General features: G+C 43.2%; 1 protein-coding gene and 1 non-coding gene across 2 annotated transcripts; both read left to right on the top strand.

Annotated features, from left to right (window-relative positions):
* The first annotated feature begins 94639 nt into the window (after nucleotides 1–94639).
* LOC118891383 lies at nucleotides 94640–94746 on the top strand. The gene has a single exon (XR_005018967.1). It is a non-coding gene; the product is annotated as a U6 spliceosomal RNA (small nuclear RNA).
* A 1777-nt stretch (nucleotides 94747–96523) lies between these two features.
* LIPC (lipase C, hepatic type) lies at nucleotides 96524–268104 on the top strand. The gene is made up of 11 exons (XM_036842759.1): nucleotides 96524–96734; nucleotides 113843–113940; nucleotides 116048–116180; nucleotides 239292–239479; nucleotides 243134–243316; nucleotides 243892–244009; nucleotides 246294–246527; nucleotides 248849–249094; nucleotides 260160–260277; nucleotides 261837–262055; nucleotides 266749–268104. Exons 3-11 carry the CDS (start codon nucleotides 116096–116098, stop codon nucleotides 266858–266860), a joined length of 1503 nt encoding a protein of 500 aa, XP_036698654.1. The 5' UTR covers nucleotides 96524–96734; nucleotides 113843–113940; nucleotides 116048–116095; the 3' UTR covers nucleotides 266861–268104.
* The last annotated feature ends 20254 nt before the right edge of the window (nucleotides 268105–288358 follow it).

Here is a 288358-nt window from a genome sequence, read left to right as displayed (position 1 = left end):
GTATATAAACTCAGAGTTTTGTCTTATGTTATTCTTGTTACATATGTATATAAAAGTTATGCTACCCTTTAGTGAGAGTCAAAAAACAAGAAAGTTTGAAATTATATAAAGTTTAAAAATTTAGTAGTAGGGCTAAAGTATAAGTAAATCTTTTATATTAGAAAGCCAAAACCCAAATAGATAAGAAATATGACAGAAAACTATCCAATTAATAGGTGTTACTAGAAAATAAAGAAAATGGAGAGGGACTTCCCTGGTGGTCCAGTGGGTAAGACTCTGTGCTCCCAGTGCAGGAGACCCAGGTTCGATCCCTGGTTGGGGAACTAGATCCCACATGCATGTCACAACTAAGAGTCCACATGCCGCAACTAACAGCCCGCATGCCACAACTAAGAGTTCGCGTACCGCAACTAAGAAGTCTGCATGGTGTAACTGACTCCACATGACGCAACTAAGAAGTCCACATGCCATGACTAAGAAGTCCGCGTGCCGCAACTGAAGATCCCGCATGCCGCAACTAAGACCCTGCGCAAAAGGGAGGGAGGGCGGGAGGGAGGGAGGAAGGAAGGAAGGGAGGAAGGAAGGAAAAAATAAAGACCAGGATGGGGGCTCTAAAAAAAAAAAATAGAAAAGAAAAGAAAACAGAGAGAAGGGATTTATTAAAAGTAATAGAAAAAATTTCCTCCAAATGAAAGTTTTATGTCATCACACAATGACTTTTCCCAGCACAATAAAACTTCTGAAAGATCTACAACTAGACACAAAAGATCAAGAATAAAGAAATATAAAAAATCTCCATGGTGTTGGGTCGGGGGGCAGAGTAACTACCTACAAAAAACAAGTAACATTCTGACATTGGACTTCTCATAGGCAATACTGGATGTCAGAAAAAAACTAGAGGGAAAATAAATTTTGAAGATAGAATGGCATATTCAGCCAAGCTATCGATCATATGTGATTTATCTAAATAAGGACATTTTGGGACAAACGAGGCCTCAAAAAACTACTTCTGACTTTCTTAAGAAGTTACTAAGGGATGTACTCCAGAAAGAGAAAGACATGGGATCCAGGAAACCAGTGGCTCCAACCTGGGAAGGTTGTATAGAAAAATCTTAGGACAGCTGTCCAGAAGAGAGTGACAGGTCCTAACTCAGGTCGGGGAGGCTAAGACCTGGATAAAGACAGGGGCTTTGCAAGAGTTGCTATGTCTGAAAGGCTTAGTAAACTTGAGGCTCTGGGAGGGAGGAAGAAAAAAGAAAGATGAAAGATGAGAAATGTCAGGAAAGACCAAAGGCTATACAAGAAGGTAGTGACCCAACTTCAAAGCAAAGGAAAAAGTGGCATGATTTTAAGTAACCAGTAGAGTGAAAGAAAAGAAAAACCATTTGACTTTGATGTTACTGTGTCTCCTCCCTTTCAAGTAGCCTGACAAAGGGCCCTTAGATTGGTGTATACAAACTACGGATACTGCCCCTCCCTGTAGTGGGCAATAACTAAGTAATTGTAATAATGCAAATGCCTTCTTTGTGAGTTAAAACTTTTAAAATCAACCATAGATAAAGCATGGAAGCCATTACTACAATTGCAGAACTGAATGCAAATATTATGAATGTTGATAACATGAAAGCAATGTGCAGCTGACAAAAGGGGCTCTAGATTAATTTAATAAGTAGGTTTGCATCTCTTAAGAACGAAATTGCTGCGGAGGAATCCAAAGCAATCAAATCACTATGAAATGCCAAACTCCTAAATTTGGTAAATTCAGCAAATTTGTTATTCATCAAGTTGCAATTTAGAGAATCGGGCTACCTCTTACAGGAGATAAAAGATAAAAGAGAAAGGGTGCTAACCTTAAGGGAACTAAAATATTGACTGAAGGTGATAGAACAAGAAATAGACGTTTAAGCATAGTATTTAAAGTTTAAAATATCAGCAGTAGAGGAATTTTTAGAAAATAATATAACTATCAAATGTCAAGAAGGGAAGAGGTAGAGGAAGTACAGGGTCATGTGATCTACTAAATCCTCTATCATAACGAGGAGTCAATAGATTGTTCTAAAGCTGATAAAATTAGGCAAAAGTAATACAAGCTTATTATTTTGAATTTCAGAATGAATCACAGAAGCATGAAAAAGAAACAGCGAATAAAGTTTGTCTCAGAAGAAGGAGACTAGGGCTTAGGCAAGGTAGGCCAGGAGACGTTGCTTTTCATTGTAAGCTTGCTTTTGCTATTTTACTTTTATACCAAGTGCATCAACTGTGTAATATTTTTGATGTGTGTATGTGTATTTTCCTTACAGGCACGGACGATGCCGTAGCCATCTTTGTTTTTGCAGGTCTAGCCTAGTAGTTGCACAATAGCAGTAAAATAACAATAGTAACAGTAATATCATCTATTTGTTAAGCACCCACCATGCCCCAAACATGTACAAGTACTTTACATATATATTGTTATTCCTTACACAACCCTGCAAGGTAAATATTCTATCTTTCCAACAAGGAAATTGATGAAAAGGAATTAAAAAAAAAAGAAATTGTCCAGGGACACACAACTAGTTAGTGGCAGAATTTGAACCCAGGTTCTGAAAACAGGATTTGAATCTAAGTCTGACTGTCTCTAAGCCCTTTTAAACTAAATCAACATTTGAAGGAATTATTGTGAATGAATGTGAATAAATGAATGCATACAAAACTCAAAATGAATGTCAGTTACATTGTTCCTTGCCTCAAAAACTACCATTCTATCTTGCTACCAGTATCACCATCTAGAACCAAAAGGCTTGAGATTCATAAACCTCCTGTGCCTGAAATAACTTGAAGAGGCTATTATGGGAAGCAACAAATAAGGTCTAATAGAAACCAGAGGGAAAATTTAGATTCTCACAAGTGGAGAGATTTTGTCCAGTAATGGAACAAATTGAAATAATTCAGGCTGAAGAAACACTGGGTCGTAAATACATATCGAATCAACCTCAACATTTTCAGCCTTCTGAGCTAAAAGATTATTTTCATGCAGATTTAAATGGCTTAGGGATTAGGGTTTAATGCAAAATTAGTTTGCCTAAGTGGCTGTGTCTTTGAGCACAAAGAAGGGCACATGGATCTAAGAGTGTACCCTGCCTTAAGAGCACAGTACTGGTCCCCATGCCTTTTTGACTATTTACTCTATCAATAAAAAAGGCATATGTTACACTGGATTAAAACATGCATTATGGCACATACACAGATATAGAAAACTTAAAAGAATGAAATAAATACAGCAAGTAAACAGAAGTTCTAGTTTTTCTTCTTACCCTCCAATGGGTAGTCTTACAACAAGCGTACACTCAATTTAGGAAAACACTCGTCTATGGGATTACCACACAGTGAGCAAGTAGTCATGGAGAACAAGTTGTGTATAAAATAAAACAAAAATATTATAATTAGAGCTAACCCTTATTAAGCACTTACCTTGTGCCAGGCACTGTCCTAAGCAGTCTGTGTGTTTTTAACTCATTTAATCCTTATAACAACCCTATGGGCAGGTTGTATACTTAACCCCCATTTTACAAAAACAAGACTGATGCCCTGAAAGATTAAATAAGTTTCCCAAGGTCGCACAACTGTTAAGTGTTGGATCCAGGTTGCCTTTTTAAAAGTAAACGTTTTATTTTGGAATAATGCTTAATTTACAGAAGAGTTGCAAAAATAGTACAGAGTTCCCATATACCATCACACAGCTTCCTCCTCCAGGGTACATTTGGGAAACCAACAGTGGTACATTAACTAAATTCCAGGCTTTATTTGGGTTTCACCAGTTTTCCCACTAATATTCTCTTTCTGTTCCAGGATCAAACCCAGGGATACCACCCAAAAGTGGTACCCCTTCTGATGTGGTGCATCAGTTAGTGTTTTAACAGAGAAACAGAGTCACAGGAGGATGTGGAGATGGATACATATATCGTTCCTTCACATGTAGGTGACTGTGTTCTCCCTGATTCTGCAGGTCATCTTTCCTCTATGCATGTCTTTCCCTGTGTCCAAATTTCCCCCTTTATAAAGACACAGTCATATTGGATTAGGGCCCACCCTAATGACCTCATCTTAACTTGATCATCTACAAAGATCCTATTTCCGAAAAAAGGTCACATTAACAGGTACTGAGGGTGAGGACTCCTGCATTTTTGGGGCGGTCACAATTCAACCATAACTAGGCACATCTGAAATCAACAGGGAAGACCATCAGGAAGGGCAGGCTGGAGACAGGGCCTGAGGTGCTGTATACAGGCAGAATTTCTTCTACTTCAGAGAATCCTCAGCTCTGCTCTTAAGACTTTTCAACTGATTCAATCAAGCTCACCCAGATTATCTAGGATAATCTTCCTTATTTAAAGTAAACTGATTGTGGACTTCAATCACAGCTACAGAATACCTTCACAACCACATCTACATTAGTGTTCGACTGAATAACTAGGAACTGTAGCCTAGCCTAACTGACACATAATACTGACCATCATACATTGTAATACGTTTAGATTCATAAACATAGAACTTACTGCCTTAACCGTGTTTAAGGGTACACTTCTTCCTTTGTCTTTTGAGGTTAAATAAGTCTTCTCTAAAGCCCAGACACTCCTCTAAAGTTGGCTGGTTTATTATTAAGGCTGTGATGACACTTTCCCTCGCTAATTGCAGAAAAGAAAAACCTGGAATAAGAAATGTTCATAGGCCAAGGGCAATGGGTTTTGCAAGGCGAGTGCAGCGGGAGGACCAGGGTCCCCAGGTTTGTGCCTGCACTGATGGCATGTCCAGATGGCAGCTCTCAGCTGGGTGGCAGAGGTCAAGAATCCAACAGGGCCCAAGCAAACCTCTACAAGGTTTTGTCGAGGAACAATGTAGGTACCATACAACTTTCTCTTCCTACCTTCCCAATCTTTAAATTACTGTCAGGTTCTCAAATGAGCATCTTGATAAGCAACCAAAAGAGAGCAGAAGCCATCTTTGGTTGGGTGTGGCTCACCAGAATGGCAGTTAAGGAAAAGCTGTCCACACAACCCTACCCCCTGCAGGCAACAAAGAACTAACAGTCCTGAAGCTTCATCATTAACCAGCTTGATGCCCCCCAGCAACGACCAACGCCTACTGAGGTCACATTTTATACCTTCCACTATTTTACACATGTTTTAACAGAAAGGGACTACTTTTCAGGAAGGGTTACAAGAAGGTTTTCTTAAGATAACTGCAGAGACAGGAGGACAGAGTCTTGGGGTACTGGAAGGAGGCTCCTTGGATTAGGGGCCCACCCTACTCCGGTGAAAGGAGCCTCCATTCACCTGCAGCTCTCACCTGCTCAACTGGAGCTCCCCTACAGCTATCATCTGCTCCCCTCCAACTCTCACCTGCTCACCTGCTACTCGCTTGCTCACCTGCAGCTCTGCTCTGGAGGTCAGAGGCTGATATCAAAAAACAGGTCAGGGCTTCCCTGGTGGCGCAGTGGTTGAGAATCTGCCTGTCAATGCAGGGGACACGGGTTCGAGCCCTGGTCTGGGAAGATCCCACATGCCACGGAGCAACTGGGCCCGTGAGCCACAATTACTGAGCCTGCGCGTCTGGAGCCTGTGCTCCGCAACAAGAGAGGCCGCGACAGTGAGAGGCCCGCGCACCGCGATGAAGAGTGGCCCCCGCTTGCCGAAACTAGAGAAAGCCCTCGCACAGAAATGAAGACCCAACACAGCCATAAATAAATAAATTAATTTAAAAAAAAACAAAAAAAAAAAACAGGTCAAACTTTCAGGATGGAATGAGTAAAAATTCCACAGCCCTGGAAATCTGTCCAGTCTACTCCAGGTTGCCCACACAACCTACCCCAGCGAACAGATGAGATCTAATGCTTTGCCTCCTGGCAGTCCACAGTTACTACTCAAGCACCATTGGGAACAACAGTGACCCAAAGCGACCCCAGACACCAGTGGGCATGTTCAGGAAATTCTCTCCTACTTTCCAGCCAGAATCTCAGACCCATCCAAGAAGAGCAGAACTAAACCTCTTCCTCCTCTGCTACGGGAGCTTGCCCGGAGTCAAGGGTGTTACAATGTGAGGCTAATTATTGTAGCCTTTTAATATTCTCTTCTTTGAGGCCCTCCCGGGAAGGATGAAATAAAACACTGTATAATAACATGTGAAATGAACGGTGGACGGGAAACCTTCAGTAACTGTGCAACCTTGGACAAAGCAGTGGACGCAGACTCGCAATCTCATTAATACAAAAGGAGACAGAGGGGAAAGGCCCCTTCCTTTCCCTTGCCAGGGTGGGAGGATCAGGCCAGAGCCAGGGTGTGTCAAAGTGGACCCGGGGAGGTGGCGCTGCCCTGTGGGAGGGAGACACGACGCCTGGCTATTCTCCCTTTTATACTCCCCACAATTTTTGTTCTGCTGACGGTCTCAATTTTATGTGCCGAATAGCTTTTTTTGCCTTGCTTTAATGGTGAGCTATATTATACAAACAGAAGGGTATAAAAAGCTTACATACAGTTTAGAAAGTATTAACAACACGAACATCTGTGTATTTGTCACCAGCAAAGCCCACTAACAATTCTCAGGAAATAAAAATAAAATTCGGGTAGTATAATAAAGTCTAACCTTTTTTTTCCCTTGGTGCATAGCCTGGTTTCCCTTGCTCACAGGGGGCCGCATGCAGAGACCTCGCACCCGGCCCTTCAGACCAGAGCTTCTCCTGGGAAATAACTGCGCCAACACCTCAGCTCTGGGACCGTGCGCAGAAGCGCCGCGCACAGCACCTTAATTCAAGATGGCGGCGTGCGTGCGTAGAGACGCTGCCGAGGCTGCGACCCGAGCCCTGAGCAGTACAGCTGCGGCCGCCCTCGAGAACTCCACCCCCGCCCACGCCCCCCAGAGATCTCTATAAAGCAGCCCCGCCCATGGCCTTTCAGGGGAGATTGTGTTCTGTAGAGCACGAGGTTGCCCTCCTCCATTCTTAGATCAAAGAATAAAGCTTTCCTTTGCTTCTGAACTAACCTGGGTGTCATTCTATTGGCTCGAAAGACACCGAGCAGGAGAACCCTACTTGGGGCCCAACTCCAAAGGGTCGGTAACATATTCACCACTCAGGAATAGAAATAGAATCTTACTGTACCTTAAAATCCCCACGTGCCTCCTCCAGATCATTTCCTTCTTCTTCCCCTGCAAAGCCAACCTTACTAGCCTGATTTTTGTCGTAATGGTTCTCTCTTGCCTTTTCTTATCACCTGCGAATGTGCCTTTAAAAAAATAGATTCATTTTGTTTTTGACATTGATATCAATGAGGTCATGCTGTTAGGAGGTGATCTGTGACTTGCTTCTTGTGCTCAGTTTTCTGTTTTTAAGATTCCTTCATATTTTTGAGGGCAGCTGTGTGTAGGGCATTCATTATCACTGCCATATCCTATTTCTTCACACACTGAGTCAGATATACCAGAATTTATGTATTCATTCTACTGTTGATGGGCATTTGGGTGGTTTCCAATTTGGAACCATTAAGATCAATGCAGCTATGAACGCTCTTGCATGTCTCCTGGCACACGTGTAAAGTTTCTTCAGATAGGAGTGGAATTGCTGGGCCGTAGAGTGTGTGGATGTTCACCATTACTAGGTAATACTAGGTGATGCGATCCTGTTTTTCAAAGTACCAATTCATATTCCCAGTAGCAGTTAATGAGTTCCTTGCACAACCTCAACACGATAAATAACCAGCTTTGTTGCTGTTGCTAATTTGTTAGTGTAAAATGGTTTATCACTGTAGTTTTAATTTGTAATTCTCTGGTAAATAATGAGATTCAGCATCTTTTCATAGGATTGAGTCGTATGTGTGTTCTTCTGTAAAATGCCTGTTCATGCCTTTGCCCACTATTTTATAGTCATTTGTTCTTATTGCGTCATAAGAATGGTTATATATTCTGTAGTTATATAGAAGGGCATATATATATATATATATATATATATATATATATATATACCCTTGTAGTTATATACTGCAAATCTCTATATATTTGTATCAACTGTTCACTATCTTAAAGGTATCTTCTGATAACAAAGTTCTTAAGTTGAGCATAGTTGAATTTGCAACTAGTTATAGAAGTTTTGATCTGTAATAGGGACAGGCCTACCACCTTCTGCTGCTTCTTCAGGATTGTTTTGACTATCCTTGGCCTTTACATTTTCCGTATAAAGTTAAGAATCTTCTGGCCATGTTCAACCAAAAAACAAACAAACAAGAAACCAAAACTCCTACTGGAATTTCACTAAATCTATAGATCAAAAAAGGACACGTTTACATCTATATAATATTGTTTGTCTATTGAAAAATATGGTACACATAGTGTATGTCTGCATAGTTTTAGGACCAAAGTCTTTCAGTAAAGTTTTTGAGCTTTATAAAGAATTAGGTCTCTTTTAGAAATTTATTTACTAAGCACTTCATTTTTTATTGCTAATATAAATGGTATCTTTTAAAATTACATTTTCTAATTGCTTCTGGTATATAGAGATGCAATTAATTTTTATATTAACTTTATATGCAGACATCTTGCTAAACTCTTATTAACCCTAATTCATATACAGATTATTTTAGAATTTCTACATCTGCAAACAGTGACAGTTTTGTTTCTTCCTCTCCAATTTTTAGACTTTTCATTTCTTTCTCTTGTTTTACTACACTAGCTATGACCTCCTACACATTGTTGAATAGGAATATTGGAAGTGGGCATCTCTATCTTATCCCTTGAACTTAAACTTTTGACTATCAATAATGATGTTTGCTGCAGGTTTTTAAGAGGTCCTTCTCCAGATTAACAAATATCTCCTTCCATTCCTAGTTTGCTTTAACTGCATTCCAGAAGTTGTAAAACATCATTCTGTTCTATGTATGTAAATTTCCATTAGACATCTTCTTTGATCTGTGAGTTATTTAAAGTGTGCTTTTCATTTCTAAATGTAAGGTTTTTTCTCATTATATTTTGTTATTGATTTCTAACTTAATTACATTTAAATTTTTTCATAGGAAATTCCATGAGTGCTTAAAAAGAAGCAATAATCTCCAAATGCATGGTGCAGTGTTCTCCATATGTCCGTTTTATTGTTTATTGATGTGTTCTTTAAATCTTCTATATCCTTACTGATTTTTATCTGTTTGGTCTATGAATTACTGAGAGAAATGTATTAAGGTCTCCTACTAGCACAATGGATTTCTCTGGCTTCCATTGTAGTGCTGTCATTTGTTTGCTTTATGTATTTAAAGCTGTATGTATATACATAATATATATTACATATAATATTATATATAGGGCTTCCCTGGTGGCGCAGTGATTGAGAATCTGCCTGCCAATGCAGGGGACACGGGTTCGAGCCCTGGTCTAGGAAGATCCCACATGCCGCGCAGCAACTAGGCCCGTAAGCCACAACTACTGAGCCTGCGCGTCTGGAGCCTGTGCTCCGCAACAAGAGAGGCCGCGATAGTGAGAGCCCCGCACGCCGCAATGAAGAGTGGCCCCCGCTTGCCGCAACTAGAGAAAGCCCTAGCACAGAAACAAAGACCCAACACAGCCAAAAATAAATAAATTAATTAATTAATTTAAAAAAAAAAGAAGTTATCATGTCCATATCTTTTTTGTGGTTTGCCCTAAAAATTATAAAGTTTATTTTTAGTAATTCTAAAATTAATATTTTTAAGCCCCTCCTGAAAAAGTCAAGGTTCTTAATTTTTTCTTCAATTCCAATTATCTGTCCACCTAATCCAATGCTTATGTTGTGTGGTATTTTCTTCTAATATTTTTTTTTCCTGAAAATAGGACATTTTTATCATGTTATATAGTTAAGATTTAGATTTAAGTTAAGGTTTATTTAGGTTTATCTACATATAATATTTATGTTTGTTCATCATTCCTTCTCATATCTCAGATCTTGTCTCTTAGACCATTTTTCTCCTAGCCAAAGTATACTACATAGAATTTCATTTAGTGGAGACCTTCTGGAGATAATTACCTGTTTTATGTATTTCTTTTATTTCAAATATCTTTGCCCTCATTCTTGAAAAATCATTTGTCTGGATATAAAATTCTTGTTAACAATTGTTTTCTCTCAGCACATTATGCCCTCTGGCTTCCATTATAGAAGCCAGCATTAACACTAGTTGCCATTCTTTTGTAGAAGATCCATCTTTCCCCTCTGGCTGCTTTTATGATCACCTCTTTTTCTTTATTCTGATGTATCTAGGAGGATGTTTCCTTTTATCTATCCTCCTTCAGACTTGTTAAACCTTAGTGTCTTTTTTAAGAATTCTGGAAGATTCTCAGCCATTTGTTGTTAAAATTAAATCCCCACCTTATATCTGACTGAAATTTTTCACTTTGTCCACTTTTTCCTTTTTATTCATATTTTTAAACTTCTCAAATTTATAACCATGATAATGCCATTGCATCCACCTCCATTATTTCTCTCTAACTGTATCCAATTTTCTCGTTACTCCATCCATCAAGGTCTTAATTTCAATTACTATATTTTTCATTTTTAGAAGTTATGTTTTGTTGGTTCGTTTTCAAGTCTACTTGCTTCCTGCTCAAATTTTCAAGACTTCTTCATATTTTACATAGCTATTTTACTTGTGGTGTTCAATAAATCTGCTATCTAATGCTCTTGCTGATCTATTTCTAGTATGTGTTTGTTTTTTATTTTTATTTTTTGCTGGTTCTCTCAATCATAATACTTTGTTTCCTTGCATGTTTTGAGATTTTTTTACTGTAAACTGCTCATTCTCCTTGGACATTATTTGTGGAAATTCTGAGAGAACTGAGTTGCAGCAGGATTCCTCTGGAATATATTTGTGTTTATTCAGCTGGTCATGTCAGGTATTACCAAACTGAGAACAGGTTAAATTTTCAGACTTAGATATTTAGGGCCACACATGTGAAATGAATTTGAGCTGCAAGTGCAAGAGGCAGTCAGTTTGTGCCAAGCCAAAGTGGTTATCTGGATTGAGACAGGCAAGTTTTCTTGCTTCTCTTTCTGTGTTCACCATAAAACATGTGTAATCTTTTGGGATTCCAGCTTTATTTAAGGATCTCCTATGATGAACCCCACCTTGATCAAGCACTGGACTTAAACTCCTATATTCCATCCCCATACAACCTCCAAGGCAGTAGCCCAAGGTGTTGGCATCTGGCAGAAACTTCAAGGCTGAAGGCAAGCTTTGGTATTCATTTACCTCTCAGAGTTCTTGGTTTCAGTTTGTTTGGGAGCTGAGAGGATTTCTTACCTTCATGTCAGCTCAAAGATGCATTTTTAAAGATTTTTAAAAGATACTTTATTCAATATTTCCGTTATTTTGGATGGGAAAATTATTCTGGCTATCTAATTCATTCTATTGCTGGAAACAGAAATGATCAAGCTGGTTTATTTTTAGCCAAGGCTAATTTCTGGATCACTCTGCGCCTGTGAACCTGAACCAATTTGCATGAATGTGCCTTCCTTTTCTAGCTAAAAAGAATTTTCAAAGATGATAACCCATGGACTTCTGTTGGAGAAAAACAAATAGCATGCCAGTCTACCTGTTTCAGAGGCTCCCAGAAATAACAATTCTATCCTACATTTGAAACTATCATGTCAAATGCATTAATAATAATAGCTAATGTCCATCCAGGGTGAGGCTTATTATCATTTGCAAAACACTAGGTAATGATATGTATTATTAGGTTGGCAAAAAGTTTGTTCCCGAACGAACATTTTGGCCAACACAAATACCTCAGTTTTCACAACTGTCTGCGGTAGGCATTATTATTAGTTCAATTTTACAGATGAGGAAACTGAAGAGCAAAATGGTTAAGTAATTTGCCCGAAGAATGTGGTGGAAGTGGGAAGCACTTGGGCTCCAGAACAGATACCCCTAGCCTCACTGTCATGCTATCTCTGTTAGAAGATAAGCAATCAGTGAAAAACTAGCTTCCTGAGAAATATGGCCCATATTAGATTATTCAGGGGAAATTATTCCTCTAGCACCATGGTTCTTCATCTGAGCAGCCCATCAGAAATACCCAGGGAGTGTTTTCAAAATATACCTGACACCTCCCAAGAAGAGATTCTAACTTAGTTGGTCTGGGGTGGGGTCCCAACATCTTTATTTTGTCAAGGCGCCCCCCGCAGTTCTGGTGAATACCTTTGATTAGAACCACCCACTGTGGCTTACCCAGGGCTGCCACCCTGGATATCTTCTTCTCTCCCTTTGTTCACATGTGAGAACAGTTTACCAGGTCTCAACTTCCCAGAAAAATGGACGTTTGGCAGGAAAGAGAGTTGTCGTCTCACTAGTCACCATCTGTACATCCTTAGGCAATTCAGACTCTCTGGTTTCTGAGTGGGCATTGAATAAACCCAATCTCTTTTGGATTAGCACTGTGTAGCAATGGGTCAGGGCTGGGGGAAGGGCAGCTGTGGTTTAAATTAGACACGGGGATTATTTATGCATTTCACGTATCCATCACTCCTTATGTGTGGACATTTGGGAGTGAGAATCACTGTGGGATGCTGCCACCTAAGTGATCCTGAATGATCTCCAACACATTTTCCCTCGCTGACAGCCCATCTTCTCTCCTTCCTAGTTAAGTGCTTGACAAAAGCACGAAGTACAATTTAACTTGGGAAGAGTCACTAAGGGACAAAGTCCTAAAAAAGAAGGAGAGGCCCAGATTGAGAATGCCACCCACCTCCACACACACACCCTTCTGTCAAGGCTGCTGAAGCCATCTGGGCAGGAAGAAGCTGCTTTTAAGGAATTTGGCTTTGTTGGCCCTGCATATAAAATTCCAACACAGATGTTCCTTGGCAACCAAGCACCTGGCTTCTCTGGACAACACGGCAAAAACTCTCCCTCCCTGGCTGGTTCTGGACCCAAGTTTATGTCATCAACTTAGTCCTTCCATTCAGCACTTCTGGCCTGAGTCCTTCCAACTGCACTGGATCCCTCCCAGGAGGTAACCAAATACTTCACCGCAGGGCCGAGCCTGGATGCCCTCCTCAGTGCTCCCTGCCATGTGCTTTGTAGGGCTCCATAGCTCTGCTCTGTTCACTCACAGTATCCCCAACTCTCAGAGCTTATGGGCAGAAGCCACTCCATGTGCAATAAAGGTGCCAGGGGAGTGGGCTGAGCTTTCTGAGGATCCTTGACCAGCCGTAGGCCCTGGTCCATAACCCAACTTCATCCACTTCAGGTGGGACTCCCCTGAGAGGTGACCAGGCTTTCCCTGAGCTTGTCTCTGGATCACCAAGTAAGCCTGGCTGTATCCCCTAGACACCCAGGCTTCTTGTGGCTGCCTCTCTAAAGCCCAGGTGAGGCCTCAGACAGGTCATCAGGTCTTAAGAAGGGTTAGGCCTATATTCTGCTTCCCTCACAGCTGTGCTTCCTTAGAAAGGCCTCTGGACAGGGGGCTCAGGGGAGAGTGGCAGAGGGAATAGAGGCCAACAGGACCTGGTTCTGTGTCAAATGAGCTAATGTCCTTAGCGTATGACCTGCAGCATTGTAAGGGCTCATTACCCCTTGGCTATTACGGCAGAGTGCTAGGCAGTGCGACAGGTCTCCCAGACACCATGTGAAGCACGTTACATATACTCTCCACGAGTCCTAATAATGTTCCTGCAGGGTAGGTATTATTATTACCACAATTTTATGGATGAATAAACAGAGAGGTTTAGTAACTTGACCAATGTCACACAGCTGATGAGAGTCTGAATTCAAATACAAATGAGACCAACTCTGAAATTGGACTCTTTCCTACTACTCCAGACTGTGATAATTCTCTTCCAAAACAGCAAGTTTATCAATGCATTTATTTCTTAAAATGACTAATAAAGCATTTTTAAAAGGATTAATAAGAGCTATGAGGAAAAATGCCAAATGACAATCATTACAACCAATGTGGTTATTGTAATTGAGCATAAAACTATGCTCTGGCCTCTTTAAGGCCAAAGGAGGAAATGAAATAGGTGAAATTTGTCTTCCTGGGCCCTCCTTTTCTGTCAGCTCTTGTTTCCACCACCCCAATATCTACCTCTTATCGCTCTTGTAGAAGGATTCTAGTGCCTAGTGCTTGATCCCCACCCAGAGTAGCATCCCATGCCATACCCCATTTCTCCTCCCCCGGCCTGCCAGACATCAGTGATCATTTTTTCCTTCATTCTGCGCATGCATAAAAATAAGAGAATAAGCCACGTTCAGCAAAGGACTGATCTGTGAGCACAGGTAATTACAGGGCAGAGTACAGTGAAGGGACGAGTTTGAGGTTCAGACAGAAAGGGCAGTAGGCGTGTCTCCAATGGAGGAAGTATCTCCCATGGTTGGCAGGGGTATAAGGGAGAATTCAGAATGGGAGTATCTTTGGAGACCTGCATACTGTATCCTAGAGTCCCTGCCTGCTCTACCATCGGTTGAGCTGTTCATTCTCTTAACAAGGAAGTACAAAGTTAAGCAAGTTTCACTAAGTAATCCTGGAAGAATAGGACTGCTTCCCTGAACAATGTCTCTATTTCCTACTGTTCTGCTGTGCAGGGCAAAGGCAGCTAACGAAATCCTATACCTAAGGCTGAGCGGGTCAACCTGTTCTTCCCAGTTCCTGGAGACTGAAGGTATTCTGAGAGTCTGAGAATCCATGCGTGCACCAAGCATTTACTGTAGACTGAATCACTATGTCTCCCACTACTAAGAGCCACCATTTCACAAACGTAGTGAACACTACTGAGTTTTTTGTGTAGGTTCTTTTGATTTTAAGGAACAAAGAGAGAAGGGCTCTTTGGTGGCAGTGCCATGGAGTGATGAAGAAGGCAGACTCTCACGGGGTGTCAGTCAGGATTCTCTAGAGAAAGAGAACCAAGAGAAGCAGGAGTTGATGCTGCAGTCTTGAAGCAGAATTTCTTCTCTGGGAAATCTCAACTTTTGCTTTGAAGGTCTTCAAACGACTGAATGAGACCTAACCACATTATTGAGGGGTAATCCCCTTAACTTAAATTCAGCTGATTGTAAATGTTAACTACATCTACAAAATACCTCCACAGCAAAACCTAGTTTAGAATTTGATTAAATAACTGGGTAGTATAGCCTAGCCAAGTTGGTATAATACCAACCATCCCACATGCATATCCAGGAACAGGAGTCATCATGGCTTCACGGAGCCAGGAAAGAAGGCATCTCTAGATCTACTAGTACCCAGACATTAATGGGACTCAGCCACCTCCTCACATCTCTTCTACTCCCAAGTAGCAAATTCGTTTTGAACATTCAGTTCAGATTTCCAAGAGAGAAAATCTACTTATTGAGGCCACTTTTTCATAGCAGGCTCTGTTAAGGCCGGTGTGGGGCCTTGTTGTTCTGGAGTCGGGCAATCTCCCCGTGACCCAGGCAGTGGTTTCTCCTGTGCAAAGACCAGCCAAGGGCTCCATCTCAGAGAAGGTGGCTGTGGGCCAAGGAGTTTCAGCTCGAGGAGAATGTGGACCACAGCAGGCCCCTGACTGCACACCTGCAACACACCCTCTGTCTTCACTGTTCCAACCCAGTGTATCCGAATCATCACACACAGCTGCACACAACCCACCTGCTCCCAGCAAGCAGACAACCAAAGGTATGCATCCTGCAGGGACTGGGTGCGACGACCATGTCGTGCGTTCACTTATAAAGTTGTTTTTCAATGTTAAACCCACGATCTCCTGATGAGACTCACTCCTCTTGTGTTCCCTCTGCTACCCTTTCTAGGGGTTATTCTTCATCATTGTGCAAACTCAGGGCAAATGGTGAATGTAACCACCACCAACACACCTGATAAATAGGCTGGGAGGAAAACAGAACATTCTTAAGCCAGTAATAACTAAAATAATAACATCCACCATGATTTTTAAAAATGGTTAGGGGAGAATGGGGTATAATTCCTCAATTTTCAGATACGTTAGCAAGGAGCGAAAAATATACCTGAAAAAGAGGTAGGGACCATGCCCTTAATTCTACAATTGATCCCGAGGCTGTAGCTAACATCTATAGCTACCTTCTCCCCTCTTCTAAGTTTCTTTTGGTTTTTGCCCAATGGGGTGACTCTAACTTTTGCTATCAGGAGATCTTTTGGCTGCAAATAATAGAAAAACCCAGCTAACAGTGGCTTAAATAAATAGGGATTCGTTTTTCTCACATACCAAGAAATTGAAAGCAATTTCTGGGATTGGTTTAGCTACAGTGTCAGGTCTCTGGGTCACATCTCTGTTCCATTCTTGCCCTTTGCCTCATGATGAGAAGATGCCACCATGGGCATCCTGGCCATGTTCATGGAAGGATGACTAGAGAGGGATTGACACCGGCTACACCTGGACTTTTCATCAGCAGAGCCAAAGCTTTCCTCAGAGCTTCCAGCAGCCTTCTCCTTCCATCTTCTTGGCCAGAACGACATCAGATGACCACTCCTGCTACACTGGAGGCTGCAAAATCAAATACCTAGCAAGGGGAGAGAGGAACATCATAACTGACTGAAAGCAGATGTGATTCTTTCGTTGGGTCATGGCAGATTACCTTCCTTCAATCAAGATGAGCAAGAAAGAAGTGGGGAATGGGTCACTGGTGCACCTGCCTGTACGATATAGTCTGTTTTCTGCTAATCTTTATAGTCCCCTGCCTCTTGTTTGATAGTTGCACCTCCCCTGGTAATCAACATCAAGCTCTTTGCCAACACTCTGTAGCCTCAGCAGTTATCATATCACCAGTGGCAGTCCTAGTTCTGTAGGATTTTATCATGTCCCTCAGTGGAAGCATCCCTCCACTGGGTAGGGAAACTTCCAGACCAGCAGTGTCCAGCTGCAGGGTGAGACTGCATCGTCAGGTGTAAGCATGAGCAACATCCCCATCTCCACCTGGAGATTCCTGGCTCTTTTCTCCTGGTTGCAGGAGAAGACAACATCATATAAAAGAATTTTAGGGCTTCCCTGGTGGCGCAGTGGTTGAGAGTCTGCCTGCCGATGCAGGGGACATGGGTTCGAGCCCTGGTCTGGGAGGATCCCACATGCTGCGGAGCAGCTGGGCCCGTGAACCACAATTGCTGAGCCTGCGCGTCTGGAGCCTGTGCTCCGCAGCAGGAGAGGCCGTGATGATGAGAGGCCCGCGCACCGCGATGAAGAGTGGCCCCCGCTTGCCGCAGCTAGGGAGGGCCCTCGCACAGAAACGAAGACCCAACACAGCCATAAATAAATAAATAAATAAATAAATAAATAAATATTTTTAAAAAAAGAATTTTAAATTATTAATGAATTCACTGTTGCTTTTTGTCATTATCTATTTTCTCAACCAGTCATTACCAAGCAAGACTTTTATGAGTATCTCTGAAATGGTTTTGACTTCCAAAAGGGTTCCTCACAACTGAAGGAAGATGGAGTCTCGCTGATCCAGTGGGAAGACGCCCAGGAGTTAGGAGACTTTTGTGCTAAGCCTGGCTCTGCAGCTAGCTAACCAGCTGTGCAATTTTAGAGAAAATACCCCCCCCCTCAGGACCACAGTTGTACACTCAGTAAGATCAGCAGATTAGACTAGAAAAATAGCTAAGGTCCCTTCCAGCTTGCAACATTTTCTACTAATTCATTAGGATCTTGGGATTCTAAACTCCTAGGATCTGATTACTTTCAGGGTTAAACTTTCTTGCTCTTCTTAGTTGGCCTTTATTTTACACACTGAAGATAGACATCTTCTCATTTCCCCTAAAGGGAATGGGCTTTCTCTCTGGATTAACTACCTAGAATGTTGCAGTAGCATGTAAAAAGCCTCCCAGTGATCATTGGTCATACTGTATTATTTGCAACTTCTATTGTCAAAAATAAGAAAAAAGAAAGGAAGGAAGAAGTTCAGTTCAGAAAATCTTAAATCTCCCCAAAAGGAAAAGAAAGCCAATTGAAACTGTCTGGATATTACTGGGGCCTTTTACCTAGGCTAACTGGCAATGCATCAAAAGTATCACAAGGTCTAACAGAATTCATTAATGTCAAAGTTCATTTATTCACACATGGTGCAAAAATGATGATGTACCATGGCAAAATAAATCTTCATTTAAAAAATAAATGTCAAGGCTGTTTGAAGAATTTTTTTAAAAATTAATTGTCTGGGTTTTTATGCCTCTCTTTCTTACCCATGAATGATTACTTGGTATGCTACAAAGAGCACAGAGCTGGGAATCAGTTATCAAAAGCCTTTGGCTGCACTAACTGTGTGATCCTAACCAAGTCCTTTTACACTCTTTAGCTTTAAAATAGAAATTATAATAATTAACACTAAGGGCTTTGGTGAGAATAAAATCACACCAGAAGAAATGCAGTAACATATGCCAAAGTTTTTATAAACCATACAGTAATATAATTAAAAAAAACTCCTTATGAGCTAACATAGAAATGATGAAAAAAAAGAATAGTTTGTAAAATACATGATTTGTGAACAATAATTTTGTTTGAAGTTCAAAAGATCCTCTACATCTGAGTTTTTTAAAGATATATTTGCCAAAATTCAAAGCAGCTGAACTCACATAAATACACACAAAAATAAATTTATTTATTTATTTTTGGCTGCTTTGGGTCTTCGTTGCTGCTCACGGGTTTTCTCTAGTTGCGGCGAGCAGGGGCTACTCTTTGTTGTGGTGCGCAGGCTTCTCACTGCGGTGGCTTCTCTCGCTGTGGAGCACGGGCTCTAGGCGCGTGGGCTCAGTAGTTGTGGCACACGGGCTTAGTTGCTCCGCGGCATGTGGGATCCTCCCGGACCAGGGCTGGAACCCCTGCATTGGCAGGCAGATTCTTAACCACTGCGCCACCAGGGAAGCCCATCACACACACACTTTTTTTGTAGGATTTTAGAAATTTGTTTTCATTTATTCAGAAAATAAGGAAAAACAAATTCTTTTCATTACCTTAATTGCAGTTATTGTTTTACAGTTGTATATATATGTCAAAACATCAAATTGTACACTTAAAATATGTGCAGTTTATTATGTATCAATTATACCTTAATAAAACTGTAAAAATATGTTAATTCTAAAAGGTCATTTAACATGGAGGATTATATCCTGGTTGACTCACTCTTTTGGCTTCCTTCTCCTGCATGTTCCTTCATTCCTAGAAATTTTCTGAGGGAACATCCCTCGCCTTGAGCTACTTCCAGTTGGAGTTGACCTAGGGCCAAGACTTCACCACCATCTCTGGCAGTCATGAGGGAGAAAATGAGGACTGGGACTCTGGAAGAACTTCTGTTCCTGGCAGGAGCCCAGCTGTGACCTAGCAGGTGGGGGTAGAACCAGCCACTGCCCACTTCTGAAATTCCTCACCCAAATGCTCAGCTTGTCTTTCTCTGGGAATTCAACACCAAAGGGCAGGCTGTCAGCACATTCCCCAGGGAAATAAACAGATGGGGGCAGGGTGGAGGGGACTGTTAGCAGGGCCTGAGTTGAGTCTGATGTAAAAGCAAGAAAAATCTTTGCAGCACTGTTTACAATAGTCAGGACATGGAAGCAACCTAAATGTCCATCAACAGAGGATAAAGAAGATGTGGTACATATATACAATGGAATATTACTCAGCCATAAAAAAGAACGAAATAATGCCCTTTGCAGCAACATGGATGGATGGACCTAGAGATTGCCATACTGAGTGAAGTAAGTCAGACAGAGAAAGACAAATATCATATGATATCGCTTATATGTGGAATCTAAAAAAAAGGGTACAAATGAACTTATCTACAAAACGGAAATAGAGTTACAGATGTAGAAAACAAACTTACTGTTACCAGGGGGCAAGGGGTGGGGGAGGGATAAATTGGGAGATTGGGATTGACATATACACACTACTATGTGTAAAACAGATAACTAATAAGGACCTACTGCATAGCACAGGGAACTCCACTCAATTCTCCGTAATGGCCTATATGGGAAAAGAATCTAAAAAGAGTGGATATGTGTATTTGTATAACTGATTCACTTTGCTGTACACCTGAAACTAACACAATATTGTAAATCACCTACACTCCAATAAAAATTTAAAAAAAAAGAAAAGTCTGGTCATCTTGAAACACGCAACCCCTGCCTCCCAGCATCCTTCCCCTTGTCCTGATGTTTAGCTGCAGGGCACATGCTGGGAGGCCAAACCCAGGAACAGATTTTACTGAAAGCCATTTTCATCCAGCACAGGGATCTCTAAACGGATAGACTATTTTAGGCCTAATAGAGGAAGAGATGAGGTAGGACATTTGCAAGAGGACAGGAAGTTTAGGCAGGGGCAGTAAAGAGAAGGCTACTCTGCCCATGTTGAGTTCTTTCCCACCAGCAGCAGTTAATGATTAATTCCTGCGCTTCAAGGTTTTGACTTTTATACAAAGTAAATTCTTCTAGGAGCGTAATGCTCAGATAATATTATTCTTCTCAGATAGGTTTGATAAGGATCAGAAAGACCTAGCAGTGGTTCTCAGGATTATCTACCCATTGAAATCACCTGATTACCTGAAACCTGGGTCACTGATACCTGGGTCTCACCTCCACAGATTCTTATTTAGTTGGTCTGGGCTGCAGTCTTGGGTATAGGGATTATTTTTAAGTCCCCCAGGTGATCCCAATGCCTAGCCAAGGCTGAAAACCACCTCCCTGGGCAGTGTACACACACTGGCTGATAATCCCCTAAATCTCCCCAGGAGCATGGTGAACATAAAGATGTGAGGACCCTTCTCAGACCCCCTGTTCAGGATCTCTGGTAGTTTATCATGCAGCCATTTGTTTGCCTGGTGCTAAGGCCTCCAAGAAAGTACTTACATCCACTGCTGGCCACTCTCACCTCATCGGCAGGTTAAGGCCAAAAGCAGTGCCTCTCGATGTGCATTCACATCACCCAAGGATCTTGTTAAATGCAGATTCTGATCAATAGGGAAGAGGTCTGAAATTCCACATTTCTAACTAGCTCCCACCTGATGCCCAAGCTGCCCGTCTGTGGACCACATTTTAAGGAGCAAGAGCCTAGAGTCATGGTTTTCAACTAAAAATACTCATGTCTGGGAAATTCTGATTCAATTGGTCTGGGGTACAGCCTGGGCACTGGGATTGTTTTGAAAGTTCCCCAGGTGATTCTCAGGTGCAGCCAAGGTTGAGAACTACAAATAAGCAAAAACAGAAAGCTATTTTAAAGGGATATCAGCTTTAGGATTTTGGCAAAGTAATGCTTTACATTTACAACAGGAACAAAAAAGGTTAAAATAAAAGTATATATAATTTCTCTGTAGAGAATGATCTTGAGGAAGAGCCTTTCGTTTGTTGAAGGGATGGTAAAAATGCAGAAGCTACAGGTCAAAAGGGAACCCTTTCTACATAAAAAGGAGCATGGAGTTGTGAGGAAAAATGATCCCGGCACTGGACAACACCTGGAGAGAGCGAAAAGGTAGCTGCTGTGAGGATGGAACTTGGGTAAGAGAGAGAAATGTCTACAGAGAATTTTAAGGAAGTTTTACTGTGTGTATGCCATGTATCCTCCTTCCTCAGTGTCCTCAAGAAACCTTGAGCAAACACCTAGTCCAAATATTATTTGGACTCCAATCTGTGGTGGGTTTTGTTTGGTTTTTGCCTGAATCACTATACCTAATGGGGTCTCATACCACACCTATATGGAAAGTACTCTTACTACCTGTGTATCACAGATGAGGAAACTGAGGCTTGGAGAAGGTAAATAATCTGCCCCAAGTCTTTTAGCTGTCAGCAGAGCCAGAGCTGAGACCTGTCATTGAGTGAATCAACCACAGAGCCCAGACCTCAGGATTGATCTGCATGAGAAGAGAAAAGGCCCCAAGGCAGAGAAAATATGGAGATGGATGCAGGAATAATGATTCTGCTGAAGGTGGAAAGTCTGCCAGCTCAGCACTGGCCTGTCACTCAGACCACACTCCAGGCCTGAACCCTAGGGAAAGAGAAGGGGTGGGGGGAGAAGAGGATGCGAGAGAAAAGTGAGAGAGCTTTTTCTTCAGGGATCTCTGGGCAAAGGTGGGTTCACAAGATAGCCTGCCTCGAGATCCAAATAACAATAAAACACAAAGGTAGGCCAGGGAGTCTCCCCACTCTGGCAGGAAGCACAGCTTCAAGAGCTCTGTGGAACACTGTATTCATTCAGCAAAACATTTATTGAGCACCTACTGTGTGCCCAGCATTGAGGATTCAGTAAGGAGCAATCCTAGTGCTTGAACGAGGGCACTCCTCTCAAGATGGGACACTCACTCATTCCTGTGTCCAGTTTACCGAGGGCAGAGGTGCCCTGTAGGTTGTTCTGGCTACCCTCACATCTTGAACTTCACTCATTTCACCAGAAAAAATTATTTCTAACCTTCCTTATGCTCCAAGCTTTCTGGAAGCCAAAGACAAGAAGAAAGTGTCCATAAGATTTAAACAACTGCCCAGGGGCTTGGAAGAAGTGTCTCTCTTGCTCCTTTAGGAATGCACAAAGTGTAATATAATCCACAAATCAACAACAGCCTTATTACAAGAGTTTCGAGGGTTATTTCTTCAATTGCTCCTCAATATAAATTTGCGTATCATGCCAAAGAGCAATTCAGCAGAACAATTCCACAGAGGCCCATTCAGCAAGGGCGTGCCCAGGGGGGCGGCTTCTTCCAGGAAGTTGTTAAAGTAATAATTCTTAAATTTGTTGGTGGGTGGGGTGTGGAAATTCCCTTCGAGAGTCTGAAGAAAGCTGTGTTATATCTCCCTGGGAGGAAATGGACAGTTCACACAAACACACAGAATGCTGCCTAGGATTCCCGTTCCCAGAGCCCTGACCCCAGTCACAGACCTGTTAGAATTTGTGGCGGCCAAAGGAGAATGCCTAAACCAGAGGAATGGGCCATCCTTCACAAATGTTACTTTCAGCTGGGCTTTGGAGAAGAACGAGGCAGCCATGAGTTTGAGGTTCGGTTCTCGACAAGAAGCTGAAGCAGCTACTACTCTGCAGCGTCAAGAACACAGGGGACGCCTCTTGACTCCTCAGGCTCATCTAATTCCTGAAACTAGAAACCCCACCTCCTAGTTTACCTCAGGTCAGCTGGCTTCGAAGAGACATCCTCTTAAATAACCCACACTAAGATATAAATGACTAAATAGCCCCAAGCCCTTCCAGGGACATTTCCATTTCAAAAAGTGGTTAATTGTTTATCCAAATGACGACACTCAAAACAAGTGACAAAGGAAAATGAATAATTTGAGAGGGAAAAGAGAAAGGAAATCATTAGTGAGCACCCACTACCTGTCAGGCACTGCATGTATTCATGTGATTTTCTCAGATGAGAGATGAGCTGGGTATTGTCCACTTTTTACTGAGAAGGAACACCAATGCCCAAAAGACAAAATAACTAACTTAATGTCATAGAGCAGGATTCTCAACTTGCATGCACATTGGAATCACCTGGGGAGCTTCAAAGATACTGGGTTTCACCCCAGAAATTATGGCCTGGGCTTTGGCAGTTTTTAAAAGATCCTCTGGGTCTACTATGCGGACAGTTTGGGGACCACTGTCAGAGGGTGGGTAGTGGAGATGTTAATTGGCCCAGTTCTTTCTTACTCTCAGGCAGTTATTCCACTGGGACACATCCGTGTGGTCACCCCAGTTGTATAAATTTTGAACTAGTTTTATATCAGTTGGTATCCAGCGGCTGACTCAAGCCCCTGTCCTCCCCCATGACTCCCCTCCTTGCCCTGGCTCACTTGTTCCTCTCCCCCAGAGTTGGAAGGAAGGCTCTGACTGGCCCTGCCTGTGCTAGAAATGTTGCTAAATATCTTGACAATCACTCACGGCAGTTTCAATGCTCATTTCCCTTTCATAATACCTTAGTACACGTGGGTAAAGTCAGAAAGACAATTTTGAGCAAACAGCTTTCCCGACATAAGTTACACAAAGCTGAAAGCCCCAACCCTACCTGTTCACATACTGACACTAACTGGAAATGCCTACAGCTAATTGGGACCTTTGCTCAGGTTTTGCAAGAGACAGCTCAGGACTTTGAGGTTTTGTTCCCAAATGTACCAGGTCTATAGTCAGGTCGACTCCTTGAGTTGTCCAGAGAATGAGAGATACTAAGTAGGAAAAAGAAAGAAAAAAGACTCAGGAAATGATCTCCTACTTCCCAGCCAACTACATTTTCCTATAAGATGATCAGCAGGCCAAAAAAGTCTGGGATTTGAGCAAGAAATTCCTGTCCTCTTTGGGGCAAAGAGCAGGGGAGTGTAGTTTTCCATCATTAACCAGAGTAAACCACATTAAATGGGACAATCAGGCAACATACAAGAACAAACTGGAAGCATCTGGCCTCTACATATCTGGTCAGAGATAATAAATACAGAAAATGAAAACAATATATTTTACAATTAGTTCATTCTCTTTCATAATTAACTGCAGAAGAATATAAGTAGTGATAAAGGTCTTTACCTTACCCAGGGCACCTCGTCTCTCTATGCATCCCCAGCTTTATTGCTTGTAGAAAGTGGGGTCCTTCTTTATTCATTTCACAAACAGGTTGAGCAGATACTATTTGCCAGGAACTCTGCTAGGAGCGAGGGTGGAATGCAAGCCTGCGTAAGACACCATGTTGACTCTCAGAAGCCCACAACCCGGGAGACAGACATGCAAACAAATAATTATAATGCACTCTGGGAAAAGTTGTAACCAACACCTGTGCAAGGGGCATGGGAGCTCAGCGCAAGGAGTAATTAGCTTGCTGCCAGGTTAGGAAAGACCTCATGGGGAGGCAGTATCTGAAATGATATTACCGATGGGTATTAGAGTACAGATGATTCCTACTGTTTATTCCAACTCTGTCTTTAGATTCTGTAAAAGAAGAGAAAGCACAGTGAAGACACACTGGGAGCAGCCCTGGATCGAGCATGAATATTTCTTAAAGGCTCAGACCAAGTGTTGGAGACTCCTTATGCATCACTGAGACCCGAAAGAGTGAACTGTTAATATCTGCTGGGTCTTAAAAAGTATCAGACTAAGTAAGATATGGCTTGGAAGTTATGTCATGACATTAAAGAATTGGTCTTCAGGGAGAAAATGGTGAACCCCTTTTCTATGAATCATGCATTTCCCAGAAGCCTCTGATTCCCTGAAACTTCCCTTGGGGATTCCCAGATGCACTAATGAGCTCTTTCAAATGGCATCATTTTTGATCATGTTTATCATGTTTGCCTTGGAGTTCCAGTAAGAAAAACTGGGTTTACACTGAAGATTCACATTGAAGGTTTGGCTGGATTTCATTTCTTCACCTCCCACTGCTTCTTTCACGGGCTTCCTTGGAATGGAGATTGAAAATAAAATTGAAAAGGAAACCCCTGATATTCCTAAACAGAGGCTTTGGGGGAAAACACCTGACAACCCTTTGGTTTGGAGTCATTGAACTTTCTTCCCTAAAGAAAAACCCTCTTTCAAGGTCCACTGTCTGGAAGCTGAAGGGAGGGCAGGGCAGAGGAGAAATTTATTCTAAAAGTAACCCTAAGAGTAGACTTTGGTAGAGGGAAAAGAAATGGATTCATCAATTCTGACTCCCCTCACTCCCATCCAACCACTACTGCAGAGAGGGGCTTCTCTCATAAATTTAGTTGGTGTGTTTATTTTTTTATTCACTGAGCATCTGTACAACTGGGAACTAGAGATAAAGATAAAGGGTAAGGTTCTCAAAGGAGCTTACACTCTATATAGACATGTACATTGATTTTTTAAAATTAATTAATTTATTAATTTTTGGCTGCATTGGGTCTTCGTTGCTGCGCACGAGTTTCTCATTGCGGTGGCTTCTCTTGTTGTGGAGCACGGGCTCTAGAGCACAGGCTCAGTAGTTGTAGCGCATGGGCTTAGTTGCTCCGTAGCATGTGGGATCTTCCCGGACCAGGGCTTGAACCCATGTCCCCTGCATTGGCAGGCGGATTCTTAACCACTGCACCACCAGGGAAGCCCATGTACATTGATTTTACTTTTAAAAAATCTTCAACAAAGCATAGGGCAATGCAGAATATGGAAGTATCCCATTTCAGCCTCTAGACTGGAATCTGGCATTAGGTGTGAAGGGCCACAAGTAAATTCGGTGCCTGAATTTGAACTCAGGGAGTCCTCACAGGTCCAGGGTAGGAGAGTCTGATGAAGACCCAGGTGTCTGGGGCATTCTCTTCGACCAGCTGCTTGAGACCACCCTGTGGGCATGGCTTCGAGGCAGCACCCTCTGTGACGCGGTACAAAGGTGTTTGCTACATTATACTGAGGACAGTGAGTCCAAGAGAAGACAAATGGCTGAGTGAAAGTTTCGTGGGGGAAAAAAGCACTTCGCAGGAAGTCAAGACACCTGGGTTCTGTCTCAGCTTTGTCACCCTATCACCAAGACAGACAACCTGCTCAGCCTCTTGGCCTCAGTTTCCTCACCTGTAACATCGGAGAATGGGTGATGTCATCTCTGAGTTCCTCCTCAGACTTCCCCAGGACTTGTGTGAACTGTCACTCCAGGGGCCTCCCTGGCCCTCACTGAGCCTCTCAGAATCCTGGGGTGATTAATGTAGCTTCCCAGAGAAGGCAATGAATGCCATGGCTGGGAGAAAAGCCTTTCCTGTCCCTGTTGGAAAGTAGTAAGTTGTTAGTCTGGTTTACAACCTTCATCCATCTTCTTGACCCTGGCCAGTTTGGGGTCACTGACAAGGCTGAGGGAATATCACTGGGGTAATACCACCCCGGGTCCTCCTGCAGGCGCCTCCTGATGACTCCTTATTTAGTTCACTTTCTTCCACAAACTTGCCAAGTACTTATTGAGACCCTTCTGGCCAGGACCTTAGAGTCTAGTTGGGGACAAAGACATTGTTATGGGTTGAATTGTGCCCCACCCCAAATTCATAAGTTGAAGTCTCACTCCCAATATTCAGAATGTGACCTTTTTTGGAAACAGGGTTGTAGCAGATGTAATTAGCTAAGATGAGGTCATTAAGGTGGGCCCTAATCAATATGACAGGTGGCATTATATAAAAAGGATTTATTTGGATGCAGACAGGTACACAGAGAGAACACCATGTAGAGATGCAGGGAGAAGGCAGCCAACTACAAGCCAAGGAGAGGGGTCTGGAACAAATTCTACCTCAGAGCCCTCAGAGGGAACCAATCCTGCTGACGTTGTGATTTTGGGCTTCTAGCCTTCAAGACTGTGAGACAATAAATTTCTGTGGTACTCTGTTATGGCAGCCCTAGGAAACAAATAAAAGATGTGTACTTGAGACTGTCAAGCACAAGGCAAGGCCAAGGCCTAGCTGAGGATGTGGCTGGTAAGAAAACAACTAACCCTTTTAAAATTCAGACAGGTTATTACACAGACAGTGTAAGGAAGAGCAGCCAAAGGTGTCAGCTCCCTGTGGCCCAAGCGCAGGGTGACACCAAAACGAAGGGGGGAACAGAAGCCTGAAACCTGAATGCTGGGGCACATGCTACTGAAGAGCCTCATGCCTCCTAGAACCTGGGAGGAGATGAGAAGTGTCTCGTGACAGCCTCCTTGGAAAGAGGGGAGCAAGTGAGAAGTGCCCTTGTGGCAGCTCCTCAAAGAGTCCTGCCCTCTCCTGTACTGGAAGGATCACAAGGCGTTCCGCCAAGACTCACATCCACTGTGGGTCTAGCGCTGCCTGCGTGGCCTCTGTGGCTACATGCAGGGTCACCAGGTGCCCCCAGAGCTGTTCTCCCACAGCAACACTTAATAGGAGCAGACAGTGAGGTGTCAGGGAGAGGAGCACAGGCCCTGAGCTGCACAGAAGCTCAGTAGAGGGAGGTCAGTGGGACTGGGGGGTGAAGGGCTTGACAGATGGAGCTTCACATGAGTGAACGCAGACCAAACGTGGGCGGACAAAGAATGAGAGCCCTGCTTTTATAAGATGATTTTTTTTTTCTAAATTCTTGGAATAGGGCAACACGTAAAATTTAGAAAATTAAAATAAGTATAAAACTCACAGACATAATGCTGAGCAAAAGAAGCCAGACACAGAAGAGCGTACTTTATGAGTCCATTTATATGAGGTTCTAGAACAGGCAAAATGTACCTAAGGAGAAAAAGAAAAATAGAGGTTGCCTCTTGCAGAAAGGATGTGACTAGAAAGGGTCGCAAGGGAACTTTCTAGAAAGATGGAGATGTTCTATGGTGTAATAGGAGGGTGATATGTGTGGGTATAGTCATTGTCAAATTTGTATGGTTAAGTTGTGTGCCTTTTAGTGTATGTACCTTAAAAACGTATAAAGAAAGACAATAACCATCACCCAAAATCACACCAGCCAAAGATAATCTATTAAAACTTTTAAAATTATCTATGGCCTTTTTTTTTTTTTTGCAAAGTTTATATATAGCTGGGATCATACTGAATATGCAATTTTGAGTTTTTTCAAGTTTATGTTTAAAAAATATCTTCCCATAACATTAAAAAATGTTAGTCAATATCATTTTTAAGTAACTGCCTGGGACTGTATTGTTTGGATGTATTGTAATCTGAACACTATTCCACAGCACTGGAAATTGAGGTTGGTTTGTTAATAATAAATAACACTGTGATTAACATCTGTGCGCATACATCTTTGTCTGCATTTCTGATTATTTCTCTAGAAGATTTCCAGTAGAGGAATTACCGGGTAAAGAATATGAATATTTTAAAGCTTTTCAAAGTCTATTGCCTGAACAGTGTGGGAGCAGTGCTTTTCTCCCCACACCCTCACCAGCCTTGAGTAGTGTCACAGCATTAATCTTGCATGATGCAGCAGGGGGCAAAAAGTATTTTATTGTTGTGTTTGCATTTCTGTGATTACTGTTAAAGCCGAACATTTCCCCATACATTTATAAGCCATTTTTATTTCCTTATCTGTGAACTGTTCATGTCCCCTACCCACTTTCCTATATTGATGTTTTAGTAGTTGTTTTTTTTAAATCAAAGTAGAAACTTTTTAAAGATTGAGGCTATTAACCTCTCTACCACATTTGTGACAAATACTTATTCCTAGTTGGCGTTTAATTTTAGGGTTTTTTTTTTTTTTAACTTGCATCTTGTCAGAATCCTTTCTTTTGCCTTCTTTGTCAGTGCTCCTGGTAACACTAGGTGGGGACCCCATGTGAGCTACGGCCTGGAATCTGGAGAGGAATGATGAGGCTGAAAAAAAGGACTGGAGATATATAGATATAGATACATCAATTAGAAGAAAATTGACATCTTAATATATATCGTGCTATATAGTTATCTATCTATCTATATATGTATATAATGTCAATTTTCTTCAAATTGATCTATAGATTCAAAGCTATTGCAATTAAAATCCCAGATGGCTATTTTAAAGAAATTAACATTTCTTTAACATATTCTAGGTTCTAAAGGACCTAGAATAACCAAAACAAATCTGAAGAAGAACAAAATTGAATGGCTAAAGCTACCTGATTTCAAAAATTATTACAAAGCTCTAGCAGTCAAGACAGTGTGGTATTATCATAAAGACAGACAAAATAGATCACTGGAACAGAATAGAGTTCAGAGATAAATTCACTCGTATATGGACAAGTAGTTTCTGATAAAGGCTCAAAGGCAATACAGTGGAGAAATGATAGCCTTTTCAACAAACTATTGTGGGAAAATTAATTAACTAGATATAAATAAGTTTGAGTCCATAGTTCATACCATATACAAAAATTAAATAAAGATGGGACTTCCTTGGTGGCTCAGTGGTTAAGAATCCACCTGCCAATGCAGGGGACATGGGTTTGATCCCTGGTCTGGGAAGATCTCACATGCCATGGAGCAAGTAAGCCCGTGCCCCACAATTACTGAGCCTGTGCTCTAGAGCCCGCGAGACACAACTAATGAGCCCCCGTGCCACAACTACAGAAGCCTGTGCTCCTACAGCCTGTGCTCCACAGCAAGAGAAGCCACTGAAATGAGAAGCACGTGCACCACAATGAAGAGTAGCCCCCGCTTGCCACAACTAGGGAAAGCCCGCATGCAGCAACAAAGACCCAACGCAGGCAAAAATAAATAAATTAAATTAAATTAAAAATAAAATTTTAAAAATTAAATAAAAATGGATCATAGACCTAAATGTAAAACCTAAAACAATAAAACTTGAAAAGAAAATATAGGATAAAATCTTTCTCACCTGGGGTTAGGGGAAAGGATTTCATAGGTATAATGCCAAAAGCACTGTACATAAGAAAAACAAGCTGAACAACATTAAAAACTTCTACTCTTGGGGCTTCCCTGGTGGCGCAGTGGTTGAGAATCTGCCTGCTAATGCAGGGGACACGGGTTCGAGCCCTGGTCTGGGAAGATCCCACGTGCCGCGGAGCAACTAGGCCCGTGAGCCACAACTACTGAGCCTGCGCATCTGGAGCCTGTGCTCCGCAACAAGAGAGGCCGTGATAGTGAGAGGCCCGCGCACCGCGATGAAGAGTGGCCCCTGCTTGCCACAACTAGAGAAAGCCCTAGCACAGAAACGAAGACCCAACACAGCCGAAAAATAAATTAATTAATTAATAAATTAATTAATTAAAAAAAAAAAGAGGTAACATCCATAAAACAACAAGGTCCTACCATATAGCACAAGGACTATATTCAATATCCTGAGATAAACCACAATGTAAAAGAATATTAAATATATATATATATCTGAATCACTTTGCTGTATAGCAGAAATTAACACAACATTGTAAATCAACTAGACTTCAATAAAAAAGTTAAAAAAAAAAACAAAAAAACTTCTACTCTCTAAAAGACAGTGGTAAGAGAATGAAAAGAGAAGCAAAAAGTGGGAGGAAATTTTTGCAAAGCATATATCTGATAAAGGACTTGTATCCTGAATATGTAAAGAACTCTCAAAATTCAACACTAACAACCCAATTTTTTAAACAGGCAAAAGAGTTAAACAGACACTTCATCAAAGAAGATATACAGATGGCAAATAAGCACATGAAAAGATGCCCAATAACATTAGTCATCAGGGAAATAAAAATTAAAACCACCATCAGATACTACTACACACCAATTGGAATGGTTCAAGTTAAAAAGGCTGGCCATACCAAGTTTGGCAAGAATGTGGAGGAACTAGAGCTCTCACACACTCCTGGTGGGAATGCAAAACGGTGCAACCATTTTGACAGTTTGGCAGCTTCTTAAAAAGTTCAAGATACACCCACCATAAAATCCAGCTATTATACTCCTAGATATTTACCTAAAAGAAAAGGAAATACATGTCCATACAATGGCTTATACACGAATGTTCATAGGCATTTATTTGTAGTAGCCAAAAAATAGAAACTCAAATGTTCATCATAAACAAATGTGTTCATCAATACAATAAAATACTGCTCAGCAATAAAAATGAACAAACTGTTGATGCAACATGGATAAATCTCAAAATAAATATGCTGAGTGAAATAAGCCAGACAAAAAGAGTATACACTGCATATTCCATTTATATAAAACTTAAGAAATGTAAACTAATGTGTAGTGATAGAAACTAGATCAGTAGTTGCTTGTGGATAGAGATCTGAGATGGGCAGATAGGAGGGATCACTATCCCTCCTATACACCTCCTTCAGGGGTGTATACATATGTCAAAAATTTACACTTTAAATATATGCAGTTTATTGTATGACAATTATACCTCAATAAAGCTTTTTTTTTAAAAAAAATTAATGTACTGAAAGATTTAAAAAAACAAAGAAAGAAAAATACTACCTTAGTCCCAGGCCTTCCTTGTGTGTGCAGGCTCAGTTTTTAAGAACTGTGGACAACTCAGGTTGAATTAAGTTTCGTTAAGCCTGGATCTTGACTTCTATAGACTTCTTTCCAAAATCTTCCAAAACAGATGGCTTTATTACCCAGCCACTAGAACAAAGTACCCTTGGGCTCAGACAGGAAGAAACTTGGTGTCTTCTACCTCTTATAACTAAGAGCTGAAGGTTTATTTCAAGGAATCTGTGTCAGGGAATTTCTGTGCATTTGCTGAAGATACCTCCTTCTTGTTATTCTCATTCCTCTATTCATTCAATGCATGTTAACTGAGCATCTAGTATGTGTCGGGCTTCTAATTGGCCAAATGAGGACACAGCTGTGAACAAGACAGGCATAATCAGGGTCACATTATGCATTTTGTGGGCCCTAGGCACTTTTGCCTTTCTGAGTTCTTTCTTCCATTAAAAAAAATTAATTTATATTTTATGACTCTCTTGGTGTAAAGACAAATATAGTCTAGACTGAATTAATTATCATATATCCATTATTCTTATATTCATTTTTTTCAAATAATTTGAAAAGAAATTTAAATTAAAATATTTTTGTGGACCCCTAAAGTATCACAGACAGTGGGCCTCATGTGCCACTGGGTAATAGTCCCAGCCCTCATCGAGTCTGCTGCTAGAAGAGGTAATCTTTGAACAGATGCTCACACTAATAGTTAAGTAGGTGTTCTAGGCAAAGGGCAAAGCAAACAGAAGAGGGAAGGAGCACAGTGTCTAAGAGGAACTAAAAGAAGGCCAGTGGTTGCAGCCTAATAATCCACAGGGAGCTCCATGAGACTGGAGGTGTAAGCTGAAGTTGAGTTATGTAGGATTTTGGCCTCGTGTTTTAGGAATAGTAAGAAGCCATTGAAGTGCATCAAAGCATACAGTTAACAGAGTGAATAGGCAACCCATGGAATGGGAGAAAACATTTGCAAATTTTACATCTGATAAGAGAGTAATATCCAGGATATACAAAGAACTCCTACAACTCAACAACAAAGAAAACCCCAACTTAAAAATGGGCAAAGGACTTGAACAGACATTTCTCCACAGAAGATATACAAATGGCCAATAAGTATATGAAAAGATACTGAATATCTCTAATTAGTAGAGAAATGCAAATCAAAACCACAATGAGATACCACTTCTCACCCATTAGGATGACTACTATAAAAAAAAAAATAATAAGTGTTGGCAAGGATGTGGAGAAATTGGGACCTTTGTGCACCGTTGGTGGGAATGTAAAATGGCGTAGGTGCTATGTTAAAACAGTATGACAGTTCCTCAACAATTAAAAATAGAACTACCATATGATACAGCAATTCCAATTCTGGGTAAATGCCCAAAAGAATTGAAAGCAGCATCTCAAGGAGATATTTGTACACTCATGTTTATAGCAGCATTATTCACAATAGCCAAAAGATGGAGGCAACCCAAGTGCCCATCAGATGAATGGTTTAAAAAAATGTGGTGTATACACACAATGGAATATTTTTGAGCCTCAAAAAGGAAGGAAATTCTGACACATGCTATGACATGGATGAATCTTGAGGGCATTATGCTAAGTGAAATAAGCTATTCACAAAGATAAATAAAGATAAAAAAGATAAACATTGTTTAATTCCACTTATATGAGGTACATAGAGTAGTCAAACTTATAAAGACAGTAGAATGGTGGTTTCTAGGGGCTAAGGAGAAGGGAATTGTTTAATGATACAGAGTTTCAGCTTTGCAAGCTGAACAAGTTCTGGAGATTGCACAACAATGTGAATAGACTTAACACTACTAAACTGTATACTTAGAAATCGTTAAGATGGTAAATTTTGTGTAATATGTTACAAATGATATAATTAAGATTTTTTTGAAAGATAGCGCTGACGTTTGTGGAAAGGATAAACAGGAAGTATGCAAGAGTGAGTCTAGGGAAATCTCCTGGAGGATGTTGCAGAAGTGCAGGTGAAAGATGAGGGTGACTTGACTAGACTTGACTAGAGATGAGGTGGGTAGAGAAGGAGAGGAGACAGAGAGAAATGGGTGGATTGGAGCAATATTTAGGAGTCCAAATCCATAGAACTTGGTAAGTGATGAAATGTGGAAGTCAAGGAAGAGAAAAATATAAATGGTAAGTGACCAATTTTGACATGAATAACTGAGTGGCTGGTGGTGCCATTTACTGAGCTGGTCAGGACGTCAGAGAAGGAGCATCTGGGGAGAGAGGAGGCTGGGTTGGGGAAAAGGATGAAATTCCATTTTGAGATGTCTGAGAGATCCAAGTGTGAAAGTTGGATTGGCAGTTGACAGTATAGACCTAGAGCTAATAAGAGTCTTTCAAGTGGAAAATGCATGAAAGCGTAGACTTTCAGTCTATGCTTGAGTAATAGGGGTGGTAGGTGTGAATGAGAAGCTGGAGAAGCTGATTGTTTTGAGAAGAGAAAGCCTAGGAACCAAGCTCTGAGTCATTCCTGGCAAACTGACGTCAAGAATAGAAAAGTCAGCGTTACTGTCCCATTTTATAAATGAGGAAAAGGAGAGATTAAGCATCTTGCCCACGATCACACAAGTCAGTAAGGGGAAGGGCTAGAATTTGGACCTGAAATCCACTCTCAGCCACTATCTTCCTCCCACCAAAAAACACAAAAAAACAAAAAAACAAGGCAGGCGAGGGCTCAGGGAACTGCAGCCTGAGCTGGCCCTGGATGCCTCTTCTGGCTCCTCACCACCAGCTGCCTCCTAGGGAAAGTCCCCTTCACCAACTGAGACTCAGTTTCCTCATTGGCAAAATGGAGAAGATGCGACCTCCCCTTCTTGGCACACAGGGTTGTGGCGAGGACCAGGTGAATCACAGATACAGACAACTGTCAACTGTGAAATATTGTTTGATGGGGCTACAGTCTCTGTGCACTGGTCTTCAAATGAGGGAAGATCCTCTGCATGATTAGCCTGCGATAATCTTAAAGGCAGAGGTCATTATCTTCCCATGAATCTAGACCCCATTAATCAATTCCACCTCAGACCTGCCTCCTCATGTTTACCTTTCTCTGGAAACCGTCAGCCTGGTTTGCAGTCCCTGCCAGACCTGTTCTTCCCTGAGCTGGGGCCATCTGACCCCCTCCTGCAGGCCCACCGCCATCGACCCCCCCCACCTTGGGGCTGGCCCTGATCAAGTGCCCAGGGCAGGAAATTGAACCTTTTCCTCTTCCAGTTGCCTCGTTTGGGGCAGGTCCCGGCCTCAGTGCCAGGACTGACCTCTGGGCAGAGGCAGGAGCCTCCAATGTGATGGTGCTGCCCAGTCTGGACTCCTGAGAATCACCTGGGCCTGAGAATTGCTGGCCACTGGCCTTGTCCACTGCCTCACTCATGGCCTGAGGCCGACTGCATGCTTGGACCACCCCCCTTTCTTAGAATCACAAATCTATTGGCTTCTTTGTGTGGTTCTCCAGGCCTACCCATCCTCCCAGTAGCCTCAGCTGGGTCCCCACCCTCTACCCAACACCCCCATCCACCAGTACCTGCCCCTCTGTGGCATTTTCTCCCTGAACTCTTCATTCTCAAATGTACATATTTCCCAAGATTCCACCCTGAAGTAGATTCCCTTTTCTGGATATACTGTCCTTTGACAATCTGATCTACTCCCAGGGTTTCAACTAGTACCCTCAAGAGGAAGAGGCCCACAGATATATAGGTCATTTCCAAATTAGAATGACCAGGGCCCAAGCCTAATTGATGGGGGAGAGAGAAGAAGGGTGGGAGTCAAGAGGGAAGCTGAATCCCAAGAAGGCTGGCCCCTCCCCAAGGCTTTGGAAGGAAAGGCCTAGGCACGGATAGTCTCTGAATCCTCCCAGGTCTGGAGCACTGCCAGGCACAGATGGGTGCAGAGTTTTGCTGGCTGGCTGGCTGGATGAACAAATTGGTTCTCCCCTCTCTGGGTCCTAGTGTGTCTTCTCAGGCTGTCAGTACTCTCTCCTGATTCGGGGCAAACACAGGGTCAGGGGAGGAAGTGACTAGTCAAACAAGTCCAGAGAGGAAACATCAGTTCCTGTGAGATCTGCCCAGGAGCAGAACTCACTTGTCCCTTCAGGAGGCCAGGAAAGGACAGAATGGGCATCCAGACTCTGAAAGAGCACCCCAGCTCCTACTGTCTCCCTAAGAGAGCTTGGGCCCCGCCAGCTTTTGTTTTCTACTCAGCCACACTCTTGCCTGAGTTTATGGGCAGGCACTGTGTTAAACAAGCCCTGAACTGTTTTATCTTGCTTAATCCTCCCAAAGGCCTTCTGAGGCAGGTACAATTATCAATGTTTTCTCCACTTTACCGATGAGGAAATAGAGGCAGGAGGTTAAGTAACTTGAGCAGGATCCCACAGTTCATAAAAGTAACAGAACTGGGATTTTTTTTCCTTTTACTGAAATGGTGCTGTTTCATCTTTAAAATATCAGCAATTTGCCCACATGCTCAGTTTGGCTGAAATGTGTTATTTTCAAACCTAGCAATGAGCTACCCAAGGGTAGAGGTGGAAGAGCCTCTGAGATGAGTTAGTCCAGGTCAGAGCTGGGAGACAGGGGGAGAAAAGCTGAGCGTACAGGCTGCAAATCTTCCCCTCACTCTTCCCTCTGCTTCTAAAATAAAACAGAACAAAAGATTAGAAAGTCTCTGGATTTGGAGAATTCAGCATCTCCCTCCTCACTCCCTGCGATTTTATTATTCAGAATAGAAAGAAGGGCCTACTTCCTGCAGCAGGGAGAAGCTAAGATCCCTCTGCTGGTGGATATGATCTTGAAAGTGGGTAAAGGCGGGGAGTGTCCTGGTCCCTCCCTCCAGCTGCTGGCCTTTCCCTCCAGTCTTCCAGGCGCTGTGAGGCTGAGGACTGCAGATCCAGGGCCCTGAAGACTTCCCAGGACTGGCTCCCTGGGAAGACAGCCCTGTCCTTCAACAAACCCTCGCCTCCCATATGCATCTTCTGGTGACTTCATTTTTCACTCTTGGCTAAAAATGGGCCTCTGATGATTTATTCTATCCTGGGTGTTGACAAGCTCAAGAAGTTGTGCGGGGCCACTGCCAGGCACTCACAGTGATAAAGCGTGACTCACCACTCCAAGGTCAGTGGGGCTGGGAGGCAGGGGAACCAGCTGACAGTACTTGCACTCCATCACCAGGCCTTCTGCCCTCTTCTGTGAGGGCTCTACGCTCCTGGAGATGAAAGGGCCACCCCAGAGTCCTGGGACGGAGACAGAACCGGCAGCCCCTAGGTCTGTCACATCGCAAGGTTGCTTCGCTGTTTTGTTTCCTACTCCCAGTGCCAAATGCTAAACTGCCTTTCAGAGAGAGCTCTAAAAGGGAGATATAACCCAGCCCTGCTTGAATCCACCCAATCATGTGTTCACAAAACATGAGCACTGGAAGAAGAAAAGAAAAAAGTTAGAAAAAACTCTTACAAATCATTTAATTCAGTCTTCTTATTTTATGGGAAATAATTTGAGGCCCGTAGAGGTCAAGCAACTTGACCAAGGTCACAAAGTGAGTTAGAGGTGAAGTTGGGACTAGAACCTGGGTCTTTTGTCTCCCAGCCCTGTGCTCTGTCTACTGACCGCAATATTAGGAGAATTAAACCTGAGCTCATGGGAGTTCCCTGGTAGTCCAGTGGTAAAGAATCCGCCTTCCAATGCAGGCGACACTGGTTCGATCCCTGGTCGGGGAACTAAGATCCCGCATACCACGGGGCAACTAAGCCCGCGCGCCGCATCTACTGAGCTGGTGCACCTCAACTAGAGAAGAGAAAACCCGCGCACCACAACAAGCACCGCAGTGAAGATCCTGCGTGCCTGACGCAGCCAAATAAATAAATTAAAAAAGAAAAACAAAAACAAACATCTGAGCTCATCAATGAGTGGAGACTGACTCCTTTCTCCATGAACAGGAGCAAGAAGCACTAACCTTTAAAGGAGAGACTGCTGGAATTTCAGCTTTGCCCTTCATTACTCTCTTAGATGGGGCTCTCTGTTTGGCAGACAGCCTTTTCCTAGTTTGTGGGGATCCCTGGAGTCCTGGGGGCTCTCCCAGGGATGATGTATTACTCATAGGAAGGTGAAAACTGAGGGTGATCTGCACACTATTTCTTGGCTTAGTCAAGAGCAAGTTGCCCTTCTAAGCATTTATTGCATTCTGTCTGGCTGCTAAATGACCCCACTTCTCTTTTTCTCTCTGTTGACCTTCTGGGTAAACAGTTTGTTACCTCAGGGGAGACTAGAACTCATGGGTAAATCAAAAGGGGCCACGAAGTTCCTCCAGTCTGAACCTGCTGCACTCAGTCCAGGAAGCCCCTTCACCACCACCCAGAGGGACACCACCTGGGCTGGAACACTTCTCAGGGTGAGCAGTTCTTCCTCCCTCACTCATGGCCCCTCGGCTGCTGGACAGACCCAAGCAATAGAGATAACTGTCTAGATCTTCCTGGTGTCAGTCACTCTGTGATGCCAGGTTTGCCTTTCAGGCTGATGCAGAACAATTGTTTTCCCTTCTCTACACTACAGCTATGTCTTTGCTCATGACTTACAGGTACAGCCACACCAGTCAGAACCATTCTTGATCCTCCAAACACTGAGCATCCTTTTGGTGGGCTAGGCAGGACTCTTTTTTTTTCCCAATATTTAGTGATTTATTTGTTATTATTTTTTAACATCTTTATTGGAGTATAATTGCTTTACAATGGTGTGTTAGTTTCTGCTGTACAACAAAGCGAATCAGCTATATGTATACATATATCCCCATATCTCCTCCCTCTTGCGTCTCCCTCCCACCCTCCCTATCCCACCCCTCTAGGTGGTCACAAAGCACCCAGCTGATCTCCCTGTGCTATGCGGCTGCTTCCCACTAGCTAGCTATTTTACATTTGGTAGTGTATATATGTCCATGCCAGTCTCTCACTTCGTCCCAGCTTACCCTTCCCCCTCCCCATGTCCTCAAGTCCATTCTCTATGTCTGCGTCTTTATTCCTGTCCTGTCCCTAGGTTCTTCAGAACCTTTTTTTTTTTTTTTAGATTCCATATATATGTGTTAGCATATGGTATTTGTTTCTCTCTTTCTGACTTACTTCACTCTGTATGACAGACTCTAGGTCCATCCACCTCACTACAAATAACTCAATTTCGTTTCTTTTTGTGGCTGAGTAATACTCCATTGTATATATGTGCCACATCTTCTTTATCCATTCATCCGATGATGGACACTTAGGTTGCTTCCATGTCCTGGCTATTGTAAGTAGAGCTTCAATGAACATTGTGGTACATGACTCTTTTTGAATTACGGTTTTCTCAGGGTATATGCCCAGTAGTGGGATTGCTGAGTCATATGGTAGTTCTATTTTTAGTTTTTTAAGGAACCTCCATACTGTTCTCCATAGTGGCTGTATTAATTTACATTCCCACCAACAGTGCAAGAGGGTTCCCTTTTCTCCACACCCTCTCCAGCATTTATTGTTTGTAGATTTTTTGATGATGGCCATTCTGACTGGTGTGAGGTGATACCTCATTGTAGTTTTGATTTGCATTTCTCTAATGATTAGTGATGTTGAGCATCCTTTCATGTGTTTGTTGGCAATCTGTATATCTTCTTTGGAGAAATGTCGATTTAGGTCTTCTGCCCATTTTTGGATTGGGTTGTTTTTTTGATATTGAGCCGCCTGTAAATTTTGGAGATTAATCCTTTGTCAGTTGCTTCATTTGCAAATATTTTCTCCCATTCTGAGGGTTGTCTTTTCGTCTTGTTTATGGTTTCCTTTGCTGTGCAAAAGCTTTTAAGTTTCAGTAGGTCCCATTTGTTTGTTTTTGTTTTTATTTGCATCACTCTAGGAGGTAGGTCAAAAAGGATCTTGCTGTGATTTATAACATAGAGTGTTCTTAGGCAGGACTCTTGTTCAATTTTCTTTTCCCATCTGATTTCCATGAGTTTAAGAAAAAAAAAAAAAAAGCTTGCCCACCTTCCCTAGAGAAATTAAGAAAGAAAGATAATTGCTAGACCTGCCCATTTGCTTCTTGCTAGCAATTCTAGTGAAAGGTCTGACTGGGGAGGAGGTTGAACCTGTCCAAGGTGAGACGCATGGACACCTGTGCTCTGCAATTAGCCTCTTCCTCTTCCTCTCACCATTAAAGTAGCCCCAGACAGTCATGAAAAATATTATTGTTCTTCTAAGTTCCTCATTTGCCTTCTCATCCCTTTGGAAACCACACGTGAACTTCAACCAGTCAAGAAAAAATCAATTACTTACTATAGCCAGGCAGCATTCCAGGGGTATAACAGTCAATGAAACAAAGTTCCTGATCCCATGAAGCTTATGTTCTAGAAGAGAAGACAATAATAAACTAATAAACAATATAGTATAATGTCAGGGACTAGCATGTACTGTGAAGGAAAACAGAGCAATGTAAAGGACAAATGGTGATGGAGCTGCCATTTTGGGTAAGGGGTTAAGGGAAGGCCTGGGAGGCGACATTCGATCAGAGACTGGAGTGGAGGAATAATCCCTCCTTGGGAATATCTGGGGAAAGTGTTCTAAGATGAAAGAATTACAAGAAATTCCTGATGGGTGTGCTACTTGGATCAGTTAGAATGTTTCAACTGGCTTTTCATAGATGACGGTCATCTTCAAGGCAAATATTGCCAATAGCTGAAAAACTTCAACATGACATTACTTGCTTTTAGAAGTCTTTAGCCTTCATAACCTGATTTCCAGTAGGTGGGACCAACGTTATATGAATGAAGTGATCAAACAATCTTACCTTTGTGAAAAGCTCCCTCACGTGGTATCCTTTTTAATAAACACAACAACCCCACAAGTTAGATATTATAATTCACAACAATATTACAGATGGGTAAACTGAGGCTGCAAGAAATGAAGTATCTTGAATGTGCAGAGCCAAGACCAATAGAATCTGGTGTCCTGACTCTGGTCCTGACCCAGGACATCAGTATGCAGAAGCGCACTGTTTCTAAAGGAAGTTGTCAGGACTTTACTGAAACATGTGGTATAAAGTTATAAGAACACCTGAGTTGTAATTTTAACTTCAAATCATCACAGTATGCGATGTCGAAGATCAGTGTACCACTCAGCTCTCCTTCAGGTGGACCTGCCAAGGGGAGAAGAGTTGCCTGAGAGCCCCAGTTAGTGCCCTATGGACCCACCTCCCCATTGGTGTCCCCTAGGCTGCTCCCAGCCAATGGCTGAGCACTGCAGTAAGGGTACAGTACTGGCCCATCCTGCTTGACACAAGCTGCCACCAACAGGCAACCTCGGAGCTCTGGGGCTCCTGTTGGCCTGGCCGAAATGCACTGCTGTCTGAGGCTTTTTCTACCTAATTCCCTCTCTCCTTTCACAGGTGTCAGACTTGCATTAACGGTCTGAAGGCTCTCCCTGCCATTTCCTGCCACCTCCCCTTTCTCCTTCACAGACATTTCTCTCAGTAAATCTCCTGCACGTTCTAGCTCATCTTGGCCTCTGCTTCCTAGATGATCCACACCGACATGATTTCTAATCTAAATCGTTTCATTTTATTTCTTTATAGAAGAACTACCCTTTTAGTTTACTATATCTTTGTGTTTCTGGACTTGAAAAACCAAAAAAACTTTTTTTTTTCTCAGCTATCAGTGTCAGACTTCTGGGCTCATGAATGGTCCATTTTAATAAAAATGGACAGGGAAATTCTGGAATTTTACTGGTGTTAACTGAGGTGAGGTTTTGGTCTGAGTTTCTGGCCTTTTATCTTAGCAGTTTCCAGTCTGCTTCACAGATTCTTGTCTAGGGCAAACGCTTGCTGCTTCATTCCCAGGCTGTGAATTCCAAGCTTAGAGCTAATCAGAGCTGTCCATGCATGTTTGAAAGTATTTAAGTGGTTCTAGAAGGTTGCTGGGAGTGCTATAGGAAGATGTAGGGGTCTGAACCTACACTGTTCAACAGAAACATACATAAGCCACATATGTACTTGTCAATTTTCTAGTAGCCACATTGGAAAAGGAAAAAGAAACAGGTTAACTTAATCTTAATGATATGCTTTAATTAACCCAAGACATCCAAAATATTATATCAATGTAATCATATTCAAACACCATTGATGAGATATTTTACATTTTTTCACACTAATTATTTAGACAAGTCGCACATCAAGTGCTCAACAGGCACATGAAGCCAGTGGCTACTCTATTGGGCAGGGGAGGTCCAGGCGCTCCTGAGTCTGAGAAATAATACCTGGATATGGGGCAGCTGACAAGCTGTTTCTCTTAGTGTTCCTCTAAACCCATTATAGATCCCCACTCACCTCTACACCATTTCAGCATCTGTCAAATCATCACCCAATGTGATTTTTTTTAAAATAAATTTATTTACTTATTTATTTATTTTTGGCGTGTTGGGTCTTCCCTTCTGTGCGAGGGCCTTCTCTAGTTGCGGCGAGCGGGGGCCACTCTTCATCGCGGTGCGCGGGCCTCTCACTATCGCGGCCTCTCTTGTTGCGGAGCACAGGCTCCAGACGCGCAGGCTGCACGCGGGCTTTCTCTCCTTGCGGCGAGCAGGGGCTACTCTTCGTTGCAGTGTACGGGCTTCTCATTGAGGTGGCTTCTCTTGTTGCGGAGCTCGGGCTCTAGGTGAGCAGGCTTCAGTAGTTGTCGCTCCTGGGCTCTAGAGCACAGGCTCAGTAGTTGTGGCGTACGGGCTCCGTGGCATGTGGGATCTTCCCGGACCAGGGCTCGAACCTGTGTCCCCTGCATTGGCAGGCGTATTCTCAACCACTGCGCCACCAGGGAAGCCCTCACCATGATTTAAAATAAAGCAGCTAGAGAATCAAGTGTACAAAAGTATGAGTTTATTTCCTTCTCGCAAACAACAGAATCTAGCAGCTCCAGCAGTTACCTATCATGTGACTGATATCTTCTGCCTGGTCCCTGAAGGAGCCATCTCCCACCTCATCTGGCAGTTTACACCCCCAGCAGAAATCCATTACTACTGTAAGAAAGCACTATGATACTCCTATTTTTTATACTGGAATCATACATTTAATGCCAACTTCACATGAGGCAAATATTGTCTAAGTATTTGCCCAGGCATTTGCTCACTCAGTTTTCAATCTTATATTATTATCTCCATTTTACAGTTTAAAGAAATTGAGCTTCAGAGAGCTAAGTAACTTGCCCAATGCCACATTGCTAATCATTCTACATCCCTTTAAAAGTTGACACTGGGAGACCGATATCCCAAACCAAATTACTACGTTGATGGCATTGTAAATTGGTTCAATCTTTTCTGAGATTAACTTGGCAATGTTTAACAAGTTATAAAATGGTCCACGCCCTTTTACACAATGATCTTGGAATTTATTCTAAGGGAATAAATAAAATACATATGCACACACTCACACATCAACTTATGCAAATGTTTATGACAAAAATACCTATGACAGCAAAAAAAAATTATATACCCAAAATCTTTCACTCATTTAGCAAACATTTACCGAGTAGCTTCTGTGCGGTAAGCACAGGTCTAATACCAAGGATTCAGCAGTGGAGAAAAAAACAGGACAAAGATGATCCCTGCTTTCATGGAGAAGTTTTACACACAAATATCCTAGGAATAAAAAAGAAAAATGGATAAGGAGAGCCACACACATAATTTTAAGCTGTCCAGTGCCCACATTTAAAAGGTAAAAAGAAGTGAGAGAAATTACTCTTGATAATATATTTTATTTAACCCAATGTATCCAAAATATTACTTCAACATGTAATAAACATAAGAAACTAATTAATAAGATACTTTGCATTCTTCTTTCATACTGTCTTCAAAATCCAGTGTGCATTTTACATTTATAGCACATCTCAATTTGAACACTAAATTTTCATCAGAAATACTAGGTCTGTATTTAGATTTCATAAAATTTACCATTAAAAGTAGAGTCACATAGCAAACGTGTTCCAAACAAACTTAATGGTTTCCCAATAAGTTAGTTGAATGTTAAAAATAATTTTCTTCTAATATTTACAATCACATTGACCAAATTAGTTCATCTATTTTTAGGAAAAGTGGTTTGACTTTGGAGCAAAAGCATATCAGTTTCAAAACAATTTTTGTTCCAGTTAGCTAAATTCACTAACTCTTGGGTCATCTCAGTCTCACTGACACAAATTCAAAAGGATATTACATAAACTGAAAAGAATCTCTGAAATTATCAATGTCAACAAGTGTCCAAGTTTTTCCAGCCAATTTACATAACACTGTCGATTACAATTAAAATCTTCTGCAATGGATTCATATTTGAAAAATATATATAAAATCAATATAGTTGATTTGGATTATGAAAAATTTTGATTTCAACATAAATTCTTGTGCCTATCTGGTTAGGTCACAAATAAACTTCTCCTTTACTTGAAACTTCAAATTTAGCATGTCCATGTGCAATGTAATATCAGTGAGAAAACATAAATCAAACTGACATTTTGTTTTTGATTATTGACCATTTGGCAAATATTCCTTTTGTTTCAAGAAAAAAATCAGACCTACCAGTACAGTAAATCTTTGTAAAACTCTTCCACCACTCAAACAATGAGTATTAGCAAAGAACATTTAATTCATTAAATCCATTGTCTTCTATTTCTTTTAACAGTTCTAGATACTGGGGATGATTCATAGCATTTGCACATCTATAATGAACAATCTTAACAATTCCATCCATTACACTTTTCATTGCATCTCTTTCAAAAAACCCAGCCCAAATATTTTCAGTATGTGTCACACAGTGAAATGAAGCAATAAGGGAAACATCAATCTCATTTCAAAATTCCATTAAATCTGAATTTTTAAACTGATAGAGCTAGATCACAGTACATCATGATAAAAACTAATCTTTTCTTGTCTAGCTGATATTCTTTGTTAGATAGAAAAGATTCAAAACTATCCATGCCTTGAGTTCAACTTTTTAGGGCATAAATTAACATTTCTTTGTAAATGTGGAAGTCCTTTGAGAAAAATAAAAGTCTAAATGTTTCTGATCCAGTCATAGTACTAGCTTCTGCATCTCCAATCAATTCTAAAGCAGTAGTATGCCTTTGCTTTAAATTTAAATGTTGGACTTCCCTGGTGGTGCAGTGGTTAAGAATCCACCTGCCAATGTAGGGGACACGGGTTCAAGCCCTGGTCCGGGAAGATCCCACATGCCGTGGAGCAACTAAGCCTGCATGCCACAGCTACTGAGCCTGCGCTCTAGAGTCCGCAAGCCACAACTACTGAAGCCCGCGTGCCACAACTACTGAAGCCCGTGCGCCTAGAGCCCATGCTCCACACCAAGAGAAGCCACTGCAGTGAGAAGCCTGTGTACCACAGCAAAGAGTAGCCCCCGCTCGCTGCAACAAAGACCATGCTCAGCAACAAAGACCCGACACAGACAAAAATAAATTAATTAATTAAAAAAAAAGACAATGTATTTAAAAAAAAATTTAAATGTTTGTCCACACTTAATTTTTAACTAGAAAAATAATTATATTACAATGAAAACAAATGCAATGTAAACATTTTAGTATATGTAATCACTATATCACTATAATTCATGTTGTCTGCAGAAAACATTCAAATAAACACAAGTTATATCAGATATAAAGAAAAAAAAAAATCACTCAAGCTTGACACACACTAGATAGGTGAAGTGTTTAGGTGTAGACCACAGTAAGATCTTATATGATTTCATGAAATGTCCTACCAAAACAACAAAGTTATACTTAACAGAAAAATATTTTATACTGCTAAAGCTTTTAAGTTAAATTAGGTTAATTTATAGTAAATTAATAATTCCATTCCTCAGTTACCCTGGACACATTTCAAGTACTTGGTAGCCACATGTGACTAGTATTACAGTGAAGCCCTGTTAGACAAGGACAGGGTCCAGATCACTGGGCTTCTTCAGAGCTGCCTCGTGTTTCTTTGAGGTTCCAGGAGTTTGGAGGGGAGAAAAAGCATTCGGGGCTGGGCTCTTGGCTGCCCCTTCACTGTAACCAAGATGGCTCCACTTTATTTGTTTTGCTTATTGAAACTTCACATAAGATTTCGTTGGAAGAAAGTGTCCCAGTGTGTTCTTCTTTAAGGTTTGAAAGCATTGGTCCTGTTTCCTTGCTTCTGAAGGTGGTAGCTCTAGTGTAGACATCCCACCCCAACCCGGAACTGGATGGAAATGCAGGTTCTCAGGCCCTGCCCCAGGTGATTCATGCACATTAAAGTTTAAGAAACGGTGGGATACATGCTTTTTTCAGCCTTGTGATGTCCTCTCCCTCCAAACACACACACACACACACACACACACACACACACCCGACAGTGTTTTAATGAGGAATTAACCCATCATGAACCCATAGCTAAATTCTGGCATTTTAGAAACAATCACAGGTCAGGGGATGCAGCCGTCAACACTTCCTTTCGGCAGCTGTGACCTGTGTGCAGCTCCTGGATTCTGAGTTACATTCCCAGCACTTCCCTCCTACTCCTGCCATTGATCTGCCTGATGGAGCCCCCAAGAGAACTATCATTGTAGTAGAAGCTTCACTGATGTGGTGGAGGAGGTATGCTTAGTAGTTAAACAAATGTACCCTGGAACAGAATTGAGTGGATTTAAATCCCATATCCATCACTCTCTAGCTCTGTGACCTTGGGAAATTTTCTTAATCTCTTAGTGCCTCAGTTGCCTCTTCTATAAAATGGGGATAATAATAGAAAGTACATAACGAGCCATTATAATGATTAAATGAGTTAATATGGGAAAAGAATTTAGAAGAGCACTTGGCTTACAGTAAACACTAATAAGCAATGTAAAAATCAATCAACCTCTGCATATTTTTTCCAATTTTTTATAATATGGATAGTAAAATACAGCATTTTTCCTTAAACACTTTCCTACCTCTGGGCAAGTGGAAGTTTTATCTGCTATAAGCGGCCCATAGGAGGTGTTCAAAGTATGTTTGTTGAATAAATAGATAATCGATTAGAATAGGATGATGTGATTGTCCACAGAAGCTCAGAATTCCAGCATTCTCCTCCAAGTATCGGAACCCCCCGTCCTTCCTGTGAACCATGGCTGTATTTTGTCATCTGTTTTCCCCTCCTGGATGTTCACCCCACAGTGTTCCAAGAATCATTTGAGTGTAAATGCTTTTTCATAATTGAAGAGATTCCAAACCTACAGTCAGCAAAGCTCCTAACAGGAGCAAAAGCAAAACTAGGGTTTTGTACTTATACAAGGTCAGGAGATTGGAATACAGAGTGGGGCAAAAATACCAAAAAAAAAAGTAAAAATTAAGGCTGTTGACATTTTGCCAGAAACCTAAGGTCACTTTATTAACAGAACATTCATCATTCTTTCTCTTTATTGTTTCGTAAGTGGCTCTGGTCAATTCTCCTTTCAGTTTCCTCTGATGGAGCCCTGATGGCCAAGATGAGAGGAACCCCCTTCTGCCTAACGTCCCCAGGTCTGAGAGCACGCACCTTGCCTGGTTCCGGGAATCTGATGTCAGATGTGATTTGGGGCAGGGATGGGGATATTCTCTTTCTGATGTGTACATCCCATTCTGAACTGTATCCTGGGAAAAGTTCTCCATGGAGAGAAGATGAAGGACCCTGACCCTTCTTTATATATTTCCTAAGGACATTGCAAAGCACATTATTTTTCACAGATGCGGTGAGGGATCACTGCTGAGAACAAAATAGAGACTGAACAGGGGACTGGGCAGGGCTAGAATTGTGTCATTCTGTTGGATGGAAGTGTGACACCCTAGCAGAAAAAAAGATGGCCACGTCTGGGGCCCATCTAGGGAGAGAGGAGGGGTTTTCTGGAGTTAACATCTGAGAACAGGTTCCAGCTAGACTCGGGGCGGAGCTGGGGGAATAGTGGCAGAGAGCTCAGCTCATGTCAGAAGGAGTTTTGGAGCTTCCACAAAGAGGTGAGGAGATACACTAGCCCTGGTACAGGAAAGATCTCCCCAATCTTTGACGGTGACCTACTAGGTGGTAAGCAACCGTAAGACATGAGGTCAGGGAGATACGTCTTTGACGTCTGTATATACTCAGCCTTTGGTACTAGTCACAGAGTAGGTGCCCTGAATGTTTCTGAGTCAATAAACTAACTAATGTGGGGAAATACTCAAAGTAGGACTTCAGGTGCTTGAAGGGTTTGTACTCCCAAGTAGGTCTGGTCTCATGAGCCAAAGCCAAGCATGGGTAAGTGTGGGTTGGGATACAAAGGAAGGGGACCTAAAAGCAGTGTCCTCTGTTTTTACTTATTTATTTATTTAGGCTGTACCGCGCAGCATGTGGGATCTTAGTTCCGCGACCAGGGATCGAACCCATGCCCCCTGCATTGGAAGCGCAGAGTCTTAACCACTGGACCGCCAGGGAAGTCCCAGAAGCGGTGTCCTCTGCAAAGGGTTAGCAACAGGAGCAAAGAGGGGAACGGGAGGATCAGGGGCCCAGAGCCACAGATACCCAAAGGACATTGTGTGAAGGGGGAGCCTTCCTCCATGTATAGCAAGCTAGAGGGCAGGGAAGCAGCTGCTTGGGCTGAGGGGCCCGGCCACAAGTGTTTGTAAAGCTGCTGTTGCTGTTTCCTGTTAACTAAAATGCTGCAGTGCAGGAGTGGGCCAGGCTGCATCCTTGGAGGTATCACGCTAAGTTGACTCCAAGACAACAGAGGGTTGTCTGACCTGCCCCCACTGAGTAATCAGGATCCTTCACGCTCTTGGGGTTCCTCTCACTACCGAGTTGTATCCTTAAGATTTCTGCATTGTAGCTTCTTGTAATCCAGGCCTCCCACACTCTCTAAATTCACATTTCCTGCTGCTACCTACTGAATACGTACAGCTTGCTGCCACCTCCCCCGACTCCCTGAGCTATGTCCTCAGTGGAGAGGTGAAAGAAGAGGAGAGTGGTGGGCATATCTCCTGCCTGTCTCTGCTTTGTAATGCGAGGGAGTATATGGGAAATCTCTGTACCTTCCTCTCAGTTTTGCTGTGAACCTAAAACTGCTTTAAAAAATTAGTCTTTTTAGGGACTTTCCTGGTGGTCCAGTGGTTAGGACCTCACCCTCCAGTGCAGGAGGTGTGGGTTCAATCCCTGGTCTGGGAACTGGGATCCCACATGTCTCGCAGACAAAAAACCAAAACATAAAACAGAAGCAATACTGTAACAAATGCAATAAAGACTTTAAAAAATGGTCCACATCAAAAAAAATCTTAAAAAAAAAATTAGTCTTTTTTTTTTAAAAAAAGCAAACAAGTAACATTTTATGGTGGACACAGTGATACAGTGCCCCAGATTCTCAGGAATGAAAAGCCTCTTCCTTTAGCTGCCAGAAGTGGCACAGAGGACAGCCCTCAGGGGTCAGCCACTCTGGAATTGCCTCAGCTGAATGAAGAGTCACTTCCCCAAGGTCATGTCACATTCCTGATTGATAGAGGGATATAAATACCCGGCTTCCCTGTCTCAACTCTGAAGAGTCATCTATCTTTAGAACTGCCCTCAGGGTCACTGTCATAGCTTCCCCTGAGACTCCATCACAGCTGGGCTTCTCCCTCTGTCAAATCCTGCTCCCTTCCCAAGGACATCCCTAGTAAACTCCCCACATGCTCATCTCCGTCTGAGTCTGCTTCCCAGAGAACCCAGAAATGAGCTCTCATTTTAGGGGAAAGGAAGTCACACAAGTATTCATTCAGAGTTTCTAACTTACAGAATTTATGACATAAAGTTCTTTTGATTTGGGTGGGATGATTTCCCTATGCGATGCCTCCCACAGATGAAGCAGCCACGCTTTTATACCTCTGTATTTACGGAGAGGTGTATGTACTTCCTAGACGATAATTACACCTTCCCAAGGATTGTGTCGCTCATCATTACTGTAAAAGAAACTTGAGAGCCAGAGATCATCCACCAGAACTCTTCTTAGATCTTGCCAATCATTAGGTGAAAAATGGGTTGTCACTTGTTCTTTTGATTGGCATCTCCCCAACTAGTGAGGTTGAGAATGTTCACAGGTGCTTATTACGCAGGTAGATGCCTCTTCTGTGAACTGTCTATTCCTATACTTCCCCTTTTCCTTTTTGTTTCTCCTTTTCCATAATAAATGGTAATAAATTTTTGAATATATGTTGTTTGGGCTTTTTTGTGGTAACTTTCATCACTTTTAAAGATGACATTTTATGGGTTGGTTTTTTGAGGATTATTTTAGTTTTGGTTTTAAAAATACATGTATACAGAAGGATATAAGGAAGAAAGTAACTGTCTTAGTCTTTTTGGAATGCTGTAACAAAAATACCATAGATTGGGTGACTTATAAACAACAGAAATTTATTTCTCACAGTTCTGGAGACTGGGAAGTCCAAGATCTAGGCACCAGCAGATTCAGTGTCTGGTGAGGGCATGCTTCCTGGTTCCTAGATGGCTGTATTTTTGCTTTGTCCTCACACAGCAAAAGAGGCAAGGGATGGTTCAGAGGTCCCTTTGATAAGAACATTAATTCCATTCATCAGGGCTTCACCCTCACCACTTAAACACCTCTTAAAGGCCCCATCTCCAAATACCAGCACATTGAGAATCAGGTTCCAACATATAAATGTAGGCAGGGGGGATATAAACATTCAGTCTATAGCGGTAACTATCACTCAACTATTTCTCCACTTAGAGAAATCACTTTGACATTTTTCACTTTTCCTTGCAATTTTTCCATGCCCAGTTTTCATAACTGGAATAATCTTATATCAGACTTCATATATAGTTTTGAATTCTAGCTTTTTCATATAATATTATATCTTAAGCATTTTCCCAAGTCATTAAAAGCCTTAATAAATATCATTTTAGTGGCTGCCTAATAGTTTATCAAATGGATAAACCATCATTTGATGTAATCCCTTCAGAAGTATCGGACATGTGGATCATTTCCAATTTCTCACTATTACAACGATGATGAGCTTCCTAGGCAGAGATATCTGTTTGTATTTCAGATTTCCTTAAATACATTCTCAAGAGTGGAACTGAGTTAAAAGTAAAAACACTTAAAGACTCTTGTTATAGATCTCAGTTTGTTTTTTGAGGAGTCATTTGTAAACCAATGCTTTACATCTGAAAAGAAATACTGCAGTGAAAACATCACACTCAAACTTGGTCCAAGCATTGGTGGTTCCAGCCAATATCTTGGGGTCTCGCATCAATTAAGCAAACATTCATTACACCTACTGCTTATTTTAGACACTAGAGGGATGTGGATAACATTGACCAGGATCCTGCTGTCAAAGAGCAAAGGGTCTGAGAGAAAGAGGAACAATAATTGATTAACCATCATACGAGAAAGAGTGAAACAAATCTTTAACAAAATTGTAAGTCAGCACTTGTGGGGGAAGCAGTGAAAGGATGCAGCCAGGAAGATTAGTTGTTACAGTATAGTCTCATAAACACCCTAGAGGACACTGGGACCCTTCATACAATCAATACTGGAAGTTTAGGAATGCCCAGTCTGGGATTTGGGACGTGGTTTTAGGATTTTACATAATGACATAGGTTTATGGCTTTTACAGCTTTGCTTTTATGATCTACTGTTGGTCGTGCTACAGTTTCCTTGATACCAGGTCCCTGGCATGCAGCCTCCACCTTTTTCCTGTAGAGTTTTATCTGATAGTAGCCCACCCTGGACTGTGGCCCTGAAGACTGCACTGTGTCTTCAAGGCAAAGATTGTATTACTCCATAGTTTGGGCTATGCTACTCACCTCAGAGGGGCTCTGGTAAGTGGAGGGAGACCTGCCAGGCTGGATTCCAGCAGAGCACGCTTTGTCTACTGCTCAGAGCTGAAGAGACCCCAGACCCCATGACCCAACCCAAATCACCTAAGGGCAGAATGGTGGGATTGCCCTTGAGTCAGAAATTTTGAATGTGACCCATGCTTTCCCTACTGAGCAGTCATCAGACCTGGACAACCTATTTAAACTTCTCACCTTTCTTTCCTCAACTGTAAAACAGAGCCAAGAGTGATCATGAGAAGACGAAAAGAGAATGGATATGAATGCACTTAAAAGGAAGAAATCCGGTGTCCCTGGTGGCTCAGTGGTTAAGAATCCTCCTGCCAATGCAGGGGACACAGGTTCGAGCCCTGGTCCGGGAAGATCCCACATGTCGTGGAGCAACTAAGCCCGTGCACCACAACTACTGAGCCTGCGCTCTAGAGCCCGCGAGCCACAACTACTGAAGCCCGTGTGCCTAGAGCCCGTGCTCCGCAACAAAGAGAAGCCACCGCAATGAGAAGCCCGAGCACTGAAAAGAAGAGTAGCCCCCGCTTGCGGCAACTAGAGAAAGCCCATGCACAGCAACGAAGACCCAACGCAGCCAAAAATAATTAATTAAGAAAAGGAGGAAATCATCTTTGAAATATCAGCATTTATTATGTTTGAAAAAAATCTAAATGAAAGATTTTCTAGTCCCTCTTCTCTGAACAAATTTTTATGTCCATGGGGGATGGGGAGAGAGGGGTAATAGTGCATTCATTTATTCTTTGTTTGTTTTTTAAAAGGTGTGCCTTAAAGCAACGTGACAGAAGAGCTATTTTCTGGCTTTGTTAAGTCTAGAGAGGCAGACTTTGGCTAGCTAAGAACACATTTTTGTGTGTGCCTAGGGTTTTGAAAGTTAAGAGGGGAGTTTTGTACAGACATACCTCGTTTTATTGTGCTTCACCTTATTGCGTGTTTTACAAATTGAAGTTTTGTGACAACCCTGCATTGTCAGATGTTAGCATTCTTTAGCAATAAAATTTTTAATTAAATTATGTACATTTTTTTAGACATAATGTGATTGCACACTTAAGAGACTACAGCATAGTGTAAACGTAACACTTATATGCACCGGAAACCAAAAAATTTGTGTGACTCGCTTTATTGTGATATTTGCTTAATCCAGTTGTCTGGAACCAAACCCAAAATATCTCCAAGGTATGCCTGTGGAAGGCTAGGTAGGAAAGTTCCTTTAGGGTTTACAAGTTGTTACCAGGCTCTACCCCATAACCCTGCAGACCTTTGAGCCCTTAAGAATTACCATCCACTCCATCATCTACAAAGGGTAGATGATTTGCTTGGGCAGGTTTGCTTGGGCAGCAAATACTAACATGATGGGGGGAAATTCAGCCAAGCTCCTGGACAAATGAAACTCGAAAGGTATTCTAGCAGATTTTCAGAGAAGCACCTCTACTTTAGTGAGCCTATGAAGAAACCTGCAGAATTGTTGTTTCTCCCACTTTTGTTGCATGGAGAAAATATACTACTCCTTTAAGAGCCTACCGGAAAAGAGAAGGAAGCATTGCCCTGGGTAGTTTAGTTAGGCACACGTGGAGGCCAACTCAAAGAGGCTACACCTTCATTCAGAGATGCTCAGGGAAGAGAGAGAAGTGACTAGACCCACTCCTCAGTATATCCACCCACCCCCTCGCCAACCAGCCGGGTAACAGCCATTGGAGAGCAAGATTGAGGCATCCCTCCCCACTCACCACCATATTTCCATCCTCACTGGCGCCCCCATATGGACAGACAGGCCCTGTGCCCAGCTGACAAGGTGCCGCCCTGGAGCTTCGTCCCCCGCTGTCCAACCACCCGCTTTCCCTGCCTGCTGCCTTCAAGGACCCTCCCCTGCTCTCTGCCACATCCCAAGCCACCGGCCTCTTCAGGAGCTCCTCACGCCTAATGTCCCCACTGACTCTCAGTAGCTATTGGGCAATGTTACCCCAGCTTTGCTCTCCCCTTCAGTTTTCATCTCATCGCTGTTCCCTAAGGATCCTCTTCCTACCCTCTACTCTGAGATCCTCATGCCTGTCTGTGCTTGAAAGAGCATCGGAGAAATTCTCAGGACACCCTAACTATAATTCAGTTCCTGTTCTGTGAATCCTCAGTTCTGGTCAGAAACATGTGGAGCCTTGCCTCCGCTCCCCACCCAGGAGAGGTGGTATTTTTAGAGGGACTGCAGAATGGGGAGGGTCAGAGGGAGCCGAAAGGACGGGTCCACTGAAGAGAAACCCTTACTTAGACGGAAGATAATAATCGTAAGAGTAAGAGCTGTAATTTTCTGAGACACTTTCCTATTTACCCGCATCATGGCCTGGACTCCTCAGCATCACTCACTGAGGAAGATAAGCAGGTATATTGGCTCTGCTTTACAGACAAGGAAGATGAAGCTGAGAGAAGTTGAGTAAGCACCTGCAGCAGAACCCAAAACTAGGGGTCAGTGATATTTGAGGCCCCTTCAGTTTCTTGCAGTAGAAAGCCATCACTTCCCTCTCTGGTCTCTGGCCACGCCCCCGGACCATCTGCCCAGCAGAGCCCCCTCCACTGGCCAACCCGGACAGGGCAAGGCGCGTGGGAGAACGTGATGCCCCGAGAACAAGGTCAGGGAGGAGGGGTAGTCCCGATGAGGGCTTCATATCAAGTAAACCATGGCTGTGATTGACAACACACCATAAAGGCAACGCTTCAAGAGCTATAAACCTCCAACCTCATGTGAAGCAGGAAAACCACACTCCAAACCCTCTAGACTGGGCGTAACATACTGCCAAGACAAACTTAACCACAGATCCCCCACTGGATTTCCCACCGCTTCTCTCTGGCAGCCTAAGAAGGCGAGTTTTGTCATGTGTGGTTTGTTCTTTCTTCCAACAAGTGGGAAGAACCTGGTCTGGATGGCACCTCCTGCCAAGAGCAGATGCAAAACACGAACCATGTCCATGCAAGGGCCTTGCACCAGATCCCAACGCCGGGCCACCCTCTTCTGCAGGATCCCTCAGGCCCGGCAACCCTCCCCCACCTCACCCACCCCAGGCCGATGGAGGTGGGGATCAGGGGCTCTGAGTCTGCCCCAACCTCCTGTGGGCTAGAAGGGGAATTGCCCTCCCCCCACAGGAGACAGGGATTCCATTTCCAGGGTCATCTTGCTGTTTTCTCCTGCCCTTCCTAGATCCAAAGTGGTTCCCTCTCTTGAGAACTGACTCATCTCACTAGGAAGAGAAAGGTGGGCACTTCAGGATTTACACAGTGTGCCCATCAAAGAAGAAGACTCTGAGATATTAAGGAGACCCAAATATTACAGTGCTTTTGCAAAGGATGGCTCATCTAAGCCTTAGATAGCCCTGAGGAATAAATGGAAAAGCTAGTATTAGTATTCATATCCGTGTTCCTATTGGTATTTGTACTGGAACTACTACTACTATTTGTAGCAGTATGTGTATTTGTATTCACGTTCGCATTAACGTTGGTGTTTATATTTGTACTCACATTGGTATCCACACTCATAGTCCATGTCGCTATTGCTATCAGTATTAGGCCTTAACAGGAACAAATGGTGAGGTACAAACAGCTAGAAAGGCCAGTGCTGTTGCATCTGCCTTCCGTTCTCCGTAAACACTGGAGATCATCTTGGGCAGTAATGACAAGTATAGAGGCTCTTGAGTTCTCTTTAACCTGGGACAAAAACGAGATGGCAATGCACCATCCTGGAGCTCTGAGGTAGGAGAAATTACACAAGTAAAGTTGTAAGCACGGCCCCCAAATCCTACATGTGAGGGCAGGGCTACAGCAAGGTGATGGGAAATTCTGCTGGAAATGAGGACAGGAGGGCAAATTCTGAATGACATTATGGGTTAGGATAAGGGATTTGTTCTAAAAAATGAGTCACCACTGAGGTTCTGGGAGCTCTCTGAAGTCCCAGGACCCAGGGCTAGGACTCTTTCCCTTGCCCAGCACACCACGACACACACATGCACACACACACGCACATACCACACACACCACACATACCACACACACACACACCACACTACACACACACACTCACCACCACATACCACACATACACCAAACATGCACACACACACACACCACACACACCATACACCGCACACACCCCACACACCACACACACACCACACCGCATACACACCACACATATCACACACACACCACACATGCACACACACACACCACATATACACCATACACGCACACCACCATACCATTCATCACATACCACACGCTCTGCACAAAGCCTCTGACAGTCACCCGTACGTGGCTCTGTTGTTGTGAGAACCCTGGCAGAGCAGAGCGAAGCTTGTTAACTTAACCAGAGTAAGTTGGAGGCTTGTGTCACAGGTGCCAGCCCCAGGGTGACTGGTGATAGTTATGTTATTCATGGAGATTCTGCACCACCCCAGCGCTTCTTTGTGACAGGATACCAAAGCCTCAGGCTTCCCAAAGCATGAAGAGGCCTGCTCTTCATGGTACCATTTAGCCTGTGGGCACAACTAAGGTGTAGAGGCCTTTTGTGGGTCACAGGGCCCAAGGTGCCTGCATCACCTTCATTGTCACATGTCCCTCCAGGAAGGGCCAGCACTGCACATCCCATCCTTCTTTCATCTCACGTCACACTGTGGGAAGACACAATACAAGATTTCACATCTCTGGGACTTTCCACTGCAGGAGGCCAATACAAAGCCATGGGTTTCCTCTTTTCATGTTATTTCATAACATAAAAGAAAGCACCCACTCAGGGAGCTAGAGTCTGAAAAATATTCACGCTCCCCTGCATTAGCATCCCTTTGATCTATAAGGGCAGCAGAGGGAGACACGCTGAGCTAGTTGCGGGCTTCGTCCTTTCCAGTTCATCAGCTTCCCTCCTGCTTTGGGGGCAGTGATTCTCACACATGCCTGGAACCAGGTCAACATCTGGGCCAGTGAAATATACAACTTCCTGAAGCACATTAACAGTCAAGGTTAGGCATAGAGTTGAACCTTTAACATCAGAAATGCAAGATTCTTGTGCTTATATTTCACACCATTGGAAAGAATTCTAGAATTTTCCAACTGAAGGATACCCCAGAGCTCATCTAACTTCATCATTCCACAGACAAGGAAATTCAGGAATCTGTTTTTCCAAGTGTGACCATCTGACCAGTTGCACCAGAATCTCCTGTGGGTAGATTTCTGAGGTCCTTCCCCAGATTGCTGAACTAAGATTTGCAGTGGAAAGCCTAGGAACCTGCATTTTAAACAGACTCTCAAGGAGATCATGTACCTGAGAATGTTCTAGAAGTATAGTTGGTTTGTATTGAGACCATAACAATAATAATAATAACTACAATATTGAAGGGAGGTAAATCTGGGTAGCCCCAGAGACTCATCTCCCCACTTAGGAACTCAGCAAGAGCTAGCTCAGCAGTTCTGAGTAAACCAAGAGAGAACTCTCTGTCCCCAGCCACAGAGTCCCCAAGGTTCCCCCTTTCTAACAAGGCTACTCCCTCAACTAGGAAGCTCACTCACCCATACATGTCCCCTGCCTTTCTGTCCCTATAAAGAGGCAAGGTCATTCTACCGATGCCCTTTCCATGGTATGAATGGTCCTGCTGGGTCCATCCCAAACAGGCCTCTCATTATACTGATTCCACAAACAATTATTGCAGCTCTGTACCAGGCATTGTGCTAGGTACCGGTGATATCATCATGACAAAAATTGGGCATAGCAAGACTTCCCTGGCAGTCCAGTGGTTAAGCCTCCGTGCTTCCACTGCAGGGGGCATGGGTTCGATCCTTGGACGGGGAACTAAGAGTTTGCATGCCACGCGCATGGCACAGCCCAAAAAAATGGGCATGGCATCCAAACGTAGGTTCCCAAGTGACTCTGCTCCAGCTGCCTGCCTGGTCCCCACTGATGCCCTGGCTAGTGATGAGAACAAGGGCTTAGGAGTCAGGCAGGCCTGAGCTACAATCCCAAGTCCACCATCTCCTAGGTGTTACCATGGACAATTGCCTTAAGCTCTCTCAGTCTCCATTTCCACATCTGTAACATGAGAAAAATAAGACCTACCTCTACCTACCTCTCAGGTTGTATTGTGGATTTGAGACAACCTTCATAAACACCAAGAACCACATCTGTACAGCAGGTGCTTGGCAAACGGAGTCTATCACCATTGCTATCACTCTGTGTGCCCTCGGACAAATGACCTAAGTCTCCCAAAGGACTGTTCAACCAGCCAAATATTTGTTGAGCACCTACTCTGTGCCAGGCACTGGAAACGCACCATGAACAGGACAAAGTCCCTATCCTCATAGAACTTAGATCCAGAATAAAAGAGATTAAGTGACTACATTAGTTTACGAGAACTGTTGTGATGAAGTACCACAAACTGGGTGGCTTAAGAGAAATTTATTGTCTCACAGTCCCAGAGGCCTGAAATCCAGTATCAAGGTGTCAGCAGGGCTGGTTCTTTCTGAGGGCTGTTCCACGCCTCTCCCCCAGCTTCTGATGGTGTGCTGGCAGTGTTTGGGGTTCCTTGCCTTGTAGATGCACCACCCTGATCTCTGCCTCCGTCTTCACATAATGCGTTCCGTGTGTGTGTCTGTGTCTGTCTGCCTGTCTCTGTGTCCATATTTCCCCTTTTTTAAGGACGCTAGATATTTTGGATTAGGGTCCACCCTAAGGACCTCATTTTAACTTGATTATCTCTGTAAAGATGCTCTTTCCAAATAAGGTCGCATTCTGAGGTACTGGGGTAAGGATTTCAATATATCTTTTTCTGAGGGGACACAATTCAACCCATAAGAGTACCCCTTTCCATCCACTCACTCAGCTTCATTTGATTTCTGAGTCTAGTTGATCCCGCACAGGCCTCCTTCTAATCCAGCTTAATCTCCTAGAATTGGGTGTACACAGCATGTTCAGTGTTCTTAAAGCTTATCTCCAAGAACCATCTCTTTCTCTCTCCTCTCTGCTCTCAGGAAGGTAAGACTTTGACCTTTCCCTGTTTCACAAGAGGGACTGGCTGATGTCCCAGTAGGGGCTCAGGTCATTGCCCAGCTCCTTTTCCCAGGTCTCCAACTCCAGTCACCTGTCCAACATACACAGTGCCTGATGCAAGCAGCCTTACACAAGCCTTGGATAGAGGCTTCCATACCCCGCACCCGGTATTTCCTCCTTTGAACATAGTCACCTCATATAAATGGAGAATGCACCTCTTTATGAAATTGCCTATCTCTTGCAGCTTAAGTTGGAAGAATGTTTACTTATCTGGCCCCAGGGAATCATAACCGTCTTGCAGCGTATGTCAACAGTCACTCCATAACACCATTCATTCTTACTATCTGAAATTACAGAGTGTCCCCCCCCAGGATACACCTCCAGTGGTTAACAGACTGATGGGCTCTGTCTTCCGTGTCTCAGGCCTCAGAGGGACAACGTTATTGGTTCTGGTTTGTCCCCTTCAAAAAAACAGCATCTCTTGATGTGAAAAAGTAGAGGGACCAGCCACCAGGAACAAGCCTCATCGCAAAACTTCTATAAATGCCCAAACAGAAGGAAAGTCAATGACTATAAAAGAATGGCAATCTTTAGATTTAGTTTACACAAGCAGTTTCTAAAGGCCAGTAAGTGAGCCTGAGTGAACCTGAGATGCATTTAAAATACAGACACCTGGAGCCCACCCCACATCCCCCCCACCTACTGAAAATCAGAATTTTGGTAGTAAAAGGAGACAATCTGCACACTCCCATATCCCACAGGTATCTCTGGGGCCCCTGCCTCCCAGCTCCCAGCCCCGCTGCTCCCAGGCCTCTTTCCAGCTCCCAGGGACCCTCATGGTATCCGTCCCCCAGGCCCGCCTACCCCCGTGCACCATCTCTCCACTGCCACTTCCATCTTCTTCCCACTCCCCACAGTGAGTCGCTCTCTCTCTGAGCCCCCATAGCACCTGGGTTCCCCTCTGCAGTAGGACTTACCACACTCACTGGTATTGTTGTTCACTGGTCTGTCTCCCCAGCTAGGCCATGAACATAGGTAGGATATGCATTTCTTTCGTGCACCCAGTCCAGGTCCTGCTCATCACATCCGTGCTGCCTGCCTGAACGGCAAACTGAACCTTCCCTCTGTGACCACCTGGTAGGCAGGTTTCCTCTCTCCCTTTCTCTTTCTCTGTGTCTGTCTCTTGTCTCTTTCTGTGTGTTTCTCTCTCTCTCTCTCTCTCTCTCCCTTCCCACCCTCTTTCTCCCCCCCCACCCCCCATCTCTGTCTCTTGTCTCTTTCTGTCTCTCCCTTTCTCTCTCTCCCCCCTCTCCCCCCCTCATTCTCTCTCTCTCCTTCTCTCCCCGCCTTTCTCTCCCTCACCCTCTTCCCTCTCCCCCCACCCCCACCCCCCCGCCCCACTGTCCACCCTGAACTCTCACTGGGAACTTCCTCACACTGCTGTGCACTGGTCCTTTTCTCTTCTGTCTCTCCCTTTGTAACCCCCAAGTGTCTAGCACTGTGCTTGGCATCCAGCAGATCCCTGTAGCTGTTTGTGGATGGCTGGTTGGTAAAGACACGGGGTGGTACAAAGGAAAGAACTCAGGAATGTAGAAGACATAATTCCAGTTCTGGCCTCACATCTGGACAGTGAATTTGCTGCATAATCCTGAGCTCATTCCTTGACAGCGATGGCTCTCGGCCTCCTTATTTGTAACTTGGGGTTTAGTGCTCCTTCTGTGATGCAGGTAGGTTAGACAGGGTGAGGGAATGGTCTTGGATCCCTGATGAGCCCTAGTTCCTAAGTCTGCTGGTGCAGAGGTGCCCTGAGTAAGGAGTAGCCCAGCCACAGTGGCACGTCCTATGGGGCAGTGTAAACACCCCCAGACCCCCGAGCAAAGGGGAAGGAAGGCGAGGGAAGGGAAGAGGCAAGACTCCCCACTCGGCCAGCAGACCAGCCCCAGGGGCTGAAATCAAAGCCGGTCACCCTCAGGCAGGGAGTCTTGGTCATGCCAAGGGATTGCTATCCCCAAATCCGTGACCCACTGGCTCTTCTGTCGAGCTGAATGTTGGCTGAGGGAGCCAAGTCATCGTCCTGAGGCCAGAGCTGAGTCCATTACACCTCTGGCCCAGTCAACAAACTGCCAGGTAAGAGGTAGCATACAGTGCAGGCCTGCCTGCACCCTCACAGCCCTGGGGTGTTGAGGTTTTCACCACATCATATACAATAGGAGGGCGTCAATGCTTCCAGGCGATGGAGCTGCTCGCTGAACTGCCCATGGAAACCGATGCCTGGCAGACACTAGGAACAGACACTTTGAGATGAACCAACCCTGCCCAGCCTGCAGAACAGAGGATGACACTCCTCTCCCGGAAGCAAGACTGTCTGAAGGAAGCCCCCTAAGTGCTCCTACCAGGACCTGGGAGGATGTCGCTGCTCTTCCTCCCCAGGAGCAAACAGGTGAGCACACTGGGGGCTTTGCTAAGCATCCAGACCCCGCAGCCCATCTCAAGACATGTACAGTGTTCACTGCTGCTGCTCCTGCAAACCCTCCTTATTCTTTTTCTACCTTATGTGTGGACCATGGGAGAAAAGCTGACACCAGAGTTGGCAAAGGAGACAGCTGCCTATTTGCTGTGATTTCATTCACTTGTCCAGCAAACACATGTCATAGGTTGTGCCAGCCTCCCACACCTGGAATGCGCACTGACCCTCCTCTGCCGAAGACTGATGAACTTCCCAATAAGAAGACACCTGGGGTTCCTTAAAAATCTAAAAATAGAGTTACCATATGATCCGGTAATCCCACTCCTGGGCATATAACTGGAGAAAACTTTAATTCAAAAAGATACATGCACCCCAATGTTCACAGCAGCACTATTGACAAGACATAGAAGCAACCTAAATGTCCACTGACACATCGACAGACAAATGGATAAAGAAGATGTGGTATAGAGAGAGAGAGAGAGTGGAATATTATTCAGCCATAAAAATAGAAATAATTCCATTTGCAACAATATGGATGGACCTAGAGATTATCATACTAAGTGAAGTAAGTCAAAGACAAATATCATATTGTATCACTTATATGTGAAATCTAAAAAATGATACAAATGAACTTATTTACAAAACAGAAGTAAACTCACAGACATAGAAAACAAACTCAAGGTTACCAAAGGGGAAAGTGGGGGGAGGGAAATTGGGAATTTGGGATTAACAAATATACACTACTATATATAAAATAGATAAACAACAAGGTCCTACTTATAGCACAGGGAACTTCATTCAATATCTTATAACAAGCTATAATGGAAAAGAATCTGAAAAAGAATATATATATATATCTACATATCCATCTATCTCTGAATCACTTCACTGTACACCTAAAACATTGTGTTTTAGGTGTACAGTATTGTAAACCAACTATTTAAAGTATAGTTGGTATTGTAAACCAACTATACTCTAAAAAAAAGAGAGAGGGACTTCCCAAGTGGTGCAGTGGTTAAAACTCCATGCTCCCAATGCAGGGGGCCTGGGTTTGATCCCTGGTCGGGGAACTAGATCCCACATGCATGCCACAACTAAGAGTTCGCATGCTGCAACTAAGACCCAGCATAACCAAATAAATAAATAAATAAATATTTTTAAAAAGAGAGAGATTTGGTTATGGTGTCAGTATCACGCCTCTGGAAGAGAAGGCACAGGAGGTCTCTACTGGTCATTTGCAACTCACCTAAATTACTTGCTCTTTTTCAAAGTCAGTTTTCAGGTGTGGAAGGAAAAGAAAACAAGAAAACTCATCCTCACCTTTCAAGACACAGCTCAAATGTGTCCTTGACAGAGGTTAGCTTTCTCCTGGAATGAAAACTGCATCTTAACTTTTCACAACTTGTTTGTATCATCCAAGTGCTATGTCTTGTGCTGTCTTCACAACATCCTTGCAAGTTAAGCATGGAAACCAAGTATAATTTCCCCACTAAAAACAACCCTCAAAGTGTTTGTCATCTTTAAGAGAATCTGACACTTTTTATTTTAATTTTTAGCAGAAAAGTATAAGAATTTTAAGTCTATAAATAGTTGTGGCATGTTTAGGAGAACTTGATTTACTATAATTATTCATTTATTGGATACAAGAGTAATTTAAATGCCCAAGAGGGTTTTGCTTATTAATATTGTAAGTATACCCTGCCAGGCATTTGAAGTGTTTAAAAAGTAAACATATTAAATTTATAAATGAGGTTGAAGATGTTTAATGGAATGTAATTAACTAAGTTTGTAAATGGGACTAATTTTAATCTGTGTCCATGAGTTAATTGAAAAATCAATGAACAAGTGAAATTATTTTTTCTCATTTTTAGTGCTTTTCTAGACATGAGGAGATGCAAGAATTGGGCTCATAAAATCAGCTCCTGAAAATATCTAACTATCTGAAGACCTGTTCTGCCAGTTTTTCCCAGAGCACAGAGTGTCTCATTACTGATCTCCACCCTGAACTCCTTTCAGGGGCTGTTGAAGGTCAACAGCTGCAGCAGCACATGATTTTAATCCTTGTAGAGGTAGATGGCAAGTGCCAATGGCAAGTGCCAATTTGTAGTTGACAATACTCTCCTATAGAACCTCCAGAAGGAATGGAGACCAGCCAACGCCTTAATTTTAGCCCAGTAAGACCAGTTTCACACTTCTGGCTTCAAAAGTTTAAGATAACAAATCTGTGTTGTTTTAAGCTATTAAGCTTGTAGTAATTTGTCAGAGCAGCAACAGGAAGCTAATACACCCTCCTCCATCACCTCTAGGCCTCTAATGTACTTCTTAATACAGCCCCCGACTTGCCTGTTTAAAAGTGAACGCCCCCCACTCACCCTGCCCCTCTTTCCCACTTTATTTTTCTCCTTAGCATTTATTACCATCTAATATATAACATATTTTGCCTTTTTTATCATGTTTATTTCTATCTCCCCTCTTTAACACATAAACACACAAGGGCATGAATTTTTGCTTCTTTTGAATAGTTCGATCACATAGTAGGTGCTCAATAAATAGTCAGTAAATTGGCTAAATAATTTAACTTGAATAGAGTAAGTATTAATTTAAGACTATGGAATTATAAACAACCCTTTAAGACTATGGAATTATAACAACCCATATAACAGCCCTCTCCACCCAAAAAATGTTCCACAGTTTTGTGGTGGTTGTCCCTTCATATTTTCTTAATACAATTTTAGAATCAAACAGAACCTGTTCTACTCACAGTGTCACTCAGACTGGAAGGGGCATCAGAAGTGAGGAGTCATAAAAAGAAACAACTGCATAAATAGCATTGGACAGAGAGGTTTGGAGGGGGAGGTGTAACAAGTGAAATACAGAGCAGATGTGTCCCCATCCAAGCCTGAGCCTCAGTTCCACTTCAGCTGTTTCCTGTGCTCAGAGTACAGGAAATCTTTGGAAATAAGAGTCAGTTCCCTCATATAGTATAGGTGCATGTATATCTCTAGGGAAAGAATCCATCAGTTTCACCAGCTTCTCAAAGGGGTGAGTTTAGGGATCCTTGTCCTAGAATCAGCCATTTGTCTGTAAATATTCTCACTTGGATTCCAGACCATACCCACACAATATTTGAACGAATTTAATAGATTGTTGACAAAATAAGTGTCTGATGACTGTGATCAGTTGTTTCACTTTTAAAATAATTTTTCTGGACTTATGCAACCTTAGTCCAAACTTTGTTGGAACATCAGCTTTTCACCTGTAGCAAAACTATTCAAATTTTTTCACCGAATAAGTTCTTCCCTTAAAGCTCTAGTAACATAGGCCTGGTCTCACCCCTAGGGAATTCCAACTTTTTACAGAAGAATTTCTATGTCCTTATTCATATAATCACAGCAACATATCCTCCCTTCCCTCCTTCCTTCCTCGTGCATTTATTAAGCATCTACTATGTGCTAGTCTCAGTGATGAATGAGACAGTATTCCTGCCCAAGCTGCTCAGTGTGATGGAAGGGATCGACGTAAGTAATCAATGATAGAATGTGGTAAGTGCTCTCACAGAGATACACAGGCACGGAATGGTGTGGTGATTAAGAACATGGGCTCAGGACTGGGCTACTCAGTTTCAAATCCTGTCTCCACCTCTGTCTAACCACAAAACCTTGCACGTGTTTAAGTGACTGCGCCTCATTTCCTCAAAAAGATGGAGATAAGGAGAGCACAGACTTTCTAAGGCTCCTGCGAAGATCAAATGAGACAATGCACGGAAGGTGCTCAGACAGCACTTAGCACCTGAAAAGAGTTCAGTAGGTATTCAGAGCTCTCTGTTATTGGGCAATGGAAGCTCAAAGAAGGAAGTGACTAAAAGGGACTGACTCCACCCAAAGGGGTCTGGGATGGCTTCTCAGAGGAGGTGATAAATGATGAATCCTTTTCCAGGAAGGAAAAAGGATGGGCATTCCAAGGAGAGGGAGTGAATATCCAAAGTATCCTGAGGGTGATAGGGAACCAGTGAATGTTTTTAAGCAAGAGAATGTCATGAACAGATGTGTGCTTTAGAATAATTTCTTGGGTAGCTGAGCAGAGAATGGACTGGGACACTAAGAGTCTGAAGGCAGGGAGATGAGTTACAAAGCTGTCAGTCACTCAGGTAAGAAATGAGAGAGGCATGGAAGGAGGCAGAGGGAAGGAGAGGAAGCAATGGCTTTGGAGGTAGAGTTACTGACATATCTGGTGAAGGTAAGGGGAGGACCAGGACAGAAAGAAAATGTTTATCTTTACCATCTTCAGGCCTCCTTCCCCAAGGCTGACCAGGATCTCACTGAGCAGCCATCAGCCACTTGGCTGGTTAAAGATGAAAAATCAGACCCTCCCCTAAGTGAAGGGGCTTTCAGAGCACATGGTCAGATTCACCAGGTCTCTGAAAGTGATTCCTGGAGCCAAGGGAGCAAACAAAGCCAAACACAGGGAGAAGGTAAAGGGAGGTTCTGGGAAAGCAGAGACAGCACCTCTAGGTGCCATGACATAAGATCCAGGGTCTTTCTCTGGATACTTATTTAGGGTTGGTGAGCACTTGTCAGACATGAGTGAAACTCAGAGGCTGGCCCAGAGGAAGAGAGTAACTAACAAACTGTAAGAAAAAAAGACAGGTCTCCCCTAGCCCTATCCCTTGGCATTTGCTCTTAGTTCCTCAATGAACAGGACTGCAGGACACAAATACCCAGGGTATGTGGAGCCAGGGGCTTTATTTACCAGCCTATCTCATTCTGCTGCCTGAAACTCAAGGGGAATTTCCTGGGGTGCTCTCAAAGATCCATCACTCAATCACATTATGCATGCCAGGGTTGTTGTTGTTATTTGTTTTTTGTTTTTGTAAATCTGTGTCACAACGAAGCCCAAATGTTAAATATTAAACCTCTAGATCTATATTTCCCTGTTGTGGTCACTGCTGCGGCCGTTTGTAAGTGCCAAATACCCAAATCTCCAAACATCTGAACACTGTTCCTCCAAGTATAACCACCCTTCAGAATTTAAATAGGGCTTCCATCTAGAACTTTCTTTTGTTATTGAGATGCCAAGTCTGAGAGTTCTGAGACCAAGAGTAATAAAGATATTGAGTTTTCTGCAAAGACTACGGCTGCCCAGCCACCATAAAGAACCAGAGTGTGGCTGGAAGTGTCTACTCCTCTCGGCCCCAGCCTATCTTCTCCAGAGAAGACACCCCTCAAGAGAGAGGGGTCCCTGGCGGCCCTGGGGAACTGACTGCTCCACCATTTCCTGCTGCAAATCTCAGCAATGATTTTTTACTCAAATTTACCCTGCTCTGGCCCTGCCTTCTGGGTCTCCTCCTTCCTATGAATAGTTTAGAAGATAACAAACAAACAAAATGTAGAAACACTAGAGATTTACACAGTCCAAAGAGAGAACTGGGACATCGAATCCCCCAGTCCCCATGATGAGCTCTGGTGTCTAGTCAGTGCACCTTGTCACTGCTGCTTACTGCCATGTGGTGATACTACTGAACGTGGTTCTCAGAACTTGGAGGAAGAGCCCACACTCCTGCAGAGCTAAGTTTAGCCAGTGAGGCTGCAGCTCAGGTTTCCAGGTTGCAGCTCCAAATGCTCAGTGATTTCTGGCCCTGCACACCCGTGTTCCAAGGAGCCAGATGCCCAGCCCGCTATGGCCGCAAGCTCACCGCTCCCCCACCTTCACTTTGCTCTCTATCCCCAAGGAATCACACTTCTTTTCAATCTGTGAAACTCAAAGGATCTTATCACAACCTCTCTCCCAGATAGGTTTTCCCCAAATAGAACCACCAGCCCAACTCTTAAAAATGGGTTATAACAACACCCTTAAGGGGTCTGTCTTAGTCAGCTTGGGATGTCATAACAAAACACCATAAACTGGGTGGCTTAAATAATGGAAATTTATTTCTCACAGTTCTAGAGGCTGGGGAGTCCAAGGTCAAGATGCCAGCAGATTTAATTCTTGGTGAGGGCCCAATTCCTGGCTTGCAGATGGCCACCTTCTTGCTGTGTGCTCACAGAGAGAGAGAGAAAGGGCTCTATTCTCTCCTCCTCTTCTTGTATCAGCACTAATCCCATTGTGGGGGCCCCACCCCCATGACCTCATCTAAACCTAATTTACCTCCCAAAGGCCCCACCTCCAAATACCATTACATTGTGGGTTAGGGCTTCAACATGTGAATTTGCAAGGAGACAAAAACATTCAGTCCAAAACAGGATCTAAAATCAAAAAAAGGTTTGGTTGTCTCTTTTTCCTTGAGAAAGGAGCTTCTTCAAAGCTAAAAGGAGATTTGTTTTCCCCCAAAGCCGGCATGATTGATTTGTAGAGACGTCCCTCTGTGGAACAAATAAATGGGAAACATACACATAACACAAGTTAAACTTTCAGCAGGATGAACTTCTGCACATCTTGATAAGCTATGTAGTGATATGGACCATGGGCCTTGTTTTTCCCATAATCTACTCCAATGACTCTCTCTGTTCATGGTAGAGCACATGTAGCAGAGGATCCCACAAAAAGGGAAATATGTGCAAACCCTACTCATGCTTTCATAGAAGTTGAATCCCAGAGTTGACAGGGATTTTGGTATCACTCTATCCACCCCCCAATCAATGCTTTAATCCCATCTATATCTCTGCCAACAGTTATTCAGCTTATTGTAAATACCTCTAGTGCCAGAAAACTCACTGCTTTCTAGATACTTTCTTGCTTGTTTGTTTATTTGCTAGCTCGCTTCTGAAAACACACATTTTTGCAACGCTGCGAGTATATTGCAACGCTGCGAGTATACTGTAGCAGACAAAGCTTGGGCTTTGGTATTAAACAGACCTAAAAATTCCAGGTCTGCCACTTGCTGTCTGGGTTTAGGGAAATGTCTGAACATTTCTGAGCTTTAATGTTGTCATCTGCTAGAAAGAGGGAAAGAGCAATAATACCTACTTCCTGGATTCTTATGGGAATTTATTAATTATAAAGTGCCCACTATAGAATAGGTGTCAAGGTTAGTTCCTCTCCCACCTCCTCATCACCCTCCCTTTTAACCTTTCATTCGTTTCCTGCAATACAGATATCTTGACTGATTATTTGGGTTAATTAACATACCATTGATAATAGCACCAGAAAAAGCCATAAAGGAGTCATTATGTTGAAAAGGGAGACCCTTGCCTGGCAAGTAGACTCATAAATCCATGATGATAATTAATGTCCTCACTTGATTGCAAATTCTTCAAGGGCATGGATCTTGTCTTATGTCCCTCATAGAATCTACTATAGGTCCTTGTGTGTGGTAGAAAGTCAATAAATGTTTATAAATTTAATTATGTTGTCTTCTATAAATTTCATTTCAAAAATATATACAGATCATGGCAAAATTACAGACAACATTTGGTTGTCTAGTATTTTTGGATTATCAGCTCCTACGTGGGGATGTAGAGGCTCATCCCTGCATTTAAACAGTCAAGAAGAAAACTTATATTCTCCAGGTCTGGCTGTAACCCTGAGGGCTATTGCCTTAATAACTAGGCATTAAGTACCAATCAAACTTCTGTAAAATTTATTTTCATTATATGCATGATTGAACCCCATTTGTCCATTTAGGAGACTGGTGTATATGAAAAATTTATTCTTAGCTACACTTTTATTCCTAGTGCCTAGCCCAGTGACTGACAATATTTCATGGGTGGATAGACAGAAGGATTCCTCAATTTTTACTCTACTTTGAGTATATTTACTGAAAAACATAATGAAAGTAGAATTTAGGATTATATTAAAAGATCTGATATACATATTATTTACCTAAAATAACTTCAATATTCACATTATAATTTAAGTTTTAATACTGTACTCTGTGTGGTTGATTGAGCTATTATATAAGCTATGGTCAGAATATAAGTTACTCCAAAACTATAGAGATAAATCACCCTCTGTGAATGAATTTGGTACAAATCAATATATAGTGATGAGCTTAACCACTGCAGAAATAACCCTTCCCAAGAGATAGTTTGTAAAGGTGTTACTTACAAACTTAAGAATAACCTAAATCCAACTAAGGTGATTTAAATGTGACTTCATTGCACAACAAAGGAAACCATAAACAAAGTGAAAAGGCAACCCTCAGAATGGGAGAAAATATTTGCAAATGAAGCAACTGACAAAGGATTAACCTTCAAAATATACAAACAGCTCATGCAGCTCAATATCAAAAAAAACAAACAACCCAATCAAAAATGGGCAGAAGACCTAAATAGACATTTCTCCAAAGAAGACATACAGATAGCCAACAAACACATGAAAAGATGTTCAACATCACTAATTATTAGAGAAATGAAAATCAAAACTACAATGAGGTATCACCACACACCAGTCAGAATGGCCATCATCAAAAAATCTACAAACAATAAATGCTGGAGAGGGTGTGGAGAAAAGGGAACTCTCCTACACTCTTGGTGGGAATGTAAATTGATACAGCCACTGTGGAGAACAGTATGGAGGTTCCTTAAAAAACTAAAAATAGAACTACCATGTGACCCAGGAATCCCATTCCTGGGCATATACCCGGAAAAAACCATAATTCGAAAAGATACATGCACCCCAATGTTCACTGCAGCACTATTTACAATAGCCAGGACATGGAAGCAACCTAAAGGTCCATTGACAGAGGAATGGATAAAGAAGATGTGGTATATATATGCAATGGAATGTTACTCAGCCATAAAAAGGAATGAAATTGTGTCATTTGCAGAGACGTGGATGGACCTAGAGACTGTCATACAGAGTGAAGTAAGTCAGAAAGAGAAGAACAAATACCACATATTAACGCATATATGCGAGATCTAGAAAAATGGTATAGATGACCTTATTTGCAAAGCAGAAATAGAGACACAGACGTAGAGAACAAACATATGGACACCAAGGGGGGGTGAATTGGGAGGTTGGGATTGGCATATATACACTATTGATACCATGTATAAAATAGATAACTAATGAAAACCTACTGTATAGCACAGGGAACTCTACTCAATGCTCTGTAGTGACCTAAATGGGAAGGAAATCCAAAAACGAGGGGATATATGTATACGTACAGCTGATTCACTTTGCTGTATGGTAGAAACTAACACAACATTGTAAACTATACTCCAATAAAAATTAGTTTTAAAAATTTTTTTAAAATAAATGTGACTTCAGAGAGTCAAACTAGAAAGAAGGAAAATGTTACAAGAAGATATGCGGTCCACAAGCAGTCTTGTGTAGCTCTCAACACTCTGCATTATCTTCTTATATTGTATCTGTGCAGGCTCCCTTCCCCCATTAACACTATAAGCTCCAAGAGAGTAGGGAACCTTTCTTTTTCACTATGGCATCCCCAGCTCCTAGCATAGAGCCTGGCACTCAGTACAAGTTGGGGTTTCTAGAAGAGCCTAGATGTTCCCCTTTTGCCCCCTCCACATTCTAGACCACTTGGGAAGAGACCACTCAGGAAGCAATACAGCAGCTTTCTTAATGATAAAGCTGGAAAGCCAAGAGAGTTCTTACTCTCCTTTTGCGGGGAGATCCTGGAGAAGGGAGAGTTTGGTCTCGAGGACAGACCGTCATTGCATGGAGGAGTCTAGGAATGTGAAACAAATACTTGTTGCCTGCAGGGAGTCAAGGCCTCTTATTGTCAAAAGTTGTAGAGGGCCTGAGGCTTTACCCTACTTACAAGCTAACAAGCTAGACCGCAGCTGTTTCATGGATGCTGGCAAGAAGATATGAGACCCCTGGATCAGAGACAAAGGACTTTATTACTCACAGCAAATGCAGTAGCCAGTGTCAGCATGATGTTCACCCTAGTTGCCCCCAAAGGTCCCAAGGGAACAATGCATGTGTTTCTAGATGGGCCCTGAATATGCAGAGGATTATTACAGGGGAGGAGGTCAGAGCTTGGATGTTTCATCTCTTTTTTAGCAAGTTGAGGCAAGTCTGCTCTTTGTCCAGGGGAAGTCGTTACCTCCTTTCTCAAGGTTGCTCACCGCCAATGCAACCCTGAGTGATGGCCTGAGTGAAGAGCAGTCAGGCGCTTGCATTCATGGCTTACACAGGAAGAACATTTAGAGATGCTCAGGGCCCATCACAGAATGCCTCTTCCGACACCAATCAAATCAGGTCCCCCTTCCCTTGAAAGGGGAAGAGGAAGGTGAGGAGAATAGAGAAGTGTTATTCCAACACTTCTCCCTCCTGGGGATAGAGCAGCAGTGTCCTTGTGGGAACACTTTTCAGCTTTCGCCAACTTAACCCACTGGGATTAATAAGCAGGTCAACAGGCTTCTGGCTGCCCCTCTTTGGGGAGGGGAACAGCAGTTTATCAGAAAATCCTGCTCCCACATTTGCTAGAATATGCCCAAACTCACAATTGTTCCCTTGTACTATCCTTTTGGAACAAGTGGTGGGCGATTCATATTTCACCTGCTATGATGGTTTTTTTGTTAACCTGGCTAGGCTATAGTACCCAGTTATTTAATCCAACACTAATCTAGGTGTTGCTGTGAAGGTATTTTGTAGATGCAGTTAACATCCACAATTAGTTGACCTTAAGTAAAGGAGATGGCCCCTGATAATGTGGGCGGGCCTCATCCAATCAGTTGAAAGGCCTTAAGAGGAAAACTGAGATTTCTCTGAGGAAGAAGAAATTCTCTCTCAAGATCACAACATTAGCTCTCACGTAGGAGTTTCAGCCTGCCAGCCTTCCCTACAGGTTTGAGACTTACCAGCCCCCCACAGTTGTGAGCAAATGCCTTGAAATATATCCTACTGGTTCTGTTTCTCTGGAGAAACCTGACTGATAGGCCCACATACCAGAAATAGGTCAGAAAAGATAATAATTAAATAAACCCATAGCTCTGCTGCATCCGTGCTCACCACACACCCTCTTATTGCTTATGCAGGGTCTCAAGTCTCTGACACCTAGGGGAACACAGACCTCAATAGTTCAGCCACAGTGAGATAACAAGTTGGCATCTTGGCTGCACTGTGCGTATTTTCCAAACCAAAATATCAGAGTACCAGGCCTGACAGATAAAAACATACTTACAGGAAAAATTGGAGAGCATATTTGAAACTGGGTCTGTTCCAAAAAATCAGGATGTACAATTGTTGTATGTAGATATCATTCAGGTTTGCTTCACCCCCATCAGTTCCCCTGGTCCACACAAACTCTAAATATACCTCACGAAGCTTCTAGATACTTCAAGATTAAGGATCTCCCAATTATTCAACAAATATCCAATGAGCATGAAGCAGGCCAGACACCATCTTGGCATTTTTAAAAAAATTTTTATTGGAGTATAGTTGCTTTACATGTTGTGTTAGTTTCTGTTGTACAACAATGTGAAACTGCTATACGTGTACATATATCCCCTCTTTTTTGGATTTCCTTCCCATTTAGGTCACCACAGAGCACTGAGTAGAGTTCCCTGTGCTATACATTAGGTTCTCATTAGTTATCTCTTTTATACCATCTTCACATTTTAAATAAAAGGAACAGGATACCATTCCTAGTCACTGATAATTCAGAGCCTGCTGAGACAGATGGGCAAGTAAGGAGGTGATTACAAAACAGGAACACTGGTGCCCTGACAAAGCTAAACCCCAGGTACGTCCCAAGACTGCACCATCCAGCCCCCAAGCCCTCACAGGAGAGCTTCCCTTCTGTGCCATTTCATCCCTTTTTAAATTCAACAAAGGCTAACTGTAGTGTCCAATGTAACTAAATTCATTTCTCTGCAGGCTAGGGTAATTTCATCTGCCCACATCCATAGCTCTTGATCATCTGAGGAAAAATCAGAGTACAAGGTCCACCCCACTGATAGCAATCCAACATCAGCCTGGCCCTTTGACCTGCTCAGGCAGGCCTCATGGTCACCAGTGGGTATCCCAGGCCTCTGGGTCCAAGGACCCTTTCCTCACACGTTGCTTTTGAGAAAGACTAGACTAAGAAACATTAGCTCCTACATTCATCTCTCCTAGACTGGCCTCCCCCACCGGCTAATATCTCTGGACTGTGGAAGCTGCTTTCCCAGAATCTGGGGCAGTGCCTGGTCCAGTCTAAGTGCTCAGTGCCCGATGCTGAAGGGAGAGAGGGAAGAAGGGAGTGAAGGAATGAAAGAGCCTTTACAGATGAGAAAATTCAGCAGCAAAGTGAAAAACACGCCAGCCTGCCAGAGGGGGAGTCCTAGATCTGAGTACTGTCAGCTCTTAACTTTCAGTGTGACTTAGGGCAAACAGTTAAACCTTTCTGACTCCCAGTTTCCTCATCCGTAACGATGGGATCATAACAGTGTCTGCCTCATAGAGATAAGATGAGATGTCTATAGCGCACTCAGTCAAGTGCCTGGCAGACAATTAACACTCTATATAAGTTAATTTCACTGTAATAATCCTCATATCACCACTCTGGACCTGCAATTCCTCACCTACAAAATGAGGGGTTAAACCACATGACCCCCAACACCCTTCAAGTCCAACAGCTCTGCCACTTGGTAAGGCAGAAATGAACTCTTTTTACATCAGCCCCACTTCACAAATGACGATGACTGAGGAGAGCAGAGGTGCTGGAGCCCAAGTTTGAATTCTGCCCCAAGCACTCAGCCCAGCTCCAGCATCCAGTTTAGTACGATGCTGTTCCTAAATCCAGCTGAAAGGCTTCCATCCCTGGCTCTGCCCTCCCCAACTTGACTTGTGTCCTGCCTCTTGTTGCCAGACTAAGCTAAGATTAAATCTTACTGTTCAGCACATACTGTGTTGCTATTGATTGTCACACTGTGTCTCAGATTAGTTTTAATGCTTTATATATTCAGCCCTGCAGAGCTTGCTAAAACTAGTCCAGAGTCACCTCTCAACTCCCTGCAGGCTTCAGAATGTTTTCAGGACTGTGAATTTCTTAGAAGATTGAACCAAGTGTTCACTGAACAACTGGCAACTTTCATTGGACAACTGACATTGAAAAACTAAGGAAAGGAACTTCAAAATCTCTGTCTGCGAAGAATATAAATTATGAATGATCAATTTCAGTGACTCCCAGTGCATGAATCATTTCAGTAATAAAACTGTTTGGGGAAAGACTGAAGGATTGTGTCTCTTAATCTTACTCTCCCAGAGTTCTGTTATTAAATGTGTCCAGGGCCAACAATGGGTCATGGATTCATTTGAAGAATCACATAATCCTTCAAAACTATCAGGACGCAAGCGGAATTTGAAAGTGGAATTGCATAGAAGATTTTTTGCTCACTAGAGTTGGTCAGTAGGGCTGAGGCATATGGGTAATTTTTCTCTCATTAACGAATCTTTCAATACTTGCAAAGTAACTGCACTTATCTGGGACAAACCAGGTAGAATGCTACAGCTTTTCTTATGTCATATTCTCCTTCCCCAATGAAAGAAAGCTTCCACTTTTTCTATAAAGGTTGCTGTCATTTCTCTCTATTCCTTCCTCCAAAAAAGAAAATCACAAGTTTAGCTAAAATTTAGGTTGCAAAATGTTTCACAAGTTAATAGTTCATTATTCCATATTGATTCCTGTTAGTGCTGACTCCTAAGTAGACTGTGAGATTCTTAGCAGCAGAAACACCAGCAGAAGCTTCCCCTGAGTTCTCCCACATGCCTAGAACAGCAGTTCTCAACCAGGGCAATCTTGCACCCCAGGGGACATCTGGCAGCTACGGGACACATTTTGATTGTCACAACTGGGCTATGGTGGCTGCTACTTGGCATCGGGGGGGTAGAGGTCAGGATGCTGCTAGACATCCAGTGCATAGGATGGCTCCCTCAACAAACGATTCGCCTGCCTGAATGAGCGTTCTCCAGAGAAACAGAATGAATAAATATATAATTTATATTTATTTCTATTTAATATTTTATTATTCTTTCATAATATTTATAATATAATTATAACCCTTTATTATATTACAATATAATATAATTATAATATAAATATAAATATTATATTTATATTATATTACTATAATATAACAATGTTATAGTACATTAAATATATTATGATATATCAATTATATATAATTATATAATATATTACTATATTTAATATATTAATATAATAACATATTATATTAATATATTACAATATTATAATTATAATATATTAAAATATTACAATATTATAATTATAATATTATAACACTATAATATTATAATATTACAATATTATAATATTGTGTGGAATTGGCTTACACTCTTACGGAGGCTGGCAAGTCCAAAATCTGCAGAGCCAATGTCTTAGTTCAAGTCTAAAGGCCAGCAGGCTGCTATAGAACCTGAAAGAGCTGATTGATGTCCCAATTCAAAGTCCATTATTCAGGATGATTCTCTCTTACTTAGGGAAGAGTAAGCCTTTTGTGCTATTCAGGCCTTCAACTGGTTGGATGAGGCCCACCCAACATTGGGGAGGGCAATCTGCTTTACTCAAAGTCACCAATTTAAATATTAATCTCATCCCAAAACACCCTCACAGAAACACCCAGAGTAATGTTTGACCAAATATCTGGGTACCCTCGGACCCAGTCAAATAGACACATAAAATTAACCATCACACCACCAAAAATGTCCATAGGGCTGTGGTTGAGAAATTCTGATCCAGAATCATTCTAGGCACATAATAAATGCTCAGAAATGTTTGTTGATGGAATACAACCAGCTTGTGTTCATCTTAAGATAAAGGAGGGCTCAAAAGTGGGGTAGGGTGGTCAGGGGATTCATGGAGGAGATGGGCCAGGTAGAGAATTGTACATATAGGTGGAACTTGGGTGGACAGGAAGGATACATCCCAGAATGGGAGAAGCCACATTCCGTGATGCATGCAAGGGAACCCCGTCAGCTAAAACCCTAAAGACACACTCGAGACTACAGGGCTCTTAGTAGAATAGAACCCACTGTGAAATTTGAATGAATGACGCGGTCTTGTTTTTAAAATCATTGAAATTATGTGTTTTGGGGAAGGAGAGTAGGAGAAAATGGACCTTTAGCACGATTTATATGTATATAAATAGAGCCACTAGTTTATATTAGCACATTTTACAGATGAAGGAACTGAGACAGGAAGACATTAACCACAGAGTTTGGGAATTTTGCTTTACAGTTTGGTAAATGTGCTTACGTCTGCTGACATGAGTTGGAGGTTATTAGAGACGATACCATTAATGTACAGGATTATGTGGTGTTTACAGTGCTGGCTCTGGAGCCAGGGCATGTGGGCTCAAACTGGCTCCACCACTTAGTAGATCACAACCTTGGGCAAGAGGCCAAACTTGTGAATAGTAAATAAGTTCATACATATAAAGCAGGCAGAATAGGGCCAGCCAGGCACATAGAAAATGCTCAGTCATGTTGGCTGTTCTTATTATCACCATTCTTTTTAACCCCAGTTCCTTAACACCAGCTATAAGGTTCTGCTGGATTCCCACCCCAATAAACAGCATCAAATCGTCTGGTGACAAAACGAAGGAGGCATTAGCAAGCCCCTTTCAGGACTTTCCCAACTATTTTCAATATGATACTTGCACAGATCTCTCAAAATTAAGTGATTTCAATGGCACTGAGTTTAAACCATTTTCTCCTGCAGCCTCCTTATTAAGCTTGTAGTTTAGACAAGCAAACAGCAAAACAAGCATGTACAAGCTTTGAGTAGCCAGCTGAGAAATGATGCCACCCAGAGGGGTGGGTGTGTGTATGGGTGGGTGAGAGAGAGAGAGAGAAAGAGAGAGAGAGAGAGAGATGTGGGGAGAGGGAGAAAAGGAGGATGTGTACCAGGACAAGCTGGAGTTTCTAAGCACACAGCATCAGGTTGCAGGGGGCAGGGACCCTTACACATCCCCCGCAATCAGCACCTTCACATGCAACTTCTGTGTCCAATTTTCAAAAAAAGAAACAAAAAACAAACAAACAAAAAACCCACAGTAGAGGGAGGGAGGGGCGATTCCCCATTACAGTTACCTCCCTGGCTTTTCATTAAAAGGGAAGGCTCATTAAATAGGGAAGAATCCAGAGGGGAGTCCCAAGCTATTGAGAAGGCTGGAGGCCGTGCCAATGAAAAGAACCAGGCAGATTGAACATAGAAAAGAGACACTAATGGGAGCTGAAGGGCAATGGTATGGATGGGAATTAAATATGTTATGTGTAGAATCCAGTTGCAATGAGCAGGTACAAAATACTGAATGTCTTTCTACTACTTAGAATAGTCTAAAAATGCAATTCACTATCAATGGGTAGTGAGCTCCCCGTCATTAGAGTGATACAAGAAGAGGGTGAATGATCATTGTGTGGGGTGATGATTTCATACTTTAAAGTGATTTCTAATTATACAGTTCCCAAATTTAAAACTTGCATTGCCTATTTGGATGTGAGGTTTAGATTTTGCTTATTTTCTTTACCTTCCTCATGCATAACTCTATACTAGTGATAGAAAAGAGTTTCTATCTCCAAATGCAGCCCTTGTTGATTGTTCCTGGCTGGCTGGAACACTGTGTTAAGAAGGTTTCTAAGACTGTGTGATGTGATAGATTGGTAATGTCTGCTAAGGACAAAAGAGAAAGCAAAGGAGTTTCATTTTTCATTCCTATTGTATATGCAGTAGCTATAATATATAATAAGGATAATATCTTTAAACTATTTTTAATCTAATTTTTCTTATCAGTGAGCAAAAATGTTCCCTTCCCACTTTTCCTTTCCATTGTGCTGGTTAGGGCATGAGGTTTATTGCCTCAGAGAAGGAGCAGTAGGATGGATCCACCTACATCAAAGAGTCATTAAGTAAGAAAGAAGAAAGATACGATGTAGAACAATTTCTAAGGGACAAAAGAGAAAGTAGAGACCTTCCTGGGAGGAAGTGGAGAGTTCTAGAAAGGATGAACCTAGGAAGAAGTAGCTGCCTGAAACCCCCCTACCTCTAAGCCTTAGCTCAGGGCAGGGAGTGGGGACAGATAGAAACTGTGAGGGAAAGAATGAAAAGCTGAATCCAGAGCAGATCCAGTGCATTTCCTGTTTGGAATTCCCGGGGAGAGCAACTTGCCCTGCATCTGTGCCACCATGGAGCAGCCACAGCAGGTAGAAATGACAGTGTGGGATGTGCAGGAAGACTCAGTGCCCCTGAACATCTCTGCTCACACGAAGTGTGGAGGTGTCTGGAAGTTCCACCTGGCAAGGGACACAGAAGGACACAGAGCTGAGAGCAAGGGGCCCACCTTGGGTGGCCATTGTAAGAGGCCAAGTGACCAGGTGGAGGATGTGGCTGGTGCTCAGGGGACCTATAAGGCCAGTAAAGACTGACAGGGGGGACCACCAAGCCCTGAAGGTGCCAAGACATCAGAGCCCAAGCTACACCACCGTGGATGTGTCTGCAGCAAATGCACAAGGACAGAGGCTGGAGGGAGTCCGGACGGAGGTCAGAGGAAGCTGAGAGAGAAGCACAGCACTCGGATGAGGAGTCTTTTCATACAAGTTGTGAGGGTAGGAAGCTTCCTTTGCTCAGAGGCACTGGGGAATGGGGAAGGGAGGGGACACCCTCTGAAAGCTCTGACAGTGAGCCTAACCTTTAAGTTGACTGACTAGGGACTTCCCTGGTGGCGCAGTGGTTAAGAATCCACCTGCCAATGCAGGGGACACGGGTTTGATCCCTGGCGTAGGAAGATCCCACATGCCGCGGAGCAACTAAGCCCATGCACCACAACTACTGAGCCTGTGCTCTAGAGCCCGCGAGCCACAATTACTGAGCACGTGTGCCACAACTAATGAAGCCCGTGCACCTAGAGCCGGTGCTCCACAACAAGAGAAGCCACCACAATGAGAAGCCCGCAACAAAGAGTAGCCCCCGTTCACAACAACTAGAGAAAGCCCGTGTGCAGCAACGAAGACCCAACGCAGCCAAAAATAAATGAACGAATGAATGAATAAATAAATAAATAAGTTGAATTAATTTATTTCAAAAAATAAAAATAAATTGACTGACTAATTGCTCCTAAGGCCCTTTTAACCCTGGAAAGACTCAGTTTCCTTTAACTGGCAAGTGTAATAGTCATTGTGTAAGATATGGTTGAGATGGAACTGCTTTTTCCAAACGTGAGCATGACCATTTCAGCATCTCTGCCACCTCCCTCTCACAGACACACATGCACACACACACACACACCATAAGTGTATGTGCAGTCAATCACAAGAACCCGACAAGCATAGCTAGAACAAAGGTCTGGAAGACTTCTCAAGAACAGAGGGAAAGAAATGAAAGGACTGGGTATGCAGGAGCAACGGGCATCAGTGGAGCTTGTTAGAATTCCAGATAGTAGACCACACCCTAGACCTACTGCATCTTTTTTTTTTCTTTTTTTCTTTCCAGCTTTATTGAGATATAATGGACGTATGACATTGTGTAAGTTTAAGGCATACAATGTGATGATCTGATGCATGTATATATTGTTTACTATATACATATATGTATATATGTTCACCACAATAAGGTTAGTTAACACATCCTTCACCTCCCAAAATTACCATTTTGTTGTTGTTATTATGATGAGAACATTTAAGATTCATTCTCTGAGCAATTTTCAAGTACACAATATAGAATTGTTAACTATATTCACCATGCTTTAATTAGCTCCCCAAACTTACTCCTCTTACAACTGGAAGTTTGTACCATTTGTCCAACATCTCCCCCATCTCCCCTGCCCTCCAGCACCTGGCAACCACTGTCTCCTCTCTGCTTGTGTGAGTTCAGTTTTTTCAGACTCCACATATAAATGAGATCATACAGTATTTGTGTTTCTCTGTCCCTACTACATCTTAACATGATCCCAGGTGATTTGTGTTCACATGTGAGTTTGAGAGGTGCTATGTAACATGATTTAACACAATCAAATCAACAGAACAATTCTATGAATCAAAGAGTATTCTCCCCATTTTGCAGATGAGCAAACTGAGACCCAGTCAAGATCACATATGCAGTAAGTAGTAAAGTAGTAAAAAAAAAGTAGTAAGTAGTAAAACCAAGATACCAACCCAAACTCTGACTTCTCTATACCAAAAATTTAGGCTCCTTCACTATTTTTTTCTGGTCAAATGTGTGTTTACAATTGCAATGTTGCATGCCTAGAATGTTTTGGAATGATCTGTGCAGACAGAGCAATGACAAGATTTCCTGTTCCAATACGTTTTCCAGAGTAAAACACCAGATATTCATGATTCAATCCATGCCCAGGATTCTGTGTGATCAAAAGCCCCCAGTATTTTAAGCTTTGGGGCAATTCATAGCTATCATGTCTAAATTGTTCTGCTTGTTCTAAATTTGCCCTGCATGTGTACCTTTCAAGAATAGTTCTTTTAGCTGATAAACCCCTGTTTTCAAATGCAAATGTGTTTTGAAATGTATCTGTTCAATCACTTCTCCCTCAAAATCATACTATAGCTGAATTACTCCAAAGGAATCTGTAGTGAAGCACGGAACATTTTCAAGCATAATCCTGTGGTGTTTTCATCTAAAAAGGTGACTAACAGCTTGCATAAGCTTATACCCAGACTTAAAGCTTAAAAATCCCTGTGGAGTTTGCAAAGGGCGTTGAGAAAGCAAGCCAAACCTGGGAAACAGAAATGTCTTTGCACGCTGACTTATCTACCAGTCACGAAACCAGTCCAATTTAAAATTGCTGTTACTCATTTCAGCTCCACAACCTCTATTCCTGAGAGTGAGTTGAAAAAGCACTCTTTCCTCTGTTAAGAAAAATAAGAAATGGCTCATAGCCAGCACATGTTAATTAGATCATGCAAGGTGGTGAAAAGGGATCTGAAGTAAGATGAAACCTACTGCCACCTGACATCAAGTAGGTAATTATAAACATACGTTTGGAAAAAATGAATGAAACCTAGCCTTGGGCCTGGAATTAAGCAGCTCTGTGACCTTGGGGAACTCACTCTCCTCTCCAGGTTCATCCTTTTGGGCCTCGATGATTTCCTAAGATTCCTTCCAGATTCACAGTCTCAAATTTTAATTATGTGCTAAGTGTAACATACTTAATTTGAAGGATGGCACATCGACAAAGATAGTTAAGAAGATGACAAGGCAGCACGGGAGCTAGTCATTACATAATATGGAATACAAAATGTTGTTTATCCTCTCTAAAGCTATATAAGATTCTGTGTGCATGTGAACGAAAGCTGGAAGGAAAGAGGGAACAAAGAGAACAGGGTGAGATCATGGGTGAGTGAAGTTTCCTTATATTTTGATTTTCATTAATTTGCTGTTTGATGTTTAAAAACCATAATTTTAGGGAAGCATTTCATATATTAACGCATATATGTGGAATCTAGAAAAATGGCAGGTGAACCTATTTTCAGGGCAGGAATAGAGATGCAGACGTAGAAAACGGACATGTGGACACAGGGGGGAAGGGGAGGGTGGGACGAACTGGGAGATCCGGATTGACATAAATACACTACCATGTATAAAATAGCTGGTGGGAACCTGCTGTATAGCACAGGGAGCTCAGCTCGGTGCTCTGTGATGACCTAGATGGGTGGGATGCAGGGGGTGGGAGGGAGGTCCAAGAGGGCAGGGATATAGGGATACATATAGCTGATTTACTTTGTTGTACAGCAGAAACTCACACAACATTGTGAGGCAGTTATACTCCAATTAAAAAAACAAAAGAAAAACTATTTTGGTAGTTTGCTGTCATTTATTTTCTCAGCTTCCAAAGTGATGGTAGCCAGGTTGCTCTCATTGCTATTTAAGGATTGTGTCACTTTCCAGAGCTCAGTAGTGTTTCCAAAGCTGTCCTACACCAGTGCTCCAGGAGGTAGATCCCTATCTTCTCAGCCCAAACCTACAAACATAGGTCCTGTGCTTGCCTTTCCCTCTACTGCTGGCTGGGAGAGAACAGGTACTGCACGTAAGGGTCCAATCAGAGCACCTCAGGTGGGAACGGGCTATGGAGTTTGCTCTGCCCTTCCTCTGAGGTAGTCCTTTTGGAGTGTCCACCTGGTTCATGAATAAGCCTTTCACTGCCCACCCTTGATCCACAACCAAGGGCCCAGACAGCCATTTTGGACAATACGTCTCATCTTACCACCATGGCAGCCTTTGACTGGACCAGTGCTGAGAACCTGACCCATGATGGCCAATCAGAGCCTCTTTGCCAGATATTTGAAATTGGGACTAAGAAACAGTCAGTATCTCTTGAGATGGCTAAATCCAAAACCTGCCATTGTATCAGCTTGGGTGCTTTGGAATAAACATTTTTGATCACCCATGTGGATTGTAAAAGCAGAGAAAGTTCATATGGGGGACGAAATGTCAGTGAGGAGAGAATGAGTCAGTATGCCTTTTTGCTTCCGCCCATTCCTCAGGGATGCTGCAACCTGCCCTTGGGTTCTGTGAAACAGCCTGAATCCTTAACTAAAGGCTCCTTTCAGCTTAAGTGAAGGCAAGTTCGTTTCTATTACTTGTTATCAAAATTGTCCTAATACACCCGCCCTCCCTCTATTTATCTGTGGGAACAAGCCATACAAGTCCCTGTGTAACCTGGCCCTGCGAAGGTCCCCACCTTGTAGCCCACTCACACCCTGGCCATGGGGGGGCCTCAGCCGGTACTGCCCAACGCCTTACTGCCTCTTGTCTCTGAGCCCTGCTGGCTGCTCTGCCTGAAATGTCCTCCAGCCACTGAGCTCTGTTCCCAGCCTGAAGCCATAAGCAGGTAAAAAGCCTGTCTGCAGGGGTCTGCTTGCTTCCTGCCTCTCTTCAGCCTTGCATATGATTAAAGCACTCACACTGAGTGCTGCCTGGGATGCTGGGAGCTGCTTTTTCTGTTCTGCTAGCCAGAACAGACTGAGGTTTCAGAGAGCGCGCCCTCCCGGGAAGCTGAGGGAGACAGGTCTTGTTGCTGCAGCCTAAGATGATGCTGTTCTCATTAGGTTTTTCTGCATTCTTTATTTATAAGGACTTACTGGGCATCCAGGTTAAAGGCTGGCAGTGCCCAGCATCCCCACGCTTAATGAGGAATCAACGGCATGGTGAAAAAAGTATATCTGGGAAGGTTTCTGCGTTCCAGGGCACAACAAACGAAAGAAGAGAGCTTCTCTGAACACGCCTGAGGTGAGGAATAACTCACTTCCCAAAAGATTTTCTGAAGAGCAGCAAATGTGCACATTTCAATCCTACCCAGTTGAAAGGAAGAGTGAGTAATGATTGTAGACGTTATATAATGCATGCGCAGTGCCCCACAGAAGTCAACTAAGGTAGGAGGTGTTATCATCCTTGATTTACAGATAAGGAAACTGAGGTTCAGAGGTAAAGTCACTTGCTGAGCTTACGCAGGGACCAAGTGGGCCTCTGGGTGCAAAGCTTGTCACCTGGCCCCAGTGACTATTCTCTAAGTCAGTAGTCATCAGAATGCTCCCTGGCCCAGCAGCATACGCATCACTTAGGAACTGGTTAGAAATGCAAATTCTTGGGCCTCAGCCCAGACCTACTATATCAGACAGTCTGGTGTCAGGGCCTGGAAAGCTGGGTGTTAACAGGCCCTCCAGAGGATTCTGCTGTGCTCTACATCCCCACTATTCAATGTGGGTCTCGGTCCAGATGCATCAGCATCAGCTGGGAGCTGATTAGAAATGCAGACTCCCAGGCCCCACCCCAGATCTAGTGAATAGGAATCTGCATTTTTAACATCCCCAGGTGCTATGTATGCACATTAGAGTTGAAGACCTAAGGAGCAAGCAGTTGGCGTTTGATACCTTGTCATTTCAATCCTGTTTGAAGTCCGGAAAATGAGTGGGGGTTAGGGGAGACTATGCTGGGAGGAAAGATGATGAGGTTCTTAAAGGCTCCTTTGTGCGTGGGAGATAACTTCTTTCCTCTCTTTTACTTCATCACGTAAGGAGGTAATTTTGTGTGAGAGCTTTTTTGTTGTCTGTTGTTTATATTTACATGATAAACCCTTTCTTGAGGTTCAAAGTGATCTTACTTTGAAGCACTCTTTTTACGAAGCTGGGGTAACGTCTACATGGATGCAAACACAAGGGCCCCTCTAAACCCTAGTGAAGTCAAGGGAAATCAGAAAGTGACATTCAGTCATCCCTGCTTCCTCCTTCCTAACAGAACCTGCAATCCTCCCTACTCCGTGCAGCCATGCTTCAGAGGGGCTCAGCGCTCCCAGCCCCAGGGTATGTGCTGCTTGGTCTACAAAAATGAATCACAGTTGCATTTTTCTTACCAGTGATTGGTTTAAAAATAGGCGTGTGAACATAATTCCAACCAATGGGACAAGAGAAGTGAGAGTAAATGTTTCCTCAGTCTTAAAAAGAAACACAAGGACCACCTCACATCCATTAGGATGGCTACTATCCCAAAAAGTGGAGGGTGAAGGGATGTGGAGAAAAACTGGAATACTTTTTCACTGTTGGTGGGAATGTAAAATGGTACGATCACTATGGAAAAGTTTGGCAGTTCCTCAAAAAATAAAAGTAGAATTAACATATGATCCAGTAATTCCACTTCTGAGTATATATATACCCAAAAGAACTGAAAGCAGACTCTTGAAGAGATATTTGTACACCCATGTTCACAGCAGCATTATTCACAATAGCTAAAAGGTAGAAGAAGCCCAAGTGTCCCCTGGGCTGATGAATAGATAAACAGATGAATGGATAAACAAAATATGGTATATACAGACAAGGGAATATTACTCAGCCTTAAAAAGGAAGGAAATTCTGACTCATGGTACAACATGGATGAACCTTGAGGTCATTACAGGAAGTCACAAAAAGACACAGACAGTATAACTCCACTTATATGAGGCACATAGAATAGTCAAATTCACAGAGTAAGATACTAACTAGAAGGGTGGTTATGAGGGAATGTAAATGTACTAACACTACTGAACTGTACACCTAAAAATGGTCAAGATGTTAAATTGTATGTGATGTGTATTTTACCACAATTAAAAATAAATTTGTTTAAAAAGACACACAAGGAAGAGACCATCCCCTGTTCTGCCTCTGCATATTATCATGTCTTCATGTGGTACCTGGAATAGCTGCCAAAATTTGGGGACCCCCTCAGGAGAGAAAAAAGATGGGAAAAACACAAATCTTTGATGATGCCTTTGAGTCACTGCATTAACAAGCCCCGGATCGGCCTTCTCTCCAGGACTTTTATAATGTGAAATAATATTTCTTATTACTTAGCTGCTTTGAGTTGAGTTTTCTGTTACCTCCAAAAGCATCCTAACGGATAGAGCGTTCTAAGTATCCAACAGGAGGCAGGCAGCCAGCATGGCTCATGAAGACAAAAAGGCCCAGCTTTGAAGCTTTCAATTCTGCTGCCACCGTAGTGAAATTGGCTGGTGGTGGTTAGAAAGGCTCATGCTGATCGCACTTTGTTTTATCTTCCAGATATTGCTGTGCAATACGCTTTTATAAATAATCACTGAATTACCGTAAACCCTTGGATGGCTATCATAGCATGGAATACAATGCCATTGAAATGATGCTGAAGAGGTTTACTCATTAACATGAAAAGTTTCTTACCTGTGCATTAAGTGGGGGTAAATACAAGTTACAAAGTGGTGTGACTCAATTTCTTATGTATTAACTTACATATTCTTTTTTTTTTTTTTAACTTACATATTCTTGTGTATAACTTCAACTAGTTGTAGATAGGCAGGCAAGGTCAGAGAGGTAAATGGATATACATATACAAATATATGTGAAGAGAGAACAAGAGAGCAAACAGAATACTAACACTGGTTATATCTTGGAAGTGGGGGTTATAGCTATATTTCATTTCCTTCTTTTTGGTTATATATTTTTCTAAATTTTCTTCAATGAAACTACCTTATTTTATGATAATAAAAATATTGGTCTCTTTAAAAAACTGATGTAATATATTAATTCACTTTGCTCAGAGACACATGATTTTTCTCAAAAAGCAGAGCATGTAATTCCCTGTGTGTCCAAACTTTTTATGTTAACCGTTTAGAGAGGACATCTCCATAATGTATGACATGGGTCCCTGCCCCTAAGATGCTATCTACCAATCACAATCAACAGTGCTGTTAACACAGGTTTATTATTCCAGACTCCATTATTTTAATGTGGTGTTCTTGTGGGTAATAGTCCAGGGCTGTAGCACACTTTGACCCTTACCAAACAACCCCGGTTTGCTGTGTTTTTAGTTCTTGCGTCTGCTTTCAATCCTTTCACTGTTTTCAGGTATTCCTCATTATTTATCAAAGTATATGTCTGTGTTACACCCTCTTCTGCCCTCTCCTCTGCAGCCTCCAATATACTGAATCCTTGGAAGTGAGATGAACTCCGTGGTATCACTGGGTGTAAATAAGAGTAAAGGCTCAAGGAAGCTTTCTCATGAGGGAGGCCCATGAGCTTTATTACATGAGCTTCCCGGTATTCTCGGTTGCACAAAGCCTTTTCTGGCTTGGCTCCTGGTTCCTATGTGTATTCTAAACTAGTGAAGATGCTGGAGAGCAGAATTCTGGGTAAATGAAGTGAGAGTGTTTCTGATAACAAATGGCTACTCCATTAAGAAATAGCATGACTGATTCTCTGGACATCTCGATCCAAAAGAAGGAGGCTGCAGATGGCAAGAACAGAACCAACTGGGGTCCCTTCTACCCCCAAAGTGAGGTTATTTAGGTTCACCACCTGGTTATTAGACTCGCCAGATGGCAAGCTTGAGTAACTGCTCAGAAAGAGAGCAACTAGCCAATCCATTACCCCAGCACAGTCAATACCGTTACTTTAACATGAGATGCACATACTAGTACATAATATGGGTAATGAGGCATCACAGAGCCATCATAAAGGCAGCCATCTGGGCTTGTGTGTGGGACAGCCTTGTGCACCGTGGCCATGGGAGAAACCCAGCTGAGTCTTGCACAGCAGGGATGAGGAGGGGGTGCGGGGGCAGAGATGGAGGTTGGATGGGGCAAGCGGGAAGCGGGGTGTGTGCCCACATGTGCCACTGTCCACAGCATTCAAACATCTTGCTGCTGTCTCTGGGCCATTGCCACCTTTCGCCCCTTTTTCACCTAGTTCTCAGCTGCTCTTTGTTGTTATTCTCAATTTTGATGAAAAAGTCATGATATTTTTACAGCAATGCTGGAAAAATAGAACTGTGACTCGAGGTGCTTTTGAATACTTTGACAGTTCAAGTCCAACTCTGACAGTTACAAAAATGGCTTTCCTTTAGGAAATGGCACGTGTGTCTGGGTGTGGAAGGGGATGGGGTGAGAGTTCGCACACTCCTACTCACCTCTGGAATAGGCTTGGGATGGAAAAGCTCCAACTAGTCCCACTGGCGCTGGCACACGTAGGACCTGGGCACCCCAGAGGGTAAGGCCAGAAAGAAAAGCAGGTGAACCAGGCCACACCCGAGTCAGGCACTGTAGGCCACATGAGGGCAGGGGCATTTCCTGCCACAATTCCTCCTCATAACCCCACAGGACCCAGCACAGTGCTGCCCAAATAGGGCAGTCAGTGTCATGTTTGTGGAAGTCAGTTCACTTATTCAGCAAATGTTTACTAGATGCAGGGCACTAGGTGAAACCAGGTAAAGGGCACATGAGATCTCTCTGAATTATTTCTTAAAATGGCACATGAATCTACAGCTATCTCAAAATAAAAAGTTTACTTAAAAGTTAAATTTGAAAAACTTGAATACATCTAAAGAGAGAGTGGCTAAAGAGAAACAAATGAGGAGATCCAGAAATATTGTTTGTAAAGGGAGAGGGAGACAAGAGACAGAGCGAGAGGGAGACAAACATTTGACAGACATCACGTGACAAAGGGCATAAATGTGTGTAAACATCAGAAGCAGGGAGACCTTGTACCAGCAGGCTCCTTCAGACCCCAAGTGGCCGTTCATTAGGCACCTTCTAGGTTTCCTCCCAACTTTAAGAACGTAGGAGATACTGACCTAATTTCAAACCAATTTTCCTCACTGCTCATTTTTGCCCAAAATGACCTGTGACTGTAAATCAAGATCATCTGTCTTTAATCCAGCTCCTCAGAACCTGAGTACTTTTCACAACTAAACTTCTGAGCCATCCAGAAGTGGGGGATGCCTTGTGACGCCCTAACAGGAGCTGACATCATCCCTGCTGTTGTCTAAGGAATGTCCCCCTCAAGGCCATGCCCATAACTCTCATCATGGCCTCGGGGGAAGAGAGGTAGCAGCTTTAGAAGTGACAATGGAGAGCCTAGGAAACACCTTGCTCCTGCTTTACATCAAGCACATGGAAATAAACAAAGATGCCAAGGGGAAGGCAACGTACATTATGTTTTCATAGTATTGTCTATACTATTGTCATGTTCATTTTAGATCATCAAAAACATATAGTAACCCTGTGAGGCCAGAAGTGCTGGGGTCTCCCTTGACAGATGAGGAGACTGAGGCCCAAGGGGTTCCTGGATCCCAGGAAGAGTAAGAGATAGAGTGGTCCTCTTCTGACTCTGGTGCCCATTCTTCATTCTCAAGCCCACTGCTTCCAAACCATGGTTTTGCTCCTCAAGATCAACATCTACTTCTTTGCCTCTCTTCATCTTGGCCGCACAATCTTGTCATTGACCCCCCCCCCCCCCGCACACACCCCTATCCTATTTCATCAGTGCTACACCATCTATGTCTTGGTACTTAAATATTATGTTCAACTTCACTGTTATTTGTTAAGCCATCCAGACTTCAGTGTCTCTAGTCTCTGTAATCTGATGCATTTTAGCTTCCAAGCACCTAATCTTCTCTCTTGCCTTATTCCAATATAATTCCTTTTGGGGAGCAACTGAAATAAGTCTTTCTCAGATGTCGGCCTGTCTGCCCTCAGTCATGTTTCTGCGTGTTTCATACCCAGTGTAGCATGGAGCACAGCAACACCAAAACCAGGTGTTGTCACAGAATCAGTGGCAAGCCACAGTCCCAGGAGTCCAGCAGGGAGAGGCCAAGAGTCAATGAAATATGAACCATGGATGAGGACTTGGGAAAGTGGCTGATGTTACAGGGGGCAAGCCTAAAGGAAACAAATAAGTTCCTGGTTTGTCTGGCATAGGGAAGTTTTTAAAGTGCCAGGTGTTACTGTCTCCTTTTGCTCCACAATGTCTTAAAGGCACCACCTGTCACCTGGCAGATGACTGATTCAGCAGCCTGGGTGTTCACAGGGGGCCAGCTTGCCTTGGACACAGCCCTGCTGATTGGAGCCAAAGTATCTCACACAACAGTGATAGGTTAAAGCCAACAGATGTCTTCACACCCTAAATCACGAGAAAGTCAAGAAGGGAGAGGAATAATTGACAGTGTCCCTGATCAAAACAGACACCTCGTCACAGCATATTTAGTGGAAAATACATAGAAGACAAAAGCTGAATTCCCTATCCAGGCTGCAGTACCTAGTACATCACTGCCAAGAAGAAAGCATTTAGTGAAATCCTCCTTTAAGTTTTGTCTGGAGCAGGTGCTATATGGAGCAATTAGTCAGACAGCAGTGCAACCCCCAAGCTCACAGTGCAATGCAAACAACCCTGATGTAGACAAACAGGCACAGCACATCCACCCAACAAATATTTATTGAGCACACATATTAGGTACCAGGCACCAAGTGTGGCTCTGATATTACAACAGAGCTTCCTTTTAAAGTTTCCAGTACAAGTTCACATACACAATTAAATCTGATCCTCATAAAACCAAGTGAACCAAGTGACATAGGTGTTGTTATCCTCACTTGGAAAAGTAAACTTAGGTTCACCAAGATTAGATGAATGGTCCGAGTCCATATGACTAGTGCCACATACAGTTTCTTGCATTGGGGAAGAATCTCAGGGAATATTTTTCCTTCATGCCCCTGGATACCTATGGACCCTTTCCTACCTGTGCCAAAAGCCTGTTCCTCAACCTCTACACTCACTCTACCTCAGATGTCTCTGCACTCTGCCTACCACACTTTTTAGAGTAGAAAGCACATGTAAGGGTATGCTCAGCTTCAAGCCACAGAAAACCCAACTGAGAGTGACTTAATCAAGAGAATTATCTTACAAGAGATCTGAAAGTACAAAATTCCAGAGTTGGCACCTTAGCTCAAAATTGTCACAAAAGAAAAACAAAATTGCATTGAAAGAACCAAGATCTTTCCTTCTTTCCACTCCACCATCCTTAGGCTACTCACCTCACGGCTACAAAACGGCTGCTACAGCTCTATCCTCATGTTCTCACATGACTGTATCCAAAGGCAGATCCAGGTCACATGACCACCCAGCAGCAAGGGCGGGAGAAAGGCAAGAATCTGGTATTTGTGACTTTCATGGGGGAAGCAGGGAGGTGTGGGCACAAAGGCAAAAGCTGGGAGTGGCTATTGGATAACTAATCACCAGCCTCTGCCACAGGAACTTGCTGATTCCTGATTAGGGTCAGAGCTGAAAACTAATTCCTCCCCAGCAGAAATATAAATTTCTTGACACTATAGGTTGCTTTATTAGTTTTCTATTGCTGCATTGTAAATAGCCACGGGCTTAGCAGCTTAAGACAATACCCGTTTATTTTCTAACAGCTCTATAGGCCAGAAGTCCAGGAAGTCTTGAGTGAGTTCTCTGATTAGGGACTTACAAAGCTAAAATCAAGGTGTTACCTGGGCTGAGCTCTCATCTGGAGTTCTGGGGAAGAATTCACTTCCAACGCTTTCAGATTGCTGGCAGAATTCAGTTCCTTGTAGCTGTAGGATTGTCTCCATGGCCTTGCTGGCTGTCCACCAGGGATCACTCTCAACTCCAAAGATGACTCTCCATCCTTATACGTGGCCCCCTCCATCTTCAACACCAATAACGGTGCACTGAATCCTTCGCATATCAATACTTCCAATCTCTCCAACTTTTCCTTCTACCAGCAGCTGAAGAAAATTCTGTGCTTTTAAAGGGCTCCTGCATTAGATTAGGCCCACCTAGGTAATCTGCCTTTGGCCATGATCACAGGAGTAACACCAGAGGGTGAAGATCATGGGAGCCATCTCAAAACTCTGCCTACCTTAGCCACCATTAAAAAAACAAAATCAGGATTTATTCTTGGAGTTTGGGATAGGGTCACCCTTCCCTGAATCACAATAAGGGCAGGAGGACTCCCAATCAAAACTGGGGCTCTGCAGGCAAAAAATTAAAGAAGAGAATGGCTGCTGGGTGGGCAACCAAGAGTGTCTGATGTGATTAACTTTTTTTCTGTGTAACTGAGATACTAACCCTAAGATAGTTACACAGTGGAATACCATCTACCTGGTGCAATTTTTCTTTTTTAATGAGAACATAGTGTGTAAGAACCTGCCACTGACCAGGACAGGGATTCCTGCTTCATTTAACTCCCCCACCGCTCCAACCCTCACAACCCCCACCCCCGACCTGCTCCTCAGCCAGTACTGTGCCCCCAACACAGACTCATGAAGAATGCTGACCAACAGGGAGTTTGATAGAGTTTCTTATAATAGAAGTATTTACTGTGGCTAGATTTCTTATGGCTGTTTTTAACTGGTTTGTTTCTGTCTGTTAGGCAAAAGGGAAAGACAAGGGTTTATGGAAAGAGGAGGCCCATCTCTCAGAGTTCACACAGAGCAGGTCCTAACACTGCCAGTGGTGTTTGTAAGGAGTCTTTGAAGGCCTTTCCATGTCTTTCTAAAGAGAAATCACCTGCCCTCTTCTCTGCAGAGGTGCCTCATTACAAGCTCTTTCAATGCATTGTTTTCTGTTTCACTGCCTTAAATCCAACTCGGGCTGCCTATGTTTTTTATTTCAATTCGTTTTCTCTGTTTTACGACATCTATTTGGATTTAATTTTTTTTCCTCCACCAAAAAGTCTAAAATCCCAAGTCAGATGTCTCCAAGGAGCTTATGTACATTTGCACAAACACTTGGAGATCCTTAAGAACTGCTTTACTTTCACAAAGGCTTGTGTTTACCTTTTATTTTAAGTCCTTTCAAGTCCATTCTCTTGAAGTACCTTGCCTTACCAGGAGCCCTGCTTTTTGTTCCTGTTGCCTTCTTCATTCAGAAGAACCATCAATCAGTTTCTGAAACAAGGAAGCTTCTGTGCAGAATTCAAAAGACACCACATCACAGCTGGTGGCAAGAGAGTGCAATGGGCATTGTTGTTTGTACACAGGCCTTCATCTCTGTGAGAAGTACCCCTGTTTGAAATGAATGAGGCAGACAAGAATGGTGGCTTCAAAAGCAACTATCCTCCTCTGGGCTTTTCTCGTTGAAAGTTCTGCGCAGCACTGTCACTAGAAAGTAAAGAGAATAAAAGGCAAATCTGCAGCAGGCTACAGGTTTCCTATACAAGAGACTCACACCTGGCCTCAGCCAGGCCGTGCGTCTGGATATTTGCCTTTACTATGTAGATTTGGGTTTGCAAGGTTAATGTGAAAGAGGCTGTTTATTTTTTCCCAGTGATTCTGCAAAAAAATTACATAAACTTCCCTTACCAAGAGCCCAGAAATATGACAGGCTCCTCTCTTTCCTGGTGCCTCTTAAGGGTGTCATTTCTGGTAGGAGTAGAGCATCCATCACTAGTGTTGCCATGGTTATGGCTTCTGGACGAGGGGATTGGCTGATCCTTGGCCCAGCTCTTCCACTTAGCTATCATCAACTCCACAGCAGGAGGTTTCCTTATTCCCTGATTCATTTTGTATTTGGCTGGAATATTGGAGAGCACATAGTTTCTGTGGTACTTCATGACTCTTCTGTAGGTTCTTAGTGACCTTAAGGTTGATTAGGACATAAAGTCTTGGGCTAGTGGAAAAGTTAAAACAGTGTGCAGGGCTTACAGCAATCAGAGATGAAAAAGAAATAAAAGGAATCCAAATCGGAAAAGAAGAAATAAAACTGTCACTGTTTGCAGATGACATGATACTATATATAGAGAATCCTAAAGATACTACCAGAAAACTACCAGAGCTAATCAGTGAATTTGGTAAAGTAGCAGGATACAAAATTAATCACAGAAATTTCTTGCATTCCTATACACTAAAGAAAAATCTGAAAGAGAAGTTAAGGAAAAACTCCCATTTACCATTGCAACAAAAACAATAAAATACCTAGGAATAAACCTACTTAAGGAGACAAAAGACCTGTATGCAGAAAACTATAAGACACTGATGAAAGAAATTAAAGATGATACAAACAGATGGAGAGATATACCATGTTCTCGGATTCAAAGAATCAACATTGTGAAAATGACTACACTACCCAAAGCAATCTACAGATTCAGTGCAATCCCTATCAAACTACCAATGGCATTTTTCACAAAACTAGAACAAAAAATTTCACAATTTGTATGGAAACACAAAAGACCTCGAATAGCCAAAGCAATTTGAGAAAGAAAAAGGGAGCTGGAGGAATCAGGCTCCTGGACTTCAGACTATACTATAAAGCTACAGTAATCAAGACAGTATGGTACTGGCACAAAAACAGAAATAAAGATCAATGGAACAGGATAGAAAGCCAAGAGATAAGCCCATGCACATATGGTCACCTTATTTTTGATAAAGGAGGCAAGAATATACAATGGAGAAAAGACAGTCTCTTCAATAAGTGGTGCTGGGAAAACTGGACAGCTACAGGTAAAAGAATGAAATTAGAACACTCCCTAACACCATACACAAAAATAAACTCAAAATGGATTAAAGACCTAAATGTAAGGCCAGACACTATAAAATTCTTAGAGGAAAACATAGGCAGAACACTCCATGTCATAAATCACAGCAAGATCCTTTTTGACCCACCTCCTAGAAAAAGGGAAATAAAAACAAAAGTAAACAAATGGGACCTAATGAAACTTAAAAGCTTTTGCACAGCAAAGGAAACCATAAACAAGACGAAAAGACAACCCTCAAAATGGGAGAAAATATTTGCAAACAAAGCAACTGACAAAGGATTAATCTCCAAAATATACAAGCAGCTCATGCAGCTCAATATCAAAAAAAAACAAAAAACCCAATCCAAAAATGGGCAGAAGACCTAAATCGACATTTCTCCAAAGAAGATATACAGATTGCCAACAAACACATGAAAGGATGCTCAACATCACTAATCATTAGAGAAATGCAAATCAAAACTACAGTGAGGTTATCACTTCACACCAGTCAGAATGGCCATCATGAAAAAATCTACAAACAATAAATGCTGGAGAGGGTGTGGAGAAAAGGGATCCCTCTTGCACTGTTGGTGGGAATGTAAATTGATACAGTCACTATGGAGAAATCTTGCATTGTTTGTATCTTTTAAAAGTGTCTTAAATTCTTTGGAAGCAAGGCTAAATATAAACGAAGTATAAATACATTCTCTAGAAATCCATTGGATTTTTTGCTTTTAGGATGGGAGAAAAAAAGTACAAAGGTTTTTCTGGCCAGGAAGGGAAAACTGAATAATGCAAAGCACCTAGAACATATTCTGTGTAAAAAACAAATGGAATAATTTAAATGTATATTTTCTGTTGAAGAAAAAATATATGTACATGGTGTTCGATTCAACAGCATACATATTAAAATTGTAACGATACAGAGAAGATTAGCATGGCCTCTGATCAAGGATGACATGCAAATTTGTGAAGCATCCCATATTTGTAGATGTTGGTCAAAGGGTACAAAACTCCCCGCTAAAGGATAAATAAGGTCTAGGGATCTAATGCACAGCATGGTGACTATAATCAACAATACTGTATAATATATTGAAAGTTTTTAAGAAAGTAGATCTTAAATACTATCACCACACAAGTAAAAAATATATAACATAACTATGTCAAGGGATGGAGATGTTAACTAACCTTATTGTGGTCATCGTTTTGCAATGTATACATGTCTCTAATCATCACGTTGTATACCTTAAACATACATATACCAATAATAATTCAATGAAGCTGGAGGGGGGGAATTGCCTCAACTACAGAGGGAAAATATATATATATACATATATTTGATTGGATTCAAGAAAACTGGAATTTCTAGTACAATGGGAGGATAAAACAATTACACTCCTAAACTCAGGGAGCCCCCCTGAATAATTAGGAGCCTGCCACAGAGAATCACACACACACAAGAAATTTGGGCAGTCCCTTCAAAAGCCTGGGGTGGGCCATGTGGACACACCATACCATCAGGGAGGTGCTTAGTGGGTTCTGGGAACCCCAGTTTCTTGCACACAATTAAAGCTTTACAGGCAGTACCCTGGTGGTTTAGTGGTTAGGATTCCAGGCTTTCACTGCCATGGCCCAGGTTCAATCCCTCGTCAGGGAATCGAGATCCCGCAAGACATGTGGTGCGGCCAAAAAATAAATAAATAAATAAAAGCTTTACAAGCATCTGCTGAACAAATGGAAAAGATAAGTAAAAAAAAAAAAAAAAAAAAAAAAAATCAAACCATTATGCCTGTGTGCTAAATAAGTTCACAGATAATCTTCAAATTAACCCAAGTGGAAATGATTTAGCAGCCTCAGAAAAGTAGATGCTATAAAAGGCTTTAGTTCCTTTAATCCTCTCAACAACTCTTTGAGGTAGATGTTTTTATCTCCATTTTTTTTCAAATGAGGTTACGGAAGGTTAAGTAATTTGCGCAAGACCACATAACTAGTAAGTGAAAGACCCAGGATTTCAGCCCAGAGCTGTCTGATTCTAAAAACAGACTATTCCCTCTACTCCGATTTTTCCCAAGCTTTTCTCACGTTAAGAACACAAATCTGATGCCTCATCCCAGATGCACTGAATCAGAATCTCCAGGGAGAGACTTGGAAACATAATGTTTAACAAGAGATGAAATGATTATTATTATCAGAGAAGTTTAAGAAAACTGCTCTATTGCATCAGGTGGGAAGTGAACCCATATCTCCCTCTGACTGATCAAAGAGAAGCCATCAGAGACCTGAAGCTCCTGCAACTAAAAATAAATCAAGTTATTCTGGAGTTTATCAGATTATAATATTATAGGGTATTTATTCCTCAGTATGGTAATACAGCATTGTCTGATTTAGGTTATCTGGATCTGAAAATACCAAGACCATTTTGGAAAGTTAAAAATGGGCTGTAGTTTAAACCTCAGACTTTCTTAGCTTTCCTCTCTGTCCCTCTTTGGTCCTTAGGAGCAGAAGTGAGAAAGAATTCAGTTTCAATTCCTAGCAGCTGTAACTGATGCAGAGGTTCCAGCTGTGCAGGGACTGGAGGACGGCTAGAAGGAGAACCACAGGCTGAGAATCAGTCCTCATGTCTGGGTGCCCACCAGATGGCTTTCATTGGATGTAGTACAAGTTACACGATCCAGGAAGTAGAAAACCCACCATTGTTTCGTTTGTTTTCCTTAGTTTCAGTTTTTCCCCGCCTGATGAGAAGAGCCAGGCCAGCTAAGCCTGCATCTTCAATACCCATTATGGAAGCAAATAACTTATTTGTACAACCTAAACGCTTGCTTAATTAAATGGAAAGCAAGGCAGTGATTTCTGACAGGGCTGAACTTAAGTCAAGTTGTAAAACTCCACAGTGCAGCCAGAAGCAGCGACGGACAGTTGAACTGAAACCTGGGAACACGTCAGGGGCCCTGGACCACTGCTTCTCAGCCATTTTATTGTAAGTTATTCCCATTATCTCAGAGAGAAGTTTGAGACACGGTTAGAGAAAAGGATGGAGCTGATTACCCCCATTTTGAACATAGATCTTTGTTTTAAGAACTTGCTTTATATGCTATTGCTAAGATACTTGCTTTGAATGATATTTCCAGGCATGATGTCTACAATAGCAGATAATAACTACCTTCTACATATAATAATTTAATATGCTTTAATATACTTCTATTCCTGAGTGTTCTTGATCTTATTTACTCTTCACAACAACTCTGTGAAGTTGGTACTCTTATTAACACAATTTTACAGAAAAGGAAACTGGTAGCCTCCTAACAGAATCATTAAGTAACTAGCAGAAAGTCCACAGCTCGTAGTTGCAAGCCCATCTCATATCACTATATCACTATGTTATCTGCATGCTAGAGGACTCCATATAACTAGGCCATTCATTTCTCAAAAAACAAATTCCCATATTGGAATAAAACATAAGACCCAACAATATGTTTGTTGCTTAAAGATAGGTACCTATAACAAAAAGATGCAGAATGCTAAAAATAAAAAAGTCTTATCAAGGAAACTCATACAGCAAAAAGAAAACAATTGGTAAAGTTGATATCATATAAAAGAGATTTTGAAGCCCAAAAGGTGGAGGGAGGATGCTAGGAGGCTCCTGATTATAAAGAAAAATATAAAACCCACAGTGAAGACATGGATTACCAAAGTTAGAAATGCAAAGAGAAAGAATACTATACAATTAATATGTTAGAATGAGTAGATATATATTGAACTCAGTAACAACATAGACTATACATTTTTTTTCAATGTATCGGGCATTGGTACATATATACTAACTCTCAAATAAGGTCCCAAAAGTAAATCCAGAGGAAAATTATATAGAAAATTATATATATATATTTTCTCACCACAGTGCAATAAAACTAAACGTTAATGATATAAGTAAAAAACAATGAAAGGGAGCCTTGGGCAAAATAATGATCTACTCTATAGCTTTGGAGGCAGACAGTCCAGGATTTGGATTACAACTCCATCCCTTACTGCTGCGTGACCTAGGCAATTTATTGAACCCCTCTGAACCTTGGACTCTTCATCTAAAAATGTGGCTCTACTTTGCAAAGTTGTTATGAATATTAGCTATAAAGTATGTAAAATAATATAATACTAAGACTTAAATGAAGACTAAAACTATACATAGTGTGATACCATATTTTTAATGTACTCATATTTTATTTAACTAGAAAAAAATCCAGAATGTTTTTTTAAATTTTTATTTATTTATATTTTGTCTGTGTTGGGTGTTCGTCACTGCACACGAGCTTTCTCTAGTTGTGGTGAGCAGGGGCTACTCTGCATTGTAGTGCACAGGCTGCTCATAATGGTGGCTTCTCTTGTTGTGGAGCACGGGCTCTAGGCGCGCGGGCTTCAGTAGTTGTGACTCACGGGCTCTAGAGTGCAGGCTCAGTAGCTGTGGCGCACGGGCTTAGTTGCTCCGCGGCATGTGGGATCTTCCTAGACCAGAGATCAAACCCATGTCTCCTGCATTGACAGGCGGATTCCTAACCACTGCACCACCAGGGAAGTCCCAAAACCCAGAAATTTTGTTGATTGAAAGCACAAATCTAGAAAATATACATCTAAGTACTAACAATGGTTATCTCTAGGCTCTGAAATTTGGGGTGATTATTGTTATTTTGTGTTATTTTTCTACTCTGAATATATAGTAAGTTCATAATAAAACAACAGTAAATATGAAAATAAATATGAACTTCTTTAGATCAAAGAAAAAAATAAATACTAATATACTGAGTGCCCTATCTGTAGTAGTTTCTGTAAACATTCAGCTATTTCAGCTGTTGCCACTGTCATCTTCAGTATGGTAAATTCTAGAATACTCTCAATTTCTCTCTCGCTCTCTCTTATATATATATAAAATATATATTATATACAATAAATAAAATATAAATTTAAATATAAATCAATTATAAATTTAAATATAGATTATATAAATTTATTTCTATTTGTTATACATAATTTATATTATATATAGTATATATACTCTAACTATAGTGTATATATAAAACAATATTGTGATAACTGACAATTTGAATATGGACTATGGAATTAGAAAATTGTATAGTATCAATATGAAATTTTCCAATGTTCTTAACTGTTAAATTTCCTAAGTTTTATAAGAGAAAATGTCTCTCCCAGGAAATATACATTGAAGTATTTAGGTATGTATGTACCTCTGCATCTTATTCTCAAGTGGTTCAAAAAAAAATTCATATATGGAGAATGAATTATAAAGCAATCAGAGAAAAATAGAAACAAAAAATATAAACAAATGGTGAATCTGGCTAAAGGTGAATCTAGTTTTTAACACTTCTGCAAGTTTAAAATTATATACAAACAAAAATTTACAATAACAACAAACAAATAAATGGCTGACAACTTCTAACAACAGCAACAAAAACTCTCCTAAGCAACAGGGTCAAGTAGAAAATTAAGGACATGATAATAATTCTGAAATATTATAAAATTGAAAACACCACCTATTAAAAATGAGGGGGGTATGAACAAATCAAGACTCAGAGGCAAAGATATAGATCTATGTGCTCTTATTTTAGAAATAAGAAATAAGTGAACTAAGCACTTGATTTAAAATCTTATGAAGAGCGTCAACATAAGAGAAAACAGAAAGAAAAGAATAAAGATGAAGGACAGAAATAAACTAGAAAATAGAAAATTGGTAGCAATAAATAAATTTAAATGCTCATTCTCTGAAAAGAGTATAAGATAGATTAAAACCCTTGTAAATATAATAAATAAAAGGTATTAATCAACAAACTTAGAAAGAAGACTGGTGATTTAACAACTGATATAAAGGATTTTAAAATATAAATTATTGCAATGCACAATTTATTAGGATCAATTTGAAATGTTTAGTCAAATGGACAATACAAAATATAAAACTGGCAAAACAAGATACAAAAACATGAAAATAATGATGGAGAAGGAAATTGAGAAAGTTATTAAAGAAATACCTCATCCACCAAAAGAAGTATGACCTAAACAAATATACTGAATAATATTTCTATGAATTCAACAAACAGATTTTCCCATACTACGTAGTCAGTTCCAAATCACAGAGAAACAAGACCTGATACTCAATTCATTCTAAGAGATAATTATCATCCTCATCCACAGATCTGTGAAAAATACCACACACGTACACACATGCATAAACACACAGGCTTAGGACGGTAAACATGCACAAGTACCAATTCCAATACAACTGGTTAGAAAAAGTTAGAAGCAGACTCAGGCACATAGCAGATTTTTCCAAAAATAGTTGTTGGATAAGTGAATAAATGAATACATGGGAATACATATAAATGAAGAAACTAATGCAGTCAATTAGCAGCATCTACTAAGGGCATGCAAGGTGGGAATGGCTTGTGCATATCATCTATCTGCTAACTTTTACCAATCACTTCACCACGTCAGACCCAATGAGCATAGGCAGAAAAATCATTTTTAACTGAACTTAGAGAATGCAGCTGTAACAAGAGCGCATGGTGACCAGTAAAGGTAAATTCTAGGAATGTGAAAGATTATGACAAATTGCAGAATCCCTTTTATAAAAGAATTGCTTCTTTTTTTGGTGAGATTTAAAAGAAAAGTTGAAGAAATGAAGACACAAAGGACTGGAGGGTGACAGAATACACTATCCCAAAATATGCCACTTTGGCATAAGGATTATTTTGAGTTACAGGCACTTGAAAAACATCAGATGTGAGAAGGGCATTCTATCTCTCCTTTTCCTCCTAAAACAGGAGATAAAAATTCCCATATGGAAGATGCCTTCCCAGTAACAGAAGAAACAAAACATTTTCCAATGGGGAATCAAAGCCAAGAGAATTCTGTACCAACAGACCCTGTTAAAATAATTTTTATCTTCCTTTAACCTCTCTTCATAATTTAGTTACTTTTCCACAGTTGCCTCTCTTTGTTCAACCCAGTATAAAAGATTGTAAGTTTCACCGTTTCTTTGGGTCTTTTGAGGGCTCCCATGTCATGTAACACTTAGATAAATTTGTATGCTTTTCTCTTGTTAGTCTGTCTTATATCAGCTTAATTCTCAGGCCCTGCTAAAAAACCCTAAGAGTATAAAGGTAAAATTTTACCTCCCCTACAGGATGTTCCTGAAGGAAAAGACTGATGAATCCGACTACATGAAAATTTTAAATTCTGTTCAACAAAAGACATCATAAGCAATGTGAAAAGACAATGCAAACTGGGAGAAGATATTTTTCTTACTGAAAAACACTTATGAACTAATAGAAAGGTGGGCAAAAGATATGAACAAGCAGTGGATAGCAGAGGAAATCTGAATGACCAACGGCACATATAAAAATATGTTCAACCTTACCAGTAATCAGAAAGATAAAAATTAAATCAATGAGATACCATTTTACATCCATCAAACTGGTGAGAATGAAATAATTCAGCACTATCAAATACTGGTGATGATGTAGAAAAATTGGAGAAACATTCACATTTTGTTGATGATGTATTCACTGGTATAACCATTTTGAAGAATAAACTGTCAACATCTAGCAACACTGAAGAGATACATATCTCACAAGCCAGCAATTTCACTTCTAGGAGTAAACTCTAGAAGTTCACTTGTGAAAGATGGAAGTGCGTTGCAACATTGCTTGTAATAGCAAAAAACAAACACACAAAAAATAAACCACACAAATATCCATCAACAGAATGAACAAATTGTGATATACTCACACAATGGGGCCATTTATAGCAGTTTTATCAACAGAATCTTAAAAATCTTAAAAACATAATGCTGAATGAAAAAACAAATTGCAGATAGATGAGTATAATAATTTATACAAAATATGCTATATATTTATAGCTACATACCTATGTTGCAAACATAAACAAGGATGAGACTCATAGGCACCAACTCAGGATGGAGTTGCCTCTAAGGAGGAGAAAATGAAATTAGGTTAGGGTAGAGGAACAGAGGTATACAGGTATATTTCTTAACAAAAATAGGAAGCATATACAGCAAAATATTAGGATTTGGTGGATCTGTGTAGCAAGGTGGTATTCACAAATATTCATTCTGCTGTGTACTTGAAATTACTAAAGTGTTTAATGAGCACCTCAATTTTAAAATACATAAAAATATATAAACTACTGTATAAAATACATAAACATCATTAACAGGTAATTCAGAAAGAAAGAAAATATCCAATAAAAATGGAGTTGATGGTAAATTCAACTTTAACTCACTAGTAAAAAAAATTAAAACATACATATACCATTTTGTCTTATCAATTGAGCATGAAATTTCAAAAATGTTAATAGCTAATATTAACAAGGGGGAAGGGTGGGCACACCCATTCACTGTTGATGAGGACTTAAGATGATATACACTTACTTAACATAGCAGTATATACGAAAAGGTAAAAAAACATATGTACATATATTTATAACTTTACCTCAGCAATTCTACTTTAAGAAATTTAAGCAAAGGAAGTGATCAGAAATGGGGACCAAGATTTATGCTTAAGTATGTTTATACCAGCACTGTTAATAATAGTGATATCTTAGATACATGAGAGTTAATAAAAAACAATAGGGAATGAAGCCAATTATGGCACATCTATAGAATGCAATGCACCATAGCTGTTTCAAACAATATTTTAAAAGAATATTTAATGCCACTGAAATATGTCATTAATACGTTGTTAAGACAGGTTATTAAAGAGTTTGTAAAGTAGGTTTGCAGATATTTTTTGAAAGACAAATATATAAACAGGAAAAATAATTTAGAGGTATCTATACAAAAATGTCAACAGTGGTTATCTCTGGATGGTGAAATTATGGATCTTTTTGGCCGTGTTTTTGATTTTATAATAGAAAAAGTTATTAAAAATAAAACATTCACCAAAATAAGCTTTGGTTGATTAAAGGTTTAAATATAAAATCTAATTATGGAAGAACTTGCAGAAAATTGAAAAAAAAAGTGGTTATCACCTCTCTGCGGGAATTTTAACGTTATCAGCTTTGAGGCTATTTAAATGATTGCACTATAAAAATCAGCATTACTAAAGATTTTTTTTTAAGAGGGAAAATATTTTTATCAAACATTACAAAGAATTAAGATCTATCAAAAATAGCTAATTCAAATTTGTAAGATAAATGTCAAGATTTCCAAAGATAAATAGGTAAAAGATGGGACCATTCCCATAAGGGAAATACTATTAGACAAACAGTAGGAAAATGCTAATGCTCACCAGAAATCAAAGCTACGTAAGTGAAAGCAGTCTGAAAATGACGATTTACATATTCTAAAAGAAACAAAACAAAAAGGTTGAATGCTAATATTCAATGATGGTGAAGTTGCCCAGAAGTTGACTCATACATTCACTTATAGCAGTATTTTTCCCACCCTTCAGCCAGAAATGTTACTGATACCGACCACGGTTCTTGGCCTTCCCCAATCCATAGAAATTGATTAGAGGCCAGACAAGAAATTCAGGCAAGTCTTTACTGGGGCTCCTGCTGTAGCAGGAGGGAGCAAAATCAAGTAACAGGTGCCCTTGCTTGCTCCCTGAGGGGGTGGGGGGCAAGCTGGTTCCTTATATGGGGTGAGGGTAGGGGTGAATCCAGGGGTTGGACTGGAGGGATGGCTTAGGTGTTTTGCCCAGCCTCTGGTGGTGTTGAGTGCAGGGGGCATGTGTAGTACCCTGCTTTTGCTCCTGGCTCTTCAGAAGCGGCAGTTGGGTTTGGTCTTTTTGTATCTTTTGTCCAGAATTTGCCCCAACTGAGCATGCACAGAGTTATTTTTAGTCTGTTATAGTTTCTTTGCATTCTGTTGCTGGAGGAGAGGTGTGTCCAGGTGCAAGCACTGCAGCACTTGCAGCAAAGGGTCCCAGGTCCCAGCCTGTCTCATTATCATTAAGAATTTGTTCTTAAGAAATAATTTGGCAAAAGCAGAAAAGTGCCTCCTCACTTTCCAAACTTTCAAGTGTTGAAACTCCCAGGGCTCAGCCCTTTGACACTTTCTCTTTAATATCCACATGCATTGTTTGGAGGATCTCACTTGTGTACCGGGGCCTCTCTCCTCCTGGGTCTCCAGGGAGAAAGCAAAACCAAGCAGCAATTTTCCTGGGGGGAGGGGGGAGGCTGAAGGCAGTTCAAGGGCTCTGAACTCAGTTTGGGGGCAATGGGCAGCAAAGACAGGAAGGGCCAGCAAAGAGAGTCAGAGAGACGCCTAAAGCAAGCTTCATCGTAATATTAATTCCTTACCATGTTAATAACTAAACTTCCCAGGCTTTATCCACTAGGGAGTAAGGGTGAGGTCCCCAGGAATTCCCTCATTGCAATAGCCCTCAGCTCTCCTGCTTCCCACTAGATCTCAGCTGCCCTTGACCCCTACTTCCTAAGTCTGCAGGTATTATTTTTGTGAGGTAGCCCATTCATATTTTGGCTTCCTTGCTGAAGCCCATGTAGGGGAGCCAAAATTTGCCACCCCAAAAGGTCTCTTTGACAGGCAGGTTATTTTGAGCTGAAAATAATTAAAGCCCAAAAGACTCAGGAAGAAACTGTGAACTTCTCCCTAAATACCTAAAAGAATTTAGACAGAGGGCCTGTTTCCAGAACAGAGCTATCACCAGAGATCTCTGCAAAGAATATGGGGTAAGTGTGGTGGGAAAAACACAGCAGGGCCTAGAGATCAGAGTCCACTCTGTGTCCCATTTTTTCTGTGTGGTCCAGCAAATGATTGTTTAACAAACATTTGCTTTTCCATCTTCATGTGAATTGCGTTCCTCTCCTCTGAAGTTCCAAACCACTACCCCCAACATCCTCTTGTGTCTTTAGCTGAAGATGGTATTTAAGGTGAAGGCTTTGGCCATTTTGGCCAGTTATTCAGTTTTCCTGGGTCTCTCCCATGTTATTAAACTTTTGTTTACTTTTTCTCCTGTTAATCTGTCTCCTGTCGATTTAATTCTTAGACCAGTCAGAAGAACACAGAATGGTAGAGGAAAATTTCTTCCTCCCCGACACCTATAAACCACTTAAGGTGGGCACTTCAGCACTCCCTCTATGCCTTCTAGGAGAGTCCTGACCAGCTAGGAGCCAGACCTTTCCCTCTGCTGGTGGCTGGCAGCTGCCTTGGGCCCCTGTGGCGACGAGGGGTGTCCTGCTCTTAGGTCAGGAAGCAGAACTGCTTGGGTCCCCAAGTCTCCTGAAATCTCTATGTTCCACAAACACACTCACCCACTTGACATCCCAGCCTGGGGTCTCTACTTCATGTGGGTTCTTTTATTGCTTAAGAATGTTTGGTTATTTACCATTCTTCATTCTCATGACCTTGTGAGGTTGGAATCACAGGTTTCATTATTCCCATTGTAGAAGCATCACAACAGTGTAGAACTGGACTCAAACTCAGATCTTCTACTGTCAAATCCACGTCTCTCTCCATGGCACCAAGCATGGCCAAAAGTAGGTATTGCTACACATATTGACAGCCTATCACTTTCTTCATTGTTTATACATTGCCTGTGAAAAACGGACAAGGGAAGTTACTTTTCTATCAAGAGCTAAAGCAAGCAGTTTTGCTCCAGAGATGATATGATAGCAAAAAGAAAGAATGCCCAGAGGCAAGGAGCCCCGTGTAAATCTGACTGTGTTCTCCCGGCCCCAAAATCCCAATTACACACCGGTTGACCGCTGAGATCTAATCGTCGCTGTTTCCTAAAGCATCGAAAGGATGGTTCTTCCTCCCAGGATTCCACCGCCCGCCCCCGCCCCCGCTCAGCCTGACAATCAGGTTGAGCGATAGGAGTGGAATTGTGGAGTGAAAAATGGCTCTCTCCAGGGTATCACTCCAGTTACCATACATTTAAAGGAAGCCTAGACACAGCAATGTTTTCGTTCTCCTTTCCCTGAACTTTGCCTAGAGATTAAAGCTCCTTCCCCATCCTGGTTCACTCAGAGCAAGCACTTACTCAAGTGCCTTCTTCCCTGCAAAACTCAGGCTGCTAAGGAAAGGGGTGGGTGCCTGTGAGCCTCACCTGAATAATCTGGCACTTTCTCAAGGCGTGAGAACTGAAATTGGGGCTGATGGCACTGGGCCTTTCCAGCTGGGCCCCAAACAAGTGTTCTCCTGCCGGGTGTCATTTGAGCCAGGAGAACGAGACCGACTTTGGTTCAGAAGCAAAGGAAAGCTTTATTTTTCCGTCACAAAACGGAGAGGTGAGCGCTCGCACTGTAGAGTCGGCACTCCCCCCGACAGGCCGTGTGGTGGGCTGCTCTCTAGGGATCTCCTCAGCGGCGAGGGGGTGAAGCTACCCAGGGGCCGGCACTGGGCGCACTGCGCACGCTCCCGGCGCAGCGTCTCTGCACACGGCCCGCCCCCACCGCCATCTTGAATTGCAGCGGCGCGTGCAGCGGTTCAGCTGAGGTGCCGGGCACAGCCATTTCACACCAAGAATTCTGGTCTGAAGGGCCGGGTGCAAGGCTTCTGCGCGCGACCCCCTCTGAGCAAGTGCAACTAGACCAAGCATAAAGGAAAAGGAAAAAAAAGAAAAGGTTAGACTTTATTACCCAGATTCTATTTCTATTTCCCGGGAATTGTTAATGGGCTTCGCTGGTGACAATGCGGTCAAATCCACACAGGTATCCTGAGCCAGAGACCTCCAGGAATTCCTCCTCCGGTTTGAAAATATTCGCCGCCTCCACCCTACCCAAAGGAAAAAAACAAACTTCCCAAAGGCAGGTTTGCGCTACCTGCCGTGGGCAGAGCTTTGTGGTCAGTTCCGTCCTGTGCCTGCTGCAGACTCTCTGGCCCTTGCATGTGACCCCTGGGGTCGAAGGAGTCAGACGGTGATAGACTCACCAGTGACTTCCCAGTCCTGACTCCCGAGAGTCACCTCTCCAGGCGGCGGGTCCTGTCCCCAGCACCCCTGGAAGGACCCCTCTGTGGGCCTTTCCATTCTAGAGCCTGCTTTCTCTGGCCATTAACCTGAGAAAAGGAGCCACATTTTTCAATTTAAATTCAGGGTTAGCTGTTCTAAAACTGATGATGGGAAGTATTCAGAAAACAAATCTTTTTTGGAGAGTGCTTTTTTTTTTTTTTTTTTTTAAATACAAAGGAATGCATAACAACTTAGGCAGTCGATTTCAAAATCAAGACCAGGAAGCATAGACCCTATCTATACTTTTTTTCAAAAACACTATAAATAGTTCTGTTCTTTATTATAGTCAGTTAAATGGGTAGAAAAAGAGAAGGGAAGGAACATGTATGTGTAGGAGAAATAAAAAGCTTGATGAAAGACTGTAATCAGTAAAAATAAGGATAGCAGGCACTGTGCTAAGCACCCTTCACGGATTATTCTCATTTATTCTTCCCCCAAATCCTATGAAGTTAATAATAGTACTGTCCCTATTTTAGAGTAGGGAAGCTGAGGCACAAAGATTTTAAATAATTTGCTTGCTAATGGGGCTAAAAACAGAGACGCCAGCAAGGAAATACAAATTCTCTGCTATCACAAAGTCTCCACTCAAGAGACAAATATCAAGAGACAGTCTTTTCCTCCAAAAGGAACAGTTATATATAACCTGTTGTCTTAAAATTCTGCAGCTAAGTAATTCCTTTATCATTTCTTAACAGTAGGAATTACAAGGGAAATTTTGTACTTCAATAGAAAACTATGCACTGCCCACGTCCAGCACAACCTTCCTAGGTTATCTGATTCTAGAGGCATTTTACAACTGTGTACATTGTAGATAACTAACACAAGTGCAAAATGCAGGTTCTGTGCTGTCCTGTAGAAGTTTGACTGACTTCCCCAGAAGCTAAATGTGCTTCCATTTGCTCATTCATTTCAACATCCCTTTATCCATATAAATTTGTGGAGGTTTTATCTTCTCCTTTGAACTAGTTATAACACCCTTAACAGCTTCCTCATTAATAATTTAAATAAAATACTTACCATATGACCATATGTTCAGTTTTATATCTGAATGAGAGTCATGATTTTACCTTTTTTAAAAAAAAATTATGTCTTAACAATTATCAAAGCATGTCAAAGTATCTCGTTGTTGCATTCTGGAGGACCCTTAGGCATGACCTAACCCAAATGGTTTCAAGAGTAACTGGATGACTATTGATCGTGTATAAATTAGGTCTTTTGTAGCAGAGTCTCACCCTGACAGTTTCCTATCAAGCACACTGTTCTGTCCATGCCAAAGCTTCCTGGGCAAAGGTTCCAGTCCCCTCATCTTGGCTAGTCTTTTTTACTGTTGATTGGGGAAAATTAATGTTTGTATAAATTATATAATTCTACCATAATGTCTCCATTACGTCTGTCTTCTGCTATGTTTCGTGGGCTGTTTCAAGCTATCTCCATTAAATAGCTGAGAAAGGGCTTGAGAACATTTGTTTTTCAAATAATAATAATAGGGGCTTCCCTATGGGCACAGTGGTTAAGAATCTACCTGCCAATGCAGGGGACACGGGTTCGATCCCTGGTCTGGGAAAATCCCACATGCCACGGAGCAACTAATCCTGTGCACCACAACTACTAAAGCCTGTGCTCTAGAGCCCGTGCTCCGCAACAAGAGAAGCCACCGCAATGAGAAGCCCACATACTGCAACAAAGAGTAGCTCCCGCTCGCCGCAACTAGAGAAAGCCCATGCGCAGCAACGAAGACCCAACACAGCCAAAAATAAATAAGTAAATAAATAAATTTATTAAATAAATAAAAATTTTAAAAATAACAATAAACACACGCTCTATGTCTTTATCTGCAGTGCAAGAGCACAATTCCATTTTTTTAAATCTTAGATACATGAAGAGCTCATAGCCAATTCCTACAACCTTGGCAAAACTACCTTTTGTTGTGTGTGCTTTGGAGTTAGACAAACATAATTTCAGATTTCATTCCACCACTTACTAGAGTGTGGATTTGGGGAACTCAGTAACCTCCCTAAGCCTCAGTTTTCCTCTATGTATAAAGGCAATAATCATACATGCATCATTATAGGGTTGTTCCTGAGGTTTCAGTGAGATCTCATAGAGTCTGGTATCTTTGGGAGTTGGCCCCTGAACTGTTAACCCCTGACTTCTAGGCCTGCCTAGGAATTGATGACTAATCATGACAGTAAGATACCCTGTGGAAAAATGATGAGTCACTGGCAGCACTTGAAGCAGATCTCTGGGAACTGTTCCTGATTTCTTGTAGCCAAGGACTTCATTTGCTGAGCTCAGAAAGCTTTTGTGAAATGACTGTGTGACATGGAGCAAACACCAGCTGCTGTAGAGAGGCTTGGGCCATTTCGATCTAAGTGATGCCCCAGTTCTGCCTGATACTCGGAATAAGGACAGTGCCTCTGGCTGTCCCATTGTCAGAAGCACTGGGACCCAGAGAAAGAGAGCTGCCATGCTGATGGCTTACCTTCCCAAACTGTGCCCTTAGTTTTCTGCAATCAGCCAATTCAGTTCATAGCTTGGTTGGTCTCCCTTAGGAGCCCAGCGTGAGCACCCCTCATCAAGCCCAACCAACACCTGAAGCAGCTGTAGGATGCTGGCACAGAGTCTAATCTATGCCCACCCTCTTTCCCACAGAGGAGAAAACCCTTGTCAAACTTGAAGGAGCCAGCAATGGTCTGTGTCTATCTAGCTGTTCAAAACCAACTTAAATCTTTACTTTCTTCTGCTTCCAAGCATAATGCAAACAGAGGAAAAAGGTTTTCCATTCTACTGGAACTACTAAACTCATAAAATGCATTATTGGTTCCAGAGTATCCAGTCACAAAAAAGATAGATCTGGTTTTGTTTGTTTGTTCTTTCATTGTTCCACAAACCGGCAGCTGTAATTCTGATGGGGAGAATAAAAGGGCCAGCACAGAACAGGAAACATAAAAATAAGTGTAAAAGGAGACCTCATCTCTTTGCTCCCTAGCTCTTCACTTTAGACTCTGGGAATGAGAGAGTATCAGAGTTTACAGGGACCCAGAAGTCCTTAGATCCAATCTCCATAGATTAGACATGTAGCCTCAGACAAGGAATCTCAGAGTCTCAGTTTTCTCACTTGTAAAATGGAGGAAGTAATTTTTGTCTCATTTGTTACAAAAATCAAATGAGCCCTGATTGTGCCAAGCACATTCCATGTAATAACATTTCATCCTCACACTTCCATTTTACAGATGAGAAAACTGAGGCAAAGAGAGTTTACATTATTTACACAAGGTCACACAACTAGTCAGAGGCAGACCCCATGCAGAGGTTAATCTGAAAAGGTTAATCAATTCAGGCATGATGATCTTGGATGAATAAATACCTGCTTGAAATGCTTGAAACAGTTCATTCTTTCAAATAATCTAAAACATCATCTGCAATCTTGTGTTCACCTTTCATTTGTTTACTTGTCTTAAAAAACAGATAAGGAAACAGATAAGGAAAAGGTTAGACTCCAGGCCAACCCCTTTTCAAATAAGGACATGTTCCAAGCCAGCTCAAAGAAGCGTCCCTACTTGTTTTTGTCGTATTCCTGATGCCAAAAACGCGGCCTCTGTGCACCAGTGCTGAATCGAATCTCGGAGACAGAGTTTTGGGTAAAGTAGAAAAGAATAGCTTTATTGCTTTGCCAAGCAAAGGTGGACACAGCAGGCTTCTGCCCTTGAAAACTGTGTGTCCCCCACCCGGGAGGTATTGGTGAGGAGTTTTATAGCAATAGTTCAAGTGCGAGGTTGCTGATAAATTAGGGTGTGTGAGGGGCCTGCACTCCTTTAATCTGGTCTCAAATAATCTCTTGATGAGCTTCTCTAGTTCCTTTAGTCTGGCCTCTCAGGTGGTCTTCTCTGGAATGAAGAATGCTACATCTTCCATTGGGGGTTTTAGTACTATAAAGAGCTTAAAGATATTGTTATGTGTATCCCTTGAGGTGGAACCAGGACCCTGCCCCAAGGCTGCAGTGTTGTTTCTTGACTGCTCCTCCCTTGTCTCGGCATCCCCTCCCTTCCCTGATGAGCAACTGTTTGAATCTGCCCTTTGCAACTCAGGGAAGGTCATGGAGGCTGGAGTCTGTTCCCTACAAACAAGGTATGGGGGACACAGAAAGGCTTCCGTGCCCAGGAGCCCCACAGGGTCCTGCTCAGTTTCATTCCCGCATAGTACAAGAAAGTCCACACAGATCGATCTGTGCCCCATAAAAGCTTGGTCATTTTCCTGGTGGCAGCCTGGCCCCAAGCAGGTGTAGGAGAGGGTAGTCATTTTCCAATGACGTGATCCTACAAACTTTATAAATTTCATCTTGGAAGTGGAATAAGAATGAGGAAAGAAAGCTCAATGCAGGCCTGAGGAAAGCCAGGGATTGAGGGCATATGGTTTAGAAAACTGACCCTGGATTCAGGTGGCCTTGATTTCCTCTCCCTCAGCCTTTTACTGATAAAATATGGTTTTGTCCTAGTTCTTATCTCTTAAATCTCAACTGTAAAATGAGGGAAATAATAGTACCAATCCAAAACTTACTGTTTCAATTATTCTTTCCTTGGAATTCTGCCAAGAGGCTACAATTCTCAGGAATCCCCAGCGTCTGATGATGATGAAAGCAAGAAAATCTGATTTGGAACATAAAGCCCTGTGTCTTCCATCAGAGATTTTCACCTTGATCCCATGCCTTCTCCCTCCTCTTGCTCTCTTTGTCTATGTAAAATATTTTTTCTTCTGATTAACTTTCTTATCGCCATTACACTAAAAGGAAAGGTTACATTCAGGTCATTAAAGTCCAGCCTCTTGAAATCTCTCTTTCTTCAAGAAGCTCTTCAAATTAAAAGGAAGCAAGTACAGGGCAATTTTTAAGGATCTAACTATGAGACCATTATGATTTTCGATTGAGGACTGCGGACAAGAGAAAGCACTGGGCCCTACCACTATGCACAATGCTGATAACTCACTGGAGGCTTCAGGCTCCGTGGGATCAGGCCATGGGAAATGAAGTGTCCTCCATCAACTGCTGGGCTTTCTGGGGTGTGGAAATGACTAAAGATCCCACTAATGGATCTACTGATTCCAGTGTATTGATGGGATCAACTACATTATAATCAGGTCCCAAAGGCCTGGGGGCCATTGCATCCCTCTACGGCAGAGTCTTCACACATTTTTGATGAAGCACTTTTGTCAGTTTGAAAAAAATTTTGAGTGCCCCTCCAAGATACATGGATATTTATCTGTTTATAAAGTATATAGCACTAATACACTACATAGTACTGTATACAAGTGATACACAAAATTTCCAAAGGTGATATCTTGGTTTGGGAGGCTATAATAGAATACCATAGACTGGGTGGCTTATAAACAACAGAAATATATTTCTCACAGTTCTGGAGGCTGGGAAGTCCAAGATCAAGGCACCAGCAGATTTGGTGTCTGATGAAGTCCTCACAGATGGCCATATTCTCATTGTTACGTCACATGGAGGAAGGGGCAAGGGAACTGTCGGGGGTTCCTTTCATATGGACACTGATCCCATTCATGAGGGCTCTGCCATCATGATCTCATCACCTGCCAAATGCCCTATCCATTTACCATCACCCTGGGGGCTAGGTTTCATATACTAATTTGTGGGGGACACAAACATTCAGCCTATAGCAGGTGATACAAGAAAAATCAGAAAGATCTATTATTTTCTTCTTGTGCCCCAACAGATGTCTCAAGCACCACTCTGAGGAAATGGTTCTCAAACTTTGGGTGACCAAGAATAATCTGAAGAGTTTGTTTAAAATAAAGGTTGTCCAGGCTCCAGCCCTGGAAGTTCTCATTCACTTGTTTATGGGAAGAGCCTATAATTCTTTTCCTGAGCTCTCAGGCTGACTCTGATTCCAACCCTCAATCAGATTTTGGAACCACTGATCCAGACCCTTCTGTTTTCCTCCCCTTTTAATTTTCCGCTAAATTTTAATCCTGTGATCATGCTGTTATCTACCTCCTGGACCCCCTATATGAATTAAAAACAATAAAAATGGTAAGAATAGCTGCCATTTATTATTTCCTGCTTGGCAGGATTGCTAAGGGCTTACCTCTTTACATTATCTCCTTTAATCTGATCAGGTAGATATACTTAGTCCCACTGCACAGATGGAAAAATCTAAAGCTCAGAACACTAATGTCTTGCCCTAGGTCACCCAGTTAGTAAGTGATAGGCCAGGGACCTTAACTTAGATCTGTCTGATTCCAAAGCCTGGACTCTTGACCACTAAGCATACTGCCTCAAAATAAGTCACTGTAATTTACTGAACCTCTACTATGAACCAGGCACTTGGCTGGGCACTTCACATATAAATCCGTAATACTGATGACATACCTGTGTTTGTAGAAGTGTGAATCTCAGTCCACAAATTCTGATGTGGAAGAAATACCTTTATTTTCTGTAACCCACCTGAGTTATGACTCCAAACTCCTATTTTTTAGGCCCTCCTAGATTCTTTCTTCCCCCACCCCACCCCCAGTTCTGGATCTGACACAATACCCAGAAACGGGGTTAGGGGTAAACACCTGATCACCTGACATCAGTCCACATAGGTGACCACTAAGGGGCCACTCCTCCCCATCTTCATGTCCTGTTGGCACCAAAGGCTCACTGCTACTCGCACCCCATGACAGGCACAGGGGCATCTTTTGTCCCCCTGCTGACACTCACAGCCATTTTTTCTTCGGGTTCTTACCACTTTCTGGAAGCAAGGGACTGTCCCCTCTGCCCTCATAGACAAATCTCCCTCTCCCCCCACCCACTTACAAAGCCCAAGAGACTCTTTTTCTAGTGATGGGATGGTAGGGGTACTCTTTCTCCCTTCACATCCCTTTGAAACATTTTTAGCCTTTTGCTTGCCATTGTTGGTTAGAATTCACTTACCCTAGGTCCTAAGTTTCAGAAAGACAAAAGGTTTATAGTCTTCTTTCTACTCTTCTTAAGTGGAAGGGAGAGGGTGAGGGAGAGGTTGGGTGAAATATATTGTTGATAACTCAAAGTATTATCTCCAGTCCATGTTCTCTTATTTTACAGGTGAGGAGATGGAACTCATTAAGGTTAAGTAACATTTTGCGCAGCTAGTTGATAATAGACCCAGGATCCCAGAGGCACTTGGATTCACTGGTTTCTTGGTGAGTTAATCTGTAGAGTGAGGCTGGGGGTGGAGTTGGTACCTGGCAGTACCCAGAGGATAAGAGATGAGGTGGGCCCAGGGGAGAGGAGCCAGGTAGATAGTCAGCTGGTTTTAGGTTCCAACTTTCTGGGAAATAAGAAGTAAAGTGGAACCTTCAGATCCTGCTTAACTATGCAGGTAGGATGGAACCAGTCAAGAAGCCAGCACAGAAACCTCTGCTCAGAAATCATGCATTTGACTAGATGGTCTCCAAGCTGTAGTCCTCTGGAAGCTGGTGCAGCCACAAGACAACACAGAGTTAAGCTTTGGCCTAGGATCAATCTGTCCAAACTGCCAGTGGTTTCAGAAGGTCCTATCAGTTCGTTTCATCCGGGCAATGATCACCAAGTTATCTAACTGCCTACCCAACATTTCCACTTGGATGTCTAAGAGGCATCTCAGACTCCACCTGGGCAAAACTGAATTTTTGATTTTCCATCACCAAACCTGCTCCACTCACATCCTTTCCCATCTCAGCTGATATCAACACCATTGTCCCACTTGCTCAAGCCAAAATCCTTGAAGTCATCTTCAACTCCTCTCTTTCTCTACATCCCAGTAGTCAGGAAATCCTGTTGTATCTACCTTCAAAATATATCCACCACCCATCCATCAGTCCCCAATTCCACTGTTACTATGCTGAACTGAGGCACCATCACCTCTTGCTGGATCACTGTAATAGCCTCTTAGCAGATCTACCCACTTGCACCCTTGTTTGCTAATAATCTGCTGCTAGTCTTGCAAACTAAAATGATCTTTTACAAATATTATACAAATCATATCACTCTTCTGCTCAGAATGGTTCCCCATGTCTCGTAGTATAAAAGCCGAAGTCCTTATAATAATGTCTCCCTAATCACTGGCCTCCTTGCTGTTGTTCCTGGAACATTCCAGGCATGCTCCTACCTCAGGGCCTTTGCACTGGCTGCACTGGCTGTTCTGGCTACCTGATGCTCTCCTCAGCATGTCCACAGGGGCAACTCCCTCAAACCCTTTGCTCAAAGTTCAGCTTCCCAACAAGGCTCAACTTGACCATTCTATTTAAAATCACTACCTTCCCCAACCCCCTTAACTCAGCCATACTTTTTCTTTTTCCATAGCTCTGATTACATTCTACCAGTCTACATAAATCTCTTATTTATTATGTCTATTACCTATTATCTGACTCCTCCCATCTCCTTGTGGTACATAAGCTCCACAAGGACTGGAATCTTCGTCTGTTCTCTTCACTTGCATATCTCAAGTACCTAGAACAGTGCCTGGAATATAATAGATATTTTTTAAAAGTTTGAAAAATGAATAAAGTTTAAATAAAACTAGAAACCCAAGGAATATTACAAGAGCCACACCTGAATTTCCCCTGTCTGGTTTTGCCAAGTGGCCTTACTTCTCAGTCCTCTACCCAGTTAGAGCATCCATTAACACAGAGTAGGAAAGAGTGTGTTTACTCTAGGGCCATCTTTCAATGGGGCCCCCAGCAAAGGCATCCAGTTCTGCATCTTTGCTCCTCCATCAGCTCCTTCTTAGACTGAGGATAGAGGTTTTCTGCCCCTTTCAGCTATAGAAATGTTGCCCATCACTCTTTGACCACAGACACCAGCAATTTTGCTAAACTCAACAGAAAACAGACCACCTGGGGGCTCTCCACATAGCAGAGTCCTTTCCTTTCTCTTTGGGTTTAGCCTGCAATTTGAAATACCACAGCCAGGAGCCTGCCTCCCCTTTGCATGCTGCCAGAGAGAGACTTAGGCAACCATGTGGAAGTCACCTACTCCTGACCTTTGACAGAACTTCCAAACACAACACATTAACTTTAAATTGATTAATTTAGAACTGTGATCTTGGCCCAAGAAGGTAAAAGTACACGACAAGATATTTTATTTTCAAAATGTAGCAGAATAAAAAATATTTTTGTAAATCAACCTTTTTTTTGTATGAGATAGAGTTAGATTTGGGTTCAGTGTAGGAAGGAAAGTGTCTGAACACTAGAAAACATGCTTAAAAGGTTAATTATTAATGGGCAGTCTTCTCTAACAAAGTATCAATAGGCAATCTGCTCTCTTTAGCTTCAGAAATTAGCAAGAAGACCTCGGTCCCCGGGTGAGACAGGAGAAATGGAAAATTCCCTGTGTGTCTCTATTTTCTTGGTTTTCTGCATCTTTATCCAATCAAGTACCCATGGACAAAGCCTGGGACTAGGTAAGAGCCTGCCTTTTCTCCGGAAATGGGCATGGATTTTCTTTTTTAAATGTACGTCACAATGAATCCAAGTGTTCTTGGCTATGTAGACCAGAGCTTGCTTCACAGCATACCAGGTGTTCTGTTAGTGGCATCGAAGGTCACAGGGACGTGTAGCTGTTTGTAGGCAGGACTGAAAGTTTAGGAAGCCACTCTGGGAGTAGAAGTCTTCTCAAAGCGCTTGCAACTAGCAATGAAGTCTCTCGCGTATCCTATTCAGAAATAGTCAGGCTAAGACTTCTTTGGTGGCAAATAATCTGAAAGAGTTTCAGATCTTCCTGAGAGTTAATTTGGCATCTAATCTGCAGTTGAGGAGAACAGCTTGCAATGAAATGCTTTATCTTGCTGAGGGTTGTCTAATTGCTGGCTCTCTCAGAAGAGAGGAATTTGTAGAATCCTCTTTCCAGTCAGGTTGAAAACAGAGCTATCATTGCACATTTTCTAGACTTCACTTTTTCTGCCAAAGTTTTACTCTGAGACTGAGGAATTCAACAGCAGTCACACCTGTTTGGTCTGTAAATTCACACACTAGGTTGATGCCCAAAGAGATCCAAATGCTTGATCAGGTAGGTGGATTCCAGGTTCCTGGCTAAACAGTGCATTGGATCAATAAATGATGGATATGAAGTGAACTGAACACTTTGGGCAAATGAGACTGGCCTTTGGGACTTTGTTTTTGTGCTGGTTACTGGTCAGGACCTAGAAACTCTAAGGTAGAGGCTTAGATTTTTCTTTCCTCAAAGACTCTGCTTGGAGGGAGCTCCAAAAAGAATTAGGAACTTACTACCCAAAGATTGCGTGAAAATTCCAGAACATTTTTTTTCTCCTTTAAGAAAAAAGGCTGTTCTTTATATTTAATTATGATTTTGTATACTAGGTCAGTTAATAACTTATTAGCAGTATTAATTATTACCATTCACTGAGCAATTTGTGTGTCAACCACAAGGTTAATTATTTTGCATACATCATCTCACTTATCAAGCCGAGTCCAAAAGTGATGATAATAATTTAGAGCCATACAGGCAGAATTGCTGATGATTTTTATTCCGTGCTCACAGGGATATTGGTGAAGGGCCTTTCCTGCCCTTTGGCCCAGAATGTTGTTTTTGTTAATTTTTTACTGAAGTATAACATATATCTAAAAAAGTGCCTATATCGTAAGTGCTCAATGAATTTTCACAATCTGAGCCAGCATCCCAGAAGCCTCCCTTGCACACCTCTTGAGCCTTAACATAGATTATTTTGCTTTTGGGGGGAGCTTTTCGATAATGGACACATAAAGTATATGCTCTTTTGCTTCCGGCTTCTTTCGCTAAACATTATGTTGGTGAGATTCAACCATGCAGTTGCATGAGGTGTGACTCATCATTCTGGTCACTGTAGCATTCCGTCGTATGAATATACCACCCTTGGTTTATCCATTCTGCTACTGATTGGCGCAGTCGATGTTTCAGTGGAGACTTGGGGGTTGGAAGCCATTAGAGCCGAGGTGAAGGATAAAAGGCAGGATGCCCTCCCCGGGGGTTGCTGAGTATCGTCCACATTTCCCTCAACAAATCCTGTGCTACTGCTTTCCCAGGGTCCTGGTTTGTCCAAAAGCTGAGGGAAGTGGCCACTATTAGCAGGAAGGTTCTTCAAGGGAAATGATCGGAGTCAGGAGGGCTCTTGTTCCTTTGAGAGCAGAATGTCTTGGCAGAATTTCTTCTGCAGGGAGTGAGCCAGATCTGTGTGCGTGAGGCTGGTGGGACATCTGCCTGGGGCATTGCAGGGAGGCAAGCATCCCACAGTAGAGCCCTAAAAGGTTGAGTATCTATACCTTGTAGGATAGTTTTCCAAACTGCCCCCCAGGGGAGATTTTGGTTGCCACAACTGGGGAGAGAGTGCTATTGGCATATAGGGGGTAGAAGCCAGGGATGCTGCTAAACATCCTACAATGGACAGAACAGCCCCACAGCAGTGAATTATTCAGGACAAAGTGTCAATAGTGCCAAGGTGGAGAACACTTGGTCTGTACCAAGCTTCAACTGTCACTAGTCAGGGGCCAGGAGGAACTCCCATAGGACCCTTCCTCCTTAACCCCAACCCTCCCAGCTTACTTCTTTTTATTATTATTAATGACATTGCTAATGGACCAACTAATGTATTGTGTACCCTGTATATGCCAGACACTGTGCAAACATTTTATCCCACTCTCACCTTGTGGTTGAGTCAGCCAGCGGAAACGTGACTTGCTGGAGGTCCCACGGTTGCTCAGGGCAGAGCCGCGAGAGGCACCTAGAGGTTGATCTGTCTGCCTAAGGCTACAGGTTTCTGGCCGTTGTGCTCACACCCAGTGGTTTAACAGCCAGAGATCCCTAGAAATCCATTCTGCTCGGTTCCTCTCACAGGAGAGGACTGTTTGAATAATTCCTGCCTACCAGCACCAAGGGAAACCAGATATGGTGAGCCTCCTGAAGACCCCAGGACACAGAGCTACCATCATTCTCATCCCCAGACCTCCCTGCCTGAGGCCCAGCCTGCCCCACTGGTCTGGCCAGGAGGATCAATACTGCTTAAATGGTAGCTGCTACTCCTAGACCCTGGCAGCCCCACCTTCCAGTGGTATCCATGACTGCTGCCGAAGGTGCCTGCCCCCTCCCTGCAATTCCAGCCACAGAGTCCACATCCTAGAAGCAACTGAAGCCCAGCCGTCAGTCACTCATTCATTTAACAAGGAAGTGTGCAGAGGCATCTGCCATATATAAGGCAGTGCTTTTAATACAACAGTTCTCAAACTTCCTGGTCCCAGGACACCATTACATTCTGCAAAATTATTCAGAATTCCAAAGAGCTCTTTTCTTTTTAATATTATTTATTTTACTTATTTATTTTGGCTGCGCCAGGTCTTAGTTGAGGCACGCGGGATCTTTGTTGCAGCACGCAGGCTTCTTAGTTGGGCATGAGAGCTCTTAGTTGCAGCAAACATGCGGGATCTAGTTCCCTGACCAGGGATCGGACCCAGGCCCCCCGCATTGGGAACGTGGAGTGTTACCCACTGGACCACCAGGGAGATCCCCCAAAGAGCTCTTTTTTTATGTGGAACACAGGTATCAATATCTACCATATTAGAGGCTAAAACTGAGAAATTTTTTTTTAATTTTAATGCTTTTAAAAATAACAACAAAGTCATCACATGCTAACATATGTAACATGATATTATGAGGAATAACTTGTATTTTCCAAACAACAACAAAAAAAGTGAGTCAGAAGAGTGACATTGGTTCACAAAGAAATTTTGCTAATTTTGTAATGTCTGGTTTAATAGAAGCAGCTGGATTTTTTCATCTGTTTCTGTATTGAATCTGTTGTGATATGTTGCTTTGTCCAGAGTACATGAAGAAAACTGGACTCACATATAGGAAAAGGGAGGACATCCTCAGAGGTCCTGCCAAGGCCCACACTCAGAACTGCTGTGTTTGTGCAGCAGACACTGTACAACTGTAGACTGCACAGTAGCCCCTGCTCTCCACGAGCTTACTGTTGAATCGGGTGGACCAAGGGTAGGGAGATGGGAGCTGCCTGCATTGCCAGCAGCAATAAGGGGGCCATCATCCATAGAGAATGCAAAATAGTAATAGAACTTACTAAAAGTTGGTCTTCCTTTCATCATCACAATTCTATATAATGCCAGTGATAAAACTAAAGCCCCTCCCCCTCAAAATAGTTTTTTGGTCAAATTTGTAAACAACTGCTGTGGTTACTGTTGAGTTTTATTCATATATATGTAAACTTCAGATAATCACAGTTTTATATTACTTCTCCTTGAATAAATGTTCTCTGTCGATGTCAATTTAGAGACCTCCCAGTTTTGCAGTTGGCCCCTGATTCTCGTGGACTGTGACATGTGCTCATTGCAAGTGTCTAATGGTTCAGAATCCTCCCAGCTCACTTAGGTCATCTCACGTCTCCAAATCCCGTGGTACTTACTGCCTGTTCTTGCATTTGAAGCGCAGATTTGAAATTAAAAATGATACCGTAGTGATTATAAAGACAAAGATACAGAACCCGAGAACTTCAATTCTCCTATCCCGTGTGACCACTTAGAGTTTTGTGTTTAAAATGTAAAACAGTAAAACAGATTTTACAGTGAATTGTGAAGTGTAATATTTTGTTTGGTAAGTAAAAATTTTGGTTCTTCCAGGAAGTATCTTTAATGCACTTGCGTATCTTTAAAGTGGAAATGTATTCTTCTTTTTTAAATTGTTCATTGCTTTAAAACTAAGTAACAAATCAAGAAAATAGTGATTATTACTGATTTTTGCATGCATGTAACTGAAAATAGCTTTGTCTTATAGAGCAAAGTGGTATTAAAATGATCTGCTCTGGGTTTCAAATATATGAGGTATACCACTGAGTCTAATAAAGGAGATAAGATGTATATATAAAATTTTTTCAACTAAACCATAAAATATGCTGAGTACCACTGGAGAGGGGTGCAATGGAGTGAGTGCTTGTGTCCCCCCAAAATTCATATGTTGAAATCCTAACCCTCAATAGCATGGCATCTTAGGAGGTGGGGAGTTTGGGTGGTGATTCAGTCATGAAGGTGGAGCCCTCATGAATGGGATTAGTGTCTTTATAAAAGGGACCCCAAAGAGCTTACTCACTCTCTGTTCACCATGTGAGGAAACCTGGAAGAGGGTTTTCACCAGAACCCCAACATGCTAGCACCCTGATCTCAGACTTCCAGCCTCCAGAACTGTGAGAAAAATTTCTCTTGGTTACAAGCCACCCAGTCTATTGTAATTTGTTGCAACAGCCTGAGTTGACTAAGACAAGGTGCAGGTAGAGATGGAGAAGAGTTTACTTCCAAGTACGTAGAGGGAAGGCTTCTGGGAGGAAGCAGCATTTGAGCCGAGTCTCGCAGGATGAAATCTGGACAAAAGTGAAGGAGGCTTTCCTTGTGCATAAGCAAAGGCACAGAGCCAATAAAGTACACATGTTTTCCAAGTCCAAACACCTTCCAAAAACAGGCCTTCCAGGAAGGAGAAGAAAAAAAAAAAATAGGAAGGAGTTGATAGCAATACTGCATCACAACTGCAATAAACTGAAAACAACTTGAATACCCAACAATAAACATCAAGGATGGAGGGTCCAGGTATTACTAAGTCCTCCTTTAAACAAGCATTGTTTTGAATACCTACTACTAGAAGTTCTAGGAACTTCTGGGAACAATAATGATGAGATTCAGAAATAAAAGGCTTAATGCTGACCCTTAGGCACTCATAGTACAATACAAGTGTTCTTAACCTAGCCCAGTGATGGGTTTCAGAGAGACTGGATGCCTCTTAGGATGGTACCCAAGGCTGTATGAATGTGCATTTGAGGGTAGGAGAGGAGTCATAACTTCTGGCAAATTACCAAAGGGAACTGTGACCTCCAAAAGGTTACATAAAAACTGGTCTTGTAGCTTTTAAAAAATAAGTATGAGGAAATTTTATAGGCAATAAAGTGGGGGAGGAAAAGAGGACTAAATAACCTACATATTGAATCACAACTATGATAAAACTACATACATGTATATTGCTAGGGATTTGAAATATATGTAAAGATCTATAAAGAGTATTAAGGCCATGGAGAGAGAGAGACGAGAGAGAGAGAGAGAGAGAGAGGGAGAATGTGTGTGTATGTGTTTTACGTGTTTAAATGTAAAAGAAAAAAAAAGTTTTTTTTAAAAACCTGGTAAGCTGCAATTAGATTGGTCCTGGATTTGTTGTCCCTAGAGGTGCCACCTCCCACCATCCTCATGGGCTCAGCCAAGCCCAGAATTACAGCCCCAGCGGGACCTGAAAATTCCTAACAGGCCTCCACAACTGCAGGGAAGGTGGTTCATAAGTAATACCTGAGGTAATATCCAGAGATGGAACTCATTCACCTGGGCAAGTACATGAAAGCAGAATCAGCAGAAAGCCAGCCCCAGAATTCTTGTAAAATTCTACATGCTCTCTGCTAGAGACCCTCCCACCCACTGCCATACTTCCTGGCCCTATGGCTGAGCCATTCTGGAGCCCCTCTGAGGGCATCGTACCCAGAGAGGACAAGCCTGAGGTGAGAGGACAGCAGCCTATCTCCCACGCTGCTTGCCTTTCACAAGGGACCCAGGACCTGAACCCATATTTAATTGTGGGCCAGGTGAGCAAGATCCCCGCCACCACATTCTCACCGCCCTGTTTTCCACACCAGCTGCCACAATGCTACAAGGCATGCTGCGTCCTCACAGGCGAGTCAGCAGGGAGAAGGGAAGGAGAGGCAGGGCTGGGCCAGAAGCTTGCCCGATTTTAGATCTGGTCCACAAGACACGGCTGAGCAGTCTCAGTTACATTCTCCAAGGGGATGTGACCACCTTGACCTCAACCTGGGGTGTGCGCCTGACATCCATGGGGCCCAGCAATTCTCATAGCCAGAAGGGTGGCCATACACTGGTTCCCAGGAGGGTGTTCATTTTAGAGTGGGGCCCTGTCAGCCAGGGATCAGAGTCCAGCCCACTAGGGAAGGGGGCTGGCCAGGAGCAGGCAAAACATCTGGACCCCTGCCAAACAAGCTGAGGATCATGGCCAGACTGCAGCCGCAAGGTGAAAACTAGAAAAATGGGTCAGAGCCCAGCCAGTCCTGCAGGGAGTGGGGTTGCTATGTTAAGGTAGACAGCAGGTGCACCCAGCTGCTGACAATCAGGCACCCAGCTTAGGGCAAGGAGACAAACTCGAGTCATTCCCACACTGGAAGATTCAGGGTGCAGCTATGCTTCTCAAGAGAAGGTGTAATTCATAGACATTGCCACAAGGTAGCGCAGTGACGCCTTAGCTGCTTCAGGGTTTCAGGAGAGGATTCAGGTATGGGAAAAACCAAGTTTCTGGATGACTCTGGAAAACTCATGACTTGGTTAACGTCACTCTCCTCTCTACTTATGACTCTTATTTCCAGAAACACTCATAGTTTCAATATTTCCACCGTGGGATTTGAGGGGAGGGGTAGGAAGAAGTAAAGAGAAGATCAGGTGCATTGAAGGGGAGGCCTCTTTGTCTGTCCCCAGCATTTTCTCCTCCATATATACAGGTTCACCTTCAGGGGCCTGGTGAAGTAGATTTTAACAGCTTTTAGATGGCATGTTGTGGCATTAAAATAGTTCTTATGACGATATAAAGGTGACAACACTGAATAGTATTTTCATTCCAAGGCTAAGTGGGACAAATGTAGTATACCTAACTGTGTGTGTCTTGTGATTACAACTCCATGAAAACGTATATGTGAGGAAAAAAAACTACTAGAAGAAAATGTACAAATGTGTTCAGACTTCAGTTGAGTTTATATCTAAATTTTTGTCTCTTCCAAATTTTATGTAATGTTGTACTATGTATGTAGTGTTTTGCTTTATGATTTGAATAATTTAAAAATTCACATCAAAATGATAAAGGGATTTGACGAGTCAGAGGTTCTCGAACTTTAGTGTGTATGAGAAACTTATTAAAATAAGATTGTATTAAATCTCATTTATTTATAAAATAAATAAATTCTATTAAATTTGTTAAATAAATAAATCCTATTAAAATCAGATTTCTGGGTCCCATCTGCAAGTTTCTAACTCAGTGGGCCTGGGGTGGATCCAGGAATTTGCATTTCTAAAGTTACCAAGTGCTGCTTCAAGTGCGGGGAGTACACCTTGAGAACCACTAGAAAAACAAAAATAGACAGTTAATGGCAAAACATTAACTTGACTTGAACCCAGGTCTCCTGATTTTCAGGCTTAAGGCTCTTCCCTCAGAAACAATATAAGCTTCCAGGGCAAACCTGGCTTTCATTTCTCAGTCTCCTGGAGCCGGGAAGGGGAGAGATATCAGTGTCTATTGATCCTGAATATTGACCTCCCTCAGGGGTAGCCATCTCCCAAATAATATAAAACCCCTAGATATTTGTGACAATTTACTCCTCCAAAATAAAACATCGTCATGCTGAAAAGAAAGTGGTTCTTGAATTGGAAAAAAAAAAAAAATTCCCAAGCTGAGATTTACTTGTAATTGGTAGAAAAATACTAGTTGCAAAAATGAATTAACCATACATAGTAAAGCATGCCTTGGCAGGCCTGAAAATAGGATCCAGCAAATTCTTTTCATATGAGCTGGGCATTACCAAGAGCTGGGCAGAGCCTGTGATTCTCAGTTGACTAGGACTGGCCTTTCTGTGACTGAGAAAAACTTTCCAGTGATAAATGTTCCAGCTTCCTTATCCCAAGAGAAACCAAAATAGTGAAAACAACATACTTCTTTATACTGAAATATAACAAGATCAACACCAGCAAATTATAGCATTTATTAACCACCTACTGTGTACCAGGCTCCATGGTTTGTACGAAAACATGTTCCTAAGGACACAAAAATGAAAAAGCAGACTACCATTCATCAAGGAGCTTCCCAATTGACCGAGTCTGGGGCCCCCTACAGCCGTGTGTGTGTGTGTGTGTGTGTGTGTGTGTGTGTGTGTGTGTAGATTAGAGATTGGAAGAGGCATAATTTCAACACAGTATGGTAAGTGCACAATTAGGTACAAAACATCTCAAGGCCCTGAGGCAGGAGAGGTTAGCAGAGAAGGCTTTATAGAGGAAGTGATATTTGAGTTGAGCCTTGAAGGAGAAGTGGAAGGATGTAGCAAGCAGAGGAAAAGCATGAGCCAGTCTTGGAGGCTTGAAAACAGAAAATGAAACTGGGAATCCCTGAGACGTTTGCTGTAGCTCAGGGGAGGGCACAAAAAAAGAAGTGGCCAGAGGTGAGGGCATCAAAGGCCATGCTAATGAGTTTGGCCCTCACCCTGGAGGCAGTGGGGCCACCGCTGAGGTTGGTGTTTGAAAAAGGGAGGGACTTGGCTGTTGGCTGCCTTTCCTGCTTGGTGGATGGCTTCCCCTCACAGCCTGGATGAAACCCCAGCCACTCCCTGATGGAAAGCGATGCTATCAGCAGGAAAAGGCAGGGCTGGCACTCGGAAGTTACAGGCTCTGCAACCGCACCTGGCTGGTGCCCACAAACACTCAGATCTTCCTCCCAGGAGGGCTCCAGCCCATGGGCAAGTCTATTTGAAATTTACTTATTAACTGCTATTCCTAACACTAAATGGTAGGAGGGGTTTACACCAATGAAACTGAGGCAGGAACACATACTAGAAGCTTGAATAGGAACCTTCCATTTAAAAAGTACCTTCTTCTAAGTCTGAAAAGAGAACCATTTGCAAACTCCACGTCACACTAGTTTATAAACCTATAGCAATTTCAACTTTAAAAACTTATTCCTACCTACATGATATCACTTGATTCTCATAATATCCCCGTAAAGAATACTGGGCAGGTATCATTATGCCCATTTTACAGATGTAAAGGTTCACCAGCCAAAGGCCACTAGGAACACACTTGGAGTCAAATGAAAGTCAGGATTATTTGGCTTACTGCAGCAAGGGAGGACGCACTCCAGAGAAACCCGGGGGCATCCCTGCACGAGGAGTTGAGAGGGGCTTCTTAGAAAATTTGGGCTTGTGCCAGATGAAACTAAGGAAAGGTTGGGGAAGCAGGGGCAATTCTGGATAGGATTCTGTCAAAGGGGGAGGGGGCCATTCAGTGATCTAGTATCTAAATAATTTAATAATTAATTATTGTGAACTCATTATTGCTTAATTTAATCAATAACGTTCCAGCAGGCAGAGCTAGAGCTGGCATTGGTACAGGAGCAACAGTCTCTCCTTGTTAGTTGGAAGCAGGGAATGTTTAGTTACGTTTTTTGGATTCAGAGTGGCCTCCTTTCTGTCCTGTTGCAAATGTAGCCACAAAGGGTCCTCGTAGCACATTGTTTCTGTTTTGTGGGCGTTGTCTATGTTCAGTTGGGAACATCGTGGTCTGGCTGCCAGCAAGCCTCCTTTTTGTTTCTGTTGTGTTTGTTTTCATTTTCTCACATACCAAGAAACCTGGGTAATGTCTTTGACATCTCTCAATACCTCCACCCTAGCCGAACAGCCTTAGGTGGCTGCCTTTACCTCCTGCGCTTCCGATTTCTCACCAGTAGTATCCCTTCCAGCACTGATATCCTGAGTGTCAAGAGAGCTCATTGAGAGGCATCGTGGTACCCTGAGACCTTCCACAGCTACCTCATCTGGTGTCAGCTATTTAACCGTTAATGGTAGAGAGAAATACGAACGCAAAGTTCTATCCACTTTAAACATGAAACATTGCCCCCTGCCTCAACCCTAGTGCAACTCAGTTGCCTTGAGCCATTCAAAGATTCCCAAACACCAGCAGGACAAAGGCACGATTCTGTAAGAGCAAGCCAAGCAGTAAATGACCATTAGACCTTTGGTCCCAAGGCTGTTTTATACTGGGCCGGACACACATCCATTTTTGGATAGAGTACTAACAATAAAAAACATACATTTGATGATTACGTTGCTTTGAGTAGAACCAAGAAGTATGAAATAATAGTAACTATTATTTTTAAGAACTTTCAAATGTGTCAAATGCTTTGCCTATTTATTTCACTTAATCCATGCAACCCTCCTGTGCAATAAGCGTCATTATCACCACTTTACAGGGCAAATTGTGGCTCAGAGAAAGGAAGCGGCAGGGAAGGCTCCCAGGGTCCCTGGGATTCTCACTGGTGCTTATTTCTGGTGATGATGGTGCCCCTTCAGAGCCCACATGGGTACATTGGCTTTCAGAGGTTTCCCACCTTGGATGTTACTCAGTGCCAGGGGATCCTCGGACATACTCTGAGCCTCTCTGGGCCTGGCCACTTCTAACTAGAAGTTTGCACTCACGTTACCCACTGTGAGTGATGTCTACCTCTCAATGGCCCAGGAGAAAACCCATCCCTGGACACAGTCCTGGTTCCCTTGTGTCTCAGCCTCCATCACTGCCCCTCAGAAACAAGATGTAAGCACAAATCCAGGCAGACCAAAAAAAGGAGAGCCCTCATGATATCAAGCCTGAAAATTCTGGGCCAATTTAAGGCAACCAAGGATGCTTTGAAAAGGTTAGAGCATTTTTCTTCATCCAAGAATCCTCTAGGAACAGGGTGGTTTTCACAAGCTGAGCTGGACCCTCCACAGGGGGCTTGATGACATCAGCAAAACAGCACCTGAGAAATCTCCTTCCATGAGGTCTTGCCACTGTTTCACGACTAGGTCCTCTTGGTGTGTTACTGTCATGCCCTGGCCACCACCTTCACGCCACACAGAGAGACTCCCGTCCCTGAGATTTGTGATCAGGACGAGTGATGTCAAAGCAGGAAGAGCTGGAGAGGAGACTCAGGAGGGAGGGTGGGGCTCCACCGTCGACTCACACCAGGAGACATCCAGATGACCAATTCAAGCAGGGGAGTCCACACTCGGAGGATGGTGCCTGGGCCTGGGACCACTCACAGATCTAGCCCCACCCCAGGTCTGTGCAGGTCTTGTGTTAGGACTCTACCACATCCAACTTTCATCAGTATATTCATTTCCTGGGGCTGCCATAACACAGGACCACAGACTGGTGGCTCAAACAACAGAAATGAATTTTCTTGCAATTCTGGAGGTTAGAAGTCAGAGATCAAGGTGTCGGCAGGGCTGGTTTCTTCTGAGACCTCTCTGCTTGGCTTGCACATGGCTATCTTTCCTTATCTTCACATGATCTTCCCTCTGCACATGTCTTTGTCCTCATCTTCTTATAAGGACAACAGTCACATTGGAGTAGGGCCCACTCTAAGGACCTCATTTTAACTTAATTACCTCTTTGAAGACCCTCTCTCTAAAGACAGTCACATTCTGAGATACTGAGGGTTAGGACCTCACGTATGAATTTGGGGGTGGAGGCAGGGAATACAATTCAGCCCATGACATCCAGCAAACCTTTGAAGATCCTGCTCGGACCTGGGTCCTGGGCCAGGCACTGGGGACCCTGGGGACACCACAGGTATATCATTGTTCTGTCTGAGCTTCAACAACTCCCTGGGGTGGTGGTGCTTCAGAGTTAGAAAAAAGAGGCTTATACATATACCTGAGATTGGAAAGTGAGTATAAATCTGCGCCCTCCGAACCAGGCCTAAACAGGGGGCTTTAGCTGTGAGGGTGCAGGAAGCTCTGGCCCACTGAGGTGCACAGGAGCCAGCTGGCAGCTAGTGGGGGAGGGGGCTTGGACCTTTGAGCAGCATGATGAAGACTTTCTGGCAGCAGGAGCAATAACTGGCAGGAGGCCAAGAACGAGCGTTTATCAGGCTCCTGGTGAGGGTAAGTGATAAAACTCACCCTCTGGCTCAGCGCCTGAGGCAGGATCACGCTCAAGGGAGATGCTCACTGTGAGCCCACACAGTGCTCTCTCTGGCTTGGGGAGACGACTGTCCCACACAGGCAAGCTGTCCCCAGCCAGGCCATTGCCTAGACTCACCCTGGCCTCAGCCAAGGTTGGCTGCCATCCTCTCCTGGGTGCCTGCCATCCACCCTCCCTCCACCCCCTGCAGACCCAGAAGGAGGAGAGGACGATCGCCAGCCCGAGGACAGCGTGGGACTGGGAAGATAAACACCAGGGCTCCTCTTTGGGAAAATAAACCATAGACACGTGAGGGAGACTGGGTAAAAGAGAACTGGATTTGGAGTCTAAAAACCTAGTCTCAGTCCTAGCTATGTCACTTACCCACAGGTAGCCTTGAGCAAATCACCGTGATCTCTAGGCCTCTGCTTTTCAGTAGTGAATGGGGTTATTATTAGAGACCCCACAGGGTTGTTCTGAGGATGAAATGGGATCATATATGTATATGGAATTATGTAATGCAGCTATGCATTGCTGGCCATAAAATAACATCTGTAAGAACCTACTATTTACTAAGTCATCCTCCATTATAATACTCACCTGAGTCAGTGAATACTCCCATTGTTTCCCCCACTTTTTATTACCAAAATGTCCCAGTATAGAAAAGGTTGAAAGGATAGCACAAAGAATTACAGTGAGAAGCAGCCACATAGCACAGGGAGATCAGCTGGGTGCTTTGTGACCACCTAGAGGGGTGGGATAGGGAGGGTGGGAGGGAGGCGCAAGAGGGAAGGGATATGGGGATATATGTATACATATAGCTGATTCACTTTGTTATACAGCAGAAACTAACACACCATTGTAAAGCGATTATACTCCAATAAATATGTTAAAAAAGAAGAATTACCATATTCCCTCCAGACAGATTGAATAACTATTAACATTTTAGCATATATACTTTATCTCTCTCTTTCTATGCATATTTATATGTGTGTGTGTGTTGCAGAACTGTTTGATTTCTGTCTCTGTCTCTCCATATATATGTGTATATATGAATAACAAATATATGTATCTCTCTCTTCTCTTTCTTTCTCTCATATATATATGAGCCCATGCTCCCAGGCCTCCTGTGGACCTCTCTTTGCTCTCTAATTACCTGCCGCACATCTCTCTCCCCACTGGACTAGGAACACCTCAAGAGCAGGGGCAAGGTAGTCACCATTGTATCCCCAGGACCTGCAGGGCCTGGCATGGAGCAGGCACGTGGCAAGTGACCATTGATTATACACCTCTTCAACAAAGTACTAAGCAACATACGCTTTTTTAAAGTAAATGAGTTTTAAGTCATTTCATCTGGCAAATTCCAGATCCCTGCTGGAGATAATGGAAAAAACATCCCAGAGGTGCAGCATGTTTAGGTCTTACTCTACTTCCTTCCCCCTCTAAAAGCATGGGGACTCTGAAGCCACTTGGGGCTCTTGGTAAGAGGCTGCACTCCACGGCTGTGATACAGCTATCCATTTACAAGGGGGAAGTGCTCTCCAGACCACAGTCTACTCTGGAAAACACACATGCACAGAAAAGCTGGCTCTGTCCCTATTATGGATCTTACAGAAGTGATTCTGAGTCCTTTAGGTTTCCATGGAACCAGGAACCCACTTCCAGACCAGCGAGAGTGGGAAAAGGGGGTGTATATCATGTTTGTGTTGCTGTCTTGCCTATAAATTCCCTACAAAGCTCACGACCTTCATAGGAGTTTTAAGCTTCCCCCAGGTTCAGATGATGCTTGTTAAAGCAGAGTTTCTCGAACTTTAATGTGCATATGAATCACCTGAGAAGCTTGATAAAATGAATGTTATGTTTCAGTACATCTGGGATGGGCTCCAAGATCTTGTTTCTAACAAGCGTTCGGGTCGTGCCAATGCAGCTGGTCACCAAAACACACTTTGAGAAGCAAAGTTCTGAAGAACACAAAATAGCTCCTCATTTACTTGGTGAACTAGTAATTGGGCACCTACTACTAGACAAAGGGCAGCGTACTAGCACGGGAGGTACCAGGAGACGGGAAGAAATGTAAAGATGAAGAAGACGCAGTTCTTTGCCTCAAATCCAGCTGGATATGCCTCATTATTATGTCTAGGCACTTGGCTTAAATTGGCACTTGGCCTTAATTCTTACAATTTCTAATCTCTACAGTGTATATTGTTGTTCTTATTTTACTTGTGAAGAAACTGGAGCTCATTCAGCTTAACTGTCTTATCCAAACCAGTGAAAGGATGCTGTGAGATTTGAGCTGAGGGCTCCCTGACTCCGAGGCCTGTGTTTTCCCCATGCACCTCTCTCACACCTGGCCTTGATGCACTTTTCACCGAGCGCCCAGATGGAAGGGCAAGGAGAGCCCTTAAAACAGACCTCAGTAGCCCGAGGGGAAGGACGTGGGGTGGCAGCCGGTAGAAGGCACTAAGTAACCACCAGAGAGGGGAATTAGGACCTAGCAGGTGCCTCAAGGCTGCCTTCCTTGGGTCTCTGGCTGTTTCAGGTAATATATTTCCTAATGTGGCGGATCAAATGTAGCCTACACTAGTAAATTTCAGCCACAAATTATGGCCTGAACTTTGTCACCAAATGGCTGTGTGACTTTGGATAAATCAGTGTCCTCACCTGGATTCAGAATTGGGAGCTCTTTAATTCCTTTTCTCTCTGACAAAATGTTTCTGAGCTCTCTTCCATTCTTCCCCTCAAGTCAGGGTGAACGCCTCTTTGTTACGTCCCCACTTGGGTTTCCCCCAGCCCCAACTTCTTAACTCAGGACTGGGAGTTTCTGTGGATCACTCTGCAGTCTTCCTACTTTCTTCTTTTTTTTTTAAATATTTATTATTTATTTATTTATGGCTGCGTTGCATCTTAGTTGCAGCACGCGGGCTCTTTGTTGCAGCATGCAGGCTTCTCTCTAGTTGTGGCATGCAGGCTCAGTAGTTGCGGCACGTGGGCTCTCTAGTTGTGGCACACGGGCTCTAGAGCACGCAGGCTTAGTTGCCCTGAGGCATGTGGGATCTTAGTTCCCCAACCAGGGTTCGAACCTGCGTCCCCTGCATTGGAAGGTGGATTAATAACCACTGGACCACCAGGGAAGTGCTAGTCTTCCTACTTTCCCTCCTAACTTCACACATGTTTATTGAGCACAGCTCTGCCCCAGATGCTGTGCTGAGGGCTGGGGATGCAAAGGCAATGAGATGCATTCCATCTCTCAGCAAAGTGGCCCCAGGGCACCTAACCCAGCACAGGCAGGGGCAGGCAGGGCTGAGTGGGCAGATTCCTCACATGCCAGGGCTTCATCCCCCAGCAACCCTTTGAGGTGAATGCTCTTATCATCCCCATTTTAAAGATGAAGAAACTGAGGCTTACGGAGGTCAAGTGACTGTCCCAAATAATTAAGGATCAAATGAAATAATGTACGCAAAAAACTTAGCAGAGTGTCCAACAAGTAGGAAATAAATGGTAACTAAATTGCCTTCTTTAAATGACAGAACAGGGAGTAAGAGCCAGTTAATCAATTAGTGCTTAACTCCATGTCTGTTGGGCTGTATTTCCAAGGATGCTCCACTCAGATCCACGGCAGAGGTAAATCTTCCTCCTTTTCATTCGATGGCTTGGAATTAAAATGCTGCCTAACAGGTTCTCACAGAGAAATTGAGATTTATGGGTCACTGTCAATATCAACACATGTTGGCCATTATTTGAAAGCCTCCTAGCTCCTCAGGACTGATTGCTATTTACTTTGAAAGATGAATGTGGCTTTATAATCCACTCAGGTTGCTGTATGTGTTTCTTCCCTTGGAGACTTTTTTATTCCATTTCATGCTGTTTTGCCTGGTGGTGTAAGCCCCACCCTGCCCCCAACCCTTGAATACTCTGATGTATTTGAGGCACTGGAACAGAGACAAGAGGAGCCAGTGCATCCTCAGTCCAGATGCCAGTGTCACAATAGGGAAGGAACACCTTAGTAGCAAAATTATCCCTATTTCATGGACTGAAGCCACTAAACATGATCTGAGGCCAGAGTTGAGACCACCAAGGAGCTTGCTTGAGGAGCAATAGGTGGTCCCCTCATGAACACTTCTGGCCTTTTGTGTGGCTGGGCAGGGTGTAGAAACTGATACAGGAGCTGAATCACTTAGGTCAGTGGTTTTGACATTGGTTCTCAAACTTGAGCCGGCATCAGAATTGCGAGGAAGATTTGTTAAAACATAGATTGCTGGGCCCCACTCCAGACTTCCTGGTTCAGTAGGCCTAGGGTAGGGCCCAGGACTTAGCATTTCTAACAAGATGCCAGGTGATGCTAATACTGATGTTCGTCCTGGGTCCCACTTGAAGAACCACCTTAGAAGTATTACAGGCCATGAGTTGGGGAGATGAGTCTGCTGGCAATGTTTGTCATTCTAGGAAAAGAATAACAACATCTAGAGAGGAATTTTTTTTAAGTTTTGCTGGACAATGTATAATTTAAATCCCTTTCTATGAAATCTTCAGTTGAAGATCAATTTCCATTAATAAGCTGTAAAGTTGGATCTATTTTGATAATGCATTGAAGTGCTGATGGCTCTGGGACCACTCAGGCCACCCATCAGTGGTGTGCTATAGCTAGGTTACTAGGAGGTCATGGTCCGGCTGCTGGCATGTTTTGACAACTTTATTGGGTGACAACTGTAAGGAGATTCCTTGTGTTGATAACAGAACCTGTGGTGCTGGTTCACACACAATGGTCCCTATGAGATTTTTCCCTGCAATAGTCAGGATTTGCAGGTGAAACTGGACCCAGGGCAATAAAGGGACACAGTCTAAAGACTCCAGGAGCTCCATGTTGAATACCAGAGGGTCACTGGAGACAGATAATAGCTTTTTTTTTTTTTTTTTTTTTTGCATCAGACCTTACATTGTAAGTCACAAGGCTCCAAATGCCCCAGGAAATGTGCTAGAAAGAGCCATTGTGTACTGAAGTCAGGCTGCCCCAAGCCTTCTCCATCAAAATCCATTAGACTGGGCAGGTCATCACTTGGGATTCATTACTTGCAGGAGGATATCCCCAGAGCAATCAAAAGGCCTGATTCTTACAGGGTTGGGAGGCTGTTACTAAGACAGGTATTACAGTGGGGATGAAGGGAAGTCAACATATTTGGAGATGTGAAAAAGGTAGATAAGAATACCCAATGATTGATTGTATTAGTTTGGACTTCTGGTCATAAGAACAGAAATCCAATTCAAATTAACTTAAGCAAAAAGGGGAATTTATTTACTCACATAACAGGGATGTCCAAAATACAGGCTACAGGTACAGTTGAATCTATGCCTATAATAAAGACACAATGTCTGTCAATTCTCTTGCTTTCTCCCTCTCTTTTTCTCGCTTTCCCCCACTCCATGATGGCACTTGAGAGTTCCATCACTCCTTAGAGCTTAAAATTCCAGAGAGATTATAATATTTTATCACATACCTCTGGCAAACATTCCAGAAAGGACTCTGCTTGGCTGGGGGCTCATCTCTAAGTAGACAACTATGGCCAGGAGGATGGACTCTCCAATTGGCATGGTTTGGGAAGCATGCCCACCCCTTGGGTAGGATCAGCTCTACCCAAACCCAACTGATCAAGATCCACATAGGAGAGGCACTTCCTCTGAGGGGGAGATGTCAGCCTGACCACAGAGGACTGGCTGTGCAGCTTGAGGATGGCGGGGGATGCAAGGATGACTCCTGCTTCCTCAGGGGCAATCAGAATGATTTCTCTGTTCCTCTTACACACACTTGACCATGCACACTGGGCCCCTGCTCAAAGGCGTGCTGTAGCAGCTAGTCTACCTGGGCAGACCTGGCCTCAGAAGCATGGGGAAAATCCTGGATGACCTTACACACTCAGCTATTTGTAGAGCAATGGATTTGCAATTAGTTCTTTAACACATAGGAGCACCAGTGCCACTTTCAAGCCTTTCTTCCTCCCCAAGGAAAGTAGATGGGTGAAGTAAATAAAATCAGCATTTTCATTGGCTTCTTAGGAAGTTCAGGAGCCTATTTTCAAGGCTGTGTTAAATACACACTTCCAGAGACCTTCAAGATGGCAGAGGAGTAAGACATGGAGATCACCTTCCTCCCCACAAATACATCAGAAATACATCTACATGTGGAACAACTCCTACAGACACCTACTGAACGTTGGCAGAAGACCTCAGACTTCCCAAAAGGCAAGAAATTCCCCACGTACCTGACTGTGTGGCTGACAGGGTCTTGGTGCTCTGGCCAAGTGTCAGGCCTGTGCCTCTGAGATAGGAGACTGAGTTCAGGACACTGGACCACCAGAGACCTCCTGGCCCCACGTAATATCAATCGGCAAAAGCTCTACCAGAGATCTCCATTTCAATGCCAAGACCCAGGTCCTCTCAATGACCAGCAAGCTACAGTACTGGACACCCTATGCCACACAACTAGCAAGACAGGAACACAACCCCACCCATTAGCAGAGAGGCTGCCTAAGATCATAATAAGTTTACAGACACCCCAAAACACACCACCGGATGCGGTCCTGCCCACCAGAAAGACAAGATCCAGCCTCATCCACCAGAACACAAGCACCAGTCCCCTCCACCAGGAAGCCTACACAACGCACTAAACCAACCTTAGCCACTGGGGGCAGACACAAAAAACAATGGGAACTACGAACCTGCAGCCTGCTAAAAGGAGACCCCAAACACAGTAAGTTAAGCAAAACGAGAAGAGAGAGAAACACACAGCAGATGAAGGAGCAAAGTAAAAACCCACCAGACCAAACAAATGAAGAGGAAATAGGCAGTCTACCTGAAAAAGAATTCAGAGTAATGATAGTAAGATGATCCAAAATCTTGGAAATAGAATGGAGAAAATACAAGAAACTTTTAACAAGGACCTAGAAGAACTAAAGAGCAAACAAACAGTGATGAACAACACAATAAATGAAATTAAAAATTCTCTAGAAGGAATCAGTAGCAGAATAACTGAGACAGAAGAACGGATAAGTGACCTGGAAGATAAAATAGTGGAAATAACTACCGCAGAGCAGAATAAAGAAAAAAGAATGAAAAGAATAGAGGACAGTCTCAGAGACCTCTGGGACAACACTAAACACACCAACATTCGAATTATAGGGGTCCCAAAAGAAGAAGAGAAAAAGAGAGGGACTGAGAAAATATTTGAAGAAATTATAGTTGAAAAATTCCCTAATATGGGAAAGGAAATAGTCAATCAAGTCCAGGAAGTGCAGAGTCCTATACAGGATAAATCCAAGGAGAAAAACGTCAAGACACATATTAATCAAACTATCAAAAATTAAATACAAAGAAAAAATATTAAAAGCAGCAAAGGAAAAAAACAAATAACATAGAAGGGAATCCCCATAAGATTAACAGGTGATCTTTCAGCAGAAACTCTGCAAGCCAGAAGGGAGTGGCAGTACATATTTAAAGTGATGAAAGGCAAAAACCTACAACCAAGATTACTCTACCCAGCAAGGATCTGATTCAGATTCGACAGAGAAATTAAACCCTTTACAGACCAGCAAAAGTTAACAGAATTCAGCATCACCAAACCAGCTCTACAATAAATGCTAAAGGAACTTCTATAGGCAGGAAACACAGAGAAGGAAAAGGCCTACAATAACAAACCCAAAACAATTAAGAAAATGGTAAAAGGAACATACATATCGATAACTACCTTAAATGTAAATGGATTAAATGCTCTAACCAAAAGACATAGACTGGCTGAATGGATACAAAAACAAGACCCGTATAAAGGCGGTCTATAAGAGACCCACTACAGACCTAGGGACTTATACAGACTGAAAGTGAGGGGATGGAAAAAGATATTCCAAGCAAATGGAAATCAAAAGAAAACTGGAGTAGCAATTCTCATATCAGACAAAATAGACTTTAAAATAAAGACTATTACAAGAGACAAAGAAGGACACTACATAATGATCAAGGGATCAATCCAAGAAGAAGATAGAACAATTGTAAATATTTATGCACCCAGTCACTCCCATCAGGAAACTTGCACAAGCCTCTTAGATAGCCTCATCCACCAGAGGACAGACAGCAGAAGCAAGAAGAACTACAGTTTTACAGCCTGTGGAACAAAAACCACATTCACAGAAAGATAGACAAGATGAAAAGGCAGAGGACTATGTACCAGATGAAGGAACAAAATAAAACCCCAGAAAAACAACTAAATGAAGTGGAGATAGGCAACCTTCCAGAAAAAGAATTCAGAATAATATTAGTGAAGGTGATCCAGGACCTCAGAGAAAGAATGGAGGCAAAGATCGAGAAGATGCAAGAAATGTTTAACAAAGACCAAGAAGAATTAAAGAACAAACAAACAGAGAGGAATAATACAATAACTGAAACGAAAAGTAGCCTAGAAGGAATCAATAGCAGAATAACTGAGGCAGAAGAACAGATAAGTGACCTGGAAGACAGAATGGTGGCATTCACTGCCACGGAACAAAATAAAGAAAAGAATGAAAAGAAATGAAGACAGCCTAAGAGACCTCTGGGACAACATTAAACGCAACAACCTTCACATTATAGGGGTCTCAGAAGGAGAAGAGAGAGAGAAAGGACCCGAGAAAATATTTGAGGAGATTGTAGTCAAAAACTTCCCTAGGGCTTCCCTGGTGGCGCAGTGGTTAGGAATCTGCCTGCCAATGCAGGGGACACGGGTTCGAGCCCTGGTCTGGGAAGATCCCACATGCCGCGGAGCAACTAAGCCCGTGAGCCACAACTACTGAGCCTGCACGTCTGGAGCTTGTGCTCCGCAACAAGAGAGGCCGTGACAGTGAGAGGCCCATGCACCGCAATGAAGAGTGGCCCCCGCTCGCCGCAACTGGAGAAAGCCCTCGCACAGAAACAAAGACCCAACACAGCCAAAAATAAATAAATTAATTAATTAATTAAAAATAAAAATAAAAATAAATTATAAAAAAAAAAAAAAACAACTTCCCTAACATGGGAAAGGAAATAGCCACCCAAATCCAGAAAGCGCAGAGAGTCCCAGGCAGGATAAACCCAAGGAGACACACGCTGAGACACATAGTAATCAAATTGTCAAAAATTAAAGACAAAGAAAAATTATTGAAAGCAACAAGGGAAAAACGAAAAATAACATACAAGGGAAATCCCATAAGGTTAACAGCTAATTTCTCAGCAGAAACTCTACAAGTCAGAAGAGAGTGGCATGATATATTTAAAGTGATGAAAGAGAAGAACGTATAACCAAGATTACTCTACCTGGCAAGGATCTCATTCAGTATGACGGAGAAATCAAAAGCTTTACACACAAGCACAAGCTAAGAGAATTCAGCACCACCAAACCAGCTCTACAACAAATGCTAAAGGAACCTCTCTAAGTAGGAAACACAAGAGAAGAAAAGGACCTACAAAAACAAACCCATAACAATTAAGAAAATGGTAGTAGGAACATACATATCGATAATTACCTTAAACGTGAATGGATTAAATGCTCCAACCAAAAGACACAGGCTTGCTGAATGGATACAAAACCAAGACCCATATATATGCTGTCTACAAGAGACCCACTTCAAACCTAGGGACACATACAGACTGAAAGCGAGGGGATGGAAAAAGATATTCCATGCAAATGGAAATCAAAAGAAAGCTGGAGTAGCAATACTCATATCAGATAAAATAGACTTTAAAATAAAGACTGTTACAAGAGACAAGGAAGGACACTACATAATGATCAAGGGATCAATCCAAGAAGAAGATATAACAATTATAAATATATATGCACCCAACATAGGAGCACCTCAATACATAAGGCAACTGCTAACAGCTATAAAAGAGGAAATCAACAGTAACACAATAATAGTGGGAGACGTTAACACCTCACTTACATCAATGGACAGATCATCCAAACAGAAAATTAGTAAGGAAACACAAGCTTTAAATGACACAACAGACCAGAGAGATTTAAATGATATTTATAGGACATTCTATCCCAAAACAGCAAATTACACTTTCTTCTCAAGTACACACGGAACATTCTCCAGGATAGTTCACATCTTTGATCAAAAATCAAACCTCAGTAAATTTAAGAAAATTGAAATCATATCAAGCATCTTTTCTGACCACAACGCTATGAGATTAGAAATCAATTACAAGGAAAAAAAGGTAAAAAACACAAACACATGGAGGTTAAACAATACGTTACTAAATAACCAAGAGATCACTGAAGAAATCAAAGAGGAAATTAAAAAATACCTACAGACAAATTACAATGAAAACATGATGATCCAAAACCTATGGATGCAGCAAAAGCAGTGCTAAGAGGGAAGTTTATAGCAATACAGGCCTACCTCAAGAAACAAGAAAAATCTCAAATAAACAGTATAACCTTACACCTAAAGGAACTAGAGAAAGAAGAACAAACAAAACCCAAAGTTAGTAGAAGGAAAGACATCATAAAGATCAGGGCAGAAATAAATGAAATAGAAACAAAGAAAACAATACCAAGATCAATAAAACTAAAAGCTGATACTTTGAGAAGATAAACAAAATTGATAAACCATTAGTCAGACTCATCAAGAAAAAGAGGGAGATGACTCAGATCAATAAAATTAGAAATGAAAAAGGAGAAGTTACAACAGACACTACAGAAATACAAAGCATCCTAAGAGACTACCACAAGCAACTTTATGCCAATAAAATGGACAACCTGGAAGAAATGGACAAATTCTTAGAAACATATAACCTTCCAAGACTGAACCAGGAAGAAATAGAAAATATGAACAGACCAATCACAAATAATGAAATTGAAACTGTGATTTAAAATCTTCCAACAAACAAAAGTCCAGGACCAGATGGCTTCACAGGTGAATTCTATCAAACATTTAGAGAAGAGCTAACACTGATCCTTCTCAAACTCTTCCAAAAAATTGCGGAGGAAGGAACACTCCCAAACTCATTCTATGAGGCCACCATCACCCTGATACAAAAACCAAACGAAGATACTACAAAAAAAAGAAAATTACAGACCAATATCACTGATGAATATAGATGCAAAAATCCTCAACAAAATACTAGCAGAGAATCGAACAGCACATTAAAAGGATCATACACCATGATCAAGTGGGATTTATCCCAGGGATGCAAGGATACTTCAATATACACAAATCAATCAATGTGATACACCATATAAACAAATTGAAGAATAAAAACCATATCATCTCGATAGATGCAGAAAAAGCTTTTCACAAAATTCAACACCCATTTATGACAAAAACTCTCCAGAAAGTGGGCATAGAAGGAACCTACCACAACAAAATAAAGGCCATATATGACAAACCCACAGCAAACATTGTTCTCAATGGTGAAAAACTGCAAGCATTTCCTCTAAGATCAGGAACAAGACAAGGTTGTCCACTCTCACCACTATTATTCAACATAGTTTTGGAAGTCCTAGCCACGGCAATCAGAGAAGAAAAAGAAATAAAAGGAATACAAATTGGAAAAGAAGAAGTAAAACTGTCACTGTTTGCAGATGACATGATACTATACATAGAGAATCCTAAAGATGCCACCAGAAAACTACTAGAGCTAATCAATGAATTTGGTAAACTTGCAGGATACAAAATTAATGCACAGAAATCTCTTACATTCCTATACACTAATGATGAAAAATCTGAAAGAGATATTAAGAAAACACTCCCATTTACCACTGCAACAAAAACAATAAAATACCTAGGAATAAACCTACCTAAGGAGACAAAAGACCTGTAGGCAGAAAACTATGAGACACTGATGAAAGAAATTAAAGATGAAACAAACAGATGGAGAGATATACCATGTTCTTGGATTGGAAGAATCAATATTGTGAAAATGACAATACTACCCAAAGCAATCTACAGATTCAATGCAATCCCCATCAAGTTACCAATGGCATTTTTTACAGAATTAGAACAAAATATCTTAAAATTAGTATGGAGACACAAAGGACCCCGAATAGCCAAAGCAGTCTTGAGGGAAAAAAACGGAGTTGGAGGAATCAGACTCCCTGACTTCAGACTATACTACAAAGCTACGGTAATCAAGACAATATGGTACTGGCACAAAAACAGAAATATAGATCAATGGAACAGGATAGAAAGCCCAGAGATAAACCCACGCACCTATGGATGACAAAGGAGGCAAGGATATACAACAGAGAAAAGACAGCCTCTTAAATAAGTGGTGCTGGGAAAACTGGACGGCTACAGGTAAAAGAATGAAATTAGAACACTCCCTAACACCATACACAAAAATAAACTCAAAATGGATTAAGGACCTAAATGTAAGGCCAGACACTATGAAACTCTTACAGGAAAACATAGGCAGAACACTCTGACATAAATCACAGCAAGATCATTTTTTACCCACCCCCTAGAGAAATGGAAATAAAAACAAAAACAAACAAATGGGACCTAATGAAACTTAAAAGCTTTTGCACAGCAAAGGAAACCATAAACAAGATGAAAGACAGCCCTCAGAATGGGAGAAAATATTTGCAAACGAAGCAACTTACAAAGGATTAATCTCCAAAATATACAAGCAGCTCATGCAGCTCAACATCAAAAAAACAAACAACCCAATCCAAAAAATGGGCAGAAGACCTATATAGACATTTTTCCAAAGAAGATATACAGATTGCCAACAAACACATGAAAGGATGCTCAACATCACTAATCATTAGAGAAATGCATATCAAAACTACAATGAGGTATCACCTCACACCAGTCAGAATGGCCATCATCAAAAAATCTACAAACAATAAATGCTGGAGAGGGTGTGGAGAAAAGGAAACCGTCTTGCACTGTTAGTGGGAATGTAAATTGATACAGCCACTATGGAGAACAGTATGGAGGTTCCTCAGAAAACTAAAAATAGAGCTACCATATGACCCAGCAATCCTACTACTGGGCATATACCCTGAGAAAACCATAACTGAAAGAGTCATGTACCACAATGTTCATTGCAGCTCTATTTACAATAGCCAGGACATGGAAGTAACCTAAATGTCCATTGACAGATGAATGGATAAAGAAGATGTGGCACATATATACAATGGAATATTACTCAGCCATAAAGAGAAACGAAATTGAGTTATTTGTAGTGAGGTGGATGGACCTAGAGACTGTCATACAGAGTGAAGTAAGTCAGAAAGAGAAAAACAAATACTGTATGCTAACACATATATATGGAATCTAAAAAAAGAAAAACATTGGTTCTGATAAACCTAGGGGCAGGACAGGAATAAAGATGCAGACATAGAGAATGGACTTGAGGACACAGGGAGGGGGAAGGGTAAGCTGGGACGAAGTGAGATAGTGGCATGGACATATATACACTACCAAATGTAAAATAGATAGCTAGTGGGAAGCAGCTGCATAGCACAGGGAGATTAGCTCAGTGGTTTGTGACCACCTAGAGGGGTGGGATAGGGAGGATGGGAGGGAGACGCAAGAGGGAAGATATATGGGGACATACGTATATGTATAGCTGATTCATTTTTTTATAAAGCAGAAACTAACACACCATTGTAAAGCAATTATACTCCAATGAACATGTTAAAAATAAGTAAATTAATAAATAAATACACACTTCAGTGATGCTCTAATCCATACCACAGTGATTCTCAAATTGTAGTCCCCAGACCAGCACCATTGACATTACCTGGGACCTTGCTAGAAATGCAAATTCTCAATCCCACCCCAGACCTACTGAATCAGAAACTGAGTGTGGAGCCAACTGTCTATTTTAATGAGCCCTCTGCTGATTCTGATGTGTGCTGAAGTTTGAGAACCAATGCTCTATATATGTATTTGATTCAATTCTCCCAGTTCAGCTATAGGGACCACTTACTATAAAAACTAAGACTTATGTTACAGTTTTATTGTTCAGTCTGAATTTAGAGGAATATAAATGTGAAACGGTTTTATATTTCTCCCATCCCTTCCTTCCACCATGTACTGTCAAGTCATACTTTTCATCCCTTACTAGCATCTTGAGTAGATTTCTTAACATTTGGTCAGTTCTGTTATTAAGTCTTTTTTTTCACCTTATTTTATTCTAAAGCCTCAATCTCACATCTAATTTGACATTCTTCCTCTTCTCCGTCATGAGCTAGATTCAGGGAGGAATTAAGATTTGAAGTGGGGAGGGTATAGTTCTATTCTTTCACTCCTCTTCTCACTGGGGCACCATGGGGTGGGGTGGGAGAGCAGGCCTGGTGCTGGAATTGCTCCCCCTCCCTTTGCAGGGCCTGTCCTCTCTGGGGAAGCTTAGTGGGGTACAGGTGGGGGACACAGGGATCCTAACTGCTCATTGGCTCTCTGGTTTCACCCTGGTTCACTCTGGGCCCATCTGCTGCTGGTGGCCTTGGCTGCAGGATAGTCCTTTGAGGACGTGTGTATGGCTCTGAGGGCCCTGTCAGTGTGACCCCAGCTCATCTGTCAATGAGAAGGACAACTGTGGCCCCCTTTGGCTTCTCCAGTGGTCCATGCCCCTCCCAGTCTTTCCTCCTATACAGAGGCTCAGAAACTGCTGGTGTCTTCTTCACCACCCTCTGAGGGCTGAAGGGAACTGAGATGAGGATCCCACCTCCTCAGACACACCTCCCCTCCTTGGCTGACCTGCCTGTCTTCAGACAGCTGAAGCAGGCACAGCCTCCCTGTTCACAAAGAGCCCCCAAAACTCCTATGGACACAGGTCAAACTCTCTCCAAAACTCCATCACTGTATCCCCACCACCAGATGGGGCCAAGGGTCTCAATAGGTCAGCAGGCATCCAGCCTGGAGCAGTATGACAATTGCTGCCTCATGGAGACCCCTCACCCTGCCACCTCCATACGTGATTCTGATAGATGTCCCCAACTTGATCTCAAGATGAGAGTCACGATGGAAAGGGCAGAAATAAATTATTCTCCTACAAACTCCTACCTCCCTTGTCCCACTTGTCTCCCTACCTGAGGCTGGGAGAGGGCAGTAATGGTAGTTGGGCCACTTCTTGGGAGCCCTGGAGTTAGGGAAAATCTGGCCTCAATTGCTGACAGCTGTCTTTAGAGAATATGGGTTACTTAGCACCTGGTGTTTCCAGCAGAGGTTCTGGTGCCAGTCCTGTTCACTGTCCTCTAACACTTGCTATTTGCTACATGTTTTCACATATATTATCTCAGTTGATCTCACAGTGATCCTGTGAGGCATTTAACCTAAAACAAACAGGCTCAGGGGTTAAGTCACAAGCCCAACATCACATGCCTGGTGGTAATGGTGGAAGAGGAACCCAGCCCTGAAGCTCCTGGGCACCTGTCCTTTCCCTGCTATTTCATGCAGATGCCTCAGCCACACTAGTTTTGCAGCTCTAAACAAACTCAAAACAACTAACCCGAAAAATGCTTGTTTCCAAAGCCACTGAGCAGCTGACAGTGGAGGGTTTAGGGCATGGGATTTCCGAAGAGAAAACACCAACTGGTTCACATCATGGGTCCTAACCATTGTCTTCCCAGGCCAAGGCCACATGACCCCAAAGAACCTCAAGCTGGCTTTAGTCAGCCAGCCCCTTCTGCTTTTCTGGGGTTAGGGAGGGGGCAGGGAAGGGGATACTTCCCTGGATAAGTTGGTACTTCCAAAGCAAAAAGCTAGGCATGAGCTGTCAGGACTGACTGGCCAGACCCCATGCTCTGGCCTCATAGAATACCCAGCCCAGGTCATACAGGGTCAGGGCACCATCTGTCCTTCTGGATGGCCCTGTCCAGAATGACTCATTTCTGCACATGGTGGGTAGAAGTTCATGGTTAAACTCCCTGCAACAGCCAGAGTGCATGGCAATTTTCTAATCAACAGATGGGGTTGGAGCCCCTACTACACACACAAGAGGCTTCTTTCATTCAGGTTTAAGTAAAGATTTATGATGAACATGAGACCCTCACATGCCCTTGTCCTGGGCAGAACTTCCCCCGGGGCTGGGGTTCAGTGAGGAGCCATCCAGATGGGCTGAGATCATATTTCTCACCAAAGATCAAAGCCCTCGCTCTCAATAGAGCCAATTAAATTTTCAAGAATTTTGTGAGCTGATTGTTAAGCACAGCAATTATTTTAAAATTAAATCATGCTAAGAACAACAGTAGTACTGAATCACTTTGCTGTACGGTAAAAATTAACACAACATTGTGTATCAACTATGTTTCAATAAAATAAATTTTAAAAAAAGAACAACAGTAGTAAATACTCCAACTCCTCTGTTCCTAATTATTTTACTACATTTCAATATTATCTCTATTCTTAAGGTTATTGACATTTATGATGTAAATACTACATAATGCTGTGCTAAAGGGCATCTCTTCTCAACTCCCCATTAGTAACATCAGACTGGTAGCTAAATAGTAGCCGTGATGACTGTATTTACACACGAAAATTGGCAAATACTACAAATGTATTTTACATAAATATATTAAAATATAGATGAATACAATTAATCATGATTTATTGTTTTGCTGACTATGTAGAGCGAATGTCAACAAACCTTTTCTGTAAGGGCAAGGTAGTAAATATTTACCCCTTTGTAGGTCATACGGTCTCTGTTGCAACTACACTATTCTGCTATTGAAGCTCAAACATAGCTACAGACAATAAACAAATGAACATGGCTGTGTTCCAGTAAAACTTTATTTACTAAAATAGGCGGTGGGCCAGATTTGACAGGCCATAAATTGCAGGCCCCTGGTCTAGACTTAAGAAAAGCATGGAGAAAATGTTAACTATGTAGATTAAACTTAAAAGTGTACTGTGTCTGTAGTTGTTCCAATTGTAAATAGCACAAAAAATTGAGGAAATGTTCTTCCAGGATTCTAAAACAATGATTTGATACAGCAAAGAAGTAGCTTATGTCATTGTTGAATGACTGAAGTTCTGAAACAGGTCTTCATTGTTTCAGTTTTGTCTTACTCCATGTAAGTGAAAACATCAACTAACACTCCTAACAGAATAATCCCTGTTCATCATTTGCAACCATGAGTTGGCTAGCGATACAAAATTTCAGCAAAAATCAACAAGAAAGTTCTGTAAGAATCAATTGGCTATATGGAGTTTACAATAAAGAGCATTGGATGTTTTATAATATATTATTTTTAAATTGTGTAATATGTATCCTTGATGTCAATAAAATATATAATAAATTATGTATGTATATATATGCATACATTTTTTTCCAGGGAGCCAGTAGTTAAATATTTCCCATCACACTACTGCCTGAGGAGCATTTACATAAAGAGAGACATAACTGTCCAGAGTAGCACATGTTAAGGACCAGAGGCACAGTCCAGAGCCCAGGGAAGGGGAAGGGTGTCAGGGACGGAGGGACAATCAGGAGGGCCTTCCAAGGTGTCCTGGAAGGCTTCATGGAGGTCATAGCACCCTAAAGAACCATAGGACTAAAAATGAATGGAGGGTGGCTGCACTTCAGGCAGGTGAATAGCAAGGGCGAAAGAGTGGAGGTTGGAATCCCTGACTTGGTCAGAACAACCAAGAGAAGAGGGTCAGCTCTGGGAAGCAGTGGGAGATGAAGTGGGCCCAGATATATCTAATGACATGGAAACATGCAATGAGGTTGAGCAGAAAAAAAGCAGGTTACAAAATCTGTGCGCTTGTGTTAAGAAAAAAAAAAAAAAAAAATTAGAAGAAAATGCACTTAAATGCAAATAGCTCTGGGTGACAGGATTATAGCTGATTTTGTTTTCATGCTTCTTAACACTTTTCTGTACCTTCCTACCATTCTGAAGTGGTGTGTATTACTTTGATAATCATGGAAAAAATAAAGTTTTCTGGGTACGAAGGGCAAAAAGCAGGCAGCCCTATAGCACTGAGATAAATCTGAAGCCATAGCAAGGGAGAGGGCACATCTGGCCTGATGCAGCCCTGAGGCCCCTGGAGGGAGGTGCTAAGGAGGGGTGTAGTGGAGCCTAGGGGGTGATCCTGCTCTCCTGGGAGGACTGCAGGAGCCACATGGGTGACAACCGCAGATGCCCACCTAAATACCTAGCAGCCTCAGTGACTCACACAATTCCTTTTTCCTCTGCCTCCTGGACCAAAGCCCGTGTCTTCATCCTTCCACTGATGCTGGCTCTTTGGGTATTTTCTGCACATCTCTCTGTGTACATGCCATGTTGTTAGTCTTAAATAATATACTACTGGAGCACAGGGAACACATAAGCTTATGCTTTTTCTGACCAGGAGCATCTGTAGCTGGAAGATTAAGAAATACATTTTCATGAGCTAGATAATAACAAAAATTAAATGGCAAAAGTCCTTGCTATCCCCAGTAACTGGAGAGCTTTTTAAAAAAATAAATAAGCACCTATTTCAGATTTTTACTACTACAGAGATAGGGAAAATTCTAGAGAAAAACTTGTACCTGTATATCTCGTGCCATACCTCTTAAAAGAAGAATAAAAATTTAAATGGGATCATCAGGAAGAACTAACTAAATGTGAAGCTCACAAACTGATCTTTGAAGTTTGGAAATGGACTTCCCTGGGCAAGGTGGGCATGTGCTATGGTTAGACCAACAGCCAAGGCTCCCCACCATGTCCTCCACCTTGGGCAGTTAAAGCATAACCCAGGCTGATGAAGGCAAACAAGAACCACTGGGATTGTCCTTTGTATTAGTGTATACACTACTTAGTGTATATATTGTTATCATATAGCAGAGAGATCGTCCTCATCCCTGGCTCTTTCCTCCAAGTCATAACATCTAGGATGACATCTTCCAAAGAATAAGTCTCGTTTGAGGTTTTTCCACCTTGTCTGAATTCTCTGTCTTGGATGCTTTCAGCTTTTAGACCAGCTTTCCACCAGAGCCAAAAACTGCTCTTGGTTCATTTCCCCTTGAGAAAAGCTCAGAAACCAAAGAATTCCCTGTTTCCAAGCTCTTCCCAGTAGAATCTGAGTCACCCTTATATCCCAGGGATTACACACAGAGGACCATCCATCTGTGTCCCAGGACCATCCTGTCCCTTGTCTTTGACTCCATTGTCCCAATAGAATGTGGACAAAGAAGGTTACGGCACCTTCTGAAAAGGGCCCCATGTCAACCATCTCCCCGGTCTTTAGGAGATGGGTTAAGTTGTGCATTAGCTCAGCCCCAAAGCCTGCCATCAGTAACACCATTCAGGCCCTTACGTCCATGGCTTTATTACCTTTGTAATGAATATTTAAGTGGAAAAGGTAATAGATCATAGAATTTTGAGAAGGCTATAAATCTCCCTTTGGCTATGGATGCAAAATGTTCTAGGAAGGAGGGGTGAGGGGCTTGCTTCATACTTTTTAGGTGAGATATGTATTTTCTAGTTTTGCTGGCACAAAAATAGCTTTTAGTCACTGAAAGCTAATGGCCTAGTGGACATGAGATAGGACAGGCCTCTCTTAGCATAAGAAGACTGCTGGCAAGTCTTGTCAAAATCTAGTGGCCAACTTTTGACCTTTCCTAGTGAGCAGGAAGTGACACAGAAAGTGTCTTCCTAGAGACCCTGCTTTGGATAATGCCCATTGAGCGGGCAAATATTTGCTGGTGAGGTTGTATTTTAGTCCTTTGCTAAGTTTGAGTGAAGCCATCTTCTCAAAGCTTTTAGAGATCTGGCTTCATGTTTTTTCCCCTTTGGGGGCCTCTTTATGAGATTTAACAATAAATACATACATACATAAACCAAATAAAAGCTAAAGAGACATAACAAGTCCCAGGCTTGGTCCAGGTTTTCGGGAAATAAGCAGTTTCTGCAGGAAGTCCCACCCACTTCTAAAAATGGAAAAAATAAGATGAGAGTCCACCAGCAAACAGGTGTTTTGTATCCCCTCAAGTCAGATAAGTAGATTTTTATATTTATGAGAAAGCAAATAAACATTCCTCCAAATTGGGCTTGGTCCATTCTGAAATAGAAAACCAGCCTGGGTTATGCGCACCGAGTTCCGGCTGTATCTGCAGACGCCACAGGAAAGAACTGGATAACCCACCCCCCTTCCCAAGGATTCCTGAACTGGACCGGATTCCGGCTCCATTTACCTGCTGGGGAGGGACAGAGTTATCTTGGGGCCTCGCAGGCCCTGTGCAAGCAGCATGCTTCCTCCTTGCCACGAAGGCCCTGGGCAGCCCCGGGTGGGACCCCCAGGTTCCTCTAAGATCAGAACAACAGTCAGATGTGGCTGCAGCTAGCTCACACCTGACAAGAACTGACCCCTCTCCCTCTTTCCTAAGAAGGGGTTCATCCTGAGGGCTCCCCTGCAAGGCTGCATAGGTCTTGCCTCTCTGCTTCCAAGACCACCATTGGGTATCTGAGCACGGCCCCTTGGGGTCTGCTCGGAAGTCTTTCCAACTCCTAATGAGCACTCTAATGCTCATTAGAACCAACTCTAAAATACCTGAAACCGCTCAGCTCCCAGGGCCTTGGCCCATGAACAGCCTGCCTTCTGTTTCTAAGGATATATTGAAAACGTAGTGCTGAAACAAGGTTTTGGCCTCTCCCTAGAGTTCTAACTCTGTATGTGAAACAGTGAGGTAGGGGCTTTGGGGCATGCAGAAAGGAGAGGACAGCTCACAGGGAAGGGTTTGGTGAGCTACCAGGGACACTGGGGTGTAAAATGGAAAAGGAAGGAAGGGTCACGTGGGAGGCAGCATGTGCAGTCATGGTGGGCTCTTAGGGCCAGGGTGACCTACCTGACCAGAGAGAAGGGGCTTCAACATCCCAGAGCCCCTGCTCTGTGCCAGACACGCTACCAAGCCCTTCACTTAGGTTATAATCCCATCTATCACCCTCACTCCCGCCCCGCAGGGAACTCTTATAACATCTCTCTCAATGATTGGGAAACGCAGGCTCAGGACGTTACCTTACTTAAGGTCACTCAGCTAGTAAGGAGCAGGGCTGGACCGCAAACCCAAAGTGACTGACAGGATGGCTCATGCAGGTCCATCTTCTACCCTGCTTTTGTGTCTCCCAGGGAGGGTTTGGAGAAGCTCTGAGAAATAATAGGGCACCAGACTAGGGGCTTAGGAAAAACAGGACCACCTGTTACAGGGAAGGCATCAGAAGCAAGAGTAGGAAGACTGAGTGCCAAATGGCTTGGAGAGCGGCCAGCTCATTTATCCTCTTTGGCCTTGGTTTTCTCATCTGCAAAAGGACAATGGACCAGATTGGTGCTTCTCTGAAACAGGGAGCATCAAGGCTCTTGAACAAAGAAGTGGCTGCAACATAACACTGAAGGGGTTTCTGTTTGAGGCTGGTGCACAGGCTGGTGTGCAGGGGTAGAAAGCACGCCAACAAAGCCTGCTTCATTGATGTGCAGAAACCCAAATGTGAGGTGAAGTGGGCAGTGCTCAGGTGCAGAAGATGAGGTACTCACTGCTGCAAAAGAGAGGTCAAAGCAAGACACAAGAAGCACTTCAAAGGCAATGCTAAGAGCATTTGGGGATTGACTGGAAGAATAACAATAATAAAAGCTAACATTTACAGAGGGCTCTACTTGTTATCCCACCAAGTGCTCAGCTACCGATCTTCACAACAGCCCTGTCGCTGTATCACGGGTGATGAGGAAACTGAAGCTTACAGAGGCAGAGTAACTTGCCCCAGGTCATAGAGCTGTCAGATGGCAGAGGCAGGATTTGAACTCAGGCGGTCTCAGTGCAGAGCCTGTGTTCTTAATCCCCATGCAACACCTACTGCTCCCTGTGTGCTGAAGCAAAGACCACCGCTCTCAGTTGGGCCTCTGCATCTCACTCACATTGACTGACCTTCTTAGGATGCCTCCTCTTCTCCCTGGTCCAAATTCCCTTTAAATTCCAGATTCCACTTCTCCTTAAAACTTTCACACTCTGCTCTGTCCACCCATCCACACCTATCTCCCACTGTCTTCCCCTCAGTCTGGGCCTGCTCCTGGAAGTCCCAGAATGTGTTATGCCCACTCTGGTCCCCTCTGCTACCCATCTGACATCCACACCTCATCCAAGCTGCAGGCCAAGTATCATCCCTCTGCCCCCAGAGTTAGGCTCATCCTCCTCTTTGCTTCTATCATCTCTTTACCTATTTCTTGCATGTATCGCACTGTATTTATTATATATGTTTTGCCTACTTGTCAATGTTTCCACCTTCCCAATAACAGTGTGAGCACTTTGAAAGCAAGAAGAGGCTGGGTCTTAGTCCAATCTATGCACAGTGCATGGTATATAGTGGATGCTAGATAAATGCTGATGAGTGATTTAACGTAATTGATTGAATAAATGAATAAACATCTGAGTCCAGGAGAGGAGTCCTGGCTCCAACCCATCCCACTAAACAAGATCACATTTAGTGTTTATCATAAAGGCTTTTCATGTCCTTCTTAAAGAGTTGTTACCACTGGTCCACTTTCTGCCTTATCTATAATCCATCCCATTAATTTACACACACACACACACACACACACAAATTCATATATACATACGCACATGCACATACTTCTTCCCTGAGTAGACCCCAGACCAAAACCAGAGAAATAAATATCCCTCCCCCTGTTCTGTTCTCACTCAGACAAATTAATTCTAAGCACAAGAGGAGAGAACCCAGGCCCGACAGGGATGGGCCAGCTGAACCCAAGCCAGTATCTTAGAAGTAAGGCTTCGTAGAGCAGGGTAATTGCCTGTTTGGTTTTCTCACCTACATGGCAGCTCTTGGCTTCCCCCTCCTATGTGGGGGGGGGGGGGGCACAGTCCTGGCTCAGAGGTCTTCCAGATTATCCTCCCATCCCAGGCAGTCTGAATGGAACCCACTGGCTGAGCTCTGGCCTCTGCAGGCCCAAGCAGACGGAGCACGACTGCGGAACCACTTCAAGGACCGACCTCTGCTCCTCTGCTGGGCCCTGCCTGCCAAGACAGGTCAGCGGAGTTATTCGCGGTACTCATTAGCACTTGCATAGCTCTTGAATTATTCCTATGTTGCTAAGTAGCCCCCAGAACACTGCAGACTCATCCCTACTTTTGAAGTCCTTGTTTTGTAGGAGAGTCCAAGAAGTTGATTCCAAGTCTTCCCTCCCAGCAGGGATCCCAGTGGAGCAGCACAGGGGGCAGCTGGCTGTTATAGAGAGTTGAAGCCAGGGACCATTTCTCCCCCAGGGATAGATGAGATCCACTGTGCCAAAGGGCCTCCCTGTCTGACTGCTTTGTTCTCATCTTCTGTGGATGACTGAGGTGGGAGGGAAATCATATGTCATTTACTCCGCTCCCTCAGTGCAAAGAATGCTGGCGGGGCCTGAGTCTAGATTCCAGCATCAGTGTGCTCTGTGACTCAGGAAAGGGGCTCAGCCCCTTTGAACACTGGTCTCTAGTACCTGTCCTGCCTCCTTCGTAGAGAAAACCATGATCACATATGTGAGTGGACTCTGAAGTATTAAGAAACATGTCAGTGTGTCTCAGTGGGTCACTGAAAGCTGTCTGTGCTCCCCCTACACTCAGACAGTTTGGGGAGAGGGACAGAAGCCAGACCCTCACTCCCACAGCTGATTGTCTGAAGGCTTCAAAGAGCTGGTTCCTCGCTACTGCCTGCCGACACTGTAACCATGGAAGACAAAGAGCAAAGGACAGACTCCCCGATTGTGGTCCCCCATGGGCCCTGAGCAGGTGCCACCCCTGGGTCATCTCAGAAGGGGGCTTGGGGACCAAGAGAAGGAGAGAAGGGAAGTGCCGAGTGTATTGGGTCAGCACCTCCTCACAACCCACATAAGCAAAGCTAGATGTTGGATGGAGGCTGTAGTAGTGACGGAAGGCACGCAACCACCGAGATTCCTGGGTTTTTTTAAATATTTCCAATGAGGCCCTGTGCTAGTCTGTTCTATACGTGTGAGAGAAGAGAGAAAAACGAGGAAAGCTGGCAATTACAGTTTCTAACCCACTGAAAGCATGGCAGGAACTGGCCCAGAAGCATCACCCCCTCACCCACACCACACTCCTTTACTTTATTACACACGTACACAGACACACACATGTCCCAGCGTCCTTTACGATTTCTCTCAGGATGAGCAGAGACCATTTTGCCCCAGGGACAGCAATGGCATCCTGGTCTCCCCAGGGGGGCAATCAGATCGCCCCACCCAGTCTCATTACACTATTTTACTTGAGGATTAGTTTAAAACAACCAACCAGCCAACCAGCAAACACCAGCGTTTTTCTGCCTTACTATTTCCTCTCTCCATCCCTCCTCCTCTCAATCCTTCATGACATACTTGCTTCAAATGGTAGACTCACCCCACTTTCCTCCTCTGAGCTTATTTCTGTCAGCCTTCACCCATTTGCTAAAGTCTGATTCAGGCCTCACCTCCCCCATGGAGGCTTCTGATGCTCCCTCTTCTCTGAATACTGTGCTACGTGCAGCTAATGTGTTTTGAGCACTTATGATGCCAGGCGTTGTGCTAAGCTCCAGGCATGAACCGTTTTCTTTCACCTTCCCAATAACCCTAAGATCTTCATTCATCAAATGAGGAAGCTAAAGCCCAGAAGATTACATAACTCACTCAGGTTCACACAGCTAGGAACTGGCAGAGCCTGGATTCAAACCCAAGTGTCCTGACTCTAAGCCAGTGTAGCGATGTGCAAAGAGAGTGGCTTTCCAGTCCACAGACCAGAGTTTTAAGTGGGGGCTCCAACACTGACAAACTTGGGGAAGTCCTAACACTCTCTGAGATTCTATCTCTTCATATAACCACATCAGCTGTGGTTAGGATGACAGGAGCTATCCCAGTAAAGCACATGCCCCTTTCCTGGTCTGTCCCATTACTTTAACACCCTTTCTAATGCCTTGTTCTCTCTGACCAATCATTTCACAGGCAAACTAGGAGATCAGACCCTTCAGGGGGAGACTAAGGTTTATGCTCTGGGTTCCTACAACCTGGATAGCTACTCCAAAGGAAAGTTCCATAAATATTTAAATTGGTTAATTGAAGTCTTTAAAAGGATGCTTTTTCAAAAATGCTTTTGCCACTGTAGGAGTCTATGACCCAGACCAAATCAGGCTTTCAGAATCTGCTCTGCTCTTTCCCTGTCACCTCTCCCACTCCTCTTCACCCGCTTCTTGCTGTGGTGTATCCACAACGTGAAAGCCCAGCTTAACTCCAGCTTCCCGTCCACTGCTCACCTTCAAGCTACAGCACCTGCCCTCTTGTCCCAACTCGTCTACCCCATCTGAGACCCTGCAACCAGCCTGAGTCAGCCACGCTCCTCCTCTCCCCAGGAAAGAAAGAGAAAAACCCATCAGGTCTCTGCTCTGCCTTGAGAATGAACACATATCTGTCTTCTTCAGTCCCATCTCTCCAGCCCCTCTCCTGCCCTCTCCCTCAGGGGCCCAGCATTGGGTACTTACCACCTTTTCCAGTTTTCCATCGATCCCTTAGGATTCTCAACTGTTGTGCTCATCTGGGGGGAAAAAAAAAGTCAAATAAAGGTACTCATTATCTTTGAACATTTGATTTCACAGTACAACTTGCATGACTCTCAAATATGAGGTCAATACACAAAAAAATCATTTAAATTGCCTGATATTAAACAATTCTGACCCAGAGAATAAAAAGCTTTTTGAGTGATAGTTACATTGATAAAAGAGTCACAATGACAGGTTTCCAAGATGAAAGTAATGGATCAGAAAATAGAACAGTAGAGAAAACACAAATGAAAGGCAAATAACCCCATTTGAAATCCAAAGCTTTCATTTTGGGGGAAAATATTGCCAAAAGCACTATTTTGTGTTAAATAGATCATGATAAAAGGAGCACACACTTGCTGCCTCCTCGAGTTTTTATCCCCTAGTATTTGTGTCCCTTTCCGTCTTTAAGTACAGTGGCCTTTGTTGTGACTGTTTCCTAGGCTGGTGATGCTGGTAAAGTAAGTGCTATGGACACTTGTGGGTGGGTGGTGCCACCTGAGTGACAGAGCCAGGCTCCCCAGACCCCAACTCCCCGTCCACACGGTTAGCTGAGCCCAATGCCAGCCTGCCCTCCCCCACAGCTAGAGCTCCTTTTCAGTAAAAGAGCGCATAATGACAAATACTGAACTAGTACAAATAAAGCATTTTATTTAGAGTAAAATTTAAAGACATATGAACATAAAGCCTCTGAACCGCTGTTCTTTCATTGCTATTTTCCACAGCCTAAGCCAGTCTTTGAGCCTGTCAGATTTGAGTCGAATACACTTTTCTAACCCACCTTCAACCTTCTTGGAGTCGGTCCTGGAACTTTCAGTGGCTTCACCAGGCATCAAAACAGGTGGTGCCTTTCTTCCACTTTACCTTTAAAGTCTAAATAAAAGAATATTACTGTTACTGGTTTGCTCTAGAGTAAAGAAAAGCCCTATTATGGCAGCCCTGTCACTTCTCTGGGCATTTGGAGTTTCTATATCTCATTCCTTTAAGGACCAGAAGATTCTTTGTCACATATGCCCCACATGTGCCCATGTCACTCCTGTCCATCCAATCAGAAGAGGTCAATTTCCCCCACTTTACTGCCTCCCTAACCTCAGCTCTTTGCCCTTTGGAGCATGATATGCTTATTGATTGATTTATATTTACTTACAATTGGTACTTATGTATTCCAATGGTTTTTACACTGGCTTCTGACACAGACTGCTCTTACATAGACCTAATGAAGATTTAAGATTATAAAAATCACATTTAGAAAGAATTCCGTGAAATTCCACATGAAAATGGAAAAGGTTTTAAATGGGAGATTAAAGTGATCAGTTAAATAAAGATTATAGGAAATTACTGAATGCAGGGCTGGGCTGGACAGAAGAGACAAAGACCAAATGTCCAACTGAGAGCAGGGGTAAGGTATGAGTCCAGCAGCATCACAGATCAGACCTCTAATGCGTGGAGTACAAAGAGGTTACAGTGAGCTGGAGGGAGCAGGTCAGGAGCTTGGGGCAGGTATTCATGTGCCTGGGAAATCAGCTGGTGCAGGAAGGTCCAGACAAGTTTTGGGGGTCCAGGACCGGGAAGTTAGAGTCAGAGAGTGCAGTCAACACCAATAACACATCCAAAGAGTGCCAAGCTCTCTGTCCTCTGTGACCTACTCTCTGTGATGTGTGGTCAAACCAGGTACATATAGGTACACATGAAACTAGAGAGAGAACCATAGCTCCTGATGTCTGTAGCTCCTAATTAACACAGGGGCCGAGGAGTTAGATGTTCTGTTGTGTATCTAGAAATCCTCTGAAGTTCTATCAAGCCTCATCCCCTGATGATTAAATGCCAGTTGTAAAACAGGGAGACTTACTCCCAAAACCAACAGATGTTTGGGCTGTCATCATTATGCCTGTTTTAAACTCATCTGTGACTTCAATGTGAAGTCCTGTCTGTGTTATTTATTAGAAATCACTTATATAAGATTATTTGGAAAATCATACTAGTCATGAGGTATCTATCCATCTCAATGATTTGTCTCTTACAGCAATGCAATCGGGCATTTTGTAGGAGCATTTGGTCAACTTTCCATCTCATCAACCTAAAAAAGTTCTAGAAATCTCCCATACTTTTTAAGGTGACCTTTATCAGATACTTTAGTTTCATGAAAGGTAGACTAATGTTTCCCATCTTGTATACAATGCATTCTCTAATTACAGGATTAGCCACTTAGCTCTCTGGACCTCCATTTTCTCACATATAAAATTAATCAATAGACTACATTGTTGCCATGGCTCCTAAATTCTAAGGATCTAGTTATTTTAAGCACTTTGTTAGCTATCTTGACCAAACCGACATCACAGGTGAGAAACAGGCTGCAGAGACCAAAATTCTTCTCTGGTTTATACTGTCAGGGAGAAAGAAATTTTCCTACCCTTTTAGGTTCTTCTGACTGGTCTAAGGATTAAATCGACAGGAGACAGATTAACAGGAGAAAAATCAAACAAAAGTTTAATAACATGTACGTGGGAGAGACCCAGGAAAACTGAGTAACTTGCCAAAATGGCTAAAGCCCTCACCTTAAAAACTATCTTTAACCAAAGACAGAAAAGGATGTTGTGGGTAGTGGTTTGGGACTTCAAAGCACAGGAAGGCAATTCACATGAAGATGGAAAAGCAAATGTTTGGCAAATAAATGTTTGCTGGGCCACCACAGAGACAATGGGACACAGAGTGGACTCTGATCTCTAGGCTCTACTGAGTTTCCCTCCCCACACTTAGCCCACATTCTTTGCAGGTATCTCTGGCGACTGCTCTATTTTGGGAACAGGTCCTCTATCTAAATTCTTTTAGGCACTTAGGGAGAAAGTCAAAGTTTTTTCCTGAGTCTTTGGGCCTTGATTGTTTTCAGCTCAAAATAATCTGCCTGCCAAAGAGACTTTTTGGGGTGGCAAGATTTGCTCCCCTACAATACCCATTAGGTCAGAGCCAACCACTTCATATGTTGTTTGCGTTACTTGCTGCTAAACACATCATGACCTTGTCCACATTAAAGGTCATCTATTTTTCTGCCTATTCACATGGCCCCATTTCATCATTACGAGCAGCTGAGCATCTTAACTCCTAAAATGCGTATGGATTCTTTCTTCTCTTACCAGATCAAATAAAACTCTTATATGATAGATAGTAAAGTCACTTTTCATAGCTCTTCATTCAGAAAATGATCTCAATTTTTGTGATGCCTTTATTCTAATGAATAACAATTACAGTTTTCAAAGCACTTTTCAGACATCCGTTGCCTTATCTGACCCCTCACAATAATCCCATTTCCTTTTTATTATAAAGTAGTTTGTAACACAACATTCCTACCCATGTGTAAAAGTTGTAACAACTTCTTTTCCTAATAAACTTCGGCATGAAATTTTATCAAATTCTTTCTGGTAGTGATATATACTTTTTCATTCATTGTATTCCTACCCAAATGCCTGCTTACCTGGGGAAAGAAATCTGGTAGACCCATGAAGCATGAATCCAGCTTCCAGAGTGTCCCTGGAACGAACAGCTGCAATGGCCTTCAGTGATCACCTGTCCCACCCACTGACCCCTGAACGTGCGATCTTGTTCCCAGTGACCAAAAGGCACTCATCTCTCAGGGGCTTCCTGGTTTGAGGTGCAGAACCTTTGATTATAGGCTCCTTATCTCTGTAAATTCCCCTGAGTAGCACCTCAGCTGACAATTTCTGATTTGCACACGTCAGGTCTCACTTGACGGCTTTTCCTGGTCTCTCTCGTAAGCATTTTTTTCTTGCTTCAAAGCTGCCCTTTCCCCAAGATGGCTGCTTTGACTAAATGAATCAGCACCAGCCTCTGTGATCTGCTGCCAGCTTTCCTGGGCTTCAGTCAGTCTGTTACAGAGGCCTCTGGTCTTCCTGCCGGCTGTTTGTTCTGCTCATTTTTCCTCCTAATTAATGCCTACATCTTATCTGAGTGGCCCTTCTCAAACAGAGTTACTGAGTGATTGATGTGTTTTGTTGTGTTTTCTTTTGGAACCCCTCCGGATCTGCCCAGACTTGAATTAATTGGGGTTTGCTCACTGTTGCAGAGTGATTCGCCCACCAGGTATCCCTTACATCGAATCCTGCTCACCACTTAGAAAAACCACAGTTAGAGACTGTTTGGCAAGTCTTAGTGCTCACACGGTTTCCAACTGGGGGTCAAGGACGGCTCAGCAGTTGAGAGCTTGGGCTCTGAGGTCAGCCGGAACTGCCTCTGACACAATGCTTTTGACAAGGTACTGAAGCTCCTAAACTTCAGTCTCCGAGCCTATAAGAAAAATAGGACCTACTTCATAGAAATGTTGAGAAAATTAATCAAAATGATGCATGGAGAATGCTCAGTACCTGGTAAATACCCAATGAGAGTTATTACTGATTATCCCACTCAAACCTTGGGGATAGGCAAAGCAGTTCATCTTACCCCCAGATAATGGATGAAAACACTGGGCTCAGAGAGGGCACATGGCTCACCCTATGCCACACAGCCTGTGCGTGAGCCACAGCAAAGCCAGGGCCTGAATCCAGGTCCTCTACCTCCTAGACTCACACTGTTTCCACTTCCCCAGCAACGCCTCTCAGAGCCAAGACCTGTGTCTTCTACAACAGTGGTTCCCAAAGTGTGGTCCCCAGACCTATCTCATCAGCATCACCTGGGAACGTGTCAGGCATATCAGTTTTGGGGTTCCAGACCTAATGAATCAGAAACTCTAGGGGTGGGGCCCAGTAATCCAGGCGTTAACAAGGCCTCCAAGGGACTCTGATGCACACTCAAGTTTGAGAACCACTGCTCTACGGAATAATAATGTCTCTCTTGATCTAACTCCTGAGATGCGTGGTCCATAAATCCCACTGTGATCCCCAACATGAGTTACCCCTTCCAACTCTGTGATATTATCCTCACCAGGAATTTGTGGTTAATACCTACTATACTGTTCAACTGTGGTGTGGTTCTCACCCCTGGACACACATTAGAATCACCTAGGGAACTTTAAAAATAACACAAAAGCCCACCCCAGAGCAGTTAGAGTTCAGTTGTAAAGACAGCCTAGACTGAAAACCCCAGCGACAGAGCTACCCTGTACAGACTCCATGGAACTCTGCTGGGCTGGGAATATTTTACCACATTAAGGCTTGTGTGCTTTACAATCCACTTTCATTAAATTGGTTTCTTTCCTTCCTGTGAACCTGGGTTCCTCAGTCTGGTCAAGCCCTCCTCCTCGCACCCACTTATTTGCACAGCTGGTAGCATTCGCACAGAGATGTTTACTTAGTATATCTCAGCTGTGCTGCCCCTGTCCACACCCAGGGTTGTCGTGTTTGATCTGAAAAGGTAATGACAAGGTATGATAAACATTAAGCATTGACTCACTATCATTCTTATTTTTCTTCCAGTAACTTAGAAGGGATAAGAGAAAATAGCTTTATGATCATGTTGGAGTATTAAGGATCCCAAGCTCACTCCCTTGCCCACCAGGATCACAGCCATACACACACAGTACTGGTTACTAAGAAAGAGCACAGTGTAAGCCTTTCTGACCCTCTCATTGGACGGGAGCATCCGGCTTGGGCCTGAGGCCATCGTGAGGCCTCTGTTCCAACACCCTATGGATGGAAGATCAGCAGTCTTCCAAAAAAGGGCCGGGCCAATTGCCCACCTGCCTCCTGTAAGGAGGCTGAGAAGATTGGGGCTGCCTCCCTCACCCCAGGAGGGCTGGCCACCGTGTATACAGCCCAGAGCAGAGGAAGACCCTAGTCTTTGCTGGACTCCCTCCATAGAAGTGACCCACTCTCCAGTAAAATTCTAGTTACTACCAGAGAAGTAGATTCTGTTTATTAACGAATAAGGCTTCTGGGGAAGAAACAAGAAAAGAATAGAAAAAAGGCAGATACTACTTTCCCAGCACCTCTCCAAGAGAATCCAGGAGTTGGTGGACTTTGAACCCTGTACAGACGGAAAAGAGCTTCCCTCTATCCACTGGCAGAGCCAGGCTTTATGAGGCCTGAAGACCCACATAGTTTGGGATGGGCAGAAAAGGCTCACTTTAAGAAAAAGAACACAAAATTACAAATACAAAATTAGATATGAAAGTACAAAAGACACCTTGCAAGTGAGGGCCTAAGTTTAAATTTCATTGGCTGCAGAGTAAATTCACCTCTACCTAGACTGTATTTTTAAATTTTTCTGGATTTTTTTTTCTCTTTTAATCGTTTATTATATCTTGATTTTACAGCTTCAAGTATTAAACACATTCTAGGTCTAGCAGCGTTTTTTGTTTTAACATCTTTATTGGAGTATAATTGCTTTACAATGGTGTGTTAGTTTCTGCTTTATAACAAAGTGAATCAGTTATACATATACATATACGCCCATATCTCTTACCTCTTGCATCTCCCTCCCTCCCACCCTCCCTATCCCACCCCTCTAGGTGGTCACAAAGCACTGAGCTGATCTCCCTGTGCTATGCGGCTGCTTCCCACTAGCTATCTGTTTTACATTTGGTAGTGTATATATGTCCATGCCACTCTCTCACTTTGTCCCAGCTTACCCTTCCCCCTCCCCGTATCCTCAAGTCCATTCTCTAGTAGGTCTGCGTCGGTATTCCCATCTTGCCCCTAGGTTCTTCATGACCATTTTTGTTTTTGTTTTTTAGATTCCATATATAATGTGTTAGCATACGGTATTTGTTTTTCTCTTTCTGACTTACTTCACTCTGTATGACAGACTCTAGGTCCATCCACCTCACTACAAATAACTCAATTTCATTTCTTTTTATGGCTGAGTAATATTTCATTGTATATATGTGCCACATCTTCTTTATCCATTCATCTGTCGATGGACACTTAGGTTGCTTCCACGTCCTGGCTATTGTAAATAGAGCTGCGATGAACATTGTGGTACATGACTCTTTTTGAATTTTGGTTTTCTCAGGGTATATGCCCAGTAGTGGGATTGCTGGGTCATATGGTAGTTCTATTTTTAGTTTTTTAAGGAACCTCCAAAACTGTTCTCCATAGTGGCTGTATCAATTTACATTCCCACCAACAGTGCAAGAGTGTTCCCTTTTCTCCACACCCTCTCCAGCATTTATTGTTTGTAGATTTTTTGATGATGGCCATTCTGACAAGTGTGAGATGATATCTCATTGCAGTTTTGATTTGCATTTCTCTAATGATTAATGATGCTGAGCATTCTTTCATGTGTTTGTTGGCAATCTGTATATCTTCTTTGGAGAAATGTCTATTTAGGTCTTCTGCCCATTTTTGGACTGGGTTGTTTGTTTTTTTGATATTGAGCTGCATGAGCTGCTTGTATATTTTGGAAATTAATCCTTTGTCAGTTACTTTGTTTGCAAATATTTTCTCCCATTCTGAGGGTTGTCTTTTCGTCTTGTTTATGGTTTCCTTTGCTGTGCAAAAGCTTTTAGTTTCATTAGGTCCGATTTGTTTATTTTTGTTTTTATTTCCCTTTCTCTAGGAGGTGGGTCAAAAAGGATCTTGCTGTGATTTATGTCAGAGAGTGTTCTGCCTATGTTTTCCTCTAAGAGTTTTATAGTGTCTGGCCTTACATTTCGGTCTTTAATCCATTTTGAGTTTATTTTTGTGTATGGTGTTAGGGAGTGTTCTAATTTCATTCTTTTACATGTAGCTGTCCAGTTTTCCCAGCACCACTTATTGAAGAGGCTGTCTTTTCTCCACTGTATATTCTTGCCTCCTTTATCAAAGATAAGGTGACCATATGTGCGTGGGTTTATCTCTGGGCTTTCTATCCTGTTCCATTGATCTATATTTCTGTTTTTGTGCCAGTACCATACTGTCTTGATTACTGTAGCTTTGTAGTATAGTCTGAACTCAGGGAGCCTGATTCCTCCAGCTCCGTTTTTCTTTCTCAAGATTGCTTTGGCTATTCGGAGTCTTTTGTGTTTCCATACAAATTGTGAAATTTTTTGTTCTAGTTCTGTGAAAAATGCCAGTGGTAGTTTGGTAGGGATTGCATTGAATGTGTGGATTGCTTTGGGTAGTATAGTCATTTTCACAATATTGATTCTTCGAATCCAAGAACATGGTATATCTCTCCATCTTTTTGTATCATTTTTAATTTCTTTCATCAGTGTTCTATAATTTTCTGCCTACAGGTCTTTTGTATCCTTAGGTAGGTTTATTCCTAGATATTTCATTCTTTTTGTTGCAGTGGTAAATGGGAGTGTTTTCTTAATTTCACTTTCAGATTTTTCATCATTAGTGTATAGGAATGTAAGAGATTTCTGTGCATTAATTTTGTATCCTGCTACTTTACCAAATTCTTTGATTAGCTCTAGTAGTTTTCTGGTAGCATCTTTAGGACTCTCTATGTATAGTATCATGTCATCTGCAAACAGTGACAGCTTTACTTCTTCTTTTCCGATTTGGATTCCTTTTATTTCTTTTTCTTCTCTGATTGCTGTGGCTAACACTTCCAAAACTATGTGGAATAATAGTGGTGAGAGTGGGCAACCTTGTCTTGTTCCTGATCTTAGTGGAAATGGTTTCAGTTTTTCACCATTGAGGATGGTGTTGGCTGTGGGTTTGTCATATATGGCCTTTATTATGTTGAGGTAAGTTCCCTCTATGCCTACTTTCTGGAGGGTTTTTATCATAAATGGGTGTTGAATTTTGTCAGAAGCTTTCTCTGCATCTATTGAGATGATCAGATGGTTTTTCTCCTTCAGTTTGTTAATATGGCTTATCACATTGATTGATTTGCATATATTGAAGAATCCTTGCATTCCTGGGATAAACCCCACTTGATCATGGTGTATGATCCTTTTAATGTGCTGTTGGATTCTGTTTTGGATTTTTTTTTTAATCACAAAAGTGATTAAGAGAGCTCAAATAATGGGGTTTATGCCAGTTACATGCAAGGATCCTGCATATCTCAAAGACCCTAGTATCACATCTTGATCACTCCTCAGTGAACATCCTTCCCAATGCTAGATGATTTTCCATCATCTTCATTATCTTCGTGGAATATGTCCTTTGAAACCAAAAGACTCTGTACATGGAAATTTGTTCAGGTAAAATAGGGTATTCACAGGTGCAAACACAAAGACAAGCTTTTAATTTATTGACTTTATTTTTATTAGGTAATATATCGCACAGCTCATTGTTCAAAAGGTATGAACGGGTCTATAGTGATAAAGTCTGAGTAAATTTATAAACTTTAAAAATAAAATGCATTTTTAAAATGCATTTTGTCTATTAAAAATGTAATACTTGCTTAATATAGAATTTTAAAAAACAAAAATACAAAAAAAAATCAAATTTAACCCCATGATCCAAAGTCAAACTTAAGATCTTTCCAACACATTCCAAATATAAGTAGATAAAGGTGGAGACTTGTCCTTTTGTCTGCCTGCCTTTCATCTTCCTAATACCTAACACCTCTCTAATCTTCCAAGCAAGGGGGGAGATATGGACTTCCATAAACAAAGGTGGAAAGAATTGAAGCATGGCAGCATTCTGTGGGGAAAATTATAAACTTTTGAAATGTATAGCAGCCTCAGCACATACCCAGTGATCTAGGAGTCTAAGCCAAAGATGGTAAGTGGCTTTCAGCCAAGTACTTATTCCATTCCATCAGGGATGACTGCCGTATGGAGGGTTGTGAGATGACACCATGCTCAGTGTGGAAGAATGCTGTGATCCATCAGCCATGTCTGTCATGGTCACAGGAGAGGGAGAGACTATCTGAATGCCACACACATGTCATAGTAATCTAGGGGTGGGTTAAACAGTGACTGGAGAACCATCTAGAGTCAGTGCTCCAAAAATGTGACTCAACTAAATGAGTGAATTAAACCAACCAGAAATGCATGACTATCCAATTCTTGTTGTTTAGAGAGGCTTAGGAAAGGCAGGTGTCTAAGGGTGATCCTCTACCCTCCCCCTCCCCTCGCCCAATCACATCTGTCATTCTTGGTAACTCTCCGGCCCACAGCCCAGCCGCATGCCCTTTCCCTCCTCTGAATCCCCCTTGGGCTCCCCTCCTTCTGCCTCTTGCCCGTCTCCCCACTGAAGCTCCCTGGTGGCAGGGACCCAGACGTGTACTTCTTCTCATTACCTTCCTTCATGCCTTGCACAGCATCCCTGACAGGCTGTGAACTTTCCAAATTTGCCAAATGTAATTAAGCTCTTTGGGCTCCTAAATCTGTTGAGCTACACTCCTCAGCCCCTCAGACACTTACTGGCTACTTACTCTGCCCTTTGCATTCAGAGTTGAAGAAGATCTAGCTTCTTCCGTCAAGGGGCTCATAGTCTGAGAGGGGAGTAAAACACATACATAAATCATTATAATGAAATAATAAATTATAAAACTATAAATATTATAAGTTTACAATGTAATTATAATTAAATCATTATACTTACTTAAATTAGACATAATAAGAGCAACTATGTGCCAGGTATAGCTGCTAAGCATTTTCCCTACATACTGTGTTTCATATAATCTTTACAATGGCCCTGAGAGATTTACTAATATTATCCCCATTTTCCAAATAAAGAAACTGAAGCTTAGAGCATTTAAGTCACTCACCAAGCTAATCAATGAAGAAGCTATGATTCAAACCCAAGTATGTCTATGTTGTTAATCAAAGGAGAAGGGGGTCATTTCAATTTGGGTTTGACTAAGAAGGGTGAGTGTTTCTGGTAACTCTAAAACCGCCACCACTACCACCCTCCAACATTGGCACAGGGGAGCTGGAGCCAGCTGGAGGGGCAGGACAGCAGCCAGAAGAAATATCCACTGAAGTCCCAACTACTCAGACCCAACGCCTCAACCAAGGACAGCCTCGCCCTGGCCCAGGGTCCCAGCCCCTGAGCATCAGCTCAGAGCAGGGATGGCTGCTGGGAGTGTGTGGTTCCTGCATTTCCTGCACACATGCTGCTGGGGCGGGTTTTATGTGACCAGAGAGAGGCGGGGAAAAATTATGAGAAATCAGAGATCTGCCAGAGAGTCAGAGATGAACCACAGGAAATGCTTTTGTCTAAAAATATGCCATTTCTGAAAGGAAAACAGTCATTAGAGGGTGTGAGAAGCCCCCGTGGTGAGGAAAGCAAAACAGTACGACTCACTGGGAGGCCAGTGGAACAACAGAGAAGCCCATTACCCACCCACTTCCTGTGTGATTAGCGAGACTTTAGGAGGATGAAAGGCAAACAGACAAAATGACAACCCACAGACAGAACTCCAGGGGAAATGTCTGGGGACAGCATCCGAAGATGCAGCCGGGAAGTAGGAGGAGAAGAAACTGTTCCAGTTAATATTTTTCTCACATCAGCTGGCTCAGCTATGGATTTGGTGATAATTTCCTGTGTACTTACTATATGCCAGGCACAGTGAGGGGCTTTGCCTACATCATCTCCTGCCTTCCTTTAAACAACTCAGAGGGGGAGGAACGTGAGTCTTAGAGGTTAGGTGACTTGTCCAAGGTCACAGAGCTGATAAGGGACAAAGACAGGCTTCATGCCAGGCTCCCTGACCCCAAATCTCTTGCTCATTCCAGCATACCAAGCTGCCTCCCAAAGGATCAAGTGTCCTAACCATCCCCAACCCAGACAAGTCAGGACCAGTTACTTTAGTCTTCCTGGAAGGCTACAGCCATTTGACGTTCTCTATCTTGTCTCAAGTTGAGGCAAATCTGGTTAAAAGGAATGTCGCCACCTTTTCATGACTCACTGTCAGCTAAAACTGCAGCCACACCAGATCCATCTACTCACCCAGGAATGGTGTCATCTTGGAGTGGGAGGGTAACGCTTAAGCCACTTGATCCAAAACCCTTTTGTATCCGTTGTGAGGCAACTGTCCCTCCTCTGCTGAGAGCTCCAGGGACTGGGGCAGGCAGCACAGGGACCGCAGGTGGAAGAGGTGGGGACAGTTCTTCCAGGGGCATCCTGACCACCAAGGACCACATCCTCTGTGCTGGGAGCAGGAAAGAGCGCTCTAAAAGCATTTCTCATCCACCCTCCTCCGCCCTTGATGTCGGCGGTCTGTCACCATCTTGTAGACAAGGAAACAAGTCTCCCTTATGCTGAGCCCAGATCTAGCATCTTTTGGCTCCCACTCACATGTCAGAGTTTGATGTTCAGGAACACGAAGAGCTAGGTCTCCGCCATGAACACAGGAAGGGTCACGGTGAGGGTAACCGCTTCCTCAGCCCCTCAACCCAGGCTAAACATCCTCAGGCTCCTCGACTCCCCTCTCTGTACACAGTCCTCATCCCCTCATGGACACAAAGTCCCTCCCACGCTGGGGCAGCCAGAACTGGCTGCTGAGTCTCCAGGTCCCCATGGACCCAGGACCTCCGTCCAGTGGCCAAAGCAGAGAGGCGCCCATCTCTGTCTATCAAACTGCCCGTGCTGAGGAAACTAGTGATTTCTCAAATGCCACCTTACACGGCCCCTTCTCAGGCCTCCCTTGTCAGACCTCCCCGAGCCAGAGCGCTGAAGTCACCGTGGACTGCTCTCTCTCCCTCCCCCACATCTGGCCAGTCACTGACTCCAGCTGGCCCTCACTCCATCGTGTCTCTCACACTCCTCCCTTCCCTACACCCCCATTGCTCCTGTCCTCTTCACACCCTTACCCCCCTTCCCTGCACTCCTGCTCTAGGCCCTTAGTGGGTCCCACCCTCCCATCCACCCTTCACCCTGCAATCCTAGTGATCTTTCAGAGAGGCAGATTTAACCATGCTTCTTCCCGGCTTAAAATCCGTCAATAGCTCGTCACGGCCTCCAGAGAAAATGCAACTTAGCCTGGCCACCGAGGCCCTCCACCACCTCCTGCTGCCTGCTCGCCAACTCTCTCCAATGACCTACAGCTTCCTGAATACGCCCTCCTTCCTCTCCTCTGCCCAAAAAACTCTTGTTGTTTCTTCAAGACCCAATTCGAGTGTCTTTTCTCCCTCACACCTTCCCTGACCTTCCTGCCCTCAAATCAGAGGTGACTGTCCCCCTCCTGTTTCCCATGACCACAACTCACACTCACCCCAGCTGAGGCACTCCTGGAACTACACTGCAACTGCAACTGATTCACAAGTCTGTCTCTACCAGTGAACCACAAAACTGTGAGAAGCTGGCATCTGTGCTAGGCCTTGAGCAATAAATGGATTTACAGAAAAGGGAGATGTTGAAGGACCACATGAGCTAAATCATGGCATTCGGTCCCCATGACAATGCCAGGACAAGGCCCAGACCTGGGCAGGTTTAACTGTGCAAAACCTTACCTTAACAACAGGTACCACTGTGAGCACTTTGTATGTACCAGGAACTATGTGAAGCTCTTTATTTGCATTATGTCATTTAAAAGGATTGAGTGACTTAATTTATATAACGTGGTTACCACAGTGCCTGACACAGAGTGACCACTGAACTAATGTTAGCAATAAAAGTGACATATTACTGATATTTAGGGGACATTTCTTATGCCAGACAGTGTGCCAAGCATGGTCCATGCATTGTCTCACTTCTCACAACAGCCCTGGGAGGAGGGTATTCCTATATGTCCCCATTTCACAGATGAAGACACCGAGTCTCAGCTGGGCTAAGTGATCACCCCAGAAGTAATGGACTTGGGCTTCCAGCCCAGATGCATCTGCTCTGGCAGCCAGGTTCTCCAAGTCTCTGGTACAGCAGAGTGCCAGGTAGCCCCCAGAGCTCATTTGGGAAGAAAACAGGACAGGTTGCCTCAGAGCAGAGCCTATGAAATATCCAGGGGAAAAACGTGGTACTGGGAGGCTTCCTTTTCTGTCCCATTTAGTCTAATATCACATTTTGCATACCATCCTGCAAGGGACACAGTCCCAGGAAGCAATGTAGACTGGCTCCTCTTGATCCTCCATCCTCTTGACTTCTTTTATGTGCCAAGTTGTTACGCCTTCCTTCTGGGCCAGCATCATAGGTGTAATTTGGAGTCAGTCCCCTCCTTCATGCAGCTGGGTAAACTGAGGCCCAGTTATAGTGATTCACACGAAGAATAGATACACAGGGGTCAGTCCATCAGCTGGTCTGGACCCCATTCTGCTGGCTGCATACCAAATGACAGTGGCGTGGTGCCAGGGAAGGAGCACGGAATTAGCAGTTGGACCCTCAGAAGCCCCGGCTCTGCCAGGTGCTAGCTCTGTAACATTTTAAACAAACCTCTCTGAGCATCATTTCCTCAGCTACGAAGCAAGGTTAAGACCTCCTTCCTCACAGGGCTGTGTCAGAATCAAATGGATGGCATGTGTCCCCAGTTTGGGAGGCTGTAAAATGTTCTACGATTGCTGCCTCGTAGCAATTAGCTCAGAGAAATTTCATTCGGCCTTGAACTACATAGCCTGTCTGTTTCTGTTGGATTGCACTGTGCTCAGGGTTCTTCCTGCATCCCAACAATAATCAGGCTCATTCTAACTCACTGTGTCAATCAAGAGCAGCGCTGTCTCAGAACAATCAGCCCTGCACCACAGCGGCTGAGTTCCCGGTTAGCCAGTATTCGCTGAGCTCTGACTGAAAGCATCCCCACCAAGCTCCTTTACGTTTTCCTTTTAAAGATATTTTCCCTTCAACTGAAGTCACAGGCATTAAATGATGAAGCCAGAAGGTTGTCTGTAGAGATTCTTCCAGGGAAGAAAGGGGCTCTGCCGTCTCCTACCTTTTTAAACAAAACCTGCCATGATTTTCTCTGCCAAGATATATCTTAGGATGGGGTAAGGTGCTTCTGAGACCCCGTGAGCCCTGTGATAGCTGAAGAAAGAAGTGAAAGAAGGAAGCAGGTGTGCGACAACCACCATGGTCCAGGGGCTGGTCCCCTGGTTTCCAGAAAGCCCGCTTAGCAGCTCAGCCGCAATGGACCAGCTCCTGGGGACGGAACTGGAAAGGGCTGAGAGAGAGGAGATGTGGGTGGCTCTCACAGACATTTTACAGGCTTTTGAAATCTATCAATTTAGGAAAAAATATTCACTATGTCATCTTAAAGGGCACAAAACTCCACACAGAGGAAAATAAAAGGTTTGAAAATCATTGATAATGCGTCCCCTTTAAGCTTGTAGAAGACTTGTGTCTACCCTGACTGCCCCTACTGGAAGTCCCCACAGTCTCAGAGACGGATAATGTAGAAGTTGGAAAATGCCTGTGTTTTCTGCTTGCTTTAATTTATGGATTTGCCCAGTGAAGCAGTGATTGAATTTCATTTCTAGGATAAAATACTGGATCTCTGGGGAAGCCAGGCCTCAAGCAACAGATTTTCACTTCTCCTTGGCCTATGAGGACTGGCCTGATTCTTAGGGAAAATTTGAACAACATGCCAGTCTGCAGGGATCCATGAGTCCCTCCATGACAATCCACCTACTTCTCCAATCTCCTCTCACTTCCCCCACTCAAGTCAGAGGGACCTGCACTCCATGTGCACCTGCCCAGGCTCTGGCTTTTAGCTCCTGCCCGGAAAAGGGACTCTCCTCCTGCACACAACTCAGCTTACCCAAGCCTCGCCCATCACAGTCCTGCCTTGCTGCCAAGTTAGAAGTGATGCCTGAACTCCAAGAATAAACAGTAATAACAAAAACTTGCATTTCTTGAGCTGAGTGCCAGGTCCTCCTCTAACAGCCCCATCATGTACATATTACTGTGGTTTATTCCCCTCTCACAGATGAGAAAACTAGTCCTTAGGTTATGCAAATCGCCCAAGATCATACAGTTGGTAAGCAGAGGAGCCAAGAGTTGAACTCAGAGTCTGGTTCTAAGCCCATGGTCTGCCCCCTCTCCCAAGAGCAAAGCTTTCATACCACAGACCACGCCCCACCTTGCACTACTAGGATTAGTATGCACTTGTTTTGTAGCCTTTACAGGATCATAGCTCAGTGGACAAAGACAATGCATGATTCTTCATACCCCCAACAGCACTGAGCTCTCAGGAATGAATGAATGAATGAATGAATGAATGAGAAAATGTACATCAGACTAGAAAGTTAAGGCAACTTTTATAAACATTAAAAGGATGTCATGTCAATAAAGATTTATTAAGCACCAACCATATGGCCCACATTCTGATGGGCTGTGGGTCCCAGAGATGAAGCCAGAGTCCACTGGGCCCTCAAATGTTCAGCGAATTCCCACCTTCCATCTATAAGACCCAGTTATCTGTTGAACACTGATTTCCAGTCTCTTAGCAGCTTCTCTGTTCATTATTGCTTGGCAAACAATGTGATTTATGCATGAGACACACACATTAAGACACAATGTAGTTATTCCAACTGTCATAACTACTATATTGGATTGAATGGCAATCCACTGATAGATCAAGCTTGCAGAAAAAAAGTCAGCCTGAAAATAATCAGTTCAATGGTACTTTACAGCATTGCCAGAAACAACTGTACAAACAGTAGGAAAGGTGATGTCATGACTGTCATTTATTAACACATGGAGTTTTGGTGTTCTGTACTGAGATGAAGGCCACTGAAATGTGAAGCTAATTTGTCCAAACAGAATTTCTAATAAATATCTTTGATTGTTCCTTTGTCTCTATCCTTTACCAACGACAGGCAATTAGCAGCATTTGCAATATTACAAGCAAATGAAATTGGGTCTCTGCCCAGCCTGCCTACAAAAGACTTCTACAGCAATAAAAATAATCAGTTGGATTCTTCTTTTTCTGCTGGGCCCATGTGACTTCCTTAATAATGTCAATGCAGATTGTAATTTGCAGGAAAAAATAAACACCACTTGCATGAGGCATGAAATTTCAGACCACAGGAATGTCATCTTTTCTTACAGATAGTTTTGTTATAAGGGTATGCAGCTTGGATAACTAGAATAGACCTCAGGTCTGGTGCCTAAATTATCTTTCGTAAACTGACCTATATTTTATCTCCCAAATGGGTTTTGTGCGTTTTTCCTTCTGTACCTTTGCTTTCTGGCAGTTAGCAAGGGAAAGAACCACAATTAGGATCAGAAAACCAATATTAAACTCCCAGGTTGGCCACTCACTAGCTAGGTGACCTTGGGCAAGTCATTTAACCTCCCTGGGCCTCAGTTTGCTTCTTTGTAAAATGACGCATACAAGTATGAAAGTGCTTAGAAGCTAAGTTCCCCAGGCACCTAGGACAGGCCTGGCCCACCATAGGCATGCAGGCCTTGTTGCTTGAGCAAATGGATGAATGTCATGCACGGTATCTAGCATGTGGTCAGCACCAAGTAACCGTTGCTTAATAATTAAGAATCTGTTTCCCACCTCTAATACCCACCTTCTTCCTCTTGGCCCAGCAAAATCTTACTCATTCTTCAAGGTTAGCATCAAATTCTGCTTCCTCTGAGAGGCGTTCCCAAGATCACACCAGCCAAAAGTGATCTGACTCCCCCCCAAACTCCAAAGACATTGCCCATAAGCCTCACTTAGAACCTGGGCTCTCAGCCTTGTACTGCTCCTCCTCTTCTCATAAGGGATTTCTTAGCTGCCCAATTAGATCACATACTTCTCGGGGGCAAGTCCAGAGTCTTTGATTCCTGGTGATCCCTCCAGTTTCTAGTGAAGTACGTGGCACACAATGGATGTTCCATAAATATCCGCAGACTGACTGAGGGGGAAAAGCCCAGTCCCCGTGCAGAGGGGCAAATGCCCATGGAGTTTCTCGGTTCTGCCTCTGCTGTGGAGAGGCCCCAGCACCAGTCCTTACAGCCCTCACACTGTGTCTCTAAAGGTTTCTCTTCCATAGAAAGTTTGCTCCTCTTTGCAAAAACCCTCCCCGTATGTGAAGAACCAACATCCTCATGCCTTGTAGTGGAAGTGTATTGTATGACCTCTTCAGGAGACAATATGACAACATCTCTCAAATTTTAAGCTGCACATACCATTTTATAAAAATCAAAGACACACAAATATCCTTTGATCCAGCAACTGCACCTCTAAATGTTTATCTTATAGATTGACCTGCACATGTGTGGAAAGACATATTAAGAATATTCACTGTTAGGTTATTTACAGGAGCAAAAGACTGGAGACAATTTAAATGTCTTTTAACAGGGAACTGGATAAATAAATCTTGGTACATCCACACAGAAGAAACACCAGGTGGCCATTAAAATGAATGAAGTAGACCTGTATGTACATATGTGGAACATTAAGTGAAAAAACTAGATGCCACCCAGTATGTATAGTCTAATCTAACTTATGTAAAAAGAGGACATGTGTACATGTGTGCCTGTATGTGCATAAAGTGTCTTCAGAACAATAGCAATGGCTGACTGGGGCCAGGGATGCGGGGGGCAGCCAGAAAACCTGGGGTCAGAAGCAGGAGAACACTTGTCACTGTGTTCCCTATTCCATTTGTACAGACTAAATTCTCTAGCAAGTGCATGTATTATCTTTCTCTTCTTTTCCTTTTTTAAATTTAAATTATACTTACTTTTAATAATATTTACATTCACATGTACAAAATTATAAAAGTTACAAAATAGTATACGGTAAAAAATGTTCCTCCTATCCTAGCCCCCAGCCTCCCGATTTCTGCCCCAGAGGCAACTAATGGGAGCCCTTTCTTTTGTCCCTTTTTAGAGGTAGTCCATGCACTGCAGGTATTCTCTTTAAAAATAATCATAATAAAATGAACAGGGGAAAAGCTTCCATTGACCTCATCTTCTCTCTCCAGCTAAGGCTCTATCCCTCTCTTCTCCACATAGCCAACTCAACTTTTGGACAGCGTCATCCATTTGTATGGAGTCTACTTATACGAGAAGAACTTCCTCAGGCTTTGGAGTCAGGCAGACCCAAGTCTTCAATAGTTACCTAACCTCTCTGGGCTTCATTGCTTCATCTGTAAAATGGAGAAGTAAAAACTACCTCTTAGGTTGTAAGGGTACAACTGCTTCAAGAAAAGCAGATGGGTCGCTTAGCAGGTGTGTGGAATGGCTGCGGTCACTAGAGATCTAGGCATCACCCCCTCCTTGGGCTCATGTACACTAAGCAGTGTCCCTGGGGACAGCAGGAGACTATAATACAATGGTTGTCCGCTCCAACTGCCAAGTACATCCCGTGTCTCTGAGGCAACGTTCTGTGGTAAACAACTACAGCAAGTTAGAAATTTTGTGGTGCAATGTTACACTAATGATCAACATCAGTTTCTCACCTTGGGTTTGGGGACTTTTGAAAGGGTTCAGGGTTAGAAGTCAGGAAACCTATTTTTGGGACCTGACTCTACCACAAACTGGTCTTCCTTGAACAATTAACTTCTCATCCCTAGCCTTGCACGGATTGGGTGGATGATTTCTCAGACTCTGGTCAGCCTTATAATCTCACGTAGGGGATGTTATTAGGGGAGCCCTTCACTCAGTGAGAGGATGGCTGAGGTGGGATCTGTAGGTGGTGAGCATGATTTCCAACCTCAACTATGATGTCCCTACTTACAAAATGATGTTGATATAGAACAAGCATTTACTAAATTCTTCCAAGCTAACTAAATGAATTCTTCAAAAAGGGAGTAAATATTTGTAAATATTTTAAATTAACTTTAATTCATTTTTATCATTACTTACTGAAATGAAATGCAAATCATATGAACTACTTAGAGTATCTCACACACCTTTTGTCAAATGCCAGGTTACTAAAGATTAAGAAGTGACCATGTGTAACAAAAGTTTTACAGCCCAGTAAAATAGCAGTTAGGGAGAGCTAATCTAAAACTCCTTCCAACTCTAGGGGCTCTGAATTGATATCTGGCAAATAAGCAATTGACAGACTGTGATTTAGTGACTCCGATGATCCTGAAGATAGAAGGGGATTTTGCACCCGGCAGAAGTTTCCCAGGAACAAACACACACACACACACACACAGAGCGACATAGTGGGGGTGGGAGGGGAGCTTGTGTCCCTCAGCCGTGCCTCTCTCATTGCTGTATCACCATTCAGCATGCAGATTTCATTCCCCAAAATAAATCACAGATATAAAGTAGAAAGATGGTTTTCCATCTATTCTTTAAGTAAATTTGGGGCGTTAAAGAGCACAGCTGTCTCCAATAATACCATGCTCATTGGGTAAAAATATCTCTTAGCAAGTTGTCCTAAATCAATTCTTTTTAATGAGTTCTCTTTTTTTTCCTACTTAGTATTGGTAATTTAAAGCTCAACAAAAAGTGCTATTGAAGCAAGGAAACTGAGTATTTTCTAATTTATTCTCTGGGACATTTATCTGTTAATCAAATATCCTAATTCCCTCCATACTTAAAAAGGGCATTTTAAAGTGACATTCCCAGCCATTTCAGATCAATCCTTGAGTTTTATTTTCTGTTTTTTAAAATTTATGCCCAGCATGGGCTCTGTTCTTGAGGACTGAGCTGTATGAGAAAATTTATATGGAAATTTTGGGTGGATCTACAGTGGTGGTGAGTCTACCCAAGAGGGTAGGCCAGTAAACCTGGGAGGATCAACCCCTCGGACCCTGTCTTTTGGCCTGTCATGCTAATGGGCATGGGCAGAGTTAAGCGTGCAGGCCTGCCTCTAGTATGTAGTTCTATCCTTGGCATTTCACCTCTTTCTTCATCACATGTTATTCCTTTCCAGTTCCGTTTGCTGATAACCCACTGTGCACTGAGCACCTTTCTGGGAATTAGCAATACAGAGAGATGCCTAAGCCATAGTCCCTGCCCTCAAAAGGCCCTTACAGCTGAGGGAAGCACATCTGACTAAATGCAACATGATAGATGCCATGCCTGGGATGTGAACAAAATGCTTGGGACCAAGTCATTTTATTTATATAACGAATGCTTATATAGCGACCTAATATGGGTGAGGCATAGCGCTAGTAAGGACTTTTCCAATATTAACTCATTTAATCCTCACAACCCACTGAAATGGATACTGTTATCCCTTTGTACTGATGGGGAAACTGAGACGTAAGGTGGGTAAATAACTTGTTCGAGGTCACACAGCCGGTGAGTGTCAGCACTAGGTTCTGAGCCCAGGCTCCCTGGCTCCCCGAGCCCATGCTCCTACCATTGGGCCACACTGCCTCTCAAAACACCTTCTCTGCCAAATTCAAAGATACTTAACTAAAGTCAGATGCAAATGGAATACACAGGCTACAAATGCTACAGAACACAGTGAGGAAGTTACATATATGCTAAAACTTGAATGGTGAACAGGAGTGAACTAGGCTAATGGAGAGGAAGTGGGTTGAAAGTCAAGGTTCTGGGTGGGGAAGGAGTAAGATGTGTTCTAGGAACTGAGCAAAGCCACCCACTGTGGCAGGAGGGTATAGAGGAAGGAGGACAGTAGCTCAAGGGGCAGCTGGAAAGTGGGCAGGGACCACATCATTCAGCACTCTCGCTACATGCAAAGGGTTGTCTGTGGTGGGTTCCCCAAGAATTCTAGGAGTCTATCAGAGAGGGTTGTTAGGGAGATGCCAGCATCAGCTTTCATGATCCGATAATCACTCTGGCTGCTGGTGTGTAGAATGGACTGGAAGGAGGCAAGAGTGGAAGCAGGGACACCCATGGGGAGTCAGTGTCCAGGAGAGAGCTGATGGTCCATTGGATGGGGGTGAGGGTGGATGAAAGTGGATTCAAGGAAGACTTAGGAGGTAGCGTCAACAGGAAATGATGACTGATTATGAGGGATGAAGAGAGGAAGGTATCCCTGATGGCTCTAAAGATTCTAGGTATTCACAGGGTCAGGGAGCACTGGCGAGAGGTGAAGGAGAAGGTCCCACACAACAGCCACATGCACTGTTCACCGCTCCCCTAGGTCACAGGCTATTTCAAGGCTCCATGCCTTCTTCATACATGATGAACTGAGTTTTCTGAGTGTGTCCTTTCCCTCCTTCTTCACCCGGAGAACTCCTCCTCTGAGATTCAGCTTGAATGTCACTTCCTCCTTACACGTACATGTGCTGAGCACTGTACCAGTTACTTGTGCAGACATTCTCCTATTTGAACCTCACAACATCCCTGCAAGGAAGCTGTTGCCATCTTCATTTTACAGGTTCCTGAGGATCAGAGAAGGTCCAGAGTTGGCTAGTTATTCAGGTAGTAGGTGGGAGAGCCCATAGACACCCAGTGCTACCTTCCCAGTGACACTGAGGGAAAGGTGAGCTTGGCCTGGGGCCTCTTCTTCTCAAAGGCATTGAGGTTTCTCACCACATAGATTAGAGATGTGAACTTGAGGAACAATGAGAAGTTCTGAAGCCCATGCTGTGGGCTGTCGGGGGATAACAGCAAGGGGTACAGATGAGGACTGCTGGACCCAAAGCAGTTGTACACCACACAACATGCTTCTCTCCATCCCCAGAATTCTCGGGAAGAGCCTCCCAAGCATCAGACACCCAGGGTTTCCCTGTTCTTCCTAGAAATAGGTTCCAATGAACAGACAACCCACAGCATAACTAAGCACAGATGTTGTGCCTTCTCTCCTACCTCCTTGATGTGGACCCTCTACTCTATCCATGTCACTCTCTCTTGCCACTGTGCCTTTGCTTGTGTCCATCCCTCTGCCTGGCACCTCATCTCTCTTCTTACTATGTGCCTGGAGAGGTTCTACTCTGGTTCAGTCTCCCCTGGAGCATCCCTTCCACATTTCCTTAGATTGGGTGTAGGGTGACCAGTTGTCCCAGGTCGCCAGGACTAAGGGATTTCCTGGATTGTTGGACATTTGGTGCTAAATCAGGGCAGCCATATGTAAACCAGGGTGGTTAGGTGCTTGGATTGTGTCAGCTTATTGCAAGCCCAGCAAATGTTCAAGCTGTCTTGTATCTATTGGTTCTCTTCTATCTCCTCATTTAAAGTAGACATGACTCTTGAAGATAAGGTCCTGTGCCTTGTTCATCCTCAATGTGTGCAGTCAGCGCTTGTGGAATGAGTGTATGGTGTGAGCACAGACTCAGAGTGAGTGTGGTAAATGGCTTAACCTCGCAGAACTCCAATACCCCCGTTGTGTAAATGGGGCTAAAGGTAACACCTGTACCTCACAGGGTTGCTGTAAGGATTAAGTGAAGGGAATGCATGCACAACACTTAGCAGAGCATCTAGGATATAGTAAGTGCTCAGTAAACAGTAGCTATTGTTTTTAGCAATGGTAATAGCATTGCTTTTATTGGGCACTTAAAACTTTTAAAAATTAAAAAAACTGGTTAGTCAATCCAGGCATTCCACCATGTTGCTAAAGCAAAAGACCGTCGCTTAATAAACAGCTTCTGGAAGATTTGTCATTTAAAACTACATTTTTGTTTCTCAACTATCAGTCATATTATTTCCCACCTGATGGTTCTTGCTCCAGAACAGTGTGGCCCAAACAGGCTGACTAATTATAGCATTTCCAGAGCACACAATCATTCAGAAGCAGCTTTCTCAAGAGCTGGGATGGAAATAAATGGGCAATTAGCAGGTTTAACAGATTTTCTTCCCCACTGCCCCCACCCCCACCCACCAGAACCTCTAACACATTAAGTTGATCACAACATTTATTTTAAGGAAATTCAGCTGAAATGTTTGTGGGGTTTGAGGAAATCTTGTGACCACCATGGACTCATCATGAATCCTGTGGCCCGGAGCATTGTGAGGGTGTGGCAGGGATACTGGAGGTCAGGAAAGCCAAGCTCCATCCCCAAATAGCCTGGGGCCTGGGGCAGGTTGCTCTGCAACCATGGGCCTGTTTCCTGTCAGTAAAGTAAGGAAGTAGTCTTACTTAATTCCCAAGCCTCCCTCCAACTCAGGAATCAGACAGTTCTCAGAGAGAACACTCTGATTGGCCAGTGAATTACTTGTTGCCCCCAAATGCCTCCATTTCCTTATCTCTGCCATGTATCCAACAGCTATTTATTAAGTTTCTATTAGGTGCTAGGCACTGTACTAGGTGTTTGTAATAGTCACTCTCATATCCATCCTATCTCTACCACCTGTAGGAATGCCTTGCTTCCAGAGTTAGGCTCCTTGGAAGGAAAACACTTAATTCCAATTTCCATTTTCTTCCCATCTTGGAATCTTCAGGGGCTGCCTGTCTGACCTGCCCCATTCTCCGAAATATGTCAGAGGAGTGAAGCTCAGGCTTGAGGCCTTCAACACAAAGGGACCAGGTCTTAGGGGAGGGAGAAGTTCCAGGACAGAAAAAATCCTGGGATTTTTTTTAGCCTCTCATTATCCAGACTTGCAGCAAAATGATTCTACAGATGAGCAAGCTTCTTCCCCTTAAATATTCCTTTTGGCAATACCTAGGACCCCCTCTGTGAAGGCCACACCCCAGCATCTTCTGACAAACTAAAGATGAATTCTCTATTATATCTTATTGTGGGGAGGAAAACAGGATTTGGGATCCTAATTTTACCACTTGAGAAAGGGATTAATCTTGATTTCCGGGTTTGTCTCCTCAAAATGCACATGGTATTGATGGCTACTTGATAAAGCAGAGTGTGCGTTTGAAAGTTCACTGTAAACCATAGAAGCATTAACTGTGGTCCCTGTTCACCTTCTTCCACTTCATGACAATATAGACCTGACCCTACAAATAAGATGAAGAGATGAACATCTCCATAGAGTTTGAATGACACCGGAAAGTTTCACCTGTCCAAAAATATCTTCCCCATGTCCTGAAATTCAATTATTTGTGATTCACTCAAGCTCCCAATTAAATAGCTTTGCCAACTGTGACCTACCTACTCATGCTATGAAGAAAAGTTACATGCATTGGGACCTTGCCATGTCCCAGGCCCTTTGCAATACTTAATTCTTTTTTTAACCCCACACCAATATGCAAGACAGGGTTTACTACTTAATACATTTTAAAAACTGGGAAACTGATCCTCAGAGAGTTTAGGAAACTTGCTGAAAGCCCACGTGAGTGATGGGGTCAGGACTTAAGCATGGGTGGGGTTGGGAGGGTGGCAGGCCCAGGGTAACACACAGAACAGCTGCCAGGGGAGAGAGGTCTGTAGGAGATGCGCGCCAGCACCAGCGACGCTCAGCCCACTTCACAACTTTGTCTAGCCTGGTGCCCCAAATGCCCAGGTCACATGCACGAAGACCACTAGCGTTTCTGCCAGGAAAGAAAGAAAGAATGTTGATGCTGTTCATTTTCTGAAACAACGTATCCCCTCTGACTAATCTGGAAATATTATTTACAGGGCTCTCAAATGCCCCTTTGTTGCTGAGTGGGTGGATAGGCATCACGAATATTTGGCGCTGCTTCTCCTCTAAGAGCCAGCACCATTCACTGGAATAATTACCCTGTTGTCTTCTCACCTCAGGAGAAAATGCAAGACGCCCTCTTTGCAAATCTGGTCCATCACACTAGCAACACTTATATTCTGAGAAGCTGTTTTTCCCTGATTGTTTCACAACCTCTAATCTGCCACTCTCCAGATGAATATAAATTAAAGCACGACAATGAAATATGGAGAAATATCTTCTCCCATCATAACCTCCAGCTCTCTGAACCCAGGGCCAGGAGTGGGTGGAGCCCTGATTTGTCTCCAAAGCAACGGGGAGAGGAAGGCATTGAGGAGAGGCATCCACTGGTCGCTTCCGGCTCTGATGAATGGCTGCCAACTAGTTATTAGGGAGGGGAGAAGCACGTGCAAAAACTTCAGGTCTCTGAGAGCTGGGAGCCGGGAGGTGTAGAGGATTATAATTACACCCAGGTGGAAGCCCGACCGCAGCTCACCTGCCAAGCAAAGAATGATCCCATGGAATAGCCAGGAAGGAATGGAGTTCACAGGGGATTGGATTTCTACACTGTGGCCTCAAAGTCATTCTCAAACTTATCCCCTAAAATCTAGAGGTTAAAGAACAAAAATGTCCTTTAAGAACAGGTAAAGGGAGCCCTGTCTAAAGAGAGAGCTGCCCAATCCTTAGCTCCTGACAGCTGTGGCCTCAGGAGAACAGACATCCTATCTGCACAACCCTGCCCTGATGGCCCAAGAAAACCCCAGAGGTGGAAGCTCAGAAGCTAGCGTTTCAAGAGATGCTAGTGGCCCCCAAACACAAGAGAAATAATAGTGGCTTAATGCAGCAAGGCAATGTCATAAAGTGGTCGGAGGCTGGGAGTTTGAGCCAAACAGCCACAGGTTCTAATCCCGACTCTACTTCTTACTAGCTGCGTCGTCTTAGGCAAGTCACTGAACTATTCTGACCCTCTGTTTCCTGGCCTGTAAAATGGGAATAATTATACCATTACCTTGGTTGTGAGGTTTAAGAGACAAAATGAATGTGGAGTGCCCCGCAGACTACCTGGAACGTAAGAGGTGCCAGAGTCAGTTTAATCTGTCCCTCTCAACCCCACCCCCATACACCAGACAGCAAATTCCTGATGAATTCCTAAGGAATATCTCTGCTAAATACTGATTACAGTTTTGCAACCAGCCATCAGGCAGCAATGACTCCATAGTACTGCCCCCTCTGCCCCATCATTCAGTGCGTGGCACAACTTCAGGGACCAGAATCAGAGAGCCAGGTTTTAGTGGGAACTGGCCATTGCCTGACCAGGTACATACAGCGCTGTCCCTCCCCCTCGTCCTGGGACTGACCACAAACTGTCCTCACCAGAGAGCTGGGGCACCACAGGACTATTTATCGCAGTGAGAGCTAGTGGAGACTGGGGCTCTCGTCCGCCCACACTTTCACACATGACCTGGGGCCTGGAGCCCACTTTCCATAGCTGCTTTTCTGACAGAGTTGGATACCTTGACAAGGTCCCAGCAAGCAACAGAGCACCCATTGTTCAACCTTCCCAGCCCCAGAGAGGGACTGTGCCTGCCAAGTTCAGAGGTACCACCCAAATCTGGCAGCAGAGGCCCCCCAACCTTCTACCTGGAAGCACAGCTACCCTCACCCACATGGCCTGGGGCCCACTTGGCCCTCAGTTCCTGCCAGATCCTCAAGTCTGTCTGCTCTGCTCTTTGTAAAGGGCAGGGTGGGAGGGTTGGGAAAGCAGATGAAATTTAAACTTACTCTCTGCTCATGGTCATGGAGATGTTATAGGCATTATTATTATATAGCTGTACTATATTAATATTACTATAATTAACTAATACTACTGGAATTAGTGTCACTGTAATATATTCAGCTATAATATAAACATATAATGCAGTTGTAATAGCTGACATTTATTCTTACCATATGGCAAGTCTCTGCTAAGCATTATCTTAGCCTAAACCCCCCACAAACCTATGAGGTAGGAAATATTGTTCCATCCCATTTTAGAGATAAGGACAATCCGGAGAGGCTATACTACTTGCCCAAGACCACACAGTCCATAAGAGTCCAAATTCCCACTCAGACAGATGGAACTCCATACATGTGGGCACCCAAACCTGCAAACTGGTCCTGCTGGTGGCAGAGTTCTACAGACCAAATCTAAGGGCCTGAGAAATTCGCTCTTCTGCACAAATGTCACTCCACTCCACCTTCACTTGGTGCCTGAAATTCCCCTATTTGTGTTCCTGTGTTTTAAAGCTTCATCCCTTCCTTAAACGCAAATATCCTTTTTGGACAGGATCAAAATCCACCATCAGGTGTCTTAGTCAGACTTATGAATGAGGCCTTTTCCTCCAGAGAGCTAGCTAAGGCCCTGAGCAGACCTGCACCATCACATCAAAGTTTATTTTTCTCCCATGTGCCTCTCATTTCTCATGTGTTTTCATTCTCCCCATCATCCAGAAGTTTCATGCTGTCATAAAGAAAACTGATTTAATAAGTAAACTCATGCGGAGGATGTTTCCCATCTCCAGCCCTCTCACTGATATCCTGCACCTTCATCAGACCCAAAGCATCCCCCAGCCTCATCAGAGATTTTTTAGGAAAACTGACTTCATGGGATTAGGAAGCTCAGGTGACCAGCAAGTCAAGTGGTCCCCTCTGCCACCCGCTTTCCCCCAGACATTCCACCATAGCCTCCCTGCTGTCTGCTCACTTGGACTAGCATCTGGTATAGGAGGATCCAGCATATTATCTTGAACTGCTCAACTTTATTTCCACTGGAATTATGTCACACAATTGGGGCATCATGGGGAACTAAGGAAAACAGAGAAGCAATAAAGTCTCCGTACACACTGAACCCATATTTGAGTCTTGCTCAGCACACATACATTAGGTCCTAGCGTTCTCAAGTTGAAAAAAATATAGGGCCACACGTAAATGGCTTCCTATAAAAATAAAACATTTTTAAAAAGGATGCCCCTTAAGAAGAGACTTCATCTCCCAGGGATATTTTCCGTATCAGAGGTCTGTGAAGATGGTCACGGTTAACCGAAGGGATGTTTGTCACCTATGGTGGAATGCTGTTCACAGGAACAACCCAGGGTGGAAGAGGTTTTCAGATTTGAGGGGAGGGGCTCTGGCAGAGGTCATCTTACCTTCTAGTACAGAGGGTGTAAAAGTTACCCACTGCCATGTAACAAATCACCTCCAAGCCTAGCAGCTTAAAACAAATATTCTACAATCTCACAGTTACTATGAATCAAACACCTGGGAACAGCTTAGTTGGGTGGTTCAGACTTGGGGTCTTCTATGAAGTTGCAAGTCAGCAAAGGCTGCAGGCACCTCAAAGCTCCACTGGAGCTCGAAAACCACCAACAAGCTCATTCAGGGAGTTATTGGCACACCTCAGTTCCTCACTGGCTGTTGAGCAGGGGTTTCAGCTCCTTGCCATGGGGCCCTCCCACAGGGCTGGCTGCTCCTGACACAGCAGGGGGGCTTCCCCCAAAGTCACAGATCACAGAGAGGGAGAGAGAATTCAAGACAGAAGGCTCGGTCCTCTACAGTCTAATCCCAGCATGACACACCAACACATCTGCTCTATGTTCCTGGTCACACAGACGAACCCTGGTACCATGTGGGAGGGGGTCACACAAAGGTGTGAATACCAGGAGGCAGGGACCTTTGGGGCCATCTCAGAGGCTGGCTGCCCCAGGAGGGCACTGAGCATAGTAAAGTCCACAGTTGGAGGAATCCACGTTGCAGCCCTTGAGCAGGTGTGCCCACTCAGCCTCAGTCTGCACTTCTATAAGATGAGGGTAATAGAGTTGTCAGGGATCAACAATGTCTAGAAAAGCACATTGAACAAAGAGTTGCACAAATAGAAGGCAACATTATTTTGATTGCTATTAGCAGTAGCAGTGGCACAGAGTGCTGGGAACTCCTTCTCTGCTGCGCTCGCAGGCCCGACCCACCTGTATAAAGCAGTGCCAGTGTGTATTTCAGATTGCCAATACCCAAGGCCAGATAGTGAAGTGTTGCAAAATACAGCTTGCGCGGGACCTCTTTAATGATCTGTTAGAGCTGATTTATAATTAGTCTCTCACCTGAATGCAAATAAGGAGCCTGAGGTTCTTGCTGGTTCTTGCTTGGAAATGATCTCTGCTCTTCATTTAAATGTCCTCCCAATTTCTTAGCAACCCTGGCTTTCCTATTTAATAAACAGTATGAAAGTAAGCATCAGCCCAGCCCTCTCTGAATATTGCAGGCTCCAACTCACCCAGCTCTGATGTCCACAATCCCAACTGATACCCACCTGTCCTCCCCTCCCTGACTCCTTGCCCTGTCACAAGGGCTTTCAAGACAAGATCTGGCTTAACTCTGGGCATTTAGGACACTGAGAACTTTCTCACTAGGAAATGCCTCTTTCTAGAACCTGCACAGTGCTGGTCAGAGCGCTGGATAGGTGTCAAGAAACTGGAGTGCCAATCCTGGCTCTGATCCTGGCCCAGGTGTGGCCTTGGGCAGGTCACTTCCCTGCTCTGAGAGATTTAGGTCTGCTTATCAAAGGCGATGGTTCTACCAGGCATTCACTGAGCATTTCTGAGCCTTCTCCAACAGCCCCCTCCCTCACCTGCCCTATAGCACCCCACTAGAAACAAAGGACATGCAACCTTCTAAGGTATTCCTCATAGTTCCGTTTCTCTCCCTGTGGGTTTTTCTTTCCTTTTGAACACTGGCAGGACTCACGTGTGTGTGTCACGCACTGGGCATGGACCCATTACGGCTTTGAGCTGGTAATCCAGCCTCGTTTTCACAACCACAATAGCTGACCCTTACTGAGCACTCACTATGTGCCAGGCACTGTTCTACCACATTGAACTTCACAACAGTCCTGAGGTTGTAGCTATCATCAGCTCCATTTTACAGATGAGGAACTGAGGTTCAGCAAAGGTAAGCAGCCTATTTAAAGTCACCCAACCTGTGTAAGGCAAAGCCAGGATTGAAACACAGGCCATCTGGGACCAGGGTGGGCTCTCTTAAGACTGACTTCTTCCTCCACAAAGAATCTGAACTTCTTGATCACAGGCCCTATTTCTTCTACACACAGTCAGCATCTGTACATATTTGCTGATTGATCGCAGGCTTCTATCCCGGACACTTGAAGCGTATGGTGAAGCATAAGCTCTTATCTGTTCCTTTCCAGAACGTATGACCTAATATGTGATAACAGACAAATCCAAGTTTTTCATAGACCCAGAGGATTTAGAAGGAATGTTTTCCCAACCCTCATGTTACAAATAAGAAAAGGAAGCCTGGAGAGATTAGGTGAGTGGCTTCTGATCACACAGCTCCCTGCGGCGGAGCCAGGGCACGAGCTGTGTCCTGTCAAGAGTTCAGGCTAGGGCGGTGGTTCTCAACTGGGGTGACTTTGCACCCCAGGACATTTGGCAGTGTCTGGGGACATTCACAGCTGGGGAAGAGGATGCTACTGGCATCTAGTGAGGAGAGGCCAGAGATGCTGCTCAACATCCTGCAATGTACAACACAGTCCCCCCGACAAAGACCTATCTGGCCCCAGATGTCAAAAGTTCTGAGACTGAGAATCCCACTCTGCGGGACTCACCAATTCCGCCTAAGGCTCTTTACTCCTGTTTATTTACACATAGTCACCTACTGTTGGACATCTTGTCTTAGTCATCTTTGGTTCCAGCACCCAACAAAGTACTTGGTGTGGAGTAAAGGCTCACTGAATGAGAGACGGGGGAAAGGACAGGGAGGGAGAGAGGGAGAAAGGAAGGAAGAGAAAGAATTGCAGAAAAAGATATCAGGCCTTCCTGGTGGATGAGAAAGCCAAACTCTATAAATCAAGACCTCTATTCATAAAATAGAAGACTATTGACCATTTGAAATCAATTTTTGCATATCTTTCCAGAGAGAATACTAACTCTGAAGACCGTCTTAATTATGCTTCAGCATAATTTAGGCTAATACTAACAAAGTAAATTAAAGAGAGAACAAACTCCTGCTGCAGAAATTTTCCCCCTATGAAAAAAAGTCCTGATTGATGGATGTGATAGTGCCAGTAAGGTACAAATGCACTGCCCTTTATAAAAATAACTGGTTCCTTAGAGGTGTCCACTGGGAAAATTGCAGTAGTTACAGATGCCACTGAGGAAGATATAACAGACAGCTCTCATTCCAAGGCAGCCAAGCCTCAGAGGAGGGCTGGCCAGTGGGCTGTAAATCCAAATATCCAAGTGCAGTTATTCTTCAGCCCCCCAAACAAATGACCAATGGCTCCCCTGTCAGAGCTGGCAGGTGACGCACTACTCCCCACAACCCACCCACTGCAGTGGGACAATCTGTCAGCAGCCACTAATTCGCAGGATCGTGGGGAAGAGCTGGGAAGTCAGCCTGTGACTGTTGGGCAAGGAGAAGGGGTCTCTGAGCCCAGACACCTTGGAAAATGCAGCTCCTGCCCTATGTGGCAAATAAAGCTCCACGGTCCACCAGGGGAGAACAGTGCTTCTCTGTGTTCTCATCAAGGTATGGTGAGCAACCCAGAAAATACCTTGAAACCATCAGATGAAAAGCCCTCATATGGTCCTGTCTCCCTCCCTCTAGGACTCCCCACTTCTTTGCCATGGACACGCCTCTTCCAAAACCCACATAACACCTCGCACAGGCAGCTTTCCCCAGGCTCCACCATCAGGACAACGCTCTCCCCACCTGATGCCCCAACTGCACACGAGCCTCCATCAAAGGTGCTCAGCACACTCCGCCCGTTCACGCCCCTGGCTAGCAGTAGCTCAGACCTGCCTGGCTGCCAGACTTCCATCTGCCACCCCCTGCAGTGCTATCACCACCTGGTGGGTCCTCCACTGTGCTCAGCCCCCATGGGTGGACTTGCCATGGAGCCCATGGAGCTTAGGTTTCAAGACCCCACACCTGCTCAAGGCCCTTCCAAAGCCGACCTAATCATGATTCATGACTTTGCACTCCTTTTCTTAAAGAGGCCCCCCAAATGGTATCTACCATTCAGGCCCCGTAGAACCTCTTTCCTGCCCACAGTGATCTCCAGAGACCTGCATGCCTTACACATAATACCTGCTTAATAAGGATTGGAGGATTGAAAAGAATGGATCCTAAGATCACAATTAATCAGGAATCGGTGTATAACAAAACAGGGAGGATGTGTGCTTCCCTCAGGCAGGCTTTAGTAATTCTTCTGTCATCAAGCCGAAAAGAATCAACGGTGTCCTCTATCAGCTAGTCCAGTGGTTCCCAAACTCCAGCATGCAGGAGAACGCCCTGGAGGCTGGACTCAGCCCCAGAGTGTCTGGTTCAATAGGTCCCAGGTAGGACCAAGAATGTGCATTTCCCACAAGTTCCCAGGTACTGCTGCTGCCCCTGCTTGGAGGATTACACATAAGAACCACTTTGAATCCATGCATTTTCAACAGGGAGGACATTGCCCCTAAGGAAGTGAAAAGTGGTTCTTGGAGGAGACAAAATCTTACACTTTTTATAGTAAAGCAGATATACGTGCAGCTTATCAATAGATCTACAGCATATCCATGGCATTAAAATTTCACGGTGGGCAGTAAGAAAAAACGTCCAAAAAGACATTAAGGAATAATAGCAAAGAAGGTTAAGAAAGACTGATCTGACCCAGCTTCCTACTTGGTGCTTAGCCCCACCCCTCTGGTGACCCAGAGGCCACACCATACCTGATGCTGTGGAAGGAGCACTGGACTTGGAATCAAATCCCAGGTTCAAGTGGTAGCTCTGCCCAGTAGCAACTGTGAGATTTTTCCACCCAAACTCACTTTAGCTTCTATACTGAAATGGTATATACTACACTACCCTCAAAGGGAGTGCTGTGCTTGGGTGGGAGAGAAACCTTAATAAGTTACAGGGATGGGGTGAGTGAGCCCCCCGAGTGCGTGGCTGAGTTACAAGAGCAGCATCTTCCCAGGAGGTTGGGCCTGTTTACCACCTTGCTTTGCCGAGCAACAGGAGCATGAGAATGCACATTTCAGGGCAGACAGGATGCCTCCATCCTCCTGAATGTGTGGAGAAGGATGGAGAGAGATGGAGCTGGGGGCAGCCTCGGAGAGTCCGAACTGCCTTAAAACACACACGTCAATCCTGATGCAGGCAGTCTTCTGAGTGGCAGCTATATAAATTCTTTCTTCATCACCCCTGTGAGTTCTGCACTAAGTTTCCTGTCACTAAATAATGATCTTAGGACCAGCTGATTATTTGGGGGTAGGGTCCAGAGGGGTTGAGTCTACATTCCTGTTGTGTTGGCTCAAAAATAAAGACTCACATGCAGGACCCATCACACCCCTGGGTTACACTTCTTGGTTCTCTTATCATTTGCCCAGTCTCTCAAGCCCCAAACTAGGACTTGTCATTGACTCCCACTTCTCCTTCAGTCCCGATGTCCAACCAGCCACCAAACCCTGTGGATCTACTGGGCAGGCCTGCTCTTCTGCTCCAGGCTCTCTACTGCCTGAGACCTGGTCCTCTGTGTGTCTCCAGGGAGCTTCTGGAACCTTATCTAGGCCCCAGCCTGGGCTGCCCAGCCCAGAAGCCACCCCAGCCCCATAGCAGTCTTCCTGTTGTACAGATTGGATTGTCATAACTGCATAGCCATGGCCCAAAGCAAGGATGGGTAACAGAAGTGGTCCAGGCCAACTTTGTCCTGGGGGGAGAAAGTTAACTGATAGATAGTATTCGGCCAGAGGTCTTCTAGGTAGCAGACTTTACCAACTGAGGTGGAGGTCAGAGTCATCCATCAGGGAGGTCTGATTTGGCACAAGACATGCAGAAGTAGGATACAGCTGGAGCAGAGAAAGGAAAGTATAGCAGAAACCAAATGATCGGACCTCAGGGACAGGGTAAGGGGCCGACCAAAACTTAGGGATCCCCAGATCTCCCAACAGTCCCTCAGATGGTGAGGTCTGGGAAGCAGTGAGGAGTAAAAAGGGCATGGGTTTCGGGTATCAGCCCTCCCTCATGCAAATTGTAGAACGAGGGACAAGCAGCATTACCCCCCTGAGCCTCAGTTTCCTCCTGTGTAAAGTGGGGATGCTAGTGCCTACTTCATCAGGTGTGGTGATGAGTGAGGGAGCTGTAAGCACTAACAGATGGTGGTGTTGATGATGCTGGGATCAGAAGGGGCCACCTCTAGCCCCTTCACCGCTGTGCTGGCTCTCCTCTGAACACGCCCCAGCGGCTCCATGTGCTCTGAGACCAAGTGCAATGCTCCATTGTCACTTAACCAGCACAGAATTGAACAGCACTGTCACCTCCCTTTTCCAAAACTCATGCTTCTAACAATGCAGTCTACAATCACATGAGGGCTGAGAGGAGACACTTTACAGTATTTACTCCTGTTGAAAATGAAAATTAGAATTAAATAAAGACATGGATCTTTCCACATGTGCTGCTTCCACACAACTCACTGTCTTTTCCTGGAGTACTTGGGTTTAGGATCCAAGTGCAACCCTGTTAAATTTTCTCTTTTCAGTGTCTCTCTCTCTCTCTCCTCCCCCCTCTACCCCCCCACCACCTTCCTTTTTGTATTACTTGGATTTTGTTTCTGGTATCACGTCTAGCTTCTTGACATCAGAAATTTGATGAACTTAGACTCTATATTATTATCCAAATCAATGACAAAATTGCTAAGACAAAGGCAAAGACTGAACCCTGGGTCAAAGTGCAGGAGCCCTCCCTTCAAGGACACATCAGTCCATACATTGGTACTATGGGTACATTTGTCCAGTTAGTTATCCATCAACCTAACCGTCCTTGCAGCCAGTCCTTAGTTCACCCATCTTCCCACAAGGATATTGAGAAACCTTATCAAATATGCTGCTCAAGTCCTTCTGTCTTTTTCCATCCTTCACCCCCTCGTTTAGTAAGCCTCTGACTCCTGTTGATTCCACCTCAAAATATCTCTTGTAGACCTTCCTCTTCTACATCTCTACAGCCACATACCTCATCAGGGCCTTTACCATCTCCCTCTGGATCACTGCAGTAGCTTCCTTATTAGTCTTCATACCTAGACTTTCTGGAAAAGACTTGAGGCAGCTCAGCATATGTATATTCAAATACACCCACCCTGTCCCAACACAATCATTACCTGGAAGGCACTCTTACTACTTTTTATGCCTTAAGGTTTGTTTTTCTTTCCAATTCTTCACTCTAGTATTTTTTTGGTGATGACAGATCTGCTCCCAAAATGACAAAGAATTTAGAAACATTTTCAATTTATTTTTAACATCTGTGTCAGTGAACCAAGAAATCATAGTTGGTGACAGCGGTGGAGAAGGAGGAAAAAGGGAACTTAAATAGCTTTAGCTTTTACAGGAACTTCCATCAGTGCTGGTTGCACTGTGATATGATATCAGATTGGGTCTAATCATAAGAAGGAAGGGTACATTAAATTGTCCTGAATATATTTACCAGTTCTTACAATACCATTTTTTAAACTCTTTGCAGAAGCCAATTTCCTCATGAGAAAATTAGATTTTTTAGAATAAGCAAGCCCCAAATTTCTTTCTTAACCTAACTCAGTCATCTGGTTCTAACACTGTGATTCTGAGAACAGACGATGGTGCAATCTTAGAGCCTCTGGCTCTCTAGCCTTCAGGAATTTTCTGCAGCCTGAATTTAGGTAGGAAAACCAGAGGATGGAAAGAATTACTAGATATCTGTCATGTATCTTGGTGTTAGAGGGTGGGAGAAAAATCCCAGCTCAGCCACACTCCTGGGTAGGCCAGAATTTAATGGGATCCTTGAGATGTGTGGGCTGAGAGAGAGGCAGTAGCTGAAGATGCTCGAGGCTGGACCTAAGGCCTGGCTAAGTAACTGAAGGGCAAGGCCGGTGAGTTGGAACCTTACTTGGGTCTTAGTGACACTACAGCCCCTGGGATGCGGTGAGAAGGGGCTGACACGCTAGGACATCTTCTTCTCCTCTCTTTCTCTGCTGTTCCTCTGATGCCCCACCCCCATTCAGGAACCCACTGACCTTTTCCCTCCTCTAAAATCTCACAGCACTGTCTGCACGTCTCCTGCAGTGTCTCTGCACTCCTACACTGCTCTTTATGCGCAGGACCCGCCCTCCCCACCAGACAGTATGCACCTGGACAACAGGCTTGTGACTTAATCATCTACATATCCTGAGCACTACCTGGCACTTAGTAAGTGCTAAGTATATATTACATTCAAAGAAAGAAATGTTTGTAGAGCATCATTACTCACCTCCTTCTCCTGGTTTTTGTACGTTTTGTGCTCAATCCTGTGTAAATTTCTCCCGTTTTGCAAAAACATTATAATTTAGTTTGCCATCACTTTTGCTTTGGGGTCACAAATGTCAATATAGTTAGTTCAAGTGACTAATGTATGGGCATCAGGGTGTAATGCTCCAAAATCAGAAGTTTTCTTAAACGAAGACTTTCAATGCCAAAAAGAAGGTATAAAATGAGTAGGGCATATTCATTCACTTATGTATTCAATAAGCAACTCTTGGAGTGTGCCCATATGCCAGACAATCATACTGGGCTTTGGGGGCATAAAGATAAACAAGACATGGTTACCTCCACCCCGAGGAACTCTCAGCCTGGAGACCTTCCCTAATCCTTCAGCAAGCATTTAATGACCCCTGAGGTGCTGAGACACTTCTCTTGGCCTTTCTTCTTTCTTAAACAAACACTTCCATCATATGTGCCAGGCAGCTTTGAAGATGGTATATAAACATAAATAATTTACATAGGCACATTGTAAACATTAACTAGTATCTTTATAACAACTCTATGAGGCTCGTACCATTAATTACCTATTACTATATATAGATCATCTCTTTTAATCCTCACAATTAAATGAGGACAATATTGCTAGTCCTGTAATAAAAATGAAGGAACTGAGGCTCAGAAAAGTTAACTAATTTGCCCAGAGTCACAGGGCCTATTAAGTGGTAGAATCGAGATTTTATTTTTTTCCTAAGAGAACTGAGTGTGTTCCTTAAACCCTTGTCAGGATCTGTCACTGAATTTGCCTGCTGTCAGTACAGAGGCTGGAGAAGGAGGGCTGAGACCAAGGTTGGAGACTAGCAGGAATCGTCGAGAGTGGTTTATGATATGACTTTAGGAGCAGCACGGGCCCTGGGGTGACTGGGACATGGGGACACAAAGGCGTCTTGGTCAGGACCCCAGGAGGCAAGGGCTCAGTTTGCATGGGCACAGCCTTGCATCCATCCTGGCACCTATCATCACTCTACCTGCCCTTCAAATAAGCAGCACCCACGAGGGTCTTGTCACCAGCAAGTCAGGCTGCCAATTCACCTGCTCATTCCAGAGCAGGACGAGGAGCAGTGCTCAGCCCCTGGGTGCCCACCAAGAGCAGAATGCATGTGTGTTACTGTTGACACCTGTCTCTGTGAGGCTCCACACCTGCCAGGGACCAAGCAAGCACAGAGCAAGCATCTGAGAGCAAGTCACCTGAGCAGAGAGAGCAGTGCAGAAGTCATGGAGAGGGGGTCTCCTCAGCCTGTGACTCTCCAGGCACTGGGACCCCCAGCACTGAGCACCCAGGACAGACACTACACACACGCACACTCACACACGCATGCACATGCTCTTTAGTCCTGTTTCCTCAGGTGGGCATTTTCATAGGAAAACCAGAGAGCAGCACTCCCAAGCCCATGATCTGTTTCAAGAGCTAACAGGACATAATTTCCACATGGACAGAAGAAAAGAAGTGCTAAGAAAACCCTATTTATTGTAGAACTCCATACCCCAGTTTGAAGCCTTATTCTGACAGACCAGGTTCGAGTGCAGGGCCATGTGGCATCCTAAGTGGAATAAACGAGCTCTATCCTGACTCCACTGAAACCCCAGCCCTGCAGCATAAACATGTCCATTATAGCTGGGTTATTCCTGCCCCATCTGGGGTGCTAACCTCTCAGAGCAGAGGAGAATAAATGTGCCATTGTCAGGAACCCCGAGGCAGAAGTGAGGACAGCTGCCCCTTCTACATTTTCTTTTTTATACCTTGTGGCCACCTTTAGAGCTTTCAGAAAAGAGATGGCTTCTGAGTCTCAAGCAGGCAATTTTTCAAGCCAAAGCTACAGAGAAATTCCTGTTTTATCCAGTTCTATCTCTGGAGGGCAACACTCCAACACATGCACAGAGTAGGGGCTTTCAGGTGGTCAGGACAGCATTCAACAGGCTGAGGCAAATCAGAGCACAGTCTGAGGATTGCACTGTTCTGTCCCTCAGCCTGAAGCCCTCGATCAGCCTGGTCTTCTCGACACTTTCAACAACTCTTTTTCTAGATTTTTGATTGTTAAGGACAAATTTGGATTTCTTTTTCTCTTTTTTTCCTTCTCCTGGCAATCTCAAATGTGTCAAAAGAAAGGACATTTTTACCATTATTGTCAGAAACAAGACTCAAATAACATGCCACCATCAAACACCAGTGTTCTTTTCACCAGAAAGAAGTGCACCAAGAGTAACAGATCTCTAAGTACTACCCAGTGCACAGAAATCCAAATGGCCCCATTATCTCAACACCAGGAGAGTGGGGCAAGCTGTACTCTGTTTTATAAGGACTTTTGAGCTTCTGGTGACAAAGAAGTAATCTCCTGGTTCTTAAGTGGCATTGGGAACACCAAGCACTACAGCCATAGAAAGAATAGAACTCACATGGTCAAATATTTTCAGTCATATCAGGCTTCAAAAGCTGAGTCACAAAGAAACTGGGGTAACCACTGAGGCAAAGAGAATGAAAATTCCTTGGACACTGGGCATCAGAGGTCCCCACTTTTGGGGGGGGCATCTGAAACTTGATGTGACAGCACTGGAAGAGGCCAACAGTCCCTGAATAGGCAGGGACCAAAGGGGTAAGGACGCTACTGTAAAACTATCTAGGAGCTAGGCCAGAGGTGGGGCTGGTGGGAGCAGACTCAGGCCCACGTACTGACCAGAGCATCTGCTACATGTGGTCCCAGGCCTGCCACTCACAAGCCATGTGGCCTCAGGCAAGTTATATAATCCCTGAGCCTCTGTGTCCTCACCTTTAAAGATGGAATAAGAGGTAAATGTACTTCATAGGGTTGTTGTGAGGATTAAATGATCTAATACACAAAAGTGTTTAGAACAAGGCTCAGCACACAGTAAGTGCTCAATAGTTATCGTTGTTGGACAGTCAGCCCAGTGGGTAGGGAACATTTCATGAGTATAAAGATATGCTGTTCCGATGATCTAATCAGCTGCTGTGAGAATGTGCCTCCCTTTATTGTACCGAGATCTTTTTCCTTCATGCTGCACCCTGCCCTACCACAGACTTCTTCTTTGGCTAAATATCCCTTCAATGGTCCTCAGGGGACATGGTTTCCTGTCCCTTCACTCTTAGGTCACCCTCCTTGGAACAAGTTCAAGTTGAATTTTATTTTATTTATTTATTTACTTTTGGCTGCGTTGGGTCTTTGCTGCTGCACACGGGCTTTCTCTAGTTGTGGCGAGCGGGGGCTACTCTTCATTGCAGTGCGTGCGCTTCTCATTGCGGTGGCTTCTCTTGTTGCGGAGCATGGGCTCTAGGCGCATGGGCTTCAGTGGTTGCAGCACGCGGGCTCAGTAGTTGTGGCACGCGGGCTCTAGAGCACAGGCTCAGTAGTTGTGGCGCACAGGCTTAGTTGCTCTGAGGCATGTGGGATCTTCCTGGACCAGGGATCGAACCCGTGTCCCCTGCATTGGCAGGCGGATTCTTAATCACTGCGCCACCAGGGAAGTCCCTCAAGTTGCATTTTAAATGTCCATTTCTAAAGCCAGTTCTCTCTCAAACCAACATTCCAAGGCCAAAATCATCACCTCCGCCACTGACTATCTTCTTCCATTCCTGGGACTTCAGATTGCTTTCTCAGGGCTACAGGTGCAGGTCAGGTCTGCAGAGCCAGCACACGCGGCCTCCTGAGCTCCCTACTCACAGGAGATGGTTCCCCCTTTGGCCGGCCCTCTTGTGCCTCTGAGAGAGGAATCCAACTGCTTCGAGTCTCCTCCTTACCCAGCCAACCTGGAGGGACTTCCTTACAGGCCCAGGCAGCAGCCTGGGCCTCAATCTGTCTCCCTCGACCCTGCCCTCATGGGGTGTGCCCTGCCTAGGCTGCGTTTGGACCGCTCTGTACCACCTGTCTGCTCTGCTCCAGTCTCACACAAACACCTGTAAGGGACTCCTCCCCCCCAGCACCTATGCCTTACAACTGGGCTCTCTTTAGCCCAGGAGAGGAGAGACCATCCAGGAAGGAGAAGACTGTACTGCCTGTGGCATCGTTGGGGACAAGGGCGTTGTTTTGCTGCCTTCATAGATCTTTACAACCACAACTCTGCTCAAGCCCAGAAATAGAAGGCACACCCCGCCTGCTTTGGCATCAGTTCTCTTGCCAAACTTGAAACTTTCAGTCCTGAAAGGACTGAAAGGGCACACTTCCACAGGAGACACTCAGCCAGCTGTTCCAGTGATAGCCATAGCTGAGGGGCTGGTCCCTTGAGCAGGGCAGGGGCTGAGGAGAAAGCACAGCAAGGGGAGCCCAGGCACCCGTGCCCATTCCCCCTCCATTCCCAGTCAGTTCTGTCCACAAGTCCAAATCCAGACCCCTAGCTTCTGAGAAGCCCTTGTGGGCTGGCGGCAATATTTTCTTTCTCCAGATGATACCCACTGCCAAGGGGCCCCACCAATAAAGCACTAGTGTTCTCCCTGGAAACACAGGCTCCAATTGTGCTCTGATCAAATCTGGCTCTGTTCCCTGACTCCCAAGCCCTGTTGGCTTTTTCCACCCCCCAACCCTGCCCAGGGAAGACGCTACAGGTGCACAGGGGCAACCAGGCAAACATCAGCACGTTTACATGTACTGACAAGAAATGAAATTGGTTTTTACAATGGCAAGGCCATCTGAAATTCTTTCTTTCTTCCTCTTATTCACTCGGATGTCTAACCAAAAGAGACGTGTTCTTTTTTCTCTCTCTTTAAAAAAGAAAAAGAAACCAGTATAAGCCAAAGTGACCTGACTTAGCTTATTAGTAAACATACAAATGGGATCATCCCTGTTCTTGGAATGTAATCCTTCACCTTCCTGCAGGTCGTGTGACACATCTATGTTCAAATTACTTCTTTTAATCAGGGCGCTACCCCCCCCCCCCCCCCCAAAAAGTATGAGTTCTTACCTTACTTGGATAAACAAATGAGTTCACTACAGTAGTCCCTCCTAAAATAGAGACTGGTCACTGGGACAAATTTCAGCCTCTGCAATTCTAGAATGCAGAAAGGGCAATTTGCCAGTAACTTTAAAATCCAGACTCTACCAGGCATTGCCAAAAATTAAGCCAATCATCCACTAAGCAATTAGTCTAGCCCAATTCCTTTCATGACAAGTGACCTGAACATAGGTCTCAGCTTTCCTATAGCGCTGTGGTCATTTTGGGGGTGAGGAGATCCTGAACACTCACACTTTGGTGAAATAGAAAATGTTTTTCCTAGCTCTGTGCCTTTCCTATAGGCCCATCCCCACCCTCTTTATTAAGGAATTTGTTAATATGGGAAAGTTTGAGTGCATCAGCTTTGCTCTGGAACAAAGCTGTATTCATTCCCAAATGCAATGCTGAGGGCTGAGGGGAAGTCTTTAAGGCTGAAGTTGTTTCTGATGAGGGTCTCATTAGTCCAGCTCCTTAGATGCCTTCTTCTCCCCGTTCTTTCTTGCACCCTCTCTGGCCCCATGTGTGAAGAACCAATCAACATGTCCTGACCTTGGTGAAAAAACCATGGGATTTTTCACCCTTTGCTCTTGCTACTTTTTCTCACCATTCTTCTATGCATCTTCCTTTCCTCTCTTTTAGTGCAAGTTGTAGCCAGTGCTCCTTCATTCACAACAGCCCAGGGCATTTGTGTCCAGTCCTATATCAAAGCACACCTTGTGCAGTAACTCTTCTAGCTACTGCCAAAAGAACTAAAGAATAAAACAAGCCAAATGAAGTACAATAAAGAGCATGTGCAGGGGATGGTGGGGATATGTTACCAGAATACTCTCTTTGTTACTGTATCCAAATCCACAAGCTCTCCTCAGTGTTGTCTGGAAATACATCTGTCTACTTCCAATGTCTCAGATAAAATAGAGTCCATCCAATTCAATGCCTTGACTTGTCTCCATATGATGGGCCACATTCTCCATTCTAATTCCAGTGCTGGCCCAAGTGTTCCTGAATCTTCATTAACTCCTATTAGACATTCCACAAATCCTAGGTTTTCTGGGTTAGCATAGAGTGCTTGGAAAAGCAATGGCTGTAGAATCGAGAAGACTCAGAATCCTAGAGAAGGTGCCCACTAGCTATGGGCAAGTTACTCTCACTGAGTCTCAGTTTCCCCATTTGCAAATGAAGCAATGTCATCTAATCCAAGGGTTTCTGTGAGGATTACATGCTAGCCTAATAGGTGATCAGTAAATATGTATTCTCCTTCAAAATTCATTTCCCACCATTACTGGCACAGCCCTAGTTCTTTTACAACTTTCTAAAGCATAGCAGCCAAACTATCACTTGCCAGTCTTCAACAAGCCAGGACCCTCCATGTATTCTGAGTGCTTTGCCACATCATTTACAGGGATGTAACTCTGTCTCCTATACTCTCCAATTTATATTTCTCAGTGATCAAGAATTATTCCTGTCACTATCACCAGACAGTGATAGCATATCTGTGTTTGAAAACTGAAAAGTGTTATACAAAAGTACTTCATAATATGATCATGAGAATTCTATCAACGGGAGTCTACCATTATATCTACCACTCAAAATTTTACTTCTCGTAATTGATATCACCAATTAAATGAATTCAGAATGAAAGAGTTTTTAAAAAACAGTGAAGCTATTTATATACTATTTTACTTCCACACGACTTCAGTTTGTTCCACAGTTAACAAAAACCTACAAGTACAGAATCCTATTGGGTTGGCCAGAAAGTTCATTCAGGTTTTTCCCGTTAACATCTTACAAACTTTTTGGCCAACCCAATATTAATTCCTCCATTCATTTGACACGTATTTATTGAATTTCTTCTGTACGCCAACATTGTGCTAGGTGTTGGGCACACAATAGCAGACACAACTGATAAGAACTCAGTTCCCTGGTAAAGGAAACAGATACTTTATTTAATCAATTCTAAGGCACACGTTTCTTCATGTTTAAAATATCTTTGAAATCAGAATCTATCTTACAAATGCCATGGGCTAGGCCATGGTTGTGAGATTGATCAGAAGTACCCATATTATCATCACTTCGATTGAGACTACATGTGTCAAGCTTAATTGCCAGTTAAAACGTTTTCAAAAAGAGTAACCTTTGATTTTCAGGCAAAAATGCATGGAGATGGTGGTAAGGCACAAATTTGATATTTATCATGGGAGAAATGACCGCCATCCCCTAATTTCTTACAAAGTAACAAACAGTTGTTTTATGGAAAGATAATCACAATATATGAAGTCATGTTTACTGATATATGTGGATTGTCCATCACACTCTAAGCAAAGCAACTGACAGTAGGAGAAACTGCCAAATCCTTAAAATAGATTAAATAAATCTCAAAGCAATAAGAGGCTGCTATGAACGATTCATGCATGCCCCAGGACTATCATTAAGGCATCATGTCACAGTTTAATTTGTAGCTTTCCTTTCCCTTTTTTAGTGGCATATAAACCAATGGTGTATCATACTACCCATGGCATGTTATATTCAATTAAATACTGTAATAGGGCTTCCGTGGTGGCACAGTGGTTAAGAATCCGCCTGCCAACGCAGAGGACACGGGTTCGAGCCCTGGTCCGGGAAGATCCCACATGCCGCGAAGAAGGTAAGCCCGTGCGCCACAACTAACCTCTAACTGGAATTTAACTTTTCTTTTGATTGTAAACATAGGCAACCAAGCAAAACAGATCATATTACGGTTGTTGCAGATATCTCAAAATATAATTTATGCTCACAACGACTTCAAAATTACAGTCGTTATTAGATTGGCTGCTGTATCTTATTTAATGCATGATGCAATTTGGATTCCCCAGGAAGCAGATGAAGAGACAGAGTTCAGTGTTCAGAGGTTAATTAGGGAGGGCCTTTGGGATCCACACCTGTGGAAGGGAGAGGAAAGAAGCAGGAGTGGGCAGAGGGAGCAGTCGAGCCTCAGTGCAGCCCCAGCAGCCTCGGTCAACACCACAGCCTGCTCTGAATGTGAAGTGGACTGTCAGAATCACCCACATTGGCCGAGATGGGCAGGCCTTTTACTCTCACCTCTACCATCACTGGGGCTCCGGGCATGACCTTGGGCAAGGCTGCTCTCTGCAACTAAAGCAGATATTGAAGGACTGGCAGCTGAAGGCCACTTGCTGATTGCACTCCCAGAATCCAGGGCAGCATGTCCTTCCTAGAAGGGCATCTGGGCAGTACGTTGCCATGACCACCTGGATGAAGGAACTCTATATGTATATCATTGTAGTTTATGTCCTACATTTGAAATCAGTTCCTAGGCTTCATCGGGCTGCCAAAGGGATTCACAAAACAAAATGGTTAAGAACCCCTGTGCTGTTCTCTCTCTATACTCCTTCTCCTTCCCATTTCTAGCCCATCACAGCACCACAGTTACCACAATCACATATCCCAAGAACACTTCTCTTCAGTCCCATACCTCAAACCCATCGAAGCTGGAAGTGGCCCTAGAAGGTCGTTTTCTTCTCCATCACTCTCTCCAAAATCTTTCTCTTACTTTCAGGCCTTTATACATGTTTCTACTTTTCCATCTATACCCACCCCCACACCATACTCTGCCTATGCCTACCTTCGACACACCTCTCACTGTGATCCCTTCTCTGAGCACTTCTCACACTGGTGGCCCGTTGCCTTCTCTGCCTTCTCCATTGACCATCAGCTCCACAGGACAGGACCATGACTACCTCATCTCTGTTGCTCCTCCAGTGCCAAGCACAGGGTAGGCATGTCATGCGTCTTTATGGGAAGAGAAAGGGGGAGGGAGGGAGGGAGGAAACCTGTCCTGCTGTGTCGGTCTCAATCATATCTCACCATAAAGGATTCTGGCTACTCTACCCCTCTTTTCAGTCCATACACTGGCTTTTCTTCCCAAAGCGTTGGCGCAGAGCTGTATGTTCACTGTTTTTACCAATGCACAGCTTCCACTGCAAGCTGGGCCATCCACCCCAGGTACTTTTCTTACTGGCATGTGTCATATAAAGGGACCCAGCCTCTGTGGTTGGTGATAACTAATAGCGAAATGACCAAAAGAGCATAGGAAAGAAATAAGGAGCTAATTTCCGGCTAATTCACCAACTCGGTGATCATCCCCAACAGATTGACTCGGCTGTACTCCAAGAAATAGCACCCACTCAGTCCAAAGGGCACCACACCGTGAAAGCTTGCTCCTCGGGCTTCCACTGGAACCAGACAGGCCTGTTCTCCCACTGACTGGCCATGGAACATCAAGCAAGGCTCTGAGCCTCCACTCCTGCACCTGCCAAAGTGAGGTGCTAATGCCTCCCATGCAAGGCTGTGGGGAACTGAACGGGATTACTTTCCCAAGTGCCTGGCTCTCAGCGGCCCTCACTCAATGGGCGCTTCATCATCTCTGTATCTTCCCACCTAACCCTGCCGCGTCAGACGTCACAGACGTGCCATACGAAGGACAGGCACACTGTCTTTGGCTCACAACCTTCTGCAGCTTCCTAACCAGAGGTCTTGCTGGCACCTTTAATTTTCCTCCCACTCCCAGCCAAATAACCAGCCAACCAAGCAGCACAAAGATGTGCCCAAAGCGCGAGTACCAACCCAAGCTGTGAGAGACATTTGGGGAGCAGAACCAGAGCCTTCTTTTGAACCATCGTTGCGCATCCTTCCCCAGCCCCAGCCCACACCATATCTGTGGCTCAGGCAGGCTTTTCCGTCACAGAAAGAACAGCTTTTAGAAGAAAGATTGCCTCTTTCCAAGCAGCATTCTCAGAGAGAAGGATAAATGTCCCACATGTTTTCCTGAATCTCACTGTCCCAACTGTACAAAAACTCATATTAGCTTCTTTAATCTACAAGTATACAAATAATAGAAAACTGAACCCTCCATATGTCAGGCAATGTGCTAAAGACTTTACAAATTTCTTATTTAATATAAAGTATTATTGCAAGTCAGTGAGCACTAACCATGTCCATCTTATTTACTGTTTTATTCCTGGTATCTAACCTAGCACATAATAAGTTCTGAAAGAAAGAAGGAACGGAGGAAGGGAGGGAGGGAGGGATGGAGAGAGGGAGGAAGGGAAAAAAAGGATATATGTGTGTGTGTGTGTGTGTGTGTGAATGAGTCAATGAATGAAGGGAGATGATACTAATAAAATGCCTGGCACATTGTTGGCGCTCAAGAAATGTAGCTTTTCCCACTGTTCTTCTGTTTTCCTACTTGATCCAACCTCAGCAGGACATCTGGACACATCCTACAGAATCAAGGCCCCAGTTCACTTTGTCGCTGTCCCTCACTTCATAGATGAGGCTCTGAGGTGGCATGATTTGGCAAAGGCCACAAGGCCACTGGGTGACCAGGCCTGGGACCATGTCTCCCTCACTAGAAACCTCAATGTCTTAAGAAATGACTATGCCAAGAGCATCTGTAGGACAAATGGGTGTCCTTGTTTATGCCCTTTAGTCCCATTTCTGATGACCTGCCCCAGGCAGGTCAGAACTCAGAGGCCAAAGGCCCACAGGCAGCTCTCCTAAAACTCTGCGAGAGTGAGGCATTGCCAACAAAGTTTCAGATGGAGTCGATGAGGAAGACAGCACTTCCCTCCAGATACAATCTAGTAGGTATACCCTAGCACACAAAGTGCTGGCACACAACATCTCATTTCAGCATCTCAAGAACCACACCTGGAAGGCATTATTATTATGTGTCTTTTACAGATGAGATGACTAGGGGTCAATTAGGTTAAGAGACTTCCCAAGGTCACTCAACTAATGCCTGGAAGAATGAAAACTAGAATCCAGGACTCCTGACCCCTCCTCCTGTGCTTTTCCTCTGCACTACATGAAATGGTACAAAATATTAATTAAATGATCATCCACATTCATATATAATTCTGGCATGTTTCCAGCTGAGATTTTCTAGCTATTGATCCAACTCAATGGTATCCTTCAGTCCTCTCCCCTGAATCCTTCTTAGTCCCTGGAAAGGGAGAGTGGTGAAAGGAGAGTAACTAAGTCCTCATTAAATGCAAGGCTTTAACTCAAGGAAATTGTAGGCAATAACTTATCCCAATGCATCTACTACGGGGCTCTCTAGTGATAATGGCAGATGCTTCAAGGACATGAACCATAAATACCACACCCCAAGGTGTGGCCCCAGGAGGGTTCTCATGGGAGAACTATAGGTAGGGCTGACTGGAGACAGGTGGGACCCCCACCCCCGTGGTACTGAGGTAGGTGGGAGCCACTGTGGACCTGAGGAAGGTGGGAACCACTGTGTTTACAGCGTACCCACTTGTTGGTTTGCACAAGTTAGAGCTAGATTGGAGCTAACAGACAACTGACAATATGTATTTGGAGTCTTTTAAAAGTTCATGTCACTTAGCCTAGTAGTTCTACTTCCAGGAATTTATTCAAAAACGTATGAATCTGGGATGTAGAAAGGAGCCCGTGAATAGGAAGGACTGCATCACAGTGTTGCTTACATTCGGGGGAAAAAAACTTAAATTCTCCTACAACCACATGTTGAAATTCTCTGTGGACATTAAAGCCAATTACTAATGTCATGGGAAATGTCCAAGACAAAACAGTAAGTTGTAAAATCAGGACTTTACATAAGAAATATGGATATATTTGTGTATACACACTTTTCCATACATATACACATCCAACACTTATCTCATTTTAAAGACTAGACAAAAACCATAATCCAATGGTTAACTTTGATTGTGGGATTACAGGTCATTTTAGATACTTTCCTTTGTACTTTTAGTGTTTTTCTCCATTTTTTAAGTTCTCTACAATGAACGTTTATTCCTTTTTTTAATTAAAAAAAAAAAGAGTTTGATTTTTGGTTTGTTTTATTTTGCTTTCTTAAGAGGAAAAGGCCATTGAAGTCAGAGGCAGGGATAGATGTGAAAAATCAGGCCAGGTGTCTCTGAACCAGGAAGATCTCAGGAAGGAAGATGGATGACCCAAGGAGGCTGAGCCAGCCAGGCTGCTTGGAAATGCCACAGAGATCAAAGGCCACACATGGGTGACTTCTCTAGATTCAGCATTCTTTTAAGACAGCAGATGGAGTCTTGGGTTTGTCCCATCCCATCTTAAAGTGGCCTGGTTGTGGAGTTGGAGCCTTAGCAGATGCACATGGTTTGGGGTCAGGTACCAAGCATGAGCTGAGCATCTGCTGCATGAGGTACAAGGTGCGGAGCAGGGATGAAATGTGAAATCATGGCCCCCGTCCTCAAGATGCTTACAGTCAGCATGAGGAAGTGAGATGTTCATAAAAAGAGGAACTGCCACAATGAGGCTCACTCAGAAAACATCCTCCAGGACTTCCCTGGTGGCGCAGTAGTTAAGAATCTGCCTGCCAAAGCAGGGGACACGGCTTTGAGCCCTGGTCCAGGAAGATCCCACATGCCACGGAGCAACTAAACCCATGCACCACAACTACTGACCCTGCACTCTGGAGCCCACGAGCCACAACTACTGAGTCCACGTGCCACAACTACTGAAGCCCGCGTGCCTAGAGCCCGTGGTCCGCAACAGGAGAAGCCACTGCAATGAGAAGGCCACGCACCGCAACGAAGAGTAGCCCCCACTCACCGCAACTAGAGAAAGCCCACGCGCAGCAATGAAGACCCAATACAACCCAACACAGCCAGGAAGGAAGGAAGGAAGGAAGGGAGGGAGAGAGGGAGGGAGGAAGGGAGGAAGGAAGGAAGGAAGGAAGGAAAACAAAACATCCTCCAGACCCCAGTGCAAAAGTTCTTTCACCTCTAGGCAAAACAAAATACACCAACCCAATAAAAGGTCCAAAAAAAAAAGTACATAGAAAAGGTGACACACACAAAAAAAGGAGGAACACACAAAAATAAAACTTGTCCAAACTGATGACCGTTTCATCCCAAAGGAGACCCAACCTTTCTGAGGCATCATGCCACTGAAGAAGTCCAGGTTTCACAGCCCAGGGCCCCCAGATTCTGCTCAGCACCATCTGGAATCAAGGAGCACATTTCATGGAAGCTTAGCAGAGTCAGATTTCTCTACAATTCCATATCCCTTTCTGCCAAGAAGCTGTTTTGAAAGATGACACTCCTTTGATGGGAATTTTCAGCCTGCCCCATTAACGAGGCTTCCCTCAGAAAACATTTTTAGATCAACCCTGTTCCAGACACTTGCTCCCAATGACAAACTAGAACAAACTCTGCACCAGCTCAAACCTTTTGGAGCTCTTTAATGATCGGAAACGAGGGAAAATATTAGAACGAATGTGATTAATCCAAATATTCTCAACAACCTTCAAAGCAAACCGTTCCTCTTTATGCTGGGAAACACAGTTCAAGCAAAGCTGGCCCCTTTGGCCCTAATTCCTATTAGCCAAGCCAACTCCTTAAAAACAAACAGACCTTAGAACAATGGGCGGAAATGGAAGGTGAGGGGAAGAAAAGGGAAGAGGAAACAGATATGTGAAAGAAAGGGGGGGGGGGTGGATTGGAAAACAGGCTGCAATTAGCATGTGCCTCATTTTATTAAAAACGGGGATTAGGGCTCAAATGACACAGCCCCCTCAAAGAAACCCTTTGAGTTCACTCTTGTGCAACCAAGAAGTCTGAGGAGACCTGAGGCAGCAGGCATCTGTGTCCTGTCTCCACTCGCAAATGGCCAAGCACCATCCTCACCATATGCAACCGCCTTTCTCTAGGGCGTGGAAGGAGGGGTGTTTCTGTTTCCAAACCTCAGAGCCATTTGCTCTCAGATAAACAAACATCTCCTCAGCCTTTGCCAACTTCGCCCAGCCGGAAAGTCAGTAGCATTTCAATTACTTCTGTGACAAGCTGGTGACAGGCTGGGGTATGATGAGTGGAGCAATCAGATGTTGTTACAGGAAAGAGGCATGAGGACAGAATAACAACAGAATGGTACAGTAATAATCACCGTCGTAATGGCCCCCATTCACATAAAAGTTTTAATTGCCAGGATAACAAAATGAGCAAGAGCACCTGTTTGTAGTCAGACAGACCCAAGACAAAAGACCAGCTCCTCTGCTTTCTAGTGCTGTGACCCTGAGCAACTTTCTGGACCCTTCTAAACCTCGGTTTTCCATCTTTAAAAGGTGGATAAGGATCTCTATTTCATAAGATCGTTTGGAGGTTTGCATGAAATAATGCCTGTAAGGCATTTATACAACATTACAAGTATGCTAGTTGTAGTAATGTCGGTATTATAAGTAGTATTTTCTATTATTTCAGCTAGTGTTATGTGCTATTTCATTTTGCCTTTACCTCACATAGGAGAGAAAGTTTTAACATAATTTGGCTGAAAGTAAAACAGAGACCCAAAAAGGCCAAATGTCTCTCCCAGTAAAGATGAGTAGTTAATGGGCAAAGAAGGACTGTGTGTTACTTTCCTATTGCTTCTGCAACAAATTACTACAAATTTAATGGCTTAAGATAGCACAAGTTATTACCTTACAGTTGCAAAGGTTGAAAGCCCTAAAATGATGGTGTCAGCAGGGCTGTGTTCCTTCTAAAGGCTCTGAAGAGAGAATCCATTCCCTTATCTTTTTCAGTTTCTAGACACCACCTGCATTCCTTGGTTCACGGCCCCTTCCGACATCTTCAAAGCCAGCAGCCTCTCAAAGGATCCATGTGGCTACACTGGGCCCATCTAGATAATCCCGGATAATCTCCCCGTCTCAAGATCCTTAATTTAATCACAGCTGCAAAGCCCCTTTCGCTAAGTTAACATCCTCACAGGTTCTGGCGATCAGGATGTGAACAGTTCTGTGGGAGGGCCATTAGTCAGCTACCACAGACTGAATCCTGTTCTGCAGAATGTAACTATTCGGGTTTGGCTGGGGTTTTGTTTATTTTTGTTTTTGTTTTGCTTTAAACTCTGTTTAGCAAATACTTTGTGTAGGGCACATTTATAATTTATAACCTGCTCCTCTCTGGACATAATCACATCAGAATCAAGCTTCATTAGTGTGAAATAAAAGAGGTCTGTACATACATAACCTAAAACATCACTGAAACCCAGTCTTTAAATGTGAAAATGACCTTGGGAGATCATTAGCCAATACTCTTATACAGGGGCAAACTCAGACCCAGAGGGGTAGTATGATGTCCCCAGTGTCAAAGAGTGAGTTTGTGAGAGTTTTGAGAGCTGAATTAGAATTGGAGGAAGAAAAGCAAACTGAGAGACACTTTGGAGACCGTAATCAGCAGGGTATAGTAACCAGCTGGAAATGGAGTTAGAGATTTGGAGTCGGGGTTCCTGAAGGTCACAGCATTGGGGTGTCATTCACTGAGCTGGGGATATATAGCGGAGGAAACATGTTTCCTAGGGAAAATAATGTATTGAATGTGTTCTGGAACTTGGACCTCTTTTTGTAGGACTGGCTTAACATCTTTGTGAAATTTCTATTACTCTTTCTCTTCATACTCTCTCACAAGTATGGGCATGAGGCTGTAATCTTCATCTGGCCATCACCTATCAGTGCTTTTTTTTTTTTTAAGTAATACACTCTATTTTTTAGAGCACCTTTAGGTTGCAGCAAAATTGAGCAGAAAGTATAGAGAGTTCCCATGTATCTCCTGTCCCCACACACGCACAACCTCCCCGAAGATCAACATCCTCCACCAGATATATGTATGATTGATTCACTTTGCTGCACACCTGAAAGTAACACAACATTCTAAATCAACTATAGTCCAACAAAAAATTAATTTTTAAAAAATCCTTCACCAGAACAGTACATTTGTTCCAACTGGTGAACCTGCATGACACATCATCACCCAAAGTCCATAGTTTTCTGCCATTATTTCTCCAAGCATTTTTTCTGTCCCGTCTCTTCTTCTTTGGAATCTTCAATTACATGAATATGAGATGACTTCAAATTGCCCACAGCCCCTTAATGTACTGTTCATTTATTTTCAGTCTTTTTTTTCCTCTCTGTGTTTCATTTTGGATAGTTTCTATTGCTAGGCCTTCAAGTCCACTAATCTCTTCTGCAATGTCTAATCTGTTATTAATCCCACCCGATGTATTATTCCTCTCAGACATTATTTTCAATCTCTAGAAGTTCAAATTATATTTTTTTATATCTTCCACATTTCTTCTCACCATGCTTACATTTTCTTCTGCCTTCTTGGATATATGAAATATAGCAACTGTTTTAACATTGGGTTTTTCTCATTACAGATTGTATTTTCCTGCTTCTTTGCATGCCTGACAATTTTTGATGGGAGAAGTATGAAATTTACCTTGTTGGCGCTGGATATTCTTGTATTAAATATTCTTTAGCTTTGTTCTGGGATGCAGTTAAACTACTTTAGAGCAATTTAATCTTTTTGAGGCGTGCTTTAAAACTTTGTTGGTTGAGACCAGAGCAACCTTTAGTCTAGGGCTAATTTACCCTACTCTGGAAGTGATAACCTTTTGAATAATCTAGTCAATGCCTATGTTTACAAGGTTTTTTCACTCTGCTGGTGGGAACACAAACTCTTTGCAGCCCTATGTGAGTGCCAGAGGGTTGTTCCCCTTGCTCCTTTCTGCTCATTCTTTCCCCAGCCTCAGGTAGATTCCTCACGTGCCCGTGCTAATCTCTATCAGCTGAAGACTAAAGGGAGGCCCTCAACAGTTCTCTAGAGCTCTCTCTCCTCTGTAAACTCAAGCTGCCTTGGAATTGACTCCCAACTTTCTCTCCTCCTCCACTGGGAGGGGCCTGTGGGCTGGAAACTCTCTCTAGGTTGCAAAGTGCTAGAGCTCTCCTCATTCATTTCTCCTCTTTTTTTTTTTTTCATCTTTATTGGAGTATAATTGCTTTACAATGGTGTGTTAGTTTCTGCTTTATAACAAAGTGAATCAGTTATACATATACATATATCCCCATATCTCTTCCCTCTTGCGTCTCCCTCCCTCCCACCCTCCCTATCCCACCCCTCTAGGTGGTCACAAAGCACCGAGCTGATCTCCCTGTGCCATGCGGCTGCTTCCCACTAGCTATCTATTTTACATTTGGTAGTGTATATATGTCCATGCCACTCTCTCACCCTGTCACATCTTACCCCTCCCCCTCCCCATATCCTCAAGTCCATTCTCTAGTAGGTCTGTGTCTTTATTCCCGTCTTGCCACTAGGTTCTTCATGACCTTTTTTTTTTTTCCTTAGATTCCATATATATGTGTTAGCATACTGTATTTGTTTTTCTCTTTCTGACTTACTTCACTCTGTATGACAGACTCTAACTCCATCCACCTCACTACAAATACCTCCATTTCATTTCTTTTTATGGCTGAGTAATATTCCATTGTATATATGTGCCACATCTTCTTTATCCATTCATCCGATGATGGACACTTAGGTTCTCTTCTCGAATTCACTGTCCTGTGCTGCTTACTACTGAGGGTTTAAAAACTGTTTCATATATTTTGCCCAGTTGTTTATGGTGAGAAGATCAATCTGAATTCTTATTCCATCTGATGCCAAAAGCTCAGCTTCTCTGTTCACCCGTGCCGAATCGAATCTTGGAGACAGAGTTTTGGGTGAAGTAGAAAAGAATAGCTTTATTACTTTACCAGGCAAAGGGGGACCCAGTGGGCTCCTGCCTCGAAAAACTATGTATCCCCAACTTGGAGAGGGTAGTGAGAAGTGTTATAGTAATGGTTCAAAGAGGGCGTGATCAGCTTGTGGACATTCTTCTGATGGGTTGGTGGTGAGGTAAGTAGGAGTCAGCATCATCAACCTTCAGGTCTAACCAGTCTGGGGTCTACATGCTTGAGGGCAGCACACCATAGTTAACTGTTAACTTCTCCCACCTGGAGGGGTGTTTCAGTATCTGCAAAACAGCTCAAAGGTATTCTTATGTATATCGTTGATGGGGAATCAGGACCCTGCCCCAAGGCTGCACTATTGTTTCTCTTGACTGTTGGTTTCTCCCTTGTCTCGCATCCCCTCCCTTCTTTAATTAACAACTGCTTGAATCTGCCCTTTGGAACTCAAGGAAGGTCATGGAGGCTGAATGAACCTAGTTCCTGTAATCAAAGAAATGGGGGACACAGAGAGACTTTTGTCCACAGGAGCCCCGTAGGGCCCTGCTTGGTATCACATTGTGTCTAGCAGCAGAAGTCCTTTGGTATGCACTTTTGAATACTAGAATTTGGGGTGGCTATCTTAGACGCATTCAACCCATCTCAACCCTGTATTAAAATTCTAAACAACACTGCTGATGTTATTAATAATTACAATATGATGCCAAAATACCCATGCCCCACACTATCCATTACCACACTAAGTCTCTTTTCAACACCGTATTTAAGTAGAATTGTTTACTACCTCATCCTCTTACTCATAAAACAAAGTTCTCCTGTGTTTTAATACCTAACATTTCTTTGGCACAAGATTTGCACAGCACCAGGCTTCTTACCCCTTGCTCTCTGAGGGTTGTACCCCTCTCTACATTACGTGCCATAGCACACTAAGCTGAACAATATGACAATCAAACAAGCATCATCATAACATTCCTCATCCTCACCCAGAAGGGCCTATAGCCCTCAGCCTCTCATGTAACAAAATCAAATCCAAGATTCAACCCTAAAAATACCTTGCTCTTTTGAAGCAAACCGCTTTGGAAGTCTCACAAGATTTTCAAAGAGCATTTCCAGACTGCAAGTTCCAGTGTTGAGAACTGCAGCCTTACAGAATTGCAGGGATGTTTGAAGCCCTGCCCATAATTCCAGGAAACACCCTTTGTATATGAGCTCCTTTCCCACACGCATGTGAGAATGAGGCTATGACCCTGGAAACTGAACACAGGAAAACAGAAACCCTGCTGAAAATATTCCTGCACTGACATTAGACACAAAAACACCCATAGGCTTGATTTGCTGTCACAGTCCAATAAAATAATAACATGTAAGCATTTCAAAACGATTCCATTGACGTTCTCGCTTGATCCTGACAACAAGTCTGTAAGTAGGAGAGGCAGGCCGCACAGTTCCCAGCAAAAGATGAGGGAAGTGAGCCTCACATAAGTTACATGATGTGAACAAGGTCAGATAGCTACTTGGTGGCAGAGTAAGACCTTGAACTTCTAGGGTCTTCTAACTCTAGGTCAAGAACTCTTCCCGTTATGCCCTGCTTCTTCTCTTCCTGTATCAGAAAACAACCTCCAGATTTCGTGTGGATCCTAGACCAGGGCTTCTCCACAGCGGCTCCATTGTCATTTGGGGCTGGATAATTCTTTTTAGATGTGAGGGTAGGGGCAGTCCTGTGCATTGTAGGATATTTAGCAGCACCCCTGGCCTCCACTCACTAGATGCCAGTAGCATCTCCCCACCCCTACACTTGGCAACCAAAAATCTCTCTAAATGCTACCATTTTGTCTAATGTGCTCAGTGGGGGGAGGAGGGGAAGGGGAGACAAAAAAAAAGCACCCCTCAGCTGAAAACCACTGTCCTTGATGATGCCCAAGAATGCTGCCCACATGTTTGAGGGGGTGGCAGGGACAAAGTTTGTTCCGTAAAAGGAGAGACACAAAACCAAAAGAGGAACTTGTGCTTATGCCAGTGAGTCTGGGACCTGAAACTCAGCAGTGAGGGACTGAGAATTGTACAGCACCTGGGAGTTATCTAAAAGGTTCTCTTCTTGGCCACACCCTGAAGTTACCTTTTTGTGTTCTCACTCCCCTCCGCTTGAGGCTCAGCCAACTCTGAGTAACCCAAACTACTTTCCAAGGAGACATTTGCAGGAGGCAACACAGAATTAGTTAACCTGACCAGAGGCAGTATGGCATAGTAGTTAAGATGCAGGCTCTGTTCATGCAATACCGCAGATGAACCACACATACTGTTGAGCGGAGCCAGGCACAAAAAAAGCACATGCTGTATGAACCCACTTACGTGAAGTGCAAGAACAGGCAAAACTAATCTCTGATGATGGAAGTCAGAACAGTGATTACGTCTGCGGTGGTATTACCTGGAGATGGGTTTCAGGGAACCATCTGGGAATGGAAATGTTCTGTCTTGCTCTAGGTGGTGGCTACATAGGTTGTAAACAGAGGTAGAAACTCAAAGCTCTACATCTAAAATTTGTGCACTTTACTGTGCATGAATTATACTTCAGATAAATAAATAAGCTTTATCACCTCCATAAAGAATGTCCACTCTGGAGCCAAACTGCCTGGGTTTGAGGAGGACTCTCCTACCTCAGAGTGATTTGTGAGAGGTTAGTGAACTGCGTGGGGCACAGGAAGTACGCAGTGAGTATTAGCATCATTACAATTAAAGGGACCACACTTCTAACCAGCCAGGCAAATCTACGGATTAGGAGAGGTGCTTCTGAGCCCCTCTGTGGTCCCCTCCGCCCACCCCGCCACTACACTAAACACAGAGTAGTCCGTGTGGTTGAGACATGACAACTCAATTAATCCCCCTCCTTTGTAAGTACCTCCACCCCAGTCAACAAGACAGGCATATCTGCCATTATTCTGTCTTGTTTAGCTCCCCGCCGCAAATTCTCTTGGGAAGCCTGCTTAGGAACTGCCCGTTTGCAGAGCTCTTCATCAATAGACTGAATATTTACAGAACACAGCCGTTCTGATCAGCTTGTTTCACTGGAGACTGGGGTATTGTACTGTGTCTCCTTCTGAGTTATTCTTGGCAGGAGCAGCCCTCGCTCTTATCATCCGTTTCTTTACATTTTAAGGCCTCGCATAAGAAGAACTAGAGTGAAACAGATGAAATGAGGAACAGATGGGATCGCTCTGTACCTTTCCCCCAACTGTTTCTCAGTGGATTTACCACAGTATCCTTGGTGCTGTTTGTTCCTTGGTATCTTTTATTCTTTTCTTTGGAAAGTGTCTCAGTCAGTAGGAAATAAACAAACACGAGAGTGTGAAGAAAGAGCATTCGCTGATGTGTCAGGAAACTTGGGTTCTAGATCCATTATCCAGATGTGTGACTGATTTACATGTGTTTTAACCTTTCTGCACCAGAGTTTTTGTTTTGCTTTAATCTGTTAAATGAGTGATTGGTCTAGATTTGTGGTTTATGAACATATGTCAGCCATGGAAGCCCTCCTACAAACAAGATTTCCAGCAAAAAAAAAAAAACAAAACACATTAAAACCTGAAAGCAGTGTTGTTTGGGTTAAAACAGAGATGGACATCAGGAACCTGCCCTCAACTTCTACATCCCCTCGCACCCTCACAGCAGCCCCCAAAGTACCTCCACAGGTACTTTGCTAGTTTTTAATGGGAAACATCTTGGGCTTGGGATCCTAGGAACACAATTTAAAAACCATAAAATTTTATCTTTTAAAAAATCATTTCCCAGCCAGCTACAATACTGTTCTACAGTGCCCCCATTTCTATTAATTCCACAAATGTTAATCAACAGACCCTCTTTACTTTAATAAAACCCATAAGTAAAACCCTATATGACATGTCTGCATGGAAAAACCTGGAAGGAAATACACCAAAAAAGTAAGGACAGTGGTCATTTCTGGGAGATGAGACTATCACAGCAGTGACTCCAACAGGATGCTGTATAGTTCTCACTTTCTGGCATCACCACCCATAACCAGCATCTGAGAAGACCCTTGTACCTGTCTGTTGGGCTGCACCCCGCAGGCCTGCAGGTCCTGGAGCAACACCCGCACCGTGTACGGCCTACAGCAGACAAGATAAGACAACGATCTTCGCTACTCAGGAGAAAAGGAGGCTACCATTTATAGGGGGAATTGACTTCAGGTGGGCTCATCAGTTACCAGGGAAACCAGGACTGGGGCATGTCCCTCACAGCCCCTCAGGTTAACAGCCATCATGAGGCAGATGTTTCCCTTTAAAAACTAGCAGGTGGGAGCCGTTCTGGCCTCAGGATTTGAACAATCACTAGCTGGGGCAGTGGGCAAGCGCATTCATGTGACAGGGTGTAGGTGAAGCAGGCACTGGTCGAGCAGGGGATGTACAGAGAGCAAGACAACAGCCATCTTGAGTGGCCTGACCCTACAGTCTCACAGTGCCCAGCCTGTGTCCCACCACGAGGCCTTGCCTTCATTAGGGCAGCTAGCACTGGCCTTCCAGACACACATGAATGTGCGTGCCGCTCTACAGAATACAGGCACGACGGAAAACAGTCCTCAAACAGGATTTCCTCAAGTGTGTCCCATGAGATATCAGTCCCAGAAATGCTTGGCCACTAAAAGGAATGGTGAGGGCAACAGGGGCGGCCTACCCCTACCCCAAAGTACGGTTGACCCTTAAACAACACTGGTTTGAACTAGACGGGTTTGAACTGTGCAGGTCCACTTATATGTGGATTTTTTTCAATAAATATAGTACCCGTACTTTCATTTTACAGATCTTTGAATTAACTAAGTGTAGGGGAAAGTTTGTGTTCAATTAGAGGTCATACTATGTGGAATCAAAAGAACTAGGGTTTGAGTCCTGATTCTATCCAAACTGTTTCAGCTTCCTGCCCTTGGCTGAGTCATTTATCTACCCCTTTGTTTTTGAGGCAGAGATAGCAGTACGCAGATTTTCCGCTGCACAGGGCATTGGTACCCCAAGCCCTCACGTTGTTCAAAGGTCAACTGTAATCGAGTTTGAGAACCACTGCATATCATTTGTCCCTACTAGAGATTAAAGGCACAGTAAGTAGCATCTTAACATCTCTGGCCAGCAGGAAGCCTGATTAATGTTGCTTAATACAACATTTCCCAAATTTATTCGACTACGAAACTCTTTTTCCCCCCGACAACCCCTATTAATAGCCATCAAATTCCCATATGAGAACAGGCTTCACAAAGGCAGTTTTTAAAAACTGAATTGTAAGGCTTGAAATGAGGAATTACAAAAGAGGAAGGGAAGAGAGGGAAAGAGACTGGTTTAGGGTCTGGAGAACTTCAAGTTGAAGACAAAACAAAGGACCATCTATGATGCCAAAGAATGTCCGGAACTTTCTTCTTATCTACAAGTGCCTTTTTTCCAGCTCATTCCTAGAGAGTAAACAGAGGTGGGGATTACTGTGTTAGTAGTTTAACAGCTCATGACCACTAGAAGGGGACTGTTGGTATTAGAAGTGACATAGTGTGGAGTCCCTGCCTTTACCCCCCTCTTTCTCTCACTGCTGGCTGACTGTGACACATCTTTCCCTAGGAAGAGCTGAAAAATTAAATAATCCTGGTAGTTCAATTCAGCAAACACCCACCTCTGCAGCAGCCTTGTTAACACAAGTGCCAGGAGCATGCAGAGGCCTAAGGCACGTACCACTCAGAGCCAGTCATGAAGTCAGCAAGGAGACAAAGAATCCCTCCCTCAGGGTCTGCACAGCGGTCTGGGGAGCACACAGAAGGGGCCCCTCTCCTGACTAGCTGTCAGAAGTTTCCTAAAGCCTCAACCCTAAACACATGTTCTCATTCCTTCTAAATGGGGGCTGAGGCATAGGAAGGGGAGAGAGAACTCCCAGCAGAGGGAACTGTGAGAGCAAAGTCGTGAAGGCAGAAGAAAGCAGGGTTGCCCAGGGCCTCCAAGCAGCTCGGACAGGGGCAGAGTGTTTGGCAGGATAGAGAAGGATGGACGTGCCAGGAAGCAATCACATGTGTTACTGCTGCAGTGAGTGGTAGTTGCTGATGGTAGGAGGGCAAAAAAGAAGAGGGAGGAGTGGGAGATGACTTGGGGTGGGGATGGGGGGGTCTCAAGTGCCTGGAAGAAGAGGAATGTGGGAGCAAGATGAGGAAGTCAGCAAAAGCTGGTTGGAGGTAGGAGGTGGAAAGACAAGTGCAGTCCTCGACAAGTTGAGCAGGGTATATAAGAAGTCCAAGTACTGATGGAGATTATAGTACTGATGATGATGATGATGATGATGACGACAACGAAGACGACTGTAAACTCTCTCTCTACCTGCTTTCTCTCCTGGCTGTGGGAGTTGGTGGGGGGGGAAGCAAGAGAAGACAATGATCAGAAAAGAGAGTTGTTGTGTCTTCTCTAGGGAACACCTGGGGGCAGGTAGAGCTGATGAGAGCTTCTCCATCCACCCCTGTCACTTTCCCCCTGCCCCCCATTCATCCTTCTGCAGGATGACATACTGGGCTGTTCCAGCTGGGTCCTGCACCACCACCCCTAGCACCCCGGTGGTCCATATCCAAGATATCTCCTCACCACTCTCCTTCCTCCCCGTGACTTGCCTAGGACTGGCCCTAGCGGCCTGACCCCAGCCCCTTATGGGGTGATTCCACCCTCCTTCTTCTGGCAGGTATGGTCCAGAGTGGCCACCACCTGTGCTTCCTCCACCCCACAGCTCCCAAGAAGCCTGGGATGAGCCATCTCCTTGCAGATTCAGAGAACCAGTAACACTACGTACAAAACAAAGCCATACTGAAAACAGAATAGCAAGACACCCTCCTCTGAGGATGCATTATCTTGAGGGTAGATGTTGAATTCCAGTAACATATTCCCTGGGATGTTTTCAAATCCAGACACACTGGTGCCTTGTTCCAGCCTCAAGCTGGGCAAAGGCCGGGGGCTCACCTCCAGCCTCCGACAGGCTCTGGCTGCTGCCCCTGCTGAATCCTGGCGGGCAGCAGTTAACAGGCCGGTCTTGCAGCCCCAGTGCTGCAGGCAGCGAGCTCTAGTAACTCCCACCTCAGGCCCCCACTTGCACAATTCTGTTTTTTTTATGCTTCTGCTCCTTCCTGCTGACCTCTCTGAATGTCACTTCTTTTTGCCAAGACCTCAGGCATTAGCACATCCCAGCCCCATCTTCACTGATTTCGCGGTTCTGTGTCCACTTACAGGGCCCACCTCATTGCCACCCACATCTGCGATGGCAAGCAGACGCTGCCTGTTTTAAAAACTTCCCAACTTCCTCCAGAGTTCAATTTCTTCCAAAGAGCCTGGCACATCTTAGCTGCCAGTGTAAAGTGCGAGTTCCCAGAGATGCCGATGGCACTTTCCAACATTCGTCACTTTTGACACATCTAAAATATCTTTGCTCCCAACACTCCAGGAGCACCAGCCCAGATGGACTGGCTGCTAGGGAAGTGTCAGTCTCTGAAAGGCCTCGAGAGGCCCTGGGAAGAAGCTTCCTGACTGAGACGCACATGCTTTCCTCTCCCTCCCCCAACCCCTTCCAAAGCTGAGCCAGCTGAGTCCACTGGGTACCAGCACATCCCTCTCTGCCTGGCTTTCAAACGCTAGGTAGGCTTCTTTCCATAGAGTTCCTCGCACCTGGGCTCCCCATGACCCTAAGCACTTTGCCATCTGCTGGGCCCAGTTCTGCCAGAGAGGAAGCTGCCTACTTGGGAAGCTCCCTGTGGGATCACTTTTACTCTTTCAGGCCACTGAGGACCCCATGGGAAGGAGCCTAACCCTCTGACTTGTTCAACAGCTGAAGTCAAGGGCCCCTGAGGCCAAGGTCAGTGAAGGCATATATGTGTGGGTTTATCTCTGGGCTCTTAATTCTGTTCCATTGGTCTACGTATCTAATTTTATGCCAACACCATACAGTTTAGATTACTATAGCTTTATAGTATAGTTTGAAATCAGGACGTGTGATGCCTCAAGCTTTGTTCTTTCTCAAATTTGCTTTGGCTATTCAGGGTCTTTTGTGGTTCTATATGAGTTTTAGGATTTTTTTCTATTTCTGTGGAAAATGCCTTGGGTATTTTGATAGGGGTTGCATTGAACAACAAGATTGGGTTTTGTTTTTTTTTTTCCCCCCAGACAGTTCATTGTTAGTGTATACAAAGGCAACTGAACTTTGTATATTGATTTTGTATCTTGAAACTTTACTGAATTCATTTATTAGGTCTAACAGTTTTTTGGTAGAGTCTTTAGGATTTTCTATATACAAGATCATGTCAACAGCAAACATAGATAATTTCACTTCTTCCTTTCTGATTTGGATGCCTTTTATTTCTTTTCCTTGCCTATCTAGCAAGGACTTCCAGTATTATGTTTTGGGTTTTTTTTTTTTATTGACAAAATGGATAATAATAATGAAGAGCTTGGCCTTTACGATCTACAGCCCAAACATATAATTGATACATTATATTTTTTTATGACTCTTTTTTTTTATATACAGCAGGTTCTTATTAGTTATCTATTTTATACATATTAGTGTATATATGTCAATCCCAATCTCCCAATTCATCCCACCACCACCACCACCACTCCCACCCTGGCTTTCCTCCCTTGGCGTCCATACATTTGTTCTCTACATCTGTGTCTCTATTTCTGCCTTGCAAACCAGTTCATCTGTACAATTTTTCCAAATTCCACATATATGCGTTAATATACAATATTTGTTTTTCTTTTTCTGACTTACTTCACTCTGTATGACAGTCTCTAGATCCATCCACGTCTCTACAAATGACCAAGTTTTCGTTCCTTTTTATGGCTGAGTAATATTCCATTGTATATATGTACCACAACTTCTTTATCCATTCGTCTGTTGATGGGCATTTAGGTTGCTTCCATGACCTGGCTATTGTAAATAGTGCTGCAATGAACATTCGGGTGCATGTGTCTTTTTGAATTACGGTTTTCTCTGGGTATATGCCCAGTAGTGGGATTGCTGGGTCATATGGTAATTCTATTTTTAGTTTTTAAAGGAACCTCCATACTGTTCTCCATAGTGGCTGTATCAATTTACATTCCCACCAACAGTGCAAGAGGGTTCCCTTTTCTCCACACCCTCTCCAGCATTTGTTGTTTGTAGATTTTCTGATGATGCCCATTCTAACTGGTGTGAGGTAATACCTCATTGTAGTTTTGATTTTCATTTCTCTAATAATTAGTGATGTTGAGAAGCTTTTCATGTGCTTCTTGGCCATCTGTATGTCTTCTTTGGAGAAATGTCTATTTAGGTCTTCTGCCCATTTTTGGATTGGGGTGTTTGTTTCTTTAATATTGAGCTGAATGAGCTGTTTATATATTTTGGAGATTAATCCTTTGTCCGTTGATTCGTTTGCAAATATTTCTCCCATTCTGAGGGTTGTCTTTTCGTCTTGTTTATGGTTTCCTTTGCTGTGCAAAAGCTTTGAAGTTTCATTAGGTCCCATTTGTTTATTTTTGTTTTTATTTCCATTACTCTAGGAGGTGGATCAAAAAAGATCTTGCTATGATTTATGTCAAAGAGTGTTCTTCCTATGTTTTCCTCTAAGAGTTTTAAAGTGTCCAGTCTTACATTTAGGTCTCGAATCCATTTTGAGTTTATTTTTGTGTATGGTGTTAGGGAGTGTTCTAATTTCGTTCTTTTACATGTAGCTGTCCAGTTTTCCCAGCACCACTTACTGAAGAGACTGTCTTTTCACCATTGTATATCCTTGCCTCCTTTGTCATAGATTAGTTGACCATCAGTGCATGGGTTTATCTCTGGGCTTTCTATCCTGTTCCATTGATCTATATTTCTGTTTTTGTGCCAGTACCATATTGTCTTGATTACTGTAGCTTTGTAGTATAGTCTGAAGTTGGATAGTCTGATTCCTCCAGCTCCATTTTTTTCCCTCAAGATTGCTTTGGCTAAACAGGGTCTTTTGTGTCTCCATACAAATTTTAAGATTTTTTTGTTCTAGTTCTGTAAAAAATGCCATTGGTAATTTGACAGGGATTGCACTGAATCTGTAGACTGCGTTGGGTAGTATAGTCATTTTCACAATATTGATTCTTCCAATCCAAGAACATGGTATATCTCTCCATCTGTTTGTGTCATCTTTGATTTTTTATCCATGTCTTACAGCCTTCTGAGTACAAGTCTTTTACCTCCTTAGGTAGGTTTATTCCTAGGTATTTTATTATTTTTGTTGCAGTGGTGAATGGGATTGTTTCCTTAATTTCTCTTTCTGATCTTTCCTTGTCAGTGTATAGGAATGCAGGAGATTTCTGTGCATTGATTTTGTATCCTGCAACTTTACCAAATTCATTGAGTAGCTCAAGTAGTTTTCTGGTGGCATTTTTAGGATTATCTATGTATAGTATCATGTCATCTGCAAACAGTGACAGTTTTACTTCTTATTTTCCAATTTGTATTCCTTTTATTTCTTTTTTTTCTCTGATTGCTGTGGCTAGGACTTCCAAAACTATGTTGAATAATAGTGGCGCGAGTGGACAACCTTGTCTTGTTCCTGATCTTAGAGGAAATGCTTTCAGTTTTTCACCATTGAGAATGATGTTAGCTGTGGGTTGTCAAATATGGCCTTTATTATGTTGAGGTAGGTTCCCTCTATGCCCACTTTCTGGAGAGTTTTTTCATAAATGGATGTTGAATTTTGTCAAAAGTTTTTCTGCATCTATTGAGATGGTCATATGCTTTTTATTCTTCAGTTCATTAATATGGTGTATCACATTGATAGATTTGCATATATTGAAAAATCCTTGCATCCCTGTGGTAAATCCCACTTGATCATTGTGTATGATCCTTTTAATGTGTTCTTGGATTCTGTTTGCTAGTATTTTGTTGAGGATTTTTGCATCTATATTCATCAGTGATATTGGTGTGTAATTTTCTTTTTTTGTAGTATCTTTGTCTGGCTTTGGTATCAGGGTGATGGTGGCCTCATAGAATGAGTTTGGGAGTGTTCCCTCCTCTGGAAGAGTTTGAGAAGGATGGTTGTTAGCTCTTCTCTAAATGTTTGATAGAATTCACCTGTGAAGTCATCTGGTCCTGGACTTTTGTTTGCTGGAAGATTTTTAACCACAGTTTCAATTTCATTACTTGTCATTGGTCTGTTCACATTTTCTATTACTTCCTGGTTCAGTCTTGGAAGGTTGTACCTTTCTAAGTATTTGTCCATTTCTTCCAGATTGTCCATTTTATTGGCATAGAGGTGCTTGTAGTAGTCTCTTATGATGCTTTGTATTTCTGCAGTGTCCATTGTAACTTCTCCTTTTTCATTTCTAATTTAATGATTTGAGTCCTCTCCCTTTTTTTCTTAATGTGTCTCGCTAAAGGTTTATCAATTTTGTTTATCTTCTCAAAGAACTAGCTTTTAGTCTTATTGATCTTTACTATTGTTTTCTTTGTTTCTATTTCATTTATTTCTGCCCTGATCTTTATGATTTCTTTCCTTCTACTAACTTTGGGTTTTGTTTATTCTTCTATCTCTAGTTCCTTTAGGTGTATGATTAGATTGTTTATTTGAGATTTTTCTTGTTTCTTGAGGTAGGCTTGTATTGCTGTAAACTTCCCGCATAGAACTGCTTTTGCTGCATCCCATAGGTTTTGGATCATCGTGTTTTCATTGTCATTTGTCTCTAGGTATTTTTTGATTTCCTCTTTGATTTCTTCAGTGAACTCTTGGTTATTTAGTAACGTACTGTTTAGCCTCAATGTGTTTGTGTTTTTTGCGTTTTTTTCCCTGTAACTGATTTCTACTCTCATAGCGTTGTGGTCGGAAAATATGCTTGATATGATTTCAATTTTCTTAAATTTGCCAAAGCTTGATTTGTGACCCAAGATGTGATCTATCCTGGAGACTATTCCATGTGCACTTGAGAAGAACGTGTATTCTGCTGTTTTTGTATGGAATGTCCTATAAAATATCAATTAAATCTCTCTGGTCTATTGTGTCATTTAAAGCTTGTGTTTCCTTATTAATTTTCTGTCGGGATGATCTGTCCATTGGTGTAAGTGGGGTGTTAAAGTCCTCCACTATTATTGTGTTACTGTCGATTTCCTCTTTTATAGCTGTTAGCAGTTGCCTTCTGTATTGAGATGCTCCTATGTTGGGTGCATATATATTTATAATTGTTACATCTTCTTCTTGCATTGATCCCTTGATCATTATGTAGTGTCCTTCCTTGTCTCTTGTAACATTCTTTATTTTAACGTCTATTTTATCTGATATGAGTATTGCTACTCCAGCTTTCTTTTGATTTCCATTTGCATGGAATATCTTTTTCCATCCCCTCACTTTCAGTCTGTATGTGCCCCTAGGTCTGAAGTGAGTCTCTTGTAGACAGCATATATATGGGTCTTGTTTTTGTATTGATTCAGCGAGCCTGTGTCTTTTGCTTGGAGCATTTAATCCATTCACATTTTTATTTATTTATTTATTTATTTTTGGCTGCATTGGGTCTTCATTGCTGTGCGCAGGCTTTCTCTGATTGTGGCGAACAGGGGCTACTCTCTCATTGCAGTGTGCAGGCTTCTCAGTGCAGTGGCTTCTCTTGTTGCAGATCATGGGCTCTAGGTGTGCAAGTTTCAGTAGTTGTGGCTCATGGGCTCTAGAGCACAGGCTCAGTAGTTGTGGCACACGGGCTTTGTTGCTCTGCAGCATGTGGGATCTTCCCTGACCAGGGCTCAAACCCATGTCCCCTGTATCGGCAGGTAAGCCCCTAATCCATTCACATTTAAGGCATTTATCAATATGTATATTCCTATTACCATTTTCTTAATTGTTTAGTGTTTGTGTTTGTAGGTCCTTTTCTTCTCTTCTGTTTCCCACTTAGAAAAGTTCCTTTAGCATTTGTTATAGAGCTGGTTTGGTGGTGCTGAATTCTCTTAGCTTTTGCTTGTCTGTAAAGGTTTTAATTTCTCCATCGAATCTGAATGAGATCCTTTCCAGGTAGAGTAATCTTGCTTGTAGGTTCTTCCCTTTCATCACTTTAAATATATCATGCCACTGCCTGCTGGCTTGTAGAGTTTCTGCTGAGAAATCAGAAACTGTTAACCTTATGGGAGTTCCCTTGTATGTTGTCGTTTTCCCCTTGTTGCTTTTAATAATTTTTCTTTGTCTTTAATTTTTGTCAATATGATTACCATGTGTCTTGGCGTGTTTCTCCTTGGGTTTATCCTGCCTGGGACTCTCTGAGCTTCCTGGTCTTGGGTGGCTATTTCCTTTCCCATTTTAGGGAAGTTTTCGACTATAATCTCTCCAAATATTTTCTCGGGTCCTTTCTCTTCCTCTTCTCCTTCTGGGACCCCTATAATGTGAATGTTGGTGTGTTTAATGTTGTCCCAGAGGTCTTTTAGGCTGTCTTCATTTCTTTTTATTCTTTTTTCTTTGTTCTGTTCCATGGCAGTGACTTCCACCATTCTGCCTTCCAGGTCACTTATCCGTTCTTCTGCCTCAGTTATTATGCAATTTTTTTTTTTTTTTTTTGGCTGTGTTGGGTTTTTGTTTCTGTGCGAGGGCTTTCTCTAGTTGCAGCAAGCGGGGGCCACTCTTCATCGCGGTGCGTGGGCCTCTCACTATCGCGGCCTCTCTTGCTGTGGAGCACAGGCTCCAGACGTGCAGGCTCAGTAGTTGTGGCGCATGGGCTTTGTTGCTCCACAGCATGTGGGATCTTCCCAGGCCAGGGCTCGAACCCGTGTCCCCGTGCATTGGCAGGCAGATTCTCAACCACTGCACCACCAGGGAAGCCCAGTTATTCTGCTCTTGATTCTTTCTAATGTATTTTTCATTTCAGTTATTGTATTATTCATCTCTGTTTGTTCTCTAATTCTTCTAGGTCTTTGTTAAACATTTCTTGCATCTTCTTGATCTTTGCCTCCATTCTTTTTCCGAGGTCCTGGATCATCTTCACTATCATTATTATGAATTCTTTTTCTGGAAGGTTGCCTATCTCCACTTCGTTTAGTTGCTTTTCTGAGGTTTTATCTTGTTCCTTCATCTGGTACATAGTCCTCTGCCTTTTCATTTTGTCTGTCTTCCTGTGAATGTGGTTTTTGTTCCACAGGCCAAAGGAGTATAGCTCTTCTTGCTTCTGCTGTCTCTCCAGTATTATGTTTAATAAGAGTGGTAAGAGTGGGCATTCTGCTTGTTCCTTCTCTTAGAGGGAAAGCTTTCAACCTTTCACTGTTGACTATGATGTTAGCTGTGGATTTGTCATACATGACCTTTATTATGTTGAGGTGTGTTTCTTCTATACCCAATTGTTGAGAGTTTTTAATCAAGAAATGATGTTGAATTCTGTCAAATGGTGTTTCTGAATCTATTGTGATGATCATATGATTTTTGTCTTTCTTTTAATGTAGTGTATCAGTTGATTTGCATATGTGGAACCATCCTTGAATTCCAGTGATAATTCCCCTTTGATCATAATGTATTATCTTTTGAATGTGCTGTTGAATTTGGTTTGCTAAGACTTTGTTAAGAATTTTTGCATCTAAGCTCATATTCTTAACCACTAGACAAGTTATTCTCAGGATGATCTGCCACTTTAGAAAAATGCAGATTCCCAGGCCTCCTGATCTACTGAATCAGCTCAAATGTAGAAGATTAGGTAAAACATAGGGGATCCTGGAAGGGCAAGTATTCATTTAGCAGTGGTTTACGGACAGAACCCTGGCTGGGTATGTCTTGTAGTCAGAGTTTTATTTCCCCATTGACCTGTAGCCTGGTTTGGCTCTTGGAACTGCCTGATTCAGCTCCTGGGGCTGCCTAATTCAAATGGCATTCCTGGAGCACCCCAGTTGGTAGAGGCAGCCTAGTAAGCTCCAGAGCTACTGCATAAGATTGATAGATTCTTACTACCCAAAAGAGCTTGGACAAATGGGAGAGGGGAGGCTGAAGTCCTCATTCTGAAGAGGGCCCTCCTTTTCCTGACACAAAGGCAAAATGCTATTGCCAAGACATGTGATGTACTACCTAAAAGAGGTACACAGAATTCACAGAAAGGTGCTAGATAGGCCAGCTGACAAAGACCTTGGTGGGTCAGTACCAGAAAGTATCTGGAAGGAACTATGTTGGGCCAAGACATGAGGTGGAAGAGATCTTAGGTAAGTTTTGAAGGGAAGGGGTAGTGAAGTATTGAATGCCAAGCTCTGTATTAGACATTTCACCAAGTTTCATCTGATTCTCACAACACTCGTATGAGATGGATATTCATTTGTGCAATTTAAGAGAAGGAAATTGAGGCTCCCAGAGATTAAGTGAGCTTCCCAAGTTCACACAGCTCATAACTAATAGAGAATCAAATACAGAGCCGACTGGCTCCAAAGCCAGTGCCCTGTCCATTACACTATTCTGCCTCTCCCATTGCTTCCAGAAATGGCACAGAACTTTTTAAGATACATGTTCATGGTCTGAAGGGGGCAAGCACTAATCATCTGTGCCTCCAGACATAAGGAGTGAAGGGAGGACATTGATCCAGAAGAATATCTTAGGGAAAGTGGAACAAGGGTAAAAGCACATGCCCAGAAAAGTTTTACAGCTTCAGAACCTAGACATATGGAAAGATAGGTAGAGAAATGGGGTTCTGGTACTAGTTTGATTTGTTTAGCCAGCTGTTGGCCTTTGGCCAGTCACTGAACCCCTCCTTATTTCTCCATCAGGAAATGAACATGCAGAGAATGGGAACAGTTGTGGTGCAGACCCCAGGGCTGGGGAATCTCAAAGGAGATGAGGGCTACCAAGGGTCTCAGGAAAGCTGAAGGGCCCAGGGTACAGGCTTCAGCCATGACCTCAAGCTCCAGAGGTGACATATTGATCACACATGAGCTCACTCTACTCCCACATTCCATAGTCCTTCCCTCCCCTCAGGACCAGCCTTTGATTGGAATCCCCAGGATTATCTGGGGAACGGGTAATACTACCCACCAGTGGGGTACCCTGGCTGCCTTCACACCCGCCACTCTATGGCTGGGTAGTTGCCTCTCCTATTCTTCAGCCAAGAAAACACTTGCAATCGTCTATTTAGCAATCGTCTATTTACTTGCTTCCACCATATGAACATGAAATTCTTGAAAGCACAGTCTGTCTTCTTTACTGTTGTATCCACTACATTAAGCACAATCCCTTCCACATAGTACGTGCTCACTAAATATACGGTGGAATGAATGAATGGGATCATGTGCATCCTCAGCCTCTAAGATGTAAGATCTAAGGGGGCCCAATGACCTGCCCTCTCAACCCCAAGGAAGCCCCAGGGAGGCTCAGCAGTTGGGTGGGCTAGGACCATTCCCTCACCAGGCAGCCCCTAAACTCCTGCCCTAGAGATCCTATCCCAAGTGCTTCAGCTCACATTCCCCCACCCACAGTTTACTTTTGCCTTAAAGAGCAACACTGGGGCTGTTTGGCCAAGTTCATGCTTAATGCATTCCTCATACTGCAGGTGTTTCTCTTTGCAAAGCATCAGGCTCAGATTCCAGTGCAGGAGAGGGCAGCATTCCTGTGGGAACAGAGCCAGAGTCCTCAGGTCGCAGCTGCTCTCTCACTTTTCTTTTTGCCTGATTAGCTCTGTCCTCAAAAACACTTCTCTCTGGCATCTTTTATTTACTGAAAGTCAGAGATAAGACAGTCTTAGGACTCACACATCTCAGAACTGGAGAGACCCTGGAATCTTCTCCCAACCTCTTGGTTTTCCAGAGGTAGAAACAGAGACCCAGCTGGTCTGGGGAAAAAGCCAGGTCTAGAAGCTTGATCCAGCTGACTCAGAAAAGCCGAGGACATCTCATGTACCACCATGGAGACCTCACAGCTGGCTGGTCCAATGTCCTCATTTTCCAGATGAGGAAACTGAGGCCTAGAAAGTTAAATGACTTGCTCAAGGTCAACCCGGATGAGTTAATGAGAAACCAGGACCTACGGAGATCTGCCAGCACACAAACACACCTAGTCCACCAATAGCTAAATATGAGTGAGATAGTTCTGAGTGTCTAAAGCCACGTTGTCTATACAAGCAGATACAGCAGACCCAAACATGAACGTGCTCAGTTGCTTACCTCATGTGGAACGCCTTCAAGTCAGTCTCTGAGTTCTCTTCTAAGTCACCATAAGTGCAGTTCAACATAGCCACACTCTAGACCATGGGAATGCAACTGTGAAAAGACTGATTTCAGGGACCTCATGGTCAGTGAGCCTTCCGTGGGGTGCTGAAGACCTGGCAAAGGAGATTTATGGGTCAGTCCTGGTGGGTGACTTTAACTTCCTGGTCTGCAAAAGAGCCACTCTCAGAATGAGGCTCAACTCAACTACTTCCTGTGTGACCTTGGTCCAGACATTTATCTTCTCTGAGACCCAGTTTCATTGGGGATAGCACCTACTCACAGAGGTGTTATGAGGATGGGATAAAATACAGAATTCCAAGTTACTAGCAAAAAGTAAGTGATAACCACATAAATAGTCCTTTAACCAGCTTTACCAATTCATACAGCACCCCCTCATCACCTTTAATGAGAGCTTTTGGGTTTTACGGATTCTCTGGGTTGGTAATAATTATGACTACACCTGTGGGGGACTTACTTGTAAGACTGCTTCAACTCCCATGTCAGCAAAATGATCCCACCATTTAACCAAACAGTCCCACACCAGGTAATTCATGCTCATGGAAATAATCCTCTGAAAAGAAAAGCTCTCTGTGTGAAGTTCATTGCAGCTCTGTTTAGAAAGGTGAAAAATTAAAAACACAGTGCTTGTCCCAGATAGGGAAATGGATACATAAGTTCCAAAGCATTCCCTCAGTGGAATATTACTTAGCCTTTAAAAATGATAGGATGAACACTGCAGGGATATGGAAAGATGTTTATTACATAATGTGAAATTTAAAAAAGCAAAAAGTAGTTATATCTGCACAGTTACATGAAAAATATATTTGCTTCTGGATACAGAATAGAAGCACAGGAAAATAAAAAGTCAATCCATTAGGGTGATGAGAATGTGAGTCTATTTTTTAAAACTTGTTTTTTACTGTTACTCCACTTTGTGCAACAAATACATTTTTTAAAGAATAGGGAAGAAAACTCAATACGTGCTCCAGAAACAATTTAGCTGAAGGCAAGTTTCATTTGTGGGAAAATGCCTGGCATGGAGTTGGTACGCAGGAAGTGTTGGTAGAGAGAATGAATGAGTAAATAAGTGAAGAAGCGAGTGAACAGAGCACCATAGCTGTGCCATTGGGAAGCCAAATTAGACAAGAAGGATTTCTGTTCTCTTTTCCCACTTAAGCTACTGGCTCAAGGTCTGTTTGGAAAAGCCATCCTGGGTCTGCTCTTCCTGTGGAGCTGAGAATAAGAGGAGAGATGAAGCACTGCACACCTGAGCAGGCTCAAAAGAAGATAAAGTATGCACAAGGCTTAGCAGAGTGTCAGGCACATAGCAAACACCCAGCAAATGTTGAGCACCGTTATGACCATCAGTAGTGGACAGAAGCAGAGCCAGTCTAGTAGAGACCACCTGGGTCTCCACAAAAAAGAAGTGTTATCTTGGGAGGATAAGCCCAAGTATTCAAAGAAGCCCAGTATTCAAATCTCCTCTTTGTTCTAAACTAGCTGTGTGAACTTAGATAAGTGAGTTTGCCTCTCTGAGTCTCAGCTTCCTCATCTTTAAATACCAGAATAATTTATTGAGATATTATTTTGAATTTATTTTCCCACCACCACCATTCCTTAGTTTAGAGGTATTTTCAGGACTCAGAAGCAGAAGCCACTTGAATCTAACATATGTTCCTATCTTTTGTAAAAGCCTAAATTCATCAAAAAGATAATTCTAGGTATCCCCAAAAGGAGATGAGAAAGAGAGAGGATGCTTAACTCCCTGACTGGGAGAGGATAGGGGCTGGTGTGTCCCGAAGTAGCAAGAACCCAGCCAGAGTTTCCATGACACTCCTAAGGGAGGAGGTGGTGTGGTGCCCTCCTGCCTCAGAGGGCTTCCCACCCCTTAAGTACAACCCCAAAGAGTGGAATTTCTGAGGACTGTGTAAAATGGGACTGAGCTTCTTAGCAGGTGGACCTGATATAGAAAATAACCAGTACAGGGGGCTTCCCTGGTGGCACAGTGGTTGAGAATCTGCCTGCCAATGCAGGGGACACGGGTTCGAGCCCTGGTCTGGGAAGATCCCACATGCCGCAGGGCAACTGGGCCCGTGAGCCACAACTACTGAGCCTGCGCGTCTGGAGCCTGTGCTCCACAACAAGAGAGGCCGCGATAGTGAGGGGCCCGCGCACTGCGATGAAGAGTGGCCCCCGCTTGCCGCAACTAGAGAAAGCCCTCGCACAGAAACGAAGACCCAACACAGCCATAAATAAATAAATAAATAAAAATAAAAAAAAAAATAATTAAAAAAAATTTTTTAAATAAAATAAAATAACCAGTACAGAGAGATCTTTGCACAAAGTTGGGAAAAAAGAACTCCACCAAAACTGTGCAGGATGGGGACTCAATGCCCCATTTAAGCTGATAAAAGAAAATAAAGAAATATGCTACTTGTCACTCACTTGAGTTTTGTGGACTAAGATCTCCCTCAGTGGTGAGCTTGTTTTTTAACTGATGCTCTTTCAAAACAAACAAACAACTTGATATTTAGCCAATTTCCATGGTGTAAATACTCCTATATGGCCAATTTCAAACTACCAACATTAAATTACTGAACATGGAGAGTTGAGAAGAAGTGCACACAATTGGCTCTCCTGAGCCGGCTCCCACACACACCACTGAGATTCACACATTATGAGCTTTCTATGTCTAGAGCGCTCTCAAAGATTTTTCTCAGCACTAGGGTTCCAGGACAGTAGGTTAAGGCTAATTCATAATGGTTAAAGCCATTCACTTTATCAAGTGTAGTCTGCTGATTTTATTTATGTTGAAATATGGCCTAGTGGAACTGCTGACACTTCTACCTTTGAAGAACACCCCTCCCCAAAAATGAGCCATCCCCTTTGTCAATAAATAAATATAAATGTTCCAAACTGAATCTATTCCTTCCTTTGATTAAGTGGTCTTGTGACTAAGAACAGACCATGCATCATCACTAAGGGTTACTAAGAGGAAGTCCATATATCTTTCCTTCAAGTTGTTTTAAAACAATATATTTTAACCTATAACTCATAATAATCCTAAAGGTAAGATTAGGACTATAAGATTACTTCTGTAAGATAAGACTAACTACTGCTAGTCCCATTTTATAAGTGAGGTACAGAGAGGTTAAGTAACTAACCCAAGGCTACACAGCTAGTAAGTAGCAGAGCTGGGATTCAAGCTAGGTTATCTGAGTCCAGAGCACAGGCTCCTAAACTCTCCACAGCACTATGTCTCCCTGTGCAGTAACAAGCCAACTACAGGATGTGGTCTCATCTTGGGTCTCTTCCATCCATGGGGCCAGATTAGAAAGCAGTCAGCAATCTCTCTCCTTTCCTCACCTAGGTATAAGGTACCCAATTCATCTTCTGGCAGCTGATTGTGGATGAGGGAGTGGGCCCCATTTTTCTCTTACAGGCACAAGTACTGCCAATAATAAAGCAACTATTTCTCCCAGTGTGCTTGTCTCCACAAGGTGGTAGCTCTGGGCTGTAGTGGGACAGTGCTCCTAGAGCCCTTGACTATACCATCTGACAATGCCCTAACCTTATAATTAGAGTGAAGGTCCTCTGCCCCAATCCCTCCTTCTGTTCCTTGGAAGCCTCCCTTGGCAACTGTATAGGTCATGCCAGAGACAGGGCAGTGAGGGATAAGGGAAAATGAAACTTAAAGTCGGGAGCTGGACAGTCGTCAACATTCAAATAAAATTTTGAAACAGGAATGCTGTTGAGTTAAATTTTCTATCAAAATAACTCTTGGCAACTCTCAAACCAAGGCTTTATGCCAAGATCCACCATTCCAAGAGCTGTTGAAGAACCTGTGAGTGTCCAGCTCCTGGGCAGCTTTTCCTGGCCTGACTCTGGTCAGATGCCAGCATCACAGCCCTCTTAGCTGTGTAAGAATTCTCCTGGAGTTACCTCTGGTGAGGGAAGGAAAAACCTCTGGTCTGAAGATGAGGCTGACAGTTCTGACAGGTGTTGGAGGGGGTCGTGGGACTTGTGGTTTTATTACTCTGGTCACCTCTGTTGTTTGGGGGCATTTCCCATCGACAGGAGGATGCCCCAGCAGCTGTCTTCTGGGACTCGAGATGTGTTTGCTATGTGACAACCAGGGGCCTTACTTGACGGGATCAGTCTTTATAAGACACAGAATGTGAGTCCTCTGAGCTTTACCCCAGTGACAGGAACAGAGTCCCAAAACATGGCAGGAACGTGGGTTGGGACTCCTGTCCTACAGCAGAGTAGGAAGATGCTGGCTTGGATGTTAGGAGAGCTGAGTTCTTTTGATTCTGCCATTAACTAGATGCATGGTTTGGGACAGGTCTGTTGGCCTCTCTGGGTCCCAGTTTCATCTGTAAAATAAGGAAGTTGGACTAGATCGTTATTACCGATAAGAGGTCCCTGGTGCTTATGGAATAATGGTTGGGGTGGGAGAATGGCATCACCAAACTATTTTCAAACAAATTACAAAGGGAGATTGTACCACACAATGTCATTTCTTTGCTTTTCACTGTAATTCTACCTATTTGGTGTGGTAACACTGATTCTCTCCAGAGGACTGGAATAGTAGATTGATGGTGTTATCTATATCCTTACTAAATAAGAAAAGGAAAATGAGAAACTCCTCAATAAATGAGGTTGCTTGAGATGCACAGAAAGAGAATTAAAAGCAGGCAGTAAATGCTGTATCATGTGGTCTCCCACTCCCTTTCCTCTCTAACCCTCTCTGACCAAATGATTTGGGTTCCCAAGTATGGACCCCCTAGGTGCCTCTAGTCATCCCTGCCCCAAAGGAACCTGGAAGGGCTTTGCAGGTATGCCAGGTCTCCCTGAGGTCCTGGGGGGCTGGGCTTATCCCAGACTGATCCAATAATTTGGTTCAAAGTCAGGGCTGGAGCTGTCCCTGCCAACTGACCTCAACCCCAGAGGACTCAGAAACATCTTGTCCTCTCAGGCCAGCCCAGCCCTGCATAAGCAACTGATGCAGAAAGACTGCCATGCAGCCTTCAGTGCCCAGGCCCAGACCCTGGGTCATGTGGAGAAACAACAGTATTGCCTGGCTGTAGCTCATTTTCTGAACAATTTTTTAAATGTACACCTAGGGAACCACTACCACCATCAAGATATAAAATACTTCAACCCCTCCAAAAGTTTCCCTTTGCCTTTTCCATCCCCAGGCCCCAGGAAACCACTGATCTGCTCTCTGTCACTATAGTTTTGCCTTTTCCAGAATGTCATATAAATAGAATCACACAGTATGCAAGCTTTTAAGCTGGGCCTCTTTCACTTAGTGTACATTCCATGGATATATCACAATTAGTTTATCCATTTATTAGTTGATAGGTATGGGTTGTTGCTAGTTTGTGGCTATTATGAACAAAGCTTCTGTGAACATTTGCATCTTTGCATAGACATTTGTTTCAATTTCTATTGGCTAAACTCCTAGGTTTGGAATTGCTGAGTCTTATGGTACATGTGTATTTACCTGTACAAGGAACTGCCAAGTGGTTTTCCAAAGTGGCTACAGTATTTTGCAATCCCACCAGCAATAAATGAATCGTTCTTGTTGCTCCACATCCTCACCAGCACTAGGTGTTGTCAGTCTTTTAAATTTTAACCATTTTAGAGGGGGAGAGGAGAGGCGGTATCTCATCAAGTAATTTGCCCAAGGTCACAAAAGTAGTAAGTATTGGAAATGGACCTCAAACCCAAGCCACATGGCTCCTGGTCTGGGGGCCTAACCACTACATTTGACAATCCTTGCTCTACTGACAAAAGTTTCAGTGTGAGCAAAACCAGACCTAGATCCTGCTTTCATGGAGCTTACCACCAAACTGGGGAGATAGATATTTATGTAATGACTATTCAAATAGAAAATTACAACTACGAAAACACCTAAAAGAACAAATAATAGGGAGATGTGACCAAGTCAGGACATTTCCCCTGAGGAAATGAAGATTGAGTTTACATTTGGAGAAAGAGTGATGTTAGCTAAGCAAATGGGGAAGACAGCAGAGCATGTCAGGGCAGGGGACCACACATAGACTAGGCAGGAAGGTACATTGTACCTCTGCATTTTTATCATCTTTTCTCTTTTCATTTATTCACTCAATTGCCCTTAAACAAATCAAGGTGGCCAACTCATCCTGGCTTGACAGGACAATTGGTTACCCTACCTTGAACTGATCCAGAGTGGAATATGCCCAAGACCTTGGAACCACTTTAGGGAAGTAAGCCCCCATATCCCCAGAGGATTCCAGTACAAATGGAAAGCTCTTCTGAATGGCATACTTTTTCATAATCAGATTTCTTGAAAGAAAAAAGAAATTCTGACTTGGCCAGGGGAATACAGCCTAAGAAGAAATTTTGGAGGAAAAAAAAAAACTTTCCAGCAAGAAAACACAGCCTCTATTTACTTTCTTTACTGGAATCCACAAAAGGAGAAGCTGTAGTCTAAGGCTACAGGATGGCCAGCAAAATCAGGCCAAAAGAGACAAAGAAAACAGAATAAATCAGATTTCTGAAAACGGCTTTCCTTCCATCTCTTATCTCATCACCTTATATGACAACAAAATGGTGAAAAGAAGAAAGCAAAAATAAACAAACAAAAAGAACAGGTGAAACAGGAATGCAAAAGAAAATGGGAAGATGGCAACCTCCTAAAGGTAATAAATTACTTCAGCAATTCTAGACCCCAAAGTTTTTTAAAGAACAGCTATAAAATAAATTCATTCAAGGCAAACAGGAATTTCTGCTGAGTTCAAAACAATATTCTACAGGGAACTATATTCAATATCCTGTGATAAACCATAATGGAAAAGAATATGAAAAAGAATGTATATATATATGTATAACTGAGTCACTTTGTTGTACAGCAGTAATTAACACAACATTGTAATTCAACTATATTTCAATAAAAAATAAATTTTAAAAAGTGAAATAAAATAATATTCTAATGACCTGAAAAGTTACTACAGCCATATAAATCACCTCATAGGAGCAGTTTATGCCTTGGGTCATTTGGGTTCAATATTACAGTGCAGTGATGCTGGGGTGTCACAAGAGCTGGAGAATGTCACAAAGATTAGTAACTATATTGTCCAAATTGAGAAATCCAGGCATAGAAACATTTTTAGGATAATAAGTAAATGGGAGGGTGGGATGTTCAGGTCAGGGCAAAATTCAAGATGGCAGGAGTGGGAGAAGCATTGCTTACCCAGCCTTTGGTAGAATCTGCTTATCACCAAATATCAGCAACAGCTAAGAGCTAAATCTGTGAAGACCCAGTAGGGACTAATTTCTTACTCAAGTTTTTCCATCCTGCTGTAGTTCTAGAAATTCTGAAGTCCGTGTTGCCCATGTACAAATCATAGGCCTGACCACGGCAGCCAGGGACAGAGCTCTGGCTACATTTATCTCATAGGTTTGTTCCATCCTAAGCAGAGGACGTGGCCCAGAGGATGTTCAGGGTAATCATGAAGTTATGGTCTTCCAGAGGACCCCTCCCACTAGTCCTGGGTCTGGGAATATTTTCAGTGGGTTAACAAAGTGAAATCACACACACACACACACACACACACACACAGAGTTAGCAATTTAAATAAGAATGTGGGACTTCCCTGGTGGTCCAGTGGCAAGAATCCGCCTTGCGATGCAGGGGACGCGGGTTCAATCCCTGCTCAGGGAACTAAGATCCCACATGCTGCGGGGCAGTTAAGCCCACGTGCCACAACTACTGAGCTCGAGCACTTCAACTAGAGCCCACGTGCTCTGGAACCCACGCGCCACACCTAGAGAGAAGCCGGCACGCAGCAACAAAAGATCCTGCGTGCCTCAACGAAGATCCCGCGTGCTGCAACTAAGACCCAATGCAGCCAAAAATAAATTTAAAAAATAATAATAATAAATAAATAATAAATCTTTAAAGAAAAAAATAAGAATGTGAAGAAATTTCACAAACAGCTCTGTGGCAGGAGGCATATTAATACCTGTGGCTCCTGTCATGCACTTGTGTCCTCAGCACAAGCTAATACATGGGTGGTACTTGACAAACATGGAACTGAACAAAAGCACCCAGCGCAGGCATCACAGGCAGAAGACAGGTCCTGACTCCTCTCGGGGCCTTTTACTGGAGAATCCTTGGTTCTCCTCTAAGCCAGTTCAGTCGCCTGCAGTCATCCACCTAATGACGTCCTTACCCAAAAGAAAATGAAATAATTTATTCTTGTATGAAATTTTAGGAACCCTCAAACCTGGTGGCTGACTTAGGAATAGAGAAATCACTTGCTGCAAGGAATCTAATATTAGAAATGTAATGGCTGCACCCAGCTTTTCCTTCTGACTAATTCTGAGGAAGTTTTGCTGTCCCAGGAAGTTGCTGTCATGCAGAGGGCAACCCCAAGCCTCTCCAGCCCATCAACTTGCTTTCCAGGTTATAGGGGTTGACTCCCTCTGAAGGCTTTGACTGCCTACCTTAGTTGATATTCTCCCTCTCAAAATCACAGCCTTATCTCCAGATTCTTATCATTGGTGTGTCTTTAGCTCTTCTAAAGACATGAGAAAAATGACGATTTCAGAAGACATGCCTGAAGAAGGAAAAGCTCCTATCCGATACAATTAGGACAAATTTCCTCACTCATAATGAAATCATTGGATTTACTAACTGCTTACTCACGAGTTGTGAGGTTTAAATAAGTTCATACAAATAAGACTGCTAGAAAAGTGCCTGGCACAGAGAAAGCACTCAGTAAATATTAGCTTTAAAAGTGCTGAATATCAATTTGGATATATATGCATATATAAAGAGATATAAATAAGATCACCCCTAAGAAGCGAATGATTCTACTTTGGGGAATCTTTACTAAAAAAACACTCACAGATTCAGACAAAGATTTATTTATAAAGATGGTCATCAGAGCATTGCTAGTAATAGGAAAAAAAAAGAAAACAGGAAACAACCTAAATGTCCAACAATAATGAAACAAACTGTCACTTCTCTTTTTTTTTTTAAATACATTTATTTATTTACTTATTTATTTTTGGCTGCATTGGGTCTTCGTTGCTGCGGGCTTTTGTCTAGTTGTGGCGAGCGAGGGCTACTTTTCGTTGCGGTGCACGGGCTTCTCATTGCAGTGGCTTCTCTTGTTGCAGAGCACCAGCTCTAGGCACACGGGCTTCAGTAGTTGTGGCACGCAGGCTCAGTAGTTGTGGCTCACAGGCTCTAGAGCGCAGCCTCAGTAGTTGTGGTGCACGGGCTTAGTTGCTCCGCGGCATGTGGGATCTTCCCGGACCAGGGCTCGAACCCATGTCCCCTGCACTGGCAGGTGGATTTTCAACCTTTGCACCACCAGGGAAGCCCTATTCCACTTTTCAAAAGCATGTTTTTAAAGAATTTCTAATGCTGTAAGAAAATTATCATGACAGGTAAAGAGGGATATAAAACCATTCACATAATATGATCTCAATTATAGACACCCCAAACAAACATCTATGAAACAAATATATCCATAAGAATAGACTGGAAGGAAATACTCCAAATATTACTTGTGTGTTTTTCTGAGTAGTGAGATTCTTTATTCATTTCAGCATTTTTCAGATTGTATATCTACAATGAACATGTATTAATTCTACATATAGACAAAATAAAAAACAGTTAAGAGTCTACTACCATATCACAACTAATACGAAAACAACTGTGAGTTCCCAGACTAAGTCAGTGGCAGGGGGCAGAGAAGATAACCCTGAGACTGTGTCCTCAGAATTTGGTGACCCTAGTGGGTTACCAAGGGGACAGAGAGGGTATTCCAGGACAGCTCTTAAGCTTTCTAGCTTGAGCAACAGCATGGACAAATGACGGTGTCACAAACCACAATAGGAAATGTAGAAAGAAAGGAAGAAGAAGGTTGGGAGGAAAGAAAATAAATTCACTTTGGCCTCACTGGGTTTGCAGTGTCAAAAGCATCCCCAGGTAGAGAAGCCCTGTCAAGAGCCTGTTATGGGCAGGGCTAAAGCCTAGGAAAGAGATTTTGGTATACTTTTGGGTGTGAGTCACAGTAGTGCATCCTTGAAGCTGTGGCTTGCCTGAGGATGCTCCAGTATTCTATGTGTTCTGTGAAGGGGTCAATCAAACTCTGCTCCCATGGAGGCTCAGACACTTGGGGACTACTCCTTCCACCCAAAATGTGACCTAAAGTAGCCCTCGCCTCCTTCAGTCATAGGACTGCTGCTGGATTACAGCGAAGAGTCTTACAGAGACTCACTGTGACTTAAACGCTGTTTGGTGCTATGGGTACTGCTTCCATTGAGGACTGCATTGCACTCTGAGTCAACCACATAAATCTTGCTACTGTATATTTCATAGGAATAGTATTCAAGACAATGGTCCCTGCCTCATGCAATGGCCTCTTTTTACAATAACCCACAGGAAAACCATCTCAGGCTTCAGGACCAGAAAAGTATGAGCAACTGGACAGCATGAATTCTATAACTGCTCCTGTTTCCCTCTTTGATTTGGCCAATAGGAAGCTCAAAACAAATCTGTGGCCCATCTTCTGCAACCTTATATGACCACAGAGTGTGCAGTTTAGGTTGCTAATCTATTAACATTTCTGTCTTTGTTGTTTTGCCACCTTTATTTTCTCTTTGTCCCAATTTCTTCAACTATGAATTTTCAAGAACCACTTAAAGTCAAAATTTTCCTTCCATGTCATGCCCACCTTTTGACTCTGTTTCTATCTCCTGGAGCTCCGCAAAAGAATCCTAGGCCCTCTTCCCCACAGCAGCCCTTCAGTGCTCAGGTCCTCCACCAAATCTTATATTTTTAGGCACCAGAGCCCCACTTTCTTCAAAAATTTCTCCTAGATATGAGCACCTAAAGAATCTTTCATCCTTCCAGACTCAACTGATGCCTTATCTTCTCTTGGCATCTTCCCTAAAGCCCCTACTCAGGATGTCACTCCACAGCAGTATTCACAGCAACCTCATGTGATGGCTGACTTTCATCCTTTCTTTCCCACTGGACTGGGGACTCCTGAAACACAGACGTCAGGCCCTATTTGCCTCCAGCTGGTACCTAGTCAGGGCTCAGGGCATAATATAATAATATATGCTTAATAAGTATTTGTTGAGGAAGTAAAAGAATGAATTAATATATACACAACCTTCTCACTCACACATATGCTAAAAGAAAACCAAGCTCCGAGGAAGAAAAGGGAGAGCTCAGGTCAGTCCAGGTGTTTGTGAGCCTTTCCATCTGACAACTCTTTTTCCCTAGGACTCTCCTGAACAGACCTGAGGCCCCAGGCACTGGGGCCAGAGCTGATTCTCCCAGCTAAATCCAGGGTAACTGGGATAAATTTTCACAGAAAGAAAGAATTTCACAGATCAAAAATGCAAGATGCTGGGTGCTCCAATCTGTACTTATTTTAACAACACACATTTATGTGGGTCTAATTATGTGCCAGGCATTGTTCCGTGCTCTTTACAAATACCATCTTATTTAATCCTTGTAATGACTTCACAAGATGGGTATTATATCTATCCCCATTTTATTTTCATATAGTCTTTTTAGCATTCAAGTCAGCTATCCTGAAATGAAGGAAGATATAGCTATTCGGTCACTGAATAAAAGAAAATTAGTTACCTTGAGCTCCAATTCATAAAGGGCTGACAAATCGAATGATAGCCTTTGATCTGAGACCTGGACCCCACAGAATACCACATCACGCACTAATCACTTATTAATCATCCTCAGCTCTGTCCTCCGTGAGTTCACAGCCTGGTAGAGGAAACACCACGCATCCAAACAAATAAATTACCTTAGGATCAGGGGTCCAATACGGTGCTGGCAGCAAGAGGAAGTAATTACCTCTGGTTAGAGGAGACAGCTTCCTGGAGGGGGTGATGTCTGAGTTCCATTTTAACAAATGGACCAGAGGGGAGCAGCAGAGAGGGAAGCGAGAGTGCAAAGATGCAGGGATGTGAATTGGCAATGGGGGGAACTAGTGGCAGTCTGGGGTAGCAGGAGAGCGTAGAGAGGGGATGATTTGAGGGATGAGGGATCATCATTCAGGTGATGGACTTGGCTGCAATACCAAGAAGCTTAAAGATACTAACAGGTATAATAGTCATTTCTGTTCTAGAAAGATTCTTTGAGCAGCAGTGTGAGGGAGGGTGGTGAGATTGAAGAGAGAGAGACCAGTTAGGAAGCTGTGGCAATAAACCAAGCAAGAAACAGTGTGCACCTGAGCTAGGGCACTGGATTCTAGGGATATTTGGGAACCTGAAGCTTTGGACTGATTGGATGGCTGCTAAAACAGTGTAAGATGACATCCAGGTTTCTGATTTAGAGACCAGGGGGGCAGTGCATGCAATAAGATGGGGAGGACGATCTGGGATTATGCTTTCAGGAATGAGGACCAGCTCAGATAGTCTCTAAGCTTGGGAAAGTCAAACTGGGCGGCAGAAATTTTCTTATCTCGGAGAAGTTACTCAGATTCTCATTCTCATCTCCTTTTAATAAAATATGATGCATTTCATTCTGTCATCAAAGTGAAAAATCATTGCCCTCTGCTGGGAATTAATAACCTTTCAAATTAATAACCTTTGGGTAGGAAAATTGGTTTCATTAATACCTCCCCTTGCACTTTGTAGTTTCATCATCTCTCTGTCCCTGCTGTCCCCTGAAACCAAAAGCCCAAGGCTTATTGTCTGAGAAGCCTGAATGACTTTATGCTCAGAAAGAATGATCAGGGTTCTTAGTAACTGGGCTGAATTGAGTTCACTGATCAAAAATACTGGTATGGCCTTGTGTCTGCCCCTCGGCCACAGGGGAGCCCACCCTCGGCTGGAACGGGCTGTGAGAGCATCCTCCCCCAGCTCTTGGTCTGATTCCTAATCTTAGCAGAAAAGATGTCACCCATCTCGGGATGCCACACCTGGGGAACATGGCACCTCCCTCAGGCTCCACCCAGCTGTATCTCTGACTGACATCATGGTCTTGACAGCTGTTGGGCTGCCTCAAAGAGTTGGGTGACTGCCCATCCTCCACAAAGTGTCTCAGAGTCAGGGTGAGGCTCCCCACAAAGAGAAGCTAGATAGCCTTTCAGGAAAACAACAGAAGGCGTAATCATAAAAACAATCTTTTTCTCCCTACCCCACCCTCACACAGTCTATGAAAGATTCCGGGTGGATATTCATTTATCCTTTTCTGCTGAAAACTCTTTAGCAGCATCTTATCATCTAGAGCATAAAGTCCAGACTCCTCAGCATCCAGGGGCCCCCCACACTCTGGCTTCCCAGCCTTCGGCTTCCTTCCACCCACAAGGTCCCCCGCCTCTGAGCCCTTACTCAGCTGTTCCCTCAGCTCAGAAGGCCCTACTCCTTCCACCCACTCACACATACACACAAGCCCTCATTGATCCCTCAGGGCCAGCATGAGCATCAGTTTCCCTGAATGCCACTCCCCATCAGGCAGAATCCACCACTCCCTCTGTGATCCTCCCCACCCCAGTCCTACCTGGTCAATGCAAGACTACGTGTGAGAACAGGTTGAGCCACAGGAGAGAATGCATAGTGTCATCAAACTAAGATGCTCCATGTGCTGTCTCCCTAGCGTAGGGATGTAGGGAATTGGAGTCAGAGAGACAGGGTCCAAATCCTACCACTTATTGGCATCACGATTTTGGGCGAAATACTTATCCTCTCTGAACCTCAGTCCCAATTGCCTCTCCCATATTCCCACTGTCCTGGAGTTACTCTAGTGTCTGACTGGCTAATCCTGTAGTCACTGGGATGGCAGGATGGAGGATCTGGTCCTCTCCACCTCTATGTGGGGTCCTCCTAGGTCACCCTCCATCATCTCCCAGGAAAGAAGTGGCCATTCTGCTGGAAATAAAACGCTCTTTGGGGTTCCCCAAAGCCACAGCCCATGCCTACCTCCAGCACCTTGCAGTAACCCCACTGCCTAGTGCTCTTAGAAACTTTTGGGTTGTCCCAGAGCTGGCAGAGGTGGAACAGGTGCCAGGTTAAACACTGTCTCCAATTTTATCTTCCAGAGTCATTTGGAAGGAGATCTCGAGCCATTGAAACAAAGGAAACATCACAGGAGACAAGAACCAGATTTCTGCTCTTTAAAGAAGAAACCGATAAGGGCTGTCAGATTCGGCTCAATCACTCAGACACGTTACAGCAGTGCGGCTTCAACTCCTCTCTGCCTCTGGTGATGATAGTCCACGGGTGGTTGGTAGGAAATGCTGACATGCCTTTTTTCTCTGTACTTTTACATTTTCTTTTGTTTCCCTCCCTAGTGTGTTCAATTGTAATAAAAAGATAGGGAGCTGGTGATAACAACTTCATGCATAATACTTTTAAAGTACATTCTAACTTTCCAAGTGCTTCCCCACACATTATCTTATTGATTATCTCAATTTCATGAGTAAGCAGGGCAGAGAAAGTATAATTATCTCCACATTTCAGATAATAAAATGTGGCTCAAAAAGGTCACACAGCACATAAGGGCCCATAAGAGATTGCAGTTCATGAAGGTGAATCTGCATGTTTCCCAAGAGGAGGTAGGAAGCCAGAAGACAGTCTCCCAATAAAATATTATATTTGTAAGGGTTAAATTCAGCTGCAAATAACAGAAATCCAAATTGGCAGTACTTCAAATAAAACAGAAGTTTTTTTTTCCATTTCATACAACAGTCCAGTATATGTAATCCAAAACTGAATAAACAGCTTTGGTCACTGAAGTCCTCAAGGACCCAGCTTATTCCCTGCTCACTATTCTGCTATCCTTAGAGTATGGTCCAAAATGGCAGCTAGAGCACTAGCTATCACATCTGCATCCCAGGTAGCACAAGGTAGTAAAATGTAAACACAAAAAAGTAAAAAAGCAGGGTTTTAAAAAAACAACTGTATTGAGGTATAATTCGCATTATACCATAAAATTCATCCATTTAAAGTGTACAATTCAATGGCTTTTGGTATATAAGTGTGTTTTCTTAGGTTAGCTTCCCAGAAGCATCTGTGAAATGCTTCCAATTACATCCATTTGCCCATACCTAGAGGGAAAGGTGGTTAAGATATGTAGCCTCTTAGAGAAAGTGTAGCTTTTTAGTGATGCTAAAATTCTATTACTGTGGAAGAAGGGGGAAAAGAATATTGTGGGCAATGATTGAAGTCAAACAAAAGTTTCCAAGAAGAAATTCTGCCTTACTGGTTTCTAGGCCACCCACGATTTGAAGCTTGGTTCACACTGTGAAACCTCCAGAAATCTGGGATCTATTTCATGACTTGAAACCCTTTCCCTACCACCTAATTGAAAAATACTCTGCAACCCCCGTCTATCCTCGCTTAGCAAAATGAGCCCATTGGCCCACCACCACTCTTTCAACATGTATTCACTCATACCCTCCACATGAACAAAACAGACCCCATGCCTGGCCTCATGGGGTAATGGGAACCACATGATGCCACGTGGGTATAGCCACAAGGTGGGTTTGCCATCCCAGAAAAGCACAGAGGCTCCTGTAGCCTGCCAGCAGCTTCCTCCTAGGACTTAAAGGAGCCCCACCCTATGGAAGGGCGGGGGGGGGGGGTGTTCCACCACAGCACAGGGTTGGCAGTGAAGGTGGTAGGGACTTTCCTGCCCCTAGAGAAAAGACCTAACCCAGATGAGGCCCTATAGGAGCTAAGCCATTTACATCAGACATCAGCTCATTTAATCCTCCCTCCTCCCTACACGGCCACTTGAGTTAGTCTCATCTCTCAAATGAGGAAACTGCAGCTCAGAGAGGTCAAGCAGCTACCACAGTCACACAGCCCTCGGTAGACAGAACGCCAAAACTAGAACCCTCATGCTCCAAAGCCCACAGTGTCAAAGACTCCATTACATCAAGCCTTTGTCAAGGATGGGTTTGGCAGTGTCCCCATCACACAGCAGGCCTCACACGGCAATATCCTCACTGCGGCTCTCTCTAGCTAAGCTAGGAGCTCCATCCCTGTTTCTTTAAAAAAAAAAAAAAAAATCATGGAATTGGAGGCAGAGGGTAGAACCCTGAGATGAAACCTATCTTAAAGGAAACTAAAGATCAGACATGGAGGGAGTTCTCTGGTGGTCCAGTGGTTAGGATTCGGCGCTTTCACTGTGGTTGCCCGGGTTCAAGCCTTGGTCAGGGAACTAATATCCCACAAGCTGAATGGCACAGCCAAAAAAAAAGATCAGACATGGAAAGCTTTCCCATGGGAGCGGAGGGGGTAAGGATGGATTATTAGAAGGCCAGTCATCGTAAGGGAAGAACATTCCATCTCTTCAGCTGCTTTAGCCAAAGGGACCTTCCCTTACAAGAGAAAAAGAGAAAAGAAATTGGGAAGGAGGGAATGCATCCAGAGCAGAGCTCTGGGGAGAACAGAGCTGGGGACTTGGTACCTGACTTGAGGTAGGGGCCTGAGCTGAGAGCTTTACAAACAGCAGGGCCAGCTCTCCCTGCCTCCACTGCCACTCTCCCTGCCTCCTCCTTACCTCTGCTTGTAGCTCCTTCCACATGACTTCTCTCCTCTTGGCTCAGGCTGTGACTTCTGCCTAGAGTATCCCTTCCCTCATCTCCTGCTGGACAGGATCCATTATATATTAGGTGCTCCAAAAATATTTGTTAGCTGAAGTAATGGCTGACTTCATATCTTGTTTACAGACATGAAGATAGCAGGGTCCTCTTACAAGGATCCTTTTACTAGAATGAGTTCTTTGTTTTCAAAATCTTGTGCAGATTGGAATATATCTACTATTGCTGGTAATAATAATAATAATAATGACAACAGCAGCAGCTGCAATAACTAACATTTACTGAGTCCTCACTATGTTCCAGGCGCTAAATGCTTTACATCTATTAACTTATCTCATCTTCACAGCAATCCTGGAAGGAGGACACTATTATTATCCCCATTTTCCAGACAAGGAAACTGGGGCACTGAAAAGTTAAATAACTTGCCCAAGGTCACTCAGCTAGTAACTAGGAGAGTCTGGATTTGAACCCAAGGTGTTACATCCACGTAGAAGGTACTGGGTAGAAAGACATTTATTAAATGAATGCATCTTACCCCAGACTCACAAGCCAGACCATCAGTACTGCTGTCCAGCTTCACCTCTGTGTTCTCGTCTTCAATTACACCCGACTTTTCTCCTCTCCCCAGACAGACCGCACTGCCCTTCTGTGGTTCTGCACCTCTGCACATGCTCTTCCTCCGCCTGGAGTGCCCTAGATACCCTCACCCACCGCCGCCACACTCACCTGCCCACCTGGATTCTTCCGTGAGAACTCCTACTTATCCTTCCAGACACAGCACAAACATCTTTGCGCTGTGAACCCTTCAGGAGTGCCCTGCAAATTGGCTCTCAAACGAGGAACATACACAGAACAGTTCTCCATAATGAGTCAACTCAATTGTTATTGAGTTCCTACTGTGTTCCAGCTCACAGTCCTACCCCCTCTAAGGCAAGCAGCACACAGTAGGTGTGACCCAGAGGTGCAGCAGCACAGGTAGGGCTGGGGGTAGCCCCCCGGGGGACATTTGGAAAGTCCAGAGACATTTTTGGTCTTCACAGCTTGGGGAGGGGGTGGAGAGGGGTGCTGCTGGCCTCTCTTGGATGGAGGCAAGGATGCGGCTAAACACCCTACCGTGCACAGGACAGCTCCCACAGCCAAGAAATATCTGGCCCCAAATGTCAATGGTGCTGAGGTTGAGAAGCCCCAGGTTAAGCCCTTTCTCTTGGAGAGAAGGACCCAGCATGAGCCCAGAGTTGGAGAAGGAAAGAGGTGAGCAGGCAGGTAGAGGGAGCTAGCACAGCACTCCCCCCTCCCTCCCTGGGAAGCTGATGACCCTGTGGTTCCACCCTCAGATGGAAGCCTCACTGGAAAACTGGATCTGGCAGATGGTGGCAGCGCTGAAGTCTCAGCTGGCCCAACCAGTCAACGTGGGGCTGGCAGAATGGGTCACCCTGGCCCACACCCACTATTCCATTGCTGTCCGCAACACCCGCCTTGTCGGCCAGGAGATCGCGGCCCTTCTCCAGTGGCTGGAGGTGAGACCTGCCCTGACCTCCCTTCTCTCCCGTCCTCTCCCTTCCTCTAAGACTGAGTGAATTAAGCTGGTCTCCTAGAGCAACCCAGACGGGAGAACTACTTCTGCTAAGCTCACAGGAATGGGAAGGCATGGGACAGAGACCAGACCCCCAGCGGTCTCTCAAATGCCTCCCTTAAAGCCCTATTTTATAGAATCATCTGCCCCCACTACTCCATCCACTGTTCCTTTTATGCTCACCTCTTTGGATGTGCTAAGGGATCTAAACACACCCTATAAGCTATCAAGCTCCCACACACATGAATGAGATCACTCCTGCAAGGCATTAACATCCAGGTAAAAATGGGCAGACAGGAGGCAGCATCACCAGGCAGGGACCCAGGTAGCTGAGCCTGAAAGGAAACAGGACAGAGTCAGCAAGGTGAGAAGCCAGTTGGGGTCCTGAGCAGGAGTTGAGCACCTTACTTGTGATCAGGCACAAAGAACAGAGGGAGCCTAGAACAGGCTGCACCCACAAAAGGCTTTTATCCAGGCAGCTCTCTCCCCTCCTGAAACCATCTCACCGCTGTCTTCCAGGAATCTGTTCACTTTTCTCCAAGCAATGTTCATCTAATTGGGTACAGCCTGGGTGCACACGTCTCAGGATTCGCTGGCAGTTACATGAGCGGAAAGCACAAGATTGGGAGAATTACAGGTAACCACACCTGATAACTAACAGCTATAATCTTCACAGCTGCACGGGGGCGTGGAGCAAGGACCTGCTTTTCCAACGGTCTCATAATTAAGCCACCCCCAGCTTCCTTCAAGCTGTATTAGAGTTCACAGGAGGACTTATAGCACTATTTATTTCAAACATGACTGCTGTCATAGACTGCTGTTCCAAGAGAATTTAGAGCAAATCACAGCCTCACTTCCTATTGCCTTTTCTCAAACAAAGGTCTCTCACAGTCTTGCCAAATAGGTCCTAAAAAGGAGATTTTGTGTACACTTTTGTAGCAGGAAAGAGTTTATTTTTCAACCTATACTTTTAAAAGCCCAATGTGAGTTAAAGAATGACAGCCCTAAATTTGCTGTAACAGCCATGTTTGTACCTCAGTTTTCACTTTTGTGAAACACGTGGGTCCTACTCTGGGGCCCGTTTGGATTGAAGGAGGGATCTCTGCACCACAAACCTCACCCCAAGCTCTATGCCACCTTGGAAAGGCCCCTAGATACCCAGGAAGAGCTGAAGACACACAAGAAGGCCTTTCCTACCAGGCTGCCCTGACACAAACCTCATAGCCCCCTGCTGCCCCAGAGTCACAGTCAGAAGAACACGCCTCATCAGCCAAGTCCCTGAGGCCCACTGATTCCTACAGGGTAAAACTCAGGAGGCCCAAACAAGGCCCTTCTCAGTGTAGTGTCCCCAGAGCTCTCCAGCTTCTCCTCCCACATTGTTCCCTTCTTGTAGTTCTAGGCTTCTGTGACACTAGATTTTTCTCCACTCTACAAATGCGCCATGGCCTTTTGTGCTTCTGGGCCTTTGCAGTCACTTTTCCCTTTGCCTGGAAAACCAAGCCCTAGTCTCCCTACCAAACTCCTGCTCATCCTTAAAGACCCATCAGCCTAAAACAATATTTCACAAGTGAAAACAATTCAAACAAAATGTAAGATGAATAACATTGCTGTGACCTTTTATTTTATCAAGAAAGAACATTTTTGGCAACTACTATCTACTATTACCATTCCTTCATAAAAGAAGAGAATTATTTTAACACTGAAAAATGATAGGGATAATGGCAGACATTTAAACGAAGCAAATTTGTCCTGATGAGAACTCATTTTCTGGTCCTTTTTTTTTTTTTTTCCATCTTGCTGGTGACGGGGGAGGCCTGATCCATGGATCAGTATTTGGCGCCCTCCATGATTTAACACTCAGTAGCCTGGGGGTGAGCAGACCTCCCACACAAGAACCTTCCACAGAAGTCCAGTGAGGTCCTTCACAGACAAACCAGGCCTAGAAGGCTAAGTCAGAACTGCAGAGAGGCGGCACTGGGCCCAGGACCCTCTCCACGCCGGCTGGTGTCACGGGCCACATCAGGCATTATTAGCCAGGCCCACACATATCAGAAGCAACAGGACCTCTAATTACTCTGTTGTCATCTCATAGTCAGCCTGACGAAGAAAGGAATATAAATCACTTCCTTTATTTGTAACTACGGGTGAGGGCTAGAGAGCAGGGACTGTCATGGTCCCCTGACAATTCCTTCACCCCCAACAGTGATGGAAGCCAGGACTGATACGGGACAACAAAGGGTCCTCCAGAGAAGGTAAAGGAAGAAAGACAGAGAAAAAAACCTTGAGTGCATAAATACTTCCCAGCTACCATCAGCCAGGAGCTGCCACTTGTCTCATGCAAACATATCTGTCACTTAAGGACCAGAGCTGTGAGCAGTCCTATTTGCTCACAACATTTTTCCCAGAGAACAGTAATGTCCCAAGGCGGTTCTGAACATTCCAATGAAATGACAGTAGTGTAGGGAAAAGCCAGCTTGTTTAGGGAAATTATTGACACCATGCAGGCAAATAAATTCTTTCTTTGATGGATAAGTTAGAACTACTTAAAATAAGCACAGTGGTTTTCTTATATGCAAACAGATGCTCTTGAAAGTAGCTTGAGAGGTACTTAAAATTGATTGGCTTAAATAAATCAAGCATTCCCTTATAACCTTATTTCTACCACTGGATAGGTCCTGCAAACCTCTTTTCCCCATAGATAATAACCAGCCCGTGTCCGATTTTTAGTGCCATGAATTACTACAGTTTTACTGCGAAAAAGTTATGGCAAGATTTTCGAGAGATGCCCTAGGATTTTCTGCCCTAGGATTTTCTTCTTCCTGCTAGCTCATGAATGTGTAATAACATGAAAAAGGTAAAAAGAGCATTTCTTCTCCTCTCCTCTTGCTCTGACCTAACCCTTCCCCTTGCTTTCCTGTTAGGGCTGGATGCTGCGGGACTTTTGTTTAAAAGAGCTTCCCCCAATGACCGGCTTTCACCAGATGACGCCAGTTTCGTGGATGCCATTCACACCTTTACCCAGGAGCACATGGGCCTGAGTGTGGGCATCAAACAGCCCATAGCACACTATGACTTCTACCCCAACGGGGGCTCCTACCAGCCTGGATGCCACTTCCTAGAGCTCTACAAACATATCGCCAAGCACGGCTTGAACGGTGAGAAAGAAGACACCAGCCTACGCGGGTTTACATTCCCCACCACTGATGGGGTCCCTGGATCCAGTGGTGTCTAATCTGCAAGATTCTGAGAAGAGTGTGGCAAGGGTGGGGCCCAGGGTGAATGGTCACCAAGTCCACCCAGAGAGGGGCCCTGTGGGAGTAGGTGAGGGCTGCTGGTCCCCCCAAGCCCCTCCTCTTCACAGGCAGTGGTCCCTGGAGCCCAGGCGCCGAGGATGAGCTGAGGGGCACCGCTAGGAGTCCCCGCTTCTTGCCCCACTCAGCGTACCCAGCGAAGTCTCTCCCGGGGTATCAGCCCTTCTGAAAGTTGAGCCCTGATGCCTGTGGTTCTTCCTCTTTCTCTGGAACCTTCCTCACTCAGGGGGCTTCGTCTGTTCTGGGCCCTATGATGATCCACTTAATAGATCATGGTTTCTTGATCCTTGGTCTCACAAGAGTGGGAAGAACTCTTCCAACCCCCCGTGAGGTTTAATCAGCTGACCCTACAGGACATGCATTATTGAGATTCTTCCAATTAGATGTTCAGCTCTAAATAGGTCCTTGTGACTTCCTTCGTCTCAGGGCAGAAACTGAATATGGCATTATCTGGGTTGTGATCCCCCTTCTCTCTCAAACCCTAAAACCAAAACATTAACACGCACATTGATAACAGGCCCTGGATTAAAGAACAGAAATGTGAGCAAAAACCATACATTTCATAGGCATTCCAAGCTTCTCATTACTGTAAAATAATATCCTGATTAAGACATGCCAACTCACTCTAAGCCAACTGGAGACCCCCCCCCCGACCCCCACATACCACCATCATGCCCCAATCATCTGAAACTGAGCTGAGCACACACTATCTCGTGATTACATCACCACCATCACGTCTCCTGTATCAGAATGACCTTCACACTGGATACTATCTCATTTTGGCTGGACTCCCAGCTTTCCACCCGGCCACGCCTGAGAGAACCTTCTGGGAACTTCCCCTTATCATTCCTTACATCTCTCTCCAGTCATCGCCCTCTAGTCACCAGCAGTTCCTGGTGACCACCCAGCCCTCTTCCCAGATTTACACCCTCCCTAAGCTCAACACAGACCCCTAGGATGGTGTTTATTAGCTAGTTGCCTGGTAAATGCATCTCTGACCAATTACTGCCATTTTATCTTTTGTGCTACACTTCAGAATGATGGAACCAAGGATATTTATTTACCTTGCCCACCCTTGGTATGGTTTTTCTCAGTTTTCTTCACCCTTATGTTTGCAAATGATCCCATTCTGGGGTGAACATGTTAACTTGGTCAGTTGGTAACTGCTTTACCATCCTCACCACCTCCTGGCTAGGTGAGCTTGAGTGAGTGAGTGAATGTCTTTGAAACTCAGTTTCCTCACTTGTAACAGCTGCCTCAAGGAGCTATCTGGGGAGGCATTCAGTGTAGTACCTGCCGAATAGTGAGTGCTCAACAAATATAGCCCCTAGTGACCAAGAACTGAGATGACTAATCCTGGGCAAACAGCTTTTGGCAAAGTTACCCGTGCTCCACCTTCACATGAGGTTCTTATCACATCTTGTGGTGGTTCCTCAACATTCCTAGAGAAAACTTTACTAAAGATTGTTAAGGTTTGGAGACCCAAAAACAAACCACCCCCCCCAAAAAAGGTCAAAATCCTTGGTATATAAACCTCCTAAACTTGTTTTGGTTTAGGCCCATTCAGACCTGGTCACTGGGATATGTCCTTCTTGAAGCCAATCCCCATGCTGGTTGTACAGGCCAGTTATCTTAGGGCATGCAGTGGCTGCTTTGGGACAGAAGGCAGACATGGTGGGGGAGGCCTCAGCTCTCACCAGACCATGAGCCAAGTCCCAAGATTGCCTGGGCACTGGTTTACCCAGCTTTATTAAGAAAAGAGGCATTCCGCACAAGCCTGTTCTGCTAACTCACCCTTAAAGCATCAGCAATTGTGCATTTTTAACCATTTGAGATTAAAATATTTCCAAAATGAATTACAATACCCCACTTGCTTAAATAATTCAATATTTTCTTAGTGACTTGGGGCTCCTATTAAAACACCTACTGTAACATACAGGGTGCCCTCAGCAGCCCCCTGGAGCCTGAGATGATGCCTCCGCACTAAGTGACTGCAGGGGGTCTACCCTTTGTGTAGTGTTCAGTCAGTTATCACACCCACTGTAGTCAGCGGGTTGACCTCAGCACTCTCCTCCTCCTTCCTGATGTGCTGGTACTCTGCACTGAGAAACAAGGTGATCCTTCAGATAAAGGGATGCTAATGTCCTTCTTGCCCTGTGTTCCAGCCATCACCCAGACCATCAAATGTGCCCATGAGCGGTCGGTGCACCTCTTCATCGACTCCTTGCTGCATGCTGATATGCAGAGCACGGCCTACCCGTGCAAGGACGTGGACAGCTTCAGCCAGGGCCTGTGCCTGAGCTGCAAGAAGGGCCGCTGCAACACGCTGGGCTACTATGCCCGCCAGGAGCAGCAAAGCAAGAAGAGCAAGAGCCTCTTCCTGGTGACTCGAGCCCAATCCCCGTTCAAAGGTGAGTGCAGGAGAGCCTTCAGAAGGGCAGAATGCAGCCACTTGTCTGAAGGTTCAGAAGTTCCCTGAAGTCTTTTGCTGGAACTACTTCAGGCTCTGTTATTTTAGTGGTTTTGACCCTGCACAGATTCCAGACCGTGATGATGACACAGCCTCTCTCTTTACCCAAGAATGTGGCTTCCTCACTGCCAAGTGCTGGAGGAGAAAGCTTGATACTTTCTGGAACAATCCTTGGGTTGTCTGTACTTCATCCAATATCATGGTCCCCTAGAATACTAGATCCAGAAGGCCTTGAGCAATTACCTTGACCACCCAGGTCTCATTGTACAGGGCCCTGGAGACTTCCCCAAACTCAGACTGGAAGCCAGTGCTTTCATCTCTGCTCATGGCTTTCAGGAAAAACCTGGGCTCCACGCTGTATCTGTGCTTCCTCATTTCCCCTAACGTTTGAATCAGCTCGTCTTACAAGAGATCATTGTCCTATTGAGGCCCTCCCTAGAAGAAGTTCCGCTTCTCAACCTCAGGGGAGAAACTGAGCCCCTTCTCCTTGCTGGGTTGAACAGGAGGTCAGAGAAAGGGCTGTGGCCATGATTTGGGCTGAAGCCAGCAGAGAAATACTCCACTAAAGCCTAAATCCTCCTGGAGGGAACAAGCCAACATCTGTTGCCTTTAACATTTCTGCCTAATCCTTAAAACAGCTCTGGAATGATTTAGCATCTTACTGTTCACAGCACATGCTCGCGTCACTGGGAGAAGCCTGGTGCTGTTTGCTTGTTACCGTGCAGATATTTGTATGCAGAAGGTGAACACGCTGTCAGTAGCACTTTGCCTTTGCACCGCGTTTTACACAAAAACATTACATGTATCCATCAACTCCTCATGGTGCCCACAGCAGCCAAGCGAGGTTGGCAGGGTTAGCCTGGAAGGAGGCCTGGAACCCAGGTCCCTCTGACTCCCAGGCTGGTGTTCCGTTCATTACCACACTCCCAAGTTCAAGCTCCCAGGCGGCTTATTTTTTAGGCACAGGATTCTTCTGTTTATCTGAACTTTTGCTCTCCAGCCAGATTTCCCTTCCCTGAGTCCCAGGAATGACAGAAATCAGATGGAGCGTCTGATAGCTTCTGAGAGCACTTGGAGCGAGGGCGGGATCTTTATTCCCTGAGGCGCAGAGGGTCCCCTCAGCTGTCTGTCCTTGAGGGGTGGCGGAACCCGTGACACCCGTGGCACGGTGAGGGGATTTGGAAGGCCTCCTGCTTCAGGGAGCGCCCCCGCTGCAGGCTGCCAATTAGACACTCATTCGAGCTAACCAGCTCCTCTTTTAAACGGCAAAGCTGCCTGGAGTGATTAAGCCTCTCAGATGATCACATTTTACCAGATCTACTTTAATCCTGGAATGTTAGCATTTCAAAAAACTGTTCAACTCCACCATTTCACAGATGGGAACACAGAGGCCCAGATGCAGGAGAATCATTTGCCCAGGGACACAAGAGGAATTCTTGGGGGCAGAGCCGGCATTTAGACCCAGGCCTGCAAACAACTAGTCTAGTGATTTTTACCTTGGTAACCTGCCCATGGTCTGTCTATGGGGGCGAGGGAAGGAGGAGAGGTGGGGGAGGATCTTGCTTTCTCCTTGTGGTTGGCTGGAAAGAAAGAGCATCATTTTTCACCTTCCAGGGCAGGGCTGTGCATCTGAAATGAGGGACTGGGTCCTGCCCGAGGTCATCTCCTGGGGGGCGTGGAGATGGGGGAGGGAGGCGAGAGCGTCAAGAGAAGGAAGAGGGGGAGGGAAGAGCAGTAGGCACAAGCCAGGCTGAGTTTTTCCCTTTGCCCAGGACCCCAGATGCCCAATCACCACACGGTGCTGGTGTGAACTCACAGGGACCCCTTTCCTGTGAAGGAGGACCAAGGAATCGCATTAGGGCATCACTATCTCACCCAGCAGCTGCCAAAGCCACTGTGCCAGGCCATCATTTATTCTTCAAGCATAAATAGAGCCAGGGTAGGCAGAGGCCCTCCCTCAGGGGGCCTCAGGGGAGACCAACCCCCTCCCACAAGCTGCATGCTAAATGCTGTCCCAGGAAGACAGATGATGAGTCCCTTAGAGACAATGTTGCAGGAAGGGGGACCCCTTCCAGGGCCCGAGAGTGGGCTCTTGCCTAACCCTCGGAAATGAACTGTCCAGGGAGACACACGTGCTGACAAAGCAAGAGACTTTATTGGGAAGGGGTGTCCGGGCAGAGAGCAGCAGGGTAAGGGAACCCAGGAGAACTGCTGTGCCACATGGCTCGCAGTCTTGGGTTTTATGGTGATGGGGTTAGTTTCCGGCTTGTCTCTGGCCAATCATTCTGACTCAGGGTCTTTCCTGGTGGTGCACGCATTGCTCAGCCAAGATGGATTCCAGTGAGAAGGATTCTGGGAGGTTGGTAGGACACATGGACTGGTGTCTCCTCTCTCCTTTTGACCTTTCCCAAATTCTTTCAGTTGGTGGTGGCTTGTTAGCTCCACGTTCCTTACCAGGACCTCATGTTGTAAGATAACTCATGCAAATGGTTACTCTAGGGTCTGGCCAGGGTGGGCAGTTTCGGTCAGTAGTTCCCCTAACAACAACACTTGGGTCTCTTTATCACCAGCGTCTCATCTTGCTCCAGGGATATCCAATGAAGATAAGATCTATGGGGCCAGTGATATGGAGATGGGACTATGAGACAAGACTGGCTGAAACTGGTCCGAACCCAAACCTCCAGCCCCAGACAGATTCCAGTGATGGGCTGCAGCCTGCACTGCACCCTGCTCTTCTCTGGGCCTTCCAGATTCTCCCCAGATCCACCTCAGCCCTTCCAGGGAGCAAAGTCCTAATCTGCTCAGCCTAATTTGACTCACTGGTGGGGAGTCATATCCCTGCGGTCACATCAAGCTACCCTGGGTACAGCTGGAAATTATGCCCAGATGAGACTCGCACCTATGTGAAAGCGGCTGCTCGTGGGATGCTGCAGTCTGTATAATGCTACATCACCCTATATGGTCGCTGCTAACCTTATGTGGCTATATAAATTACTTAAAATAAAATCACAAACTTGAATCCTCAGTCATACTAGCCACATTTCAAACGCTCAAATATGTGGCTGCCATATCAGAGAGTTCAGAAATAGACCATTTCCATCCAGAAAGTTCTATTGATGGTGCTGGCATCAAGTCTTTAATCTAGGCCACCATAACTGCACCCTTCTTCACCCATCATGGCCACGATCATCTGTGACTTGGGCCCCCAGAGTCTATTTCAGTGGCCACCTCCAGCATTTGATGAATACTTATAGATTCATAAAGGAACAGACTTGCCCAACCCTGGTTACAGAGAACCCACAATCCATATTTTTCAAGGACATCTAATTGTACTATATATTTTAGTGCAGGGTCTGGCTGGGCAAGATAAACATCCCCTCCCGATTGTAGCTGCACAAAGGATGACTAACTTGGCCCTCATTCCTCTGGCTCCCAAGATATTTTGACAAAACCATCAAAGGATCTGTTTTCTACAACCGTACGCCAGAACTCGGGTAAACGCTGAAGAGGACAGCAGTAGCAGAAGAGAAATGGGAAACAGTCGCTGAGTGAAATGAGGCAATTTATCGCCTACTTCCATTCTCTCTCTCAGGAGGAACCTTTGCTAGTTTGGGAGCCCTTTTTTTTTTTTTTTTTTTTAAGAGAAGGGGGTGGGAAACAAACCTGTATGAAGTCCTGCTTAGCAAGCATCTTATCTAATTTAATCCTCATAGCAGTTAGAGGAGGTAACTGTGTGGAAGAGAAGGAAGCAGCACTCAGGGGGGCTTACTCTGTCCAGACACCACGTTAGATGTGTTGCATCAATTATCTCATGTATCATTTAATCCTCACAACAACCTACAGACAGAGAGAGAGGCAAAGATGGAAGGGGCGGGGGGTGGATTGATTATGCCTAATTTTCCAAATAAATAAATTGAGATTCAGAGAGGCTAAATCACCGTCCCAAAGTCACACAGTTAGTGAGGAGCAAACGTAGTGTTTGACCCCAGGTCTCCCCGATTCCATGGCCCTTGTTCCTTTCACTCCACACGGCCTCCTAAGTGTAGGACCGAGGCCCGTTCACTGACAGCTCACTCCTGAGTCATCCCTCCTCTTGGGCTCCTCTTTCTGAGTCTCTCCTCTCTTCCCCATCCTCCGCTGCCTGCACTCTCTCCCTGCACTCTGGGCCCCGGTGGGAACTCGCTCCAGCTGATGAGAGCACTCTTCTGGTTGGTGAGATAACCAGCCAAACTGTGACCTGGGGAGTCTGTTTGTCTTTGGCTTTTCTCAGCTACTTCTTTGGAAGGTTTTCACTGATTTCCAGGGAGAATTCCAGAGAAGCAATGGGTGTAGTAGAGAGAGCAGAGGCTTGGGATTGGGATAAGGAGTGTCCAGAATTTGGCTTTGCTGCCAACCACCTATATGACCTTGACCCTGTGGCAAAACCTATGTGGGCCTCAGTTTCTTCAGCCATGAAGTGACTGTATGTGGACCGGCATGAGGGAGAACCACTAACCCTTGCACCTGGGGGTGGACTCACTCTGCCCACTGTGCTGGTCAGTCCTGCACATAGGATGGTCGACACCTTCTAGAAGCCAGGCCCTTTTACATACCATCTCATCACATCCTCACAACAACCCTGTGAGAGGGCTTTTAATACCCGTTTTACAGATGAGGAAACTGAGGTCCAGAAAGCTGATGAGGGCTCAAGACCTCTTGATGGCACCAGGAGGCTCCTATCTCTCAGTCAAGGGTGCTTATTTCCATCCCATACACACACACAACACAATACTCCCTGGCCTTCCCACACATACACACATACACACACGCTCCCCCATCTCCACCCCCAGCAGAGGAGGAAACTACCCATAGAAGGGGCAAGCATCCAATCTTGTGACATCAGCATCACGTAAATGGGGCAGTACCTGTTGAGCCCAAATTTAGTCCCCAACCTAAGTACATACACGCACACACACATAGGCTTATAAAACCCCTTCTCGACTTCCCTTGAGCCTGTTCTGAGTTCGTTCAACCAGCCCCTGCTAGTGCTGGCTGCTCGTACATTAACCCCCTGCATAAGACCATCATTGGGCCTCTCAGTTCCATGATGTTCAGCCTTCCTCTCAGGTTAGAGGCATTTGAGATCTAGGAAGAAGACCTTGGTGCTGCAAGAAAACACGAGATCTCATTCTTACCATCTCCATGAGAAAAAAATCTATACATTCAAAACAAAAAAGGCCTCTTTGATGTTTGTAAAGAGTCATAGTGTCTCCCAGGGCCAGTACCTAATGATTCAGAATCATTTTTTCCATGAGACAAAAAAAAAGGAAAAAAATATTCCCTTTTTATAAATTCCATAACCTGGTGCTCACAGTGGCTACCTTGTAAAAAGAAACTTTTTTTTTTTTAAGTGGCACCAGTGGGGTCCACACAAGATTAGGATCCAGGGTTTTTAGGGTCTCTGAACCCCAGGCAGACTCTCTGGTGAAGAGAATCTCCAGAGGCCTCACATCTCTGCTCCAGGTGTGATTTTGCCTGATCTCATTCAGGGTTAATAGACTATTTCATGCTTTTCATCTTTAAGACCTGAAATAATTTCTCCTGCCTGAATTGAGGAACACGTTGTGCTGGCCTCCTTGCAGTCACAGGATCAAAAGCATTTCCCTAAATCATTTTTTAAAATCCTTATTAAACATGCCATAAGGTAAAGTGAGAAAAATTATTCACCCTTTTTTCCTTAATCTTTGTAACAGCATCATTGTCCTGGGGGGTGAGGGGGAGGAATAAGAAGCAAATTGTCTTTTTTCTTTTTTTAAGGAAAAACACTTACAAAATCCAAAATAAGAACAAATAATTAGATCTGAACATGAAAGTCTCTTATGTATTTTAAAAAATTAATTTCAAGATTTCTCCCCACAAGTGGCTTTCCTAGTGCAGGTTAAAAGGGATTCCTTGTGCTATCAATGTGTGATGGGTTTGACCATCACACTCCTGCAGACACAGGTGCCCTCCACAGCCCGCCTCACTCAGGCTTACACACCTTTGGAGGTCCTGACCTCCTGCACAGGTCCCACCCCAGGGAGACACTGCAGGACACAGGTAATTCTCATCCATAGGATGTGAGAGCTAAAGGGACCTTTGCAATCATCAAAGCCAACCCCTTCCCCCAGAATCGTAGAACCATGGCATCTCAGATGCGGAAATCCGTCTCTTCCTACTCATATTTTAAGAGCAAAGGAAGACAAAAACCCATCTCCAGTGCAGGGACGTGAAACATTTATCCCAGCTCGGGGGCTGGACATTCAGCAGACAGGCAGCAGGCAGGAATCTGCAGCAGTGATAGCCCAGGATGGATGTCAGTGGGTCAGAGCTGGCAGGCACTTTGTCTTGGTGGCTTTATTGGAGGCAGGTTTAGACTGCAGCTTTTCTTCAGGGGCTGTTTGCTCTTTGCTTTCAAAGGGCAGCTTCAGCTTGCTAGAACCAGAACCCCAGGACACAGTGGGAAGGGTCTTTTGGAATCAGACCAGACACCTGTGTTCAAAGTCTGCTCCACCAAAGTGAGAGAGTAGCATTGATATATATACACACTAAATGTAAAATAGATAGCTAGTGGGAAGCAGCCGCATAGCACAGGGAGATCAGCTCGATGCTTTGTGAACACCTAGAGGGGTGGGATAGGGAGGGTAGGAGGGAGACGCAAGAGGGAGGAGATATGGGGATATATGTATACGTATAGCTGATTCACTTTGTTATACAGCAGAAACTAACACACCATTGTAAAGCAATTATACTCCAATAAAGATGTTAAAAAAAAAAAAAGTCTGCTCCACTTCTAACTATCTGGGTCACCTTGCACCCGTCTCCAAATGTCTGCTTCCTTATCTGTAATTTACCAGGATCATTGACACCCTATCTGTCGAGGTCTCAGCAGAAAACAGGACTCCACTCACCTGGATCAACTAAAGAGAGCAGGCAGGACTCCTTAGAGAGGGTGGGTGATACTAAGGAAAGCAACATGGGCTGTTGATGCACCCCAGATCTAACAGCCAGCCTCTGGGAGAAGTAAGGAGAAGGAACAGCCCAAGAGAACGGGAGCTGTGGAGGAGAGGCTGCTGATAGCAGGTCATCATGGAGCACAGTTCCTCTGCAGTCAGTCTTCAAAGCAGGAGGGAGCAGAGAGAAAAACACCCTGACCTCTCTCTTCTGTGCCCTGATCTCCTGCTGGTGCCTCCCCAGTGGGTCAATCGCAACCAGAAACCATCCTGCAAGGCAGCCAGGAGATGAGGCCGTGGGGTCACTTCCTGGGGTTCAGAGCTGGATGGGGAGAGCAGGGGTAGGTGTAGAAAATGGAGTCTCACCACATGTTATCTTTATTTAGTCTTGTTACGAGGACAAAAGTAATGTCTGTAAAGCACTTAGTATGTAGCCTGATGCGTAGTAGGATCTCAAAAAATGAAAACAATTTTTTGATTATTCCTATTCACAATTAGGCTCTTTAAGGCAACTGTTTTGGTCCTGCCTTGTTTTCACACAAAAAGCCTCAGAAGCACTCCTTAGATGCCTGATGTGTGCCGTGACTTGTGGAGATACAAGCGTTAATATGACCCCAAGGCTGCCCTCAGGGAGATAAGATCCATGGACACGGATGCCCGTGAGACTAGGCAGAAGGTGACAAGGGTCACAGAAGTCACTCTGCTTCCCAGCTGCAAGCTCCTCTAAGGCCAGGACCACAGCTTCTGGTTCTGTTTTCTTTCTTAATACTTTTAAAAACTTTTCTTTTTCCAATAAGAGTCTAATTAGAATACATGCTTATTGTAGAAAATGTGGGACTTGCAGAAAAGCATAAAGAAGAGAATAAAAATTACCTCTCTCCCCTCTCCAGAGAAAATCACTTAATACTTTTGTGAATCTCTCTCCTACTCTGCATGCTGTTTTATTAGAATTAGTCTCATGTTAGATGTCCAATTTGTATCCTGATGGTTGTTTGGGGTTTTTTTCCACTTTTTCATAAGCACTGAAACCATTCCAAAAATATCTTTTAATCACTTCATAAGAGTAAATCACGTGGTTGGGAACATGAACTCGGAGTCAGCAGACTAACGTCTAATTGCAACTTCACCGGTTCTTAGCTGCATGACAATGGACAAGTTACTTAAATTTCCTGAGCTTCAGCTTCTTCATTTGTAAAATGATGCGAAGGGAGGTTAAAGTAGGCATCTTACAAAGTTGTAGTAAAAGAAATAAGATAATTTTGAGAAACAATAGTTCAGTATCTGGGACATAATAAAGAGCTAAATGGTAATTATCATAATTGTCATTATTAGTCCATAGTCATTCCTCTATTGGTGAATATTTAGGGTGTTTTTGATTTATTTTTAATTAAATAATTCTGTTATGACATTTTTGAACTTTAATCTCTTTCCACACTTCGACTTTTTCCTTAGGGTATATAAAGCTATTGGTCCTGGGTATAAACATTTAAAACTTCAAGTTCTGGAGCCAGGTGGCCTGGACTTACGTCCCAGTTATGCTACTTACTAGCTGTGTGATGCTGGAAAAGTTGCTTAACCTCTCTGTGCTTCAGTTTCCTCTTCTCTAAAATGAAATAATAGTACCAGCTGTTGTAAGGATTAAATGAGATAATAAATACAAAGTGCCTGGCACAAGTAAACAAAATAAATGTTAGCCTATGTTATTACCATGCATACTGCTAATTACATTCTTTTACTCGTCTATCCCCAATGGCTTTTAGCACTGGGCTGGGTATCAGTAGATTTCCAGTTACTACATATTAAACTGGTTGCTATGAGTGTTTCTTGCATACTGTGGGAGATGCCCTGCCTGCTTGTTTGGGGGTTAACCCAAGGCCAGTTCTCTCACATCATCCTGTCCACATCCTGCCCCCACCCCACCCCCCAGTGCCTACGGCCTGTATCTTTCCTTTTTGCCTCGGTTCAACTTATAACACTGTTCACCTGTTACAGAGTCCCCTAGACAGACCCCAAATAGTGTAAGACCTCTCCAGAGGCTTCTGGGATGACAGGCCAGAGTCCCTGCCTCCACCGCTGCCACCCAAGGGTTTAGGGACCCTTCCTGGGACTTGGGCCCATAGCCCTTGTCTTATTTCTCACCCAAACCCTCACAGTCTTGAGAGCATCAAACTACTGTATTCCAGGCTGGAGGATTCGAGCACCTATTATGCAGGGCACTGGAGGCAATCCACTGCAGGCAACCCACTGCAAAACCCACATGGGAAGACTGGTTTATGCCAAAGGGTAGGGTTGTGTAAATAACCCAGAAACCCAGCAATACAGGCACACCAGGACCCTGCAGCTGAGGTGTTGGCAACACACCATTAGCCACAGCTGCTGCCAGGTTTGTGTGTAGCTACCAACCTCCAGCGGAAATGCATCATTTGGGAGTAAGTAGATTGATTCATGAGGATGGTGAATTTCCACAGGTTGGGTGCATGGGATGGATAATCAAGTGGCTAGTTCCATAATCTATCCTTTCCAGAAGGAATTCTACGACAAAGCTTGAAACTCAGATCTTGAATTCTCAGAGGTGATTTCCATCTTGCTAAATGTTCATGCACATTCTGATACTCCCAAGCAAAATGTCAGTTCTTCATCCCACAAATGTTTATTAAGCACCTACTATGTGCAAGCACTGTATCAGGATTAGTGGGTTAACCATTATCTAGAACAGGAAAAGCAAATACACAACAAGTATATCGTATATCCCCTATCCTTCGCCCAAGGCAGACACCAGTCCTCCCAAGAGCCTAGACACGGTCTCAGAGCCCATCTCAACATGGGGCCCCAGGCAGTCCTACCAATCAAGTTGACATGCCATATTAAACCTGTTTGCAGTCTTGGAGCTCAAGTGCTACAAGTACTTAGAGAATATGGAAACAGCAAGAAAAAGAAGTCTAAGCAGCCGTCAGTCATTTGGGAATGAGGTGGGGTAATTTTGAAAACAGCTCCACAGCTGGTTGGTGTAACAATGCAAGTTAATCAAGGCAATGGGTCCAGGCCAAGAGCACAGGCTGCTATGTGACCCTGAGCAGGTCACGTCACCTCTCTGGCCCTGGTTTTCTGCTTTATAAAATGGGGCTGATCATAACAATACCCTCCTCATAGGGTAGTTATGATAAGTAATGATGCAATGTAAAGTGTTTAACAACACCTGTCCTATAGTAAGCAGTTTGCTTTTATTAATTAAATATAGACTGTATTTAGGTAAAGAAGAATAAAATAAATTTCCCTCTTCCAAACAACCCAGTAGAAGGACATTCTGGACACTTGATAGATAGAAAAATTTTAGGCCCAGTTACTAGAACTAGTTGTCTTATTTCCATTGGAAAATGTGCTTGTTGAACCCCACAGAGCTAGTTCCCAGGAACTGCCCCAGAACACAAAGTTGTGGTCATTAGGGCATATTTCTTAGCTGGAGCTCTGTCTCACCCCAAAACTGACACCATCAAACAGGCAAAAGTAAAAATGACAGTGTGTTCTCTTGCTTTTGGCAGCTGCCTAAAAGGCAATATATCCTTTGATTTGTGAAAGGGGTCCCTTGCCAAATACATGGAATAGTCCAACAGAATTCATCTGGAAATTGATGAGAATGCCAAATATATTGTACTCCTATTCTGCTTTCTTTTGTTGGATAATATTTATTATATTATTGGGTTGGCCAAAAAGTTCATTCAGTTTTAAGTAAAAATAAAAGACACTTTTTTCATTTTCACCAAGAACTTTATAGAACAACGTATTCACTACCAGAACGAACTTTTTGGCCAACCCAATACAAACATAAGTCCTCTTAGACATTTAGGAAACTCAGAGAAGGAAAAAGAGGAAAATAAAAAGCATTCATAATTCTACCACCCAGAAAAAAAAATGGGGTATCTATTCATCCATACTTTTCCCTCTGCTTTTTAAATTTTAAAAGTATGATATTTTTTATTTTACAATTTTCTGCTTAAATTATCTTTCTCTCTCCCTCTCCATCCTATTCCCCTCTAGTTTATCATTACCAGTTGAAGATTCAGTTCATCAACCAAATTGAGAAACCAATAGAACCAACTTTTGCCATGTCACTCCTCGGAACAAAAGAGGAAATGCAGAAAATCCCCATCACTCTGTGAGTATGAGGTACAGCCCCGTCTGTGGTGATGAGAGGCTTAATTTTCTCACAGGGTCTGGATGGACCCTGCTTTTCAAGGGTCAGGCCAGACACAACTTACTTTTCTCAGCCCATTATGACTGCCCCAAACACTCTGTCAGATGGGACATCCACCCACACGCAGCACCGTGTCATCCCTCCTCAGCCTCACCCAGTCCCCACGATTACTTTATGTTGCTGCTACCTGTGTTTGTGATGGGCCCAGTGCGACAGGGCCTGGAATGGAGAGGGAAGCCAGAGGTGGCCAGTCCATGTCTGCAGTACAGGAAGAAGATCCAAGCAGGGAGGAGTGGTGATGGCTGGAGCAGGTGTCCCCAGGAAGGCCCTGAGCGCCTTTCCAGTGAGTTCTGAAAGCCATAACCCAGAAATAACACTGGTACCATTCAACACGGCACAAATTTTCCATTCAGTCAGCCTGCACTGCCAGCCCTCCCCATCTGTCCTTTGCCCTGCTGCACCCCTGCTCACAACATGGGCAGTGGCCTCAACGTCTCCTGCAGAGGCTCCGCACCTTCACTGGCCAGAAAAGGCCTGCTGACTGCTTTTTCTCAGCATCTTGACCCTCAGCATGGGCTCTCCTTGGGAAGTGACACTAGCTTTCACCCACTCCAGCGACAGTCCTCAGCTTCCCGAGAATTGCCCCCAGCTTTGAACCTCTGATCATCACACTGATTCAGTCACTCAGCAAGGATGTGTTGGTACTCAGCACTAGAGGTAGAGAGGACACTATCCTTAGGATGCTTCCAGCCTAGTGGGGTGGGTGGATTTCTAAACGATGCTTTACAACATACTACAGGAGGAGCTACAATGAGCCAAGCAAGGGAATCCTCCAGCCACCTGTCTCACCCTAAATCCAGTGTTAACTCTGCGCTGTCCCAAATCTCTCCCCGGGAGATTGTCCTAAGTAGTGGAAAGGGCATCTGGCAGTTCTGTCAATGTTGGGACATTTTAATGTCTTGGAGATTAGTGAGTAAAGCTGATAATGATACCTAAGGATCTGTATTTAAATCTTGCTCCAAACTGGTGCATCCTTTTTATATGTGGTTTTCTATTACTGCTATACTTGTTGTTTTAACAGAAGTTTCTATTTACGTGGGGAGGAAAAAAGCATCGATCTGTGGTGTGGCTCTAATGTGTTGATCAAACATACAGAGAGCGGTATTGCCCAGAGACCATTGCCAAAGCCCCTGCCCTCTTCAGGACAGTTTTCCCGACTTGGAAGCCTGAGCTAAACAAAGCTAACTAGACTCATTACCGCAGAACTCTTAGGGCGTTTTTAATATGCTAACACAGAAAATAAGATGGTTTTCCCAATGTTATGGGTCTGGAAAACCCTTTTTATCCTGGCACACCTATTGCTATCTCTATTAATAGTCTGTCCAATACCATTTGGGAAATGCAGCAGAAAAGACCATCCCAAATCATTCAGGCAAACCTAACATATCCTGAATGTGCCTAAGCATCACTTTGCTGTTAAAAATCAACTGACTGTGTCTGGTTTCCTTTGTATCTTCAAGGAACAAAGGAATTACTAGTAATAAAACCTATTCCTTTCTTATCACACTGGATTTGGATATTGGTGAGCTGATCATGATCAAGTTCAAGTGGGAAAACAGTATGGTGTGGTCCAATGTCTGGAACACGGTCCAAAACATCATCCCATGGGGAAGAGAGTCCCTTCCCTCGGGCCTTGTTCTGAAGAGCATCAGAGTCAAAGCGGGAGAAACACAGCAAAGGTGAGTGCTGTTTCAACCTCCTCCTAACATCTGTTAAGCATCTACCTATGTCAGCACTTTTACAGTTTACTATTTGCATCTGTCTTATGAAGTGGGCATTATTATCTCCTAATGATGGCATAAAGATGCTCAGAAAGATGAAATGACCATCCTGAGTTCACAAAGCCATAGGTGGAAGGACCAGGATTTGCACCTACGTCTTCTGATTTCTAGTCTAGCCTCTTCCCTCTGCCCACAGCTAATAGCCACCTGCCTCCAGAGTTTGAGAACAACTCACTAGCCCAGTGCTTTTCAAATTTCACCAGGTGATGTCAATGCTGCTGGTCCAAGGACCACACTTTGAATGGCAAGGACCTAGACGTGACATTTCTTCTTTGTTGTTTACCCAGAGAAATGCTCTTAACAAATCACAATCTCAAAATCTCACACTGTGGTGGCACCTTTCAAATCTAAGAATGCCAAGGGATCACTAGGGAACTTACTGAATATGCAGAATTCCACCTGAATACCCACCTGAAGAGCTTCTGATTGGCTGTGGTCTGTGAAGGACCACACATTTGGCAATAAGAGCCCTAAGAAATTCTGATGTGGACCAGTGGATTACCCTCAGGAGGTGCAGCTCTGTGTGACTGAACATCTCCCTCGGCCCAAAGTCTCTAGGGACACGAGGGGTTGGGTTGGGGGCAGGGAGTGAAGGAAAGAAAGGATGTCCAGCTGCTCCTTCAGTCCTCTCAGCAGAGCAAAAGGATGCCCAATGTATTTTACTATGGCAACTGTGCTTTTCTGTGGTTCTGCAGTTCCCCATGAAAAGAGAATCCTGTCCTTCCCCAGACCTTTTCCTATCTCCTCCCCACTGTATGTAGGAAACTTGTCTCTCCTCTCCTGCTGCCCTTTGTTGGCCAGCCTGTTGCTCTCTTTGGCTTGCCGCCCGCAGAGTTGGAGCACAGCATGCCTCTCACCTCTTCCCTCGCCCCTCGGGCCTCACTGCTAGGAGTGGCCTGTGGCAGATTTATGCCCCCTGAGTCCCTTATACAACCACACTCTGAGTTTTTATCTCCCTGGGATACAAAATCCTGGCAATTACTAAGAGCATACTCTGCAATCTGCCAACAGATTTCCCCACGTGATCAATTTGAGAAAATTAAACTGCTTCTCTCCTCTTATACGCTTAGCTATTCTTGCGTGACTTTTTGTCCGTTTAGAAGAGCTCAACTGAGCACCACCCGTCCCCAGATTCTCTCAGCCGGGGAGTAATTCCTCAGTTTTAGTGGTTGCTTGCCATGGCAATTCTAGGTGACTTGACCTGAAAGGTAGTATAAAACACAGCACTACCTTCTCCCCTGGTGCTTACCACATGGCTCTGAAGAAGGAAAGAGGAGAGGGACAGGAGTGGCGCTTACAGAGCTCCTGCTGCACCACGGGCTTGAACGAGGTGCTCTAGAGCGTTCATCCCATGGAAGCGTCCCAGTGACCTTCTGAAATGGGTAGTATTGCTGTGCAGATTAGGAAGCTGAGGCTCACAGGAGTTACACAGCCTGGGGACATTGCTCCTAACTGTCTGAGCCCAGATCTGACTTGGTTTGTCTGACTCATTGCCCATTTGTTGCCCGAGCACAGCTCCTCCCCCCGTTAGTCTTGGTCCCATTAATCTGACTTTCTCTGGTCTAATCTAGCAGAGTTGCAGAGCTGGAAGTTAATATATACGTACATCACACCTTTCCTCACGGCTGCAGGAGGGGCATCATGAAAAAGGGGGAGGGAGTCTGGGACCTATAGTTTTTTAAGTTTTTAACTCAGTGAGTCCTATGGGTCTTTGCAGTACCCAACACCATCGGCAGGGGGGGTACCAAAAAAATCTGAGTTGTAGCTTTTGGCAGAAAGAAACTCAAGGACCTAATTAGGAAAACAAGACGCATTAATTTTACTAATGATATGCTCCATCCCAGGGCTTCTCAGACTTTAATACGCACACAGATCATCTGGGAATCGTGTTAAAATGTAGGTTCTGCTGTGGTAGGTAGAGATGGAGCCTGGGATTCTGCATTTCTAACAAGCTCCCAGGTGCTTCTGATGCTGCTGGTCCGTGGACCGCACTGTGAACAGTAAGAGTCTAGCACCGCATGGTCTATAGGAAGTCTAAGAAAAAAGACATCAGGTCAGGTTGGTGCTGTTCGGTCAGTGCTGCAACAGGCTTTGGAGAGGCCAAGAGGCATTCCCGGAGAGACAGGCAGTGAGCAAACCATATGCAGCAGAACCCAATGACTTCTGCATCAGCGAGTCCCAAAGTCGAATTGTGATTTCACCGCTTCCACCTATGGAGGCTCAGACAATAGCTGCACCTCTCTTAGACTCAGTTCTCTAGTAACAAATGGGAATTATAATATGTATCTCATGAGACTCATAACTACCCATTTTTGAGTACCTTCAACCATCTGAAATCCCAGAGCTGGGATGCAGATATTACACCTCATTCTCAATCTCTTTACTAACTACAAGAAAAAAAAAAAAATGGTTAAATAACTTGCTCTGTGCCTCCATGGAAGGAATTCAATGAGAGGTGATTTTCTTTCCCCAAAGCACAAAGTCAGGGATGAGAGGGACTGTTGTGGGGGGAAGCGCAAGAGCAGAGAATATTGGTCCTATAGCGAGAAGTGAAAAGTGATTGGCTAAACAAAATGAGAAGATGTTTGATTGCCACAATAACCATATAAATGCAAAACAAAAATCAAGGAAATTATCACTGGTCACCCACTGGTTTGGCAGGAATTCAAAGACAGATAACATCCAGAGCTGGTAAAGGTGTGGAGAAATGGGCGTTTTCATACATTATTCGTGGGAATATGAATTACAGAGCTTCTGTAGGGGAATGTCATTCAACAACTAACATTTAGTGAGCACATATCTTATGCTAGACACTGCTGTGTATACAGCAGTGAACAGAGTGGACAAAGCCCTTGGTCTCATGGAACTTATACTATCAAAATTTGAAATATGCATAATCTTGACCCAGAATTTTATGCTAGGTGTCTATCCCGGAGAAATACTCAAAATATCCACAAAGGATATCTATGTACAAAAATGTCTGTTGCAGTACTATTTGTAAATACTAAACCATTGGGGAAAAATCCCAATCTCCATTAATAGGAAAATGGCTAAATGCATTGTGATACCTCCATACACTGGAATGTTATGCAGCAGGTGAAAAAGACTGAAATAGATTTTTTTGAAATATAGTTGATTTATAGTGTTTCAGGTGTACAGCAAAGTGATTCAGTATATATATATTCTTTTTCAGATTCTTTTCCATTATAGGTTATTACAAGGTATTGAATATAGTTCTCTATGCTATACAGTATGTCCTTGCTGTTTATCTACTTTATAGATAGTAGTATGTATCTGTTAACTGCAAATTCCCAATTTATCCCTCCCCCCACTTCTCCCCTTGGTAACCATAAGTTTGTTTTCTATGTCTGTGAGTCTCTTTCTGTTCTGTAAATAAGTTTATTCATATCACTTTTTTTCAGATCACATATAAGTGATACCATATGATATTTGCCTTTCTCTGTCTGACTTACTTCACTTAGTATGATCATCTCTAGGTCCAGCCGAGAATGAAATAGATTTGTATGTACTGATGTGAACAGTTCTCCAAGTACATTATTTGATGACAAGAAAATTTTTCAGAAAAATACAACAAATTTTATGTTTGTATATGAACATCCGTATATGTGTAAATACATAGAAAGAGGTCCAGAAAGACAGAAAGCAAATCATGAAAGCAAGGAGGGGAGTGATATTAGTGAAAGGTGATGGAGGGTCTTTAATATTCAACCTCATATATTTCTTTACTGTTTGAATTTTTTAAGAATGCATTCATAATTACTCACAATAATTTTTAATTTAAAAAGTTTGATATAGTAAACTGCACCTTAGATGCAGATGTAAAGTTTGACCTTAGATGAAATAAAAAAAAAAAAAAAAAAAGAAGCTATAAACTACAATTCTCTGTGACTACTGCTATTTTTTTTTTTTTTTTTCAGATAGATACAATTGAAGTTAGTAACACAAAATAGCATCTCAGGCCAAACCAATGGTCAAAGTTGTCAGCCGTTGGTCTCCAAGAGAGACCCAAAGCACTTAGTGATATCCTCTGTGGCTGGAGGACCAGATAAGAGGAAAGGGTGGGGCTTATAGGGCTGAGCCAGGCAGATGCTGATGACAGTGGCCTCATGCCCAGGGACCTGTAAGAAGGGCATTGACAAACTGGAGTGTGTCCAAAAAAGGAAGGCTGGGCACGAAGCCTGCCTGTGAGGAACAGTTGAAGAAAGTGCTAATGTTTGCCTTGGAGACAGGGTAATGTAGTGAAAGAAACCATTGTTACCCTCAAACCTTTGATAAGCTGTATAAAGGAGAACAAAGCAGGGCTGCCCCAAGGACTTTCAGTTCTTACAGAACTGAAATCACACCACACAGAGCTCCCGGAAGCCTTACACTGATTGCTTTCACTGACCTGGGCTTTGTTTTTCTCTGAAGTTATGAAAATATTTGCAGTCATAAGGATCTAATTTTTTTTTTTTTAAATAGCATGTGTTACTAAATAGCATGTCAAGTTGGGTATTTGACAAAGGATGAAACACTTCAATAAGCTCCATCCAAAATTTAGTGCTATGTTTGCTTGATGTTTTCTATGCAGAATGACATTTTGCTCAGAAAACATGAATGATCTACAACTTCACCCAACCCAGGAGAAAACCTTTGTGAGATGTGAATCAAACTCTAAAAAATTGAAGCGAAAGATCAGATGAGCTTTAATGAAGACCCAGTGTGAAGAATAAATGATTTTATTCCTTATCTGGAATGGTTGCCTTGTTTGAAAGCCAAAGTTATATAAAGAAACTTGTATAAAGCTTTAATAGAGTTAAGATTTAAAGGGGAGCACATTTCACTGTTATAAACTCAGCTTTTTAAAACTATGTTATGTAACTATATTCAAATATTAGTGTAACCAATTCCCAATTTTATGTCTGACTGAATGGTAATATATGCAAATAAGTACAAATGTAAGAGCCATTTTAGATCCGTTGTTCTAATTTAAAATGTCTTTTACAATTAAGTCAAATTTCCCGTATTTCCTTGCTAGTTTGTTCTGTTCAGTTTTTTGACGCGTGCTGGAAAGATACTTCTTTATTATATAACTAGCACTTCCATAAAGTGAAATTCCAATTAATCACAGTTGTGTGTCCCAAAGTACACACCCTTTAAGACCATTCAGCTCACCAAAAGAAGAAAAATTCTACTTAAACTAAAAGTTACCATCATACGAATCATACAGTTATTTCACTGAACCAAACCAATTGTACTAGAATTCTCCTAAAACTACTAATGATAACCATGAAAGCTGGATAGTTGGTCGTTTTAATGATTAAATTACTATTGAAGTACAATTTTCCTCTTTTACTAATGCTTGCCACAAAAGCTAATGGAAAACTTGGAATATCTCAAAGACTTAGATATCAAATCTCAAATGGACCAATAAACAAAATAATGATGTTTTGACCAGCAAACTCCATCACGGAGCATGTGAAGGAAGTATTAGATACATGCCTTGGATGTAAATCCCTTGGACCTGTGTTTCAAGTAATTCAGAGAAGAGGAGCACACTCTACACGTTCAACAGCCTCACCTGACACTGGCACAGCCTCAGCTCCACACAGCCCGTAATTCGTATGCTCTTCACCAGAGCAGGGCTTCTGGAAACAAAAGTCCTGAAGACATACCTGCCTCTGATGAAATCAATTTAAGAGGATCTTGCATGATTCACTTTTATTTCCCTTGGAAAGACCCGCAAAACTAAAGGATATGGGGAGGAAGGACAGCGGGGTCAAGGTTGTATTGTGTGTCCTGCATGCTAATCTTGACTACAAAAGCACCTGACCGCCCTTTTAGGTATTGTGTGTGTGTGTCTAGAAATTACAGATATTAAAATGAACACTGTTTCCCATCATGTCTAAAATACTAAGATTTACAATAAAGTCATGTTTGTGTTGGATGGGCATGTTTGATCACTGACTATCCAGAGGGAATTTAAAATATCACTTTTTGAGCATACTCTTTGCTATATAACCCATAGAATCTATGCACAAGTCAAACAATACTCCTCTCAGCCTTGAAGACATCACAACCAGAAACAGCCCAAGTATCCACCCACGCGGTGCATAAATGAACAGTGGTATATCCTTACTAACGGTTGTTCAACAGCAGTGAAAAAGATGACCCAAAGCTACACACACAACAAGAAAGGGCCGAGTCTCGAGTGAGACAGAGAGGCGTCCAGGGGGCAGAATTTAAGGAAGCACTTGTGGGTTTGTGTATTTACACAAAGACACAAAATATATATGTAGTTTGTTACAAGGAGAACTAAACTATATTGTTAAGGATGGATAAATAGGTGGTAAAATACTAAGTAAAAGCAATAACATCCCTAGCACGACAGTGAGGCTGTGGTAATCTAGGAAAGAGGAAGTGCACACCAGAGTTCCAGGTGCCAGCAACATTGTACTTGTCACTCCGAGTGGTGGTTGCACAGGTGTCCATTTTTATAACCAGTCTTTAAACCGTACATATATATTTTATGCACTCACTTTTTGTATGAATGTGACATTTTGCAATACAAAAAAAAATAGAAAATAAAGGGCAGAGTTTAAAACCAACGTTTTTCTACTCTAGTGTGATGCATTCCAATACTAATTAGTTTCACACAAAATATAATTAGAAATTATTTCATCTTTAGTAGGAAAACTTAAAGTGACACAGGACGTCATAACATTTGCGGCAGAGAAATCAATAAGCAACCAACATGACAAATGGTTAATGGGAACATTTGAGACTCCTCTTGGCATGGATTATTTTCACTTGGGAAGATGTGTTCATCGACATCACATTTTCTGAAGTACATCTTAGGAGGGAAGTCAAATAGGGAAACTGAATAATGCAGCCACATCTGTTCATTGCACATGCAAAATGCTGACTGGTATGCTGATTATACGCACCTCTCTCCAAAGAATCTGTATTTATGAGCCCACTCAGGAAAGATAACACTAGCATACTGCCTTTCAGGCAAAAGCCTGTTTGTGCTTTTACTTGTAAGAGAGCACAGGGAAAGAAATGGGGCATCAATTACACTGCAGCTGGGCTCTTTGAGGTGCCTGAAGTCAGAGAGAAGGAAACAAGCACTCCATTCAACATTAAAATGAATGCACTGTCCTCCAGAGCCAAGCTGCCTGTCTTCAGTGTTCACCTTGATAATGTTGCCGCAGACATTGTGAAAGCTTTGGTAGCAGTTACACGTCTCTGGGGTGACAGAGCAAGAAGCCAAGCTGCCCAGCGCAATGCCTGCTCTCCCACCAGAGCGTGGATGAGAGGGAAGCCAGATGGATGGGAAATAGACAAGCAAGAGGAAGACTAAAGAAGTCAATCCCGAGAGTCACCACCTACCTGCTTACCTCATCTCATACTACAGACCTCTCCTTGAATTCCTATGATCTGTATGTGATGAATGGCCCCCAGCACACCTCATTCCTTCTATCGGGGCTCAGGACAGGCTGCCCCAAAATATGCCACAATGGCATATTATTTTTGAATTAAAGTTACTTAAGAAAGAGCCAATGCAAGAGGGACACTCTGACCCTCCTTTCCATCTCTCTGAAAGCAGGAAATAAATCTCTCCTGGGAAAGGTGCCCTCCCTGATCTGGAGGTAGAAAGACACCCTTATCACCAGAGATAGGGAATTGGGGCTGAGAAGCCTGTATAAACAAGCATTGTTACTTCTTTAATTTACTACCCTAAGCCCAAAGTCTGTTTAGATTCTTCACTAAATTGAGCACCCAAAACCTAACTTTCTTTGTCCTGTCAATTCCTCACAAAGGTATTGTCTCCTTGTCTAAAAAGTATAAAAGCTGCCTGCTTTGGCCACCTCTTAGGTCCCATTTTATGAAACCTCCGTTTGCATGAATTAAATTTGTTTTTCTTTCTCCTGTTCATCAGTCTTGTGTCGACTTTATTATTAATCCACCCTCAAGAACTCAAGAGGAGTAGAGGGGGAACCTCCCCCTCCCCGAGACTTCCCATCTCTCTCTTTTCTTACACCTCCTTCCTCTTTCTCCTTCCTCCAGAATGTCCTCTTCCCTGCTTAACTGAATCTTATTTATCCATCCAGCCCCAGTTACTTCACCAGTTATTTCCTAGGTCAGCCCAGCTCACAGGGATCTCTCGCTCCCCTGAACGCCCAGCTGTAACGTAAATGATGCTCTCACCGGGCCCTCAGTTACTGGTGCGCTGCTGACTCCTGCTGCCTGTCTCCTCTCTGCTCCTTGCCCTCTACTCAACCTGTCAAGGTTGGCGCTCCTCAGGGTCTAGACCTCCTTCTCTGCTCACTTACTTCTCTCTCTTTACGCCACCTCTCCACTCCTGTGGTTTCATTTATGACCCATGCAGGCCAACCCCTCTCACCTTAGAGCTGCACTGTGGGGTCCCCCCGAGCGGCAGGCACTCCCGTATGTGCAATTGCCCACTCTCAACGCTTCTCCCTTTGCTGTCTTACAAGCTCAAAAGGTTCAGAACTGAGCCCATCATGTCCTCCCTGCCCCCCCCCAAACCTGCTTCTCCCCATGCTGCCTGTTCTGTAGCTCAGTGAATGTCATCATTACCCCACTAGTTGCTGATACCAGACACCGGGGGGACCATCCATAATGTCTCCTCCCCTTTGGCCCTTCACAACTGAACAGTCACCAAATCCTATGGGTTTTACCCATGCTTCTTAATTGTGTCTACAGCTCTCCACCTCCACTGCCATCATCCCAACCCAAGCCAACACTCTCTCTTACCTGGATGTTTGTGATGACTTTCCACTTCTTCCTGCTGTGGCCAAACCTCTTTCAATCCATTTTTATCACAGCAGCCCGGGTGATCTTTAAAAAAAAATTTTTTTTTTCTTAAAGACACATACCATTTTCGTACTTAAAGCCCTTCAAATGACTTCCTAATGGTCTTTGGAAAAAAGTCCAAAATAATTACCCTGGCTTCCAAGGCCTTCCATCAGGCTCCCACTTTTCCCTCCAGTCTCATCGCCCTCATTCACTACGTCATTGTAACCCAGCCTGCACGTTAGAACTGCCTCAGAAGCTTTCAAAACTACCCAGGTCTCAGCCCCACCCCGAGAGATTTTTATTGACTTGGCCTGGGTAAAGCCTGGGTAACGCGAGACTTAAAATGCTTTCCAGGTGATTCTAACGTGCGCTAAGTTTGAGAACCATGGGTTTAGACAAGTGGGCCCTCTTTCAATTCCCTGAAAGGTGCAAAGCTCTCTCCTGCTTCTCAGCCTTCACCCTCTCCTCTTCTCCCACCTTCTTCCCAGGCTCCCAGTCCCAGTTTAGGTGTTACTGCTTCAGGGATAATTTAACAAAGATTATCCACCCCACCACCACCGTCCCAGCTATACATACTCTTCCTTTTATTTTAAAAGGGATTTCTTTTTTTTTTTTAATATTTTATTTATTTATTTGGCTGCGTCGGGTCTTAGTTGCGGCATGCGGGCTCTTAGTTGCAGCATGTGGAATCTAGTTCCCTGACCAGGGATCGAAACGGGGCCCCCTGCATTGGGAGCACGGAGTCTTAACCACTGGACCACCAGGGAAGTCCCTATACCTACTCTTAACATCTTCTCATTCTTCTGGAAAAGTTATTTGTGGCCATGCCATGTGGAGCCATATTGGAGCAAAACAAAAAATCAGTGATCCTGTCTTTATATAAAATATTGATATTTTATTCATCACAGATTTTTGCATTAATTTTGATTTTTTAAAATATTGCATTAAAATATTATTTATATTGAGAGCTGAGTTTTTGGAGCCATCTTAAATTGTACACCCAAGGCAAGTGCCTCAGCCACCTCACCCTGGTCCTGGCAGTTTGTGGGACTGTTTATTTAATGTCTGTCTCCCACGCTGGATGTGAAGCTCTGTGAAGTCGGGGAGCTTCTAGATGTTCACTGCTTTATCCTAAGCACCCAGCCCACCGTGGCAGAGTTGGCGTTCCATAAATATGTGTTGACGTTACAAGTGACAGTCATCTTTTTACAAGTATGTCTTCTCTTGCCAACTAAATCATAAACTCCAACTACGGTATCTGTTCAAGATAGCGTTCACTGCTTCCTCATTCCGTTTGAAAACACAGCTACGTTGCTGTAGCAGTTGACTTCCCTCCCCCCTCAAGGACAGCCTTATCCCTTCCCACCCTCTGGCCTCCTCTCGTCCTGATTTGGCATCTGTCGCAGTCAGTTCATTAAAAGCCTTTGTGTTCCTTGACTAAAATTTTGCTTTTCAAATTAGGTCTATCACAAAAAGGATTTTCTAGAGAGCTATACTCATGCCAAATAAGTTAGAGTTGGGGGTGACCATATGTGTCATCTAGAGCATTGCTTCTCCAACTGTAGCATGCGCAGGGACCATGTTAAATGCCGTTTTGATTCAGGAGGCCTGCCGTGGGACCCGAGATCTTGCGTTTCTAGCAAGGTTCCAGGTGATGCCATTGCTGATGCCACCACTGCTGGTCCCCAGGCCACACTGTGAGGGGCATGAACGGAGGCCAGTGTTTCCCACTCTCCTCTGTTGACAAGCATCACCTGAGCACTAATGAAAATACAGCTTCCCAGACCCCTCCCCTGGAGATTCTAATCCAGTGGGTCAAGGACCGATTCTAGAGATTTTTCTGTTTCACAAGTACCCTGAGTAAGTTTTCTCATCAGAAAATTCGGGATGACACTGACCTAGTCCAAAGCCTTCCTCTCAAGGGAACATAACATCACAGCTGTGGCTGAGCACCTCCAGTGAAGGGAGGTCCCTACCTTTGCAGAGAGCGAATCTGCCTGGCCATAACCTCTCAACCTTAGTTTCTTCCCCAGAAGCCCTAGAGACCAAATTCATGCCTCGAGTAGCTGAAGACAGTCTGGATGTGAGGCTATGAGCTCTTGAGGGCAGAAGTAATGTGTTCTTGGGATTCGTTCACGGGATCGTTTTAAATTTCCCATTTGTTAGATGTTTTACAAAAGTGTAAATACAACATGTGAAACTATGCAAAGATGTATAAAGAGAAACCTAGTCATCTCCCTGCATCCTCCTCCTACCCAGCCCCAGCAAGCTCGGGTAGGTAGAGGATGATAACAGCTGTTATGTTATTCCTTCAAACATCCACAAGCACTTTTACACACTCAGGGCTCTGTTTGTGGTTTTCACCAAAGTAGAATCATACTATATAGATTACTCTGAAACTTGCTTTTATTTCTTATTTTTTAGTTGATATAGATCATCAATATTCCTGTAAGTTAGGAGAGATGAACATGTTTTTCTAATTTCTGTAGAAGCAGAGTTATACCTGTTGGAGGAGTTAGTGCAATCTTTTTCCTACTCTTCTGGCTCGGGCCAGTCCCCTGACTCATGTTGACGACTAGGGGTGTCAATGAAATTTTTTGTGGTCATATACCCGAACATATGTACACATTCTTATATAAAGGGAGGTTGTCACTGTTTTACAAACACGTAATTACCTTATACATTCTTTTCAGCAAATTGATTTTCTTACTCAGTGGTACCTCCTGAAATCTTTCTAGGTCAATTGGTATAGCTCTCAATATTTTTTATGACTGCCTAATATTCTAGATTGTGGAGGTGTCTTAAAATATTCAGTTGGTCTCATACTGCTGTGCCTTCACCTTTCTTCTAGCTTTTTGTCCCTCTGAAAAAGGCTGCATTTAACATTCTTATACATACCTCCTATATATACCCATTTGTGGGAAATATTTCTAGCAGTGGAATTGCTAGGTCAAATGATACATATTTTTCAACATAATGCTTGCTTATGCTTGCATTATGTTGCCGTACGGCTTTCCCAAAATGCTGCAACAGTTTGCAGTTCCACCATAATCTTTGAGCACCTACTCTCTCCTCTCTCCGCCTCTTTCTAGGAGGAAATATTTATTGCTCATTTTAGTTTTTGTCAGTCTGACAGCAGTAAGTGATAACTTCATTGTGACTTTAGATTTCCCTACTGAGTCTCAGAATCTTTCCACAGATTTATTGAATTTGCTTTACTGTGAACTAATTGTTCAAATCCCATTTTCCATTGGAATGCTTGTCTTTTTCTTGTCAGTTTGTAAGAACCCCATACTTCATGAAATGTTATTAACCCTTTATCTTTCAGCTTCTTTGCAAAATTTTTTTCCAAATCTGTTCCTCTATTGATTTTAATTATAGTATTCTTTGTTATACAGTAGTTTACAGTCTCTTTCATCATCAAATTGCAAATTGTACAAAATGAAGATTTTCTTCTGAGATCTGTATTTGTTTTCCTACCTTAAAGGCTTTAATCAATTGAAATTTATTTTTGTATGTGGTATGAGATTGACTGCCAACATAACTGTCTTTTATATGGATAAAAGTGGAGCTAACATTATTTATTTAATATATTAACTTTTCATGCTGAATTCAGATCCCACTTTTATCATAAATTTAGAGTACATACTGGGAACTATTTCTTAATTCCCTATTTTGTTATATTGATCTCCTTGTTTATTTCTATTCCAACCATACTTAATTGATTTCAGAGTTTTTATTTACTTGCTTACAGGGGCTTTATTCATAGTATATTCTTAGGCATCTAGTCTTTCATATGGACTTTAAGGTAATTTTATCCAATTCCCTAAAATCTCTCTTAATATTTTAATTGGGAATCACAATTAGGAATTAGTACAAGGAGAATTGACCATTTTACTATATGAAGTCTCCTCATCCAGGAACATTATATGTTTTCCTTTTGTTCACATCTTGTTTCATGTCCTTCAATAAGATTTTTTTTTTTTTTTTTTTTTTTTTTTTTTTTTTTTTTTTTTTTTTTTTTTTTTATTTATTTATTTATTTATTTATTTATGGCTGTGTTGGGTCTTCGTTTCTGTGCGAGGGCTTTCTCTAGTTGCGGCAAGTGGGGGCCACTCTTCATCGCGGTGCGCGGGCCTCTCACTATTGCGGCCTCTCTTGTTGCGAAGCACAGGCTCCAGACGTGCAGGCTCAGTAGTTGTGGCTCACGGACCCAGCCGCTCCGCGGCATGTGGGATCTTCCCAGACCAGGGCTCGAACCCGTGTCCCCTGCATCGGCAGGCAGATTCTCAACCACTACGCCACCAGGGAAGCCCCTTCAATAAGATTTTACACTTTTAATTTTAATTTTCATTTATTCCTAAGTATTTTAATTTTTTGTCATCATTGAAAATGGAATCAGCCATTCCATTTCTATTTAATGGAGCTGGTTACTAGCATATAGAATAGATTTTGGATTTTATTTATTTATTCTATATTTGTCCACTTTATCAAATTATTTTATTGACTCTATTTGGTTTTTTATTTTACTAGAATCTCATGGTATATAATCACCTCATCACCAAAAAGACAATATATACTGATTATTTTATTTTTTTCACCTTAGTGGGTTTTCTAGAAGCTCTAAGACAATGTTAACTAAGAATGCTGATAGTAGATACTGCTGTTTCATTCTTGATATTAATTAAAAGTTTTGATGTTTTGCCTGTAGTACATACATATATATTTTTTTATATATATATAGTTTTGGCAAGTAAACCTTATTGTATTTAAGTGGTTTTCTACTATTTTTATTGGAAATGGCTGCTGAAATTTTTAAAATGCCTTAGTAATATATGAATTTTCTTCTTTAGTTTATCCATAAAATTAATTATGCTGATAGATTTCCTGATACTGACTCACACTTGCATTCTTGGAATAAACCCTCCTTGGTTATAATGTATTTTTTTCATAACATTACTGGATTTTACTTGCTAAAATTTAATTAGATTTTTACCTTTATTCTCATAACTGAAACTGATGTTCACTTTTTTTGGTGCTATCATTTTCATCCTTTGATACTCTATAGCTTTCATCTATGGCCTTGAATAGTTTAGATAATATAGTGATGATCTTTATAATTTTTTTAATTAGAGAAAAATTCAGCTGTGAAAGCATCTGGTCGTTGTGCTTTTACATATAGTATTCTTAGGTTTTCAGCTTTTACTTGTTTATTGCATATAACATTTATTTAAATTATTTTTGTGAAATACCTTCAAGCAAGAGAGGTACAAAGTTACTCATGATAATGAGTAAATGAAGGCATAACATTAAAGCACAGGAAAAATCCCAAACTAAACTGAAATTTTAATAGTTCTACCTGAGGTAACTAAGCAAGCACACACATTTTTCATGGGAAATAAGATTAAGCCACAGGAATGCTATGTAGTGCTCTGTCCAACATTAAAAGTAGATACAATCCACCAAAGGCGGGTGAGGGGGGTGGAACCAATAGCCTATAAAGTGAAAAAGTTTAGTTAACTGTCAGGAGAAACTATGTTGGAGAATGGTAATATTTCTCCCAATTTCTAGAGATACTCTGCTTAAGAGTATATTTAAACACTATATTTTCAGGAAGTACATTTGGAATAATTCTAAGTTCTTACAATTCCTGGGGGATTGGGGCATTCATTCATAGCATGGCTGATGCTCTTTGAGCAGCCCATGTGTTCGTTTTCTACCTTATACTCTCAATTCTAAATGGAATAAGATGTACAATGAGTCTTATTACTATTTTGTATTTATTAACAATGACATACAATGAGATATGTGTAGGCCCATAAAATAGGCCCATTGATTTAGGAATATAAAGTAAGGTAAGGAATCTAATGCACTTTAAAAAATAAAAAATAAAAAGAGTTTCTAAAAGGAAACATTTAATGGAATATAATAAGTTATTTCTGTGAGATCTTTTATGACTCTACTGTCTTCTAGGCTGGAATAAAATTAGTAAAATTAAAAGATCACGATAACAAGCATAAATTACACCTGGGTTATTATGAGTTTAGAGAAAGAGAGAAAAAAAGAAAGAGAGTAAAGAAGGAGGAAAGGAAGGGAGGAAGGGAGGGAGGGAGGGAGGGAGACAGGACAATGCTTTTTTTCCTCCCTAAGAAGGAAGCTTTTACTTTTATAGTCAAGACCAGGTCTAGAGTGAGGCAAGCAAGGCACCTCCATCACAAAACCCAAGGAGGCAAATGATGCAAGTGGCAGCCCTCACTTGTGTGACCCTGAGAGTGAGCTCTCCTTTATGAGTGCGGTGCCCAGGATGCCAGGGTTGGCACTTGCATGACCTTGTCTTCTTGAATTTTGTGCCCTGGGCAGCTCACCTGCCTCTCCATAGTCCCAATTCTGTTTATGTTAAATCCTTCTTCATATTTTCTTTTGCTTAATTTTGTTCTTTTCAAAGAACTTGCTGCATAGAAAAACAAGTACTTTTATTTTTAGATATTCTTCTTTAATGATAATGGTGTGTATGTTTATAAATTTTCCTCTGAGTACAGATTTTGATAGAAAGCATGCCCTTTTTTACTGCTTTCTAGATAGTTTACAGTTTTAGTTCTATTTTCCTCTTTGCTCTAAAAGTTATCCAAGAACTATTCCTTAATTTATAAGTAGGCTACTCCAGACACTTTTAAATTTTAAATTCCTCCTTGTCTACTATTAACTTTGCTATTTCTATTTTCTTTTTTATTATATTTGCTTGGTATCTTTGTCCATCCCTTTATTTTCTTTATACTCTTTTATTTAAAATTTTGTTTTAGATGTTTTTCTTCTAGATGTTGTATAGCTGGTTTATTTATATTTCCAGCTCAATCTAAGTGTCTCTGACTTTTAGTGGGAAAATCCAGTCCCTCCACGTTAAGCATTATAATTGGACTCCTCCCACTAACTTATTTTATTTAGTTATTGGCGTATATTATTTCTTATTTTTAATTGTATTTATTTTTGCAGATTGATCAAATTATTATTATTTCCTCTTTCCATCTTGTTAACATGACTTCTCTTGTGGATTTTCATTATATTTCCTGCTAGTTTCCCTTTCCTGTTGCTCATGATCAGATAACTATTTCTTTACCATTTTTTGAAAACCAGATCTATATTTCTCCCACCAAAATACTCTATTCTTCCACCATTTCCACTCCAAACTTTAGCATACATTCACTCCCCCCACCAGTTCCACAGCCACTCCCCAGATGAGACCTTTGGAACATTTCCCTCCTTTCCACCCATTCCTGATGCCCGGATTTGCTTAGATTCACTTATTATTTTTAGTTCCAGACTGTTTTTAGAGGAGTTGTCAAGGCAGATGGTGATGTGATCAATTCAGGAAAAGAAAAGACTTACAGAGTGGAGAGTCCAGATGCACTCAGCAGTCAGAGGGATGAGCTTCTCTGGGCTTTGTGTATTCAGGTGCTGGTGATATACTCTGATTTGGGTGATGGTCCCTTTTACCATTCTCCTAAGATTTTGTATTCTCCTGGCCCTTCCCCATGCTTATGGAGACTTTGAGTTTGTTTGGAAACTAAGTAAAAGAAACTGGTAACATATTCTTGGGTTATTTTGCAAGACTGAGTGAACTGAAAGTACAGGAGGTCTGCCTAGGTCAATTTCCATACAGTTCTTTTCTCTCATTGGTCGGCAGTTTTCTATATTGTAGCGTACAGTGTTGTAAATAAGCAGTCCAATGCTAGGATGATTCTTTCTTCTTTAGAAGTAACTGTTCTTTTCTGGGGAAACTTGTAAGATTTTTCTCTTTTCTTGTAGCTCAGAGATATAATATGCCTAGAAGTCTTTTTTATCATCAGTCTTTCCTGGAACTCTGTGAGGTGCAAATCTCTCTTCAGCTAAGAAACTTTTCTTATCTTACTGATTGCCTCTTCTATTGTATTCTCTATTCCCTTCTCGATTTCTATCCCTCTCCTGATTTATATCTCTGTGTTTTTGCACTGTGCTTTGAGGTGTCTCTTTCTCTTATCTTCCAGGATACTAATTCAGACATCAACCATGACCACTTTCTCCTTCAGTTCAACTCTTGAAACTTTTACATCAAAATCTTTTTTGGTCTCAGAAAATCAGTGTGTGTGTGTGTGTGTGTGTGTGTGTTGCACTTAAATCTCCTTAAGTTTCCTAATTCTTTTGGTTCAAGTTATCTATGCCAACAGCTATTTCTGTACTGAGGGTTCTACTTGTAATTCTTCTCCCTGGCTGCTGGGCCCCATTAGGAAGCTTCTTTTCCTTTGTTTGCTCACTGAGGCGCTGTCCCATGTATTGGGGTATCTCAAGTGGCAGCATTCCCAAAGCAGTGGAAGGAACAGTGGTCTCAACCTCCCCTGGCCACAGCTTAGCGGCAGATGGGTTGCCAGTCCTCTGGTGAGGCCCGAGGAGGAAGCCCTTCCCAGTCTTTTCACCTCTTCAACTCAGGATTGGAGGCAACTCAGCCCATGTGCTCAGCTCCTCGGGAACCAGGGGGACCAGCTACACTCATAGGGACCTTCCCCCTGGTCCTCTGTCAGGATGCTGAAGCCTCACCAACATTCCAGGCATTGCCTGCCTCCCAACAGCTGCTTTTCTCGGGAGAGGCAGGTGTGTTAAATTGCAAGTAGAAAAAATGCACGATGTGTCCAAGCTGCTAATCTCTCCAGAACCCCCTATCCCTCATTCGCCATGTCTCAGAACTTCCTCACTTCTTGTTTAGTTTTGCATTCCAAAGTGCTCAATAAATATGACTGAATAAATGCCACCACTCCTACCACAAATATTCTCTGGTGCAGCTTCTAGTCATTATGATGTTTTTAGAAGCTAACTCAAGTCGGCTTAAATTAAAAACTTTTTTTTTTTTTTTAATCTCACGAAAAAGGAAGTCCCAAGGTCGGGTGGGCTTCAGGGAAGCTTGATTCAGCAGCTCTTCAATGTCAGTAAGACGAAGCTTTTTTTGTTTGTTTTTTCTCTCTCTGCTCTGCCATCCTTGATGTTGGCTTCATCGTCAGGCTGACAGCAAGTTGGAGGCTGCAGTCTCAGGCAGCACACTTAAGACTTGACAACACCCAGAGAAAGAAAAGTCAAAATCCCCTCGTATTTTACTGGCCAGATTGGGTTACATGCCCATTCCTAAACTTGCAAGGGTGATGGGGTTGACCAAAGACCAATCATCCCGAACCACATGGCTGTTTGAGGAGAAGATACTTAAAATCGGGGAATACCTGCTCACAAGCTAAATGTTCTCAGCTCAATAAGCAGTTTTTCACATGAAAACAAGAAGAGCTGGCATTTGAGTGCTCACCGTGTGCAAGGCGCCTTACATTCTCATTTAACCCTCATCACAGTCCCCTGAGGTGGCTAATATTACTATCTTTGTTTCACAGACGAGATACCTAGAGCTTAACTAATTTTAACAAGGTCACACAGTTAATGAACCATCATTTCCCTCCTTATAGATTCTATACGTCTACGAATGCAGCTTAGCATTGCAGTTGGCAACAGAACACGTCCTTTATATATTAATTCCCTTGGACCCCGTGTGAGAGCTATAATTAGGCACTCTACTTTTAAGACACTGTCTTTCATATTACGGAGCCTGGTAACTAGCTCACAGTGCAAATCATTAACGGCAGACCACTAGCTGTGCTCTCCCTGATGCAGCTGGGACAGTGCAGACCTGTTCAGCCATGCCTTGGAGCTTCACCTTTGTTTCTTATATATCAAGCTCAAGAATCCTATTATAAAACAAGCCTCATGATCTTATTATGATACAGCTGAGCCCTATGTGGCTTATGCATTCATTTTATATATTCCCTTAGAAACTAACAAGTATCGGCAAGTCAAACAAGTATTTTATACTCCTGTCTACACATGAAACTCTTTGCACTTGGGGCTTTGCAGTTTGCATGTGTGTGTGTGTGTGTTCAATTAAGTGTTTGCCCATTAAAAGCAATAAACACTCATGGAATACAGAACATATGGGGGGAAGGTACCCAAAGTTCTACTCTTCAACTCTCCTTCTCCCACTCCCAGGATAATCAGTTACTATGTGGTGTATTTCTATAGACTCCTTTTGCAATGCATTTATTTTTCTTTAATTTAAAATTATTATTTATAGTAATATTCAAATATACATAAAAGTAGAAATGTAGTAAGGAAGCCCAATGTTCCCATCACCCAACTTCAACAATCAACAATGACAATGTGTTGTACCATATTTGACATCACACCATATGTAGTAATTTTTAAATTTATTATAAAGAGAATCTTTCATAAAAAATTCATATACAGAAGGATAAAAAGTTAAAAAATCCTCTTCCTCTCCCAAGACCCTTAATTCCAGTGCTCAGAAATAATTTAACAGTTTTTAATGTATCCATCTAGAGATTTTCTATACATAAATTATATATTTTTACAAACTTCAAAAATTTCACACATAACAAATAAGGCCACACATGTTTATTAATACCTGCTTTTTCCACTTACTGTATCTTGGAGGTCTTTAAAAGTAAATACCTAGGACTGGCCTGCATTCTTCAGCAGCTACAGTGTCCCACTGGAAAAGATACTTAACCCAGGAATGTGAAGAGGGTGAAAGCTACTTGATTTGGAAGATATGTAGATTCTATCTCTAAAGCCAGAGGTTTACAAAGTGGGTTGTGTACACACCAAGGTGTGTGCAAAAAGACCCAATGGAATGTGGGAGGAAATACTGTAGCTTCCATTAATTTTTAACTCATCCCTTTTAATTTTTGCATATTTTAAAACATAGTAACAGTATAACACATTTGCATTATTTATGAATAAATATTTCCATATTACGAATGTGTACTCAAGATTTTTAAGTATGGAGTACAAGATGAACATAGTTGGTAACCACACTCCCAGGCCACTGTTTCTTAGAGTGCCACAGAACGCAGGGATGCTTGTAAGACTGAAAGAGTAGGCTGACGGCCTGACCTCTGACAAGTGTTTTAACAGACGTGAAACTCCAAGCCTTGTAAGAACTCCTTAGGTAAGGAGAACCCGTCCCTGGCTGGGGATCCTACAAAGGTACCCACCATCTAAGCAGCAATACACAATGTTTCTACAGAACCCAAACTCTTGGGGTGGGCGGGGGGGGCCGCGGGGCAGGTAGGGAGGACTAGCAGGAGAGTTTCCTAGTTTGGGAGCACTCTGTATTATCATAAGACCCTTTTAGAGACCAAAATCAGTGTTAGTATATTAGATGCTCTTAGAAGAACCTCGTTTTTTTTTTTTTTAAATCAATAAAAATAAACAAAAACCCATTTGACTTTTACTCAGCATTTTCATTTGACCCTGGAATCCATATCCCCTCCCAACATTTTTTTTTTTTCTGAATAGTTATTTTAAAACCTATGGAACTAGAATTTTGTGGGAAAACTTTACAGAAAAACGTTGATCTGGACTTTTGCTGCAGGAAAACACCATCTACAAAATGTTTAACTTCTACCTTTTATTCTGAAATAGTCAAATAAAAAATACCATAGATGATTTAGCTAAAGAAAACAAACACTTGTCCACACACACAAAGAAGCTAGGGCCTCCCCATTTAATTTCTAATTTGAGCTTTCTTAATCCATTTCTTCTGCCAGGAGTTATATATGATTTGTTGCTTATACACTCCAAAGCTAAGCTGTGCTTTTCCCATTTGTGCAAAACGTGGTGGGTATATTTTATATTCTATAAATACAAATGCATATTAGATTTTTTTTTTCATTTTATTGTGCTTTGCTTTATCGCTCTTCACAGATATTGTGGGGTTTTTTTTTTTTAACATCTTTATTGGAGTATAATTGCTTTTTAGATTTTGAAAGGAAATTTCTCTCTGGGGGTGAGCGGAGGAGGTTGTGCCGCCAGGGGCTTTAGAATCAGAGATGTTAAAAGTTACAAGTATGAGTGTTGGTAAGGTTGTGATGAGACTAACTTTTGTGCATTATTTTGTGAAATTAGCTTCATTGCCTATTTTGCAAAGCACACACCCTTTACTAAAATACAAATGTTTATTGAACACTTACTATAGCCAAGTTCAAGGAAATGGAGATCAATAAAATTCAGCCCTGTGGAAGAACCAAGAGGGAAGAGACAATCCAAGCAGAGGGAAAAGCATGCCCACTGGCATGGAAGTACAACAGAGCATGAAACAGTCAAGGAACTGCCCTGCAGTTAAATCCTTTCTAAAAGTGACAGTAAGTTTGGCACTAGTTAGAACAAACTTTTACCAAAACTTCAAAACTCAGCTCAAGCATATATCCTTTGGAAAGTCATCTTGGCTCACATATGCATCACCTCTGAGTTTCTAGCTACACTGTATTTATATAGTTTACAGCACAAATCCCTCTGCATTATGACTGTTGGGTTTTTTCCTTCCACTAGATTACGAGCTCCCTGAGAGCTTGGATTACAGTCCCTGGGGGGCTGAGGACAAAATGCAGCAGGTTGATAAGCAAATGGGAAATGAAGAAGCCACTGAGAATAGATGATCCTTTCAAGAGCTTGGCTTGGGTGAGGCAGGATTACACTGCAATGTGGTATGCGCTATGACAGAGAATGTACAAAATGCCAGAGAGCAGCAAATCAGAGGGACACCTCACTCAGCATGGTACGAGGTTAGACGTCCTGATTCTGAGTTTATCATAGTCATGACACAGACGTCAAGGTCTGAAAAGCCAAGGGCCTTTCACAACTCTCAAACTTTTGCCGATATCCTTAAGAACAATAACCAAGTAAGACATCTGCCAAAGTACAAGCCAGCTCTTCAGTAAATGAATACTTTATGCAAAAATGAAAAATTATTTTAAAAAAATACACAAAGGAATATGAATGGCTGGGTTCACATATAATGAAATCAAGAGCAAAAAATATTACCTTTCCCCAAAGAAAAACTAGCTATCAGTGCCCAATATATAACCATTCACTGTTAATAAAAACCCTATTTGACCTATTTAACCTCTCTTCATCCTTCAGATTTGGGCTCAAGCATCACTTTCTTGGGGACACATTCCCTATCCTTCCTGACTAGGTCCCACCTCCTTCCTCAATCCCATCCCTGCATGATCAGCTCTGGGACCACCAAGGCCTCCCCCTCACAGCACTTACCATGGTTGTTATTGACACGTCTTCACATGATTATTGGATTAGTATCTATCTCACCTCCCAGCCATAAGCTTCACAAGGGCAGGGACACTGTACGTTCACTACTGTATTCCTATCATCCAGCAGAGGTGCTGGTGCAACCAGGCGCTGAACACAGATCTGCCCAACGAATACCTGAGGCAACCAGTGCACACAAATCAGCACGTGCATACCACAGGAGCAAAGAATTCCAAACATGTTCTGAAAAGATTTCAAAGGAGAAGGGGGAAAAGAATGGTTAACAGGTCACTTAAGTTAATCAGAGGTCCTACTAATAGGGACTTGCAAAAAATAAAAACTACAATCACAAAACCAAAGTAACGAAAAATTAATCAAAATATATTGACACTTTATAAAAACTGGCCTTTTGGGTTCAGAAATACAGAGGCTAACTGTCCAAAAGGCAGGGGGGAAAAAAATAAAATATACATCGAGAATGAAGAATAAAATTGTTTAATTAGTTCAGTATTACCAAATAGGCTTCACTTTTCAAAATGATGTCTAAAGCTCACACAATGGAAACACATTTTATATGAGACAATCTACACTAGATCAAGTTATTCTAATTTCTTTACATTGAGAACAAACACTTCCAAGATATCTTTTTAAAGATACATTTCCACCTCCAGGGATCATTATCATTTTAAAAAGAAAGAGTAGAATCTAGTTTACTGTACTGAGCTACTTAACACTTATTCTAATACAGGACACACAGGTTAAACGTGGATCATCTGATCATACTCCCTGACATGTTTTAACAGAAAATAAATATTTTCTTTAACTAGCTGTTAAGCCCCACAAAAACTAGTGAGCAAGGAGGGATCTAATGGCCTGCTTGACATGATTGCTGAATGACTGATAGCTTCAAGCATTCACCCTAGCAGTTGAAATCAATTAATCACTCATTGTAACTGGAGCAGAATATAATTAACTATGTTTGCTTGACTGGTCCAAGTATAATTCCACTAAAATCACTAAAAAAAAACCCATTAGGAATATAGGCCATTATCAGGAATTGTTGCTAAAATAAAAACAGTAATGAATGAGCGTCTATATGAACTTAATTCACGTTTTTAAAAAATTTTAAAGAAAATGTTGAATACAAGCACAGGTAGAGAAAACAGTATAATGAGTCCCCAGGGGGCCGTCACCCAGCTTCAACAATTACCAACTCATAGTCTCGTTTTCAGCTTTACTCCCATACCCTACCCAACTGCAGCTCGCAATTTTTTTTTTTTTAAATATCGGCTGTATAGCCTTTTATTTTATTTTTTAATTTATATATTTTATTTTGTTTTTTTTAATTTTTGGCTGCATTGTGTCTTCATTGCTGCGCCCGGGCTTTCTCTAGTTGCGGCGAGCAGGGGTTAACTCTTCCTTGCGGTGCGCGGCCTTCTCATTGCGGTGGCTTCTCTTACTGCAGAGCACGGGCTTCAGTAGTTGTGGCTCACGGGCTCTAGAGCGCAGGCTCAGCAGTTGTGGCGCACAGGCTTAGTTGCTCCGCGGCATGTGGGATCTTCCTGGACCAGGGCTCGAACACGTGTCCCCTGAATTAGCAGGTGGATTCTCAACCACTGTGCCACCAGGGAAGCCCTGCAATTTTTTTTTTAAGCAAACCTAAACATCGTATCATTTCACTTTCAGGTCTTCAGCGTGTGTCTCTAAAAGGGCTCCTTTTAAAAATGTAACCATGATACCATTATCACACCTAAAGATAATTGCAAAAATCCTTAAAATCATCAAATATCCAGTTAGTTTTCCTATTTCCTCATTTTTCATTGTTTATTTATATCAGGATCCAAATAAATCCATAGGTTGTATTGGCAGATAAGTCTCAAGTCTCTCTTAATCCATCTTTTTCTTTTTTCCTTGCAAGTCAGTTGTTGAAGAAACAGGGTCATTTGTCCTGTAGTTTTCCAGTCTGGGTTTTGCTGATTGAATCCTTTGTGGTATCATTTAACGTGTCCCTTTATTTCCTGTGTTTCTGGTACAGAGGTTGTTAGACCCGGAGGCTTGACCAGGATCAGATCGGACTTTTGGCAGGACTGCTTCAGAAGTGGCGCACGTGTCTCCATTAGGAGGCACAAATTATTGGACTGCTGTCTCTTTGTGAGGTTAGCAGCCACTGCAGCTTGTTGTCTGGGTCCATTAATCATTGTCGGGTAAAATGGCGATATTGTATCACTCCTCTTTATTAGCTGGAATATTTCTTTAAGAGCATATTCCAAAGGTAACTAGGATTTTGTAAACTATCATTATTAACTCATAGAGTAAAACAGCTTTGGCCAGTGGAAACTTCTTCAAGAGGCCTCCTGAATCTTTTTTCACAGACCTCTAATAGCTTCCTTGCGTTCTGGTATGACTGTTTTCTAGGCTCTACTTACACATTTCTTTCCGTATACCTGGAATTAGCCAGTTACCCAAGGAAGTCTGGTTTTTTTGAAGAAAATGGTATTTAGAGACCACGAACAGGGCACAATTTTTGACTTTCATTTGGATTATGTCCACAACTAATAAAGTCAATTAAGCAGGAGCCTTCTACCATTGTTTCTAATAAATCCTACATGGCTACACACATGTAAATTTTTAACCATGGGGCTCTCAGATTTTTAAAAACTTATCTATATAATATGCTAACAGTGGAAGTATTCTTATATGTTAATGGTAGAAGTATAACTTGGTACATCTTATCTGGAAGACAATAGCATAATTTTTATCAACAACCTTTAGAAAATCTTTTTTTTTTTTTTTTTGGCTGTATTAGGTCTTCATTGCTGTGCACAGGCTTTCTCTGATTGTAGCGAGCGGGGGCTACCCTTCGTTGCAGGGCACGGGACTTCTCACTGCGGTGGCTTCTCTTGTTGCGGAGCACGGGCTCTAGGCGTGTGGGCTTCAGTAGTTGCAGCATGCAGGCTCAGTAGCTGTGGTGCACGGGCTTAGCTGCTCCACCGCATGTGGGATCTTCCCGGACCAGGGCTCTAACCCGTGTCCCCTGCACTGGCAGGCAGATTCTTAACCACTGCGCCACCAGGGAAGCCCCTAGAAAATCTTTAACCCACTTTTAATTCCACTTTTAGGAATTTATTTTATTAATAGGCTTAGGATTTTCCTTAAAGGATTGTTTAAAATAATGAACAATCTGAAAACCTAAATATCCAAACAATAGGGAATTGGTTAATTTTTTAAACGTATAATACATCCATAGAATGAAATATTTACAGTCATTAAAATGATGCAGATACAGTATCAATGTATTGTTAAATAAGGAAGGTGCACGGAAAAAAGTCTTAAAGACTATATCCCAAAATGTTAACAAGGCAAACTGGGCTGTTCTCATGTTTCCACTGGCTGGTTTAGGATTTGGCTACTTCTCCATCTGCTTTCCAGTCTCCAAAATGTTGTTCTTGTTATCTTCTCTTCGATATTCCTTATCCTTGTTGGATATGCTGTTTTCTTTCCCCAATCACTATGATTTTAGCAGAGATTTTAGGAAAGAGCAGAGGCTAATAAATATTTTGCTCAACCCTCCATTTTTACCTAGTATCATGTTGCTTTTCATAGGAGAGAACAGATACTCTGAAGAGCTTATCAATGACAAAATATATGAATTTCTACTGAAAATAGTACATACATGTATGTATCTAAGACACACAAACAATACAGTAATACAGAATACAAGGGTTCACTTGTATCCTAATAATGTAAAGGGCTGGATACAGAAATGATAGTGGAAAAACTAAACTGGTAATAAACAGAAAAAGTGATTCAAATGGAAGTTGTTTTTAATCAAGAACATAAAACCAGAAATGCTGAAACTGAAGCTGAGCTCTGTAGAGCAAACTAATTATCCTTTTTGTTACTTAGAAGTCAAAAGTGCTTTTCAGGAAACTACAGTTTCTTGCGACTTTAGTGACTTCTCTAGAGAAGAACTGTCCCTGGCAGCTGCTTTTAAACTATATCCAACTTGCTCTCTAGTTTTGGGAGACCTTGACTCTTTAAATCTGGATAAAGAACATTACTTCTTATACCCCTGAAGATGGGCTGTCCAGTTTTGCAATGGACTTACTACACTGACCCTCTTGTACTTTCGATTAGAAATACTTAGGAAATTAAAAGCCTTCCCAAGCACAAGCACCCACAATTGCACAGCTGCCAAGGACACTAATCTAATCCCATCTTTGGAGAAATAATAATCATTAGGTCTT

This window comes from Balaenoptera musculus, chromosome 2 (genome assembly GCF_009873245.2).
Source record: "Balaenoptera musculus isolate JJ_BM4_2016_0621 chromosome 2, mBalMus1.pri.v3, whole genome shotgun sequence".
NCBI classification, from domain to species: domain Eukaryota; kingdom Metazoa; phylum Chordata; class Mammalia; order Artiodactyla; family Balaenopteridae; genus Balaenoptera; species Balaenoptera musculus.
This window is presented reverse-complemented; position numbering and strand designations above follow the sequence as displayed.

What these genes read in the sequence shown, in the direction of transcription:
- LIPC (XM_036842759.1), top strand. Translation starts at nt 116,096, where the DNA reads ATGGAAAATTCCCTGTGTGTCTCTATTTTCTTGGTTTTCTGCATCTTT. An exon ending in TGATAGTCCACGGGTGGTTG is followed by an intron (nt 239,480 to 243,133) that starts GTAGGAAATGCT and finishes TTCCACCCTCAG; the next exon opens with ATGGAAGCCTCACTGGAAAA. An exon ending in CGCCAAGCACGGCTTGAACG is followed by an intron (nt 246,528 to 248,848) that starts GTGAGAAAGAAG and finishes CCTGTGTTCCAG; the next exon opens with CCATCACCCAGACCATCAAA.